The sequence below is a fragment of the Artemia sp. Qi Xiang Cuo genome, chromosome 10, assembly GCF_049724085.1.
Source record: "Artemia sp. Qi Xiang Cuo chromosome 10, ASM4972408v1, whole genome shotgun sequence".
NCBI lineage: Eukaryota > Metazoa > Arthropoda > Branchiopoda > Anostraca > Artemiidae > Artemia > Artemia sp. Qi Xiang Cuo.
The window spans coordinates 45,161,955-45,442,782 of record NC_142803.1 but is presented as its reverse complement, the minus strand read 5'-3'; the positions used below and the strand labels follow the sequence as shown (position 1 = coordinate 45,442,782).

Sequence of the window (280,828 nt, the reverse complement as noted above, 5' to 3'; positions counted from 1 at the left end):
TGTGAATGTAAGTTTTTATGTCCATGTAAGTTTTCGTGTGCATGTGTAAGTTTTTTTTGTGTATGTTTTTGTGTGTGTGTGTGTGTGTGCGTAAGTTTTCGTGTGTGTGTGTAAGTTTTTGTGTGTGTGTGTAAGTTTTTGTGCGTGTGTGTAAGTTTTAGTGTGTGTGTAAGTTTTTGTGTACATGTAAGTTTTTGTGTGCATGTAAGTTTTTGCGTGTGGGTGTAAGTTTTGCGTGCGGGTGTAAGTTTTGTGTGTGTGTGTGTGTAAGTTTTTGTGTGTCTAGCTTTTGTGTGTGTAAGTTTTGACGTGTGTGTGTGTAAGTTTTCGTGTGTGTGTGTGTGTGTAAGTTTTTGTGTGCATGTAAGTTTTCATGTGCATGTGTAAGTTTTGTGTGTGTGTGTGTGTGTGTGTGTGTGTGTGTGGTGGTTTTAGTTTTAGTGTGTGTGTGTATGTTTTTTTGTGTTTTGTTTAGTTTTGTGTGTGTGTGTGTGTAAGTTTTTTTTTTCACATAAGTTTTTTGATAGAAAGCTTTTTTGCGAGTTTTTTTGTAAGTTTTTGTGTGTGTGTGTATTTGTGTTTTTTTCTTTTCTTTTTTTTTTGTGTGTTAGTTTTTGTGTGTGTTTGTTTGTTTGTGTGTGTTTGTGTGTGTGTGTAAGTTTTCGTGTTTGTGTGTAAGTTTTTGTGTGTGTTTGTGTGTTTGTGTGTGTGTGTAAGTTTGTGTGTGTGTGTGTGTTTGTGTGTGTGTTTTTTTTTTTTTGTGTGTGTGTGTTTGTGTGTGTGTGTGTGTGTGTGTGTGTGTGTGTGTGTGTGTGTGTGTGTGTGTGTGTGTGTGTGTGTGTGTGTGTGTGTGTGTGTGTGTAAGTTTTTGTGTGTGTGTGTCTGGGTGTGTGTGTGTGTTTGTTATGGGGAGATTGTGTGTGGGTGTTGGTGTTTTTTTTTGTGTTTGTGATTTTTATTGTGAGGGTTTGTTTGTGTTTCTGTGTTTCAGATTTTTTGTTAGTGGTAGTTTGTTTTTGTGTGTGTTTGTGTGGGTGTGTGTTTGTGTGTATGTGTGTGTTTTTTGTGTGTGTGTGTGTGTGTGTGTGTGTGTGTGTGTGTGTGTGTGTGTGTGTGTGTGTGTGTGTGTGTGTGTGTGTGTGTGTGTGTGTGTGTTTGTTTGTGTGTGTGTGTGTGTGTTTGTTTTTGTGTGTGTGTGTGTGTGTGTGTGTGTGTGTGTGTAAGTTTGTGTGTGTGTGTGTGTGTGTGTGTGTGTGTGTCTAAGTTTTGTGTGTGTGTGTAAGTTTTCGCGTGTGTGTGTAAGTTTTAGTGTGTGTGTGTGTGTGTTTCGTGTGTGTGTGTAAGTTTTGTGTGTGCATGTAAGTTTTTATGTGCATGTAAGTTTTCGTGTGCATGTGTAAGTCTTGTGTGTGTGTGTGTGTGTGTAAGTTTTGTGTGTGTGTAAGTTTTGGCGTGTGTGTGTGTAAGTTTTCGTGTGTGTGCGTAAGTTTTCGTGTGTGTGTGTGTAAGTTTTTGTGTGTGTGTGTGTTAGTTTTTGTGTGTGTGTAAGTTTTTGTGTGTGAGTATGTTTTCGTGTGTGTGTGTGAGTTTTTGTGTGTGTGTGTGTCAGTTTTTGCGTGTGGGTGTGAGTTTTTGTGTGTGTGTGTGTGTGTGTAAGTGTTTGTGTGTGTAAGTGTTTGAGTGTGTGTGTGTAAGTGTGTGTGTGTTGGTGTAAGTTTTTGTGTGTGTGTGTGTGTGTAAGTTTTTGTGTGTCTAAGCTTTTTTGTGTAATAGTTTCGGCGTGTGTGTGTATGTTTTCATGTGTGTGTGTGTATAAGTTTTTGTGTGCATGTAAGTTTTCGTGTGCATGTATAAGTGTTTGTGTGTGTGTGCGTGTGTGTGTAAGTTTTTGTGTGTGTGTAAGTTTTGGCTGTGTGTGTGTAAGTTTTCGTGTGTGTGTGTGTAAGTTTTTGTGTGTGTGTGTAAGTTTTTGTGTGTGTGTGTAAGTTTTTGTGTGTGTGTAATTTTTTGTGTGCATGTAAGTTTTTGTGTGGATGTCAGTTTTTTCGTATGTGTGTAAGTTTTTGTGTGTGTGTGTAAGTTTTTGTGTGTCTAAGCTATTGCGTGTGGATATAATTTTTTTTTGTGTGTGTGTTGGTTTTTTTGTGTGTGTTTGTGTCTGTGTTTATTTGTGTTTTTGTTTAAGTGTTTTTTGTTTGTGCTTTTAAGTTTGTGTGTGTGTGTGTGTTTAATTTTTTTTGTTTTTATTTTTTTTAGTGTGTTTTTAAGTTTTAGTGTGTGTGTGTGTAAGATTTTTGTGTGTGTGTGTGTGTGTAAGTTTTGTGCGTGTGTGTGTGAGTTTTTGTGTTCATGTGTAAGTTTTTGTGTATGTGTGTGTGTGTGTGTAAGTTTTTGTGTGTGTGTAAGTTTTGGCGTGTGTGTGTGAGTTTTCGTGTGTGTGTGTGTGTGTGTGTGTAAGTTTTGTGTGTGTGTGTGTGTGTATGTTTTTGTGTGCATGTAAGTTTTTGTGTGCATGTAAGTTTTCATGTGCATGTGTATGTTTTTGTGTGTGTGTGTGTGTGTTTTTTTGTGATTTTTTGTGTGTGTGTGTAATTTTTGGTGTGTGTGTTTAAGTGTTCGTGTGTGTGTGTGTAAGTGTTCGTGTGCTTGTGTTAGTTTTTGTGTGTGTAAGTTTTGGCGTGTGTGTGTAAGTTTTCGTGTGTGTGTGTGTAAGTTTTGTGTGTGTGTGTGTGTGTAAGTTTTTGTGAGTGTGTGTGTGAGTTTTTTTATGTTCTTGTGTAAGTTTTGTGTGTGTGTGTGTGTGTTTGTTTGTGTGTGTGTGCGTATGTTTTTGCGCGTGTTGGTGTGTTTTTGTGTGTGTGTGTTTTTAAGTTTTGTGTGTGTGTGTGTGTGTGTGTGTGTGTGTGTGTGTGTAAGTTTTTTTGTGAATGTAAGTTTGCGTGTGCCTGTATGTTTTTGTGTGTGTGTGTGTGTGTGTAAGTTTTTGTGTGTGTAAGTTTTGGCGTGTGTGTGTAAGTTTTATTGTGTGTGTGTAATTTTTGTGTGTGTGTGTGTGTGTGCAAGTTTTTTTGCGTGTGTGTGTGAGTTTTTTGTGTTCATGTGTTAGTTTGTGTGTGTGTGTGTGTGTGTGTGTGTGTCTAATTGTGTTTTCGTTTTGATGTGTTTTCGTGTGTGTGTAAGTGTTCTAGTTTGCTTTTAGGTGTGAGTTTTGTGTGTGTGTGTGTGTGTGTGTATTTTTTTGTGTGCATGTAATTTTTCTTGTTCAATTGTCAGTTTGTTTTTGTGTGTGTGTGTGAGTTTTTGTGTGTGTGTGTGTGTAATTTTTGGCGTGTGTGTGTAATTTTTGAAGTGTGTGTGTTAGTTTTAATGTGTGTGTGTGTGTAAGTTTGTGTGTGTGTGTTTAAGTTTTTTTGAGTGTGTGTAAGTTTTTGTGTGTGTGTAATTTTTTTTGTGCATGTAAGTTTTTGTGTGCATGTAAGTTTTTGCGTGTGGGTCTAAGTTTTTGTGTGTGTGTGTGTAAGTTTTTGTGTGTCTAAGCTTTTTGTGTGTGGTTGTAAGTTTTTTGTGTGTGTGTGTAAGTTTGTGTGTGTGTGTGTGTAAGTTTTTGTGTGTGTAAGTTTTTTTTTTGTGTTTGTGTATAAGTTTTTGTGTGTGTGTGTGTGTGTGTGTGTTTGTTATTTTTTTTGTTTGTTAGTTTTGGAGTTTGTGTGTTAGTTTTCGTGTTTGTGTTTGTAAGTTTTTTGTGTGTGTGTGTGTGTGTGTTAGTTTTGTGTGTGTGTGTGTGTGTGAGTTTTTTTGTGTTCTTGTGTAAGTTTTTGTGTGTGTGTGTGTAAGTTTTTGTGTGTGTGTAAGTTTTTGCGTGTGTGTGTGTGTGTGTAAGTTTTGTGTAGTGTGTGTGTGTGTAAGTTTTTGTGTGCATGTAAGTTTTTGTCTGCATGTAAGTTTTCGTGTGCATGTGTAAGTTTTTGTGTGTGTGTGGGTGTGTAAGTTTTTGTGTGTGTGTGTGTAAGTTTTGGCGTGTGTGTGTAAGTTTTCGTGTGTGGGTGTAAGTTTTCGTGTGTGTGTGTAAGTTTTTGTGTGTCTGTGTAAGTTTTGTGTGTGTGTAAGTTTTTGTGTGCATGTATGGGGACCGGGGGAGGACCTTTGGGGCCCAGGGAGGGCGTTTGGGGATCTGGGGGCCCTTGAGGATTGAGTGGTCTTTTGGGAGCCCGGGGGGACCTTTGGGGACCGGGGGTGGGCCTTTGGGAGCCCTGTTGACCTTTGGGGACCGGGGGAGGAGGTTGGGAAGGCCTAGGACCGGGTGGAGACCAAGGGTGGAACGTGGGGGTTCCAGGAGACCCGTGGAAGTTAGGTGATCTGGTTAGAGCTCGGAAGACCGTGGTCGACCCGAGGATAGTGGGTGTGGGTCCGAAGAGAGTGTGGGGTGGCTCGCATGTCGAAATTTTTAGTTTACTTTTTTTTGCGGCGCATCCCTGCGGCGCTTCCTGCGGCGCTTTCCTGCGGCGCATCCCTGCAGCGCATCCCTGCGGCACATCCTGCGGCGCTTTCCTGGCCCCGGGCGCATCCCAGCGGGGCTTCTCTGGTCCGGGGGCCCTTGGGGGGCCGGGGGTGGGCCTTTGGGGGCACAGGGTGGGCCTTTGGGGCACAGGGAGGGCCTTTGGGGATCCGGGGGGCAGTTGGGGGCCTGGGGGACATTTGGGGACCGGTGGAGGGCTTTTGGGACCCCGTTGGTCCTTTGGGAGCTCGATGGGCCTTTGGGGGGCCCGGGGATGGCCTTTGGGGGTCTGGGTGGGCCTTTGGGGGCGCCGGTGGCCCTTTGGAAGCTTGGGGAGCCTTTGAGGATCGGGGGGGAGGGCCTCTGGGGTCCGGGGTGCCGTTTGGGGGTCCGGGGGCCCTTTGAGGACCAGAGGAGGGCCTTTGGGGGTCTGAGGAGGGCGTTTGGGGGGCGGGGGCACTTGGGGCGCGGGGGGCACCTTGGCGTCCCGGGGGCTTCCTTGGGGGTTGGGGGGGCGGCTCGGAACCCTTTGGGGTTGGGGTAGAGGACCTCACAACACTGTTCAAATGGAACTTGTGTATTATAACGACCACAGAGTTTCACCCTCAAATTCTCTTCTAAAACCTTTCCTAAAATCTTCTTTCAAAATGTCTCTAACTGTTTCGCCAAAATAGTTCCATAACCTGTCTAAAACAGTTTCACCCAAATAATCCCTAAACGTAATTTCAGCGTGTTCCTTTTGTTTTTGGCATCTCTGCGCTAATGCATTTCAAATTAATAAGAAACCTGACTCCCGCGCTAAAACAATTCATCGCTAAGATGTTTCTTGGAGAATTGTTTCCATGGCCTTTGGTTATTAATATCCTTTGGAGTTCGACCAAAAGAGTTGTTTCCGAGGCAAAGACATTAATGACTTGGATCTATTCCTGGAGAATCGTTTCTATGCGAAAATTTTTAAAGTCTGACAGATGATGTCATTGGTTGATTGATCTGTCAAGAAAGGGGAATTAATTTGTTGTTTCTAAGGGGAATTATTGATTCACGATAGGTGAATTGAGGTCGACAGCACAGGTGTTCCAAGGTCAATGTTGTTGTTGTTGTAAGTGCACGCTCTCAGCGAATGTCAAGGTCGATGTTGTTGTGGTTGACACACTTTGATTACGCAATCAATTTAGGTCATTGACCGATTACGCAATCATTCTCCCTAGGGATTCCATGCCCATATATGGTGTCCTGTCAGTATTCTATGCCCATATTTGGTGTACTGTCACGAGTACTAGGGTCACCTCTACTTTTGAATTTGAAACAAAAATTATCTGATTTTCATCCTTAAGTTCATATATGGCTATTCCCGCTCCAACTAATTAAAGTAAGCCCGAAGTGAAGCTGTCGTAGTAGTATTAGGACTGTCGACTAAATTGAAAACCCGGATCATAGCGTGAAATTCTCCATTTCGAGTAATACTAAAGTGTTTTTTTTATACTTTCAAATTTTGTGTTCCTAACTGTTCGTATTATGACTCGTGAAACCAATGAGCTGCCATATAAGTCACTATGTTGCTTTCATGCTTTCTATGTTGCATTCAGAAGCCAGATAATTCACTCCGGAAATTATTGTGACTAAAGTATGTTTGGCTCTCACAGAGCTGGTGATAGCTCTTCTGAATAAAAATTGTGTAAGTCAAAAACTTATTTAGGCAGTTTGATTATCTATAAAAAAAAGAAGCAAAATATCTATAAAAACGATTATTTTGATAGATCTGTCTACGATAGACCTACCTTTAAGTACCTCTAGCTCAAAGATTATTCATAGGTAATTTTACAAGTTTTAATTTGACAAAAGAGAATTTGTTTGTACCAAGTACAAAATTTAGGTGATATTTTTCTACCAAACCTGTGATCTCATGCAGCTTTGCTATTTGAATTCTCGAAATAAAATCTGTCGAAATAAAAGCCTATTTCGACCTATTCTCTGTAGGATTATAGAAAAGGGATGTGCTCATTATCGTTTTTGGTATGACTATATATACTGTTCATTATTCATCATTTTTGTTACAATAATTCTAGGTCGGAGGTCTTTTCAGCTCTGAAGTGTTGAATCATATGAATACTTTTGGACGTGTTTCTGTCTGCGGTGCTATCTCAGTTTACAACGATGATCCAAGGAACCCAACTCTAGGTAACAAACATAAACTTATTAAGTTATAATAGGCAATTTGTTATTTGGGGAGCTCCTTGCGTTTTCCTTCCATATATCTGACTGGTCCAGGGGGACAGCCCCCCCCCCCAAGATTTTCTGTCGCCCTCATTTCTTTTTTTCTGTTTTTCACTCTTCTGTTTTTCTGTTTTCTATTTTGTTTAAATAAACTTGTTAATTTAGTCAATTACCGGCGCACTTGTCACATTGCCCCCCCCCTCAAAAGTTTGCTCTAGATCCGCCTTTGGTTCATACTACCAGTAATGGTTTCCTGAGGTGTTTGAAGCGGGCAAGACCGGCTATATAAGTCTTTTTCTCCTTTACCTGATTGATCCATTCTTGTTCAATGTGTGTTTACCTACCCGTGTGTGTATATATATATATATATATATATATATATATATATATATATATATATATATATATATATATATATATATATATATATATATATATATATATATATTTATATTATATATATATATATATATATATATATATATATATATATATATATATATATATATATATATATAAGCAATCCCTGCACGTTTTGCCTGGAAATTCTTAAACCACAGAAAGTGTCATTAGTGTAGTTTCGGAACTTTGTTCTTTATAGTTGTAGGCTCCTGGGATATAAAAGCAGCGAGATAGTTCTGAAATGCTCTGCGGTTCTGGTATTAAAATTAGCAAGATATTTAAAACTGGTAAATGTGGGATTGTGAATCTTTTCATGAAGTTTATGAGAACCTAGAGCTTAATTGTGTTCTATTATGGCACTGAAGGAGTTTAGTGAAATGAGATAATGTTTTTCAAGAAAGTGCAGTTTGGTGGCCGAAGGAATTTACCGCTACTTCTCGAAAATAATGTCAAAGCAACAGTGTACTTTACGATCTTTTGTTATCAGAAGCTTGTCTATTGAACACAAAACCATTGTCAAAAGTCATGTTTTCATTTGGTTTGTTTCTACAAAATCAGCAAACTTTTCGTCAGCTTTCATGTACCCTTTGTATATTTGTTATTAATTTTCAGCTCACCTGACTTGAGATAAACTTACTGAGAAGGGGGGGGGGCAAAAGTGTGCGAAGTGTAAAAGAATAGTTTTGAAGCATCAAAATAGCCTTTTCAAGTTAAAATTTAAAATATTTGCTTTTTTATCCATCTACCAATCCTTTTTCGAAGTAGTTTCTTCCCGCTGAAAAGCTGTCCTGAGGTCCCTATAAGCCAATTTACAAGTTATAAAAATCGCCTTCCACATTTCTAGAGGAAGTGTTTTAATTTCTCTCATTGAAATGCTCCGATCTTACGACGTACTAATTAAAATTTCATCTTCTTTCTTTTGTTTTAGGCTAATTTTGTCGCAGGACAGCAATTTGTAAGTCGGCTCAATACTAGATCAACAATTTGGCTGTTCCGTTAATATATCAATGCCAGGTGGTTTCTTTTTTACATAGAAAAGAAGTTTTACAAAAAAAGGGTTAAAAATGCCCATCACAGGATTATTTAAATTAGTTTGAACTGCTTGAATGCCTAGTTCCATTAGTAGGTCTTTGTTTTAAAACTGCTCTTTAACTAAAAAAAAGAATCAGTTAAATTTTCATTAAGTTTAATTAGTTTTTTAATTTAATCAAACTTAAATGTGTCAAAATTCGAGCTCAAAGCCTTGGCGGATTAAATAGTAATAACTTAAATTTTTGAAATTTGGCCTAAATGTATTGGAACTTATGGCTCCAGATAAGTTTAACTAGAAACTGCTGCGAAACGCATGTACAAAAATCAGCTTTGAAAAAGAATAGAGTTGATGGGAGTCTAAAATCACTAACTTATTGTGTGGTGGCAACTCAGCACTTTGGGGGCTGTATATCTGTCTAGAAAAAGTTGAAAATTTGTTGGGTCTTTGATTTTGAGATGTTAAAAAGTAGTTATTTTGCAGAGTTTAAGGAATTGATCAGTGGCATTTTTAAGCCTCATAATCAGGGGGAGGGGGATATACCTTAATAGGAGTGCAAAAAAGGAAAAAATAATTTAATGTCGGAAAAACTTGGGGGCAGCCCCTCCCCCTGCCCAGGCCTAGAATAGGCTTTATTTTTCGATCAAAAAAATTTAGAAAAGACTCGTGCTTTTGTAAATTCAACTGAAAATAAATTGAATTTTTGATACCAAATTTATACCAAATTTATAGCAAATTTATATCATACCAAATTTATAGGGAGGTGAATTTGGCCTAAATGCGCTCCGATGCGTCCAAGCCTGATTGCAAAAAAAAGAAAAAATTCGAAAAAAAGCGGTAGAAATTGATAGAAATTAAAAAAAAAATCTTAGGAAAATCTGTCTCTTTTTGAACAACTTTCGGTGACTTCAAGAAATATACTTTTTTGAACACTAAAATAAAATGGAACTGGACTTTTAGGATATGAAATGGTTCAACTAAAAAAAAGAAATTGTTGGGGAAATCTGTATATTTTTTGTATTTGTCTTATATTTTTGCATTTTGATGGCGAGGGGAGGGAGTGATTTCCTTCGAAACACTCCCTGACTACGCTATACGAACTGTCGCCGATGTATCTGGCTTGGAGTCTCCTTTACTGCTTTTTTCCGCTCTCAAGTGACTCGAACCTGCATTTGGTTTTACGTCCGTGTGTAAGATTTGGATAAGCAAAAATACATGATTAAAGCTGAAATTTTATATAAAGGTGTAAAACTTTACATATAATTTCGGGTGGGGGGGGTGAAAATCTTGTGTTTTTTTAGACACGCCATGTCTCTTTTCTTCCCTTGAAAATATCGCTGCATGTTCAGTTTATTAAAATCTAAGTAGTAAAGGCCTCATAGTCGTGTGTGTGTGTGTGGGGGGGGGGGAATATTTTGATGGTTTCTTTGTTTTTAATATTGGTTCCTGAAATTTCCAAAGCCTTTGGAATCGTTCTCTAACTATGCTTCGAGTGAAATTGCATACCCTTTGTTTTCTTTTTTTATGTCTGTATTATTAACGCTGTTGACAATGTAATAACAAAATCTACTTAATTAGTACCACACGTGGAACTCTCATCTAAACGCAGCCAGAAAACCTCGTGTGTTATGCTAAATGTTAACTTTTGATTTTACGATGCTTCGTCATTGCAACTTGATACTTGACTAGAAACTATTAGCGAAAAGTTCCAAGAAATTTCCGCTTAAATTAGCTTAAATGGCAGAACAAATCATATCTCGAGAGCTCTGAAAAAGGTATAAAACATGAAACGTTTGACGATTTGTTGAGTCATCCTCAGCAGAAATATTGGGTTTTAAGGGACTAGCAGCTTAGATGCATAACCATACCGGTTATGCGATTTTGCACTAAGGCAGTCCTTATATAGCCTTAAGAGGGAAGTTAGGGGTTACAGGTCAGAAACTCCTCTCATGAAATCCAAAATACTTATATCGTCCTACCCTGTTCGAAAATACATGTCTAACATTTCCGCAATTTTACTAGAGAAAGAAAGTAATGTTTTAGATTTTCATAGAAACCTTTTTATATTCCAGGTTTTAAATGAGAAAAAAAATGCTCTTTTTGGTGGTTTTGGTATAAAAACATGCAGGTTAGGTTGCTATGTGCTAGAAGTGCTAATACGTTTTTCCCAGTCGAAATTGTAAAGCTTCGCTATGAATATACCTCGGCTGTGCAATTTTTTTTTATTTTGACAGTGGTCACTTTTCTCTTCAGATCTTAGAATGTGTGACTTCTTTAAAATCAATCGTGAATTATTGAAAAAGTGAAAAAAAGTTGTATGCTGTGAGAAAATTTTTCCCGAATACTCCTAAATTAACCCTAATTAAGCTTTTCGTTATTTGGATCTTCTAAGAGAAAGAGTTGAAAATTCTCAGAATATGCTCCCCGACATTGAATCAAATTAGTGCCCTGAAAGGGTCAGTGTTGTATCTGCCAAATCTGGGAGTGATAATGTCCGAAAATCACAATGCAATAATGATTTGTGCAGGCTTTTGTTACTATTCATTTAAAACAACATAAAATTTTTCTTACGGAAGCAAAGAGTGAAGTTGGAGCTTAAACAAACAAATTTATTGTAACGCAGATTACGCAAAGATGTATCTACTAAATAAAATTATTCACGACATTTTCTAGTACTTGTAGAATTCAAAAAACTTGCGCTTGACTAAAACGCAAAACTGATTTAAAAAACGGAAACTTCTCATAGGATCATAATATTCCTTAGGGTCACAAAAATGAATCTATAAGTCTCTAAAGAATCTTTCACCAGTCATGATATCGATAGCTTACGTTATAGTTGTTATTCTCTAAAAAAAAAATCAAGCAACCTCAGTTAGTAAAGCGCTAGTTTTTAAAATTCTACGGGTATTGGAAAATATCACGACCCAGTAATCTTTGTTCTTTTTTAGTTTCAGCTTCAATCTTTTCTTCTGTAAGAGAAACTGTTATTTTTTAAATTCATTTTTGCTCGTATATACAATATACGAGCATATACAATTCATTTTTATAAACATATACAATAAAGCTTACAAAAAAGATCTCCGTTTAAATTCATGCAGTGAAACTAAACAATTCAATATAATTTTTTGTTAAAATACAACACTAAATATATATTTTTTACTTCCTACCTCTCTTAAACCTTTCCAGAAGATATGAGGAAACTTCGTCAGATAACCAAAGAGTCCGATGTTATTTTATCACTGGTATCTTTGGAAATTTGCGCATTAAAAATATTCAATTAGTTTCTTGAAAATAAAAATAATTAAATGACATTTGTTTTTATTATGCATTTTTTTCATAATGTATTTTTGGTTTTTGGTTACTAAGGAGGCCGGGAGGGGACTATACAAGAGGGGGTATTTTAAACCTCCAGCTAAGGATTTTCTACCTTGGAGATAATAATGGTACTATTGTTATGTATTCTAGCCCTTCCATTCCAAAAGGTGCCGAATAGCACTTCACGATATTGAGAAAAACTTATGAGGCATATAGAAAAGTGCAGTTGCTTTCAAATGAGCGATTAAATATCTCTCTGGGATCAGGTTGTAACCTGCTATCCCTGGCAAAGAAAAAAAAATAAGAAATAAACAATAAGAAGCATGCTAATCATGCAAAAGAAGCGTTTTTCTTCCTTTTACATGACAAAGGGATCAAAACCTCAGTTTGAGGGTTTTAGACGATGATATATCGATTGGCTATCTTAAAATTACCTATTGGCTCTATAGGCAAATATTGATGTTTTGTGGAATAAGTGACAGAAAACACCACTTTGCTATGGTACAATCTCTGTTGCTACGGTATCTATAAAGGTCATCGTGTACTGATAATTTATCAAAAAGCTTGGCAGAGGTGTTTTTTAGGGGGGGGGATAGGGGGGACTTGGACCAGGTGTGGAAATTTTAGGGAGGCAAATTTTCAAACGAATAATTTAATGGTTATAATCAGTTTGTGATTTCGGAAGTTTATTTTCATTAAAATAAAGTAGAGGGCGCAGTTATAAATGAAAATAATTAATAAATTTATTAATTAATTAATGAAATGAAAATAAGTAAAATAATCAAACAATAATAGTTAAGCTGTTAAATAATATTAATTAAAATAATTAATAATGGTTAAATAATTTAAGTAATAAATCTAAAAAAAATTGTTAATTAAAGGGAATTTCCTTAAAACTTGAGTTGAAAATTTTGTGGGAGACAGGGGGGGGGCTAATCAAGATTTTGCCCCGGGCGCAAGAGAGACCAGAACCGCTACTGAATCACTGCAAAATTCAGGTCATTACCAGCTGACGATTTATGAATAAAACCAGACCTCACTGCAGTATTCACGTCGTACTTTAAAGTTGTTTTTCAAGATGAAGGCACAAAACTTTTTAGTTACGGTTTTAGTTCATGACAAATTAATAAACTGTCATAGATTCTCCATTATCTGGCATTTTGACCCTTTTTGGGAAAATGTGGCTGCTTAATGGCCCAAAATGGCAGAAAATGCCACTTTGAGGTTGTTTGTCAAGATTGTAGGCTCAAAACATGCTGTTTAGGTTTTAGACCATGAAAAATTGAATGGCCATCTTAAAATTTCCATTTTCTGGCTTTTGCTTGATCCCTTTTTTACTTAAAAAGAGCACTACATATGGTAATTTTCTTTCAAATCCGTATCATCTCTTTGATACGATCAACCCTAGGAAAACAAGGAGACATATCAGTGCTTCTCATGCGAAAAAAATGTTTTTCCTTGTTGCTCAATATAGGGAGTTTCTACAAAGGGTTTTTAACCATAGCGATTCCAATGTTAAATTTTTCATTTTGATCCGACACCATTTTTCGCAATTCCCCTTTTTTTTCTTTTTTTTTTTAACGTGTTCTTAAACTGTCGGTTACTATAGGCCGTGGATCCCTATTTGCTAGATTGTAGCTATCGTAGCTATTGTAGTTATTGTAGCTGAGTTAGACGAGTAGTACGTCTTCCTTCAACGTTTAGATCTACTTGTACTGCCGTTTGTCATGCCAATATGGCAAATATGCAGAAACATTGTATAGTCAGATTATAAACAAGAGGATACACGCCATTCTGAGTACTGAAAAACTGCTTTGTAAAACGTTACATTTCTATTTAAATGGTTTCCTTGGGGACATTATCCCTGAATTCCCATCTGTTGATTTCTGTAAAAAGAAATTCAACAAATATAAATCTATGGAGAAAACCTAGGTGAATGGTTGATTAGGGGCAAATCAGGCCATAAATTTTTGGCAGCCTTGTGCCATGAAAATTGTCATAAAAAAATCTTCGCCTCCGGAAATGTTTATCAAAAGAATAAAAACTAAACTAAACATTTGAAACATCCAAAAAATAACGTTTAGAGTAGAAAAAACGCTACCCGACTATGGGAAAAGATTGTAAAACGTTTTTTTAAAGTCTTTATCCAGAGGCTTAATTCCGTCAAAATCCTGGGGGGGGGGCAAAGTTGGAGTCTATTTTACCAAATCACGTGAAAATGACAGTAAAAACTAAAAAAATAAGCCGTTTGGTAACCATAAAGGCACTATTTGGTTCTTTAAAAGTACTATAAAGTATAAAGGTAACTTATAGTACTATAAAGGTAAATAAGTAGGCTACTAAAGAACTGATCTGTTTCTGTTGATGCTTGAATTATGCAGGTTTATCTTAGTTTTGACACGATTTTGGAAGAAACTAAATTTCAGCCGGGGGGCAAACTGGGGTCTGGGGAGCGAGGTCTAGGAGGGGCAGTTGCCCCACCCCCTACCCCATAGCCAATCAAGCCCCTGTCTTGTGTTATTTTCCTATTTGTTTGAGCTGTTTAGTCCAGATTTTCTTCCTTTTCCGTTAATAAAGGCTTCTGGACATGGAAACGAAAAGTCCAGGCTTTTATTAGTTGCCTATATATTAATTTGTTTAACTGTCTTAAATAAAAGTATATTTCCATTTGATTATAATTATGAATGGAAAGTCAGTGTGGTTTAATAAATCATTTTCTACACAACCTAATGAACAACTGGAGTAACTAGGCGGGGAGTTCGAAAAGGGGTTCTTCCTGGCTTGAAATTTATTTCGGTAAATGGGTTTTCCTTTTACAATTATTTCATATGAATGCAGTTAGTACTGAAAAAGCTTTCTCTTAGTCATGGCTGCTTATTCTTCTTCCTCTGTGAAGTAAATATGCCCCTGCAAATGTGACCAGTGGTTAAAGATCTACTGAAGAAGCTTGTCTCATTGCCTAACTCATCTAAAACAAATAGTAATAAAAAAATAAGGAGATATTCCCTTTCGTTTTGGGCTCAACAATTTGTTGAGCCCAAAATAGTTTATTTTTTAAATAAACAATATCTGTGTAAAGAGTCATATCTTAGTCTTGTCTTGACTCTAAGTTGAGTTAGACACCCATTTAAACAGAATCGTATCTAAGCCTCTTCTAAGTAAAGGAGATGATTCCAAATTTATGATCTCTTTCCTGATTAATTAAAAAAAACAAAGTTTTTCTAAGGGAAGTAAAGAGCGATTTAAGTTGAAACTTAAATCGAACAAAAACTATTACTACATAGCCTAACTAACATATATACATAAAAACTAGCGCTTTTTTGGTAAAGCACGTAGATACAATGGTACCGTTTTATATTTTCAAGTTTTTCCACTTAAGAAGCGGCACCAGATGTGCCGTTTTTAGTGCTATATGGCACCTACAGATGGTAGAATTGATAAAAAGCGCTTAGATATGAGCAATAGCTTTCAAATGAGCCATTAAACATCTCTCTAAGAAGTTCTGGTAGCCCACCAGCCCCAGCTCTTTCACTTGAGACATTGAACCGAATGTGTCGGTTTTAGTGCCATTTGGCACTTGCAGATAGTGAAGCTTATAAAAAGAACTTGGACATAAGCAGTAGCTTTTATTTGAGCTATTAAACATCTATCTACGATGTTCTGGTAACCCGCTAGCTCCACCCCTTGAGAAATGGCATAAAAAGTGCCAAATGGCACTTACAGGTGGTGGAATTTATATAAAAAAAAAAAAAAAAAAAAACACCTACATAATAGCTTTTAAATGAGCCGTTAATCATCTCTCGATGATGTTCTGGTAACCCGCTAGCCCTGAAAAAAAAGAAAAAAAAGGAGACATCAGCGCCACCAATGCCAAAAAAAAGTGATTTTCCTTGCTGTTTAAGGTGGGGAACTGTGATTCCCCATTTCAAGGTTTCAGCCATGCTGATTCCAATGGTACACTTTTCATTTCGGCGGGGATCTGACGCCATTTTGGGGGGATTTCTGGCTTTTTTGAAACTGCCATAACAAATTTTTCGCGATAAACTTTTAGTTTTATGATGAACCCGAAAAATGGTCATCATTCGTAAATAAGTATCAGATGGCATTTTTTTTTACTAGACATTTTTTTTCAAAACGCGTTTTTTAACTTTCGGTTATTATGGGCTGTGGTTCGCTCTTTATTAGGTTGCAGCTACTGCTGCAACCATGATTTCAGGCTTTCATGTGTACATTCCTTGAATACAAACAAATAACAAGTAGACAGGAGTCCTCAAAGAGTAAAGTGGTTTTTTTTTTCAACGACTTATGACTTATCTGGGATAAAAAGAATAAACGTTAAGCTGTCATAATAGTGATACTTGTTTGGATAAAGAGGTCGAATTATTTTACCTCTGAGCTGGGGACCTAGTCCTCCTCCCCTAAATATGAAACAAAATAAGCTTTATTGTGTGATGACTCCCCAAAACAAAATTCCAATTGAGTGCCTTTAATGAAATCCTCTTTAAGTGTTTGTAAGAATAATTCCTGGTTTTTATATTGCCTATGAAATGGGTTAAAGCTAATAATAATGCCGAGAAAGAGACAAAGAAATGAGCTTAAATCATAATAAATAGGGTGTGGCTACAAGAACCCTCTCCTTTTCCTGAGCTGTAACTGGAGAAAATATTGTCATTCAAAACCTCTGCAGAGAGACTTATGTTAGGCTTTAAAGTGTCAAAGATTTTAATGTATTTTAAAGCCCGCGTCTTATCTTGGATAGGTCTGGGTATAATACAAGGCCTTATCCGTGGGGGGTAGGGGGTAAACGTAACAAATGTGAAATTAAGTAAATTTTGATGCGGTTTTTTAATTTTTTTGTAAATAAAAACTGGAAAAGTTCTTTAATAGCCCCCCACCCAAAAACAACCTGTATACACCCCTGGTGTGATATGAGAAATAACTTGAACTTAAAATGACTTAAAAATCTTAAACGAATAAAACTATAGACATTAAAACTTAAAAAGAACAGAAACTATTTAGTATAAGAGTGGGCCTCCCCCCTCCTCCGCCCCTCTATTTGTGCTGAAGTTTGACCCCGATACTTTAAGAATTATTACTAAAACACAAGGACAATCGGAGTGGGACAAAAAGTACCTTTCACAATGCATCAAGAATGGTAGAGCTTATTGATATACATTTGCTTTAAACAATGAGTTTTAAGTTCAAATCTTTTAAAGGCAATTGGTAAATAAAATACTTGCAATCCGCCATTAGCTATATTTGCTACACTCACAAATGTTTTCAATAAAGCATTAAAAAAAATAGGAGAGGGAAGCCCTTTCTCATCTACGAAATAATTTCTAATTCGTCCTAAGTTGTAATGTTACTCTTTATTTTCGTTTGAAAAAATATCATTTTATCTAAAATAAGTTTAAATCTTTCTGTATTCCATACTGTTAATGCAGTGGAAGTGCGGCTGATTTGAAAAGCAAGATGGAAAAAAAAATCACGAAGATGCTTGAAAAAGAAAACAGAACAAAGAAGCGGGTATACCCCGCGAACCCGAAGAGGGAAACTAATAGCGAATTATTAGGATTTGGCAGTGGTCGTGCTTTATATGGGAATGAGTATGAAATATCATTAACGAAGTGGAAGTGCTCCTTGGAAAAGACGCGGAAATTTCTTCTCCAATTCTTTGATTCCTCAACATTCTCGATACTTTTAACCGAACTAAATGAGTACAACTTTTAAATAGAGTGTTGAGAGTATCCCTAAAAACAGACAAGCCTATCTTCCCATCAAGGCCGTATCTAGGGGTTTACCAGGTTTGCCCCCCCCCCCGACTTTCTGACCGACTCGTAAAAAATAGCAAAATACAAATAAACAAATTAATTGTGCTTTTTTTTAAGTTTTTGTTACCCCCCCCCCTCCCCAACACAAAATAGGACCCCTCCCAAAAAAATCTGAATGCGTCCTTGCTTGCCCTGTTAGTATATTTCAGATGTTTCCAGGTATCCTCTTATATAGCTAAAATTTGACTTTTGCAAAACAATGCTGTGGGAATGAAACGGCCCATGTAGGTGTATGTATGTATGCATTTCCAAAAAAACCATCGGACCATAGGAAAGAAAAACAGAACATAAACATAACAAAGCCAACGAAAAAACACAAATAAATTAAAAAAAACGTACTTGTATATGAACCTTCACGAAAACCATAGGCAGCGCAATAGCGCTGCCTAAGTAAAGAACGATGTGGGCACAATGTATAATTTTTTTTTTTTCCTGGTCTTAGACCAGGGCACTTCGTATCGAAAAAGTTGTCGTAGAAACTTCGAAAAGCGCTCATTCGATTGTAAATTGGATTGGCTAGTGCCCTTTTTAATAGTCGAAAGTGATTGGAGGGCAACTAGCCCCCCCCCCCTGCCCATAATTCCCCCAAACACATCCAATCAAAATTTTGAGACAGCCATTTTGTTCAGTGTAGTTTATTTCTAGATAGAAAATATCTTGTTGAGGAGGACACTCCCCCAAAACCCTCAGGGCAAGGGTTTTAATTTATGCCCTGAGGGGATATAAGACCAATGTTGAAACATTGTATTATTTATTATTCTTTTTTCCTTTAGAGCCGGAAACGTTATATCGACGAAGTTGTCGTAAAAACTTCGAAAAGGGCTCATTCAATTGGAAATCGGAGTGGCTTGTGCCCTTTTTTATAGTCGAAAGTGATTGGAAGGCAACTAACATCCCTTCCAAGCCTACAAAATTTTGAGATAGCCATTTTGTTCAGCGTAGTTGATTTTCAGATAGAAATTATGTTTTTGGAGAGGACAGCCCTCCTGTTTTTGGCACAGCCTTCAGGGCAAGGTTGTAAGTTATAAACGGGGGCATATAAGGTTTTTATAGAAGGCGTTGTTGTAGAAACTTAAAAAAATCATAATTCGATTGGAAATTCAAAGGGCTAGTGCCCTTTTTAAAAGTCGAAAGTGATTGGAGGGTAACTAACCCCCCTCTCACGCCCACCTTTTCCCCAAACACATCCAATCAAAATTTTGAGATAGCCATTTTATTCAACGTAGTTTTAAGTTCTGTAAATTAGGTCTTTTAGGATGAAACCCCCCCCCTCACAGACCTCAGGGCAAGGGTTGTAAGTTATGCCCTAGGGGCATATAAGGTTTTTATATAAAGTGTTGTCGTAGAAACTTCAAAAAGTGCTCATTCGAGTGGAAATGGAAATGGATAGAGCCTTTTTTAATCGTCAAAAGTGTCTGGAAAGAATATAACACCCCTTTCACGCCCAACATTTCACCAAGGTCAAACAATAAAAATTTTGAGATATCCGTTTTGTTCAATGTAGTTGAAAGTTCTGGAAATTAGGTTTTAGAGGATGACAACCGCCCTAACAGTCCTTAGGGTAAGGGTTGTAATTTATGCCTTGGGGGGATATAAGCTGTTTTTAGAAAGCGTTGTCGTAGAAACTCAAAAAGGGCTCATTCGATTTGAAATCGAAAGGCCTAGTGCCCTTTTAATAGTCGAAAGTGATTGGAAGCCTTGACGTTTTTATAGTTAAGATCGATGTGGGTATAATGTTTTTTTTTTTTTTTTTTTTTTTTTTTTTTTTTTTTTTTTTTTTAGACCAGGGCACTTCGTGTCAAAGGAGTTGTCGTAGGACCTTCGAAAAGGGCTTATGCCCTTTTCGAAGAAAATAGATTGAAAATAGAAAGGGCTGATGCCCTTTTTAATAGTTGAAAGTGATTGGAGGGTGACTAATCCCCATCCCACGTCCACCCTTCCGTTTTCCCTTCATGTTTAAAAGCCAAATGTTGCCTTTAAATCAAAATGCACTGTGTTACTGCTAATTCCCGATAAGGCATCTCAGCAGTATCCCAAGAACGACTGAGGGTATTATGTTCAAACTTTTTGGGCTACTTCTCCTCTTAGAATTTAACCAAATCAAAATAGCGTAAGTGTATCCAAGCTATCAAAGACAGTAAACTGATTTTTTTGCGAATGGTATCAAGTTTTCCATTTCAGATCAACTAGAGGAGGTATAACACTAAACTAAAAATTACTATTATTTGTGTCCAGATTTTTTAAAGGTTTATGTTGTTAAAAATTGCTGAAAACTTTTCTCCAGCATACAAATAGCAGGCCAAACTATAAAGTCTTAAAAAAACGAAAAGATTTAAAGTATTTTCTTTTTCCCTGAAAAGACTATGTCAGTATAAAAAGAACAGAAATTAATTAAAAAAAAACTGTTTCCACAAAATATGTTTTTCAAAGAAAAGTAAAGAACTTCATTAAACAAAAAATGAGCAAAAATAAAATAAATTAATCTACCAAGCGTGAAACTACCACAAATCAGCATCGATAAATAAATGAACCCCAAAACGAACAGAAATTACAATAGATAACCGAGTCAAACTCAAAACGAGCAGAAATTAACATAAGTTGGGCTCAAAACCCCCTACCGTATGCCTTCCCAAGACCAGATTATAATTTACACTTTACTAAAAAAAAATACAAATGAATGTGCATTGTCAGTTTAATATACCGTAGATAATTTCGGAGACCACACTGCCTTTCCATGACGATAAATAAAAGTTCAATTAGGGATAAAATCCTTTTAGTAGACAGTGATGATGATAACAGTGATAGAAATTCACAAAAATACCAGATATTTCGGTCACATATACAGTGACCGTCATCAGTAGTAAAACTAAAAAGTTTTACTTTTACTAAAAAGTAAAACTTTTTAGTTTTACTACTGATGACGGTCACTGTATATGTGACCGAAATATCTGGTATTTTTGTGAATTTCTATCACTGTTATCATCATCACTGTCTATTAAAAGGATTTTATCCCTATTTGAACTTTTATTTACAGTTTAATATGCATATACTGAAATTTAGTAATGAAAATGTTAATATTATTTGATTTAATAAAGTTATAAAAGTAAAAACATTTATATTTTTTCAGTAAAGTGCACATTATGTTCTGGCCTTGGGAAGGCATAGGGGTTTCGAGCCCAACTTATATTAATTTCTGCTCGTTTTGAGTTTGATTCGGTTATTTATTGTAACTTCTGTTCGTTTTGGGTTTCATTTATTTATCGATGCTGATTTGTGGCAGTTTCACGGTTGGTAGGTTATTTGATTTGATTTTTGCTCATTTTTGTTTAATGGAGTTCTTTACTTTTCTTTGAAAAACTTAATATATGGAAAAAGTTTTTTTGATTAATATTTATAAAGAGATACATCTTTCACGATGTATCAGCCCTTCATCAGCATACTTAGCCAGATTCCTTAATGTCATTTTAACTCGTGATGCTACAATCCCTTCCACCCATCTTCTATCTGCCAACACTAACAAAAAACACTAATTTCTCGGATCCGCCAATTTTTACAATTCCCCAAAAATGAAAAATATCTTCATCGTCTTCCCCACACATCGAACAAGGGACTGGGTATACACTATAACCCCTAAATTTCCTCTCTCTTTCCCCCTCATGTAGGTGTATTTTTCCTGCACAATAAATTCCCCTCTAAGATTGTCCCAAAAATGAGGGAGCTTACCGTCCTTCTTTTTCACTTGGACACTCTTTCGTCGAAAGCTCTCTCGAATGCTTTCAAATCATACATGCTCTCTATTCGTTAGACATTACACTGGATCAAGGGTTAGTAAGAATCAAATCAGCAGACTTTTTGAATACTTTCCTCTGTCGGTTTCATGGGTTTCTGAATCGCTCATGTACTCTAGTCTTATTTTATATACGTTTCTAATTTAATTAGAGTCTTCTTGCATATATTCTTCAGTTTAGCTTACTCTTTTTGAATGGTAGAGCATCCGGAAGTGTAAATATTTATTGTGGGATTTTTACCGGTTGACAGCTTTTCCTTTGACAAGGCCGGAGGAAACTTCTGGAAATAAAATAATTAACAATTGTCTAAGGGTCAATTATGACAAAACGGTTTCATTCAGAAGGAAGGCAAACGAAGGTTTGTTGTAGGAATGTTTAATTATCTGGATTACGATTAATGTTTAACGCTGTTACAAATAGTGTTCTTAATTTGCGGGGGCGGGGGGAATCAACTTGGGCATGACGATTACTAAAACATGAGAATCCTAACAGATATAGAACGAGACAAGATTCTATCGTAACTAAAGGGGCGGGTATCAAGGGGATATATACACATACAACAGGGAAAAGGAACCACAAAATTGACGCAGTGAATCATGATTAGGTCCATAAAAGTCCCTAAGGCCCTGTAGAATATATAAGACTAATTGGTAAGGCTCTCAGCTGTCTTTTGCTGTCCTTGAAATCAGTAGATTTAGTATACAATTTCAATTCTCTCAAAACGTTAAGTAAGATCAGTTTTCAGTAAAGGACTAGTTTTTCAAATTTCTATAAATTTAGGGAAACATCATGTGTCAGTTTGTTTGAACTTATGTGTATTTTGCATAAACTGCGAAGCAATCATTTTTGTTCGTTTTAAGTTTCGTCTTCGCTCTTTATTTCCATTAAAAAAAACAGTTTTTTGTTAATGAGTTTTTTATATTCAAAGAATTTTTTCATTTTTCAAAAAAGTCTTGATTTGAAAAAAAAAATTAGAATGTCACTGAAATTCTCAGATTCCCAAAATTTTCAATGAGTCATCATTACTACGCGCATTTCAAACTTGTTTTTAATGGGTTTTGTTCTGACACTTGGCCTCTTACCTCTTCACTTACCTAAGTCAATTGGTACTTATGGATTAGCTGGTACGCACGCGAAAAGTCAAATTTGGTTAATGCTAATGAAATAAAACAAAAAATGATGAAAATATAATAGTTTACAAACAAATTTGGGCTATTTTTTTGCACATTATGTGGGTGGAGGGGGGTAAAGCATATCATATATTAGATACGTAACCTGACGTAACCTAGATACCTTTTTTTCCCTAAACCCCAAAAACCTAAAGTTTAAATATTATAAACGCAATGAAAAACCACGGTTTGCGATCGAATTCTCTATTGACAGATACCCGTTTGAATAGTTTCATTTAGCACAATATATCGCACGGGTACCAAATAAAGCATAAGTACCGTCAATTTATACCACTAGAATGACGCCCTATTGCCAACGGCGCTCTGAATTTCGTAACTCTGTATCAAAGTCATAGCCAGCGGAAGACGTTTCTGTTTTGACTCCATTTGGAAATATAAACCGTTTCCTTTGAGAGAAGTAATACTGGAATTTTTATGACCATGGACAAACCTCGTTATTCTGTGCGTGCGTGAGGAAGTAGCTAAAATCTTAAAACTCTGGTTTATGGTAGGAGAGTGAAAGTACAGAATCACGTTTTTCTTTCTTTTTTTTTACCGATTTAAGCTTATCGATAACAACTATAACAATAGCTAGAGACAATAATTAAATGGTCTGAAAATTGCAATTTTGTATTTTTTTTCACTTTTTTCAAATAATGTTATATTCTTTAATATTCAAGACTGGATTTGCGACTGAGTAGTCATATAGGAGGTTGGTCACAAGGTCCTCTTCCATGAATTTAGAAAGGATGGATTCTTTTAAAATATTCATTTTGATGAAATGTAGAATTTTTTAGAAAGCAAATGCTAAGGCAATCAAGCTCTCTCTACTTTCCATCCGCTGCAGGCCATGTAATTTTGGACTGATATTGATAATCATTTTACAAGATTTTATCCCAATAATCATGATTTATTCCCAATTTATTCTGTCAGTTGAGCAAGCAGCCTTGTCTTTGGTCAACTCATTTGTTCCCACTTCTATAGCTGTACTACTGACAGCTTATCGCAAAAACAAGCCACCTATGATCATCAAATCCCACTTGTGATACATAGATCTGTGTATATGAAACGCAGCATCTGGGTTTGTAAAACTCCACTATTTTCGTCTGCAGAATTGCTACATTTCAGAAATATTACAAATGTACAAAATTGTTTACCAACGCAAGAAAAACACCAGGTATCCGTACGACATTCCCATGCTCATTGGAAGAAAATTCCCAAATGAAACATGAAGGAAAAATGATACAATTTCTGAAAACTACTTTTAATTTTTTTTTTTTTAATTACTAATATCATTACTTGAGGCATACCAATAAACTTAAGCGTAGGCCTATGATCATCAGAGCTGTGCAATTCACTCCGTTCAGAGCTTCACTTTTTACTCCCCATCAAGGGTGTATCCAGGATTTTTGTTCGGAGAGGGGGTATTTTTCTCGGAGGGAGGTTACAATTTTTTAATGCATAAAAAATTTGTTTATATGCATTTTTGTTACGTATTTACGAGTTGCATATTTTTTTGGGAGGGGGGGGTCAAAAACATGACTCCTCCCCCTGGATACGGTCTTGCTCCCCATCATGAAGCAACCTTTAAATAAAGCCTCCCATGAAGCTTCCTTTAAATCATTTCGTATTCGCAAAACCATACCTGGATTGCCAGAAAGCATTATTTTTGTCAACCTATTATCCCTGAAACTTTTCCATTTTTTCATGGTAACCTTTACTTTGGTTTATTTTGTTTGTCATTTTTATTCCTAATTTAAATATTTTATCTTGTTAACGTTAATTTACAAATTTATCATCGCAACCCCAAACTCTCAAACTCCTCCTTTAAAATATCTCAAAAGTAAACTAGTCTTTCTAAGAGAGAATTTTGAATATTAGGCTTTGTGTATTTTTACAGGGTTTGGCTCAAAACGCTTGGTTTGTTCTTAACTCTATGTATTAAAAAAAAATATCCTCTAAAAGTAAGGATGACAATTTTTTAACAGACAAAGCTTAAAGAACGCCAAAAATACCTATTTTTATCAATAAAATTTGATTGTTAAATCAATAAAAGACTTAAAAGAATCAAGACCATCGAACTGCAACTTTTTTTTCGAAGAAACCAATTTGAATAAGACCAGAACGGGCCGAATAATATCCTGTTCGCTCAAGCACATAACACAAGTAAATTTTGGATAATCACTCCACTAGATTATTGATGCAATAAAGCCCGACAGAACCCGATTAGTCTTCTTTTTAGATTTGTCTGCTCTCTCTTTTATGAAACTATCTAATCTTACATAGTTCAAATAGTGCCAGAGCCTTCATTTTTCATGTTAAAATTTTGTAGTTCTTCCGATTTTGTGAATTCTTACTACCATCGCTTAATCTTTAGCTTTATTTCAGTGCTGGAGACAGCTACCTTTATTCAGTTTCAGTTAATTTCCAATGATCTTTGTAAATTATGTTTTTCATTTTACTAAAAAAAAGCACTCCCTGCCGGTGGTACGGATCTCCTTTTCAAGGCCATTTACCCGGAAATTGCAATGGGGGACTGGGGGGAATAGTTATCCTATGCTTGCGCATACCCTTCCTTTATTAACTTAGTCAGAATGACCCTGTGAACAGCTCAAATACCATCAGTACAGAAACTTCGTCTTTTTTCAATAGCATTAAGTTTGTAGTTCTTTCTTCTTGGTTTTTTGTCTTCTTATCCCCATCACTTGACTGTTAACTTTATTTCGATTCCAGCTGCTCAACCTCTAATTGGTCTGTTTGAACTTAGTTTTTTGGTTCTCTTCAATGAACTTGTAAGTGCATCTGGTACTTTGAACGATTCAAATATTGTCAGTGCAAAAACTTCTTTCTTTCAATAGTGTTAATCTCTATAGTTCTTATTTCTTTGCTTGTTTTTTTTTTGTCGCTTAGCCGTTAACGTTATTTAAACGCCAAGTGTTCAGCTCTACCAACGTTATTTAAGAAGTGAAAAAATTATTCAAAATGTTCATGCTAACAGTTCAAATACTCTTAATGCAGAACTTTTTTTAATCTTGTCTTTTGTATCCTGTTCTTTGTAATAGTTTAACTGTTAACTTTGTTTTAGTTCCGGCTGTCCAACCTCCCATGGTCTTTAAGGAATTAAAAATGGAAGGATTTCTCGTTTCAAGGTGGGTAAATAGATGGCAGGAAGGCTTAGAACAGATGGCACAATGGATTCAAGAGGTGAGCTTGATAGAAATTTATTTGATTATAGTTTCTACTGCTGATTTATTTGACTACTCAGGTTAGGTTTAAAATTAATTATTTTAAAACACAGGAATATACTGTAGTTGCTGACTATTGATCAAGATAACTGATTAACAGCAACAGTTGACCAGCAACTTAAGTACTTAAATAGTAGGATCAGTGTTTCCAAAATTCCCGGTTAAATACTACAAATAAAAAGTAAGGCTGTATTTTTTCATACTTTCTTTTACTAAATGCACTGCTTAGCTACTCAATATAAATACATAATAAAATAACAAAATTCTGACTTTATATTATTGACCTAACTCTATTTTGATGTGCAACTGCTTTGAATTTGATGGATGATTTAGTTTCTTTTTAACAGCTGAACAATAATTTAACTTGACTTTTTTAATCTTTCCATTCTTCTGTCCATTTTCGTCGCATGGTGTATCTGTTAGGTTGTTTTCGTTTTTTTTTTTTTTTTTTTTTTTTTTTTTTTTTTTTTACAGTAGTGCCAATTTTTGTAATAATAAAATATGTCAAATATGACTTGGGAAATGTAAAGATTGAAACTGAATAACCAATTATGCCAAATTCAGATTTTAAGTGGTTTCACAGCAGCATTAAACGATATATTGTAGTAATGCAAGACCAGAATCATATATTGTATCAAACATTTCATTCAGCAACTGAAATTTAGAATTAAATATCAGAGCCATATCCAGGATTGTTCGAAAGTATATTTGCAAACATTGGTTTACATTTTTTTTGTCACTTTTGTACGAGTCTGACAGAATTTCTGGGGGAGGTCAAACCGGATGATCCTCCCTTTCTGGTTACGACCATGGTAAATAATAAATTTTAACAAGGTGAGATTTCAAAGTAATGTCACAGAAGTATTAAGCTGTGTTACATTATTATAGTCAAACAGTTCGTGATAACGAACTGTAAGTAAGGAGCCACCCGGCTCAAGAGTAACCGAAACTCTAAAAAACCGGATTTTGATACCAATAGATACATCAAAAGAATCAGATTTTTATGCTGATTTTAAATATACAAGTTTCATCAAGTGCAGTCCTACCCATGAAAAGTTACGTGCCTGATAAAATTTGACTTATTTTCGAAAAAAGGGGGAAAGGCCCCATAAAAGTTATAGAACCTTAATTAAAATCGCACCATCAGATTCAGCGTATCAGAGAACCCTACTGTAGAGGTTTCAAGATCCTATCTGCAAAAATGTGGAATTTTGTATTTTTTGCCAGAAGAAGGATCACGGATGCCTTTTTTCAGGGGTGATCTTATCGACCCAGTGGTCCTAGAATATCGTGGGAGGGCTCATTGGAATGGAAATTAAAAGTTTTAATGCTCTTTTTAAGTGACCAAAAAAATGGAGGGCAACAAGGCTCCGTCCCACGCTCATTTTTTTTCCAGAGTCACCCGATCAAAGTTTTGAGATAGCCATTTTGTTCAGCATGGTCGAAAATATGATAACTATGTCTTTTAGGATGATTTGATCCCCCAAAGTCCCCTGGGGAAGGGCTGAAAGTTATGAACTTCACCCAATGTTTACATATAGCAATGGTTATTGGGAAGTATACATACGTTTTCAGGGGGTATTTTCTGGTAGAGGGGGGAGGGGGGAAGGTCGGGGGTTACGTGGGAGGATCTTTACGTGGGGGAAGTTTTCAGGTGGGAAGGGACATTGCTATGAAGGGGGCGCCGAATTTCCCAGCATTATAAAAAAAAAGATTCTTATTAAAAAAAAACAAGTTTTTCAACTGAAAGTAAAGAGCAGCATTAAAGCTTAAAACGAACAGAAATTATTAAGTATATGGTTTGGTTTACCCCCTTGTGAATACGTTACAATTTTAGCGAAATGTTTCGTATTACTTTAAACAGAGATATTTATTCTAATTAGTGGCCTGTGTGATTAAGGGGTCATTTTTAAAGAATTGAAACAGAGTTTGGACTTTAGGGTAAAGAACGAGGTATTGACTAGGGGATGAACCCCCTAATATACGTATTAAAATATATGAATATTGTATTTCGTTACGTAAGTTATTTCGTAAGTTAATTATGTTTATTACTAGTAAAAACGTTCGTAAATAAAATTAAAACAATGTTCGAGAAAGCCATTTAACCAAATAAAAATAAAATTAAAAAAGGGCAAATTTGGTTTTAATTATTCATGTACGGTGAGCCAAAATCAAAACCTGCATTAATTCAAAAACGTTCAAAAATTAAACAAAGAAAACAAGTTTTTTTTAACTGAAAGTAAGGAGCAACATTAAAACTTAAAACGAACAGACATTATTCCGTATATGAAAGGGGCTGTTCCCTCCTCAACGCCTCACTCTTTCTCACAACTCTATTTTTTTAAACAATAAAAACCTTTAGCGTAAAGAGCGAAACGTTGAGGAGGGGACAGCCCCTTTCACATAGGGAAGACAAGAATCATGTATAAGACAAGAATTATGTGATTGTATTAAATATTTTATTAAGTGGCTAAAATAAATGAAATAATGGTACAAAGACACAGCTATAGTGATAATAGATTTTTAATTATAATTTACTAAGCAAAATTGTTCACAATATTTAAAGTACAACGAATCAATATCCTCCTGCTAGCGCCCTCCCTTTCTAGTATCCTTCCCAGACCCCTTTCATGACAGAAATTGCTTCGGTTACTTTTCTCGACAAGAAAATGCAACTACAGGAAGATGAGAACGACAAAAGAGGCACAACGCTACTTCCGCGTTCAACAGAGCTTATTGCAGTTAATTGCAATTAATTTCAACAACTTTTTGAGTAAGCGTAGCTATTTAGCGCTATTGAACGCGACTTGAACATCGAAATGACTCTCCACGACCTTGTCTAATTTTTTACTTGTTTTATACCTTTTATTTGAATTATAGTCGACGTTACTCTCTACCCATCTTTGATTTTATGTTAATTTCTACGACTTCTCATATTCGTTTTCGGTCCAAATGTTAATTGTTTGTTAACCTAAAAACGTAAGCTTGGCACTTTTTGCTTGTGAAACCTTGCTTTACAATAAAATTTTATTTTATCTTTTCTACTTTAACGCCATCTTTTTCGGTGCCTTTATTATTTTTCAGCTTTTCCACTCATGAACCATCCATATTTTCTTTTTCAGGGTAAGATTAAGTATCAAGAGACTGAAACTTGTGGATTTGAAAATACACCCAAAGCTTTCATTGGGATGCTGAGAGGAGAAAACACGGGGAAGGCTTTGGTCAAAGTTTGATACGCCTCTTTTTGTTTTGTTTTTCTTTGTTCTGCTTTGAAATACATATTTTAATGGAACTTAATCCAGCGAAAGCTTGCATGAGACAAAGCAAAGTTATCTCGTGGATAGCTAAAATACAAACACAGTGTTTTTCATTAAGTTACTGTTTGTTCTAATTTAACAATGAAAAATCATTGAAATCCCTAAAAGCCTCGAAATCCCAGCATGAGAAATCCCTAAAAGCCTCGTTTTTTGCAGGTCCAAAAACCATTTATTTTCGTATTTCAGATATTTGAGACGGATACCCGTGATCCGTCTCCATGCCTAATTAATCCAAATGAAAGATAACAAATATGCGTTAAAGAAAACGTTAAAAAGTGTATGATATGCAACTCACAATATACAATTATGGGCAGTATTTTGAAGCAGCGAAATTCAACGGACTCAAAATACCTAAACAAAAACCTTTGACTTGATTTGACTTTGTTTAACATAATAAACAAAAATACAAACTATTACAGATATAAATCACTACGCTAGGGAAAAACGATAATTTCTGCTAACGCGTAGCGATTACCTGCACAAACATTCCTAGAGGCATCCTAAGCCCAGGAATGATATTTAAAAAAAAAATCACCCCCCAAAGGCCCCGAGGGTAACAACCACCATTCAAAAACAACTATATCCACCCCCAGCCCTTCAACCCTCTTTTTTTCCAGCCCTATAACCCACTCCCCCCCCCCCCCCAAAAAAAATAATTCCCCAAGAAATGCTCTTTTAATCTATTTTCAAACTGTGGGAGGTGTTCAGCCACCCTAACACTCACAGGAAGCGAATTCCATACAGAAAGGCAAAGATACTTCAAAGTAAAGGCAGATCTCACACTATTTTCAATCTCCACAACCAAGTTATCACAACCACAACATCTTCTTGTATCATGCTCATGAACAGAACTTCTGAAACGGTAAAACTCACTAAAAGTTTCTGTTACTAGATTACGCACGCAATTAAACACAAACATCACCGCTTGAATAGTCCCTTATCTATCCAACATTGAGTAGCCTTAGAGAGTTAAAGCATGCACTAGTGTCTTTCACTTTTTTACGTACTTAACTTCCCAATTATTATTGCCGCTTTATTTTGTAGAATTTGCACACACTTGTAATTAACATAAAAGTTGCTGTTCCAAACTACACATCCATATGATGTATAAGGGTAGATTATTGCAAAATATATCGTGCGAAGAGTATGTTCCGGCAGAATAAGCTTTAGTCTTATGAGAATGCCAACTCCATGTGCAATTTTGGCGGAAATAATGTCGCTATCATGTTTCCACGAAAGATTAGAATCAATTTGGAAGCCATGGTACCGTAGTGACTTTAGTTGTACAACAGGCGATTCACACAATAGGACTTTACCGCTTACATTAACAGGATCACCCACTCTGCAGAATGTAAGTAAAAACGTCTTCTTTACATTTACGCACTGCAGACTTAAATTCGTAAACATCTCCAGTCTTTTTAGAGTGTTATTAGCTTTTGCTATTTAGTCATCAACTGATTTTGCAAATACTGTTAGCGCGGTGTCATCCGCAAAGTAAGTAATACATACAATCTACAGATAAAAGCGCATCATCTCCACATAAACTAGATAAAGTAAAGGGCCCAGCACTGAGTCCTGAGGCACACCATACCTCACAGGAAAAGATGATGAGACTACATCATTTAAAACAACTTTAAGGGACCTACCGTAAAGATAGCTCACAAAGTATCTTAGACAAACTCCATTTATTCCAAGACTTTTCATGCGATGAAGCAGTGCTTGGTAGCCAACAGTGTCAAACGCTTCTCTAATGTCAATGAAAATAGACATAGGTATGTTAGATGAGTTTAATGTACAGTTAACACTTTGAACCAGGTGCTGTAAGGTGTGCATCATGGAGTGACCCTTACGAAACCCAAACTGTGTCTGACTCACAAGCCTTTTTATCTAAAAGAAGTTATAGAGCCGTTTATGTTACATATTTTCCAGTATATTTGAAAAGATAGGTAGAATTGATATGGGTCTCCAGTTTTCTATATCTGCCTTGCGACGACCTTTGTGATGGGTAATGACCTTCGCCACCTTAACTTGTACCAGAAAACTTTTCTGTTCTAGGGAAGGAATAATGATAAAGACTAGACAGGAAAGAATATATCTTAAAATTACTCTAAGAGCTCGAAAAAAACATCGACACCGGCAGAATAAGACTTGAGTGACTGAACCGTTTTACGCACTTCTTCACTCGTGCACGGCTGAAATTCCGTATTTAATGTTTCACCACGGACGTCATTAATTTACTGAAAACTATATGCGTCTTGAACAGTCTTGGAAAATATAAACAACATCAAATTGAATATTTGATATATAATGATATTAATTGTTGAAAGATCCATCAGTTCAAGAATTTATTTCACTGTAATTAAATCCTGTAAGAACTGGAAAATAAAATATTTGTTATATAATTCGTTTTCAGTTAAGTGCCAATGACACAGCAGGCTTTTGGTTTTTATTTACAGTTAAGGAAGGGGGCAGTATCCAAGCTTTTGTTTGTAGTGAAACTATATTCGTCTTGAACAACTTTAGAAAGAACTAATAAATTAAACTTAATATTTGATGTATAATGATATTAATTGCTGAAAGCTAATCAGTTCAAAATTTCACTATAGTTTTAATGTTTATCTTCAATATTAAGTACAAAAGAAAATATTTGTAATAAAACTGGTTTTCAGTAAAGTGCCAATGACGCAGTAGGTTTTAGACTTTTACAGTGAGAGAAGGAAGAGATACCCAAACTCTTGTTTGTAATGATTTTTGTTCGTTTCAAGCTTGATTTGCATATTCAATTTAAGTTTCACTCGTTTTAAGATTTATTTATTTATTTACATTAATATCTATTGCATGTTTGTTTGCATTGATTGTTTATTTAATCTCTGTTCGTTTTAAGATTCATTTATACTTCAACTAGCAAAATATTTTTTTCGTTTTAAGCTTGATTTTCATATTGCATTACTCGGTTTAAGATCTATTTATTCATTTATATTATTACTTGTTGTATGTTTTTGCTATGATTGTTTATTTAATTTCTGTTCGTTTTGGGTTTCATTTATTCTTTAATAGTAATTTCTGGTCGTTTTGAGTTTTAATTTTAACAGGTATTTTTATCTGCTTAGCTTAAGTTTAAAATGGACTTTACTTTTCTTTGAAAAACTTTTTCGGAATGTTTTTTTTTAATTAATTTTTGTTCGTTTTTGATTACAAAAAGTTTCAAGTTTTTAAAAATTCCTTATTTCAAAATCAAACTTTTTTTTAAATAAAATCAAATGTTCATCAAAGTGTTGAAACTGGTATCAAAGTAACAATATCAAAGAGAAAAAATGGGTTTGTATCAACCTCGGAGTTTTTATTATCTGATGTTTGAACTATTTTTAACAAAATGGGTATTTCAAAATTTTTATCGGATGGGTTTGGGGAAAAAAGGTTTGGGGGGGGGGAGGTGCTAATTGCCCTCCGGCCTCTTTAAAAGTGAACTAAAACTTTCTATTTTCAATCAAATGAGCCCTCTCTGAAGCTTATACGAGCATCCCTTCTATAAGAAACATATATACCGCACAGAGTATAACGTACAACGCCTGTCCATGGGCCTTGGGGGTCCAGAGTGTATTTTACAACGCCTGTCCCTGGGCCCTAGAACTAGAACTTTCGATTACCAATCAAATGAGCCCTCTATGAAGTTTATACGAGCATCCCTTTCATAAGAACAATACATGCCTTTATGGCATAACTTAGAACGCCTTCGCCCGGGCCCTGGGGGGTTATATTGAGATCGGAGTTTTTCTTATCTGACCTTTGAACTATTTTTAACAAAATGTCTATCTCAAAATTTTTATCAGATGGGTTTGTAAAAGAAGGCGTGGGAGGGGGGCTAGTTGCCCTCGGATCTCTTTTGATTATTAAAAAGTGAGCTCGAACTGTCAATTTCCAATCAAATGAGCCCTCTCTGAAGTCTATACTAGCATCCCTTTCATAAGAACCATATATTCCCCAGGGCATACCTTACAACGCCTGCTTCCGGGCCCTGGGGGGTTGTGTCGACACCTGAGTTTTTGTTATCTGACTTTTGAATAATTTTTAACTTAATTGCTATCTCAAAATTTTATCGGATGTATTTGGGGAAGAAGGGGCGTGGGGGAGTATAGTTGCCCTCCAATCTCTTTTGATTCTAAAAAACTGAACTAGAAATTCCAATTTCCAGTCAAATGAGCCCTCTTTGAAGTTTTTACGAGCATCCCTTCCATAAGAACCATATATCCATAAGAACCATCAGTATCGATTCAGAGTTCAGAGAGTTAAGAGCAATTCAATCGGATAAAATAAAGGATTAAATCTGGACAGCTTGCGTAACCAATTTTTACCTGTGTGTGGCTTTGTGCCAAAATTGTGAATATCTTTTTCGAAAACAAGAAAAATAACTTATTGCTTTGTTACGATACTAAATCAAATTAAGGACTACGTTTTTACATCGATAGGATCCAAAGTGTGAAAATGACAAACCAAACAATAGAGGCTTAGAAAATGCAAAATGCCCAGTTTTTGCGAGAAATAAATTTCAAAAGGTATTTATTACCAGCGCTTTTGGTGAAAGTCAATATAATTCCTGGACTTTCGGATAGCATTGCTGCCTTACAAGTACAGATGAATAACATTAGTACACAGCTATCTAGAAATGTTGAGACAAATGAAGAAATTAAAAAAGAGCTGGAAAATGTGAAATCAGACCTAGTAATCATATCTGAACGAGCCAACCAGCTCAAAGCAGAGCAGAAAAGAACAAATTTGATTATTTATAATTATACTCCGCAACACCATGGCGAGTATACTGTGAAGCAAGAAAAAATGGATTTATTAAACCATGCTATGCCATCTCTCAAAATAAGTCAAGGTGATGTACGTGACATTTTTAGATTGAAATCAGGGCCAGTAGTAGTGAAGCTAAACTCGGTCGAAATCAGAGACTACATCTTAATAAATAGTTCCTTATTGAGAAAGGCAGATCTATCAGTGGCCCCAGATTACACAGCTAAGCAAAGAGAAGTCCATAAACACTTAAAGGAAATTATGAATCTTGCACATAACAACAGTCGTGATGCACAGCTCCGAGGTGACAAGCTGTTTATCCAAGGCCGACTATTCAGGTACAATGGAAAGGCTGTGATTGAGGTTAAAAGTAACTTGGTGCCAGTTAAAAATATTGGTCCACCCCCTAGTGCTAGACTCCCAAATTACCCTGCTGTTATCCCGACGGGGCTAGATAGTGATGCCAGTAATAGCGATGCCGAGACAGTGATACCATCAACAGCCTATTCTCAGGCAGTATCAGCAACTAAAAGACATGCTAGTGCTGTTATTAGCCCTAATGACCTATATCTAACAGACACTCGTAACGTGGCACCCATAGAAAACCATTCTCCAAGAAAAGAATTTAACAAAAGACCTCGCAGTGGTTGTTCCCGTAGTTTTGTTGATAATAGTCAGCGAGTGCTAACAGATATTAATAGTCGCAGTCGTGAGTATTACCATGTTGCCTTTTCTTCGACAGAGGCCAGGAACGAGAAACTCCAAGAAATGACTAGTGATATTAATGCACTGACAGAAAGCATAGACGCATAGGAAATAAAGAGCCATATACTGAGTTTAGTGTCATGGAACATACAAGGACTATGTGATAAGCTACCTTATTTATATGATGAATTACTTTCGTTTGATGTGATTTCGTTTATTGAAACATGGAACGATCATTCTCCTATATCCCCTCTCCTAGGGTATTTGGTTGAACAGGTTGTGCGTAAACCAGCAAAAAATAATAGACATTATGGTGGTATTTTGGTTTTGATTAAATCATCAGCTATTGATGGTTATGAAAGAGTTAATAGTAGATCTGAAAATTTACTTTGGCTGCGTATTTGTTTTAAATGTGGGAAGAGATTAATTTTTGGCGTTGTGTATATCCCTCCACAAAATAGTTCTTATAATCGAGAAAATACTTGGGAAATTTTAGATGATGAATTGTCGCTAATACAGGAAAGTTATAGTGATTTTGAGTGCGTTTTGATGGGGGATTTCAATGCTTATACCGGCGTTGAGGTTGAGGTTCCAGATTTATTAATAACAGATTTAGGGGATTTGGTCCCAATTTGTTGTAGATTACCGCGAAGTAATAAGGATGAAAAAAGAAAAATAAATGTTTGGGGAAGAAAGCTCCTGGTGCTTTGCGGGGAACATGGTCTGATCATTGCGAATGGAAGGTTTGGAAATGATAAGGGTCTGGGCGAGTTCACTTGCCTTTCGGGCCCAACTCCAAGTGTTGTAGATTATGCGCTGATTAATACAAAATTTGTACCTGAATCGATTGATATTGATGTACTAGATTTAGTTGGATCCGATCATAGAGCTATTAAGCTTGAGCTGAACACTGGGAAGCTTCAGGATGTTGTTCCTCGAGTTAGAAATTTATCTAAAGGGGAGCTTAGATTAGAGGGCTTAGGAAAAAGAATTAGATATGATTTAAATGATAATGATATTGAAAAATTTAAAAGGGAGCTTATGAAGTTGCATATAACAAATAAGTTGAAAGCGTTAGAAAAAGATGGAAAAGATATATATGGTATGATTATGAAGTTAAATGAAATAATTTGCAGTTGTGCGGCATTGCGTAATCTGAATAAAAATAAAATTAAAAACGAGCAATATTTTCATTTGGACTGTAAGTTAATCAAAGAAATGGTCAGATATCTATTGAGTCTTTTAAAAGATTGTGATAAACCTGAAGATCAAAGTTTAAGATTAGCCGAATATAAACATAAAAGGAGAGATTATAAAAGTTTAATTAAAAGGAAAAAAAAAGAGTTTGAGATTAAGAAGAAACTGGATATTGCAAATTATTTTAGAAATAAAGATTTTAAGAAGTTTTGGGTTATATAAGGAATGATATTGGAAATGAAAAAGGAAAGACACAGGTGGCTCCAGACGCCAACTCATGGCCTGATTACCTGGAAAGCATGGAAGGTGATTGCGCAGAATTACAAGAGGTAACACATACCACACGAGATGGTTGTTTATCCCATGAAGGCCCATGATTATGATTTAGTAGGGGAAGTGAGTAATGATGAGGTTAAGTTTTTATACAAGAATTTAAAAGGATGTTTGGCTGTGGGTGTTGATGGTTTACAAATAACGTTATCTAAGAATTGTATTTCAATTTTCATCTCGGTAATTGTTTTTATGTTTAAGAATGTGTTAACTTAAGGACAATGGCCAAGTGAGTAGAAGAGATAATTGCTTTTGCCGGTTTTTAAGAGAGATAATTCTAAGTTGCAAATGAATTATCGTTTAATAGCGCTAGTCGCTGCTTTAAGTAAGATAATGGAGAAAATACTAGATACAAGGCTTTCTAAAAGGTTAAATAAAATAATATAATACATGAAGAACAAGGAGGTTTCAGAACAGGGTACGGGACGGTAGATACAATATTTATTTTAAAGGCATTAATTGGTAAATACGGAAAGGGAAAAACTTGTCTTTATGTGGGATTTCTGGAGCTCCACAAGGCGTTCGACAGTGTCGACAGAGAGCTATTAAAGGATGCCCTGTTTAGAATTGGCCTCCCTCATTTGTTTTTGAGGTTGATAGTGAGTATGTATATTTGTGTGAGTGGAATCGTGTTAGTTGGTAACAGGTTTTCTAGGTTTTTTAATATTAAGCTGGGTATAAAACAAGGCAGCACTCTTTCTCTTAAATTGTTTAACATTTTTATACATGATGTTGTTGATTATCTAGAGAATAGATGGGCTCCGAATGTTAGTCTAGGGACCCATAAACTATCAATACTATTATTTGCAGATGATGTTGCTTTGGTTGCTAGCACACCGCAAGATCTACAGACGCTTTTGAGTCTTATAGAAGAATATTTGCAGATGAAAAAACTAAGGCTGAATGTTGAAAAGAGTGAAGTTGTTATTTTTAAAAAAAGGAAAACAAGTAGCGAAGATAATTATCAATTTAAATTTAATAATAAGGAACTTAAAGTAAGTAAAAGAATAAAATATTTAGGATTTGTTTTATTAGAAAATGGAAGTTTAAAGAGTCATGTTGATGAACTAATTAATAGAGGTAAAGTGGCCATGTCTGCAATTTTTAGAAATCCGACGATAATGGGAATTAAAAACTTAAAAATGCATAAAAGAATATTTAATACAAAAAATTTTACCAGTATTAGAATATGGAGTGGAGATTTGGGGCGGAGAAGCGGCACAGAGGTTGGAGTCCCTCCAGCTCCAGTATTATACTAGACTGTTTGGATTACATCAGACAACTCATTCACAGGTTCTGAAAGGTGATATGGGCCTGTTTTCGTTAAAACTGCGTAGGTCTATTTTGATGCTTAGATTTTGGTTGAAGATCATTAGGTGTAATGAAGACTGACTAGAAAGTGCTGCTTATTATCAGATGTTGAGCTATGATTCGAAAAAGTCGTGGCCATCCCAAATTAGGTCAGTACTAGAAAGTGTGGGAATGGCTTACTTATGGAATGACGGTCTTGGTTCCCCTGATCTACCAACAAATTTAGTAAGCCAGGTACGATTTATCTTAGAGGGTCAAGAAATTCAGTATTGACAAGGTCTGGTTTTAAATTCTGCTACATTGAATCATTATAATCAGGTTAAACCTAGTTTTGGAGAGGAAATTTATTTTAAATTCAATTTACCGGCTATGATTTTATGTCGATGGATTCAGCTTAGGGCGAATTGCCTTCCAATCCAGAGCAGACAAATGGTGTTCGACAAGGGGATAGTACATCCTGATGGTCGGTATGTGTGTCCTCTTTGTAGGGATGAGGACGAAGATTTGGACCATTTTCTCCGAAAGTGCCCGGTGCTCTCTGATTTAAGGGAAAATTACTTACATGGGATTGTTTTGCTGCTTCCAAAAATCTTACAAAGTAGTAATCCAACCACAATATTTCGTATTGGTGCGTACATAGAGAAGGGATTAGAAAGAAGGAAATGTTTTTACAATTAATTATTATTAATTATATGGAATTAAAGTTATTTTTTTTGGTATTTTACCAGAAGGTATTTTTCGCTATGTATTCATGTTAATGTGTGTTTCGAAATTTGCTCTGTTGTAATTTTTCTATTTTTCATATTTTTTGTGTGTATATGGCTCTTGGGCTTTTGAAATACACGATCTATCTATCTATCTATCTATATTCCCCCAGGGCATAACTTACAACGCCTGCCCTCGAGCCCTGGGGGGGGGGCTGTGTCGACCCCGGAGTTTTCGTTATATGTTTTTTTTTAACTATTTAAAAAAAATTACTATATCTAAGTTCTTATTAGTTGGGTTTGAGGAAAAAAGAGCATAGAGGGGGAGGGGGTCTATGTGCCCACCAAAATCTTCCCTCTTTATAAAGTGAGATAGGCATATCAATTTCCATTCGAACGTTCTCTCGTTTTAGTTATTGAGAGCATCATTTCTCTAAGAACCATATCTGCTCCTTGGACCTAACGTACAACGCCAGCCCCCGGGTCCGGGGGGGCTGTGCCGGAGTTTTTGTTATATGATCTTAGAACTATTTTTAAAAAAAATAGATATCTCAAAATTTTTATGGGATGCACTTGGGAAAAAAGCCTGTGGGGGGGGGGCTGATTACCCTCCAATATCTTTTAACGCTTAAAAAGTGAACAAGAACTTTCAATTTCCAATCAAATGAGCCCTCTCTGATATTCATATGAACATTCTCTCCATAAGAAACTTATATGCCCCAAGGGCATAACTTAGTTGCCATCCAATTACTTTCGATTAATAAAAAGGGCACTAGCCATTTAAATTTCCTATCGAATAAGCCCTTTTGAAGTTTCCATGACAACGCTTTCTATAAAAACCCTATATGCCCCCTGGGCATAACTTACAACCCTTTCCCTGAGGGCTGTGGGGGAGTGTCCTCCTCAAAAACATAATTTCTATCTGGAAATCAACTACGCTGAATAAAATGGCTATCTAAAAACTTTGATTGGATGTGTTTGGGGGAATGGTGGGCGTGAGAAGGGGGTTAGTTACCCTCCAATCACTTTCGACTATTAAAAAGGGCACTAGCCCTCTCAATTTCCAATCGAATGAGCCGCTTTTGAAGTTTCTACGACAAAGCTTTCTATAAAAACCTTATATGCCCCCAAGACATTGTTTACAACCCTTGCCCTGAGGGCTCTGGGGGAGTGTCCTCCTCAAAAACATAATTTCTATCCTGAAATCAACTGCGCTGAATAAAATGGCTATCTCAAAATTCTGATTGGATGTGTTTGGGGAAATGGTGTGCGTGGAAGGAGTGTTAGTTGCCTTCTAATCACTTTTCACTATTAAAAAGGGCACTAACCATTCCAATTTCCAATTGAATGAGCCCTTTTCCAAGTATCTACGACCACTCCTTCGATACGAAAGTGCCCTGGTCTAAAGAAAAAAAAAAAATAAACAATACATTGTGCAAACATCGTTTTTTACTTAAACAGCGTATAAACTTCAAAGGCGTCTCATTCGATTGGAAATCGAGAGTTCTAGTGCCCTTTTTAAGTAAAAGTGATTGGAAGGCAACTAACACCGCTTTCACGCCCACCATTTCCCCAAACACATCCAATCAAAATTTTTAGATAGCAATTTTGTTCTACGTAGTTGATTTCCAGATAGAAATTATGTTTTTGAGGAGGACACTCCCCCCACAGCCCTCAGGGCAAGGGTTGTAAGTTATGCCCTGGGGGTATATAAAGTTTTTAAAGAAAGCATTTTCGTAGAAACTTCAAAAAGGGCTCATTCGATTGGAAATTCAAAGGGCTAGTGCCCTTTTTAATAGTCGAAAGTGATTGGAGGGCAGCTAGCCCCCCTCTCACGCCCAGCTTTTCGACAAACACGTCCAATCAAAATTTTGAGATAGCTATTTTGGTCAACGTAGTTGAAAATTTTGGAAATTAGGTCTTTGAGGATGACAACCACCCACAGACCCCTTTTTTCCCAAATGCATCCTATAAAAGTTTTGAGATATCTATTGTTTTAAAAATACTTCAAAGATCATATAAAAAAAAACTCCGGTATCGACACAACCCCCCAGGGCCCAGGGAAGGCGTTTTAAGTTATGCCCTGCTTAAAAGTTTTCGAAATTACGTCTTTGAAGATAATAACTCCCTCAGAGCCCTCGGGGCAAGAGTTTTAAGTAATGCCCTGTGAGCATTTAAGGCTTTTATAAATAGTCATGTCTTAGAAACGTCAAAAAAGATTCATTCGCTAGGAAATTAGACGGGCTTGTGCCCTTTCTAATAGTCGAAAGTGATTAAAGGATAACTAACACCCTTCTCACATCCACTATTTCCCCAAACACATCCAATCAAAATTTGGAGATAGCCATTTTTTTCGACGTAGTTAAAAAGTCCGGAAATTATGTTTTTGAGGACACTCCCCCCACAGCCCTCAGGTTAAGGGTTGTAATTTATGCCTTGGGGGCATATAAGTTTTTTTTTATAGAAAGCGTTGTCGTAGAAACTTCAAAAAGTAATCATTCGATTGGAAATTGAAACGGCTACTGCCCTTTTTAATCGTCGAAAGTGATTGGAGGGCAAGTAATCCCCTTCTCACGCCCACCATTTCCCCAAACACATCCAATCAAAATTTCGAGATAGCCATTTTATTCCACGTGGTTGAAAGGTCCGGAAATTATGTATTTGAGGATGACAACCCCCTCACACCTCTCAGCTCAAGGGTTGTAAGTTATGCCCTGGGGAATATAAGTTTTTATAGAAAGTGTTGTCATAAAAACTTCAAAAAGGGGTCATTCGATTGGAAATTGAAAGGGCTAGTGCCCTTTTTAATAGTCGGGAGTGATTGGAAGGCAACTATACATCTACACATTTCCCCAAACACATCTAATCAAAATCTTGAGATAGCCATTTTGTTTAACGTAGTTGAAAGTTGTGGAAATTAGGTTTTTGAGGATGACACCAGTAGAGAGGGGTCAGGAGGTCGTGACATGACCACGTGGTTTTTGGTTTTTGTCAGTGAGAATGAAAAAACAGCAATTTTCTCACTTGAAAAACAGGAATTTTGTCACATTTATGGATGGTTTTATGGTTTTTGTCAGTGAGAATGAAAAAACAGGATCTTTCTCACTTGAAAAACCAGGAATATTCTCACATTGATGGTTGTTTTCTTGGATGGTTATGTGTGTTGGTCGATTTATTTGATGTTTTTCATGGTTGTCAACATCAAATTATGGATGTTTTATGGTTTTTGTCAGTGAGAATGGAAAAACAGGAACTTTCTCGCCTAACCTCGCCTAGAAACGATTCTCCAGGAATAGATCCAAGTCATTAATGTCTTTGCCTCGGAAACAGTTCTACTGGTCGAACTCCAAAAGATATTAATAAACATTGCCATGGAAACAATTCTCCAAGAAACATCTTAGCGATGAATTTTTTTAGCGCGGGAATCAGGTTTCCAAATAATTTGAAATGTGAAAGCACAGAGATGCCAAAAAACAAAAGGAACACACAGAAATTACTTTTAGGGGATTATTTGGATGAAACAGTTTTAGACAGCTTATGGAATTATTTCGGCGAAACAGTTAGAGACATTTTAAAAGATGATTATAGAAGAGAATTTGAGGGTAAAACTCTGTGGTCGTTATGATACACAAGTTCGATTTTAACAGTGTCGTAAGGTCCTCTACCACAAGCCAAAGGGTTCCGATCCCCGTACCCCAACCCCAAAGGGTTCCAATCCCTCTACCCCAACCCCGAAGGAAGCCACCGGTCCTCAAAGGTCCACTGGGCTCCCAAAGGGCCCACCGGCCCTCAAGGTTCCCCCAGACCCCCTACCCGGGGCCCAAAGGGCCCCTCCCCCCTTTGGCCCCCCAAAGGGGCCCTCTCCCTCCATCTCCTCCCTCCTCCTCCCATTCCCCTCCCCTCCTCCCCCTCCCCTCCCCCTCCTCCTCCCCCTCCTCCTCCTCCTCCCACCTCCTCCTCCCCTCCCCTCCTCCCCTTCCCTCCCCCATTTTTTATACTTTTTTTGTGCATTGAGACACAGAACGACCCCCTCCCCCCGGCACCTCCCCCCTCCAAAGGTCTGATTTTTCAAAGTTCATTTTGAATTTCCTTCGTTGAAATGCAAGAGTTGGAATGTTTCAGTAGTGTTAGGTTGTGGTTTACCTTGTCACAGTTACATTTTCTTGATTTTTAAAATTTGATTTTGAATTTACTTAATATAATTGACATATTTGTTATGTTTTAGTATTGTTTGTCTAACTTGTCAAAGTTACATTTTCTTGATTTTTCAAAGTTCATTTTGAATTTCTTTCATTGAAATGCAAGAGTTGGAATATTTCAGTAGTGTTTGGTTGTGGTTTACCTTGTCACTGTTACATTTTCCTGATTTTTCAAAGTTCATTTTGAATTTCCTTTGTTGAAAGGCAAGAGTTGGAATATTTCAGTAGTGTGTTGTTGTAGTTTACCTTGTCACAGCTACATTTTTTTGATTTTTCAAAGTTCATTTTGAATTTCTTTCTTTGAAATGAAAGAGTTGGAATATTTCAGTAGTGTTTGGTTGTGGTTTACCTTGTCACAGTTACATTTTCTTAATTTTTAAAAGTTCATTTTGAATTTCTTTCGTTGAAATGCAAGAGTTGGAATATTTCAGTAGTGTTTCGTTGTTGTTTACCTTGTCACAGTTACATTTTCTTGATTTTTCAAAGTTCATTTTGAATTAGTTTCTTTGAAATGCAAGAGTTGGAATATTTAAGTAGTGTTTGGTTGTGGTTTACCTTCTCACAGTTATATTTTCTTGATTTTTCAAAGTTCATTTGAATTTCTTTCGTTGAAACGCAAGAGTTAGAATATTTCAGTAGTGTTTGGTTGTGGTTTACCTTGTCACAGTTACATTTTTTTGATTTTTCAAAGGTCATTTCTAATTTCTTTCGTTGAAAGGCAAGAGTTGGAATATTTTAGTAGTGTTTGGTTGTGGTTTAACTTCACAAACTTATATTTTCTTAATTTTTCAATGTTCATTTTGAATTTTATTCGTTCAAATGCAAGACTTGGAATATTTCACTATTGTTTGGTAGTGGTTTACCGCGTCACAGTTACATTTTCTTGATTTTTAAAAGTTCATGTTGAATTTATTTAATTGAAATGCAAGAGTTGGAATATTTCAGTAGTGTTTGGTTGTGGTTTACTTTGTCACAGTTACATTTTCTTGATTTTTCAAAGTTCATTTTGAATTTCCTTCGTTTAAATGCAAGAGTTGGAATATTTCAGTAGTGTTTGGTTTTGGTTTACCTTGTCACAGTTGCATTTTCTTGATTTTACACAGTTCATTGTGAATTACCGTCATTGAAATGAACGAGTTTAAATATTTCAGTAGTATTTGGTTTTGGTTTACCCTTTCAAAGTTACATTTTCTTGATTTTTCAAAGTTCATTTCGAATTTCTTTCTTTGAAATGCAAGAGTTGGACTATTTCAGTAGTGTTTGGTTGTGGTTTACCTTGTCACAGTCATATTTTCTTGATTTTTCAAAGTTCATTTAAAATTTCTTTCGTTGAAATGCAATAGTTTTAATATTTCTATAGTGTTTTGTTGTTGTTTAACTTTTCACAGTTACATTTTCATGATTTTTAAAAGTTCATTTTGAATTTATTTCTTTGAAATGCAAGAGCTGGAATATTTCAGTAGTGTTTGGTTGTGGTTTACCTTGTCACAGTTACATCTTCTTGATTTTTCAAAGTTTATTTTGAATTTCTTACATTGAAATGCAAGAGTTGGGATATTTCAGTAGTGTTTGGTTGTGGTTTACCTGGTCACAGTTACATTTTCTTGATTTTTCAAAGTTCATTTTGAATTTTTTTCGTTGAAATGCAAGAGTTGGAATATTTCAGTAGTGTTTAGTAGTAGTTTACCTTGTCACAGTTACATTTCCTTGATTTTTCAAAGTTCATTTTGAATTTCTTTCGTTGAAATGCAAGACTTGGAATATTTCAGTAGTGTTTGTTTGTTGTTTACCGTGTCATAGTTGCATACACTTAATTTTTCAAAGTTCATTTTGAATTTCTTTCTTTTAAATGCAAGAGATGGAATCTTTCAGTAGTGTTTGGTTTTGGTTTACCTTGTCACAGTTACATTTTCTTGATTTTTCAAAGTTCATTTTGAATTTCTTTCATTGAAATGCAAGAGTTGGAATATTTCAGTAGTGTTTGGTTGTGGTTTACCTTATCACAGTTACATTATCTTGATTTTTTTCAAAGTTTATTTTGAATTTCTTTCGTTGAAATGCAAGAGTTGGAATATTTCAGTTGTGTTTCGTTGTGGTTTACCTTGTCACAGTTACATTTCTTGTTTTTTCAAATTTCTTTTTGAATTTCTGTTGTTGAAAGGCAAGATTTGTAATATTTCATTTATGCTTTGTGGTGGTTTAAATCGTCAAATATTCAGTACCTTTTTTTTTCATTTTTAATTTTGTTTTTATTTTGCTGAAATGCAAGAGCTGGAATTTTTCAGTAGTGTTTGGTTGTGGTTTATCTTGTCACAGTTACATTCTCTTGATTTTTCAAAGTTCATTTCGAATTTCTTTCGTTGAAATGCAAGAGTTGGAATATTTCAGTAGTGTTTGGTTGTGGTTTACCGTGTCACAGTTACATTTACCTGATTTTTCAAAGTTCATTTTGAATTTCTTTCATTGAAATGCAAGAGTTGGAATATTTCAGTACTGTTTGGTTGTGGTTTACCTTGTCAGAGTTACATTCTCTTGATTTTTCAAAGTTCATTTTGAATTTCCTTCATTGAAATGCAAGAGTTGGAATATTTCAGTAGTGTTTGGTTGTGGTTCACCTTGTCAGAGTTACATTCTCTTGATTTTTCAAAGTTAATTTTGAATTTCTTTCGTTGAAATGAAAGAGTTGGAATATTTCAGTAGTGTTTGGTTGTGGTTCACCTTGTCACAGTTACATTTTCTTGATTTTTCAAAGTTCATTTTGAATTTCTTTCGTTGAAATGCAAGAGTTGGAATATTTGAGTTGTGTTTTGTTGTGGTTTACCTTGTCAGAGTTACATTCTCTTTATTTTTCAAAGTTCATTTTGAATTTCTTTCGTTGAAATGCAAGAGTTGGAATATTTCAGTAGTGTTTGGTTGTGGTTTACCGTGTCACAGTTACATTTTCTTGATTTTTCAAAGATCATTTAGAATTTCTTTCGTTGAAATGCAAGAGTTGGAATATTTCAGTTGTGTTTGGTTGTGGCTTACCTTGTCACGGTTACATTTTCCTGATTTTTCAAAGTTCATTTTGAATTTCTTTCGTTGAAATGCAAGAGTTGGAATATTTCAGTAGTGTTTGGGTGTGGTTTACCTTGTCACAGTTACATTTTCTCGATTTTTCAAAGTTCATGTCGAATTTCTTTCCTTGAAATGCAAGAGTTGGAATATTTCAGTGGTGTTTGGTTGTGGTTTACCGTGTCAAAGTTACATTATCTTGATTTTTCAAAGTTAATTTCGAATTTCTTTCTTTGAAATGCAAGAGTTGGAATATTTCAGTTGTGTTTCGATGTGGTTTACCTTGTCACATTTACATTTTCCTGATTTTTCAAAGTTCATTTTGAATTTCTTTCGTTGAAATGCAAGAGTTGGAATATTTCAGTAGTGTTTGGTAGTGGTTTACCTTGTCACAGTTACATTTTCTTGATTTTTCAAAGTTCATCTTGAATTTTTTTCGTTGAAATGCAAGAGTTGGAATTTTCTTGATTTTTCAAAGTTCATTTTGAATTTCTTTCGTTGAAATGCAAGAGTTGGAATATTTCAGTAGTGTTTGGTTGTGGTTTACCGTGTCACAGTTACATTTTCTGGATTTTTCAAAGTTCATTTCGAATTTCTTCCATTGAAATGCAAGAGTTGGAATATTTCAATAGTGTTTGGTTGTGGTTTACCTTTTCACAGTTACCTTTTCTTGATTTTTCAAAGTTCATTTTGAATTTATTTCATTGTAATGCAAGAGTTGGAATATTTCAGTAGTGTTTAGGTGTGGTTTACCGTGTCACAGTTACATTTTCTTGATTTTTCAAAGTTCATTTGAATTTATTTCGTTGAAAAGCAAGAGTTGGAATATTTCAGTAGTGTGTTGTTGTAGTTTACCTTGTCACAGTTACATTCCCTTAATTTTTCAAAGTTCATTTTTAATTTCTTTCGTTGAAATGCAAGAGTTGGAATATTTCACCTTGTCACCTTGTCGCAGTTACATTTGTCACAGTTAGATTTTCATAATTTTTCAAAGTTCATTTTGAATTTCTTTCGTTGAAATGCAATAGTTGGAATATTTCAGTAGTGTTTCGTTTTTGTTTACCTTGTCACAGTTAGATTTTCTTTATTTTTCAAAGTTCATTTCGAATTTATTTCTTTGAAATGCAAGAGTTGGAATATTTCAGTAGTGTTTTGTTGTGGTTTACCATGTCACAGTTACATTCTCTTTATTTTTCAAAGTTCATTTTGAATTTCTTTCATTGAAATGCAAGAGTTTGAATATTTCAATAGTGTTTGGTTGTGGTTTACTTTGTCACACTTACATTTTCTTGATTTTTCAAAGATCATTTTGAATTTCTCTCGTTGAAATGCAAGAGTTGGAATATTTCAGTAGTGTTTGGTTGTGGTTTACCTTGTCAAGTTAAATTTTCTTGATTTTTCAAAGATCATTTTGAATTTCTTTCGTTGAAATGCAAGAGTTGGAATATTTCAGTAGTGTTTGGTTGTGGTTTACCTTGTCAGAGTTACATTATCTTGATATTTAAAACAACATTATGAAATTCTGAAGTTGAAATGCAAGAGTTTGAAAATTTAAGTAGTGTTTGGTTGTGGTTTACCTTGTCACAGTTACATTTTCTTGATTTTTCAAAGTTCATTTTGAACTTCTTTCGTTGAAATGCAAGAGTTGGAATATTACAGTAGTGTTTGGTTGTGGTTTACCTTGTCACGGTTACATTTTCTTGATTTTTCAAAGTTCATATTGAATTTATATCGTTGAAATGCAAGAGTTGTAATATTTCAGTTGTGTTTCGTTGTTGTTTACCTTGTCACATTTACATTTTCTTGATTTTTCAAAGTTCATTTTGAATTTCTTTCGTTGAAATGCAAGAGTTGGAATATTTCAGTAGTGTTTGGTGGTGGTTTACCTTGTCACAGTTACATTTTCTTGATTTTTCAAAGTTCATCTTGAATTTTTTTCGTTGAAATGCAAGAGTTGGAATTTTCTTGATTTTTCAAAGTTCATTTTGAATTTCTTTCGTTGAAATGCAAGAGTTGGAATATTTCAGTAGTGTTTGGTTGTGGTTTACCGTGTCACAGTTACATTTTCTTGATTTTTCAAAGTTCATTTCGAATTTCTTTCGTTGAAATGCAAGAGTTGGAATATTTCAGTAGTATTTGGTTGTGGTTTACCTTGTCACAGTTACATTTTCTTGATTTTTCAAAGTTCATTTTTAATTTATTTCATTTAAATGAAAGAGTTGTAATATTTAAGTAGTGTTTTGTTGTTGTTTAACTTGTCACAGTTACAATTTATTTATTTTTAAAAGTTAATTTTGAATTTCTTTCATTGAAATGCAAGAGTTGGAATATTTCAGTAGTGTTTTGTTGTGGTTTAACTTGTCACAGTTACATTTTCTTGATTTTTCAAAGTTGATTTTGAATTTCTTTCGCTGAAATGCAAGAGTTGGAATATTTCAGTAGTGTGTTGTTGTAATTTACCTTGTCACAGTTACATTCCCTTAATTTTTCAAAGTTTATTTTGAATTTCTTTCGTTGCAATGCAAGAGTTGGAATATTTCACATTCTCAACTTGTCACAGTTACATTTGTAACAGTTACATTTTCATTATTTTTCAAAGTTCATTTTGAATTTCTTTCGTTGAACTGCAATAGTTGGAATATTTCAGTAGTGTTTCGTTGTGGTTTACCTTGTCACAGTTACATTTTCTTGATTTTTCAAAGTTCATTTTGAATTTCTTTCACTGAAATGCAAGAGTTGGAATATTTCAGTAGTGTTTGGTTGTGGTTTACCATGTCACAGTTACATTCTCTTTATTTTTCTAAGTTCATTTTGAATTTCTTTCATTTAAATGAAAGAGTTGGAATATTTCAGTAGTGTTTGGTTGTGGTTTAACTTGTTACACTTACATTTTCTTAATTTTTCAAAGATCATTTTGAATTTCTATCGTTGAAATGCAAGAGTTGGAATATTTCAGTAGTGTTTGGTTGTGGTTTACCTTGTCAAGTTACATTTTCTTGATTTTTCAAAGATCATTTTGAATTTCTTTCGTTGAAATGCAAGAGTTGGAATATTTCAGTAGTGTTTGGTTGTGGTTTACCTTGTCACAGTTACATTTTCTTGATTTTTCAAAGTTCATTTTGAATTTCTAAAGTTGAAATGCAAGAGTTGGAATAGTTCAGTAGTGTTTGCTTGTGGTTTACCTTGTCACAGTTACATTTTCTTGATTTTTCAAAGTTCATCTGAATTTCTATCCTTGAAATGCAAGAGTTGGAATACTTCAGTAGTGTGGCTGTGGTTTACCTCGTCACAGTTAAATTTTCTTGATTTTTCAAAGTTCATTTGAATTTCTTTCGTTGAAATGCAAGAGTTGGAATATTTCAGTAGTGTTTCGTTGTTGTTTACTTTGTCAGAGTTACATTCTCTTGATTTTTCAAAGTTTATTATGGATTTCTTTAGTTGAAATATGTTTTTTCGTGCTTTACCTTGACACAGTTAAATTTCCTGATTTTTGTTAGGTTAGGTTAGGCTAGATCAAGTTAGATTAAGGTTAAGTTAGGTTAGGGTAGGTTAGCCTACGTGCGCGCGCGTACGTAGGCTAACCTAACCTTATCACCTTTTTATCACCTTTTTAACCTATTAACCTTTTTATTTATCACGGGTTCAAAGTTCGTATGATTCTTGGACAAAGGAGTGTCACTACAAGATTTATTGGCTAGTTACGCAAAGAGAAGTTATTTTCAAATTCACGCTAGTTTGAAATTGTCGCTATATTTCTGATCTATGAAGCGAAAGGGAATTCCAAGCTTTAATAAAATTGAGTTACGAAATTTACTCAAAATAAGGCCTCCTTACAGGAAGAAGTGGTCACAAAAACTTGAAAGGGAGCTCATTTGACTGGAAACTAATTGTTCTAAGGCCTATTAAGCCAAAGACGAGCAAAAATAAAGGCAAATAGTAGTACAAACTTTAAATAACAGAAATTAAAACAAACAGGAGTAAGATTGACGCGTAACGCACCCTAAGCTTTCTAAAGGCCAGAGCGTCATTTGTGCTTTAACGAAAACTAAATTTATTTTAAACCCATTTTACTTTATAACGTTAATGACCAAGAATCATTTAATAAAAACTAGGGTAGCCTCACCCGCGGCCGTAAATACAGATGGAGGAGGAAGAACAACCCTCAAATGTACACTCACCAGGACCCATCGGTGTATGCACATGTCCCGTGAGTTATAAACCTTCTCCCGGTGATGAGTTAAATTGCATAGTCATACTGAACACCATCGTTGGAGGATCTTCTAGAGGAGGACAACTGCTGCAGGGCATAAGATACAGATCTATGGACTACGGCCTCTGCAAATGGCTGCCTCGACCCTTTCAGGTACCTGCAAGACAGGGGACCTTGCGGTCAACTCTATCACCGCTTGAGGAATGGCACCCCTCGTAGAAATTATAGCCTAGTAAATGAAACAGTATTCACCCATGATTCTGGTTAATGGATAATTACCTATGTTAATGGATATTTACCTATGTTTTTTATATTCGTAAAAATTATGTTTCTTTCTTTGTAGCTGCCTAATGTATGACTGAGCAATAACCAAATACCGTCTATACTCTATAAAGTAATGTCTATTAGTTTTCTTAGCGTAAGAGAAGAATCGATGAATGAAAATGTTAATATGTTACGTGTCCTCTCCTGTTGCACGGATGTTTGTCAACGAAACCGGAAATAGTTCTTTTTTCACGGGGCAACAGATTGATAATGAACAAATTGATTGCTCTAAAAGTATTTATATTTTTTGACAAAACGTATTAAAAAAAACTATTTTTAACAAACAGTACTGCAAAAATACAACTTTCATATAAAGTATTCAAAAAGTACTATTTCGATCAGAAAAGTACTTCACTACTCCTTTGGCAACCCTGTTTTGTAATCCATGCCATCTTTTTCTTATTTCTTTTGTGTTTCCCAGTTACAGAGGGTAGATCTTTATAAGCTTCTTTTTAGTAAGCTACCTTTAAAGATTTTTTAAAGCTTATTCCGAGAGGATTCTGACTAATGGAAAATTTTTCTGGGCTTGGTCTGTTTCGGTGGGCGTTCTTGGGCTGAAAAAGTTCTGTGTAGCAAATTTATCTTCAATGGGTTGCCTCTCCTTAGCAGTATAATACATATAGGCATAAATATATAATTAGTTGGAGGTAATAGGTTTGAGACTGCCTGTGCAGGATTTCGACTCTTATTGATAGAAGAGCATCGCCAAGTGCTGAAAATCATGTTGTGATCAAGAATGTCCCAGGATTACGCAAAGTCTTCATTCATACTGGAGGTCCCATGGACTTCTTGATGTCTCGTTCTAAGCCAGATTAAGCGCTTCGGTTTAGACTTGGGAAGATGTGTCGATCCTCGTCTTGCATTGGTATCCGGGACCATTACTTTTCCTGAGGCCAAAAAATTTCAATGATTTAAGGAATATGAAAATTAGAACTTGGAATATAACGACGTTAAAAAATAACTATCCTATCGACCTTTTGATTGACGAATTCAGACGATTCGAAATGGAGTTTTGGAAGCTCCCAAAATAAATGTTTTTACTTTTATAACTTTAATAAATCAAAATAAAATTAACATTTTGATTACTAAATATCAGTATAAGTATATTAAACTGAAAATGCACATTCATTTGTATTTTTTCAGTAAAGTGCAAATTTTGTTCTGGCCTTGGGAAGGCATAGGGATTTTGCACCCAACTTATGTTAATTTCTGCTCGTTTTGAGTTTCACTCGGTTAATTATTATAATTTCTGTTCGTTTTGGTTTTCATTTATTTATCGATGCTGATTGGTGGTAGTTTCACGCTTGGTAGATTTTTTGATTTTATTTTTGCTCACTTTTTGTTTAATCGAGTTCTTTACTTTTCTTTGAAAAACTTATTTTGTGGAAAAAGTTTTCTAAATTAATTTCTGTTCGTTTTATATTGACATAGTCTTTTCAGGGAAAAAGAAAATAATGCTTTAAATTTTTTCGTTTTTTAACTTTATAGTTTGGCCCATGGGCGTAGGCAGCATATTGTCTAGGGGGGGCAGTCGATAGTGTGATGGATGGCCTTTTATCAACTGCTTTTCCAACCATCTGCTTTTTCAGCATTTTACAACAAAAAATAATACATTATACCCACTTCGGTCTTTACTATAAAAATGTCAAGCCTTCCAATCACTTTCGACTATTAAAAAGGGCACTTTTGGAATGAGCCCTTTTGAAAACGACAACGCTTTCTGTAAACACCTTATATGCCCCCAGGGCATAAATTACAACCCTTACACTAAGGTCTGTTAGGGTGGATGTCATCCTCTAACACCGAATTTCCAGAACTTTCAACTACATTAAACAACATGGCTATCTCAAAATTTTTATTGGATGTGTTTGGGGAAATGGTGGGCATGAGAGGAGTGCTAGTCGCCTTCCAATCACTTTCGACTATTAAAAAGGGCACAAGCTACTCCAATTTCCAATTGAATGAGCGCTTTTCGAAGTTTCTACGACAACTTCTTCGACACAAAGTGCCTGCTCTAAAGGAAAAAATTAATAAATAATACATTGTGCTAACATCGTTCTTATATGCCCCCAGGGCATAACTTAAAGCCCTTGCCCTGAGGGTGTGGGGGAGTGTCCTCACCTTTACTTAGTCCACGTTTCTAGTCTCGTTCTCGAGTGTCCCCGTTGTTTACTTAGGCAGCGCCATCGTGCTGCCTATGATTTAAGCGACAACTTTCTCTATAAACCTTATATGCCCCCAAGGCATAACTTACAACCCTTGCACTGAGGGCTCTGAGGGGGTTATCATCCTAAAAGACCTAATTTCCAGAACGTTCAACTACGTTGAACAGAATGGATGTCTCAAAATTTTGATTGGATGTGTTTTGGAAAATGGTGGGGGGTGAGAGGGGCGTTAGTCGCTATCCAATCACCTTCAATTTCCAATTCAATGAGCCCTTTTGAAGTTTCTACGACAACGCTTTCAATATAAACTTTATAAGCCCCTGGGCATAACTTACAACCCTTGCCCTGAGGGCTGTAGGGGGAGGGGTTGTCTTCCTTAAAGACCTAATTTCCAAAACTGTCAACTACATTGAATAGAATGGCTATCTAAAATCTTTTATTGTATGTGTTTGGGGAAAAAGTAGGTGTGAGAGGGGGGTTAGCTGCCCTCAAATCACTTTCGACTATTAAAAAGGGTACTATCCCTTTGAATTTCAAATCGAATGAGCCCTTTTTCAAGTTTCTACAACAAAGATTTCAATAAAAAACCTTATATGCCCCCAGGGCATAACTTATAATCCTTGCCCTGAGGGTTGTGGGGTAGTGTCCTCCTCAAAAATATATTTTCGATGTGGAAATCAACTACGCTGAACAAAAAGGCTATCTGAAAATTTTGATTCGACGTGTTTGGGGAAATAATGGGCGGGGGGGGGGGGGGGGCTAGTTGCCCTCCAATCACTTTGGAATATTAAAAAAGGCACCAGCCCTTTGAATTTCCAATCGAATGAGCCTTTTTTGAAGTTTCTACGACAACACCTTCTATAAAAACCTTATATGTACCCAGGGCATAACTTAAAACCCTTGCCCTGAGGGTTTGGGGGAGTGTCCTCCTTAAAAATATATTTTCTATCTGGAAATCAACTAAGTTGAACAAATGGCTGTTTCAAAATTTTGATTGGATGTGTTTGGGGGAATGATGGGCGTGGGGGGATGTAACGGGCGTGATGTAACGACATCATTGAGGCTCCTTGCTTCCTAAGAAAATCCGGCAAATCACAAATAAACAACGAAAATAGCCACGGAGACCGAAGACAACCTTGTTTAACCCTCTTTCTAGAAAAAATTATGTCTGAAAATGTTCCTGCCAACCTAATAACAAACTTTGTAGCTTCATGCATACTTATTAAAATTCTTACAAGTGGGTATGGCAAGTCAATATTTATACAATCCTTCATTAACAGTTCCCTCTTTACATTATCAAATGCCCCTTTTAAATCCAAAAAAGGTACATACAGTTTACCTCCCTTCTTATTTATGGGCTTATCGACTAAACACGTTAATGTAAAAATTTGGCCAATCATACTATGTCCCTCTCTGAATTCTGACTGCTCCGCGGCTAGCCTTTCAGTTTTCTGGAGCCAACTTCTAAGTCTTTTATCTAATGCCTTCGCCATTAGCTTTCCCAGTGTGTTACATAAATTTATACATCTGTAATTTTCATGTAGTTTCTTATTCCTTTTCTTAAAAATTGGCACCCTTACTGCCAGGTTCCATTCACTAGGCCAAATTCCAGATCGAAGAACTGCTGTAAATATCGAAGAAATAATATACAATGTTTCGCTTCTAGTATACTTCCATAGAGCTCCTGGAATACCATCAGGACAAAGTGCTGAACATCCCTTCATCTCTTTTAAACTTTCCCATGCTTCTTCTACCCTTACTGGCTCGATTAAAGCATCATCTTCTTCCTTCATAGGGTCATAAACTTGATCTTTGACACTCTTCTTCTAATTATCTTCAAATACACCCCCATTTTCCGTTGTCTCCTGCTTCTTTAATTCACTCGACCAGGTGTCCACGGGGGGAGGGGGAATATCTTGGCTTGTCTCCCTTCTGGTAGAACTTGAAACCTTTTTCCAAAAAACTTTGCTATCCTTATTCTTTAATGCCTGCTCTATCTCCTTAATATCTTTTTCTTCTTTCATCTTTTTACACTTTCTTACTACTTTCTTATACTCTCTCCTAATTCTTGGGTATACCAATAAATTATTATCTAAAGTCCCTGGTCCCTGAAGCCTGACTACATCTAATGCTTCTTGCAGCCTAGCTTTTAACTTTTTACTTTCCATATCCAATATCCTCCCCTCTGAATTCCTAACCTCAATTTTATCACTTCCTCCTGCTCTTACGCATATATCATACACTACCTTGTTCAGTCCCTTTATATTCTCCTCTACCTTACCAATTTTACGAAATTCCTCAAACTCATCTGTTAGCTCCGAAGTACTAACTCTTATTATCCCTTGGTTTACTATCTCGTCTGTCTCCTTATCTATTTTTTATTGGTTTTCTAATACAAAGATCGTTCTTTTTAAATCTACTTATCTCCCCTTCTCTTTGCCAGCTCGGAACCCTTATCTCACATATAGACCCCTGTGACCCAGGAAGACTCAGATTAATAGCGATTGGGACGTGTTCCGACCCTACGCAACCCATCACTCTAAAATTGTAACACATTGGCCACAGATTCTACTCAATCGAACAATAATTTACCACACTTGGTGACCCAGAAAAACAAGTCAAATATCCCACTTTTCATCTTCTCCCAGTCTACCATTCTAAAAGGTTAGAAAATCTAAAAGGTTAGATCCCCATTTATTCCTTCTATGGTTCTGGTCCTTACTCTTTTACTTACCCATTTTCGAATCTGCATAATACCAAGGTGATTTAGCAGGATCCTGTAATACATTGCTCCTCCAGTTATCTCCAACTTCCTAAAATTCGCCATCTAAAATCCCAGTATATGCCTACCCGTTAAAGTCACCTGTAAGAATAAAATAGCTATCACCATACAATTCAACATATTTTCTCATCTCTTTTGATACCAACTCCCAACTATTTTCCTTCATATACAAACTATTCTGTGGTGGTATATAAACAGCTCCTATAACCAGATCTAATTCATTCATTTTTACCTTTAACCACACAATATTCACAGACTCACTTTTAATCTCAAAACCGAGCGGAAACGACTTTCTCTAAATAAAACGGCAGCTCCTCCTTACACTCTGCTATTCCTCGATGGTTTTCTACAAGCGCACTCACATATAAACCCTTGAAAGCAAATATAAGAACTTCTCCATGTCTCAGCTAGACCTATAATATCCCACTTATCTAACCTACATAAATCACTTAGTTTCTGATCACTAAATCCCTGAATATTCCAGAAGCATATTTTCAAATTCATTGCACCACGGCCCTCAAAATCCTATTCCCTAATTGCCGGATCAAGAATAAACCTATTAGATTCGTTTCCTCTTGCCAAGCCTCCCCTTCTCGTCCGTCCTTCCCAGACTCTTCTTCCAGACCCACTCGTACTCCCTTTTCCCACTCTAGTGCTGGGTTAACAATTTGCATCTTCCGGTCTTCTCTCCGCCAGTCTTTTTTGAACCCGTGGCGTTCTAACTTCCAAATCCGCTGGCCCTTGAGACATCCTAACCGGCGTCTCTGTCGCAGTGCCGTCTATGACGGTAGTACCGTCACTAATAACTGATTCTGTGTCTCCATCTCCAACCCTGTCACTTTCCCCACCGACCACATTCATACTTGTCCTGCTGGAATTTCGGACAATTTCGATCACTCGCTGCGTTTCAGGGTCGTAAGAAAACATATGGTCTCCAATTTGTAATTTCGTCCCCCGTAGGAATGAATAGGATCTACCTTCACTTTTTGGTTGCTCTAGAATCGGTCTCAACTTGTTTCTCGCTTATCCTTTCTGCCGTGGTATAATCAGGGGCCGCTTTCAGCCCGTATTCTCTCAGATATCGATTGCTCCGTAGGAGTGAGTCGCGAATATCTTTAGTTGTGAATCTAATTAGGACTGGTGAAACTTCTCCGGAACGAGTTTTCATTATAAAGGCCTCTTTAATGTCACTCCAGCGAATGTCAAAAGTGGGCAGAATCGTACCAAAACCTTATAGTAAGTTATCCTTTAGTGAACGACCCCTTGCTCCTGGGTTGAACTCGTATAGCACCAAGTTATTTTTCTTAGATTCAAATTCAAACTTTTTCAACATGGGCAAGAGTTCCTGAACTTTAGTTTCCAAAGCACTAACCTTTTTATCTTGTTTCTTCTCGAACGTAGCCCATTCCCTCCGTACAGATTCAGCGCTGGCAACGGCATTTTCAATTCGCTGCAACTTCTCCGTGACCTCACATTTCATCTTTTGCATTTCGGCTAGTTGTTCTTCCATTTTCAGCATTAGGTATTTGATATTGGTATTGTTCCTTCCTGGTTCGGTATTTGTGATCTGACTCCGATTCCTCAAAAGGGAAAATCTGAGTTGCAATGTTCCTCCTCCGTCCCGTCAGCGTCTCTACTAAGCTCTGTAAACTTTTTGAGCATCTTTTTTTTATGAGCTAAGACTGAAATGTTATGGTCTCCCAGGCTAATCTAGATTGTACTTATGCTCTAACAGCATTTTTTACTGCCCTTGCTGGCGCTGAACCATCAAAAAAAAGTCTGATTCTCGCCGGACATGACGTTAAACGTGCGTTCGATTCCTTAATTCATTCGAAAAGCTTCTTCATATAGCAAAGTGAGGTTTTAACCCACCAGTTGTCTGTGTTCTCAGGGATTTATGTAGAAATCTTATAGTGTATTTAAAGCTCTCATCCTCTTTACCCTGGCAGTTGGCAATTCATCAATCGCAAAACAATTGTATTGATTCTCGTGTGAGGCCAGACTCTTCACATCCGTCTAATATGCTTGTGATTCATCCGCACCCCATCCCCGTTAAGAAAGGGACTAGACAGGGAGCTATCACTTCCCCAACCCTGTTCAATAATGGTGGTCTGGACGGTCAGGCAAAATGTCTTCCTTCTTGCATTTTTGGTGGAATTGATGTATATCACATCTGTTATGCCGATGGCATCTTGAATCTTATCCGTACGATCCAGTGCATAAAGCAGAATTTCAAAACCTCAAAGATGAATATACAAAAATTGGACTATCTTTCAATGCTGAGAAAACCAAAGTTAGTCTTTTTAATTGATGGATTCACTCTTCTTCTCTCCTAAATCTGAACGGTTCTCTTGTCAAACCCGTAGACCAAATTAAGTACCTAGGCCTTCCAATTGGCTCATCTATCGGTGGCACACTCCGTTTGCTAATATCTCAGGTTGAGCGTAAAATTGGTATTTCTTATGCTAGAATCGTAAAAAGCAAACTACGCTTTAACCATCACCTTCTACAATCCACCTACAGCAGCATATGCTTTCTAGATCTGCTTTACATTGTTCCTTTCTGGAACTTTTTTAGTTACAGATAAAAAGTATCTACGATCATTCTTCTCTGAATTTGCTAAGTATCTTTTACATTTGCCTCCTTGAACAAGAAACCGTAAAATTATCCTTGTTTATAAGCCTACAGACACAAATATTAATACTGATAAATCTTTATCCCGTTTTGAAAGAAATTTTCATCACTCATGGTTGTCAATTTGTTCGCAATAGTTTTTTCGTATTAATGTATTGTATGTAACGAAAAGTTTTTTTTGTCATGTGTTTGAATTTTCTATGTGTGTTTGTGTTCTTTTATTGTTATCTTTGGTGACAAATCCGTCTATTGTATCTTATTTTAATGGGCTTAAAATAAGGTTGTATCTTATTTTAAAAATGAATAATAATAATAATAATATATGTAGTAGGGCATCATGGAAAATTTCTCCTGCATTTTTGATCCATTGGATGCCTATATTGTCTTCTTCAATGCTCAAGAGGAGTTGGACGTCCTTAAGGCCTCTTCAAATTTAGTAAATAGACACACAAATTCCTTCTTGAAATTTGTCTTCTCATTTCACAATAATCTATGATTCTTTTTAAAACAACCGCCGAACAAAGAATTTGCGGGAAGGCCTACTGTTATTTCGCGAATCTGAAAATCCACGGAATTGACCTGAAAATTCGGTAAAGGTGAAAACATGTTTCCCAGTTCTGCATGAATAAGTTGGAGTCAGCAATAATTAAATGAGAGCATACACTGGCGGATCCAGGGCGCCCTGGGCCTCCCAAGATTCTTAGTGGCGCCCTGTTTTCCTCTTTTTCAATCTTTTTTTTAGAATAAATTTGTCAATTTGGTCAATTATTGGCACCTTTGTCACATTGGACCTCGCTCAAGACTTTGCTCATTGGCGCCCTTGTCACATTCGGCCCCCCAAGATTTTGCTCTAGATCCGTCCCTTGTAGCATACTTGCAGATCTGCCAGAGACACGCTTTATAAGTTTGAGACGAACCTTGTGAGTACATAGAGTCATCTCTCTTTAATTTTATTACTTCTTTTATCGGTTTCATCATCTGTGAGAAGAAAGATAGAGACTTTCCCTTGGTGATATTGTGTTTCAGGTAGGCCTACGCTAATATATTGGTAAGAGCATTGTTATTGTGCATGATCTATTCTAAACCTATCACTAGGCTACAATAGTAAAAAAGTTACAGGTCGCAGTGAGATTCCATGCTTAGGCCTTATACTAGGCTATTTGGTGATTCAGCTCTCCATAGGCTAATCGAACACTAAAATCTGAAAATAGGCTATTTTAGAATTCTATAAAGTAGTTTCCAGTATTTTGTTGGGGTTCATTTATGGAGAATCAAACCACTTATCAATCAGCTGTTATCCATGACAATTGTTTCCCAGGTCTTCCTTTTAATGGTAAATTTCTAGTGGGCCTTATAATTTAGCTAAGTTGAAAGTTAAAATGTCATTTGATGCCTATTTTCATTATTCAATAATCACTTCTGGGATTAATTGTATCTTGAGCCCTTCAAGGGGCCCAAATTAGGCTATGCTATTTCATTTTGTAACCACACAAAGAAGGGACATCCACCACATGGCTAATATGGGAGTAAAGTTCATTTGTGATGCTAATGGATGTTATATTTAGATTAAGGATGCAATTCTTGGTATATATTTGCACATTTGGGGGTTGGGGGTATAGGCTAGGCTATATTCTGTGAATATAGGCTATAGGTTCTAAGAATTTCTTAGAAAAACAAGGGGTAAAGTTCTACAAAATCATATTATTGAGATTCACTCTTATTATTGAGATTAATTGATGGATTCACTCTTCTTCTCTCCTAAATCTGAACGGTTCTCTTGTCAAACCCGTAGACCAAATTAAGTACCTAGGCCTTCCAATTGGCTCATCTATCGGTGGCACACTCCGTTTGCTAATATCTCAGGTTGAGCGTAAAATTGGTATTTCTTATGCTAGAATCGTAAAAAGCAAACTACGCTTTAACCATCACCTTCTACAATCCACCTACAGCAGCATATGCTTTCTAGATCTGCTTTACATTGTTCCTTTCTGGAACTTTTTTAGTTACAGATAAAAAGTATCTACGATCATTCTTCTCTGAATTTGCTAAGTATCTTTTACATTTGCCTCCTTGAACAAGAAACCGTAAAATTATCCTTGTTTATAAGCCTACAGACACAAATATTAATACTGATAAATCTTTATCCCGTTTTGAAAGAAATTTTCATCACTCATGGTTGTCAATTTGTTCGCAATAGTTTTTTCGTATTAATGTATTGTATGTAACGAAAAGTTTTTTTTGTCATGTGTTTGAATTTTCTATGTGTGTTTGTGTTCTTTTATTGTTATCTTTGGTGACAAATCCGTCTATTGTATCTTATTTTAATGGGCTTAAAATAAGGTTGTATCTTATTTTAAAAATGAATAATAATAATAATAATATATGTAGTAGGGCATCATGGAAAATTTCTCCTGCATTTTTGATCCATTGGATGCCTATATTGTCTTCTTCAATGCTCAAGAGGAGTTGGACGTCCTTAAGGCCTCTTCAAATTTAGTAAATAGACACACAAATTCCTTCTTGAAATTTGTCTTCTCATTTCACAATAATCTATGATTCTTTTTAAAACAACCGCCGAACAAAGAATTTGCGGGAAGGCCTACTGTTATTTCGCGAATCTGAAAATCCACGGAATTGACCTGAAAATTCGGTAAAGGTGAAAACATGTTTCCCAGTTCTGCATGAATAAGTTGGAGTCAGCAATAATTAAATGAGAGCATACACTGGCGGATCCAGGGCGCCCTGGGCCTCCCAAGATTCTTAGTGGCGCCCTGTTTTCCTCTTTTTCAATCTTTTTTTATAATAAATTTGTCAATTTGGTCAATTATTGGCACCTTTGTCACATTGGACCTCGCTCAAGACTTTGCTCATTGGCGCCCTTGTCACATTCGGCCCCCCAAGATTTTGCTCTAGATCCGTCCCTTGTAGCATACTTGCAGATCTGCCAGAGACACGCTTTATAAGTTTGAGACGAACCTTGTGAGTACATAGAGTCATCTCTCTTTAATTTTATTACTTCTTTTATCGGTTTCATCATCTGTGAGAAGAAAGATAGAGACTTTCCCTTGGTGATATTGTGTTTCAGGTAGGCCTACGCTAATATATTGGTAAGAGCATTGTTATTGTGCATGATCTATTCTAAACCTATCACTAGGCTACAATAGTAAAAAAGTTACAGGTCGCAGTGAGATTCCATGCTTAGGCCTTATACTAGGCTATTTGGTGATTCAGCTCTCCATAGGCTAATCGAACACTAAAATCTGAAAATAGGCTATTTTAGAATTCTATAAAGTAGTTTCCAGTATTTTGTTGGGGTTCATTTATGGAGAATCAAACCACTTATCAATCAGCTGTTATCCATGACAATTGTTTCCCAGGTCTTCCTTTTAATGGTAAATTTCTAGTGGGCCTTATAATTTAGCTAAGTTGAAAGTTAAAATGTCATTTGATGCCTATTTTCATTATTCAATAATCACTTCTGGGATTAATTGTATCTTGAGCCCTTCAAGGGGCCCAAATTAGGCTATGCTATTTCATTTTGTAACCACACAAAGAAGGGACATCCACCACATGGCTAATATGGGAGTAAAGTTCATTTGTGATGCTAATGGATGTTATATTTAGATTAAGGATGCAATTCTTGGTATATATTTGCACATTTGGGGGTTGGGGGTATAGGCTAGGCTATATTCTGTGAATATAGGCTATAGGTTCTAAGAATTTCTTAGAAAAACAAGGGGTAAAGTTCTACAAAATCATATTATTGAGTTAGGACTAAAGTGAATACACCATTTGATGCCTTTTTTTATGCTGATTACAAATATAATAAGCATTTATATTGTAAATGAATTTCCCCCCCCCCCCCGCCTATCTAGGGTATACCGACCCTAACCCTGACTGGACCTAGATAGGGGGGGGGCTGAAATTCATTTCCAATAGAAATGCTTATTATATTTGTAATCAGCATAAAAAAAGGCATTGAATGGTGTATTCAGTTTAGTCCTAACTCAATAATATGATTTTGTAGAACTTTACCAAACAAGGAAAAAAGTGAAGACAAAGGCTCTCAGCCCTGAAAACGTGTTAACTAGGATTATTCTCTATATTATGGAGTAACAATTGTCTTATTAATATGTTTCCTTATGTCCAGCTGGACTCCTAGGCTTAAAATACTGGTTGGCCAGTTGGCTAATTTAAAGATTTGTATATATATATATACTGTCAGATTAGCCATCTGGTGGTATCCCACAAAGAAGTTATCAACACCAGTTAAGTTACTAAAAAAGTGGTTAAAAACATCACTTCAAGAGTAACATGTTCCAAAGATACTTATTTATGACAATTCAAACCTCATTTATTAAGCAACTCAAATATAAACCCTTTACCACCATTTCAAGTTTTTTGAATACTGTTGACAAAAATAGTGCTGAATTTTGTGATTTGAAACATTACTGTCTACAATTCAGGGTATATATTTGCACATAAAGGGGGGTGGTGTGGGTAAATTTGCAGTAGGTCATATAATTTAGCTAGGATGAAAATTAAATGTCATTTGATGCTTTTTTTATGCTCTTTCATTAGCAATACCTTTCGGGCCTCTTTAAGGGTTCAAGATGCAATTAGGCTAGCCCCAGAAGCAATTATGGAATTACAAAAGAGCATAAAAAAAGGTATTAAATGATGTTTTCAGTTTCATCTTTTCTAAATTATAAGGCCCACTAAAAATTTACCCTTTTGATTAGGTCATAGCCTAGACTACATAGACCCCAACTTGAACCCAAATATCACCTTACCTTAATCTATTTGAGAGCTTTAAGGTCCTCCAGACTTGTAGTGCTCTTGAGTTAATGACTCCAAATTGAAGCTCAACTGCTTTTTCTCCCACTCCTTGTCAAGTTGATGTTTGAAAGACTGGATGGAAGGAGTCCTGACAGTAGAGTCCCTCAATTCACTGGTTAGTTACTCTTCTTGAAAAATACACTTGATGGATTCTTGATCTGGAGCTTAATTTTGGCTGCTTCTTTGAATATTCTCTTGTGAGATGATGGCTGGCACCGTGGTTGCCCTTGAAGATGGTGGAGTTTTCCTTTTGGAGTTTATAAGTCAGCATCATATCACTATGCTTACATCTGTAGACAAGGGTTGGTAGGCTAGCTTGAGACATTTCTCATACAAAGCCAATTTTAGGCTTTTCATGCACTTTGTTGCTTGCCTCTGGACATTTTCAATGAGCCTAGCATCTAGCTGGTAAGACCAGCCAGGCACTTGCCAAAATCAAGATGGAGTCTAACAGGAGCCTTAAAAGTTTTATGAATATTGTTGCCTCTTGGCTACTGATGGTCCTTCTTCCAAGGATAGAGTTTGCTTGGGAGACAACATGCTGAATGTGGCTGTGGAACCTAGCCCCTCATCAGCAATCACACCAAGGTCCCTTTCTTCTTCTCTTTTCACTAGTTGGTCCTTTGTATTAGTGATTGGATTTAGAATTGAATATGTAGCCATTGGGTTATTAGGTCCAACATGCAAAATACAGCATTTGCTTGTATGGAATTAGAGAAGCCAGTCTTGAGTCCAATTTTGTAGCCTGTCTAGATCTTGTTGAATTTTATGTGGGTTAGCAATTCCAAAAAGTTGGCATTGTCAACAAACAAATGTATATTGTTATCCACATGATTAGAAATATTGTTGATATACATGAGGAAAAGTGTTGGGCCTAATACAGTTCCCTGTAGTACCCCACTCATTACTATGGCCTTGTCAGAGTGGATTGGCTGGCACCTTTCTCAGATAAACAGACTTTCTGCTTGCAGTTAGTGAGAAAATTTGGTAAAATTCTACTTTGGTGTCTTTTGGATATCTTGGAAAGCGGTTAGGTTAAGAAAATGAAACTATCAGGAGTGTGTCTACAGGCTAAAGTATGTCCTGGGAAGGTAGTTTGAAGTACCTACCTCCACTCCTCCCTCTAGAGCATCCTGAAATTTACCTACATGGACAGTCCATACATATTGAAATTTTGACAAAACAACATTTTACCTTAATTTTCAGTTATCAGTTTCTTTTTCTCTGGCTTTAGTTCTGAAAATGCAATTCCTGTTCTTTGAATAGAATTTTAAGCCATATTAATGCTTTGTTTTCAAAATTAGGAAATATATTTGCATGTCTTTAAAACCTCACAAATTAGGATTGAGAAAAGTTGTGAAGCTGAAAACAGTTTTGTTGTACTTCATTTAAGCAGGAGATCTATTTTGCAAGGCTTCACTTTTATAATACACATGTTTTTAAAGATCATCAAAGGTCAGGACCCTCTAGAGGGAGGAGTGGAGGTAGGTACTTCAAAATGCTTTCCTGGGACATACTTTAGCCTGTAGACCCATCCCTGAAAGTTTAATTTTCCTAACTTAACCCTTTTCCAAGATAGCCAAAAGTAGCTAAAGTAGAATTTTATCAAAAATTCATCAGTCAGGCTATCAGGGATGTATTGATACAAACAGCCAATAATTTCAAGAGCAGTCAGGGGCATTTTATCAAAGGCCTTAGCAAAGTCTAGCAGCAGTAGGTCAACTGGATGCCCTTGGTCATTCAGGTTTGTAATTATCTCATATGATTCCAACAAGTTGCTTTTGATTGATTTTCCTGAATAGAATCCATGCTGCTTGGGTGAAAAGATCTTGTTTGTGGTTAAATGTCTGAGCAATGAATCATTAACTATGTGTTCAAGCATCTTAACCACAAATGAGGTTAAGCTGATAGGTTGATAATTCTCAGGCTTGGTGTGGTCACCTTTTTTGAATACTGGAGTTATGTTGGCTACTTTCCAGTCTGCTGGGAGCTCTCTACTGCTTCAATTACAATGAAACAAAAAACACTTAATGGTTTATTTGGTATGAAGAAAAATGAAGTGCCAGCTATTTTTATAGGTAAAAAATGAAAAGCACATCTGTTTTAAATGTAATAATATGCAGACTGAAGTAGCTGCAGTAAAATGTTGAGATTTTCTTCCTAGTTTGTCACTTTTAATCCAAGCAAAATGTTAGGACACTTAGTATCAGTTATTGAGTTTAAGCTTTGATTTCCAAAAGCTCACAAAAACTACCAAATTTGAGAAAGTCGCAACAATAAGTCACCTGTGGTTAAAATACTCAAAGACTCCTCTTTGATCCCCACCCAGGCTCAAAGCTTCTGCAATGGTCTTTTCTATGGAAATATCCAAAGTGTTTCTTTTTAAAATAGCTTTCAAGCGTAGTTAGGGGTATTTAGCCTTTTTTGCTTTTCTTCAAAGCTTTGAAAAAAGTGTTATAATATTCCAAATGTTACATTTGTTTATTTGTGCATATTTTTGGTAATCATTTGTGGGACGATCAAATTTTTTAAACCATTTTAGATACGTAAGAACGTTGCAACATCTATTAACCTGAGGTCATAAGACTGTCAAAGACTCCTTCTTGAACCCCCAAAATTGAAAGCTTTTATTGTGACCTGGCCTTTTAATGTAACTTGGGCACTGGACCAAGGGCGCCATTTTCACTCAAGCACAACATTAGGTGGGGATATTGATATCGCTTTCATCACACTAATTTGTTTTAGTGTGAATCTGCCTGGCACTTATGAATGAATGTTTTCAAAGTAAACCCGTTTCATCAATAAGAAAAAAAACGGGTTAGACGCATATGTTCCTTTCCCTTTGGATGATAAAACTATACACGTGCTGTACCAAGTATAACTCACGAAAATCTTGTTAATTTTTGTCAGCTTTTCAACTTTTTGGCATCCCTGCTTTCAATAAAACAAAAATAATCAAGGTACTATCACTTAAATATAATAACTCCCTATGCCCCCCCCCCCTCTGGATACACCATCTTGATAAGATATTGTCTCTGCTTTAAATAAAAAAAATAAAAAATAAATAACTTATTGGCATCCCTGCTTTCAAAAAAAAAATCAAGGTATTATCATTTAAATATGATAGCTCACTCCCCCCTCTGGATACCACCTTGACAGGATGCCGTCTGTGCTTTAAATAAAAAAAATAATTACTTTTTGGGATCCCTGCTTTCAATAAAAAAAATTCGAAATATTATCATTTAAGTGTAATACCTCCCTACCCCCCCCCATCTGGATACCACCTTGATAGGATAACGTGTTAGCTTTACATTAGAAAAATAATTTAATTAATAATTAACTAGGTCACTAAATGGTTCAAACAAACAGGCAAAATAACGTTAAACAGCTTAGTGCTCCTTGAAAAAAAATTTAAGGGTATGAGTAAAGGGGTACAAAGACAAAAAACAAAAATGTCGAAAATTATTCAGATATACCTCAAATTATTGGAAAACTGAGTCATAGATTTGCCATGGCATTCAATAAGATCCAAAGAATTTAATTAAAAGGGAGCACACACAAAAGCCAAGTTAGGCCAGTAGCCTATGAGAAATCGCAAAATACCCAAGAGAATGAACAAGTCCCAATGGGGGGCCCTGGATCACTCAAAATATTTCAATGGTTTCCCAGGGAATTTTATATCATTTTCTTCTGTCTCCACTTGAAATGAAAAAAATTATTATCTTTTTGGCATCCCTGCTTTCAATTAAAAAAAATGAGGTATTACCATTTACAAAATGGTAGCCCCCTACCCCCCCCCCTAAAGGCAATAATTTACAAATTATTTATGAATGATATTTTTGGGGTAACTTCCGTTTCAATCTTTAATTCCCCAACCTTGTATATCGCTTAGCCTGTAGCTAAATTTTGTCTAAATACAAGGGTTTTTTTTTGGGGGGGGGGGTAAAGTGTTTAAGAAATAATATTTTTTTTTCTATCAGACGTTCAATAATTGAGTATTAAACATTAAGAAAATCTTATCTAAAAACAGCAAAGGAAAAAAAATTCTGCAAACTTACAATTCAGCTGTAGAAACAATCTGTAGGCTCCCAATTTCAAAATTCAACTGAAGGCTGAAGCTGTATAGTAGTGAATGCATTCTATAATTCTATTCAACTTAAAATAAAATTCTTGACTACGAATGATGTAAGAAATAGCCATTGGGAAACCGCATTCGAAATGATTTAAACAATACTTTTTTGTCAACATATGAAGAACTGTGTATATTGCAATATTTGCAATTGCATATTGGATTTGTCTGGTTTTTATGCAAAGTAACAAAAGAGACGAAATTAACGAACAAGAGAGTAGTGAAGAATTATGGTATGCAAAGTAATATTTGGCAGGGAAAGTCACTGGTGATAATTCACTAGGGGTGTTACCGTGATTAAGTGATTTTCGGGGATTTGGGGAACCAAATTATTTTTAGGGGTGACACATAGATTTTCGGGGAAATACCCGAAAATTTGGGGATAGTGGAAGTCCTGCTTGATTTCTAATCAGGAAAATTGAAATACTAAACCACACGAGAAGGAAAAGCTCCAACTTCGCGGTTGACGCAATAAAGAATTGCCGCAAAATTAATTTAAAGTCGACTGAATGCCACCGGCTCTGCTGGTGGTGGCGCGCCTGCAGCGTTTGGTCGATCCACCAGCGCGGCGTCGGGGTCTAGTCCCAAGGTTGAACTAGCCCCAGCAGCAGACCTCTTAGCATGAGTGCTGAATTTTAGTTCATCATCAATAGTGACATCAAGATCCTGCTCATTATTAACAGAGGAGAGCAGGTGGCCTTAGAAAAAACAAGAGCAGCAAGGATCCAGTTTGCCAAAGAGAATGATATGGCATTTGGCAACATTGAATTCAAGAAGCCAGGTCTCTGCCCATTGACCCAGCACTTGAAGATTATTTTGTAGCAGGGCATGCTCTTCACAGGACAAAGCTGGTCCAAGTAGCTTCAGGTGTCAGCATAAAAAGTTGATTTACTGCTGATAATGGAAGGAAAATTATTGATGATGATATTAAATAGCATAGGACCCAAAACACTTCCCTCAGGAACTCCACTCAAAACATGCAGAGAGGAAGAAAGAATACAATTACCAGAGTCATCAAATAACTGAACACATTGAGATTGCAAATAAAGAAAATCAAGGATCCAGAGCAGGGATTTCTCTTCAAAATTGACTGCAAGTAATTTAATTGCAAGTCACTTGTGCCACACTTTGTCAAAAGCTTTGGAAAAGTCAAGCAGAATCCTGTCAGCAGGCACTTCAATACCAAGCAACTTGGTGATGTGACCATACAATTCAAGGAGATTGGTATCAACAGATCTTCCTGAATGAAAGCCATGTTGTGAACTGTGTAAAACATTATTTGCTTCAAGGTGTTTAACAACTGCATAATTAATTATTCTTTCAAGAACCTTAACAACTGCTGATGTCCATGCTAATGGGTCAGTAATTTTCAGCAAGGTGCTTTCTACTTTTTTTAAATATAGGAATGATATGTGCAGTTTTAAAGACATACTGTTTATGCAATAGTTATATTGAATAGACAGTGCTTTGCTTAAAACGTGTAAAAGATTATTTATTTTTCTGAATTTTGAATGAGCTTTTTGAACTGTTGATGCATCAAAAATCTCCTTTCAAATTTTGCTGAAATACTATTTGAGTAATTTGGCAGCTTTGGGAGTTCCCCATGTTGCTGGAAAAATTTAAAATTGGGCTTTTTGTCTTTGAGATAGCCAGCTGACACTCATGGTTGCAGAATGTTTTTGTCATATTGGATGACCTTAGTATAAAACAATGATGGGTAAGAATTTATTTGCTATTTAATTTTGGTAGACAATTCTTACTAATGAAAAAATAAATACAAGTTTTAAGGGATATCTGCAGTGCTAACTAGACATCTTGTCTTTAAAGGAAGTGTTCTAGAATGTACTACTAACAATAAAGAAGCACAACATAGCTTGAGATACAACTTACCAGCTTGACAATGTCCTTATTTTTTGTCAGGCCCAACTACTTCCAAGAGTGTATTCCGTGGCAACAAATTGACATTAATTCAATTGCTATTTCAGCTTATTATTTTGAATTTTATTATTAATCTGTCAAAATCTTGGATTTATTATCAAAACACAACTTCTTAAGACTAATTTATTGTATATAAAATTCAAAAGATTTTAAGGTTTCCATGATCAAGTTTTGTAGTGACCTTGGAATATTTCCTATTCCCAAAAGTGACTGACAGACAATTTGTGTATTTATGTACTGATAATACCCAAAACAGCTATTAGAATTTTTGTGAATGATGAAGGCCATTCAAAACATCAGGTGTAACTAATGATAGTATGCAATTTTAAATACCAGAAATCTGAAAAATACAATCATAAAGTCAAGTTGAGGATTTTCCTTTAGGTTCTTAAGATGGGTGGCAATGGCAAGAGAGTTTTTGTAGGCAATTTACCCAGAGGTTGCAGAGAAAGAGATGTTGAAAAATTCTTTAAAGGTTATGGACGGGTTGTTGAAGTCCTAATGAAGAAAGGATATTGCTTTGTGGTAAGTATTTTTTTTTTTTTTTTTTTTTTTTTTTTGGAAAATAGTAACAGTTAGTTTTTCTCTATTTTGTTTTTGAAATGTATTAGGCTAATTGTAATGTTGATTTTGCATAGCACTGCTTCTGCTCCCATTTTGCCTGTGGTTCAAACACAATTTTTGTTCAGGCTAGAATTACTTGCACAACCTTGCATTAATTAAGAAATTTACTTTACTGATGATAAAAATCAATATCGAAAGTCTGTAAATATATGTAAATTATCATCCTCATTCTCTAATCTAGCATAATATATCAAGTTATTAAAATCATATGTCTGACTTGCCCTGTGTCCAGCAAGCTTAATGCAAACAATTTTGTAGTTTTTAGCTTTCACTAGCCTATCAAAATTATTTTTTTGCTTATTGTCTTGCAGAGCACAATAAGCTGCAACTCGTCATTTTACAGATAAAATTAATATAATATTTATTAGTGCTTGCTAACTATATTTTCTGTTAGTATCAAAATTTCAATGGGTAAGAATTTATTTTAATGTTTAAATTGCATTCAAAAGAGCATAATAATTACGCTTATTCATTAAGTAGTTGAAACTAATTGTGATAAGCTCCTTTGAACATGGATAACTATTTTTTTATAATACCAATATGTATTATATATCAGGACCCCCACAGAACGGACTACCTGGTAAAGTTCAAAGCCGCAAGGAACAAAGTTCGAGCCCTGTCCAGAGAACTGATAGATAAATACGAGGAGGCCATCGCAGCAACCTCAAAAACCAATCCCAAGAAGTTCTGGAAATATGCCTCAGCACATAGGCCTGGTAGACACACGGTTTCAGAGCTGGTTTGTAATGGAGCACAGTCAAACGACCCCCAAGAAATTGCTGATGCCTTGAACCACCAGTTTACATCAGTCTTCACACCCGCAGACAAAGCCCCCCTGCCAACCCCACCATGCTACGAAATCACCACTCAAATGACACCAATAAGAGTGGATCAGGCTGAGCTCGAATCTCGGCTTAAAAAGCTTAATCCAAATAAGTCTGTTGGGCCTGATGGCATACATCCACGACTCTTAAAGGAAGCTCATTCCCAACTAGCAATACCCCTCTCAAGACTCTTCCAGAAATCTATTGACACTAAAGTCATACCATTGGACTGGAAAGTAGCCAATATCTCGCCAATACATAAAGGAGGAGACAAGAGCAAAGCTTGCAGTTATCGGCCAATCAGTATTACGTCTGCTGTTGGGAAAATCCTAGAAGGTATTGTCAACACTGCCGTTCTTACACATTTGATCACAAATAACCTTCTATCGAAACAACAACATGGTTTCTGACCAGGCAGATCAGTCAAAACCAATCTGATTGACTCGTATAATTACATAACTGAGCTCCTTGACCAAGGTCTCCCAGTGGATATGGTCTTCCTCGACTTTGCTAAAGCCTTCAATAAAGTCTGCCATCGAAGGCTTCATTTGAAACTGAAGACAATTGGAATTCAAGAGGGAGTGGTGGACTGGATCACATCTTTCCTAAAGGGAAGAAAGCAGCAGGTCAGAGTTTTTGGTGAAGGTGGCAGAGCTTACTATTCCGAAATAGCTGAGGTCTTAAGCGGGGTTCCTCAAGGAACAGTTTTGGGACCTACACTCTTCAATGTATATATTAATGACGCTCCAAGAACCGTTACAAGCAAGCTTAGCCTGTACGCCGACAACTCAAAGCTCATTGGTCCTGTTGGAACTCAGCAAGGTGTGACCTCAATACAGTCAGATCTTGACAGCTTTGGCAAATGGGCCAAGACATGGAGGCTCGAGTTTAATGTCGAAAAGTGCAAGGTTCTCCATTTTGGAAGAAATAACCCACGATGGCAATACTCGATGTCAGCAAATGCCGGTGTGAGACAGCCACTCTCTGAGAGCCCCTCTGAAAGAGATATGGGGGTCGTTGTAGACAAAGACCTTAATTTCAACTGCCACACCCGAGCTGCAGTAGCAAAGGCAAACCAAACTCTTGGTCTCATCAAACGTACAATGACAAGTAGATCCCCTGTAATAATCACAAAACTTTACAAGAGCCTGGTGAGACTGAGATTAGAATTTGGAATGTGTGTCGCCACGCCAATTAATAAAACAGACCAGATGGCTCTCGAGTCTGTCCAAAGACAGGCGTCAAAATGCATAAAGGGGCTCAGAGACAAAGAGTATGAATGCCGACTGCAGAGCCTCAAGCTACCAACTCTGACATACTGTCAGCAAAGAGGTGATATGATAATGACCTACAAACTGCTCAAGTCTGACGACAAGGACCTCTTTCAGCCTGCCCAGTTGTCAAGAACCAGGGGTCATTCAGCGAAGCTTTTTCGGAAGCGTGCTAATACAAAGAAGAGGAAACATTTCTTCTCCAAGCACATCCTAAGCCTCTGGAACGATCTGAGCAAAACGACAGTGAGTTCACCATCCGTTGACAGTTTCAAAGCCAATCTCAATAAGGAATGGGAAACCAAACTATGGCTAACAAAATGGGATGAAGCTGATGTCCCGCGGCCCTATCACCACTAACTGGCGTACACTGGACTCGTTCATATCGCTAGCAAGTGCGATTTAAGGTAATTTAAGGTAATGTATTCAAAATTTTATTTATTCTTCAAGTTAGAGGCTAATGGCAACTAAGTATTCTTATCATTTTTTTTTAGTATATTGAGTCAACATTGCCTTAATCTAGCATACAATTTTGAACCTTTGAGGTACTATGATTCTAGAACTACCTTAAGACCAATACATTTTCAAATTTTATCTGTTTCTCAAATAGATATCAAGCATAGTTATTGTGGGTTGTATTGGTTTGTCAAGAGACTGAACCTTTCTATGAGCAAGCTCGTATTTTGCTTGGATCTTCTTGTTTTCAAGGATAAACTTTGTTAATGGAAGCTTGGGTCAGAATTATTTGCTTAAATGTGGATCTTGTTGTTATTTTGACAATTTTTGCTTGTTGTCAATTCCTAACACAGGGTTTTTTAATTCCCTTTGAGACACTGCAAAATAGGCACTTTTACTGCAGTAAATATAGTGATGGATGGGACTGTTTTTGTTACAAGTTTTACATCTCGTTTATTTTGGTTCTTTTTGCTCAATGGCGGTGGCGGCAGAGATAATACTTACATAAGTGTAGCTCGTAGGGAAGGGTATTTTGAATAAAAATTTAAACTCTTGTTCAAACACGAGCTCCAAGATGTTGTTGCAAGCACCTTCTATTAAGCTCTCCATTTTCCATGAACAAATCTCAACTTTAATATGTATCAAATGGGTTTTCTCATCCGTTTGTATTGTGTTTCAGACTGGACATGGGAAATATTTTCACATGTTTTGGGAACTGCTCGTCAGCATAAACCAAAACTAAGCTGGAACTCTTTATGTCAAAAAGGAGCAAATATAACCAAATTTATCATAGTGTACTGGAAAGTATGGAATGTACTGCAAAATTGGCAGATGTATGGAATTGTATCAGGAACTCTAAATTGCTCCAAAAATGGTACAATTGTTCCGCGCTGTTAATCCTGGTGCTGACCATAGAGAAGAGGAGATTAACGTGTAAGGTAAAACAGGCATGTAAGTTCTATGATGATGCGGCACAATGTACAAGTATACAATCAGAAACACTAGGATCCATTATGGGCTCCTTATGACAACTTTGGAATCCCTAGGTTCCATATACCACAATTTGAAAATACTATTCTAAAGAAGCCAGAAGGCACTATTTTCTATTGTAGCCCTATTTGTTTTAGTTAATGCACTTTTTTGGTTTTAATAATCATTTATGCTATTAGGAGTTTGATGATCCACGTGATGCTGATGATGCTGTTTATGATCTCAATGGGAAAGACTTGATGGGAGAAAGGTTCGTTTTTTACGGGTTTGACACCTAAATTACTTAATGACTTGTATAAATGATAAAGTTGCTTATTCTGTGTTTTTGCATTATCATAATGATTTTCTTTTTTCTATTACATAAAGTAGACTATATCAGTAAACATATTGAATGAAATCATGCTCTTAAAATGCTATTCTTAATTTTTTTTTTTCGATTTTATAGTCAGGACTGTTCAAGGAGAGGAAGCCCCTCCCCTGAAAAATCTCCTGACTCCTCACCTGAAAATAACCTTGCTAGAATGTTTTAAAAACTGAAAGCATGAAAACGAATGCCAATCAAAGCAATGTAAGAGTTCCTGCTGTCTTTGTGCAGGGTATTTTTCGTTAACTATTGTGTTCTATCCAGGGATATTCAGGGGGGGGGATAACGCAGAATTTTTTTCTACGCACTTTTCTTTTTTTACTTCGTTTTACCATAATTGTAAAACAGCAGAGCCATAAAACTAGAAACATAAAACCATAAAACTTTATGATTGTGCAATGAGCCTGATTATATCCCTCAAAAAACATCTTTGACAGCTTATTCAGTACCCTCTGAAACTGCATAATATCAGTAGGTCCATATTTTGCCAATATTTGTCCTGTTATAATTACGTTTAAGGAAAATTTATAGCAACGAAAGTACATGAAGGATCATTACCCAATTTTTAGCCAATACCAAAAGTCACACATCAGAATCTAAAAAAAAACAGCATGATTATAAAATCTGTTAAAACATGTCGACTATACTTTTCAGGATTTACCATGTTTTTAACTTAGCCTGTTCTTAATTTATTTTTAATATTAAAAAAATGTGATTTGACAAGCAATTGAAGAAAATTTCTTGAAGAAAATCTTCAAGAAATTGAAGAAAAAATATTAATTGTTGGCGACTCATGAAAACATGGATGATATCTTGGTCATGAATCTTTAAACGCTACGAGCTTGTGCTGTTCAGATCTTTAAGTACCTCTTTTATTTATAGTTCGAAGTGCTTGTTTCCCTGCATTTTTTTTTTTTTTTTTTGCAGTGAACAAACAATCTTGGGCGTTTCTTTGCCAAAATGTCCTGATAGCCATTGTAATTGAAATGCTCAACAAGTCTTAAATTTATGCATTCAGAGAAAACGCGGTGTGTTGCATCAAATCTGTCCCTGTCTTCAACATGCTTCAATGTAGTTTCTTTACTTAAAACTTGTTAGCAAGCTTTCTGGTCAACTATTATTCTTCTTTTAAATTAATAATATTCACGTTTTCCGAATATCCATAATAAATGCTATGTTTCCTTTTGAAGATTCATATTCGTATATATTACTGCTAAATAGCGCATTTCTTACACTCCAGTCGTAGATTAATATAATGGTCTACTTGAATGCAAAAATTTAAAGATGAAGTTATTATTATTTCTCTTAATAGAATTGTGTTACCTATATGAATTGTTTATTTACTTCTTTCCATTATTTTGTTTCTGTTGTTGTATTGATTAAAATTGGGGATCTCATGATTTTTTCAGATTATAGACCTGATCAAGGATGATCAAATAGATTGTGAGCCATAATAATATAGAACAGAAGTTGAGTCTTCAATAAGTTTCCTTGCGCATTCCTGGCCAAATTTTGCAAAAAAGTGAATAAGGGAAAAATGATCTTAGAAAAGACCAGTTTTGAAAATGACCAGTTAGCCAATTTGGAAATCCTTGATTTCAGAAAAATAAAATAAAAATTTTGGTGATTACAAACCGCTGCCTTCTTTTTTTTATTAGTAATTTACTATGGAAATTCTATTCGAATTATTTTTAAAATCCTCCCTCAGACATTTCATCTTGAATCAACAAATTTGACACACAAAAACACAAACATTTGCCGGATCTACGAAAAAAAAATCGTTATATCTTGCTTATACCTTTCTAGTGAAACTTCAGATATTTTATAGTTGAACTGTTTAATGCAGCTTGAGGAATTACAAATGGAGGAACAATTAACATAATTTTACCAAATAAATCTATCGTGCATCGATATACGTCAACCGTGACTTGAAGTTTTAGTCGTTATTAGCTTTAGTATTTGGAAGAAAATTTTCTTGCTTTTTGCTATTTTCAAACTTGAATTTTTTTCTTTTTTATTTTCAGCTTTATTCTATTTTTCTACTTTATTTCGTTCTGGGCCATAAAATATTTCCTGTAAAATCAATTAAAGAAAGTACGTTGAAGTACTGGTATTGATTGGAATAGGCAGCTGAAAGAACAAAAAAAATATTGCAGCGACTTAAACATTGTTCAAGTATTGGTCATATTATAGGCAGTGATTCCATATGACTGGGTTGGTATCTTCCTTCGTATGTATGGGAATAGCTAAAAGTAGTAGTTCAAAATAAGCATAACATGATTCTTTTAAGTAAAATGGGTTTTAAAGTAATCTACTAAGTTGGGTTTACTTTTGTGGTATCAGTTTTTCTATTAAAATTGAATTTTGTTGTGCCAGCGCGTAAGACCTGATTAAATTTTATGAAAGAAATTGATACTTCCAGGCTCGCTATCGAACATGCCAAGGGTACTTCACGTGGCGGTGGCAGTGGGGGGCGTTATAGCTCTAGCCGTTATCCTCCTCCTCGTCGTGAAAGGAAACAGTGGATGGACAAGTAAGAACATAGTTGTATTTTGTATTATATTCTATATCTGATGTAAAATTCGATTTCAGACTATCAGTTGAAAGTGCGAAGGGGACGCCTCGTGACGCCTTTCAAAACGATCGCAGAGATGATCGAAGAGGAGGCTTTAGAGGTGGATTTAGAAGGGGTTCGTTTCAGAGGGGTCGTGGTGACAGAAGATTTGATGACAAGTAAGAGAAAAGTATTTGTAAAAAGGGAATGTTACCAAACTACCCTCTATAAGCCTCTTAACTCGTTTCTACTGGTGGTGCATATACTGACTGGGGTGGCTCAGTATTATGTGGAGCCTTAAAGTATTTGTGCAACACTCCCTTTTTCTGTTGCTAAGTAGTGTCGCCAACTTCATCAAATTCGAAACATCTTGTTTTTATGTGATCTGTAAATTCTTGCATTAACTTCAAACAGATACAAAATAAAACACTTTAAATTCACAAATATATTTTACTGCACAAAGTGTTTTCGTTAAAAAAGAAGAACAAGTGAAGCTTGGCGACTTTATCTGTAGACACCTTACACATAATGTATAGTAATGATCCAGGATATATGAAAATAATCATATTTAAGTGAAATATGAATAAGTTAAGTGTTCTTCAAAAATCGATTCTTACTGTTGTTTTGACTGTATGGGTAGTTTTTCACTTGAGAATGATTACTTTGCAAGTTCCTAATATTTTTATTTCATTGATACCTACAAACCTGCTTAGTGTGTTTAATAATGTACTCTGGAGCTTAGAACTGCATTTGAGACTCTTAAAGTAACAATAAAGTACTTGGTGAATCCTGTTGTGGAAGCAGAAATCCATAAGACCTTTTGTTGAATGACATATTTTCTTAATTTAGGATTTTTTGTTTATACCCGGGACTACTAGACGTCCCTAGTTTTGAGTTATCCTAAAATGCAAAAAAAATTCTATTATTTAAAAAATAAACCGAAAGTTCCGAGTATTTTGATAAGCTCTTGGAGATGCTTAATTGCATTCTATTTTTTAACCTGATCAAGGTTTTTCCGTCATCCATAATTCTGGAAATACATTTTGTTTGTAAAAAAAAAAAAAAATATAGATAATGCTTTTTTCTAGATAATGCTATGTATACACTTCATGAAATATATACTGCTATCATAATTTCTTTACTTGATTTTAGTTTGGATGGGTTTTATTCCCTTCTCCCTACCAATGTGTTCCTCGAAAGAATCCTCGATCAATGGGTAACGCGTGGCTAGTAAATTTCGATTGGAGCTTATAAAATGTCCTGAACATGTTTCCGGGCCTCCTAAAAATAATTCATTTAGTTTGATACGTGTTGGGCACCTATTGGGGAAAGTTGAAGGCTTAAAGTGCCAAGGACGCCAAAAATGAAAACTAATTCTTTAAAATAGGTCCTGTAGAAACATACACAACCATATAAGTCTTAAAAAATTGTGAAAAACCGGGAAATCAATTTTTAAAGAGAAAGATATTCATTTAATAACTGTTAGTGTATCTGACAGTTCGTAGCCAATTTCAAAAATAAAGAACGGGTATTAATGATCAGCAGAAATGAACCAAAAAATAAATCAGTATATAACCAAAGTGTTGATTTTCTTGATTGCTTCAGTAAAAGAGAAACTTCCATTAATTCTTATACCCAAAAAGGGCGAGGTGCAGGCAAGACTAAATACTTGTCTCTCTTCTCTCTTTGGCCCAGCCTTCACTTCCACTTCCCTTGTGAAGATTTCAAGTTAGGACCTAGTTCAGCAAAGTTCTTCTCTTTGAAAAATAATTCTAAGCCATGCTTCTTGAAAAGAGCTTGACTAGGCTAGGCCTAGTCTTGATGTGTTTAGAATTTGTGGCTCTCCAAGACTTTATGCTGTTTATAGGCTCTCCAAGAAGCAGTTTATAGGGTAACGTTAATGGTTTTAAAGGGAAGTATAAAAATTTAGCCTATTGCTAGTTATGCAGAATCAATGACTTCCACTTATACCTTATGTAACGTAAAATATCCATTAGGCTGTGTGATCAGAAAAAATTCCCTATAAACCAGTTCTGTCTAGAACTTATAGATATAAACTTATAGCTAGCTAGGGAAGGAGCTTTGTGGTCAACCAGTATAGGCTATTCTTGAACATTGACATCCCTTTGAATAAAAGAAATACTAGACAGAGCAGATTTTATAATCTTTGGCTGTTGTTGCTCAATCCCATTTATTTTCAGTACTATTACTAGAAAAATCAGTATTATTCTATGATATAGTTCAATTGAGTTGCATAATGTTTCCTGTTTTATAATCTATTTCAATTTTGGAGTGTATGGTTTAAGAATTGTTCATCAAAAACACAAATTTATACCCCCTATTTGTGTTAGGTTTGTTGTTACCATTCTTTGATTACTATTGAAATTTTAGAGGTTTAGATATGCAAATGAAGTAACAAATTGAAACAGGTATTCCCTTGGCTACTTTGAGGGTTTAAGAGAAATACAATCTCAGTAATCAGGTTATCATCCGTCAGCTATTCTTGGTGTAATCTTGGCAGTTCTCCTTGTTTTGTAACCCGAAGTTGAGTACAGCCATAAATTTATGGGGCTGTATTTGAGATATGTATTTAAATAATTTTTATATATTTCAAATACATATTTAAATACATTCCTGGTAGAGTACTTGAAATACATATTTAAATACTTCTTGTTGTATTTGAAATACAAAATACTTTGATAAATATCATCAATTACTATCTTGTCAGTATATAAAAAATTATATTCAGAGCTATTCAAAGGGGAGGGGGCAAACAGGGCTACTGTCCTGAGTGGTATGGCAGAGGGTTGCCCCTTTTAATTAAATTTTCACTTTGATTTCCCAAAAATATTTTGCTCATATTTGAGTCAGGAGGGGTTTAGTGTAGTAATATATATCCCCAGGCACTGCCAACTCTAGGAAAAGAACTCTAGGCTGAGGCTCTGTAAAGATTATTATACATTACACAGTTCTTCGTAGAAAACTTTAAGTAAGGAGTTAGATACTTTTTAAAACATTAAAAAAAAGGATTTTTAATATAAATTGATGCATCAAAAGAATTTTCTTTTAATGCTGATTCAAAATACATCTTGACATAATAAATTCATCTAGTTTAATGGTGCCCATAAAAAGCTACTTGAGAAAATTTGACTGATTTTCAAAGAAGGAGGAACCACCCACACGAAGTTAAGCAATCGTGATGAAAATCACGCCCTCAGATTCAGCATATCAGAGAACCTATTGTAGACATTTCAAGCTTCCAACTTAAATTTATGTCTTTTCCCAGAAGAAAGATTATGTATGCATTTTTTTGTCTGTGTTTTTCTTTTGTTTACCCCGTGAGTGATTGTATCAGACTGGTGGTCCTTGAAAATTGGGTTATGGCTCATTTGAAGGGAAATTGGATTTTCTAGTGCCCTTTTTCAGTGATTAATTTAAAAAAGTTTCCACAAGTTTTTCAGAGAATAGTAAAGAGCTCCATTAAGCCAAGAATGAGCAAAAATACAGTAAAATAGTCTTCCGAGCGTAAAACTACCACAAACCACTATCAATAAATAAATGAAACTCAAAACGAACAGAAATTACAATAAATAGTCGAGTCAAACTCAAAACGAACAAAAATTAACACGATTAGAACTGATAACCCCTGTGCCCTCTCAAAACGAAAACACTATTTAGGCTTTACTGGAAAAAACAAGCAAACTAATGACAGTAGATTGTCATTTAAATTGACATACTGTATATTGACATTTCTTTGTTAAGGTTTTGGTAATTTTTCATTTATGAAAGTAAGAAAGATGAAAACTTTTCAAACATATTTTGTTTTCAGTAAAGCGCAAATTGTGTTTTGGTATTGAGAAGGCATAGGGTTTATCAGCCCTACTCATGTTAATTTTTGTTCGTGCCCTGACAATTCTTGTCCTTAGGGCTGTGGGGGGGGGTGTCATCTTCAAATACATAATTTCCAGACCTTTCAACTACGTTGAACAAAATGGCTATCTCAAAATTTTGATTGAATGTGTTTGGGGAAATTGTGGGCGTGGGGGGGGGGGGTTTAGTTGCCCTCCAATCACTTTCGACTATAAAAAAGAGCACTAGCCGTTTCAATTTCCAATCGAATCAGCCCTTTTTGAAGTTTCTACGACAAATTCTTCGATACGAAGTGCCGTAGCCTAAGACAAAAAAAAATAATAATATATTGTGCCCACATTGCTCTTTACTTAGGCAGCGCTATTGTGCTGTCTATGATGAAAAAGATTGTACAATGACCAAACTGTAATTGTTTCCTAAAGAGGGCCAAATCTGCAATTGATTGTCAATTTTGAGATAGGAGATCACTTTATGAGCCTTGAAAAATACATATTGATCTTCCCAGTTGCTAAGAAAGTAATACTGCACTGAGGGGCATTTCTACCTGAAAAATAAAGTAAGGTCATTTGCAGACCTCCTTTGGTTTGTTGTTTTTAGGATCTGATACAGGCAGTGCAGTTTTAAGGCTGGTTTAAATTGATTTTTCTTCTTATAAGTACAACCTTTTCAGAATTTATCTTAGTGTAAAAGTGGGAAGATTGATTGAATTCGGAAGAATTCCTGTCAAAAGAATAGACTCAATTTAAATGGAGCTGCACTCATGCCCTAAACATTCAAGGGAAACCCTCTTAATTGTTTAATTACACTGACAAAAATTTAGATGTTGCCCGAACGTGATTGTTACAATTGTGTAATAATTTATGGAAAGTCGAATTTCATCTGAAGTCTTACACCTAAAATTTGTACTCTTACGGTACAAGTATTTTTTTTTTACTGTTTCTTTTTTTTGCTAACAAAATTTTTTGCTTTCCAACACCGCATTAAAAAAAGTTAAAAGGAAAGTGTCTAATTTCCCTGAATTTCAACTTCACACTTAAGGTCTTCGATTGTTTTGAGTGATATTTAGCAATTGAAGAAACTAAAGATGTTATTTTATTCATAGAATCTGTATTCGAGTAAGTTAATTAGTCTATCTCTCATCTTTACAAAGAAATTAATTTCTTGTTCCTTTCAGATATGGGCCACCGGTTCGAACTGATTACCGTCTAACAGTTGAAAATCTGTCTTCACGCGTTTCTTGGCAGGTAAGTAAGCTATGTATTTGACATAGTGTAGTCTTTGTCTATGTAATTTAACTTGAATTTTCTGGGTCTAGGCGTTTACCCCCGGAAAATAGCTCCCCCCCCCCCGAAATACTCCAATCACTTTCGACTTATAAAAAAAAGACTAGAACTCTTGATTTTTGATGTAATGAATACCCTCCGAAGTTTCTGCGACCATGAGGTAAGGAGGGGGATGAGGAAGGGGCAATCCCCTTCCTATGCGGAATAAATTCTGATCATTATCATAATAACAGAGTAGGCCAGAGATATTCCGATAAGTCAAGAGGGATTAAAGATAAATTTCACATTTTGATACGTTTTTAAAGTTTTTTTTATACCCCTCCCCTGAAAAATACCCCACTCCCCCTCAAACAAAACTCGTGGCTACGGCCCTGAGGATTACACTTAAGTTTCTACTTCCAATCTCCCTTAGAACTAATTCTTTATTTACCTGAAGACTCAAGTATCTGTTATTTTGATTCCTACGGACATATTTCGCGGGCGATTTTTCTGCGGGGGAGGTGTCTGGGGGAATTTTCAGTGATGAGGAAATTTTTTGGAAGAATTACCCTTAGTTCTTCTACAGAATTCTTTTTATTTGTCTTTCTTCCTCCTTGGAGGCACAATTTTACAGAATTAGTTCTAAGGGAGAGACGAGGGGAGTGTGGAGGTAGGAATTGATGTGTAATCTTCAGGGCCGTAAGCAGGACTTCTGTTTGGGAGAGGGGGAACTAATAACTTTTAAAAACGTGTCAAATATGTGAAATTGATATTTAATTTCTCGTGATTTCTGGGAATATTTATGATCTACGCTCTTATTATGAAAGTAAAGAGTAACATTAAGCCCCAAAATGGGCAAAATTTATTCCGCATAGGAGAGGGACTGCTCCTTGTTTATCTACACCTCCACCTCATGGTCGCACAAACTTCGGAGGGTGCTCATTACATCAGAAATTCTTTTCTTTTACAAGTTATAAGTGATTGGAGACCAACCAGCCGTGGAGGGGAGGGGAGTGGTTAAACTCTGGTTCTCGAATTCTCCACGGATTTGAACTACTGGTCATTTTTTGTCCCGAAAATTTGGAATTATTTAAGCACATTTTCGAATTAAGCTGTTGTTTATCTTTGTCCTCCATGAAATAACTCCATTCTTAATTCATTATAAAACGTCCTGACCTTCCCAGATTAAGGAACACTCCGAAATTCTAAACTAGTTTTAAAGTGAACTATTTTATTCAGCTTTTGATGGTAGCTGAATTAACATGCTTCCTTTTGTCTTTTATAATTTATCCGAATGACCATTTTATCCTAATGATAGATTACATCAGCAAAATCAAGGTTTCGAAAGTGATCTTTAGATGAATTTTTAGTGGAAAGATGAGAATTGGTATCAGGTGACTTATTCACTTTTTTTATTAGTGCAAACGTTTTTTCGGAATTTGGACTGAAATAGGTTAGTAGGGTTTTTTGTTTTTGTTTTTTTTTGTATTTAATACTTGAGCTGTCGTAAAGGAACTTTCAGAATTTGTAAATCAAAATGACTACTAGAAGAACCTAGATCATGAGCACCGCCAGGAAGTTTCCGGGGGGTGGAGCAAGTCCTGTTAGGATCTAGTTTTTTTGGTACCTAGATTTAAATGCTACTAAACTTATTTTCTATCGATTTATCTTTCTATCTATCTATCTTTTTAAAATTTTATACCCTTCTCCTGAACCCATTCTTGTGATTCCTTGACCTTGACGTAGGATTTAAAGAATTTTAATATGTTATATTTAAGCTCTAAACATCGCTTATATTGACGAAAAAAAGAATCACAGGCTGCAGATTCACCAATATTACAAACAATGTATCTTATGGTTTTTTTTTTTAAACAGTAATTATTCGTTGTCAAGTCGTGTACTATTAGCTCTTTGTTTATAGTAAAGTTGTATTGACGAGATTTACTTTGAATCTGCTAGTCTTGAAAAAAGGTGTTATGAGTTTTATTTTGCTAATATCTGAAACTTACAGGACCTGAAGGACTATATGCGTAGTGCTGGAGAAGTTACCTACGCTGATGCACACAAAGGAAACAAAAATGAGGGGTAAGTTGCCAATTGGTCAATTTATGCTGTAGTGCTATTCAATTACTACTAAATTTAGATGTCGCTTTGATTATGCATTAAATCAGTGAAGTTTTTAAGCCTTTTCCGCCATCCTAAAAATACTGTTAGCTACAAGTATCGGTAACGATTGTTCTTTCGTGAGCTAACAGGTTTCTTTATTTACAAATGTTAGTGAAATACTTATTATTATTATTTTATTACTCATTATTAAACATACAAAATGTTGCAAATGGAGTACAAGAAAAAAAAAAGTAACATTAAATAACAACAAAATATCCGAAGAAAACTCAACTACAGAAAAACAAGATTAAGAACATTCCTACGACTAACAAAAAAGACAAATTTAAGTTATTGCGACATATAATGAAGAGAGGCTTGGTTCAAACGCCTTTGCAAATCGAACACGGCGATTCAGTACAGCTATAAGCGGGTCGGCTATACCATTCTTCAGAGATATATTGGAATTCCTCATCCAAACTGGAAGACGAAGCAGATACTTGCCATATCTGTAGAAAATAGACCGAATATTGCGGCGATCAGACGAAGTAAATATTTTCCAAAACAGAGATAGGGCTATCACATGTGGCAAAACAAAAGCATTATACACCCTTGTAAGTAGAGAATGGGTGAAGTAGCACTTCGTATAAACGTAAATTTCATAAGCTCTACGTGTCTGGACAGCAAACAACGAAACAAGGTAATGGTGATTTTTTTTAAGATGGCTACAAATTGGAAGGCCGAGGTACATAATCTTAGACGAAGACTTAATCGTATAAATTCCGAAAATAACATCAACTGGTACACTATCTTTAACGCGGCTATTAAATACGAGAACTTCCCTCTTCTGGTGACTGAAAGAAATATCTATATTACCATACTCCTTACTCAAAACACGGAAAGTCTCTTCGATGCCTATAAGTGTTCTACTCGCGTTCAAAATGTCGTCGGCATAATCGATCAGCGAAACATTGAGACCACTAAAGATACATGTAGACTGATTTGGTTCTTGCGATGAAATAATACTATTATTGAAAAGCGGTGGTGAAGTAAGGGCTCCTTGGCGTATTCCTTTCTCTACGGGTATAAGACTAGAAGATAGGGTTAAAGCATTAACACAAGGTACATTTACACGCGCTTTTAAATTACTATACATATTCCTCATTGCGCGTATAAGAGACTTATCCACGCCACGTTTCCGGGCCGACAACAATATCTGAGGGTGCACACCGGAGTCAAACGCGCGGTTGACATCGTGACCGGCAAAATACAAAGTCTCATTTGAATCATCGGCGTCAATCAACAAATTAGCAATCAAATAATGCGCGTGTTCTCTACTCATTATCTTCTTGAAACCAAATTGGTTATCCGGCGTGTTACATATAGCACTAAGCCTATTTACAATAAGCGATTCAAATAACTTGCACATTATAAGCGCAAAAGTTATTTGGCGGTAAGAAGAACACTGCCCCCCCCCCGTCTATTCCCTTCTTTAATACAGGAATAATCACCCCCGTGCAGAATAGGTCTGGAATAACCCCAGCATTAAAAATCATTTGGTACAGGAGACAAAGGTGCTCGACAAGGTTCTGACTTCCCGCTTGCAGATGCAATCTGCACAAGTTTCCTACCCCCTCAGAAACTTCTTCAGTTTTGAGAGTATTATAGAAGCTGACAACCTAGGCGCAACACACACAAATTCCTGATAATTTTCCGCAATACTTGCATCGACTTCAATCTAAAATTTATTATCTAGGTCAGCATTAGGCGATGAGAACTCATGCGTAAAATATTTAACCCACTCACTCTCACTGGGCAGAACATCAACTGATTCTTTACGTTTCTTCTTTTTAGGAATTTCCACATGCGATCGGGTTCTTGCTTTATATATTTACTATCCCATTCAGTAATTAGAGCACTATGTCTACCGAGGGTTTTTGCAAATCTTTGCTTATTGTACAATCGGAGGGAAATCACTATATCATGTCTTGATCGGTCGTTATCTATTCACATTCTTAACTAGAATTTTTCGTCAGCATACGCATCTACAAGATCCAAATTATCGGACCAGTGGGGTATTTCCGAGCCAATCCGAACACGACAAATTGGTACTACAGCCTTTTCCGCAAACTGCAGGGCATGAACTATTTCGCCACAGTGTATATTGATCAGTACTTGTTTATCACTTCCTACAACTGAAGAAGATTTATGATGTAGATTGTAAGGGACGTAAATTCTTGCTAAAATATTGTCACATACCTTATGATACAAAAGATTGTTAATTGTGTCCCACATAACTTTCTGGTGCCTTTTTCTTCCACTGGGTAGATCAGAGTGGTAATTTGAAGATATGCTAGTTGGGAAAACATATCTAACTGGTATGTGGTCATATGCGCTGATCGACGTATCCACATGTGACTGGCAAAGGGGAACTGGTTGATGAGAACACATTATAAAATCAAAAGATGAAGTTGCCCCAGAGTTATGCACATACGTGAAATCGAGATCATTTCTATTATGTTTAGACCAGCGCATATAGTCGAGAGTACTTGGGATCTAGGGCTTTCCGGATTCAACAAATCACAATTCATATCTCCGGCAACAATGTAAGACAAATCTTGGGTGCGACAATTTGCAATAGTGTTTGCTAATTTCCGACAAGCACTAACGAACTTGGAATATGATCTAGATGATTTATAGTCCGTTGGCATATAAACTGAGAAGATTATTGTCCGTTCAACCTTGATCGCAATAAAATTATCGGAAACTTGGAAAACTGTCGCGCGTAGACTTTGAAGCAAGGATTGCGATACCACCTGACGGCCGGCTACTACCACTTGATTTCGCACCAACAGCAAAAAGATCGATTGAATCACCGATATTTAAAAGTTCAGTCCCTTCATAAATCAGGAAATGTTCTTGGAGACATACAATGTTGTGATTGCGAATTAGGTTTTCGAGGATAGGCAGTTTGTTGATTACATTCCGTTAATGTTCCAAGTAATCAGACTTAATTCGCGAATCATTTCTTAACTGCAAGTAACTTGCGCTTCCGGACAGCTGAAACTGTAACAAGAATGCTTGTCCGAACCACAGAGTGCACATTTGATCGGTTTGCTGCAAGGGTTGTCCTTAGTTCTACTGTGGTTATCCCCACATCTAGAACACGTGGCTTCGTTCTTGCAGAATTTGGCCGCGTGACCAAATGCTTGACAATTGAAACATCTCATTGGAAGAAACAGATATTCAGAGATTGGGTGATTTAATGGCATTTTCGAGGTCCACTTTGGAAGAGAACTGAAGTTTGAACGACCTAGAATTGCCCAGCTGCAAAGCTCTCAAACAGTTTAGAATGATCTCGCAAGTTCTTCATTGCTCATATCTGCAGGAACGTGCTATTCCGTAGAAATATGGTTGTTTCACTTTTGCCTCTACAGATCTATCGTTAGCACATAACGCCTGCGCAACTGCATCGGCAGACTTCTTATCGGCTAGTACCACGCGCCACCCACTTTTCAACGCTCGCAGTTCAACAATGCTAGAGGAATTGTCACCACATACCTTATCCAAGTATTCCTTTCTCATTTCTGAGTTCTTCAAGTCTTGAGGGAGGTTCTTTAGAACAACTGCGTAGGTCGGCTTGGGTGTGGGGGACGGCCCCTGAAACGAGGATCCAGATCTGCTGAGCGGCCACGGAGCAGGGGGGCGACTACGCTCGATAAGACTATCTAGCTTGGAATACATTTCGTTTACTGTCTCATTAATAACAGCGCTTACTTCTCCAGGAGGAATGGGTACTTCATGTGGCTCATAGATGACGTATTTTGGGAGGTCAATTTTCTTTTCGTCGCAATATTTGAGCAATTTCAGAATGTCAGATATATTGTCAGCCATAATAACTTTCATGCTCATACGAGTACTAATAGCAGAATCCCTCCATATTAATTCTTTCACCACTTGGATTTCATCTTTCTTGAAAAATTCTGCCGCTGTTTTTGCAATCTCATCAGACCGATTACCAGATTTCAAAGCATGAGAAACAAAATTCAGTAGCGGGTTAAGGACAAGCTTATCACCTGCCATCATTTGTGGATATGTTCGTGGATGCGCTCAAGCGGGCTGTAACATCGGGTCTTTTACGCCGAGGGAAGCGTAGAGCCTCGCTACCTATTCCCCGCAATTTAAGGATCAAAGGACCCGGCAGGTACTTCTACGGCCGTTGCAACAGGTGCCCTCCCCACGTCGTTTTCCTCCCAAAAATAGAATATGCGTGAATATCGCCGAAAAATGTGCAAAAACGGCTGGGACAAAATGATCAGTGGCAATGGAAATTAGCACCTGGCAACTGTGCACTATTGAAAAATACTAAATTGGAAGAAACAGAGTCACTTTGAATATAGCCTGTTTACAAACATTGTGTTTACAAACAAAAAACAGTTGCTTTTTATTTGTTTAAATTAGAATTGAACACAAACGCTAATACCCATGGGAATAGAAAATAAAATATCACCAGCTTCAAAGTCCAGGTAAACCAAGTCCAACCATAAGGGAATCCACTTAAGATAATACTTAAGGATAAATATAAGTAGAAAATGCTGTATATAAGTAGAAATAAATGTTTTATCTCACAAAATGATCCAAAAATTCTATTTTCAAATTCCAAACCACCAAGTTGCTGGTGTTGTTGGATAACATATATGATCGTTTTTATTGATCGTTTCTTGCTAAATTAACAAATCTCTAATTCATTTCCGATATTCATATGTTTGAACTTTAGTCACAAAGGTATAATCAACTATCATGAAATGGTAAAACGCTGCATAGATTTAATTTTTTTGTAATTAATCTTGAAAACTTTATTTTCAGAACCATTGAATTTGCTACATACAAAGATATGAAGAACGCAATAGACAAGTTGGATGATACAGAGTTAAATGGTCGACGAATCCGTTTGATTGAAGAAAAGAATGGTGGTCGTCGCTCTCGCAGCCGCTCCCGTTCCAGGTCTAGAAGACGCTCAATGTCTCGCTCCCGTTCAAGGTAATTGTAGTTCGTTTTGGTTCTTGATCTAAGTTAGGTTTGCATTCTAATTTCAATCGAAAAAGTACTGTTATTGCTTGAGCCAAAATTTGCACTGAAATCTTGAAAACTTTTAATGAGACGCCCGATTCTCGAAGTTTCTTGAACATTTTTAAATATTCATAGAGATGTATTGGAAGTGACAATTATTTTTTTGTAAGTTTGGGTCCTACTGATATAAATTCTAATTTTTTATATTCTCTTCCTGGTATCAATGTGTTTCTAATATTTTCAATTCAATGTAAGATCAAAAAATTTATACAATAAAATAATTTATCTAATCAATTCCGGAAGTAATTCCTCATAAAAAGTTCAATATAAGATCAAACAACTTTACCAGAAAATAATTCCTCTCCGTGAAAAATTCCTTTTCTTGCTTTTCGTCATTAATGATCTTTCAATCTAAAATTTTGGCATTTCTCTCCTTTTGGCACACTTCGTGCTTTATATTTTGCTCTCCTTGGAGACGAATTTATATTTTGTTCTCCTTGGAGACGAGGCCTAATGGATAAAATAGATACCCGTCCCTAAAGAGGGCCAACGAACTTTTTCCGATCAATATGAAACTTGATGAGTCCTTGGGACAAGGGGGCTCGTATGTACACAACAAAGAAAAATACTTGTTGAGCCATGTCAAATGAAACTTGATGAGTCCTTGGGACAAGGGGGCTCGTATGTACACAACAAAGAAAAATACTTGTTGAGCCATGTCACATGAAACTTGATGAGTCCTTGGGACAAGGGGGCTCGTATGTACACAACAAAGAAAAATACTTGTTGAGCCATGGCAGACGCTCCATGATAATTTGCCCTTGGTTACTTATAATATCTCAGCTTCAATTTTGGTATTTCTTCCACTTTTGAATATGAGTTAATTAGGAAGCTTTATTTTTTACAAGTAATTAGAAAGATTTTGGTCCCTTTTCATATTGCATTCAAGCTTAGTTCTGACAGAGCGCGAGTATTGCTTCACATAGCAAAATTGCTTCGCCGAGCCACAAAAAATGTTCCGAAGCGGGAAAAAATCGCTTCGTCTCGTCTTTTCAACTTGAAGTTGAAAAAAAATCGTGCGGCGAGGTGATATTTTATGAGCACGGATGTTGAAAAATTAATAACAAGCATTAGATCATATCCTGTATTTTATTATATATGCTGCAAAGAATACGAGGATCGGGGAATCCAAGAAAATACATCGATAGAGTTGGCAAAAACGCTTGATGAATCAGTTAAAAATATATTTGGTATTTGTTCAATCTTTGAAATGGGTAGTCTAGCTCTTTATAAATTAAGGAAAAAAAATATCACAATCTATTTGCTGAAAATCCCCTGTTTATTTAGGCTTACTATTAGCCAATAGAATGTTCATAATATAATACAGATTCTTCAATTTAAGCTGAAATAATCAAGCAAAAAAAAAATCGCCTCCAGTGCGAATAGCCAAGCAATTTTTGTTTCGCTTCGCGAACTATTTTTCACTACAATTTTTTTGTCGCGCTCTGTCAGAACTTCACTTAACGCAAGCATTTCTTTATAGGTCAGCGAAACGAAGTGCTTCTCGTGACCGTTCACGATCCAGATCGGCAGATAAATCCCGCTCCAGGTGAGATTTCAAGTATTAGTTATTGTAATGCTATTGCCTATCATCCCATATTTCTCTTTTAATTGAATTTTCCCTTTGACAAAATAAATACAATTTTAATGTCATCATATTTACTAGCATCAGGCAGTTAAAATGAGTTTTGTAAGTTTTAGGGACTACCAAACATTGTATTTTTAAATTTAATTTTTAACATTTCTTTATAGGGTTATTTAGATTTTTTCCTCAAACCGTTCTGTTTAATTTTGTTTTTAACGCCAACTGCTTTGTGGTGATCTATTTACTTCTTTTTTATACTCAGCTTGGTTTTGAAATCTCCTTCATTTTTGGAATTTCAAATGCTTATCCTTTTATTTAGATTTTTTTCGCATTATGTTGGCTGGAGAGTTAAAAGCCTCTCAATTGGACTAAAAGCAGATGGGGTCCCACTTCTGATGCGTGATAGATGTGGGCACAGGAATCTTTCATGTGTAAGGAAACTTGATCATTCTGACTGTTGGCCTAAGGATAACGATAAGAACATTCCTTTTCAAATTGATAGTCCATTATATTAAAAACAACGCATATATTTTGTTTTGTATTTCTTATGCTTATTGTAACAGAATCACAAAGATTTCCGACAAAGATCATTCCCGCCATTGATACGCCCCAAGACTGGTCAAAACTCCCTATAGAAGAAATTTAATGGAGGATACACCATCATCATGCAAAAAATCCTCTGATCCCCTCACTCCCTCCCCTTTAAGACGAAAAATGCGAACTTGAAGCGAAACATTTCACTGATATATATTACCGATATTTACTGATGATGATTTTACTTATATATAATACTGATATTTTTGCACCGTTAGATATTCTTGGCTGAGAGTGTTTAAACCAAAAAAAATCTTCTTGATGTTGCCAAACCATGATTCATTGGTTTTAACTTTAGTTACAACCATGGCTAATAAATTTTTCCCGAGTGGGAAAGATTTATTTAATGTAATTTTTCAGCTTAAGCTGCTTCATTGCTCATTTTCACTTCATAATACGTTGGTGGCCAAACGATTTGGCAAATTTTATTTATTATTAGCTCTTTTTACCTATGATATTTAAAAGCTCTGCATAATGATTGTTTCAGTTTATCTTATAATTATTATGTTATGGAGTTGTATGTTCTAATCCAGGGCATGTCTTCATTATTAGACAGGCAAAGATTATTATTTCTTCCTTTTTGTCTCGTATTATTTATGAATTTGGTCTATTTGGATATTTTGCTTAGTACCTGCATTTTTTTTTTTTGGGGGGGGGTTCATATAAAACATGATAAGCTGCAAAGAAAATCCGTTTGGGACATACCGCTTTAGATGGTATTTAGGCCTTGGATATTAGCTCTCGATTTGAAACGTACCATATTTGATGAATATTGGAAGTGTGAACCCCACTCAATTAAGCCGACATCTAATAGTATTCAGCTACTGATGTGTGCTAGCGGTGGGCACAGTAATTTCCATCCTGTGTAAGGACACTCAGTTACTTAAGAATGTTGTCCTAAGGGAAAGATGGAGACATTCCTTTTAAACCTACTGACTTATTTAAATATTAATTTAACTGTGAGAATTTTCATTATATATTTTTTTTTTTTTATTACATTAACCCTTAATAGTTATTGTATAGAAAGAACTGAGAAAGAATTAGAATATTCTTATCTTTTAATTATTATTGTCCGTACCATTTCCACTTTCATTATCTTGTATTACTTTTGGAAGTGTGAACCCCACTCAATTAAGCCGTCATTAGAGTATTCCTCTATTGATGTGTCCTAGCGGTCGGCACAGTAATTTCTGTCTTGTGTAAAGACACTCAGTCACTTAAGACTATCTTCCTATGAAAAAAATAGAGACATATCTTTTCAAGTGTTGTAGGATAAAAAATGCTTTTCTAACCCACTTCTGATATCTTAAACTGCAACTCTACTGCATGATGAATAAAGCTTGTAAAACCATCAGCTCCGATCAATCAAAGCCAGAAAATTATCGACAGTTTTATTTACCTAGCTCAGCTACATTCTTTTCAGTATTGAAGAAAGGTTTTGTGCAAAGCGATTGTCTATCCTGACTCAACTAACAAGTTAGTTTTTTCGTGACTATTTTCATGAACCTTTGCGTATTTGTCGCACAAATTAACTTGATATTGTAGTCACCACCAGGAATCGGGCTAGGGTGATAGCACCCCCCCCCTTCTCCCCACCCTGGGATGTGAGAAATACTATGATCAAATCCGGTAAATAGGTATATCTTGTGGACCCCTCCGCCCTCTCTCTACTGGGTAACTTTTCTGGTGACGCACTTGCTTGACTTTCTTGATATTATTGACTTGATTATCCTAGCTTTTGACTTGATTTTTGATTAATGCTGAAAACTTCTATCACAATAATCCCCACTGCCTGGGATATGGCAGTAATCAATGAACAAGCCCTGGACAGAAAAAGCGAACTTTTAAACTCGATCTTGTAAACAAAGTGCGAAGAGCACTTCCCAGCGAAGACTGTTTACAAGTCCTCCTCGGATCGTCCATGGATCACAGCTGAAACCAAAGCTGCTATAAAACAGCGGCCTCAAATTCATGATAAAGGTTTGCGCAACAAAGTCGTTACCCTCTGCCGCAAGGCCAAGAAATCGTTTGCTGCAGACCATGTTTGGCCATTTATGTTTACCAACTGTAAAAAATGACACAATTCAGTAAAGAAGCTGACTGGCAAAACCCGAGACCCTCACTTACGGATTCTCAAAGGCGTCGACTATTACTTGACAGTGTCAGAGGTTAATAGTTTTTCACTGGTATATGCACCACTTTCCTGAGCTTTACGGGAGAAGAACTTGCAACTGTTCTCGAATGACCGCCAGTAGAGCCTTATCAAGTTTCTCATCAACTACTCAAATTAAAACCCAAGAGGTGTTCGTATCCTGGAGAAATCCCTGTGAGACTTTGCGCCAATTTATTCCGTTTATAGTGACTCGTCTATCAAGTATCATTAATCTGTGCCCAACTCTCTAAAATTTCCAAATACCTGGAAAATACACACATTAAAGTGATACCTTAGAAATCATCTCCTAAGTCATGTGATGATCTAAGACCGATTTCGCTGGCCCCATGTATGGTGAAAGTTACAGACATTCATTTCAAGGCTACTTTTGAACGACATAGATAAGACCCTTATCAATACAGGTGCCTTCATGGGTCCAAAACCTCCTCTGTGTATCTCGTCAGGTTGTACCATGACATTCTATCCTGGCTAGGGAAGGGCAAATCCTTCATAGATCTTGCAATTACCGACCATAGAAAAACATTCGACTTGATTAGTCACCTTGTTGCTTTCCAAAACTGAAGTGAAATGGATGCCAAAACCGACCTATTGCTTTTAGTTTCAGACTGCCTGTCTGGCCGTGAACAGTGTGTCCTCGCCTTGAACGAAAATGACACGAAATCTTTGTTTCTTTCTATTACCTCTGGTGCCCCTCAACGTAATAAACTTGCTGGTATCGTTTTCCTGGCTGTCATAAATTACATTTTTTCGGTCCTTCAAGAATAAATACAAATTTGTGGACGACTTATCCTTTTCACTGAATTATTTACTCGAAGAAGACTTTGCTGTACCGAAATTTGACCCTAATGTCACTTGTATGTTTCGCATCGATTGTGAACTTGCAAGTCTCGCTTTCAATGAAATGGAAGGAAATGAGGTTTAACCCTCTAAAGCTGATTTCCAAGAGACAGTACCCCTCTTCCATTCTGTAAACAATGAAAAGATACTGGGTGTGACCTTCTCAACTGATTACAGATTCAGCAGCCATGTGGATGAGCTGCTCCATAAAGGATACGCTCCCTTGCAATCCGTTGTTACAATGAAAAGGTTAGGATTCAGTGGGAAGTCAATAAAACTGGCCTACAAGACTTACGTTCTGCCTGTACTAAAATACGCATGTCATGTTTGGGGCCCGAGTGTCCAGTTAAGCTCTGGGCTAAGCCAAGATATTGAGGCTGTTCAAATACGTGATTGTAAAATTATGAGGGGAGACAGTTGTACTTCTTATGAAAAGGTCCTTGAATTGCTGGGACTGGAGTCACTCCACAACCGCCGCCAAAATCTTACAATCAAATTTTGACAATTCATTCTAAGAAGCTCAAAACGTAATGCACCCCCGAACACACTCACCAGAAGACAGAACAAGTTGGAACCAGTTTATTACCACACAACGCGGCATCAGCATTCTTTTGTTCCCTTTTTCACGGGTCTTTTTAACAGCATACAGTAATTGTAGTTTGTGCAATTTCTACGTACCTTACAAACAGCTCAGTTTTACTACTTCTTAGTGCTATGCCGAGTATGTCAATAATTATGTCTAGGTCAATTCTTGTCTTCAAAGTAATATTTTGATCGAACAGAAGTGTTAGGATTCATGGGTAGTTATTCCTCACTGATTCTTACCATACAGAAAAAAAAACTGAATTTTTCCCTATAACATTTGACTCTCTTTCTTTATTATCAAACTTGTTTAAAGTGCGTCTGCTTTTTCAGGTTTTAAGTTCGATTCGAGTAACCTCACATTACTTTCAGTATTTTAACCGTGACTATGCTAGAAGAGTCTCATTGAATACTTCTCTATGATGACATATATGTTATTAGAATTAGGTTTGTGTTTCAATGTGGTACCCTATATTTCATGGGATTTCCTTTGAGAGGGAATCCTACCTGACAGCAGAATATGTTCAGATGTTAACACATCAGCTACAAAAGAACTGAACATTCATCTTGTTTGTTTCTTTTTTTACTGGGGTATAATTGTATATTGTTATTTATTTTGTTTTAAAAGCGGTTTTATTTTAGATCACCTGTGAGGGGTGAAAAGGCACGCTCCCGATCTTTTTCAAGGTAATTATTTTATTGTTATGTTTTATTTTATTTATTTATTTTTTTTTCAATTCTGGATGATGAAAGAAATGAAATTTGTTGTTCTCTAAGCTAAGTTCGTCTTTAAGAGAGGGCATCGATTTGGTAATAACATTTTAAGAATGATGCAGGGAAGTAATCGCTTTCTAGACAGATATAGTAAAGTTTGTCTCCCCTGTTGCTACTATTTGACTGTAAGATATAAAAAGAAGGTCATCTGAAAAGCGATTGTTTACGATAGCTTAACACTAGGTTTTTTTATGATGTTGAGAATGTGGTGGTAATCTCTTGTAATTTTTACTCTCATATTTCGCTTCTGGTTTTGGTTCCTAATCCCTGCTCTCCGTTGGCTAGATTTTTAACTATGTTGAATTGACAAGGAAGTTGGTAAAAGCCAGAAAACAGGAAATCAGCGAAATTGTCCTTTTTAAAATTAGTTTCTGTATAGTTGAAAAACTGGAACAGACTCGATAAATGTCATGCAGGCTTTAAAAGCTTTAGGCCGGCGTCTTTTAATTTTTCTTGTCTCTCTAATGGTCTTGGGTAATATTCAAAGTGATGTTGATGTATCAGCATTCGAGAAAATTTCGATTTTAAAAATGTTATTTTAGAAGCACAAAAATATACAACGTTGTTCAACAACTACTTACGTACTACATTATTATTTTTAAAAAAAATTAATGTTTAAGATTTGTGTTCCCTTGGCTTACCCAATGGATTTATCTAATGTCAGTATTTTACTAGAGAGAGAAAATGTTCTGCTTATCATTTTATTTCCACGTACGAGATTTGCATTCACAGATTAGTTTTTCGCGCAATAGACATAGTGAATGGAATTAGTGTTGACAAGAAAAAGGTCAGATCGAATATTGGTTTTTACTCATCAGTTCAATAAGAAAATATTCAAAGCATTAAATGTTCCTTAGAATCAATCGAATCCGTTGATTTTTGAATTGAAATTAACAACTTGGTGAAAAGGAATGCTAGTTTTGAGCGATGGTCTATAATCCATGGCTATCCATCCAGAGTAAAACTAAGGTAGATAGGCATACAGTAACCACCTACCCTGCCCCGGGTAAAATAGGCTTGCCTGCAGAGAAAACCCACGGGAATTGCAATGGTTATGGTTTTTAGGTTGACTCATGAGAGACAATGTCCAGTGGACTCTTTTTAAAAATGAGGGCCATTTCATGCCTATTTCACTAAATCGTTCAGTATGGTGAATTTTCAACCACAAATTGAATAAACGCAAATATTGGAATTGGTGTTAGCTTTTGTGTTATATGAAGTGAAAGATGTGCGTTTGGAATGACATGAATAGGAGTCTTCTGTCTTGAAAATGAGATAAATACTGTAATTGGTTAGTTGGTGAAAATCTTAGAGATTTTCAGAGCTAAAAAATGGAATTGACTTGGCTAGATTGGCAAAAGCAAAGGAACCACAAGTTTCTCGCTAGGAACAGTATTTTATTAATCCGAGTTTTGTTTATGATTTATAAATTAAGTAAGGTTCTATATACATTGTATTTAGAGAAAAAAATGCGAAGAAGATATTTTTATGACCCTCAGGCCGTAGGTTATTTCAGAAAATAGCCATACTTGTCGTTTCATTTCATAGATGCGATCTAAGGCATAAATTGGACTTTTCTTTACAATTTTTTAACATTAGTTAATAGATTATATTAATTCTTTTTATCTACAAGTTGTTTTACTATTATTAATTTCGATAACCCTTGTTCTTGAAGCCTTTTTTTGTATTAACTAAACCTATCCTGACAGCTTAGGCAAACAAACACAACTTAAAAACAATAGGAAATTTTTTTTTCCAAGACAGTTTTAAATCGGTGAATATTTCGGCCCTATGTCAATATTTACAGCTTGGGCTGTCATAAGGTACCATGAGCTTTTGACCTCCTGTCTGTTTTGACGTTGGATGGACATTTCCCTCTTTTTAAAATCTTTATATTACAATAAAAACATTTACATAACTTTATATTTTAAAAATATTATCATAGCTTTTTTCAAAATAAGCGTCCTCACTAGGAAGTTAAATTGTTGGAGCGATAATGGAATCCCAGTCTTGAAACTTAGAATGTAAGCTACAGCCCATATTGTATAAGGTTTTTTTTTCACTAATAATCTAAACTGAGAGCCCAGATCATCATGTGAAAATCAGTTAATTGTATCTTCATATTCTGTTGCAAGATAGTTGCGGAAAGCCGAATATTACAACATCGAAAATGTCGAGATTGGCAATAACATCGGAGGTGGGGTTCTGTTCTCGAACGCTGCTATCGCTTGTATATTTCCTTCATTGAAATAGGTACATCTCAATCATATGGATAGTCCTTGGCCAAGGTTGAGTAAAAGGCATTCGTATTAATAGCTTTAAACAAAAGCAGTGCAAATGCTTAGTTTTTGCATGGGTGTACTCAGCTTGTGAGATCCAGCCTCAGTGAATATCTCTTATGACGGTCTTATTGGCGCTCGATAATGCAACAGTTGTAATACCGTTGCTTGCATATGTAATGGCGCGCTTGGAAATATAGAAACCTAATTAAATTCTGTATTTGTTCCCAAACTCTACACACTGGTTGAATCCATATCTCTTTTGGTCCTGAATTTCCCTGTTCTTCAGTTTGTCTTGTTGCATATAAGCCTTTTGAATTACTACTGCCAGTTTAGTCGGCTTTGGGAATTCATGCTTGGACTATTTTTTAAGATTTTCTTACCTATATACAGATACCTAAAATTGTGTATCATTTTTTAAGCTTATAACTTAGTGGGTTATTTCATGCTTAAAATCCATAATTGCTTTTAAATAAGCGGTTTAGAAATCATTTTCGGGTAGGGGCTTTAGACCATAGTACTGAAATGGATGTTTTCTCAAAAATTTGGAAAGTAGCTCATTCATGGAAATCTTGTTACCTTCATAGTAGGCCCTAAGAGTGGAACTGGCACTAGCGTCGACAAAAAATTCAACAGTATCTTGCGTTTGGTGACACCTGGCATTTTTCAAGTGTAATAATAAGAATAATTTATTTAATCGGTTAAATTGGTAAAACTAGGGTAGTAATAAGTGTCTGATATCATTTCCTGACAAAAAAGGATTACGAAGCTTAATAAAATCCCAAGGGTCGCCAAACGTTAGATGACATTAATAGTTTTTTGTTCGACAGTAGTGCCAGTTTCCACTCTTATAAGTTATGATACCCATGCTCTGAGTGGACCATTAATCATCGATTTACATCTCTTTTTTTCTCATATTTAACAGATTTTTATTAATATTTTTATTATTAACAAATAGGTTACAAAAAACAGAACATAATACTAACACAAGAAAAATTACCAGATTATATTCACAATAAGTCCCGATGCAAATTAAAACACGAAACTTCATGATCAATTCATGATGTAAAAGAGAAATTTGCTTTTCCTCTAAGGGTCGTTTTGGACCTCTAGTTTACCTTAAATGAGCTGTGGAGTTTAGCGTACCACTTCTAATTGCCGTTCCTTTTTGTATGTACATAGAGATCGTCGCTCACGTACAAGAAGTGAAAGCAGAGAGAGAAGCAGATCACCTACAAGAAATGGAGAAACAGCCAATGACGATTAAGGTAAGCTTGTTAAGCTTATTTGATTAAGAAATGCATCTTGTTTTAAGCTTCTTTGGTAGAATAAAAAAAATTCAAAATTCCACATTTTTATAGATAGGAGCTTGAAACCTCTACAGTAGGGTTCTCTGATACGCTGAATATGATGGTGTGATTTTCATTAAGGTTTTATAACTTGTGGGGGGTCTTTCCTCCTTTTTTCGAAAATCAGCCAAATTTTCTAAGGCGTGTAACTTTTGATAGTTAGGACTAAACTTGATGAAAGTTATATATCTGAATTCAGTATTGAAATCTGATTCTTTTGATGTATCTATTGCTATCAAAAACCCGTTTTATAGAGTTTCGGTTACCATTGAGCCGGGTCACTCCTCACTTTTTACCATGTCAAAATAATTATGTGGGGGTAAAATATAATTTTTATAAAACATATGGAGTCGGCGGGAAAAAGTTTTAATTATTTCCAAAATAATTCACAAGAAGTAATATTCATCTCCTTGCTAAAGGAAATTATCTTCTTCTCTGAAGGCTCCGCTGTTATTTCTACTTTACTTAAAACTGCCATCAAAAGCGTGAGTGCAGGTTTAAGCAGTGTTGCCATTTTTCAATACAATAGAGTAAAAAGGCAACAAATGTTCATATTATGTTGTGCTAGAGTTTAGCACAACATTTAGCAGCAAAACATATTATTTCACAATAAAACTTATTTATAACATATTTTTTGTTTATGGATTTTGCCATCTTATGTAAAGGGCCCAAAGCAGGACACTGGACCCCAAGCCCCCTAGACTCAACACTCCACCAACTTTATGCATCATTCGAATTGAAAATTAGTCAATTGAGATTTCAACTTAAAACTCCACATTTTAACTGTTCGCTTTATTCCTATAGAGATTAAACCTTACTGAAGTGCATAGTTGTTAGATGAAAAAAAAACGAAAAAAAAAAACACAGTTGTTACTCCATTTTTCATTTAAAATACAAAGACAAGACAACTTGGCTTTATGTGCACCGTAAAATTTTTTCTTGTTCATGAGTTTTGTCATTTTTTTCTGCACGTTCAGCCGATATGCACCGGATTACGTTGACTATTATCAAGATTAATCAGAAATTTTGGTCTTTACAATTTTAGGGTCCAGAACAGAACCCTAGACCCCGAGCCCTGAAACAGTTTGTTACCACGAACTGTTTGATAGAGTGGTCGATTTAATGGCGAAAAATGAAGGGGAAGAATGCAAAGAATTTTGGTCTCCTAGCTGAATAATTTACGCAGTAAATATTTGGTTTTCTGTGTATGGTATATCAATGTATTATAACCAGGCAATCTAATAAGAGATATTAATCCTTTGCCATAAGAACAAAACGGTTTTAATGTTTATATTACTAAAAGATGGCATGTAATTTAGAAGCCATGTTTGATAAATTTCCATAACTGATGGTTGGCTAATTCGATGTAACTAGATTTGCACCATATTTATTTCTGGCAAGCAGTTTCCTAGGAATGGCCCTATGAATTAGTAATAATTGGTTATTTGTGTCTTATCTTTTTTTGTGTTTGTGTTGTTTTTTTTTGAAATTGCAATGATGTTACATCTTTCGGGTCTGAATGTATTGAGGATTTTTAAATGTCGCATCATGTTCTGAGCTACATTTCAAAACACTTCTTATAATCAGTTTCTATATGTATGGTTTTGTAATGGACAACTTTTTGTTTTAGGTACTGGAATGGAGCTGTACTTGGGGAAGAATGGTGTTTTTCAAGTGGTTTACTCTGTTTAACTGTTTTGTAATGTATTGTTTCCATCATAGAATAAAAAACCCATAAGATCGTTTGTTTTTGTTTAAAATCTTTCCCTTGCAATAAAACTTATTTATAAATAGTCGATTCTTTACGTTGCCTTTCGTTATGTTGAACCAAGATTCAACGGCCTTTGTGTTGGGGTCTGTGGGTTGTTTGGCCTAGACTTTAGACTTCAATAGAACTTAGTTGTTGTTATTTGATCCTATTTCTATTAGTTTTACCTTGTTTTACGGTGTTGTATCTTACAAGCGATTGGTCAATTCAATTAAAGTTTTAATGTGTAACAATTCCTACTGTCGATTTTCAGAGTTGCCTTAATTTGAAGTATTTTATAAATAGCAAAAAAAAATCTGAATTGATTAATTGAAAGATTAGCATGGACGGAAATAGGCAATGGAAAAATGAGCTATATTAAGGAAGTTTAGTTTAGTCGTGCTTTCAAATATTAGTGGTTCTAAAGGATGAAAGAGTCTCCGCTGAATTTCTCCCGTCGTTATCAGTCTGAACTATCCCTGTTGTCATGATTCCGCTCCTTGGCTCTCCCCTGACAACATGTTGTTTTTTTCTGTATATTTAAGCTGTTCAAGAGCTTGACTATTTTAAAGCTGGAACAAAAGGATATTTCACCGTAAAAGCTATTTTATTAAAACTAAACATTCAGCAAAAAATAGTCTACAAGAAATTTTGAATGGAGGACAATTTTTGACAGTAAAACATTATTAAATTAAGAAAAAGGTAATAACTAAATGAAATGACGTTGACTTGCAAATAAACGTTCAAATATGGATAAGCTCATTAGACAGTGAAAACAGGTACATAAGTCTAGATATTTCGATAACATATGCAACAATCGTCGTCAGTAAAAATACTAAAGCGTGAAAATAAAAACTGACATTTTACAAAAAAAAAAATAATTAAATAATTAACTTTCGGGTCATTCACTAGATTTTTCTGAGATAGTTCAAAAATTGGGTCCATTCAAAAACTTGAGATGCAAAAACTTTCTTCTTTAATCTTACCTAAATATTGGCTTCATTTCCCCATATATACGACGCATTATAGTATGTACCAGAGCCGTTTTATCTCGATAATTAGATTGTGGTTGAAAATAGTGCAGCTTCCGGAGTCAAGGCTAGTGAGAAGGACATACATATAAATGCTATCATGTAAGAAGAAGAGAAATTGGCCGTCTAATGTGAAGAGAATTCTAGATGATTTAGGGCTTTCATTTTTGTGGGTAGATGAGAGGACCTGGTATGGAGGATAGTAAAGCGTTGCGGCTAATTTAAGGGAGAATTAAGGAAGAGGAGCAACATATATGGAAGGCTAAAGTGGATTAGTCAGATAGCCTAAGAGGTTATAGTCAAGTAAAGGAATGTCTAGAGGAGGAATTTTATCTAAAGTTAGGTCTGGGTAAGAGAACTGAAACACTGGATCCAACTACGATCAAGTAATTTATCTTGGGATACCACCAGATGGCTAATTTGACAGTGTATATATATATATATATACAAATCCTTAAACTAGCCAACCGGCCAACCAATATTTTAAGCTTAGGAGTACAGCTAAACAAAAGGAAACATGTTGAGAAGGCAATTTTTTCTCCATAATATGCAGAATAATTATAGTTAACAAATTTTGCAGTGGGATAGCCTTTATCTCCACTTCTTTCCTTGTATTTCCAGTTTTTCTAAGAAATTCATGAATTTCTTAGGACCTATATATTCACAGAATATATAACCCCACCCCCCTACTATGCAAATATATACCTAAAATTACATCCTTAATCTAAATATAACATCCATTTGCATCACAAATGAACTTTATCCCCATATTAGCCATATAGTGGATGTCCATTTGCCTTTGGGTTATAATTTGAAGAAATTGAAATGGCGTGGGCCTGGTCCGGATTACAGGTACAGTTGTCCCTTATGTAAAAATTAAAGTGAAAATTTGGTCCATTTTCTCCAAAAGTTTCCAATAACTGACAATATAAGACCGCGTTTTCTGCGTGAGGTACGTTTCCCAGATATACTGCAGAGCAAACGGAAAGAAAATAATGTGGATACGATACGGTTTCTTGGAAAAGCTCTCCAGATACGGAAAGAATGTAAATAGTGTTCATATTATATGTGTATTTATTGTGTCTCTTTCCTTGTTAATCTGTGTATGGCCTATGGCTAATAAATTTATTACTTATTGCTTACATTCTCGGCGTAATACCTTAAATTAGGTATACTTTTTTCAGACCACACTGCCTTTCTATGACGAACAAATAAACGTTCAAATGGGGATAAATCCATTTATTTAGACAGTGAAAACAGGGTACAAAAGTCTAGAAATTTTGATCGCGTATGCAGTGAGCGTCATCAGTAGAAATCCTAATGCTTTAAAATAAAAACTGACATAAAAAAAAAAATAATTAACTTTCGGGTCATTCACTAGATTTTTCTGAGAGAGTTCAAAAACTGGGTTCATTAAAAGTCTTGATATGAAAATTTTTCCTTTAATCTTGCCTAAATGTAAAATGAAATCCCAGTGAAGATGGCAAAGTCTCCTGTGTCTTCTAGTCGCAAAAGAAATGTTGAATTTATGGTCGTATGCTTGATTGGTCCGTTTCCCCATATATACGACGCATTCTCGATGTAATACCTTAAATTAGGTATGCTTTTTTCAGACCACACTACCTTACTATGACGAACGTAAACTTCTTGCTTTCTATGACAGCTGGGGAAACGACTGCATGAATACAAGATTTCAATAGATAAATTCCTGAGATATGAAAATATAAATGACAATTTTGATTCTGCTTTGGCCCTCCACATTTTCGAAAATCCAGATCATTTAGTTCTTTTTGAGGAGGTAATTTTAATATCTAATGTAAATGGCTTACCGAAATTTTTAGAGAGGCAATTGAGATTAAAAAATATATAAATAGGAACATTGCTGTAAATTAAGATACTGGAGATACTTCCACAAGCACAATTTATAATAGCTTAATATTAAATGATTCAAATAATTTTTTCCTAAGATTTTTAATGAAATAAATTCTGTAGACAAGCTAAATCTATTGCTAAGCAAAGACTTTTTGCACAATCCAACTGGTGAATGTTGATTGAAAATCGAAAGTTATAGTTCACTTTTGAAGAGTCAGAGGGCAGGCCGCCTCTCCCTCATAACCCCCATTTTTTCCCAAATGCATCCAATGGAAATTTTGAAATATCCATTTTGTTGAAAATAGTCCAAAGGTAAAATAATCATGCCTCCGGGGTTAAAAACCTCTCAGCAGCTCCCGGGGCAAAGGCTGTAAATTAAAACAGTTGCTGATTGCTAACAAATAAGTTTTTGATATTTAAGATTCTGGAAGTAACTTTAGAGGGAATTCATTCGATTGGTAGTCAAAAGTTCCAGTGTAATTTTGAAGACTCGAAAGTGACCGGAAGGCTCCCACCCTCACGCTCTTTCTTCCGAAAATACGTCCGATCAAAATTTTGAGACAATCATTTTATTTAAAACAGGCAAAACTTTAAATAAATATACCTCTAGAGTTCACAACCCTCAGCCTCTGGTGCAAGGGCTGTAAGTTATGTAAGTTGCCTATTGTTAACATATAAAAATAGCGACGAAGACCACACTGCCTTTCCATCATAAACAATAAGTAGAAACAACAGGAATTTTTTTTTATACAAGACAGTGGAACGCAACTTTAAATGAATATTCCGACCCTATATCCAAGGGCCGTCCTCAGCAAAACAAACAAAGAGAATAAAAAACAATATAAAAGAAACTTACATTAAAATTCGATCATTAAAACTGAAAGTTTTTTTTGAAAATGTTTTAAAACAACCCTAATATCATTACTTCAAGGAAGTTCAACCAGGACTGGTACTCCAAACGAAGTGGACAGAGAACAATTCATTCAAATGGAATTAAAATACTTACAGACAAGCTTTTAAAGCTAATCTCGCCTTCTTGGCAGCCAGCCTAGATGGTCTATTCGTAACAGGTTGAGTGGAGTCTTCCCTTTTGTTCTACTTACTGTTTATGTTAACATATAATGTTGTTTTTTTTTATCAAGAAACGAGGGTATTTTTTTTTATCCCGAATATCCAAATAAACATGGAGTATTAAGGTCAAACTTTATGGAGATGTCATGAAGAATGCACAACAATTAAAAAAAAACTTTTTCCTTTATTGTTTACGAAAATGAAATACCAGCAATATCTAAAGAAGGTTGATGGCATCGGCCGCTATATCTTTCTGGAAATTTTTTGGAGCTTTTAACTAAATCAAAAGATACTATGTGCATCCTGTTTTACAAGAAGGTGTATCTGCAATATGGCGAGAACAGCTGAATGTATTGAGTTGAAGCTTTCAGGGTATGTTGTGGGTATGTTGAAAAAGGTCAGAGTAAAACTAATTCTCTTCCCATATTCTATTTGGCTACAATCGCCTCAAAGACATCTGATCAAAATTCGTTGTCTAGATTCAAAAGTTCAAAGATTTTCAACGGATGTTTATTGCTCAACGTTCAGAAAAGGTCTGATTCATCTGAAAAAAGAAGAAATAAATCTGCTTTAATGGTTTGTTACAACCGATTTTCTTTTTTCTGCGACATTAAAACAGTGGTTTTTTCTGAATGATCTTTACAGGCATTTATAGTATGACTAAAAAAAAAAAACAATTTCTAACAAGGTTGAACATGTACTGATTCTAACTTATGTTTCACCCCATGATACTGCCTCATATTTGTGGAAAACTGAAAAACTAAGTCCGGGGGTTTAGTTATATGAGATTTCCACTACGTGGGGGGTTCAGTTGCACGAAGGTTCAGTTACATGAGGGGTTCAGTTGCACGGGGTCTCAGCTACACTGGGGTTCAGTTGTATGGGGGCTCAATTTCTTGAGTTTCAGTTGCACTGGGGTTCAGTTATACGCACAGCCAAATAAAGATATCGATGAGCTGTTTGCACCCAATTATAATGTAGGAGATGAAAGATGCCTGTATAAAATTATTATTGATTTCCTCAAGAATAATCAAATTGTTTGAATCATCAGTTTACTCATAGAGTTTTCGAGTGCATAAGAGGGCGAAAGCGAGTAGGAAGAGCGGTATCAGTACCAGACACACAATAGGCCTTAAATTGATGAAAACAGGCAGCTAGAGTACTCACATTTCCCTCAAGTCATTCATTTCCCTCGTTTCTTGATGTCCTTTTGTTTTCTGTTTTTGTGTTTGTTATATCGCGGCTGCTGCGTGCACACCTCACATAGTCAATTTTTACCGAAAATCACTTTTTGCATTTTCCCGATGCAGTTTTTCAAGTCCCATCGTCTGGTGATAGCGAAAAAATTCCATATTTAATACTTTTTTGGCAAAAAAAAAGAAAAACACACCTCGTAATAGACTTGATAATTTTAATCCGTAAATACAAGTTGCAGGCTGATAGACTCCATAAGCCATTATTAATACAAGGTGTGCACTTAGTCGTAGTTTCTATGGCCCACAGGCTTTTTGCAATAAACCTTATCTTATCTATTTTAGTCCTACCTGGCCGCTTCACTTTATACGTGGGGTGCTTTCAGGCCAAGTCTTCTGTGTGCCAAGGACACGAGTTTTGCCGGCAATCTTTTTATGTAATTTCATCAACATCATCATGATTTGCAAGGAAAAATTCTGATTTTACAGTGAAGAAGAGACGATCTTCGTGTGATGGTGAAAAATGTTTAAAGCTTTGCTTTATATTGATAATAGAGTTGCAAGTTAAATAAAGCTCATAATGAATTGCTAATTTTAGTACGATTTAAAAAAAACTGGGGATATTTACTAATCCCTCTGTTTAAGCAGTCTAGCACACTAGCTGTTTTCTTTCATGGTGAGTCACCGTATGTATTATGTGCTAGTTGTTTGTGTGCCAAGCCCTCTCTCCTAACCATGGTGCAGGAAACATCCAAGCAAGACTCTCCAGGGTACTCAGATACTGAACAAGTATTCTACCTTGTTGCTAAATGTTCACGAACCACACTTAGGAGGGATTATTCTTCAGATACCCTCGGAAATATCGGACGAGTTTAACTTTGTGTGGGTGGTAAAAAATGTGCAGTTGGTGGATGCTGTTTGGATCACACGCTATTTCGGATCTCAGGACAAAAGAAGAGCTAGTAATTAATCTACACAAACAAAAATTAATCTACACAGTCTCTTAGTGATTCTGTCGAGCAACGGGTTCCCTAACGTGTAGCCCTTCTACTAATCCCTCAGATGTTGTAATGACCTTTAGATTGCGCAAAATTTACTACTACGCTTTTGATGGGCTCCACATCTTATGTGAAGGTTTTTACTTAGCAGATAACGCCTTACTATTGTCACATCAGGGTGAAGTAGTAGCTGATAGTTTAATCTGTGTACTTTATTAGCCATGCACACTATGTTCATTTTATGGCCCACTGGTTGAAAACCAGCGAAGGTTACATTACCCAGTTATTGTGGCATTAGGACAGCTTCTTTTGGGAAAGAGCTCAGACCCTTGAATTTGATATGCTAAACTTGCCAATAGAGTGTCTCAGTATGTATAGATTATTTGTTGTTTAAAGTGGTGTTCTATTACACTGTTTTGTTCTGACCAGCGAAGAAAGAAAAGAAATCAAGCGAGAACCTAAAAACGTCAGAACACTAACCAAATGTAAGGTTGGGTTGCTGCAAAATACTCCAGCAGAGTGGCGGAATGGGTTCCAAACTCTAACACTGAAAACATTTCCAGTTCAGAAACAATATGAAGATTCTGTACCCCTACTGCTTTCAGTTGGATTATCACGTGACAAAGCCAGCCAGTAATGAGTAGTCGTCAGGGAAGAAGGAAGCAAGAGTGAGGTTACAGCAGATGAATCTTTGGTCTTTGTCTTGCTTGTACTCGTTCTTCCAGATATCAGATTATACACTACTTCACTAAATGCTGAATGAATTTACAGTGTGGCGAAAACTCATGACCTTGACTCTACGTTACTTTGTCCGAAAATAAATGTCATCTCTCTACTCCAAACAGAAACGTGTTATATATATTTGGATTTCATACGATCTTGTGGGTTGTGAAAGATAGTATGGAATGAGACTGAAGGGCAGTTCAGTCCATCCAATTTTTTTTTGCGTGTTATATACAGGTTAGAACACCTGCTACGGTCATACTCAAACTCTGAGACAGTAATTATTAGGAGCGAAGGATTTTAATACGGGAACAGGAACGGAACTCTTTCTAATGTACTGGTCAATTTTTCTATTATACATATAGTCATAGTAATACAGAAGTATCAGGAAAAAGGACACACACGAGTTTCAGCTTGACAGTGTATACCAGAAGATTAAAACCCGATGCATAGATAGAAACATTTACATTCCAAACATTTATGCATCTGAAATTAAGGATACTAGGCGTATTCCTTACCTTTACCGAGTAAAACAAGTAAACCATATGTTTTTCAAGAACTACACAAGATTAAAGTATTACCCTGTTTACAGACCTGGATGTAAAAAGAGATACTGATTATCCCATGACTGTTGTTTATAAATACAATCACGATAAATCTGTTTAGTAGAAGCTCAGACATACGGCCGAATGGACTATTTTGCCAATACGGACTTTGAAAGAACCAACCTTGAATACTTCCACTTCTTGAAGGAACTCTTAGACTTGATGCATGTAAGGTAAATGACCTCATGAGATTACTGGATGTGTTGCCAAAAGATATTCATGCTATCTACAATGGTATGTAAGTTAAGTGATGCATCTTGACTATATTCGATCGTAAGCGATTTTGTTTTCCTAGCACGCCCAGAATGATTTTGTTTTAAATAAAATGACCTAAGTTAAACCAATAGCCTATAACCTGGAACGTTATTATACCCGACCCACCATGTAAACAGATTTTCAAACCTATAGATCCTGTGTACACCCCGAAACAATTTATCTTTTTTGCGTTGAACTTGTGCATACCTCGTATATTTTGCATTTTGGAAGAAAGTTGGTTATCAAACCTCGTATAAAGGAAACTGGAGCCACACAGTTTTTACAATTTCAGCTGTTTTTACAATTTCAAATTGCTTATGGTAGTTAAAATTTATATCTACGCATAATTTTTTTTATTCGCGTGGAGTTGTTTGGTATTTCATCTAAAAAATCGAACCCACAAATCAGTTTTCATCGTCTCCTGAACAATTTAATTTTCCCATCATACGAGTAATGCACGTATCACCCGCGATATCTTAACCAATAGTATCATGATCCTTAACAATTGTATAGCAAAAAAGGAGTTATAAAATGAATTTGTTTATTTAGATTATTGATGGTGATTTTGTTGGACTATTGTGTTATTTAGAAAAAATAATTAAGTTGAACTTTCAAATGTAGAAAAAATAAATGAAAGTGCATTTCTAGCTCCAACTTGAAACTGTAATTGCGTGAAATGAAAAATAAATTGTAACTGTGATTAAAATGAAGAACAAGAAGAACTAAAATTTTTCTTTGAAGTCAACAGGAGATTCCAAGTGTTTTTTCAAAAGAAGGAGTATTTTCTAACTCAATTTGACAATAACCCTTGATTCTTCATGAAAACGTTTACTGAATAAAGAATTTGCGGGAAGGTCTACCGAATGTTATTTTAAAAGCTTATTTAGACTCAGCAAATATGAAAATCCACATCAACAATACGGAATTTCAATTCAGTTGTAGACCGGTTCTGAATGGATAAGTTGGAATCCGCAAACATTGTACGAGCGACATATTAACAGATCTACCAAATGGAGACACACTTTAAAAGTTCTAGACGTACCCTGCATGATTGCAATAGAGACATCTAAATTTGACTTTAAGTTTTAATTTTAATAATATTTCTTTCATCGGTTTCATCTATTTTTGAAGAAAAACAGAATTTTTGGTTGTCACTAGGCCACAGAAGTTGGAAAAAAGAAGGCTATTGATGTCAATGAGCCTCTTACTGCACACCCTTTCCTATTAGCCTATTGGTGCTGTTAGACGTACATTTGATGATTTAGTGTCTAGGTAATAACTTTATAACAGTGTTGTGCATGACCTCTTCTAAACCTGACACTTGGCTACAATAGCTTAGTTAAAAAAGTTTGCAGGATGTCATGTGACTCCTCTGTCAATACGATTTTCAAATACATCTTAGGTATTAATTTGGTAATTATTATTATTATTGACTTTGGACCCACACTATATGAAGGTATGATAGCCAACATGGAGTAGCCTAATACAAAGAAAAACTTAAAATACAATGCAAATCCAAACAAAATCAAATGGAAACTTGACACAGAGTAACACATAAAAAATTCAAGACACTAAAACAAAAGGAGGTAAAGATTTAGAATTGGTACTTGTGATAAGGAGATATGCTAAGAAAACAATTCTTACTTCAAAATATGTATAATGATCCTAGTTAACATATTATCCAAGGGGAGAGTAAATCTTTTGAAATTGCCAAATAAATTGTTCTATAGATAGCATTCATCCCAGTCATTGTTAATTCCATTTTTTTAATGAGCAGTGGCAAAAATACAAAATATTAATACAACTTAACCTCAGTTCACAATCAACGGACTCAACCAGGATGAAAACACTAGCCTATCTATAATAACAATTTATAGCAGCAATTTTGAAAGATTTATGCTTTGCATTTCTAGCATGGAGAAAATTGAATTTTTTTCCTTTTAAGTTGGAAAAAGAAAGAAAAAAGAGGAAAGACTTGATGATAAAGGTTTTCCCCTTGGATAATATGTTAACTAGGATCATGATACATATTTTAAAGTAAGAATTGTTTTCTTAATGTCTCCTTATCAGGAGTACCAATTCTAAATTTTTACCCAAAAGGAAAACGGAGGAAAAAAACACAACTTGTATAATCTAATAGCTCAATAAAGAAATGCAGAGAAATATGGATGCATGCTGTCTTTATTGTTTTATTTTTAAATTGTTCTTTATAGGCTACTTAAAAAATAGAGAGTAACAAAAGAGAGATGAACAAACAAAAGGGAAAAAAACTTATCACTAAAAAAACTGATAAGGCAAGGGTACAGAGAAAAACAGATACAAGTGGTATTTGAAAGCTTTCTGTGTGGTACTTCCAATTTTATTGTAATATTAAGAACAAAGAATTTGGGTAAATTTTTTGTAGTTCACTCTATTATTGACGTACAAATAAAGTGAACATAGGCCTACCCCTTGATGTCTTTTTTCATGCTCTTTCCAAATATAATAATCACTTGTTGCAAATGAATTTTACCCCTACCCCTATATATACCAATTCAGGGTATATATTTGCACATTAGGGGGGTGGGGAAGGGTAAAGTTTATTTCTGATGCAAATGAGAGGCAAGTTTAAACTTTACCTCCACCCCCTAATGTACAAATATATACTCTGAATTGATATATATAGGGATTGGAGTAAAATTCATTTGTGACTAAAATGATTATTATATTCATAAAGAGCATAAAAAAAGGCATTGAGTGGTATGTTCACTTTATTTGTAAGTTAATAATATGAACTGTAAAAAATTTAGCAAAATTTGTTAATAAGAACCTGGTTTTTTATTCAAGGAGGAAGAAACAACAAAAATTTATAAAATCTGAAATAATTAATCCAAATTCTTTTAACCTAGGTCTCCAAAAGGGAATGTTGTAAAATCTGAAATAAGTAAGTAGCCTAGGCTTTTTAGAATGCTATCAGCCTAGGCTAAGTGGTTTCCTTATTTTATAGCATTTTTGTTTATAGACATTTAAATCGCTAAATACTCATCAACCAAGTCTTATGGGCAATACCATGAAAATTTTGTCCCAGTTTTCTCTTCAAATTAGGTCATTGACCTACACAGACCTGCAACTTAGCCTGAACATGTTGAAGAGTTTGACCAATTTTTGGAAGCATTCCCTAACTCTGATTATACACTATCTGTAATGTCTGTGACTGCTGCTATTATGTGCCTTAAGCCAAAGCTCTCATGAGGCATTGATAGAATTTACACTACATATAAAAAAATGTTGGTCCTGCACTTTAAGAATATTTCATGTAACTATTGCAGATGATTTTTACACAGGATTTGGTTCTGTCAACATTTTGTCTGGGAGATCTTTCTCCTATTCCAAAAAAATTGGATCACATCTTTCAGACCCATAACTATATCAATCAGTTTATGTAAGCTTTATAAACTATGATTTATAAAAGAGCTTGAAGAAAAATGTTGCACACTTCTAACTTCAATTTGGCTTTCAATATGGCATTGGATATTTAGATGCTTCTGTGGTTGTTACTAATGTATTGCTTGATGCTGCTTGTAAAGGTAATTCACTGGTCTTGGGAAGTAATATTGTTTGCCATGCCTTGTACTCCCTGATTCATGCCTTTATGCTTTTAAGGGATGCTAAAAGAGGAGTAAATCCAGCTATTATTAGACCTTAAAGGCATTTGTATGCTAAGCTACAGTTCAAACTCAAAGTCCCTTTTAAGAAGGATAAAATGGCAAGGCTACTGGATAGAACAGCTTGTGCTGATCACAAAGAAGCTGCTGTGTCTGGCCAGATCAGCTAGTTAGCTATGAACCATAACCTATTGGAGAAAATAGGATAAATCAGATAAAGAAAAGCTTGAAGCTGAAAAGAAAGAGGCTGGACTTGCAGTCCAGGACATAGCCCAAGGGAAGCAGAAAATAGCAGAGCTGGAGTCAGACATTTTACAAAGAAAAGGATGTGTAAATAGAAGAAAAAAGTCAGTGATACTCTTCTGAGAGAGGCAACAGAATATCTGAAGAAAGCAGTAGAAAAGAAGGACTTTTTGAACTTTGGTCTGGCTCAAAACATGCTAGAATCAGCATTAAAAGCTCATTCCAAGGATACTGTAGAAAAGCTCAGTAATTATGTATTTGGGGATGTCAACCCCTCCTCCCCCCCCCAAGGCCTCTGAGCAAGGGCTGCACTTATGCAATTTTTTCATTGTTTACATATAGTGTGTGTTATTGAGAAGAGGTATGCATATTTGGCTGCTACTTTCCCAAAATATGAAGGACATTAAGATGAGTCTTTCAGGGAATGTTGAGGGGAGTTTTGAACGAAATCAAAACATGTTATGTATATATGGTTTGTCAAGCAGGTGTTCCTCAGTAATGACTGAGCATATTAATTTGGAATTCCCAGGATATAGTATGGGAGATGATCAGTTGACCAAAACATCAATATTTGTATGCTACTACTGCTACAACTACTTCTGCTTCTACTACTACCACAATGACTATTACTACTACACCTACTATCACTAAAACTAATACTTCTGTAGCAAGTACTACTAATGCTGAGGATATTGAAAAAAATATCTGAAGAAATGCTGAGGGGAAATTTGAGCTAAATCAAAACATACTATATATATACAGATTGCTGATACAGGCATATCAGCAATATTTTTGGAACAGCTTATGATACCAAGAGGAAACTTCAGGGGCATCATGAGTGGGATGTTCAGTTGACCAAAAGGCAAAATATACCTGTTACTACTGCTGCTAGTACTGTTACTACTAATAATTATGCACTATTACTGCTACTTCTGTTCCTACTGCTACCACTACTACAATGATACTGTACAATTAGGCTACATGTATGAAGGTGAAAATTTGATAGAACATTGAGGGGGAATTTGAACTAAATCATTACACACTATGCTTATGTAGATTGTCAAAACGTATCTCAAGAATTAATTTGGGTATTAAATTCAAACTTTTGGAGAATACTTAAAGGGGAAGATCAATTAAAAAAAAGGTAATACATGCATGTCACTACTAACACTAATACCACTGCTACTTTTCCTTATGCTACTACTGCTACTAAACTACTTCAATTGCAACAAATTGTAAGGCTTCTTAGAGAATTAAGGTGAAAAGGGTGTCAAAAGCACAAATCAACAGTATTTTTTAAACAGCTTAACATGTCAAGGTGAAACTTCCAGGGCATCATGAAAGCTATGTTTGACTGACCAGAAGGCAATATGCACATGCTACTACTGCTAATAATGCTGCTGCTACTAAATGGGGATCAGCAATCCCCCTTTTAGATCCTAGTCTACCCACAGTTTTTCAGAATGAATGAGAGCAAGCTAGCCTTACCCTCAATGAGCATAAGTGCAAGGTGTTGCATTTCAACCCTCTTAAATTGGACTTCCAGGAGCCCCCTACCTTGTTTAAAACAGTTGGCAGTGAAAAAATTCTGGGGGTAATTTTCTATGTTGACTGCAAGTTCAACAACCACGTAAGTGACCTTGTGCGAAAAGGGTATGCAGCACTGCAGTCACTGATTACCATGAAGCAGTTTGGGTTCAGTGTGAATTCCATGAAACTTGTCTTCAAGACTTATATCCTACCCATCATTGAATATGCGTGCCCAGTGTGGGGGCCCTAGTGTACAGTTGAGTGCTGGGATGTGTCAAGATTTCAAAGCTATCCAAATTTGAGCTTGTAAGATTATGCTGGGGATGTTGAGCTAACCAAAAGACAATATGTGTGTCATAATACTACTGCTTCTACTCCTACAACTACTACTACTGGTACTATACAAGTCACGTTTTTTAATTAAGGTCCATTTGATCATAAGTACACAACAAATGATTGTTTAAAAAAGTAATTGTTTTTTCAAAAAGTAGATACTTTACTCTATTTAACAGCATAGTTGCCAAGTTTTTTATAACATTTATCATATCCCTCGACTAATTTTAAAGTAACTTCTGTATAAAAACTTGCTGCCTGTTCTTCAGTTTTTACATTGTCATCCTCATTGTAATGTTAACTGCTGAGGTTTCCTTGAAGTTGAGAAACAAATGGTAATCACTAAGCACAAGATCAGGACTGTATTGTGAGTGATCTAAAACTTCCCAGCCAAAACTGTTTCAACAAATTATGGGTCTGACCAGCAGTTTGAGGTCTTGCATTGTCATGAAGGAGGACGCCAAGTTTTTTTTTTTTTTTTTTTATTTCTCTGCAGAGCTTTATGAGCATTAGACAGTATGCTTCTGCATTTATAGTGGTTCCTCTGTTGCATGAAGGCAACCAAAAAAAAAAACAAAAAAAAACACTGCCTATTCCCAAACACTAGGGCCCATGATTTTGCACTGGGAGAGAGGATGTTCAGCCTTCAAATTTTCAGGAGAGTGTGTGTGTGTTTCCATTCCTTGTTCTGTTGCTTTAATTTGGGCCTGATATGCAAAACCCATGTTTTTTCTCCAGTTCAACTGGTTGTCACCTGAGTGGCAACTATTAAAAAGATGATGACAATGTAAATACAGCAGTGAACTCTTGATTATTGGAGCTGGTGGCAAGTTCTTGTAAAGACTTTACAATTAAAATTAGTTGAGAGGTATGATAAGTGTTTAAAATAACTTGGTAACTATGTCAAAAAATAGAATAAAGTATGCACTTTTTGAAAATAAATTTACTCTTTTGAAATAATCTTTTGTTGTATACTTAAATTCAAACAGACTTCAATTAAAAACACGCTTTGTATTATTATTGCTACTACTGTAACTACTGGTGCTACTAGTACTACTAGTAAATCTTAGGGTATTAAGGTGAAAATTTTGGGCAATATTGTAACTTTATTGAAATAAATAAAAATACACTATGTGCCTATAGTTTATCAGCACTGCTTCAGGACCAGTTCATGGTGTTAAGATAAAAATTTAATTGTGTATTTAAGGGGATGTTGAAAAAAGGTGCTATGTGCATAATGCTACTAATGCTACTGCAACTATTGCTACTACACTAGCTAAGGGTATTAAGGTATAGCTTTCAAGGAATGTTTAGGTGGATGCTGAACTAAATAAAAAAAAGCTATGACCATGTAGATTGTTAATAGTATGACAAAGCAATATCACAATAAAGGATAAGATGATAATCTTATTTGACAAAAAAAATACAGAACATTTTGCTGAACCTGCTAAGAAAACCCATAAGGACTTGTTGGCAGGAGGTGGGAATCTTCTATTTTTAGGTATTCTAAAAATACTATTTTACTTTATTCTACTTGCTAATATCACTAAATCTACACATATAGGCTACAAAAACCATTCTACTTACACAAAACACATACATAAATACTATTCTTTTGCAAGGAAAAATCTTTTGGCTGTGGCCTTGAAGGTTACCAGATGACTTGCATTTCTAATTGCAACCAACATTATATCCCTTATGCAGGGAGCAAAATTTCTTATTACAAAAGAAGCTCTTATCATTTTTCTAAATTGATGTACTAAATTTGATCCTCCTTGTGTATCATGACTATGGAGATCACTATTAAGGGAAAAATATTTTTTGAAAGAACAGGGAAGCAAATTATTAAGATATTTATTTGTGAAAATACTAACTTGATAATCTCTAGTTTTTGAAATATCAAGAAGTTGATTCTTAGTGTAACACTTGTTAATATTTTGGGCAATGAATATTTTAAATGACAAAAGTTTAACAGCTTTATTTTGAATTTTCTGAATATTTTTATAACACGACACAACATTACTTGCCCACATAGAGCAACCATAGGAAATATATGAGTAAAAAATAGTAAAATAAAGTAATCTAATAATTTTCTTTGAAACTAAGCTTTTAACTCAGCTAAGCACTCCCAGAGATCTTGACAATATTGAAGCTATGATATCAGAGTGTGTTTTCCATGATAGATTTTCATCAATCATAAAACCCAAATACTTTGTTAGCCTTACTCGTTTTACTTGATTATCATTTACAATTAGTTCTGAATTTGTTTCAATATTAGACGTCTGAGAAAATAAAATATATTTAGTTTTGGTATAATTTACTGTCAAAAGATTAAAATCTGCCCACTCAATAAACTCAACCATACAAGTAAAAGAGTATTATCTGCAAAAATGATTAGACCAGCCTCTGACAAATAATACTTAATTTGATTAGTAAAAATAAAAAGGAACTAGCATAGACCCTTTGGGTACTCTGCATGTTATCCCATTAGCTACAGAAGTTGAAGACCCATTCACCACAACTTGCTTCTGTCCTCTGATGTAAGATTTGCATGCATCATTTACCCAATCCACTAGTTTGATTGTAGCCATTACAGTTGATAATATTTTCCTGAAACCAAATTGAGTGTTTACAAGAATTTTACTATTTTCAAAGTAATCATTTAGCCTAGATTCAATTATCTTTTCATAAATTTTAGAAAAAGGGAGAATAGAAAAAGGGAGGATTATTTTGATGAACTTTGTTTTAAGGAGCACAGGAAAGAAAATGGGAGACCACAGAATCAAATGGGGAGGAAAAAGTTTCCTGGACTTGGATTATGCTGATGATTTAAGCATCCTAGATGAAAGTGTGAGCAAAATGAATGAAGTTTTAGAGGTTTTGCGAGTTCAGGGTGCTAGAATTGGTTTGAAAATTAATGTTAGGAAGACTAAGTCACTAAGGCTAGGAATAAGTGAAGATGAAAAGGTGACGTTGGGTAATGAAAAGATTGATCAGGTGGGCAGCTTCACTTGAGCAGTGAAGATGTTAAAAATAGAATAGCCAAGGCTCAGGGTGTTTTTTCACAGTTAAAAAAAGTCTGGAAGAATAGGAAGATAAGTCTGCAAACCATGATTAGAATATTAGAAGCTACAGTGATGACACGGGTCAAATATGGCTCTGAAGCATGGGCGTTTCAAAAATCAGATGAAGATTTGCTAGATGTTTTCCAGAGAAAATGCTTAAGGATTGTTTTAGATACCTGGCTGACTGACTTTATTTTAAACAATAGGCTATACGAAAAATGTGGTTCAATACCGCTCTCTAGGGCTATAATGAAAGAAAGGTTGAGGTGGTTTGGGCACGTTGTGCGGATGAAGGATGACAGATTGCCAAAGATTGTTCTTTTTGGCCACCCATCTACGACTAAACGGAAAGCAGGTCGTCCCCGTCTGGGGTGGGAGGACGTCATAAAGAAAAATTTAAAGGAAATGGGAACTTCGTGGGCGGGTGTAAAAAGGGAGGCTTTGAATAGATTGGGGTGGAGGAGGAGCGTGCGTAGCTGTGTTGGCCTCAGGTAGCTTGGTGCTGTGGTGAGTTGTTAGTAGTAGTAGTAGTAGAAGACACTATGTGTATATTTTTGATACTTCTTCTATGGTTACTGTGACTACTAACACTTAAGGGCATTAAATTGAAACATTTAGGGGGAGTTTCAATGAAATGACAAAACTATACACATGTAAGTATAAAATGGCACATGAGCAAAATCATAGGGCTGGAAATTCATTTAAGAGTCATTCTTTTAAGAGCCAAAGTGATTGGAGGGCAATCAGCCCTCCTCTTTAGCTCAGAATTTTCCAAACACTTCCAATCAAAATCTAACAGCTATTTTGTTCATCATAGCTGAACGGTCTTGTAACTGTATCTCTAGGGCTATTGCGTAGGTGAACCCCCCTCCCCCCATAGTTATGCAATTTGCCCATTATGTTTAAAAACTAAATGTTGCCGTAAGATTAAATCAAAATGCACTGTGTTAATGCTAATTGCCAGTAAGGCATCTCAGCAGTATCCCAAGAACAACTGAAGATATTATGTTCAAACTTTCAGGGCTACTTTTATTACTCCTTCTGCTCTTAAAATTTAACCAAATCAAAAGAGTGTATGTGTATCCAAGCTGTCAAAGAGCATAGATAGATTTTTGGGAATGGTATCATGTTTTCTATTTCAGGCCAATTAGAGGAGGTATAAAACTAAAGTTAAGTACGACTATTTGTGTCCAGTTTTTTAAAAGGGTGTATGTTGTTAAAAATTGTTGAAAAATTTTCTCCAACATACAAATAGCAGGCCAAACTATAAATTCTTACTGAAAAACCAAAAAGATTTAAACTATCATTTTCTTTTTCACTGAAAAGACTATGTCAATATAAAACAAACAGAAATTAATTAAAAAAAAAAATTCCACAAAATAAGTTTTCCAGAGAAAAGTAGAGAACTCCATTAAACCAAAAATGAGCAAAAATAAAATCAAATAATCTACCAAGCTTAAAACTACCACAAATGAGCATTGATAAATAAAAGAAACCCAAAACACACAGAAATTACAATAAATAACCAAGTCAAACTCAAAACGAGCAGAAATTAGCATGGCTAGGGCTCAAAAGCCCTATGCCTTCCAAAAGTTAGAACATAATTTGCACTTTACTGAAAATTGTTTTTTTTTAAATGTATTCACTTTTATAACTTTAATAAACCAAATATTATTAACATTTTAAATAATAAATATCAGTATATGTATATTAAACTGAATGTACATTCATTTGTATTTTTTCAGTAAAGTGTAAATTCTGGTTTTGCCTAATAATATATTTCTTTGGATTTTCATTATGTGATGCATTTCAGCCTATACTGGGCTAGTCTAGTCTTTGCTCAATAAAATCTTGGTCTACCTAAGCGATTTCAATAGAATTGACAGAGAATATAAGGCCTATATTATTTAAAATACGGAAGAAAACATGATAATCTGACTAATAGATATATACTGTTTATTACAATTTCGAAATGTTGTTGTTTCAGTTTTTTCTGTTATTGTGTGTCTATCCTTGGGATATATCTGGGACAATCAATGGGGGGGGGGCAGTCTCTGAAAAACAACTATGATATTTAGAAAAAGCATAAAATAAGTAATATGATGATAATACTCTTTTTTTCTGATTAATTGAAAAAAAATCCGAAAAATAATTTTTTTAAAGAAAAGTAATGGCCATATTAAACTTAAGATCATAACAAATGGAAACATACTACAACTCAAAGTCAAGATGACCAGAATTCACTACTAAAGAATTGATGAAATCCAAAATGAAGAGAAATTATATGAGCAATACTAGCAAAAAAACACAAAACAGGTACTAATATAAATGAATAAATAAATTTTAAAACGAGTAGTTTAAATTGAATATGCAAATCAAGCTTAAAATAAGCAAAAATGTTTTGCTATTGAAGAATACATGAAAACCGAAAAAAAACAACATTAAATAAGCAATCATTGCAAACAAACATACAATAGGTACTAATATAAATGAATTAGTCTTAAAACGAGTGATACTTATGTTGAATATGCAAATCAAGCTCAAAACGAACAAAAATCGCTAAAAACAAGAGTTTGGGTTTTGCCTTCTCCTACTGTAAAAGTCTAAAACCTACTGCATATCATAGGCGCTTTACTGAAAACTATATGTGTCTGGAAAAGTCTTGGAAAGTACAAATAAAAACAAACTTAATAGGTGATATAATGCTATTAATTGTTGAAAGATCATCAGTTCAAGATTCGATTTTACTGTAATTTTTATTTTCATTTTCAATGGTCTAATAACTGGAAAAGAAAATATTTTGTAGGCTACTATAATTCGTTTTCAGTGAAGCACCAATGATGCAGTAGGCTTTAGACTTTTACATTAAGGATAGGGGTCAGTATCCAACTCTTGTTTGTAGTGTAGCTATATTTGTCTTGAACAGTCTCGGAAAGAACTAATAAAGCTAAACTAATTATTAGATATATAATGATATTAATTGCTAAAAGTTCATCAGTTCAAAATTTAATTTGACTGTAATTTTTATGTTTATTTTCAATGTTATAATAAGTACAAAAGAAAATATTTGTAATGTAATTCTTTTGCAGTAAAGTGCCAATGATGCAGTAGGGTTTATACTTTTACAGTGAGAGAAGGAGGCAAAACTCAAATTCTTGTTTGTAGTGATTTTTGTTAGTTTCATGCTTGATTTGCATATTCAATATAAGTTTCACTCATTTTAAGACGTATTCATTTAAATTAGTACCTGTTATATGTTTGTTTGCTATGATTGTTTATTTAATTTCTGAATGTTTTGAGTTTTAGTTATTGTAGGTTTCTATTTCTTCTGATCTTAAGTTTAATATTAACTTTACTTTTCTTTAAAAAACTTATTTTTTTAGAAATTTTTCTTTTTATTTAATTTCTCTTTGTTTTGTATTATATAAAGTTTCAAGTTTTTAGAAATTCTCTATTTCAAAATACTTTTTTATTCCAAAATAAATTAATGGTCTTGGCAAGAAGTAATAAAACTAAAGTGAATATTCAATATATAACGATGTTAATTGCTGAAAGCTCACTAGGTCAAGTTATGTTTCACTCAGGGCCAGATTTAAAGCTTTGACACTTCTAGGCCAAAGCGTTTTTGTCAACCTGTTTTTGCAAGATTTTCGGGGAAATTCTAAAACTTTGGGAATAGTGAAAGCTGCAGGGCCTAGTGGGCCATTGGTAAATCCTGGGCTGGTTTCACGGCAATTTTAATTTTATTTTCAATGTTGTAATAAGTAAAAAAGAAAATGTTTGTAATATGTTTCATTTTAGTAAAGCACCAAATACGCAGTAGGCCTTATGCTTTTACCATTAAGGAAACAGACAGTAGCCAACCTCTTGTTTGTAGTGAAGAATATAGCCGTCTTGAACAGTTTTGGAAAAAGCTAATAAACTGAATTCCCATAATTTTGGGAATAGAATATCGTTAATTAGTTTTTTTGGGTAGGGATAGGGGGGCATGGAGGGAGGTCCAGGGGTCAGCTCCCATTATTTTTGGAATAAAATATCATTAATAAGTTTGTTTGTTTGTTGTTCTTTTTTTGGGGGGAGGGTGTCTGGCCATGGAGGGAGGGCCAGGGACCAGCTCCCATGATCTATCAATCAACCATCATTTTTTTTCGGGAGAGGGAGGGGTATTGGGAAATGGAGGACCAGGAGTCAGATCCCTTAAGTTTTGGAATAAAATATTGTTAATAAAAATGTTTTTTTTGGGGGGGGGGGTCATAGAAGGCTGGGGGTCAAGTCCTTTAAGTTTTGGAATAAAATCACGTTCATATGTTTTTTGACTGGCGTTGGACATATCTGATCTTTGAACTATTTTCAAAACCCTCACATAAGAACTTTATATGCCACCAGGATATAATATAAAACTCTTGCCCCCATGCTCTGGGGTGTTGTGTTGACCTTAGAGTTTTTTTTTATCCGAGGTCACTTATAACTCTTAAAAGTGTGACTGGAAATTTCAATTTCCAGTCTTGTGAGCTACCTCTGAAGTTTATATGACCACATCTTAAATAAAAACCTTATATGCCCACAGGGCATAACTTAAAACACTTACCACTGGGATCTGGCCCTGGTGTCAACCCCAGATTTTTTGTTATCTGGTCTTTGAACTATTTTTTACAATTGTTTATTGGATCCATTTGGGCAAAAAGGGCGTGGGGGCTATTTGCCCTCCAATCACTTGATTCCTAGAAAGAGACCCGTCCAAGGCTTATATGACCATCTCTTCCATACGAACTGCCTCTAGGGGGAAAAAAAAATTGCAGTCTTATGGCCTTAGGGTTGGTGGGGAGAGGCTAGTTGCCATTGGATCACTTTTGGCTCTTAGAAAGGGAACCAAAACTTTCAATTTCTAATCATTTGAGTCTCCTTTGAAGTTTATATGACTGCCTCTTCCATAAAAACCTCATATTCCCTCGGGCACCCTTCCCCTGGGTTTCAGGGTTATGTTGACCCTGAAGTTTTGTCATCTGATTGTTGGACTATTTCAAACAAAATGGAACTTTCAATTCCCAATCAAATGAGCCACCTCTGATGTATATACTTATACAACCACCCTTTACATAAAACCTAATCTGCCTTCTGGGCATAGCTAACAGCACTTTCCCTGGGGTACAGGGGGTTGTATTGACCCTTAGTTTTTGCTGTTTCATCTTTAAACTATTTTGAACAAAATGGCTATCTCAAAATTTAGTTGAATGCATTAGGAGAAAAAAGGACCCAGGGGAGGGGTGGACTAGTTGCCCTCCAATCACTTTTAACTCTTGGAAAGGGCTCTACAAATTCCAATTTACAATTGAATGGGCCTCCTCCCAAGTTTATATAACCATCCCTTCCATAAAAATTTCAAACACTTGCCCCCATTTTCTGGGGGGGGGGGGGGCTGTGTCAACCCTGGAGTTTTTGTTATATGATCTTTTGTCTATTTTGAAAAAATGGTTATATAAAAAATTTGATCAGACGCAATTGGGGAACAGAGGGTTGGGGGAGGGGCTAGTTGCCATTGGATTACTTTTGACTTTTAAAAAGGGAACTAAAAATTTCAATTTCTAATTATTTGAGTTCCTTCCAAGCTTTATATGACCACTTCTTCCATAAAAATTGTACATGCCCCCAGGGCATAAGTTACAATCCTTCCCCTGGGCTTTAGGGGGGGTGACTACGTTGACCCCAAAATTTTTGTTACCTGATTGTTGAACTCTTTCAAACAAATTGGCACTCTCAAAATTATGATCAGATGCATTCTGAGATACAAGGGTGTGTGTGTGTGTGGGGGGGGGGGGTTAGATGCACTCTAATCCCGTTTGACTCATAAAGGGGCAACTAGGCTTTCAATTTCCAATTAAATAAGCCACATCTGAAGTTTATACAACCAACCGTTAAATAAAAACCTTATATGCCCCTGGGGCAGAACTTGAAACACTTGCCCCTAGGCTCTTGGGGTTTGTGTTGACCCTGGAGTTTTTGTTATCTAATGTTTGAACTCTTTATAACAAAATGGCTACCTCAAAGTTTCATCAAATGAGTGAGGAAAAAGGGCATGAAGGGGGGGGTAGTTGCCCTCCGATCTCTTTTGGCTCTGAAAAAGTGAACTAGAACTTTCAATTTCCAATCAAATGAGCCCTCTCTGAAGTTTATACGAGCATCCCTTCCATAAGAACCACATATATCCCAGGACATAACTTACAACGCCTGCCCCTGGGCTCTGTAGGGTTGTGTTGCCACTGGAGTTTTTGTTATCTGATTTTTGAACTATTCTTAATAAATGGGTATCCCAAAATTTTATCGGATGCGTTTGAGGACAAAAGGGTGTTGGGGGGGACGCTAGTTGCCCTTGGATCACTTTTGACTCTTAAAAGGGCACAGGAACTTCTGATTTCCAATCGAATCAGCCCCCTCCAAAGTTTATACAAACACTCCTTCCATATGAAGTGCCTTTGGAAAAAAAAAATTGAATCCATATGGCCTTATCTATGGGCCATATTCTGTAGCGTTGCCTCTGATGTTTTAACTAAACTTTAAGAAGAGCCACTAAACTGCAATTTTGCCAAGATAGTTTTTTTTTCAGAAGTAGGGATAGACTGCAGTGATACCTATTATGCCACCTAGAAATTTAATTTTTTTGCCATTGGATTAGTTCAAATTTGCTGAACATGTATATAGATAGTTTGAATATTTTAGCCATACACCACGTTAACTATTTTAAATGGACTCATAATTAATAACAGATTATGATCGAAATTGTGAATTTTTAGATTGAACATAATCTTAAAAAACAAGATACTGCCCAATTTCAGTCATATGGTGTTGATGTTAAAATAATGTATCTCAATCATAGACAGATTCAACCACAGACGATTGTTACGAATAATAACAATTGTATTTAAATATTCTAGATTATAAGGGTAACTTTTGCTTTCACTTAAATAAAAAAAAAAATGAGTTTTTCAAGAAAGTAGTCAACCATTCTTAATTAGTGTAGTCTTACCTAAAACTAACTGCATCATGTCCAATATTACTTATGATTGGTTTCCTTGGCAATTTTTATTCAGGAAAGATACATTTTGATCAAGATTTTTTTTGTCTGAATACTATGGCTTTTATCCTACATATTTAGAAATTTTGTTGAATAGAGAATTCAATGGTGCTACTTTTTTGTTGTCATATTATAGTGTTTAGTTCAGTGGAGATGATGCACAAGACTGTTACCATAATTTTTCTTAATGCTTTACTGTCAACTCATTTGTTCTAGTGCTCCAAAATATGTTTGTGAGTTAGCTTGTAGGCTAGAAAACTTCAGATTTTGTTAATATTTTCTTAATTTTTTTATTGTAACACTACCATGTGGTAAATTTTATGTTAAAAGGCAGAAATCAGATAGCAAAAAGAAAACGATCATTTGGTATCTCTTTTAATAGTTTTCCCAAATATACTAATTAAAGTGAATACATTTACCTCCTGCCCCCCCCCCCTAATGAGACCAGATGTAGCCCTTGGCTATTTACAAAATTTTGCTGATTTTTTGGCTAGGATTAATTATTTGGGCTTATTTCTCATCAACAGTTGGTCCACAATAACTGCTGAAAGGGATATACTGTTTCTTCTTAGTAATTAATTAAAAAAAAACTTTCCACAAAATAAGTTTTGCATACAACTACCACAACTACCGCAGTGTGGCACACAACTACCACAAATCAGTATCAATAAATAAATGAAGCCCAAAGCAAACAGAGATTAAAATAAATAATAGTCAAACTCAAAACGAACAGAAATTAATATGAGTAGGGTTCTAAAACCCTACGCTTTTTAAAAGCCAGAATATAATTAGTACTTTACTGAAAAAAATTCAAATGAATTTACTGGAAAAAATGTGCATTGTCAGTTTAATATACATATGCTGATATCAATTCCTTAAACTCTTAATTAATTTTTAATTCCTTAAAGTTATAAAAGTGAAAACATTTAAAAGAATTTTTTCAGTAAAGTACAAATTATATTCTTGCTTTTAAAGAGCATAGGGGTTTAGAACCCTACTCGTATTAATTTCTGCTCGTTTTGAGTTTGACTCTGTTATTTATTTTAATTTCTGTTTGTTTTGGGTCTCATTTATTTATTGATACTGATTTGTGGTAGTTGTATGCTGGGTAGATTATTTGCTTCTATTTTTATTGATTTTTGGTTTAATAACGTTCTTTACTTTTTTTTGAAAAACTTATTTTGTGGAAAAAGTTTATTTTTAATTAATTACTGAGAAGAAGTTGTATATGCCTTTCAACAGTTATGATGAACCAACTGTTGATGAGAAATAAGCACAAATAATTATAATCCAACCCAAGAATTCAGCGAAATTTTGTGAATAGCCAAGGGTTATTCACAAAAGGGCTAGCTAAAAGCCTTGTTATATGATATTTTGAAGACTATTTTGATATTTTGAAGATATTTGAAGACTATTTTGAATAGAATGGCTATCTAAAAATTTCTATTAGATGACTTTTGGGACAATACGACATGTGCTTGTGTGTGTGTTTGTGGGGGGGGGGGTAGCTGCCCTCCGATCACTTCGACTCTTAAAAAGAACACTAGAGCGTCTGATTACCAATCCAATTAGCCCCCTCCGAAGTTTATATGACCATGCTTTCTTTGAAAACCCTATATGCCCCCAGGGCATAACTTACAAACTTTGCCCTGAGGGCTGGGGGGATTTGCTATCCTCAGACAGAATTACTGCACCTTTCAAATACGTTGAACAAAATGGCTACCTCAAAATTTTGATTGGAAGTGTTTGAGAAAATGATGGCCGGGGGGGGAGGGGGAGGGCCATGGCCCTCTGATCAATTTTGACTAATAAAAAAGGTAGTAGTCCTTTCAGTTTCCAATCGAAAGAGCCCTTTTTGAAGCTTCAACGACAAAAAGTTCCACAAAAAGCCTTATATGCCCCAAGGGCATAATTTACGACCCTTGTCCTGAGGATTGGGGGGGGTCGTCATCTTCAAAGACATAATTTCCAGACCTTTCAAATGCGTTGAACAAAATGGCCATATCAATATATTGATTATATATGATCAAAATGTTGATAAATATGATTAAAATGTTGATTACTTTCGATTTAAATAGGGCAATAGCCCTCTGAATTTCCAATCAAATGGGTCCTTTTTGAAGTCTTTACAACAACACATTCTATAAAAACTTTAGATGCCCCCAAGGCATAATTTACAACCTGAGGGCTGTGGGGGTTGTCATACTTAAAGACACAATTTCTAGACCCTTCAACTACGTTCAACAAAGTGACTTTATCAAAATGTTGATTGGAAGTGTTTTGTGAAATGATGGGCGTTGGGGGGGGGGGTGTTCGCTCTCTGATCACTTTTGACTATTAATAAGGGCACTAGCCCTCTCAATTCCCAATTGAATGAGCCCTTTTTGAAGTTTATATGACCAAGCTTTCTTTGAAAACCCTATATGCCCCCAGGGCATAACTTACAAACTTTGCCCTGAGGGCTGGGGGGATTTGTTATCCTCAGACTTAATTTCTGCACCTTTCAAATACGTTGAACAAAATGGCTACCTCAAAATTTTGATTGGAAGTGTTTGGGAAAATGATGGACGTGGGGGGAGGGGGAGGGCCATGGCCCTCTGATCAATTTTGACTAATAAAAAAGGTAGTAGTCCTCTCAGTTTCCAATCAAAAGAGCCCTTTTTGAAGCTTCAACGACAAAAAGTTCCATAAAAAGCCTTATATGCCCCAAGGGCATAACTTACGACCCTTGTCCTGAGGATTGGGGGGGGGGGGTTCGTCATCTTCAAAGACAAAATTTCCAGACCTTTCAAATGCGTTGAACAAAATGGCCATATCAATATATTGATTATATATGATCAAAATGTTGATAACTATGATTAAAATGTTGATTACTTTCGACTTAAACAGGACAATAGCTCTCTCAATTTCCAATCAAATGAGCCCTTTTTGAAGTCTTTACGGCAACGCTTTCTATAAAAACTTTAGATGCCCCCAAGGCATAATTTACAACCTGAGGGCTGTGGGGGTTGTCATACTCAAAGACACAATTTCTAGACCCTTCAACTACGTTCAACAAAGTGACTTTATCAAAATGTTGATTGGAAGTTTTTTTTGGGAAATAATGGGCGTTGGGGGGGGGGGGTGTTCGCTCTCTGATCACTTTTGACTATTAATAAGGGCACTAGCCCTCTCAATTCCCAATTGAATAAGCCCTTTTTGAAGTTTCTACGACAGCGCTTTCTATAAAAAAAAACCTTATATGCCCCCAGGGCATAACTTACAACCTTTGACCTGGGGGCTGTGGGGGGTTTGTCACCCTCAAAGACATAATTTTCAGAACTTTCAACTATGTTGAACAACATGACTATCTCAAAATTTTGATTGGACGTGTTTGGGGAAGTAGTGGGCGTGAGAGGGGGGTTAGTTGCTCTCCAGTCACTTTTGACTACTAAAAAGGGAACTAGACTTTTCAATTTCCTATCAAATGAGTCCTTTTTGAAGTTTTTACGACAACGCTTTCTATAAAAAACCTTATATGCCCCCAAGGCATAACTTACAACCTTGGCCTAAGGGTGTTATCATCCTCAAAAACCTAATTTCCAGAACTTTCAGCTATGTTGAACAAAATTGATATCTCAAAATTGCAAGTGTTTGGGGAAATGGTGGGCGTGAGAGGGGGCTTAGTTGCCCTCTAATCACTTTCAATTATTAAAAAGGGTACCAGCCATTTCAATTTCCAATCGAATGAGCCCTTTTTGAAGTTTTTACGACAACGCTTTCTATAAAAACCTTATATGTCCCCAGGGCATAGCTTACAACCCTTGCCTTGAGGGCTATGGGGGGGGATGTCATCCTCAAAGACATAATTGCCAAAACTTTCAACTACGTTGAACAAAATTTCTATCTCAAAGTTTTTATTGAACGTGTTGGGGAAATGGTGGTTGTGAGAGAGGGTTAGTTGCCCTCCAATCACTTTTGACTATCAAAAATGGCACTAGCCCTTTGAATTTCCAATCGAATGAGCCCTTTTTGAAGTTTCTACGACAATGCTTCCTATAACAACCTTATATGATCCTAGAGCATAACTTACAACCCTTTCCCTTAGAGCTGTGGGGGAATCTCCTCCTCAAAGACATAATTTCCAGATTTTTCAACCACGTTGAACAAAATGGCTATCTTAAAATTTTGATTGGATGTGTTGGGGGAATGGTGGGCTTGGAAGGGGTGTTAGTTGCCTTCCAATCACTTTTGGCTTCCAATTTCTAATCAAATGATCCCTTTTCGAAGTTTCTACAACTCCTTCAATACAAAGTGCCCTTGTCTAAAAAAAATTACTTTGTGCCAACATCACTCTTTACTTCGGCAGCGCTATTGTGCTGCCACTGAAAAACTTTGCTGATTGTTTGTATAGGTATGCTTCAGACAGTAAAGTGATGTTGGCTGCCTAATATAACTTTTATTATACTAGAAGGATTTTATTACCTTAAGTTATCTTGAATTGCATAGAGTTGCTGGTCACTGATGATAGGGGGGATTGACTCATTTGCATCCCACTCTGTCTTCCTAGGTTTAGTGGGCCAACTCTTGTCAACAGCAATCTTAAAGGCGTCAGCGGAGGAAGCAATGATAGCAGTATCAGGAAAATTGTTCCAATTAGTAATCACTATTGGAAAAGTAGTGGTGGGGAACGCTGGTGTCTGCCCTCTTACAGGGGACAACTTCTTACTATGCCTCCTTGTCCTGAAATATTCATCAAACTGAAATGGCTTTTGACAAAAGAATTCAGCATTCAAAAGCTTATAAGTCATTGTGACATTACCTCTTCAATGCCTGTACACTAGCGTTGGGAGCTTTAGCTTATTCAATCTAAATGGATAGTCAAGATTCTGGCATCCATCAACAGCTTTTGCTGCCCATCTTTGGACATATTCTTTTTTCTGTTGAGTATCCTTGTTAAGGAGTGTTACAACACACATCCGAAATTCTAGCAGTGGTTGCACAGGACCTTTGCACAGTTTGGTCATAACTTTGGATGATCTATGTACAGTATGCTTGATTATGCTGAGGGGCTGGGATGCTTTGGCAACTGCTGTTTGAGCATGCTTGTTAAATTTTAGTTCCTCATCAACAACAATTCCCAAATCTCTCCCCTCTGCCAAAGAGTCAATCAATTGCCTTTAACCAGCCCTCCTATTATATGGTGCTGCCACCTTACATTCATCCTCCCAAAGTGCATTGACATGTGCTTCTGAATTTTAAATTCAAAGCAAATTCAGGTCTTCTTGTGTGGAAGCTCTTGTAACTGATGACTGGAGAGCCAATAAGTTTAGAAACATCAGCATAAAGGCTCATCTTATTTCTAACAGCTTCTAGAGCATCATTAATAAAAACATTGAACAATGTTGGACCTAATATTGTTTTCTGAGGCATGCCACTGTCAACTTCTGAGAAGAATTCTTGCCCATTGTCTCCAAATACCTTAACTCTGCTTTCTCCCTGAAAAAAAAAAAACTGTATCAACCACTCTATAACTTCCAGATGGATATCAATAGCTATTAGTTTTATCTTCAGCCAGCAACCACAGACTTTATCAAATGCTTTGTCAAAGTCTAAAAGGATCATGTCAATTGGAGTATAGTGATATAGCAACTTGGTGATATAGTCTAAGGATCATGTCAACTGGAGTATTAGTGATCTAGCAACCTGGTGATATAGTCATAAGTATCTGTAAGATTTGTCTCAACTTAGTGCCCAGAACTGAAGCCATGTTGGCTGTCTCTGAGCAATTTCTTGTCAATTAAATGTTTTGTAATTGTGGCATTCCTTCAAGAATTTTATAAGTTGTTGAGGTGATGCTAATGGGTTGGTAATTGGTGACATTATTCCTACTTTCATCCTTGTGGACAGGGGTAATATTTGCCTTTCGCCAATCTTGAGGGACTGTTTTGGTATTTGGAGACTTTTGGAACAGTTTTTTTAAGGGAGGGGCAGGCTCCAAATGGGCCTCTTTTAAGGTCCAGGGATGAGCTCCATCAGGGCCAACAGACTTATTTGGATTTAAGTTGCTCAGCTGTAATTCTACATCCTGATTTTTGATAGTGGCAAGTTCTTAATATATTATTCCATCATTTCTGGCAAGGGAGCATCATCTGGAGGCGTGAAAACTGACTTGGACTGCTTATTCAGGACTTCATCTATATCTCCAGGATTTGTTATAGTATTCTTATTAACTGAGAGTTCTGTTGCTGAATGTCTACCAGGCTTTTGAATTGAGATGCATTTCCAAAGCTTCTTTGGATTGGTTTTTGATCCTGATGTTAATAATTCCTCACGTTTTTTTGTAAGTTCTCTAGTAAGGTGCTGGAGTTTATTTCGCATCCGTTTAAAATTATCATAATTTGCCTGTGTTGAACCATTCTTGTACCTTCTCCAGAGTTTCTTTTTCTTTTGGATTGCTAGCTCGATTTCTTGTGTCATGTAAGGGAGCATTCTTGTTCTTCGTTTCTAAGTAGTTGTTGTACATTTTGCAGTTGCCTGCATGAGCACCCTTTTCATATCAAGCCAAGCTTCCTCTGTATTTTTTTTTATTTTCAACAAAGGACCAACTTTGGTTAGCTAAATCTTGCCTGTCCTTGTTGTAATTTGTAGATACATGCTTTCTAAAATTATCCGTCTGTTGATACAAGTTTAGTCGACAAGTAATGGCTGTATGGTCACTTGCCCCAAGAGGTGGTCTGGGGTCTACACTTTGGATTGCTTCCTCATCTTCAACAAATAGTAGATCCAGGAGAGTTGGGTTCGGGCCCTCTTGGTACCTAGTTGGGAAATTTATAGTCTGATATAAAGAACGCTCCTGTAGGCACTCAAAGAGTGGGTCAGCCTGGTCATCATTATTACCTGTAGCAGCATAGCTATCAACCCATGATATTTGGGGCAGGTTAAAGTTTCCAACAATTAATACTTTATGGGAAGGATAAATCATCACTGGATTTATAGCATTTGCAATTGCAAAGTGGGAGCTATTCTCACAGGGAGAGCTTGGGCTTCTATAAATACATCCTATAATTAAAGGATGTCCCTTTTCCTCAATCTTTATCCATACCTGCTCTACCCATGACCCATACTGTTAATCATGTTTAAGATTTCCTACTTTCAGGTTTGATTTGACATACAAGACAACTCTTCTTCTTTCAGGATTCACAAGGTTTGAAACTATTGTAAACCCAGGGATCTGGATTTGTACATCAGTAAATGATTCCAAAGTGTTCTTTGGTCTTACTTTAGTGAAAGTAAACACGTTCACTTCAGGCCTGGTTGACATTACAGCCTTAATTTCATCGATTGTAGTGGCGATGCAATCTGCATTACTGTCTAGCTATAGCAGTTCATATTTATGCTCAATATAGCCATCATTAATACCACTTAGCTCTGACTTACAAGATTGGAAAGAAGAACTATTTGAAGATTTTCTGCTACATACACTTGACATGGTACTAGCAAATGACTCATCATCATCTGTTGTAAGTGTAGGTCTTACATTTGACATGTTTACAGTATAATCTCTCTAAACAGTACTATTTACATGGTTTTGGCAAGCAGCAATTTTCTCTACATCTCCAGTACCCGCAACCCTGGGGAGACCGCAGGTTGTTGAGAGTTTTTTTGGGACAGGCTTGTTGCCTATAATCTTTAAATTAATTTCACCACCTGCTTGTCTTCTGTACAGTTCTTCATACAATTTCTGTCTTTCTTCATGGTCACTTTTTAATGCACCATTGCTGAATTGTACTTTCCCTTTTGTCTTAAATGATTTCTGGAGAATCAATTTCTTAGTCTTGAAGGTAGGAACAGAGAACATAACTGGTGGTGGCTGTAAAGGGTTTGAGTTTCTAGAAGCAATTGGATTCACTAGATGGCGGAGATTTGAGATACACTTGGTAGCTTGTAATTACCAGCTAAGTATTCACGGACAAACTGGCCATCATCAGTTTGGGTAGTAACTCCAAAGACCACTAAATTTAATCTTCTATTCTTCTCTTGCAGACCTTCCCCCGGGGGTAAGACCTTCCCCCGGACTGTGGGGGGTAATTTTACACCTAAAGATATTGTTATTAGGTTTTTCGACAATACTGAACAAAATGGCTATCTCAAAGTTTTGATAAGGTGACGTTCGGAAAAAATAAGCGTGGGAGGGGACCTAGTTGCCCTATAATTTTTTTTATCACTTAAAATGGGCGCTAGAACTTTTAATTTCCGTTCGAATGAATCCTCTAGCGATATTCCAGGACCACTGGGTCAGTACAATCACCCCTGGGAAGAAAAAAAAAAACAACAAAAAAACAAATAAACACACATTCTTGATTTTTCTTCTAGTAAACAATACAAAATTTCAGTTTGCAGACAGAAGCTTGAAACCACTACAGTAGGGTTCTTTGATAAGCTAAATCTGATGGGATTTTCATTAAGATTCTATGACTTTTAGGGGGGTTCCCCTTTTTTTTCGAAAATTAGACTATTATCCTCAGGCTTGTAACTTTTGATGGGTATGACCAAACTTGATAAAACTTACATATTTGAAATCAGCATAAAAATCCGATTCTTGTAATGTATCTATTGGTATCAAAATTTCGTTTTGTAGTTTCGGTTACTATTGAGCCAGGTCACTCCTTAATTGGAGTTCGTTACCACGAACTGTTTGATGATATATTCAGGTTCTGAATGATCAAGACAATCTGAGCACAACCATTGCTCGCATGCATCACGATGCATAGCATTAGAGCTTACATTCAGATTATCTTCGCATGCTGCACACTTGTCCATACCCTTTACTGGGCTAATATATTTCCGTTTGCTTGCCATATCACAATGTTAGCAGTCCTCAAATCCAGAATAATATTAATTCACTCAAATTTAAAATGCTCATGACAATTTTAATTCAAATATTTATAACTAAATTCCAGCCTAAGACTTAAGGCAGGTGTTTGGTTCACTACCTTTGCTAAATGCAACTAAAAAGTTTGCGAATCCAAAAGATTAAAAAATTTGAAAAACGAATTCTGTGTCACTGGATACAACAAAAACAATGATTGGGGTGCATGGATGGGCCATTTCTGAGGCAGTTTGAAGCAATTTGATTAATTACACTCACTTAAACAGTCAAAACAAAATACATTCAATCAAAGTAGTATTTTGCTATTTTCTCACTAGTTTATTCAACCATGAAATTTATTGAATTATTATTGCTTGGTAACCTTGAATAAATTTTAGTTAAAATTGACAAAGGTTAAAGGTATTACCAGTATACTATAACACATGTCTGCACGTAGTGGGAGGGAGGAAACCCCCTTTCCTGGCTGAGATTAAACTCTAGAGACCTCCTTTTGGAAATATTAAATGTAGCAATCTAGAATCGTACTTTTTTTTTTTTTACAATTTTAGCTCTCCTCAGAGAAATTGCTTGACCCCCTCCCCTTCCCCCAACCCCTTAAGAGTCAGACCAAGCTGAAACAATGTTACAACCAAATAGGCTCAAGAAAAGAAAAGTACTGCTGGAAACAGTCACACTGGTGAATATGCAAGGCTATTTGAATGAAGTTGTATAGATGAAGCTGTTGAATGAATTTGGGTTATCTGGTACTAGTTTTAACACAAGATGCATCAAACGAGAAATGAGACTAAGTTTAGAAAGTGAAATCTATTTTTCAGATTTTAAAAAGTACCTCAAAACTCTTCTAAGTAATTCCCTTCGGTTCACTGCTGTCAGCAATATTTTTAGGATTTGGATGATCCCTGGAAGTCACCTTGTTCATGCTGTGTGTGTTTTTGTGCCAGGGTGTTTCCTCAAAAGGAAGGAAAAAAAATCATTGTATCTGTGTTTCAAAACATATTTTGGTTGTTTGCACACATGAACAAACAAATTATCCTTAAAAATTATTGACTGATTTCTCTTCTTTTAGATAGTGGCAGTTTATATTTGACCAAGATTTTGATTGTTGAAAAATTCTAGATGAGAATTGGAGACTGGACTGAACATATATCTAGCTCAGGAAAGAAATACTTTTATAATGCCAAAACAGAAGTATCCCAGTGGGAGAAACCAAGAGAATGGCTAGAATGGGAGAAGAAAGAGGTGGATAGGCAGGAAAGACAAAGGAATCCTGATAAAAGCAAAGATAGAGCTAGAGGTATGATTAAAACCTCCTGTTTTTTTAATGGATAAGTGTAGGCCTGTATCATGGCTCATCTCTTGGCTCTTTAGTGCTCAATATGTTATTCTGATTTATTAAGCTTAAAATTTTATATCAAGAAACTTCTTTCCTGTTAAGGAACATTTAAGTAAAGCCATGGCCAAACCCACATGCATCCACAGATCGAAGATGATTCTTATGAAAAGCAGAAATTCTTTGTCCACCCAAGTTCTAAGTTACACCTTCTCCTCCTTGAGAGCATTGATTTGACTATACACGTGTCATACATGTACTAGCAATTGACATTTTGGCTAATAAAACATCTTATATAACCCTTTAGAACAGTCTTTGACTTTTTTACTCCCTTTACCTTGACCACTACTTGTCGGTTTTCAATCATGTCGGGATTCTATTTCTGTGGAGATTTATTTATTTTCCCTTCTACTATGGATTTTTCCATAGATTCAAAAGTTGCATTGTCTAATGCCCCTTCTATGTTCAAAAGCATACTTAAAGCATACTGCTTAGTTTTAAGAGCCTGCTATATGCGCCACATTTGTATAGGACTACACATATCTCCATAGAGTATACGGTTTTAAAACTCATTTGGTTTTAGGAATAAAATTTTTGTCCCTCCATCACTAATCAATGTATCTACCACTTTCAGTTGAAAGCATGTTAGCATGATCAGCCTTTACGATTTGGGATTCGAATAAATATTTTTCCCTGGCTCAGGTGTAAAAACACCTCCTCCTTTTAGCCATATCTTGGGAACATAGCCTGAAATGAGGCTCCTTAGTAGACCCAATGGGGTTTGTATGTTTTCCCAATATCTTTGGAGCATGATTGGATATACTCTATCAGTCCCAGGTCTTTTAAAAGGTTGAAGTCATCCACAGCTTTATTGAACTTGTCCTCCTTTATAATCTGGGGCGTTTTCACTTACTCGCTTGTAAGGCTCTGATTGTTTACAGTTTGGCGTTGACAATTTGCAGTTGATGGTACTGACCTTGGTTGATTAAAAAAACTGGTAAAAACGACCAGCCAGTCGGTACAACTAATTACTCCACCAGTTCAAAAATTTCACCAGTTCACTTACTTCTATTTGCATTGTTCCTTTATTGTGAGGCATATACACCAAACTAAATACCACATGTTCAAAACCAATTATACTTTAAACCGCAATGGTTAACAGATACCTAGAATAGTAATTGGATAACTTCCAAGTGTCATGGTTTTTGGAATGCTAAACATAGGTTCTTGGAGCAATGCTTACCTTGTTTTGTACATGTAGTTTGGCTATTTTGATCTTCCCTGTAACTTGTTTAGCAACGGTCTAAGGCTCTGCTTGAGGCTGTTTTTCTTTTTTTAATCTCCACATTGGACCTTGATTGAGTCCCCTCGCTTGAGGAGAAGATGTCAAGACAAAAGTCAATTTTGCCTAAGGTTTTGCTGTCCAGAACATGTATCATGTTATGGATGTTTTTTTTCTTGGAAGTTTTTGTCAACACTGCTTGTCACCCTAATTGGGATGAGTTCAATCAGACTCGGCGAAGCTCCTTTTTTGGTCCGTTAACTTAGGCTTTTTCTCTTTTTTTGCCATGACTCTGTTTTTAAGGACATTCCCCCTATAGTCAAGCCTAGTCTGCTGGACTATTGGTGCCCCGTGTGCATGCTATATTGAGGTAGGACATATCTATCTCACTTTATTCCCCTTGTAAACTTGTCTTCCTCAGTTGTTTCAACCATTGTTTTCCCCCTTCTTCTGGAGAGCCCTAGCTGTAATATTCAGACCAGCTTAAGGAGGCAGCTATCGTCCATTAAAAAAATAAGGAGGCACACCCATCACTTGCCAGTCATCAGCAACAAGTGGCACTTGATTCCCAGAACAATTCTAGGAAGAGGACTTTCTTTCTCTCACCTCAGATTGCTCTTCGAGGGTTGGACTATGTTTAGCGCTTCATATGTCCAGTGGGATTGCCTCCCTTCAGGCATGATTTTGACACCCATTACTGACAGTTCTTGGGTCTGTGCAGCCCCAGCTCCTAGGTTCTGTGGCTGTGAGGTTATGTCTTTGCAAGCATCAACCCAGATGCATCACTGTTAAGTTTTACATCAGACTTTTCACTCATGCCTTCCAGGGATAATAGGTCTGTGATTTCAACATCATTCATCGATTCGCAATTTCCCATTAATTTTTCCTTCTAGGCCTCCAATCTATATCACCTTATATGTAGCAGAGGGTCAATACAATATTTTCTGGGTGTCATTTTTGGGCGGATCCTCGCTCACGAAACTCCAGCCTCCGATCCTCTGCTTTGCCAGACTGTGTGCCAAATAATAAGACATCCCCCTGTTTGGATAAAACAGTGAATATATTACTGTATGTATATTAGTTATAATAATAGTATTATGTGGAGTTTTTCTTAGAGAATGTTGTATACTTGCTTTTCAACTATTTCCAACCAATCTTCATCATATTATTCAGTTTGGAAAAAAAAATTGATGAGGATTTGAAAATTTTATTTGCTTGGTAGATAAAGCCAAATCTCAGCTTATAAATGATAGCAAAAATTTCGTCTTACGTAGAAGCATTCAAACTGTCAGACTGCAGAAAACTTTCTTAGGAAACACCTACACAAAGAACATAGTCCTTAATGCCTCTTAATTGTTAGTAATTTTGTCATTTATAAGTGATTTGTTTTTTATTTCAAGGAACAAACCAGATTGGGTCACCAATTTTTTCCAGGAGAGCCCCTTTCCCCCTCCAAAAAAAAGAGATGAATAACCGTCGCCTTGTAGTCTTCAATGGAAAATGTAGCCAAATTAAATGATCTTAAATTAATGACTATACTTCTATGAGAACATATTAATCCAATCAATTAAGGAACATATTGTCAAAAAGGACTATTTCAGTTGTACATTTTCTGTTGGTCAGTTTTTATTATTATTTCTATTTTTTTTTTTTTGCTGAGTTGACTAGGGTAGTCTATTTTCTATATTTGGTCAGTTAATTAAGTTCAAAAGAGAACAAATCTTGCATTATTAAGTATTATGTATAACGTTATTTGTTTTGACATGTATATTCTTTGAAATATATCTAATTATATATTCTTTTATTTCAGTTCAGACAGATAGACATTCCAATCATTCGGGAACGCCTGGCTCCAAAAGTAATGGCATTAAAAGATCCTCTTCAGGTAGGTTTATTTTTATTTCATTTTACAAGTTGATGGGGCATATAAAATTATTATTAATCGAAACGGAGTAAGCCATAGGCTTGTCTCATATAGCACAAATTATATACCATGAGCGACACTTATAAACAACGAAAAAAAAAACTCTAAACTTCCTAATAAAACAAGAAAACAAAAACAAAGATACCCTACAACAAATACACTTCATGGTCCTAGGTATTGCCTTTCATAAAATGAGGTCTCAATTAATGCTGTTTTGAAAGCCGCAACATCATTCACCAGAACTACTCAGTCAGGCAACGTGTTCCATGATTTTACTGAACAATTTACAAAGGAACTCGGTCCGACTTTACTTGATTCCCATGGCTGGTACAGCTTTAAAGAGTTTTGCCGTGCAGATGGATGATGACCAAACTCAAAGAAATCTTCACAAGGCTCATGGCCAATGCCCTTTATGATACGGAAAAGGTTAACAAAGTCCAATCTATCTCTTCTGAATTGCAGAGATGGTAAGCTCAGGCTACTCAATCTCCGCTCATAAGGTAGGTATTTCAAATAGGGGACAAATTTGGACGCTCGTCTTTGCACCTTTTCAATCAACAGTGAATCAGATTTTCTAGTCGGATACCACACAGATGAGCAATATTCAACAACAGGGCGCACCATCGTCTTATACAATGTGGTAAAAATTTGACAATACATGATTGTGCCACGGGGTTTTATGGGGTAGGAGCAATACAGATACCTGATGCTGAAGGAGGATGGAATTATTTCTCCTGGGAGGATCAGTTTTTTTGGGGTGAGGGGTAGGAAATAAGAAATATTGCATTTTGAGTCACAATTTGCATTTTACTAGGAGGGTGAAATAGTCAGGATATCCTCCCCCCCATTCTGTGCAAGTGTTTATATTTGTGTATTTTGAAATATGCAGAATCAGGTCACCTTATTTCTGAAGTAAAATTTTTTTTTCTTGGATATCCTACTTAGTTTTTGTTGCTATGCCTAAATTGGTTCGATTGAAAATAAAACTTGAGGTGAAATGGGCAGAAGCTAGCAAGTTTAAGAGAAGATCAATCCTACTTCAAACAACCAACTGCGTCAATTGCTGCAATACCGTGTGGCCTAGGGTGACCGGATCTCATAGAGGGGGAAAAAAATTTCGGATTTTGGTTTGTCTTAACCCCACAAAACGATTCCCCTTTCCAGATATTGAGATAGTCAAAATTTGAGTTCGATTAAATGATGTTAACTCGTGCCGACGGCGCTCAAAGTTTGAAAAAATTCAAATTTTTGGCCAAAAGGCTGACATATCGAGCCATAACTCCAGAACAGTAAATAATAACAACCCGCTTAATATCTCAAAAGAAAGCCAATATTGTTCTTCAAAATTCATATTCTATACATAATTGTTTTTTGTTTTTTTTTTAAGCCAAACCGAGTCACAACAGTATTTATCCCCAAAAACGTAACCTGGTACCACTAGGAGCGCACTTTGTGTATTTTGTTATTAAGTGATAAATTTTGCTTTTTTGGTATATTTTTTAGTTTAAAGCAGAAATATAATAAAAAAAATACTGATAAGTCTAATGACATTTTTTATTTTAAAACACAAAAGTCAGGTATATAATATACACAAAACAGGCAAAAAAATGATTGATAATTTTACGTCATTTTACAATGTTATTTAATCTATTCTAGAGCTTTTGTTAAAGTAGTTTTTGAAACATTAGGATTTAACACTCAGCACTTGTTTAAAACTTGGCGGAAATGATACTTTTGGTCTTCATCTTTTGTCAGAAGGTTGTTAATGTTGTTTATTAATTTAACACCATGCTCAGCCATATCGTTAGCTATTTTTAATGTTTTGACAATTTTCAATCCTTCTTGGAAGCCATTACTCTGAGGCCTGGTGTTTGGATGCTGTCTTAGGAAATCTATTTTTATATTAAATCGGTCAAAGAATGTAAATTTTTCTTTGGAAAGTAAACTGACCAATCCTCCATCAACTACCTGTTTTAATTTTTCTTTCCTGACTTTTGGGTTTACAACCCTAGTGTGCTCTGATGGTTCATCGGTGCTACAGAGCAATTTATTAGCCATTAACAACTTTTCGTCGTTTGTAATGGTGGGATCAAAAATAGATAATCCCACCAACTCTGCATTCAAATAGCACAAATGGTTCAAAAATTTAGTCAGGCCTATTTATGCAATTCCGTTGTCATATTCTTTATAGTCTAATAGAGTATGCAAAATACCTAAATCTTGCTTTGGTGCAAGATGAGCTTTTGGAGAATTAAACCAAGTTTCATAATAAATTTTTTACTAGAAAAACAGATATGGCACGTACAAAACTTTCTTCTTCTTCAGACATCTTAAACTGACGGCGAAAATGAACATTTTAAAGCAGTAAATAGCCTTTGCCATCCACCTAGTGTGGTGAATGGCTCCTGGAATTTTAAAACCCATAACATTACCGCCTAGGGATCCCATAAATACCAGAGCCAAATGCAATAACCCCTTATAGTCATCTCTGAGATGGTTCTCAGTTAATTTGGTTTCGAATTGAGCAGCAACATTTGAAATTAGTTCTTGAGTTAGCTTCTTCTATACTAGATTGTCACTGATACCTGTGTTGTATTTTTTTTTGTCTGCCTTGGGTCAAACAGTGAGGAATCTCTTAAAAATGTCTGAATGAGGCCCAGCAGTTGATCCTATTTTTGTATCAAATACGCCTCTTAACAGAATTTCCAAGATATGATGACGGGAAGCTATTTCTCTGCCTCTGTTTCACGAGAAACGCCTTATCTTCTTTTGGCTTCATCAGAGCCAAGGCATCTTGTTGAGCAATATCAAAGAGATCATCCAGCTTTTCAACGAACTGTTTAAATTTGTTCTTGATCGTTTCCGATGTTTTCTTTTGGTCTTATTGAAGTGTTCTAAGATTTTATTGAATTTTGAATTGATATTGAATTTTATTGAATTGAATGATATTGAAGGTCTTTTTGAAGATTTTCGGGAAAAAGGGGTACTATTTAAAAATATCTAGTATCTATTTTTTAGACTAATAGTAATAAAACAAACTTACCAATATCAAAAGTTTCTTCTTGGATTTGTCGGTTCACTTTTGCAAGTTCCTTTTGCGCCTTGATTTCTTTAGCTCGAAACAACTTGAGATCCACTCCTGTCATGGAACTTGAGCAGCCCTTCTGCCTCTATTTCGCGAGAAACGCCTTATCTTCTTCCGATTTCATCAGAGCTAAGGTATCTTGTTGAGCAATATCAAAGACATCATCTAATTTGTCAACGAACTGTTTCAGTTCTCGTATGACAAGTTTTGCTGATTCTCTTAAAGTTAATTTCACAGCACGTAAATTATAAAATAAAACACAAAACTTGACGATTTGAGGGTAGTTTACAACCGTTGATGTGGTGAATGGGATAGCCCACAAGAAATATTTTATCCTTGGTCCGGCTTTGTACACCTAATGTGGATGCCATTTCAGAGTCGAAGAGATTAAGATCAGTTCACAGCATAAATCATATACTCTTCGTTAGAAGTTTTTGAGACATATCAGTTGCACACTTTCCTTCATTACTCTGCCTTCACTATGATCTGATTGAATGCCATTAACAACTGAAGCTATTTCCTTGACGTGTTAGTAACTTACCAAAGCACCCGCTGTGATGTCATTCATTTCTGAACAAAATTTTCGCTACTGTTTAATATTTATGCCTGCCAAACGGAACTTTATTTGGTAAACTAGTCAGATAATCTCCGTAGAATAAAAGATCGAATTTGAGCAAGAGACATATTATGTTTGAAAATTGAGGTTCAAAATACTTTTTAATAAAAAAAGATGTAATTCCGAGACTGATTACGAAAAAACCTGTAAAATTCTTAGAATACCCTAAACTGGCTCCTAAAGGCACTAGGTCACGTTATTCAGACTAAAGGCTGTTAAAACTCTGTTTTCTTTAAAATTACAACAATTATGTATAGAATATACAGTTTCAAGAACAATGTTGGCTTTTTTTTTAGATATTAAGTGTGTTTTTACTATTTACCATTTTGGAGTTATGGCTCCATACGTCAGCTTTCTGGCCAAAAGTTTGGATTGTTTCAAACTTTGAGTGACGAGCGGCACGGGTTAACGTCGCTTAATCGAGCTCAAATTTCAGCCATCTCAATATCTGGAAAGTGAAATCATTTTGTGGGGTTAAGAAAAACAAAATTCCAGACAAAAGCAAAGTACCTAATTCAATATGTTTTGCATGTAACTCCAAAAGAGTATCTGAAATTAAGATTTTGAAATACTCACAGGACAAAACTCCATGGAATTCGGTTTCGATTAGTCAGTTCAAATGTAATTTCAAATGTTTTTAGAGTATCTTGCTGCCTATTTATCAAAATTTATTTCTATTATTAGCAGCTATGTGACAAAAAGTCGGACATTTTTTGTCAAATTTGTTTTAGTTCTCCTTAATAAAGGTGGTCATTCTTCGGGGTTTCTAATCTGAGACTGTTTTGTTTTTTATGTATAATTAATTTACGTAACACGTTGTTACTCTTTTTATCATGGAAATCAGTTTTTTTTTTATTGTGATCATCAGAGTCTGGTCCGGGTTGCAGTGGCAGCTAGCAACCTAGTAAGAGACGATCACGTCCAATGTTGAGAAATATAATAACGCCTAACTCCTAAAAATAGACCCAAATCAAAACAAAAAGTACACCATTAGAACCGCCTTTTCCGAAACCCCTATATAAGAAACTTACTTTCCCTTGGCTTGATCAACACGGGAAATAAATTGGCTTGAAAATCAAGAAAAGTGGTAGCTACTACAGGATTCTGCCTAAACGGCATTTTTTTTTCTCCATAAATAGCATGGCACTGGAACATCGTAGAGAGTTGTTCAATGGCTCATTTTAAAGGAAATTATTAGATGTGCAATTTGTAATATATTTTTTAGTTTATTTTAAATAAAATCAATTTTTCCACTAAAAACTGCATTTTTATGGCCAATCTTGATGAATGACGTTATAATCATAGGTAATAACCATATATGAACTAAAAGTGAATGCTATATTTATACACGCTTATCTATCGACAAGATAATATAAGACATATATAATGGATCGATATAGTTCATTATAATCCGGGTGACAGCGGTAGCTAGCAACCTAGTAAGAGACGATCGCGTCCAATGTTAAGAAATATAATAACCCAGAACTCCTGAAAATAGAGTCAGATCAAAACCAAAAATACACCATTAGAACCACCTTGTCAGAAACCCCTATGAAGGAAACTTTCTGTCCCTTGGCTTGAACAGCAAGGGAAATATATTGGCTTGAAGGCTTGAAAATCAAGAAAAGTTGCAGGAACTACAGCATTCTGCCTAAACAGCATTTTTTTTTTTTTTTTTTTTTTTTTTTTTTTTTTACAGATAGCATGGCAATGGAACATCCTAGAGAAATGTTCAATGGCTCATTTTAAAGGGAATTACTGGGGTTAAAAGCTTTATGTAATTAAAACAAATTATTTTTAAAATAGAATCAATTTTTTACGAAAAACTGCATATTTCATGTTAAAGATTGATGAATGACGACATAATCGTAGGTTGTAGCCAGGTCGTCTCTTGCTCCAATTGAGAAAAGCCATAGGCTTTTTCCTGTTTGTAATTTCACATCAAACATAGAACAGATCAAATCAGACCGAGAACAGATCAGATCAGACCAAGAATTACTTACATAAAAGAACAATATAGTTCATTATATTGGATGAATTTTTTTTAATTACATTACAGAAGGAACTGTAGTCTAAGGTAACTGAAGTATTACAAGGAATCATTATATAGATAATGAATTTTCCTTAAGAAATTATCATAGGTAAAAATTTCCAGCTATTCTAACCACTAGACCATATAGAATATATTAATTATTTTATTAATGCATTTTATGTTAATCCGGGTTGCAGCGGTAGCTAGCAACCTAGTTAGAGACGATCACGTCCAATGTTAAGAAATATAAAAACCTATAGTTCCTAACAAAGGAGTCAGATCAAAACAAAAAGTACACCATTAGAACCGCCTTGTCTGAAACCCCTCTATAGTAAACTTTCTGTCCCTTGGCTTGAACAGCAAGGGAAATATATTGGCTGGAAAATCAAGAAAATCAAGACTTTAACCACGTTATTCTCCCCAAACGGGATATTTTTTTCTCTTTTCTTTTGTATCCAGAGATAGCTTGGCACTGGAACATCGTAGAGGGTTGTTCAATAGCTCATCCTAAAGGAAATTAATTGGGTTAAAAATCTATAGTAACTAAAATAAATTATTTCTAAAAGAGAATAAATTTTTCCACCAAAAACTTCATATTTCATATTAAAGATTGATCAATGACGTCATAATCATATACCAGCAGTGGGATTTGAACCCGCGCCTCCGAAGAGACTGGTGGTCTCTTCGGTTATTATAATAAAGAACGAACTCTTGCCCTTAGTTACCCTGTATAGTAAACTTTCTGTTATTTGGCTTAAACAGCAAGGGAAATATATTGGCTTGAAAATCAAGAAAAGTTGCAGCTACTACAATATTCTGACTAAACGGCATATTTTTTTTTCTTTTTTTCTTTTTTCTTCTTTTCCACAGATAGCTTGGCACTGGAACATCGTAGAGAGTTGTTCAATGGCTCATTTTAAAGGAAATTAATTGGGTTAAAAATCTTTTGTAACTAAAATGAATTATTTATAAGTTATTTGTTTCACTAAAAAATGCATTTTTGATGTCTTTTCATGCTGCAGTCTTTTCAAAGATATTTAATTATTGTTACAATAAAGAACGAGCTCAAGCCAATGCTAACTGAAATTTTTAATATATTATACATTAAAATACGATCATTGGAATAAAAATTATTGCATACATTGGACTTAGTTAGCTACTTGATCGTTTGAGGTTTGTCTCTTAATATTTCAAAGAAGAAAAAGCAGTAGGCTTTTTCCTGTTTGTATACAGTAAAGATACAGTAAAGATGAAAATCAAGAAAATTGACTTTAACCACGTTATTCTCCACAAACGGGATATTTTTTTCTTTCCGCTTTTTTTTTCTCCTCACCTAGCTGGGCACTGGAAAATCATAGAGAGCTGTATAACAGCTCATTTTAAAGGAAATTGCAACATCTAGTCACTTTTGTAATTAAAAATAAAATACTTTTTAAAGTATTTTATTTTTAATTACAAAAGTAATTAATTTTGCAGAAAATTGTACCTTCTTTACTGAGTTACCTGTAGTTTTTATAAAATCATATTACTTTCATAACAACATTTTTTACTATCCGAGTTGAAGCGGTAGCTAGCAACCTAGTAAGAGACGATCACATCCAATGTTAAGAAATAAAAAAACCCATAGTTCCTAAAAAAGGAGTCAGATCAAAACAAAAAGTACACCTTTAGAACCACCTTGTCCGAAACCCCTGTATAGGAAACTGTCTGTCCCTTGGCTTGAACAGCAAGGGAAATATATTGGCTTTAAAATGAAGAAAATTGACTTTAACCACGTTATTCTCCCCAAACGGGATATTTTTTCTTTCTTTCTTTTGTTTCCAGAGATAGCTTGGCACTGGAACATCGTAGAGGGTTGTTCAATGGCTCATCCTAAAGGAAATTATTACTACTTAAGAACGACAAAGATGTAAATGGTCTCATTCGTTAATTAGATAATGGTTAGATCAAAGCAAGCTGCACGCAAGTTAAAAAAAACAGTACTACACAGACAACAGAGATAGTATCTTGAAAAGAGAAAAGCAAAGGTATTCAACCGACCAGGCGTATCGAGAAGTTATAATAAAGAACGACCTCTTGCCTATACTAAATTTTATTGGCCACTTAATTATAGTATATGTTAGTAAATTTACATTAAAAGATGATCACTGAAATAACAAACCATTCCATACATTGGACTTAGTTAGCTACTTGATTGTTTGAGTTTCGTCTCTTACTATTTAAAAGAAGAAAATGCCGTAGGCTATTTCCTGTTTGTATTTATAGTTAAAAAACGAACTCAGGTATAATAAAGATCGAACTCTTCCCTATACTAACTTGCATACGCAACTTCACTATAGTTAAGATTGCAGTATTTATATTATACATCATTATAAATTATATAAGGTTCAAATGTTCGAAGATTATAGAGTTAAAAATTTTCCCACACCGGGAATCGAACCCGAGCCTGTTAAGTGAAAGTTAACTATCCTAGCCACTAGACCATATGGAACCATAAATAAGTATGATTTAAGAGCCATATGCATATTATTATTTCACCATACCAATTATAATAAGGCCAAAACAAAATCGTTTACTTGCAACCTTACTTTTGACACATTAGTTAAATCTTCATCAGGCTTAAAAAATGTTTTGCTAGTTTTACATCCGGGTTGCAGCGGTAGCTAGCAACCTAGTAAGAGACGATCACGTCCAATGTTAAGAAATATAAAAACCCATAGTTCCTAAAAAAGGAGTCAGATCAAAACAAAAAGTACACCATTAGAACCGCCTTGTCCGAAACCCCTGTATAGGAAACTTTCAGTCCCTTGGCTTGAACAGCAAGGGAAATATATTGGCTTGAAAATCAAGAAAAGTGGCAGCTACTACAACATTCTGCCTAAACGGGATATTTTTTCTTTTTTCTTGTTTTCCACAGATAGCTTGGCACTGGAAAATCGTAGAGGGTTGTTCAATAGCTCATTTTAAAGGAAATTAATTGGGTTAAAAATCTATAGTGACTAAATAAATTATTTTAAAACAGGATAAATTTTTCTACCAGAAACTGCATTTTTGATGTCTTTTCACACTGAAGTCTTTCAAATATAATCCTATACCAGCAGTAAAATTTGAACCCACGCCTTGTCTTGTCTGAAACCTTACTAGATAAATAATGAATGTCGTCATAGTTTTATATTAGAGCTATGACGTGAATAGAAAAACACGATATTATGTTGTGGTTTCTGATTTACATTAAAGACCGAACTGTAGTCCATAGTAACTGAATATCCGGGTTGCAGCGGTAGCTAGCAACCTAGTAAGAGACAATCACGCCCCATAGTAAAAACTAAAGTAACCCATAACTCCTGAAAAAACATTCAGATCAAAACAAGAAGTACACTATTAGAACTACCTTGTCCAAAACTTCTATATAGCAAACTTACCGTCCTTTGGCTTGAATAACAGAGAAAATATATTGGCTTGAAAATAAAAAAAATTTACTTTAACCACGATATTCTCCACAAACGGCATCTTTCTTTCTTTCCGCTTTTTTTTCCTCCTGAGCTAGCTGGGCATTGGAAAATCATAGAGAGCTGTATAATATATAATAAAGATCAAACTCTTCCCTATACTAACTTGCATACGCATCCGGGTTGCAGCGGTATCTAGCAACCTAGTAAGAGACGATCACGTCCAATGTTAAGAAATATAAAAACCCATAGTTCCTAACAAAGGAGTCAGATCAAAACAAAAAGTACACCATTAGAACCACCTTGTCCGAAACCCCTGTATAGGAAACTTTCAGTCCCTTGGATTGAACAGCCAGGGAAATATATTGGCTTGAAAATCAAGAAAAGTAGCAGCTACTACAACATTATGCCTAAACAGGATATTTTTCTTTCTTTTTTCTTCTTTTCCACAGATAGCTTGGCACTGGAACATCGTAGAGGATTGTTCAATAGCTCATTTTAAAGGAAATTAATTGGGTTAAAAATCTATAGTAACTAAAATAAATTATTTTAAAACAGGATAAATTTTTCCACCAAAAACTGCTTTTTTTATGTCTTTTCACACTGCAGTCTTTCAAACATAATTTTATACCAGCGGTAAGATTTGAACCCACGCCTTGTCTTGTCTGAAACCTTACTAGATAAATAATGAATGTCGTCATAGTTTTATATTAGAGCTATGACGTGAATAGAAAAACACGATATTATGTTGTGGTTTCTGATTTACATTAAAGACCGAACTGTAGTCCATAGTAACTGAATATCCGGGTTGCAGCGGTAGCTAGCAACCTAGTAAGAGATTTATAATAAAGATCGAACTCTTCCCTATACTAACTTGCATATTACATTAAAAGACGATCATTGGAATAACATACCACTGTATACATTGGACTTACTTACTCTTCTTTTGGACTTAGTTCGTCTCTTACTATTTCAAAGAAGAAAAAGCCGTAGGCTTTTTCCTGTTTGTAATGATATAGCATAAAACGAAACCCAAGTTGTAACTAACGTCATCCTTGTTGTTATACCACTTAATCTATATAGGTTTTTCCGGGTTGCAGCGGTAGCTAGCAACCTAGTAAGAGACCCGGGTTGCAGCGGTAGCTAGCAACCTAGTTAGAGACGATCACGTCCAATGTTAAGAAATATAAAAACCTATAGTTCCTAACAAAGGAGTCAGATCAAAACAAAAAGTACACCATTAGAACCGCCTTGTCTGAAACCCCTCTATAGTAAACTTTCTGTCCCTTGGCTTGAACAGCAAGGGAAATATATTGGCTGGAAAATCAAGAAAATTGACTTTAACCACGTTATTCTCCCCAAACGGGATATTTTTTTCTCTTTTCTTTTGTATCCAGAGATAGCTTGGCACTGGAACATCGTAGAGGGTTGTTTAATAGCTCATCCTAAAGGAAATTAATTGGGTTAAAAACCTATAGTAACTAAAATAAATTATTTCTAAAAGAGAATAAATTTTTCCATCAAAAACTTCATATTTCATATTAAAGATTGATCTATGACGTCATAATCGTATACCAGCGGTGGGATTTGAACCCGCGCCTCCGAAGAGACTGGTGGTCTCTTCGGTTATCCGGGTTGCAGCGGTAGCTAGCAACCTAGTAAGAGACGATCACCTCCAATGTTAAGAAATATAAAACCCCCCAACTCCTAAAAAAAGAGTCAGATCAAAACAAAAAGTACACCATTAGAACCGCCTTGTCCGAATCCTCTATAAAGGAAACGTACCGCCCTTTGGCTTGAATAACAAAGAAAATACATTGGCTTGAAAATCAAGAAAATTGACTTTTACCACGTTATTCTCCACAAACGGGATATTTTTTTCTTTCCGCTTGATTTTCCTGCTCAGCTACCTGGGCACTGGAAAATCATAGAGAGCTGTATAATAGCTCATTTTAAAGGCAATTGCAACATCTAGTGCCTTTTGTAATTAAAAATAAAATACTTTTTAAAGTAGAATCAATTTTGTCAAAAAAATTGCATTTTTGATGTATTTTCATAGTGCAGTCTTTTCAAAGATATTTGAATTTTGAAGCAATCAAACAGTTCATGGTAATGAACTCTATAGTAATAATAGCTACTTGTCTCAATAGTAACCGAAACTCTTGGAACCAAAATTTTCTTTTTTGGCTTAATTGCTAAAATTATTATGTAAACTGCAAAAATATTTATGATGCCTAATCAGTAATAGTAAGTTCTTAATTTAAACAACAAAAATACATGAAAATTTTATAATTAGTTTTACTTTTTTTCTCATGGAAGAAAATTTTTTTTTCATCTCAGTTCAAAGTTATTATTGTATCCTGGAACCAAACTTTTTTTGGTTTGTAACCCGTAAAGTACGTATCTCCATATTATTGTCTTATAATTGCAATTATTTTAGTTTTCTGTCCAGAATCGCTAAACTTATTATGTAAACTGCAAAAATTACTAATTTTGTAATTCAAACAAGATAAATACCTGAAAATTTAAAAATTAGTTTTTTTTTATGCTAGGTTTTAGATACTCGACACGGGGTATTGTGTACTTAATAATTTTAAACCTTGAAAAAATATTGTCTCACTTGAAAGGAAAAAAAGAAAGAATAACCAAAAACAATATCAAAATAGAGCAATCGAAATTTATACTGATAAAAAACTTTACTACACAAAAAATAAAGCTAACGTCCTGAAATATAAGAAAAGTTTATTTAAAAGAGATAAAAATGCCACCGAACGCAATAAAGCTCGGGAACGCGTAAGGATTGCTACTAAAATGTCTTGTGATCCAGAATTTAAGAAAATGAAATATGACAGAGGAAAACAGAGGTATGTTACGGATCAGGGGTATCGAGAAGAGAAAATTGAGACAGCCAAACAAAAGAGCAAGGAACGGTATGATAACGATATAGATTACCGAAACAAACATAAGAAAAAAGTTGGTACCAGAATAATGGGTAGATACTGGGGTGACAAAAGCTATAATGAAAAAATTAAATTCTCTGCGAGGTTGTACCGAAGATCGCATAAGGACAAAGGGAAAAATTACATTCAGAAATACAAGAAGATGGCAAAAATGCAGGCTGATCTTTGTAAATTGAGAAACATTTTACGCATGTTTTATCGGGATCACGAAAAGTATTCAAAATTACAGATTAAAATTCTTTTTGAAAGAGCGGATGCTGTTGAAAAGTCGGCTAGAAATGCTTTGGCAAAGCTTCATAGCAATATCCAAAAGAAATGTTGTCAGTTTAACGAAAAGCTTCCAAGGTATGGATTGGCAACTGCGGAACAGTTTATAGATGCAATGGAAAATGTTCGACAACACAGTGAATATACGGAGGCGTACTTCTTAGAAAATTCGTATATTAATTTTGGAAGGAGCAATTGCAGTTTATGTAGCAGCAATAAAAATATATATACAAGCATACCTATCAACAGCGAAGGAAAAGCAATGTTTTTCAATTATGGCGAAAACGAGCCTGTTAGGGTTATTAGTAAATGTGTTTGTAAGACTAATGATTTAGAACAAATTCATGGAACACCGACTCAAGAAAAAAGAATTTCTAAATGTGTTTTAAACAGTTCTTTTAGCTATTCTGAATATTTGGCAAACAATTCTCTGTGTAGTAGAACAAACTGTCCTGAAAAGTACGAGACAACTATTGAAAAATGCTCTAAAACTAGATCTGACAAGGAAATTATGATGGCTGAAGTCACCTATAACAATCTGAGTAAACATTCAAAACCAAAAATTGGGCAGCAGGTTACTTGGCAATGTCACCCGGGTTGCAGCGGTAGCTAGCAACCTAGTAAGAGACGATCACGTCCAATGTTAAGAAATATAAAAACCCTTAACTCCTAAAAAAAGAGTCAGATCAAAACAGAAAGTACAAAATTAGAACCGCCTTGTCCGAAACCCCTATAATGGAAACTTACCGCCCTTTTGCTTGAATAACAAAGAAAATATATTGGCTTGAAAATCAAGAAAATTGACGTTAACCACGTTATTCTCCACAAACGGGATATTTTTTTTCTTTCTTTCTTTTCCACAGATAGCTTGGCACTGGAACATCGTAGAGAGTTGTTCAATGGCTCATTTTAAAGGAAATCTCTAGATCTAGCGCTATTTGTACTTATTTTTTTAATTAATTATTTTTTACGAAAAACTGAATTTTCTATTTACAATATTGATCAATGACGTCATAGTCTTTGGATGTAAGTTAGTGCATAAAGTCTCGATCATCGAATTTAAGCTGAAACTAAGTAAAGGACAATCCGGGTTGCAGCGGTAGCTAGCAATCCGGGTTGCAGCGGTAGCTAGCAACCTAGTAAGAGACGATCACGTCCAATGTTAAGAAATATAAAAGCCCATAGTTCCTAACAAAGGAGTCAGATCAAAACAAAAAGTACACCATTAGAACCGCCTTGTCTGAAACCCCTGTATAGGAAACTTTCTGTCCCTTGGCTTGAACAGCAAGGGAAATATATTGTCTTGAAAATCAAGAAAATTGACTTGAACCACGTTATTCTCCACAAACGGGATATTTTTTTCTTTTTTTCTTTTTTTCTTTTTTTGTATCCAGAGATAGCTTGGCACTGGAACATCGTAGAGGGTTGTTCAATAGCTCATTTTAAAGGAAATTAATTGGGTTAAAAATCTATAGTAACTAAAATTAATTATTTCTAAAAGAGAATAAATTTTTCCACCAAAAACTGCATTTTTGATGTCTTTTCACACTGCAGTCTTTCAAACATAATCGTATACCAGCGGTAAGATTTGAACCCACGCCTCCGAAGAGACTGGTGGGTAACACGAGTGCCTTGGACCACTCCAAAAACTGCATTTTGATGTCTTTTCACACTGCAGTCTTTCAAACATAATCGTATACCAGCGGTAAGAATTGAACCCACGCCTCTGAAGAGACTGGTGGCTAACACCAGTGCCTTGGACCACTCGGCCAGGCTGCCTCTCATAAATAAATATATATGTGAATTTGGGTTGCAGCAGTAGCTAGCAACCTAGTAATAGACGATCAGTCCAATGCTAAGAAATATAAAAACCCAAAACTCCTAAAAATAGAGTCAGATCAAAACAAAAGTACATCATTAGAAATACCTTGTCTGAAACCCTACTAGATAAATAATGAACGTCATCATAGTTTTATATTAGAGCTATGACGTGAATAGAGTGACGTCATAATTAGTATATAAGGAAAGTCAAAACTGAAAATTCTCTCATTCTTGATTAGAATAATGGTTAGATCAAAGCAGGCTATATGCAAGTTGAAGAAAGAGTACTACACAAACAACAGAGATAGTAACTTGAAAATAAAAAAGCAAAGGTATTCAACCGACCAGGTGTATCGAAAAGTAATAATTGAGAGAGCAAAACAAAGGTATTCAACCGACCAGGCGTATCGCGAAGTAATAATTGAGAGAGCAAAAGAAAACAGCAAGATGTGTTATCACAATGATGAAGATTATAGACATGCAAAAATTGAGACAGCCAAACAAAAAGTTTTCCAGTTTTTATAATAAAGAACGAACTCTTGCCTATAATAACTTATATAGGCATCCGGGTTGCAGCGGTAGCTAGCAACCTAGTAAGAGACGATCACGTCCAATGTTAAGAAATATAAAAACCCATAGTTCCTACCAAAGGAGTCAGATCAAAACAAAAAGTACACCATTAGAACCGCCTTGTCCGAAACCCCTGTATAGTAAACGTTCTGTCCCTTGGATCAAAACAAAAGTACATCATTAGAACTACCTTGTCTGAAACCCTACTAGATAAATAATGAATGTCATCATAGTTTTATATTAGAGCTATGACGTGAATAGAAAAACACGAAATTATATTGTTGTTTCTGAAGACGTCATGAAATAATACCATTACGCCTTGACGTCAAGAAATAAAATCATTTCGCCGTGACGTCATAATTAATATATAAGAAACGTCAAAACTGTAAATGGTCTCATTCATGAATACATAATGGTTAGATCAAAGCAAGCTACACGCAAGTTAAAAAAACAGTACTACAAAAAAAAAAAGAGATAGTATCTTGAAAAGAAAAATTACAATAAAGAACGACCTCTAATTACATTTTGTAATCATGAAATATAAAATATAGTAATATAAAATATTATTAAATAACCATATATGACGTAATGAGTGACTTGACGTAGAAATTTAAAAAATAGTTATTTTATTTTCGTTTTCAGTTCAGAATCGGTAAAGTTATAAACTGCAAAAATACTTATGGTATCTGAGCAATAGTTTTAATCTTTTAATTTAGACAAGATAAATACCTAAAAATTTTAAAATTAGTTGAATTTTTTGTTAGGTTCTTGGTACTTGATACGTGACTTAAACATTCAGCTAGCATTCAAACATTCAACCAATGCGTTTTGAAAACTTGGAACAAAGAATAAACACTTTTCGTTGTTGGCCCTCGTCTACGCCACTGTCTGCAGGAAGAATAGCACGTGCCGGTTTTTATTACACAGGCACAGGTACTGACGTGGAGTGTTTTGCCTGCAAAAAAAGAATTAGTGACTGGAATTGTAACGATCTAGCTATTGCTAGACACTTAAACTTAAGCCCGGATTGTCCATTTTTGTCTAATGGTTCCTCCCGCCCTTTATTGTCACCAGAAGAACGTCGAGCTCTTAAACGAGAGGATGTTAGACTAATGACATTTAATGGAAGGTGGACGAAGGATTTTATTGACACCAGAGAATTAGCTAAAGCTGGATTCTTTTTTGTCGGCCATGGTGACCAGGTTCAGTGTGCTTTTTGTGCAGGGGTGGTTGGACATTGGGAGGAGGGAGATGTGCCTATGGAAGAACATAGAAGACACTTTGAAATATGCCCCTTTGTGCGGGGATGTGATGTTGGAAACATTCCAGCTGAAGCTACAAATGGCTCCGAAGCCCCACTTATACGTTTACCTCCTGCTGTACCCGGAGGCTATGATATTTTTGAGCGATATAATAGATCGAGACACCGGCAACTAGCAGTTGATAATCTTTCTGTCCGAAGTGGTGGTACAGCCCTTCCTAGCATCAATTCAAAGCCACTGGTCACATCAGTTCACAGTCATCTCAATTCACTGGCCAACCTCAGAATTAATGCCCATCGAGGCCCTGAGCACCCTGATAAAACAACTTTTGAAGCTAGGTTACAAACTTTTGCTAATTGGCATTACCATGAGCGGATGGATCCTCGCAAACTTGCCGAAGCAGGATTTTTCTATCTGGGAGAGTCAGATAAGGTGAAATGTTTTCATTGTGATATAGGTTTGTGCAACTGGGAGGAAACAGATGATCCCTGGGTTGAACATGCAAGGTGGTTTAGTGACTGTGTATTTTTAATTCTGTCAAAGGGAGATGAATTTATTAATGAAGTCAAAGAGTTACTTAAAAGGAAAGCAGAGGCCAAAAACACTGAAAGTGAAAGAAGGCTGGAAGAAAAACTGAAGAAATAAATTGAAGGATCCGTGGCCAAGATGACAATGGAAGTTGTAGAAGCTACCAAAGTAAGACAAGCTATTTTGAATAAGTTGAAGAGAACAGGCCAAGGATTTATGGCGGTTGATGCGTTGATTATTGCTTCCCTTGAAATACCCGATCAGCCAATCGAGATTTCATCCTCTGTTCCCTCATCAAGTGGAACAGAAACGAATTTGCCAGGAATAAGAATCCGCGATGAATTTAGAATTCCTAGTGTTCCTCCTAGTGGAACAGAAACGAATTTGCCAAGAATAAGAATTCACGATGTCTCGGAAATTGACCAGGAATTTGGATCATCGGCACTCCAAGAGCCAGAAGCTTCAGAACCCACCAGTTGGTATCAGCTCCCAGAAGAATCAGCCGTTTCAGCCGATTTTCGTTCCAATGCCGAAGTTGGTGAGGACATCTCTCCAGCGTGGTATGGGGCTCCTGCTCCAGAGCCAAATGAGATTCCACCTGGTGAGCCTCCTGTCATAGTAAATGTCGTCTCTCCAAGAAGAAGTCTTGAAGAAGCAATGGATGTAGACGAGTTTGAAGAAACAATTGAAGAGCTATATAAGTGTAAAGTATGTCTGGACAAGTGAATCGAAGTCATATTTTTGCCATGCGGCCATCTTGCATCTTGTTCCAGCTGTACTTCTGCCTTAGCAACCTGCCCGCTCTGTCGTCAGGTTATTGGTGGCACGGCGAAAGCATTTCTTCATTGAATCAGCTTTATTTGGGTATAACTGGTCATAATATTAAATATAAATCTGGTACCATTTCAAATGCAAGATTTGATGTTTCGTTTTTCAGTGTTTTGGCTTGGCTCTCTCAGGTATAGAGAATGTAGCTTGTATGATATTTCTAAATTTGCGTTCCCCAATTTTATTCTAAAGAATTGTTATTTACAAAAAAAAAAAAAAACATTCAGCTAATGATTAAATAATGGTTAAATCAAAGCAAGCTACATGCAAGTTTAAAAAACAGTACTACACAAATTTACATTAAAATAAAACAACCGAGATTTGAAATGACGATAAGGAGCTACACTCTTCTGATTTCTCTTCTGAATTTTCTTAAAGAAGAGAAAAATTTTGCACAATTCTGAAATTTACCAAAGAAAATGAAATAAGCTTCCTCTTCAGTTCTTAATTTCTCAAAGACATAAAAATTTTAATGTTCTGTTCTAAATTTTTCCATAGAAGATAGGAAAAGTTATACTATGATTGTTAATATTTTCCATGAAGATAAAAAGTTTCATTTTAATTCTAAATTTTCTTAATTTTAATTCCGAATTTTCATAAAGAAGAGAAATAGTTAACTCAATTCTGAATTTTACCAAAGAAAATGAAAAAAGCTTCCTAGTCAGTTCTTAATTTCTCAAAAGGCATAAAAAATTTAAAGTTATGTTCTAAAAAGTTCCATAGAAGATAGGAAAAGTTATACTATGATTGTGTATATTTTCAATGAAAATAAAAAATTTTGCTTTAATTTTAAATTTCTCAATGAAGTGAAGAAAAGTTCAAGTTCTCTTCAGAATTTTCTCAATGAAAAAGAAATAAGTTACAGATCAGTTCTGGTTTTTCTCAAAGAGATGAAAAATTTAAAGCTCTGTTTTAAATTTTACCGTAGATACTTTGATTCCGAATTTTTCCTCCAAGAAGAGAAAAGGTTCTGCTTTAATTCTATATTTTCTCAAAGAAGTGAAGAAAAGTTTAAGTTCTCTTCTGAATGTTTTAAAAGAAAAGAGAAAAGGTTCCAATTTATATAATAAAGATCAAACTCTTCCTTATACTAACTTGTATACGCATTACAGTAAAGAACGATCTCTCGCCCATATCAGGGTTGCAGCGGTAGCTAGCAACCTAGTAAGAGACGATCACCTCCAATGTTAAGAAATATAAAACCCCCCAACTCCTAAAAAAAGAGTCAGATCAAAACAAAAAGTACACCTATAGAACCACCTTGTCCGAAACCTCTATAAAGGAAACTTACCGCCCTTTGGCTTGAATAACATTACACTAAAGAACGATCTCTCGCCCATATCAGGGTTGCAGCGGTAGCTAGCAACCTAGTAAGAGACGATCACGTCTAATGTTAAGAAATAAATTATAATAAAGAACGACCTCTTTCCTATACTAAATTTTATAGGCCACTTAACTATAGTATAGGCTAGTACAGTTATTATTTTTAAGGTCAATATATTAAAATTTTCCACTAAAAGACGGTCATTGGAATAAAAACCCAATACATACATTTGATTTAGTTAGCTACTTGATTGTTTGAGGCTAGTCTCTTACTATTTCAAAGAAGAAAAAGCCGTAGGCTTTTTCCTGTTTGTAATCAATTAGATTATGTTAAAAGACGATCATTAGGAGATCATACATAAGAAGTTACATTAAATTATAGTAAAGAACGATTACATTAAAAGACGATCATTAGAAGAACAAACCAGTGCATACATTGGACTTAGTTAGCTGCCTGATTCTTTGAGGTTCGTCTCTTACTATTCCAAAGAAGAAAAAGCTTTAGGCTTTTTCTGTTTGTAATTAGGCATATATTCGGGTTGCAGTGGTAGCTGGCTACCTAGTAAGAGAGGATCACACCCCATAGTAAAAATGAAATAGCCCATAACCCCTAAAACTAGAATCAGATAAAAAACGAAATGCACTATTAGAACCGCCTTGTCCGAAACCCCTATAAAGGAAACTTACCTCCCTTGACTTGAACAACAAGGATAATATATTAGCTTGAAAATCCAGAAAATTGGCTGCAACCACGATATTCTTCATTTGCGGCATCTTTCTTCTTTTTTTCTTATTTTCCATTACATGAAGGATTGCTGTCAGTCAAGAATATCTAATGTAATAGTTATTAATAGAAGTTTTGTTTAGACTTTCCGGGTTGCAGCGGTAGCTAGCAACCTTGTAAGAGACGATCGCGTCCAATGTTAAGGAACATAACAACCCATAACTCCTAAAAATAGAGTCTGATCAAAACAAAAAGTACACCTTTAGAACCGCCTTGTCAGAAACCCCTATATAGGGAACTTTCTGTCTCTTGGCTTGAACAGGAAGGGAAATATGTTGGCTTGAAAATAAAGAAAAGTGGCAGCTACTACAGCATTCTGCCTAAACAGTATCTTTTTTTTCTTTTTTTTCTTTTTTTTTCTTTTCCACAGATAGCTTGGCACTTGAACATCGTAGAGAGTTGTTCAATGGCTCATTTTAAAGTAAATTAATGGGGTTAAAAACCTTTTTTAATTAAAAAAAATTATTTTTAAAATAGAATCAATTTTTTACGGAAACTGCATATTTCATGTTAAAGATTTATCAATGACGTCATAATTACAGTAAAGAACGAACTTATCATGGTTATAGCTGTATTTAATAGTGACCGGGTTGCAGCGGTAGCTAGCACTCTAGTAAGGGACGATCACGCCCAATGTTAAGAAATATAATTACCCATAACTCCTAAAAATAGAGTCAGATCAAAACAGAATGTACACCATTAAAATCGCCTTGTCCGAAACTCTGTACATGAAACTTTCGATCCCTTGGCTTGAACAGCAAGAGACATATAGAAAACCAAGAAAAGTGGCAGCTACTGCAGCATTTCGCCTAAACGGCATCTTTTTTTCTTTATTTCCCCAGATAGCTTGGCACTGGAACATCGTAGAGTGTTGTTCAATGGCTCATTTTAAAGAAAATTGATGGAGTTTTAAAACCTTTTGTAATTAAAAAAAATTTTTTTTTTGAAAATATAATCAATTTTTCCGCTAAAAACTGCATTTTATGGCCAATCTTGATGAATGCCAGCTATCCCAACCACTAGTAACAAGCACGTATCTTTACCATTGTACCATCGGAGACATATCAAAAATAAGTTACATATAAAGGAATGATAATAAATGCGTTAATCCGATAAAACTAGAGTCAGATCAAAACAAGAAGTAAATAGAGTTGTTCAATGGCTCATTATGAAGGAAATTGCAAAATCTAGTGCCATTTGCGATTAAAAATATTTTTAAAACAGAAACTATTTTTCTACTAAAAACTGCATTCTGTTTTGTTTTTTTTCTACTGAGATAGCTGGACGCTGGAAAATACGTGCTTTTGTGATTAAAAAATTGTATTAAAAGACGATCATTAGAAGAACAATCCATTGCATATATTTGACTTAATTAGCTGCCTGATTCTTTGAGGCTCGTCTCTTACTATTTAAAAAAATAAAAAGCCGTAGGCTTTTTCCTGTTTGTAATTACATTAAAATACGATCATTGGAATAACAAACCTTTGCATACATTGAACTTAGTTAGCTGCTTGACTGTCTGAGGTTCGTCTCTTAATATTTCTAAGAATAAAAAGCCTTAGGCTTTTTCCTGTTTGAAATGGTCTCAAGTGATTTCATATAAGATTTTATTGTAAATGGGGATTTTGTAAGTATCATCGGTATCATGGTTTTTTGGGTTGCAGCGGTAGCTGGCAACCTAGTAAGAGACGATCACGTCCAATGTTAAGAAATATAATAACCCATAACTCCTAACACTAGACTCAGATCAAAACAAAAAATACACCATTAGAACCGCATTCTTCGAAACCTTTCTATAGAAAACTTATTTTTCCTGGGCTTGAACAATAAGGAAAATATATTGGCTTTGAAATCAAGCAAAGTGGCAGCTACTAAAGTATTCTGCCTAAACAGCATCTTTTTTCCTTTTTTTTTCTTTTCCTTAGATAGTTTGGCACTGGAATATCGTAGAGAGTTGTTCAATGGCTCATTTTAAAGGAAATTACGAGATATAGTGTCATTTGTGCTTAAATAATTTTAAACAAAATTAATTTTTCCACTAAAAACTGCATTTTTATGGCCAATCTTGATGACGTCATAATCGTATGTAGTAACCATATATGAAGTATTAAGTGAATGCAATATTTATATGCGCTTATCTTTCGACAAGATAATATAAGACATACATAATGGATCGATATAGTTCATTATAAATGTAAGTTTCGTAAGTTTCATATGGATATAGCTATGTAAGTTTCAATGGATAATAAATAAATAAAAATAAGATAATACAAGCAACTTTTGAAGTGTTGCTTATCTGGGGCATGGTGCCATACATATATAAATTTATATAAATATAAATATAAATTTATATGTATATAAATTTTATAATAATTTATAATTTTATAATTATATATATAATATATATATATATATAAATTTTATATAAATTATTATATATATATATAAATTTTTATATATATAAATTTTCTAGTGAAGGTGGTGAAGGACGAACTCTAGCCCATATTAATGAATTTACTTTTGAAAAGAAGGAACTCCGGCAATTTATATTAAAGAACGAACTATAGCCTATTGTAATTGAACTATTCATAATAAAGACCGAACTCCAGCCCATAGTAGCATAAATATTTTATATAATTCGTACAAAAAGCTGTATTTTCGCATACAAAGTCGTGGTTGCAATGTTATCTGCAACCTTGTAAAAGACGATTGCAGCCAATTCTTGTTTTAATTATCGCTGAAAACATGTGAGAGATGTTTAATAGCTCATTTGATAGAAAATTGTTATATAATGCCTTCTATAATCAAAAAATATAGTTTTTTGAATTATAAAAATTTTAAATAAATGATTACATGCTTGATGATGCAAAAAACACTTATCTTTTAACAAGACTAAATAAAAAAACAAGTTTTTTCAACTGAAAGTAAGGAGCTACATTAAAACTTTAAATCATCGGCAGCGCAATAGCGCTGCCTAAGTAAAACACGATGTTTGCACAATGTATTGTTTATTTACTTATTTTTCTAGAACAGGGCACTTCGTATCGAAGGAGCTGTCATAGAAACTTCGAAAAGGACTCATTCGATTGGAAATTGGAATGGCTAGGGCCCTTTTTAATAGTCTAAATTGATTGGGGAGCAACTAACCGCCCTCTCACGCCCACCATTTCCCCATACACATCCAATCAAAATTTTGAGATAGGCATTTTGTCCAACGTAGTTGAAAATTCTGGAAATTATGTCTTAGAGGATGACAAACCTACCAATCCCCTTACGCCCACCATTTTCCCAAACACATCCAATCAAAATTTTGAAATATACATTTTGTTCAACGTAGGTGAGTGATCGGGAAGTTATGTCTTTGAGGATGAAACTCCCCCTACAGTCCTTAGAGCAAGGGTTGTAAGTTATGCCCTCTGGCATATAAGTTTTTTTTATAGAAAGTGCTGTCGCAAAAACTTCAAAAAAGGCTCACTCGATTAGAAATTGAAAGGGCTAGTGCCCTTTTCAATAGTTGAAAGTAATTGGAGGGCAACTAACCCCCCTCTCACGCCCACCATTTCCCCAAACACATGCAATCAAAATTTTGAGATATACATTTTGTTCAACGTAGATAAAAGTTCTGGAAAATTAGGTCTTTGAAGATGATAACACCCTCATAGCCCTCAGGACAAGGGTTGTAAGTTATGACCGGGGGACATATAAGGTTTTTACAGAAAGTGTTGTCGTAGAAACTTCAAAAAAGCTCATTTGGTTGGAGACTCAAAGGGCTAGTGTCCTTTTCAATAGTCAAAAGTGATTGGAGAGCAAATATCCCCCTTCTCGCGTCCACCTTTTCCCCCAACACATCCAATTAAAAATTTTAGATACGCATTTTCTTCAACATAATTGAAAGTTTTGGAAATTATGTCTTTGAGGATGACCCCCCCCCCTTAAACCCCTAAGTTTTTTATAGAAAGTGTTTTCCTAGAGACTTCAAAAAGGGCTCATTCGATTGGAAATTGAAAGGGCTAGTGCCTTTTTTAATAGTTGAAAGTGATTGGAGGGCAACTAGGCCCCCCCCCTCTCACGACCATTATTTCCCCAAACACATCCAATCAAATTTTGAGATAGCCATTTTGTTCAACGTAGATTAAAGTTCTGGAAATTAGGTATTTGAGGATGACAACCCCCCCCCCCCCCACAGTCTTCAAGGCAATGGTTTTAAGTTATGCCCTGGGGGCATATAAGGTTTTTTTTTATAGAAAATTTTGTCGTAGAAACTTCAAAAAAGGCTCATTCAAATGGAAATTGAAAGGGCTAGTGCCCTTTTTAATAGGATAGTTGAAACTGATTGAAGGGCAACTAACCCCCCTCTCACGCCCACCATTTCCCCAAACACATCCAATCAAAATTTTGAGATGGCCATTTTTGTTCAACGTAGTTTAAAGTTCTGGAAATTAGGTCTTAGAAACCAGCGTTGTCGTAGAAACTTCAAAAAGGACTCATTCAATTGGGAATTGAGAGGGCTAGTACCCTTATTAATAGTCAAAAGCAATTGGAGGGCAAATGCCCTCCCCCCCCCACGCCCATCATTTCCCCAAACATTTCCGATCAACATTGTTTTTTTGTAAGTGGTTGTAGGTTGAACGTAGTTGAAGGGTTGGAAATTATGTTTTTGAGTATTAGAACCCCCCACAGCCCTTAGAGCTAAGGTTGTGTTATGCCCTGGGGGCATATAATGTCTTATAGAAAGTATTGTCGTAAAAACTTCAAAAAGGGCTCTTTTGATTGGAAACTGAGAGGACTACTACCTTTTTTATTGAGAGGGCTATTGCCCTTTTTAATAGTCGACAGTAATCGGAGGGAGAATCCCCCCCCCCCAACGTCCATCATTTCACCAATCAGAAAAGTCCAGAAATTATGTCATTAAGGATAACAAATCCCCCCAGCCTTCAGGGCAAGGGTTATAAGTTATGCCCTTGGGACATACAGGGTTTTATAGAAAGTGTGGTCATATAAACTTCGAAGGGGGCTCATTGGATTGATCAGACGCTCTAGTGCTCTTTTTATGAGTGAAAGTGATCACAGGGCAGCTATCCCCTTCCCCTACACACACGTCGTATTGTCCCGAAATGCGTCTAATAGAAATTTTGGGATAGACATTCTATTCAAAATAGTCTAAATATCATATAACAAGGCTTTCGGGGTTGAAACAAATCCCACAGATTAGGGGCAAAGGTTGTAAGTTATGCCCATGGGGTATTTAAGGTTTTTATGGAAGGGATGGTTGTTTAACTTCAGAAGAGGCTCAGATTTTCTCCCTGTAAAATAGTTTGTCAATATCAAACGAAAAGAAATTAATCACAAAATTTTTTTTCGCAGAATAAGTTTTTCAAAAAAAGTAAAGAACTCCATTACACCAAACATGAACAAAAATAGAATCAAATAATCTACCGAGCATACAACTACCACAAATCAGTATCAATAACTAAATGAAACCCAAAATTAACAGAAATTAAAATAAGTCAAACTCAAAACGAGCAGAAATTAATCTGAGTAGGGCTCTAAACCCTATGCTTTCTGAAAGCTAGAATATAAATTTGTACTTTAATGAAAAAACTCTTTTAAATGTTTTCACTTTTATTTATGTAAGAAATCAAAAATTAATTAAGATTTTAAGGAATAAATATCAGCATATGTATATCAAACTGACAATGCATATTTTTTTCAGTAAATTCAGTTGAATTTTTTTTTACCATAAAGTACAAATTATATTCTATATTCTATATACCGAAAAAGGAAAAACTTCTGAAAATTTAGGTTGGACCGAAATAGATTTAGACCTTAAATTGAAATTCAAAATTTAATATATTAACTTGTAGCTTGGTATGAATTTTGCTAGTTCTACTCGGGAAAACTTTTATGTCATTAGTACAGTAATTTTTAATTCTCATATCAATGTTTAAGGTTCTCAATTCGTTCCTGTGCTTGTCTAGAGTGATTATTCATATATTATGTCTAACCTATCTTGGTTATGCAGGAGGGTGCCAGATCATCCAAATTATTTGCTTCGTCTCTAATTTAGGCTCACTCGGGCCAGGTTCAAAAACGTAAGTTAAAACATTATAAAAGAAAATAATTTATTTAAGTAAGAATAGCCAAAATTTAAAAATAAGATTGAAACTTATAATTTTGATCATTTGAAACATTGGCTCATATTCCACTTAAGGGGAAGTTTTCTCTAAGTCTAATGAGGTCTTTAAAATCTTCCAAAGAAATCTCTCCAAGAGCAATCTTTTTCAATAATTCTAACTTTGCTTCAAATTCTTGGTCCTGGATTCTTTTTCTTTTCCTGTAAGCTCGGGCGGCTTCTGTATGTATTTCTTTGAGTCTTTTCACATGTTCTTGGGGAAAACTTGAACGATTCTTTCCAGCATATCGGAGGGGATTTTTAGATCTCTCGACAGCGTTTTTCTTGCCTTTATATTCGCTGTCCTTTGCTCTTGCTTGTGGATTTGCATCCTGGTAACCCTCTATGGAAAAGCTGATATCGTACATAGGTACCGAGACCACACAGGAAGCTCCTTTGGTATTTTGAAGTGGATCAGTGTTGTAATTGTCATTCCTGAAGTTTTCTATTTCAGCTCTCCATGTGTTTGCCTGATTTTGTAGTTCAACTTTGTTATTCTCTTTTTTATTGAAACTGACAGGGTTGTTGATATTAGCCTGACTTTGGGATGGGTAGGCCAAATTGCCGATCGTGTTGGAATCTTGGCAAGCTTTCAAAGGAAATTGGAAACCTTGTTCTGGTAGAAAAGCTATTGATGAAATCTGTTGAGACTTTGAATATGAATTATTGCTGTATTTTTCATTCATAAAACTACCCATTTCTATTTTTCCTGTGTTCGTCTGGCTTTGTAGTCTAGTTTCTATCTGAATTTTTAGACACTGAAATTGACTGAATTCGTTGTCTAATTCTAAATTATCACATAGAATGTCTAGTATGTTTGGTTCGCTTGCAGCTAATGTTGTTTCGCTCCCTGCATGCCAATCTCTGTTAGAGACAAAGTTTTCACAATCTGTGTCGACAGAACTAAATATTTGATGTTCATAACTTATATCCATATTTGTCTTATCACTTATTTTGCTTAATCAAACGTTTCTAAAAATAAACTAAAATATGCCGGCCTGTTCTCTGTGTTATATGCTCCTCGCTAGGTCCCGCCCTCTTGCGAAACCTCCGCAGCGCTTGATGACGTCATCTTTGTTGGCCACAATCAAAAATGACGGATAAAACCTTTAATCGGATAAAAGATAATTTAGTTATAGATTTTAATGACGTCACCTGGTCCGTTTTCTGTCATGGGGGATTTTTTTTTTCAAAAAAAATTGATAATGAGGTTTAAGTAACCTTTTGTAACCATGGTCCTATGACCAAATAAAATGTCGTATTTTTGTTTGAGTCCATCTTTTTGGAAAATTGTGTGCTTTTTAATGAGGCTAGATGGCTGTAAACAATATTTTTCTCCCGGCTCTTACTCGACTATGGAAGCTTGAGCTTTTCCCTGACTGCGTTAATATGGCGAGATAGACCTATCACAATGCGGCTAAGGAATGAGAGAGGCTCCTATTGTATAGAGAGATTGAAGAAATAGAGAGACTAGGACTTGGCGTATTCATTTCTAGCCGAAAAGGTCTGCTCTCGGGCCTCTTGGCTGGCATACAGCCAGCTTTTGTGCTCAGAAATTCAAAAAGAGGTTGTCGATTTGCCGGTGTTTAAACAGTAACTTGGGGATTCTTGGCAACGCAAAAACAAAAATAAGAATAAGAGGCGGGTTCTCGCTAGTTTCTCTTTTCTATTCCCTTCCTATAATTTAAAATTGATAGTTAAAAGATCAAATAATTATTTCTTTAGAGGTTAGATCGCCGACTACAGTCCGCGGGGACACGCCTGTAAATCGTGAAATTTGCCCATCGTTCATGGATAGTGCTTGTTATTGGGAAGTATAAAGACATTTTCTTAGGGGGGGGTGGTGCTTGAGGTGGATTTCTGTAGGGAGAATCTTCCTTTGGGAGAGAAATTTCTAGGAGGTGAATATTCCAGTGGAAATGCTACACTAGGGAGATTTGACAGAACTACTATGCGAAACTCTTTTTTAATTGTTTTACATTCTCTTTGCCAAATTTTTCATGTGGAGATGATCCGGGGAAATTATCCAGTCTTTTTTCCGCGTGTTTTGATTTCTGGGAAATAATTTCCACCGAAGGGGGCATTTCTAACGTGATGAAGAAACTGATTAGAGATTAAAGTCTTATCATAGGCAGCGCGCTTGTGCTGCCTAAGTAAAGAACGATGTGGGCACAATGTGTTTTTCTCCACCCTGGCACTTCGTATCGAAGGAGTTGTCGTAGAAACTTCGAAAAGGGCTCATTCGATTGGAAATTGAGTGGCTAGTGCCCTTTTTAATAGTTGAAAGTGATTGGAGGGCAACTAGCTCCCTCCCACGCCCATCATTCCCCCAAACACGTCCAGTCAAAATTTTGAGATAGCCATTTTGTTCAGCGTACTTGATTTCCAGATAGAAACTATATTTTTGAGGAAGTAACTCCCCCTACTCCGACGGGGAAAGGGTTTTAAGCTGTGCCCTGGGGGCATATAAGATTTTTATAAAACGTTCTGTCGTAGTAACTACAAACAAGGGTCATTCAATTGGATATTAAAAGAGCTAGTGCCATTTTTAATAGTTGAAAGTTTTTAGAGGGCACCTAGCCCCCCCCCTCCACGCCCATCATTCCCCCAAACATATCCAATAAAAAATTTGAGATAGCCATTTTGTTCAGCGTACTTGATTTCCGGATAGAAAATATGTTTTCGAGAAGGACACTCCCCCGCAACCCTCAGGGCAAGGGTTTTAAGTTATACCCTAGGGGCATATAAGGTTTTTATAGAAGGTGTTGTCGTAGAAACTTCAAAACAGGCTCATGGAAATTCAAAGGGTTAGTACCCTTTTTAATAGTCAAAAGTGATTGGAGGGCAACTAGCCCCCCCTCCAAATGCCTATCATTCCCTGAAACACATCCAATCAAAATTTTTAGATAGACATTTCGTTCAGCATAGTTGATTTCCAGATAAAAAATATGTTTTTGAGGAGGAAACTCCCCCACAACCCTCAGGGCAAGGGTTTTAAGTTATGCCCTGGGGGCATCTGAGGTTTTTATAGAAGGCGTTGCCGTAGAAACTTCAAAACAGGCTCATTCGATTGGAAATTCAAAGCGCTACTACCCTTTTTAATAGTCGAAAGTGATTGGAGGGCAACTAGCCCCCTCCCCCACGTCCATCATTCCCCCAAACACATCCAATCAAAATTTTGAGACGGCCATTTTGTTCAGCGTAGTTGATTTCCACATATAAATTTTGTTTTTGAGGAGGACACTCCCCCACAACCCTCAGGGCAAGGGTTTTAAGTTATGCCCTGGCGGCATATAAGGTTTTTATAGGTGTTGTCGTAGAAACTTCAAAACAGGCTTTAATAGTCGAAAGTGATTGGAGGGAAACTAGCCCCTCCCCACACCCATCATTCCCCCTAACACATCCAAGAAAAATTTTTAGATAGCCATTTTGTTCAGGATAGTTGATTTCCAGATAGAAAACATATTTTTAAGGAGGACACTCACCCACAACCCTCAGGGCAAGGATTATAAGTTAAGCCCTGGGGGCATATAAGGTTTTTATTGGAATCTTTGTCGTAGAAACTTGAAAAAGGCTCATTCGATTTGAAATTCAAAGGACTAGTACCATTTTTAATATTCAAAAGTGATTTGAGGGCAACTAACCCCCGTCTCTCCACCTTTTCCCAAAACACATCCAATCAAAATTTTTAGATAGCCATTTTATTCAACGTAGTTAAAAGTTTTGGAAATTAGGTTTCTAAGGATGACAACCCCTCCCTCCACAGCCCTCAGGGTAGGAGTTGTAAGTTATGCCCTGGGGGCATATAAAGTGTTTATTGAAAGCGTTGTCGTAGAAACTTCAAAAGGGCTCATTCAATGGGAAATTGAAAGGGCTAGTGCCTTTTTTAATAGTTGAAAGTTATTGGATAGCGACTAACGCCCCTGTCACGCCCACCATTTTCCCAAACACATCCAATCAAAATTTTGAGATATCCATTTTGTTCAACGTAGTTGAAAGTTCTGGAAATTAGGTCTTTTACCGAAAAAATATAAATGTTTTTACTTTTATAGATTTAATAAATCAAATAATATTAATATTTTGATTACTAAAAATCAGTATATATATATTAAACTGACAATGCACATTCATTTGTATTTTTTCAGTAAAGTGCAAATTTTGTTCTGGCCTTGGGAAGGCATAGGGGTTTTGTGCCCAACTCATGTTAATTTCTGCTTGTTTTGAGTTCGATTCGGTTATTTATTGTAATTTCTGTTCGTTTCGGGTTTCTTTTATTTATCAATGCTGATTTGCGGTAGTTTCACTCTTGGTAGATTATTTGGTTTTAGTTTTGCTCATTTTTTGTTTAATGGAGTTCTTTAATTTTCTTTGAAAAACTCATTTTGTGGAAAAGTTTTTTTAATTAATTCAAATGAAATAACGGTAAGGAAAATTTTTCAGACTGAATCGTCCGCAAGCAATTTTACAGGGAGGGAGATTTTCTGCGAGGATGGAACTTTTCCGTTTTTTTCCGCGTGTTTTGGTTTCTGGCAAATAATTTCCAACGAAGGGGGCATTTCTAGAGTGATGAAGAAACCGATTAGAGATTAAAGTCTTATTCATATGAAATAATGGTAAGGAAAATTTTCAGACCGAATCTTCCGCCAGCAATTTTACAGGGAGGGAGATTCTCAGCGAGGATGGATGTGTCTGGAGGGAATTTGACGGGGGGGGGGTGGGCCCGTTACGGTGGGTGAAAGGTACCCCGAGGCGTTGGTACCGCGAGGGAGGTGGCTATGTACAATAGGGGGAGCAATATTTACTGGCATTATTTGAAAAACGGACAGAAATTATTACATATATGAAGGGTTCCCCCCCCCCCAATATCTTTCTCTTTGAGCTAAAATTTGACTGTTTGTCCCAAATTTTTAAGAGTGTCTATTGAAACACGGGAGCCGTTTAACTAAAAGTGCTAACCCCTAAAAGTGCTTTTTCCTAAAAGTCCTAACAGCTTTAACGTAAAGAGCAAGGTATTGAGAAGGGGCAACCCTTCATATACGGAAAAAATCTTCCAAAATTAATAGTCAAGTTTAGTTTTAATTTTTCATGTACGGTGAGCCAAATTCGAATATTTATTAGCTGAAAAATATTCAGAAATTAAATATTAAAAAAAAATATATTTTTTCTAACTGAAAGTTAGGAGCGACATTAAAACTTAAAAAAAAAATAAATTATTAAGTATATGAAAGGGGCTGTCCCCGCGTCAACGCCTCCCTCTTTACGCGCAATTTTTTATTTTTTCAAAAAGTATAGTTGTGTAAAAAAGTAAAACTTTATCGTAAAGAGTGTGGCGGTGTGGAGGGAACAGCCGCGATTATATATGTAATAATTTCTGTTAGCTTTAAGTTCTAATGTCGCTCCTTCCTGTCAGTTAAAAAAAACTTGTTTTTTTTTTAATTTATTTTAAGATTCATTTAATTAATTTTATTTATGTTAGGCTTGATAAAATTTCCTACTGTGGTATATAATTTATCATTATGAAGAATGCCCCCTACTAGTGTCCAGGTAGGATATCCCTAAAAAAGGTTGGTTCGAGGAATCCACCTTGAAATCCCAGGAAACGATGCCCTTTTAATTAGATTTTGTTATTTCAAAATCTAATGCACTCCTCCTGATAAATAATTGAAGGGGTATATAAATAATCGATGCCCCCCTCCTTATGAATAATTTAAGGGTTTCTTTTTCTCAGGTATGATTATCTTTGTCTGTCTAAATATTTTTTATCCGAATATTAAACGACGGATTCGCTTCTGTCTCTTAACCCCCCCCCCCAAAAAAAAAAAAAAAAAAAAAACAAACACAATAACAAAATTCACCTACCGAATAAAACATCGCTGTGTTGTGAAGCAAATCACTTTAGCTAAATAAAGCATTAAAATAATAACAAATGCTATCTGTAAACAATGGATAAATTGCAATATTTACAGCCTTTGCCCTCTGGACTGAGGGGGGGTTATTTCATACCTAGAGATGTATTTGTTGAGCATTTCTGTTATTATTAATCAAATTGGAATCTCCAAAGTGACTGGGGATTTCGGTGGGGGGGAAAGGGCCAGGGTAAGGAGCGCGGGGCCCTCCATTAGGTGTGGTCACTTATAAGGGCTGTTAAACTTTTAGTTTTGTTTCAATGAACCCTCTCCCGATCTTCAAGGACCATTGATTCGAAACTATCATCCCTGGGGGAAATATAAAAAAAGCACATATTTATGATCTTTCTTTGGCAAAAAATACACAATTCCAAATATTTATAGCTGAAGGCTTGAAACCTCTATGGTAGGGTTCTCTGATTGTTTCGTGGTTAGGGAGGGGAGCAGATGCCTCAAAGTATGCATTTTAATAAGAAAACATTCTAACTCTCATTGAACCTTCGGATGAATACAGAATTAGTTCTAAGAAAGGGGGAGGGGTGGATGTAGAAATTGATATATAATCTCTTTTGTTTTCCGGGAATATTTCTTGTCTACGCTGTTATTATGAAAGTAAAGAGTAGCATTAAACCTCAAAATGAGCAGAATTTATTTCGTATAGAAGAGGGGCTGCCCCTTCCTCATCCCCAGCCTCCCCCTTACGGTCCTAGAAACTTCGAAGAATGCTCTTTCGATTGGACATTGAGAGTTCTAGTGCTTTTTTTTTATAGTCGATAGTGATTGGAGACCCACCAGCCCCTGTCCTGGAACTGTTTTTGATATACGGTCCTTTTGTTACCCCTTAGGACATCTGATTGGCATTTTGAGGTACCTATTTTGTACTTTCTCCGTGGATGCTCAATTTTTCGTATATGGGAACTATCCACGGAGAGGGGGATATTTTTCGGTTGAAATTTTCCACAGGGGAAACGCCGGCCCCAAGCGAAGACGTCAGTGATTAGAGAAGTCGCAGACTAAAGGCAAGGAAAATGGGGATATAAAGGGAAAAAACCCTTTTTATTTGAAACACATTACTTTCCTAGTTTTTATTGGGTTTAATCCTAGCTTGTATTGCGCTCTGGCCTTTAGTCCAACAGCCAAATGGAATTTCTTGGAAACTGTCGTAAAAACTAGCTCTCGGGTCATTTTCAAATATAACCTAACCTCCCAATGTTTTTGTAAACTATCCAGTGTTTGTTAAATTAAATGATACGTAGCTCCTAGGGCAACTTTAAGACCTCAAAAAAAACAAAAAAAATGAGAAAAGTTTAAAATAAACAAACTATTTTATTTCTATTCCAGCGATAGGAATAAAAATAGATCTAAAATTAAAATCACTTAATGGGACATTTCTCTTTCCCGGCTTGTTTAGATTCTTATGCAAACTTTTTTGCATAATCTCGTCACTGGAACCAGGATTCAAGCTCTGCACTGGGTTGCTGCAGCTGGGTTTGAGTTTCGTGTCCCTTATTAACTATGAAAGATCCATCCTGCTGCGTCACTACATGACTAGAAAAGGGAAGCTTATAATAAATTATCTCTTTTTCTAATGCTGCAATTTCCTGTTTAATGGTACTAATATTTTCCTTTAAAAGTCTCCTGTCAATCGATTTATTGATTCTGGACATCTTAGAACGTTGTGCGCTCATGGATTTTTTGTCTAGTAAGGGTTTCTCTTCTTTATTATTCTGGTAGCTATTTGACTTTCTTTTTCGGCTCTTTTCCTGTGGAGCTGTAGCCTTCTTCTTTTTTTTATTTAGTTGCTGAAGTCCGCTTTCATTATTTGAGAAAAAATCGTAAACTTGGTCTTCGATGTGTTTTGATGGCAATTTCCTTTTTCGATATGTTCCCTGAGCCATCGTATCTTTGTTTTTGTGCAAACTATCAAATTCACCACCACATTGATCTCCATTTTCTGCTTTTGGTGGCTTCAATTTGTCTCCATTGCTTTCGCAGTTACCAAGGTCGTAGATGCTGATTAGATCTTTTAGCAAATATCTATCATCTTTTGGGGGTTTCAACTCTTCTGCACTATCTTCCAAGCCATTAAGATCATCCTCGTTTGCTAGATATTCTAGTGATTCTTCATCACATTTCGTTGACTTCATTTCAACTCCACTGCCTTTCACTTGATCAAACATGCTGTTTAGATGTCTGAATATATCTTCTTCATCATCTTCCATTTGATCACTTTCCACTTGCCCCTTGAGCTGACAACTTTCCACTTGAAACGTATCACCTTCCACTTGATCAAACATGCTGTTTACATCTAAATCCTCATCTTCACTTTCCACTTCATCAACTTCACCTTCCACTCGGTCACTTTCCACTTGCCACTTGAACTGACCTCTGAATAAATCTTCATCATCACATTCAGCGGGTTTAAATTCCTCTGCATTGTCTCCCAAGATACATAGATCAATGGCAGTTTGCAATATATCAGAAGACTTGGGATTGGAAGCTCCTATTATTTGTAGAAACTGATTCGACTGTCCTGACATTTCTGCTTGCATAATTTACTAAGCTAATTTGATTGTGTTTGATGTATCCTACAACAAAATGATTTTGATACTGGGAACTCGGGTGGTGTTGTAGCGATATTTATAGCCGTGTATGTGACGTCACGAAAATGACGTCATGTATGTATAACTTATAGCCCTTGGATCCGATTTCTTGAGTTTGCTAATGTCAGAAAATGACGTCATCTAAAAACTGTTGCTATTAACTAGGTAACTTACACTAAGAAATAACTTTAGTTTTCTTTTTTGGTCATGCTTTTATTTTGAGTTGTATCGGTCTTTAGTAATTATAACTTTATATACGAAAGAAAGGGAAAGAAATCAAACATTCTAAAGTTTATTTAATTAGAATTATCAAACTCATCAGTATAGAACAAGTAGGCAACTATTTCCTAAAAATTTAGTTTATTTTTTGAAGAACTGTTTGACTTGTAATTTAAAACATATAAAATGATACTACAGCACTACCTGTTAAAAATAAGAACACTTTTCTTTTATACACGTAGAATAATATAATTGGAGAAAAGATCTGTATTTACTTGTAGGCTATTACTATTATTTTTTTTTTTTATTATTCCAGGGGAAATACTATCTATTGGCTAAGTTAGAAATACGTGAAGTTTTAGTTGAAAGGTTACTTACTGTCACAGAAAGTAAATTTGGCTCGTTTAGAGATTCTGGAGGAAGGACACTTGCCGGCAGGGGCACATCTCAGCAGATTTATTGGGGGGGAGGGACGAGGGGTCCATAACTGGATATTCAAGGGACATGACATATATGATAATTTTTTAGCCACATTATTGGGGGGCAATTGCCCCCTCCTCCAAATTTCATTAAGGACCAATGTGTTTTGGGGTAGGGGTAAGAGACCTGGCTCTGTAAGCTCATCCAGAGTCGGTCCAGCTGTAAATGAGTGTCTGGAGGAATCTTTGAGAAGGTGAACAGGAGCTATGAAACGGAGATCCCCGGTTGAAACGGAGATCCCAAACCACCGGTTTGGGCTGTGCTCTTGACTTTTTTTTTAGTGCCAATGTAATGTGGTTCAACTAATGATTTAATACAAGCTCATGTTGTGCTAATTTCAATTTAATGGTTATAAACATAATGAAAAAGTTTTTTCTTTTTTGAAGCCTAAATCAACTGAAGAAAAAAAAGGAAGAAAAATGGTTATTAATTTCTGTTTTATTAGCAAGCAAAAAGGTTAACATTATGTTACTGAAAACTAGGATTTTTGCAAAATCCCAGACGAATTGGAATCCTGATTATGTTTGATACTTGTAGGAATTTGAATTAATAAGCTCAATAGCATCGATAATCGGTTTGTCCTTTAGCCTTATTCTCTTTTTTTTGTCAAGGCGTTCGCCCATAGCTCTATAAATCCCTTATGAATGTTCAACAAAGAATATAAAACTCAAACAACTTGGCGAAAGGGTATGGAGTGGACACCAATTTCGTCACTAAGGCAAAACAACCAGCACTATTTAGAGTTAGTCAGCAAAAATCATATAACAATTATAGACACATCAGCTAAAATATTCCATATTAGCTTCACTTCATTTTTTTATTCTTTTGTTATTTTTATTTTTATTTAATATAAATTAATTTTTTAAATACATTTTCTCTACATTCTGCCGCCCTAACCGAGTGGTTGGAACCCTGGACTTGTGATCATTTGTTTTTCGGGGGAGGTTATCGAGTCCTGATGTTGCTGATTACTAGGTTTGAGATGGGGGTCAGTGGTTTGACTCTGCAAGTTCAGTCAGAGCCAACCCAGCTCCGAATGGGTACCTGGAGAAATCTGGAGGGAGGGAATACGAGAAGGGCCGGGTGATAATCACGAGTTGGGTACCTGCGCTATATGGATAGTTGGTCTGCATGCAAAAGGTTGAAAATGTGCGTTGAGTCTAAACTTCACTAAATATTTCTACCCAAAGAACGAAGATATTTTTAGACTTTAACCTAGCCCTAGATTTAATATTAAACAAAGAAAAAAAATAATTTAAAATAAGAACGGGTCTATGGCTAGATAAAAGAAAAACGAGAATAATTGCACGAACGTTTTGGATTTACCAAACAAGGTGTCTTAAGCGTGGAGAAGAAAAAGTTTAAAACGAAACTACATAAAAAAGGAGGACAATTTAAAGTCAAAGAAGATTATGAAGAAATCGATCAAACCAAGTATATACAATGCTATTCCATGACATAATTGGTGTGGTTGTTTTCCTTTTATTCTTCTTTGATTGCAGAGTTTCCTCTTTTTTCATTTAGTTTCGTTCCGAAATCTTTCTTCTGCACGCTGTAAGTGCCTTTTTGATATTTTTTTTTCGTGTTTCAGATGTCTCTGATGCTGGTGTAGTGGCGTACTGTCATCTGGGGACATTATATTTCAACAAAACGAACTACGATATTCGTATTTTGCTAAAATTTCGTTTAATTATTCTCCTTTTTCTTCCTACTGGCCATAGACCCGTTCTTGTTTTAAAAATTTTCTTCTTTGTTTTGTAATGTTAGGTCGTTTTGGCCTTAGATCTTTTATTAGCTGTAATATTAATAATAGTTATATTTTATATAGTATGTAAATGATTATAATATATATAATTTAAATGATTATTATAAGTTATATGTAGTATAGGAGTTAGTAAACAAATGAGCTTGTCTGTTCTCGGTAAATTTCAGGTTGCATCTAAATATACTTAGAATTTTAATTTGCATCGAGATTTTAATAGTTAAAATTAACTATGCTTTGAATTTTCCCTTTTCTGTTTGGCAACACTGCATTATGAGTTTCAGATAACAGTGCTAATCAGTGCATTATCACATGTTATCAGTGCAAACTAGTTATCAGTGCTAATGAGACCCATTGACAAAGATTTTTTTCTTATCAGTTTCTTTTGCTCTTTGATATTGACAGCAAATTAAAGTATTTTAGCTACTAGTATTAAGTGCTGCCTGGTTTTAGTAAGGGTGCCAAGGTACAGGCTCTAATTGTGATTTCTCATGATAAGTATATTGTCTGATATTTCTCTATCTCACGTATAAGGCATCTTTTCTGATGATAAGTATAAGGTCATTAGCCATCCTTTGTGGAGCAACGTTGTCTCTGAATCATTCAGGTATCTTTTCCGGGCTTGCTACCCATACAGCTAGCAACTATCTAAATGCTTAGGCTTGCAGTATACCATCGATTAATTGAAGACACTTTGAATCTTACTGTTAAAAAAAACGTAAGGATACTGAATATTTAGCGGCCCGAGTAGGCGAGGATTTGCCAGTTTCGTCTTTTCTGACACTAAAAGATTTTTACAACTATTAGTATTATCTTACAATTTAATATTTATTTTTAGCTATTTTAAACATTAGTTGTTTTGATCTTTAAAATTGTTTTAGTAGTAGAAAAGACGGATAAAATTGAATTCTCTGGCCCGCTATTCAAAAAAAAGAAAGAAAAGGTGTTTGTCTTGTATGTCTATTTGATTATGTCTATTTGATAGCTGTAGCACTATAGTTCAATAGTTAATTTAATTGCGGTTTTGGGTGTAGAGATAGAAAAATACTGCAAATAATTAGCAATATTTGGAGATATTGTGCGTTTACCACCCCCCCCCCAGACAATACTCCCGCCCCCGGAATATCTCCCCGTGGAAAATAAGGCTTTCCAAATTTGAGAATTTTATTTGGGTTTTATTTATTTTTTTAATTTCCGTACGGGGGTGGAATTTTGGTACTCGTGTATTATGCGCCACTCACTCAAGTTTACGCTGTGTAAAATTCGTGAACACACCGGTTTTTTTGTTCGTTCCTTCGTTACTTTATAAATAAGTTTGGGCTATAGATTTGCAAATTAGGGGGGGGGGGGTAAAATATAGCGGGTCTACATGCAAATTGTGTTTGGTACAGTTATTCTGCATATTAGATAGATAGATAGAGAAGTGTATTCTAAAGCCAAGTATATGGCCATGAACATAGTAAAATAACATAAATGAAAGGCACAAATAACATAAACTTTGATCAGAGTGATCATCATAAAACACTTAAATGAAACGCTACATTAATCTAATAATAGTACTTAATACTTGGAAAAGCGGGCATTGAAAAAAAAAACACTTAACACTTGGAAAAAACACTTAATAAAACATCACATTTACTAAATACTTTTTTTTTTTTTTTTTTTTTTTTTTTTTTTTTTTTTTTTTTTTAGTTAGTTAGTTAGTTAAAAAAATTTCCACATGCCTCGTTCGAAGAAACCGGTTTGTTATCGAGTTTTACACAGTGTAAACTTGAGTGAGTGGCGCATAATACAGAAGTACCAAAATTCCTTCCCCCTACGGAAATAAAACTCAAATAAAATTCTCAAATTTGGAAAGCCTTATTTTACACGGGGGGGGGGGGGTACTTTCCGCGGGGTTTATTTTCTGGGGGAGTAAACGCCAGCTACCTTCCAAACTATGCAATAAAATTACCTGGAACATTTTAAATTGTGCTACAAAAAATTTTAGAAATCAAAGTATGAAATTGAATACTGTGTCTTGATTTTTTTTTTTTTTCAAAATATCTCTTCCCAAAGTCTCCATGTTGGATGTTTCCTCTATAAATACAGATAGAAAAATAAGATATAAAAACAAGGTTATTCTTGTAATTCCTTCTGTTGCAGATTACATGCTTTTTATAGGACTAAATACTTGGTTTTCTAGCGACTAATTTGTTCGCCTCTTCTTTTTTGTATTATTATTATATACTTCTGATTGTCAATTATTAAGACGCTTCAATTTGTATATTGTTCTTTTTATTTCAGATCATAGTACTGTTGAAATGGAAATGTCCCCAGGTGACAGTACACCAACATCAGAGACATCTGAAAAACGACCAAGGCTGGAAATCCATGATAATCTGGCGTCAAGTGGATTGTCTAAGTTGTCATCTCAGACGGCTGGGATTACTTTGGGGTCTCAAAGAATACCTTCTTACCCTCTTCAGGTTTATTTCCATCCAATTTTTCAACTTCAAATTTTTAGTATTCTTTTATATCAAGTTCTTCATGTAATCTTCTTGAAGATCATTTTGATATATTTAAATATTTATTAAAAATATAAACATATAATTGCTCCAAAATTATCCTCTTCTATTGTAGCGAAAATTATGTTCTGGTCTTCAGAAGACATGGGGGGGCGTCAGCCCCACTCATCTTAGCTTCTGTTCGTTTTGGGTTTCTTTTATCTATTTTTTGTTAGTTTTATGCTTGGAAAATTATTTGACTTAATGTATGCTCATTTTGGTTTAATGTAGCCCTGTACTTTTCTTTGAAAAAGTTATTTCGTGGTTTCGTGGAAAAAGATTAGAGATTTATCTCTGTTTTTTTTTTTTACATAGTCTTTTTCATTGGGAAAAAAATTTCAACAATATAACACACCCTTTTGAAAATCTGGACACCAATGGTATTGTTTAATTAGTTTTTATACATCCTCAAGTTTTCCTGAAAGATAAAAGTTAATACCGGTCCCAGAAAGTTGTATCTATGCTATTTTGACAACCTGGGTGCACTTACATTATATTTTGATTTAGCCGAACATCCCCCTTAATGCTCCCTGAAAGTTCCATAAGCCTTAGTAGTATTATTACTAATAGCAGTAGTAGTGCTACTAGCAGAAGTAGTTGTAGCAATATGCACATAGTGTTTTTCTATTAGCTGAACATACCCCTCAGCATGCTCTAAAAGTTTCAAACTAACACTCTTTGCTGTTCTTTATATACTGCTGATACGACCATTTGACAGCCTGAATACATATAGCATGTTTCAATTCAATTTAACATACCTCCTAACATTATCTGAAAATGTCTTCTTAATACACTTAGCCTTAATAACAGTGTTAGTAGTAGTGGTAGAAGTAGTAGAGTTTGCACACATATATTACCTTTTCGTTGGTTCAACATACCCCTTATCTTGCACTGAAAGTTTTAATTTAATGCTCTAAGCTTTTCCTGAGACAGAGCTTTTAAGGCCTTGCAATAACCTACATCCACATAGTGTGTTTCAATTTTGTTCACTATCCTCTCGACATTCCCTGAAAGTTTCGCTGTAATGCCTTTAACTTCGGTTGTACAAGTAGTAGTCGTCATAGTAGTAGTAGTAGTAGTAGTGTATTGGTTATTAGTAGTAACTTTAGGACAGTGGTGGCTAACATTTTTCTTGTAGAGAATACAAATTAAACAGATGGCATTGCCATCTTGGCCGTAAAATTCTCAAAATATTTTTTCATAATTGCTTTTTACTAAGTACAATTGTTTTTGTTTTTTTCACAATTGCTTTTTTTTCCTGATCGGCATCGAATCTGAATTATTTTGTACTAGACAATTTCTATTGAAACAGCGTTTTTGTATTTCCAGTTACTATGGGTCCTGGGTCGCTCTTTACTTGATTGTAGCTATTGTTGCAACCTTGAAGAATGATGATTTTAAAGGGAGAAAAAATGCGAAAGAATGGTATCCTTTAGAGCATCCTGAATTAGTCATAAGGTCGCCAGGTCCAAATTTGGACTAAGAAAGATCACGAATACTGTGACAGTCATTACCCTTGAACTATGAAGCATGTATAACTAATTTTTATTTCTGTGCCGTGTTTTGATTTTTAAAACGTTGATTTAATCATGCAAAACATGTTTAGTCGTGTTTAGTCGTTCCTCAAAAAACTTTGTATATTCGGTTTGCAGAATTTCAAAAGACAGTGACATCGCCAAACAAGACATTTTTGAAATTGTTATTTTAGTAAATCCACTAAAAAGAATCTAAAGGTTTCTCTATACTTAAATATTTATCATCTGAACTTCTTTTATTTTAGGTTGATATGTAGAACATAGGCTAGTAAAAAAGAATGAACACAAATATACCTGTTAGCCTTTTTTTTTTTTACCAAATTGGTTCTTTTATCTTTGGTCCAGTGTAAAGCAAAATAAATAAGGAAAACCAAAATTGATATGGCTGATATAACTATGTTTAGTTTTTTTATGTGATTATCTTTGAGATCTTGCGGGGCAGAATAGTCTGCGCTACTATTTTTTCTCTCAGATATGGATTTGAGTAACCTCTTTTGTCAGTTTCATATACCCTATCTGCTCAACTGCAAGTAATCTCTAAATATTTTCGAACTCAAAATCCTCTGCATTGGATATAACGCAAGCTGGGGTACTGCGTATGGAATTAAGTTAAAAAATCTGTGACTTGATGCTGTGTGTTTCATTTCACTTTATTTTGTTTGTACTTATAGTTCATTTCTGAGTAAGAGATGATTTTTCTACTGATTAATGTGGAAGTCTAAATAATTGATAGTCCTTGGTTGTAAAACCTAGAAAGGGAATTATATCCGTTTTTTCGGCTAACCACGGTATTTTTGTCCAGCGATATTAAAGTAAAGTTTTGTTGAAAATCACCCCCTTCTCCCTCTTAACTCCGTCTAGAGGATGACCTTCAAACGAATATTTGAAAAATCCTTCCAGTCCCATGAGATTTCTCTTAGTTCGCCCGTAAAGGTTAGTCAGGTTTGCACATACGTAAGCAAAACACTATAAAGGTAAACATGGATTTATTATTTTTTTTAAATTTTATTTTTTAGTCAACCAAGGATCTGAGCGTGACAGCCTTAAAATCTCTGGAACAGACAGAATTCACTCAACAAGAAGCATTGAAAACGTTACACGCGGCTTTATTAGCAGCACAGGGTGCGGTATCTTCTGATGTTGACGCCTTGAGTAATGGTCCTCCCACCCCAACTCATTCTGAGTCCCACGATAGTGACCATCGTAAAGGTAAGCTCTTTATTTGCATCAAATACTTCAAAAGGTGACGAAGAACTATTTCCTCTGTTCCACTATATTGTTGCAACTACTATAGTATTATGTTTCGCCATAAAATCCTTTCTTCCTTAATAGTTCTATATATATATACCGTCCACAAAGCTGCTACGGAGGAGCCAGTGGCGGTTCTGGCTCCTCTTGCGCCCGGGGCAAAATCTTGACTAGCCCCCCTTCTCCCTCCTGTCTCCCAAAAATTTTTAAGTCAAATTTTAAGAAAACTCATTTACTAACAAAATTTTCATTTATTAAAAAAAAATATATTTTTTACATTTGACTTTTCGTGCTTTAGCCTCTGCAAAATTATTAATTATCTCGTCCCAGTTGACTTTCTTGACTTAACGCTCTTGCTCAGCAGGGTCGCCAGCGTAGAGGGAACTGGTTGACAGTGCCGTCAGTCTTGCCCAGATGGTCCTGTCCCGGGCTAGTGATGGGGCCTCGTTAGGGTTGATTTTGCGGCTGAGGAGTCGTTTGTTTAGTACATCAGTCCACCTTGTGCGCGGTTTCCCTCTAGGACGTCGCCAGTCATTTTCCGAGTCTGTGATACTGCAGGGGTGCTTGGTGGGGGGAGGAGTAGGTGGTCGTACCATCTCATGGAACGGGTTTCTGCTTCAGTAGAGAGATTTGCCATCTTGAAGGTCGTCAGGATCTCAGTGTTGCGCAACTTTTTATACCATTGGAAGCCTTCTATTCGACGCAGGTGTCTAGTTTGAACGGCAAACTAGATTGCTTCTACTTCTTCGCATACTATGCTCATTAACACTAAATCATTTAGTCGCTCCTGGCCCATAGTTGATGCGAGGTATGTTAAAACTAATTTAAATGTGCTAAACGACCGCTCATTACTGGCCACCGACACTGCAATTACTAATAATATTTGATAGGCAAATCTTACCTTGGCAATGCCCCTTTATATCTGTATTGTATTATTAATTCTAACACATCTATAGGTTTCTTCAAGGAAAAGTGTCGGTGTTGAATTATTTTTTTCGTTTCTTTGAGTTCGTGGAACAACTGAATGGGATCTAAGTCATCGCAATATTTTACTTTTATTGTTACTTACTTTTATTTTGAAGGAATTGCGATGGAGATACTGAAAAATGAAAATTTCGGATTCAATTTCCCTATACTTACCGCCAACAGCGCTCTAATTTATTTTAGTAAAAAAATCAATTACATAATGATTATAACCATTAGATTATTTATTTGAAATTTTGCGCCCCTATAATTCTGCGCCCGGTTTAAGTGCCTCCTCTGTCCGCCCCTTAAAATCGCCTCTGGGAGGATCCCTTAGTTTGTTGTGTTGTTATTTCGGACCGTTTATTATTAGAAAGTCATTTTTACTTAAAAGCAAAAACTGACAAATCGGAGACTTAAATCGTCAAATGCACGGAAAGATTGGAAAGATTTTTCTGAAGGAGATAGACATTGCAATCGTATAGCCATTTATCGAATTCTAATATTCAATGATGGAAAATGTAACTTTTCAATTCGGATATATTTTTCTGTTTTAAAAATGTATCCAGTGTGTTTGTGAAAATTTATACGGTCCCTTTTATTGTAAGCTGACACCATGGGATTTTTCCTTTCACCAGAGAGTTTGTAGATATTACCTCACTGTGGAGTATTCACCTTTATGAGGTTAGAACTTACAACTGTAAAATCTGAAATACTAATTCCCCTTGCGTAATGATGCTGAGCAGTTACAGGACAATTTCCATATCCAAGGAGATGATATAAGAGCAGCACATGAAACTAAACAGCGTTACGTTTTTCTAAAAAAGGGTCCCAAAGGAAACTTATTACTCATATGACTGCCAATGGGAAACGAGTTCTAGATGGATTGTACAGAAACGAAGTGTCAAGGATCTTGGTATGTTCACACATATACAGAAATGTTCCTACTAAAATTTTCGACCAACATGCTACGAACCCAAAAGTTTTAAAACTTCAGGGCTGCAAACGAACCTTTTGGCTTCATAGTACTTTTCAATCTAGCCCTAAAATTTCATCTAGGTCTAAGGTATCTAGAAAATAGGGGGTGCCTCAAAAGGTGTTTTTTTTTCGGCTGATTCGTCAGAAAGAAAAGTAAGAGTCGTATTTCAGTTCTGCTGGAACTCGAGAAAAAACTTCGGCGAGACTAGGCTAACTTGGGTCCGGAATGAGGATTGTGGCTTAAAGATAACTGGCAAAGGCTTTTCGGGGGTTTTCAAATAAAACATAACTTTTAATAATAATAATAACAACTTTTATTGCTCTTAAAGCCATAGAGCCATGGCAATATAAAATGAAACATTCGATTCTAATTAATTCACATTGCGTAAACAAAAACATTCCACAAATTACAAAAATATATTTCAGTGCTCTATGGCTACACCATTTCAGGGCTTGTATATGCCTGTAAAAATAGCAGTTGTCCTTCTACTGCTTTGTTTGGATTTCGATCCAACTGCGTTTTTAATTTTCTCTGTGTCGGTTTTGCTTCTATTTTAAATATATTTATATAGTTTTAGGTGGAACATTATTGGTAAAAACGACCCGTAATAGTTTGAAGGATGCTATGTCTACCCAACCCTTTAGAATTATAGTTTTTTTGTGTCCTTGAATCTTTCGTTGAATTTTATTTGCTATTCTTACCCAGGGGTCATGCTGGTTCGTCAAAGGGGTGTCAGGGTGTCATGAACGCAAGAGTGTTCTAATCAATCTACAGACTGCTCACGGCAAACTGTACAACAATATTAAACAATGAAAATATGAGGCTAAGCGAAAGGCAGAAGTGATTGGACCCTTTTTCTATTAGCATAAGGTGGCTATGAAGTTAGATATAAACTGATGATGATTATGAATATGATTTTTGAAAAAGGGGAAGCACCTAGTGATCTTTAGAAAGCTTTAATTAAACCCCTCTGTAAGAATCTGATGGTACTTTTTAGACTTAGAGATGGTGCAGATTAAGTTTTAAGAGAAGAACGGACTGGTTTTAGGAAGCGGAGAGGATATATTGACTGGTTCTTTGCTTTCAGATTAATAATTGTGAATTGCGTGAGTCATCAAACCTCTTTAGTCCTTAGTTATATAGATATGTGCAAGTGATTGATTCAGCTGATAGAGGAGGTGTAGCGAAGGTCTTATCCTTGTATGGTATACCAGACAAATACATTAAAGTGATTAGTGCTATGTACGAGAATAAGACAGCTGCAGTTAAGGTAGGAAATGAGGTAAGCTGCTGGTTTCGTATTAAATCAGGAGTTAAGCAGGGTGGTGTTCAATCCCCCTTTATATGGATCATTTTGATAGACTTTTGCCTAAGGAGCACAGGAAAGGGCAATGAGAGAATAGGGAATCAAATGGGGAAAAAAGATTTTCCTGGACTTGTATTATGCTGAGGATTTAAGCATCCTAGATGAAAGTAAAAGTAAAACGAATGAACTTTTAGAGGTTTTACGAGTTCAGGTTCAGGTTTACTAATGTTTGTGTTGTTAGTCACCAGGTTGTCGGTATCTTCCTTGAACAGGATAGGGGGAGAGCTCGACGTGAGCTCCGAAATTTTTTTCGGGTAGAGTCGTGATGTGAGTCATACGTGTGTTCTAGTCTTTCAGGAGATCTACTCGGTATTTCGGGGTTTTCTCAAATACCTTTGATGCTGGCTTAAATCTGCTTTTGAACCTAAACATGACAAGCGAAAGAAATGTTTACGCTCTACTTTATTTCACTTACCTTAGTAGTATCATTTGTAAAAACGGTGGGAGCAGTGAATATGTTAAAAGTAGAATAGCCAAGGCCTAGGGTGTTATTTCACAATTGAAAAATGTTTGGAAGAATAGGAAGATAAGTCTGCGAACTAAGATTTGAATGTTGGAAGCTACAGTGAAGACATTGGTTAAGTATGGTTTAAAGTGTGGGTGCTCCGAAAGACGGAGGAGGATTTGCTAGATGTTTTCCATAGAAATTGCCAACGGATTGTATTGGGTATCCGACGGACTGACCGTATCTCAAACAATAAGTTTTACAAAAATGGTTGAATTCTGCTTTCTAGGGCTATAATAAGAGAAAGGCTGAGATGATTGGGACGCGTTTTGCGGATGAAGAAGGACAGATTGCCCAAGATCGTTCTGGTCGGCCAACCATCTTGGGCCAAAATAAAAGCATGTTGTCCCCGAATGGGGTGGGAGGATGTCGTAAGGAAGAATTTAATGGTAATTAAACCTTTCTAGAAAGGTTTAATGACGGATGCTTTGAATAGATTGGAATGGAGGAGGAGCGTATGTAGCTGTGTTGGCCCCAGGCGGCTTTGTGCTGCAGTAAGTTGTTAGTATTAGTAGTTGTATAAATTAATTATGCACTAACTGTTGCCAATATTTGTTTTTTAATTCATTTGTTTTCACTGCTCTTATTGCTCCGTTTTGTGTATCAATATTTGTCATGCACCTAGCAAGATACAATTACGCAGCAGAAAGTATAACATTTCGTATGAATTATGTTGCTTATCTCAAAAACATGTCCTTTTGTGTGGAAACGGCGTTAGTGTCTCAAGTTATTAGTCTTTAAGCCTTCACTCAGTTTATTTATTTTTGCATTGCAGCATCCAGTGTAGTTTCAGATTCGATAAGCCAGTCAGCCCCTAGCTTGTCTTCTATTGGGCCAAGTATGCGGCAAATTCAGCCTCAAATATCCCAGACTGCAACGTTAACCCCATCTTTAGCTAATCATTTTAAGCCAGGATTACTAGGCCATGTGTCTGGATGGCCAGCAGAAGGCTTAGAACGACAGGTAAATTTTGGGTCCATTCTTAATCACATGATATCCACTGAAGCTAAATAAGCCTCCCCAAAGTCTGCTCTGTGTACCGATAACTCAATACCCCAATACCGATACCCAATATCCGTATACTCTTATGCTCAAAGTCTGCTCCGTATACCATATTGGAGCTTATTTAACTATGAACTCTAAACTGTAAACTATGAACTTCAGTAAGCTGTTTCATCACTATCTCAAAGCCTGTTAACTAGATATTAGAGCGAGTTACTTAAGGAGATGCCATTTCAATATTGTTATGTATGTTAAGTGTATGATTAAGGGTCATTTGCCAGGATTTAGTATGTGTTTGATGCTCAAATAAAAAATCGTAGTGTTTCTAGCCAAGCTGAACTTAACATAAGCTGAGCAAGTTCCTTTATAACTCGAGCTTTTGTAATTTCTATTTTTATAGGGCTTGAGTAATTCGAACTTTTTGTTCCTAATTATGCGTTTTAACCCGTTTTTGGGTCCAAGAAAGTTTATTTTACTTGTAATGCGCTGAATTCGAAAATGTAATCGCAGTTTGTGAATTATCCCAGTTTTCGCGGAATAGTGTCTGAAGTTTTATTGGGGAAGGTGAGGGGAGAGAGGAGAGGACACGTGCTTTTTTAATATTCAAGCAAAAATAACATTAAGGAACCTAGGTTAAAAACTTCAAGTGAAAGAACTTAGCGCTTAGTAATAAATGTTTTTTTTTGGTGAAAGGAGGGGCTTAAAAAAATATATATTTTTTTTTTATTTTTTTTTGCAAAAAAGAGCGTTTTGATTCTTAGCAATATTTGTTAACATAATGTTCTTACAAAATCACGGGGAATCTAGCTGGCGAGGCACAAGAGTAACTTAATTTGCTTCTTTTTTTTTAATGTGGTGAATTATTACTATTTGTTATTGATTATTATTAAATATTTTAAATACGATACCGTTGTAATATTGCAATTTTATATTTTAATCGCATGATATAATTTAGGCTCAGAGGACAAACGACGAAATGCAGAGTTTAGGTAATCTTCATTGTACAAAAGTATCATGTGAATTGAAAATGTCCCGTTCCCTAGTTCGTATAACCGACATTCAGTCCACGCTCCAAGAGCAAAGGTAAGATTTCTTTTTCTAATCTGTCCTGGAATCTGTCCGACTCGTAAACATGTAAAAAAAAAATTCATGTAAATAAATCTTTGTTGCGTTTTGTAGTCTTTGTATCCCCCCCCCCACGACATTTTGGTGCGTTTTGTACGACTGGCTGACTCGACCAAGTGTAATTGATGTAGAGGTGTTTCTCCCCTATTTACCCATATCTGGCACCTAGGCATATATATCTGTTTCACATAGTGACCACCTTCTTTTAAACAACCCTGCATAATAAAATTAGTTGGTACAAAGATCAATAGAAGTATCTTTAAACAGAATAGAATAAAATTAGATATGCTGTAAGTTTCAAGGTTGCTCTTACTTAGGAGCAAGATATTTGTGCCTGAAATCGTCATCACTCTTATTTTACTCCTTAGCAAAGAAAAGATAACATGTTTAATTTGCAAGAAGTATTTAAAATACGGCTTCATTTTTCAGGTGGCTAACATATGGCTGTAATACTCAAAATTGAATCATAGTTGCCTTATGCACATTTTACACTGTGTCAGCATAATGAATCGGTACTCTGCTTGACAATACGAGGCCTGGGGTTCGATTCCCAGTGCCGCAATATTAAAAAAAAAGCCATTGAAACGTTGTTTTGGTGCCCTATATTCTATTATTGTACTCGGACGCTTTGTCAGGGGAGAGACTGCTGAATTGGTGTGTGAACTTGCCGTTAGGGTTGCAAATTTCATATATCAAATGTCTTAATATTAAATCTTAATGTTAATCCTTGGATCACTCTGGCGAGTCAAGAATTTGACGGCATCTGTATCAGCTGACAAACTATATTTGACAAAAATATTTGATAGCCTTAGGACATAAAATATGAGGTTACATAGAAAGCGGAAATGTTCAGGGATTTCCTCTCATAATAAATCGAATTTTTGTGAGCATGGGGGCAGAAAAGTGTGTTTTCGTAAAAGCGCACTAATGTGATTCTAGATGGAAAGGCTGTGCTGCAAAAACACTTTCTCAATAGTTAAATAAATCGAATAGAAAATTTAAATTGCCGAAACTGTTTTAGTTTTTGGTTATTGACATTATTTGCAACGCCTAATTTTTTTTTTTTTTTTTAAGGTTCGTGTGAACTTCGTCAGGGCGTTAATTTCGATGGGGATTTGATCGAATCAATGCCACAAAGGAATACTTGTGCCATACACTCTCCATATGAGATCGAAAGTTTGTTTAAAGTCTATGAAAAGGTGGTAGATGTTGCGGCCAAGTTCGCTGTTCTTTTTCGTGATCTGCCGGGCAGAGAATATATGATCAATTGTTGATCTATTAGGTCAGAAGCCGGCTTGGTATTCAGAAATGGCCATTGAAGAAATGGCTCGTATACGCCCGAGCATGACTCTTGTGAGGATTTTTGCGGCTTGGCTAGTAAGACTTATTGGGCGGTAGTTGTAGCAGACAGCTTTAGAGCCTTTCTTATATAGGGGGACTATCATCGCTTCGCATCAGGGTGAGGAGAAGTGACCTTTTCCCCAAGCAGCTGTGGAAATTTTGTGGTAAAGGTCAAGGAGTGGTTCACAGTCTATTTTCAGGAGTTCAGGCTGCTTTGTTTGGTTTCAGGTCTCTGATAGCTGCTTCTGTTTCAGAGCGAAAATGGGGAAGACTTTGGTCTGTAGAGGTTACGGGAAAGCTGTCGAGAATTGTCGCAGTCAGCTTTAGAGCCTTTTGTATGTAGGGGGACTATCGTCTCTTCGCACCAGGGTGAAAGGAAGTGACCTTTTTCCCAAGCAGCTGTGGCAATGTTGTGGTAAAGGTCAAGGAGTGGTTCACAGTCTATTTTCAGGAGTTCAGGCTGCTTTGTTTGGTTTCAGGTCTCTTGATAGCTGCTTCTGTTTCAGAGCGAAAATGAGGAAGACTTTGGTCTGTAGAGGTTACGGGGAACCTGTCGAGAATTGTCGCAGTCAGCTTTAGAGCCTTTTGTATGTAGGGGGACTATCGTCGCTTCGCACCAGGGGGAGTTCGGGCTGCTTTGTTTGTTTTCAGGTCTCTGATAGCTGCTTCTATTTCAGAGCGAATATGGGTCTGTAGATGTTACGGGGAAGCTGTCGAGAATTGTTGGGTCTGGATTTATGACTAAGTTCAGTTTATTTTTAAAACAGTTTTTCCATCGAAAGCGGATTCCATCTGTGGATTGTATTTCGTTTCCTTGTTCGTCAAGAAGGGAACACATCTTGATGTCCTTCTTATTAGCTAATTCCCGCGCTCTTTTATACATGAAGTGGGGGTCTCCTTTCTTGAGGGCTGATTCACATTGATCGCATTTTTCTTCAATGAAAGTGCGGTGAGCACGTCGGATGACCTTCTCCACATCCCGTTTGAGTTGCTTGTATTAGTCTCTACTCTTCCTGTATTGCTTGTTCGTGAGTTGGCCCTTTTCGTCCCAGAGAGAGATGATCTCGTCTGTTTTCCAAGGTTTTCGATTATTTTTTTGGGTATCCATTGTAGAATGAGCGACATTACTTATGATGTTTGTGCTGTTAGTCACCAGGTTGTCCGTATCTTCCTTGAACAGGATAGGGGGAGAGCTCGACGTGAGCTCCGAAATTTTTTCGGGTAGAGTCGTGATGTGAGTCATACGTGTGTTCTAGTCTTTCAGGAGATCCACTCGGTATTTGGGGGTTTTCTCAGATACCTTTGATGCTGGCTTAAATCTGCTTTTGAACCTAGACATGACAAGCGAGTGGACGATGTCAAAGTTGCCACCAGCTAGCGTACCGGTGTTTAGGACGGACGTTTTCCAACGCCTAGACACGAGGATGTAGTCTATTAAGTTTTTCCATCCGGTGAGGTCCAGGATGTAGTACAGACAATGTCTCTGCTTGAACAGTGTGTTTGTAATGACTAAATCACTGTCTCTGCAGAATTCCATAAGGCGTTCTCCTCTTCTCTTCATTTGTCCATGGCCAAATTTGTTCATTACATCTTCGTGTCCTGTTTAGTTGTTTCCAGCGATGGCTTTGAAGTCGCCAATGAAAAGGATTATGTCTTTTTTAGGGACAGAATCAACTAGACTTTGAAGCTGAAAATAGAAGTTTTCAGACTCTTCGTCGTCTCTTCTGGAATCCGGAGCGTATACTTGGATAATTGTGAGGTTGGTAGGCGAACCTTTCAAGCGGATCATGGTGAGCCTTTCCGAGAGGGGGGTGATAGTGATTAGGGATTTTCTGGCCTTATTAAACAGTAGGAAACATACACCTTGTTAATTTTTGCCATCTTTACAACCCAAGAGTAGAAGGGTGACATCTCCGTGTTTCTCTTCACCAGTGACTGGAAGATGGGTTTCAGCTAGAGCAATAACATCCCAGCTGTACCATTTTATCTCTCTTAGGAGTAGGTCCATTTTTCCTTGTTTAGCGAGGGTTCTAGTGTTTAGGGTACCTATTGACATAGATATTTTTGGAGAAACAATGGCCTCCAGGGGTGGAGTTGTCAACATAGATATATTCGCGTGATTCACGGTCATCGAGTCGTCGGTTGCCCCGAACACGGTAGCACTGGTTCTCATATTTGATCTCTTATTCATATTCATCAATAAAAGTAAAGAATGGGTTTCTTGACTGGCTTCGGAACAGCGGTAAGCCGCTCTTCTCTTCCCTAGCAGGGGCCGACTGTATTTACTACCGATAGTGCACCTTTTCGGCGTCCTGCAACACCAGCAATTTAACCCAGTGCTGGGGTAAGGATTCTGACTGACGGGACGTATCCATGCGCCGATGGGCCCTGCCCAGTTCACATCAGAGGGGTCTTCCTCCTACTCCTTCCGAATTATGGACCCATCTCCTCCCAGATGAGGGTGCTCCAGCTATGTTTTAACGCTCTCAGAGACTGGGTCCCCCCTTGGTCCGCGCCTCACTTCACAGGACGTACCCTGCATATCTGTAGGGCGTTCCCCTATCCATCACCTCAGGACGCGCTGAGTAGCCTGGGGGAGACCCCTACTGAGAAGTGACTCAGTAGGTACTTATAATATATTTATATTTATTAGTTATAAAATGAAAGTTAAGTAATTATTAATAGGATTAATTAAATGCTGTTTAATGATAATAGAAATGATATTACGAGTGTGAAAACCAATGAAATCTAATGAAAATTATTTAATAATTACGATGGTTAAAATGATAATGATTAACTAATGATAACGGATAATGATAATTAAATAATAACAAATCAAATCATTAAATGACTAATGATATACGTATAGGTTTCATAAGGAATTTAAATTTCAATTTAGGGTCTAGTAATTCCGTTATCCCAACGAAAAAGTAAGATATTGTCGATTAAAATAAATTCTTTGTCTCATTGTTCTTTTCTTTTTTTCCAAAAACAATATTATCTTATTAAGGTTGTTATTATTATTTTTATATTTTATTATTATGTTTTAATTTTTTTAGTATTATATTATTCTTTTTAAATAATTAATTTAAAAGACTTTTTCCACAAAATAAGTTTAAAAAAAACGTAAAGAACTCCATTAAACTAAAAATGAACAAAAATAGAATCAAATAATCTACCAGGCATACAACTACCATCCTCAAATATTTTCTCCTGTCTCCGAATGCTACAAAATTTCCCCTGACCGATATTACCCACTTTAATTCCTCCCTACTAAGCCCCGCATTAAAATACACTTCCTCTCCCCATAGGTCCTTAATACTAGCATACAGAGATAGAGAAGGTGACGAGGATATATTACAATGCCATTTCTGGATCTCCTGATTCCCTAAAACAAACGTAAATTTTTTTGCTACCGCCCCCCTTTCTACCACTAAACCTTTCCCCCCTTCCCCCAGCCTACCTTCTCCACAACTTCTCAAAATATGTTTTACTTGGCTAGCCCAAGAACCTTTCCTCCTATCTCTCAAAGATTCTTGGTAAGCTGCTTTTAGTATCCTCTTCTCTGGGAGGGATAATAATTTTTCCCAATACCTAATGATACCAACTAGCCTTATAACTCTTTCATTCCTCAACTCCAAATCACCCCTTAAAACAACCCATTAAACTTATCACTTAGCCCTATCAATCTCCTAAAAAAACTTAACTGGAACCTCTCTAACTTAGCCCCCTTTCAAACCCCAAATTTCACACCCATAACTAAATACTTGTCTTATCGTACTATCGAAAATCCTCTTCATTAATTTAATATCAATTAGGCCTATCTTTATTAAACTACTTCTTAACACACTCCGTATCGCCCTAAGTCCTCTTCTCTCCATTAAGTCAAGATGACTACTCCACCTTCCATTAGATGTAACTACTACAAATAACAACTCACCGCAGCACCAAACCGCCTGTGACCAACACAGCTACGCACGCTCCTCCTCCATCCCAATCTATTCAAAGCCTCCCTTTTTACACCCTCCCACGAAGTTCCCATTTCCTTTAAATCCTTCTTTATGACGTCCTCCCACCCCAGACGAGGACGACCTGCTGTCCGTTTAGCCCTAGACGGTTGGCCGAAAAGGAAAATCTTCGGCAATCTGTCATCCTTCGTCCACACAACGTGTCCTAGCCATCTCAACCTTTATCAAGGAGGCACACTTGTGCCTCTATAAAGAGGCGACCCACCACAATGTTAAGCGATTTCAGGTCCTAGAGGTCGCAGAGAGACGGCGGTGATCGCATTTTGTAGCCCAAGCTCAAACTAAGAAACTTGCAAAATTTCATTCTCCTCCGACTTTATCTTCATGGGGTAAACTGGGCCGGAAATTTCGACCCTCCCACCACAGCCCCCCGTTAACGTTGTCCGATTGGGTTTAAATTTAGAGGCTAAGCTTTCCTAGGGCTCGGGAGCTTATTCTCGAAATTTCAGCTCAAGCCGAATACTCTTTCCCTGTTTTCAAAAAACAAAATATAGCCACTTAAAATTCATCATCATTTCTTTTTTTTTCTTATTCACGCCTATAGACCAGAGTTGGCAACTGATCCGGATGAATGAGGACTTCTTCGAAGCAGAATTCGACCTGTTAGGGTCTTTTGATATTTTCAGACCGAAAAAATTATCCCCCGAATTTACATTTACGAAAAACCTCGTTTTCCTATAATAGCCCATGTTAATTTTTCCCACCACAACCCCCCTTTAACGTTGTCTGATCGGGCTGAAGTTTAGAGGATAAGCTTTCCTGGGGCCTGGGAGCTTATCCTTGAAATTTCAGCTCAATCTGATCACTCCTTCCCTGTTTTCCAAAAACCAAATATCAAGTTTTGTGGGAATTTGCTTGCGTCGAAAATAGATTCCATTTACTAAAAAACAATTACAATTGTGTCTCTTTAGTCCACCGGTTGATACTCCAGACTGTCAGGCGGAAAACTCGGGTTCGATTCACCGTCAGAGCAAATTTTTTATATACTGAATTTAAACTTTAAAAAAGAAACTCAGTTTCTTTTTTAAATTATTTGAAAAAAATTACGTTTTCTAAAGAGTTAAATAGGCTGAGTTACAAGGTTGACCCTGAAAACGTACAGGGATTAGGAGGCACAGTTGGGGGGCTGTTAAAGAGGCTGAGTCACAAGTTCGAACCTTAAAACGTACAGGGATTAGGAGGCACCCTGTACGACGTGATTTGAGTATTCAGGAAGTAAAAGCCTTAAGACAAGAATGTTCAAGAGCGGGGGGTTTGGGGGGGTGGCAGCCCCCCAACATTTAATCCTGACACCATCACCCAACAGTTAGTCAAGCAATAATAAGTAATAAACTGTACAAAAACGTGCAGAAATAATTTGAAAAAAACTACGTTTTCCAAAGAGTTAAAGAGGCTGAGTTACAAGGTCGAACCTTAAAACGTACAGGGATTAGGAGGCAAGGTTGGGGGGCTGCCGCCCCCAAAACCCCCCGCTTTTGCAACCTTTAAATAAAAAAAAAGTATTTTAAACTGAAAGCAAGGAGCGACATTAAATCTTAAAACGAACAGAAATTACTCAGTATATTAAAGGGGCTGTCCCCTCCTCAACACTTTACTCTTTACACTAAAGTTTTTATTGTTAAAAAAAAAGAGTTGTTAGAAACTTTTTTTTTTATTTAAAGGCTGCGAAAGCGGGGGTTTGGGGGCGGCAGCCCCCCAACTTTGCCTCCTAATCCCTGTACGTTTTTAGGTTCGACCTTGTAACTCAGCCTCTTTAACTCTTTAGAAAACGTAGTTTTTTTCAAATAATTTCATAATAGCCCTAGAGAGCGGTAACCACATTTTTCGTACAGCCTATTGTTTGAAATACGGTCAGTCGGTCGGGTACCCAGAACAATCCTTAAGCAATTTCTCTGGAAAACATCTAGCACATCTTCATCCGCTTCTCGAAGCGCCTATGCTTCAGAGCCATATTTGACTACTGTCATCGCTTTAGCTTCTAATACTCTAATCTTGGTTTGCAGACTTATCTTCCTATTCTTCCAAACTTTTTTAATTGTAAAAAAACACCCTGAGCCTTGGCTATTCTACTTCTGACATCTTCACTGCTCCCACCATCTTTACTAATAATAATACCAAGGTAAGTGAAGCTGCCCACTTGATCAATCTTTTTATTACCCAACGTTATCTTTTCATCTTCACTTATTCCTAACCTTAGTGACATAGTCTTCTTAACATGGTGGTTTGTATTAACCTCAAAAACCGTGTTATATGATATTTTTAGTTATTTTGAATAAAAGGACTGTCTCAAAATATCCATTGGATATATCTCAGGAAAACACGACGTTTTTGTGTGTGTGTGTGTGGGGGGGGGGGGGGTAGCTACGCTCTGATCGCTTTGACTTTTAAAAAGGGGCACTAGAGCTTATGATTCTAGTGCAATTCAGTTCAAATAAAACAACTAAATATAATCAGAAACTGCTTTTTTCATCCAATGAGTCCCCTCCAATGCATATGCGACCACCCTTTTTATAAGAACCTTATATGCCCCAAGGGCATAACTTACAACCCTTTTCCCGAGAGCTGTAGGGGGGGGGGTGTCTTCCTCACATACATAATTTCCAAAACCTTCAACTACGATGAATAAAATTTTTATCTCCAAATTTTGATTGAAGGTGTTGAGGCAAATGATGAGCGTGGAGGGGGGGGGGGACTATTCGCTCTCATTTCACTTTGACTCTTAAAGAAGGGCACTATAACTTCCACTTTCAAAATAAATAAGCCCCAGCTGAGGTTTTTACGACCACCCATTCCATAAAAACCTTATATGCTCTTATTAAAACAACCTGCAACTCTATCCCCAGGGTGCTGGGGGCTTGTGTCATCCCTAAAGGCATTATTATATGTTCTTTTGACTATTTTGAAAAAAATCGCTATCTCATAATTTCAATCTGATGCGTTTGGTGAAAGGAGGTGTTGTAGGAGGGGGAGGGAGGGGCTAAATGTTCACTATCACTTTCGACGCTTAAAAAGGAACTAGAACTTCCAATTTTCCACCAAATGATCCTCTTCTAAACTTAAACAACCATCCCTTCCATAACAACCTTAAATACCCTTTGGGCATAACTTACGACCCTTGCCCCTAATCTTTGGGTTTGTTTCAACCCCAGAAGCCTTGTTATATGATATTTAGACTATTCTGAATAGAATGGCTATCTTTAAATTTCTATTGGATGCATTTCGGGACAATACGACGTGTGTATGTGGAGGGGGGTTATTTGCGCTCCGATCGCTTTTGACCATTAATAAGGCACTAGCCCTCTCAATTCCCAATTGAATGAACCCTTTCTGAAGTTTCTACGACAATGCTTTCTGTAAAAAACCTTATATGTCCCCAGGGTATAACTTATAACCTTTGTCCTGAGGGCTGTGGGGCGTTTGTCATCATCAAAGACATAATATTCGGACCTTTCAACTACGTAGAACAAAATGGCTTTCTCAAAATTTCGATTAGATGTGTTTGGGGAAAGGGTGGGCGTGAGAGGGAGGTTAGTTGCCCTCCAATCACTTTCGGCTATTAAAAAGGGCATTAGCTCTTTCAACTTCCAATCGAATGGGCCCTTTTTGAAGTCTCTACGATCACCTTTTCTATATAAACCTTAAATGCCCCCAGGGCATAAATTACAACCCTTGCCCTGAGGGCTCTGGGAGGGGGGAGTTGTCATCCTCAAAGACCTAATTTCCGGACTTGTCAACTACGTTGAACAAAAGGTCTATCTAAAGAATTTGATTTGAATATGTTAGGGGAAATGGTGGGTGTATGAAGGAGGTTAGTTGCCCTCCAATCACTTTTGACTATTAAAAAGTGCATTGGCCCTTTCTATTTCCAATCGAATGAGCCCTTTTCGAAGTTTTTACGATAACTCCTTCGATACGAAGTGCCCGGGTCTAAATCAAAAAAAAATTAGTACATTGTGCCAATATCGTTCTTTACTTAGGCAGCGCTAAATTTATCCATTTTTATGTATTTTATTATTATTATGTTTTATTAAATTATTTGTTTTTCAGGTTATTATTTTTACGGCAGCAGATTAAGGAATTAGATGGAATGAAATCATTGTCATTTTCGTTTACATAGATAAATTATCGACTTTCTACTTTTTTCGGTTTTTGTTTGCCTCCTTCCATAAGAAAGGCGTTTGATAAGCTATTCCAAAAGACGGTAGTGATTTATAAATATAGTGAATTTTCCTACATTTTTTTTCTCTGCACGGTTTTTGTTGTGCACAGAGTGACGTGATTTGATTGGTCAGTATGTGTTTTGTCATCCTGCTTTGTCCTTGAAATTGACCAATAGGATTTTGAGAAGAGTTTAATCACTGCCCGGATTGGTCACTGAGAATATAATGGGATGAGTGAATGGATCTTTCAAACTTAAGGCTAAGTGACGACAGAAAGTGAATAAATAGTACTGGTAATAAATTAGCTTCGTTTGTTTTTTTTTTTTTTCTTTTTCTTTTTTTTTTTTTTTTTTTGTATTATCTGGGTACTGGAATGATTGGAACAGTGACAAAATGATTCATTATTTATCGTTTTTTATTGTTTTTGTTTGTATTAATTTCTCATTCTAAACCTCAAGAATATAATGTTCCCTTGTAATTGATACGGGGTGAGTTAATTGTATTTTTAATTTAAGGGCTAAAGGTGACAGAAAATAAGCAGACAGAGTAATGAATTAGCTTTGATTCATCTCTTTCTTTTCTTCTTATTATTGTTATTATCTGGATACTGGAATGAATTTAATTGTGACAAAAACCGATGCATTATTAATAATTAAAAAAAAAAAAAAATCTCGTTCAAACCCTCATGGAAATAGTTTTTTTTGTAACATATATAGGTTGAATTTTCTATGAAATTTGAGGCTGAATGATGACAGAAAGTGAATAGACCATGGTAAAAAAAAAAAAAAGGTTTGATTCAAGGGGCTATGTAATGAATTTAATTGTGACCAAACGATAGATTTTTAATCCTATTGTGATGATAATGCTTAGATTCTATCGTATGTTTAACTTTAGGTATAAAAAGAATGGCTCCATTTATTTCTTGTTTTTGTAATGTTTAGATGCGGCTACAAATTTGATTGGGCTAATTTGAATTAGAAGTTCATTTGTCTTTTTTTAAGACAGTCTTCGATTTAAAACTATCCTGAATCAATTTTTAATAATGAATGATAAAACTAGTGTCTTTAAAAAACTAGTTTCTCCTTATGTCACCCCATAAAGACAAGCGGATGTCAATAGCATAAAGCGATGAAGCAGACGTCAATGATCTATCCTAATTTCTTCAATATTTTTTTGTGAGTTTTTCAGAAGCCCAATCCATGTTTTAACTACCCTGTTTAAAATTAGTGAGATTTTAAAATTAAAACATTAGATTAAATAATAGATATGTATGGTCCTATGGAATTTTCCTAAAAATAAGTATTAATCTCCGAAAACACTGTAATATTGATTTAAAAGATCCCCCTCTAGCTTGTAAAAATTGGGGGCTAACAATTCACTTCGTTTAGTTTCAACTCAAATCCCCTGCCTCACACCTCCTTCCTTCCAGCGCCTGACAGAAATATTGGCCCCCGTTGATGCTCCACTAAAGCTCGTAATGTAAACTAGCGATTTATCTTCTTTGACTCTGTTTATAGTTGTTTGATTTGGCTTTTGAACGGGTCGTGTACACCTAAAAATACTCGTTTGTTAATACGATTGAAGGGGAATACCCATGCCCAAGGTCGCGGTATTTGGTCTGCTAGTTTGTGCGTTTTGTCACAGTTGGTTTGTTTACTTTATCCAGAAATTTCCCTTTTTTCTTGTATTTTATGACGCTCATCCAATTGAAAAATATTTGTCCGCCCAAAATTTTGAGATGACAATCTAAAACTCTTAGCCTAGCTAGTAGTCAGAACTCCTTTTTTCTATATCAGGATGTGCTGACTGCGGTAATTAAATTGGCGTTATTTTTCATTACATAATTAATTGACAGTAATTAAATAGGCGTTACTTTACTGCTTCAATTGTCCCTGAATTGTTTGGATTTTACCCGAACATCCCCGACAGAAAATTGGGATCTAAAAAATCTTCGTCAAAATTAATGTTAGTAGATGCAAGAATGTTAGCACGGAATATTAATCACTAGTTTTAGTCTTGTGTTAATTTCTAGGGAGGTTTCAGAGAATTTTATTCTATTTTGGATAAATTTGAGCCCCTCCCTCCAAAAACATCCAGGGATAATGGAAGCAGTGCATACAATTTAAAGGGAAGCATGTCTTAAAAAAACCGTTATTTCTCCGATTTAACCGTCGATATTGGTGACGGAAATGAGTTTTGTGTTAGGATAGAGGATCGAATGGCAAACCAAACGGGATATTTTTTTTCCTGGCTGTCTCTTTATGGGCCTTTGCCATCTAGCATTACATTTTTTCCCAACATAATGGTATCTGTATCTAATTATTGTAAACAACAAAAACAGTAGATCTTTATATCCTTAAATATAAGAATAATTTTAATATCTTTTGTCCTTTGAATCTTTGAAGTTTTTTTTTTCGTCAAGCTTACAAGATATGGCAAGATTAAATTGAATATCAATAGGTTCAGTTCCCCGTTATTACTGTGAGAAAATGAAGTGAGACATGATACTAGCCACATTCATAAACTAATGGGGTTTGAGCCGGGGTCTCCCTTTCTTGAAATGTGCCGCAAAGAAAAGCAGACGTTTTCAAAAAATATAAAATGTCTAGATCAGTGGCGTCGTTTAGGGGTGGCAAGGGTGGGGGGCGCAGTCGCCCCCCCACCAATAAGTTAGAGAGAGAAAATATTATATAGCCCATGTCCCTTGACTCTCTGGTTATGGACCTTTTTGCCCCCTCAATAAAAATGCTGGAGCTACGCCCCTCGACTAGATATTTTAAGAAGCAAAACAGATGCTGTTAAGTGAGTCGAACCAGTGTGCTTTGTCTAACAGTTGTAATAAATCTTTGTTTTACAAAGTATGTCACGTGACGCCTTTTTAATTACTACAGCCGATCTATAGTCAGGTCGGTTTGTTAGTCGTAGAAGAATATAATACGATTTATTTTTAAGATGCTTTCAAGGAGCATAAATGCCTATTTAGCACTTGAGAGCCAAGATGGAATAGATCTAAATAGAGAATTAAGAACATTGGTCAAAAGTTGAACTTAAAATATAGAGATATCAAACAAATTTATGTATAAACCATAATCAAAAAGAAAAAAATAGAAAAAAAAACAACTAAGAAAATCAAATTAAAAATTGTTAGTATAATTTAAATAAAGACTTATTTAAAAGCTGTTAATTAAACATTAGCCTCTAAAACGTTAGACGCATAAGTTTATGTCTATTTCAACTACCAATTCGGGCTGAAGATTTAAGCTTTTAATTTGTTTGGTTTCGATAAACACTATGCCCGTCATTTTTTAATAAATGTGTAATTTTACATATTTATATTCTTTTTTTTTAGAAATCATCGAAGGACTTTTCTTTTTTGTAAAGTTTACATGCAAAAGTCCAGTCTATATGCCCCATTGAGCATACCCTAAAGCTGTTTATTTATTTCTTGAGAAAGAAATTGTCCATTATTTTTGGTCAAACATATAATTTCAGAAATTCTGTCACAAGTGTTGACTTCTCGTTTCTTAGACAGTGTTATTTGCAAATCTTGTAAACACTATTAGTTTTTTCCGATAGACTTTTCCACAAATTCTAATTTGTAATTGGAATTAACGACGACCTTCAAGAAAAAGCAGAAGAGGATGAAATAATTTAGAAGTCAATTTATAAAGATAGAAAATTATGCTAAAATGATTTTTTGTATTGAACGCGATTTTTACGACAAGAGCAACCTTACAAAAATAATGCGCTTAGATTTTGGTAAGTTCCTCCGGTATATGTCATTTTGTGTATTCCTTTTTTGTGGAAAACGCCATCTAAAATAAGAATTTGTGAAACAGGCTATGATAAACTCTAGACGAGATCATGGCCATTCAGTGGTGGATACAGAATTGGGGAGGAAGGGGTCAGTTAACTCGAATTGTATGATTGATTTGTATAAACATAGGTAAAAGTGGCACTAAATTAAGCTGCATCCAGCGAAGGGGGATGAGTCTACCCAGTTTAATAATGCTTCATCACTGCAAATAACAGTTCCTTATCTTTTCTCAGGACAACAATTTTTTTTTTTTTTTATTATTTTTTTCAATTTTTTTTATACAAATTGTAGGTAAGGCTTCTTACGTGATTATAACTTTTTTTTTGTCTAAAACTTTCCTTGTTGATCATCGTCTTGTGCTGCCATGCGGGTCATTTCCTATTAATTCCCTTTTTCCTCGTTACTTTCTACGTAACTTTAATTGTTAAACCATTTTTAACCATTGAATCATGTCATTTATTTGTAAGACTCAAAATTGCGGTCTTTTTTCAATGAATTTTTAACTTTCTTGTCATCATCTTCTATAAAGTGTAAAATTTTACTCTAAATATTTTGTAATCATTGATGATGATGAAGAAATGGGATGGGATAGGCTCATATAATTCAACCTCCAAATGGCGCTGTTCTCGTTTAGGGTAAACTATGGGTGCTTCGTATAACTGGGATATTCTCGATCTGGCAAAACTTGGTTTAAATCTCTTGCCCAAATTATGAGAAGTTTTTAATTGTGCTTTCTATTTTTGTTTCTTACTCTGTGATTTTTCTTTGTTATGGTTTGTATTTTAGTTCAAGCGCATTTGACTTCGGTTACGGTAATTCAAAATGCATTGTGTTACAAGTCTTGTGCTTGTACCTGTATCTGTATCTAATTAATTGTTATCTATTGTTATCTTGGCGTTATTTTTCATTACATAATTAATTGACAGTAATTAAATAGGCGTTACTTTACTGCTTCAATTGTCCCTGAATTGTTTGGATTTTACCCGAACATCCCCGACAGAAAATTGGGATCTAAAAAATCTTCGTCAAAATTTATGTTAGTAGATGCAAGAATGTTAGCACGTTGATTTTTCGGAAAACCGAGATGTTTTTCGGAAGGGCAAAGAACTTTTTTTTTTTTTTTTTCTGCTTTTGCTATCACTAAGGACTAGTGGTTTGTTTAAACAAGAGTATCTTTTTAAGCATCCAAAATACGGTAAAAATAAACTAATGAAAGAGACAAAAAGGGCATGATTTAAATAAAACAGTGGAACAAAAGAAAAAAAACTTTAAATACTAAAAATTTGAATATTTCGACTCCGCGTCCGGGAGGCTTTATCAACGGGAAAAAAAGTTAAATCATCTAAAGGAAAAGACAATAGAAGAAAATAAATCAATAAAACTCATATCTTAATAACTTCCAAAATACTTCAAAACTGTAGTGTCTGAATAATCACAGAAAAGACAAACGAATGTCTGTAGTACATTAGATATGTCTCCTCTATAAATTCAGATTGGCAATGAGATCTAGTTAAAATAAAGCACTATAAAAATAATTCTGATACCAAAATGCTTATTTGCTAAGTGATTAAATCAATGACGAAGAAAACTAAAACTTTTAAATATCTAAATGAGGTAGGAAAAAATCAACCTAATTAATCAATAGAACTTGCCTATTTTGAGGGGGCCCGCAAATCCAAGTTCTGTAAAAAGAAGCATAACGCTAATGAATTACCGCAGCCAACGTTTACTTTTTCTAAAAAAAGAAAATATCGTTTTTTTTCTGTCCTGTATTGGCTGAAAGTTTAGTATTGGTAGAAAGAGTTCTTTTATTATGAAATAATCGAGTCCATTTTTTTGTCGTCTGTCTTGTTTTTGAAGTTAAGATTAAATAGCCATGTCGAAATTCTAGTTTTTACTTTATTCTCATTTATACACAGGCAATTGTTACTTGAACAATTACAATTTTCTGTACCCGACTATTCTTAACCAAACCGTCCTTGGACTATATGTCGGATAGGAACTGACAAACTGGAAGGTGGTGGTAAAAGATTTACCGAAGTTGCGTTGAAAGGGTTTACGACTTTCATTAGACTTTTAAATTTTGAAGCTAATACAAATAAAAGTGCTGGTAAAGTAGTAAAGAAGTCTGCAAGGAGGAATAAGAGAGCATACATCGAGAACCTGGCCACAGAAGCCGAAAGAGCTACAGGTTGTTGAGACAGTAGAACTGTGTACATGTTAATAAAAAAAGATAGTAGACGCCCGAACAGACATCTGTCAATTTGTTGAAGACGTAAATGATCAGCTTCTGACCATTCAAGAAGAAGTGATAGAACGGTGGAGACAACATTTCGCTGGTGTTCTCAACCAACCTAACCTCCAAGAATCCCTTGACATCACAGATATGCCACTGTTTAATCTTAACTCAGGTCAAATTCTTTACGATAAAGTGGATATTACTCGTAAGTCCTCAAAGAATGGGAGAGCAACTGGCCATGGTGAATTTCCACCTGAACTAATTAAATTTGGCAGAAAGGCTATCGAATTGGAAGTGAAGTTCTCTGCCAAATAACGTTAAATAAAATTCAAAGACAAGTAGATTATGCACTAAGATACGAACAACATGGTGTTTGGCCAAATTGATCGTGTTGCGACTTTCAGCCTTCGGGTACTGCTTGAAGAATAAAATGAATGACAAGTACAGATCATCTTGGTTTTCATAGACTTTCTGAAAGCTTTTGATTGAGTCCATCGTGCACCAATGTGTAAATTTTTTTAGTTTTATGAATCCCTGAAAAAGTTACAGAGATAATCAAAGCCCTGTACGAAGGTCAATTATGTGCACTACAGATTGAAAAATTTGCTGACAGGCGGAATTGTTTGCTGTTGAATCTGGTATGAGGCAAGGATGCCTTCTATCCCCAATCTTATTTACTATAACCATAGACTTCGTTTTGAGATATTGCAACTTCTGTGATGGAGTACAGTTAAACCCTCGGAGACAACTCTATGACTGCGACTTTGCCGATGACATAGCCCTTGCTACTCATTTCACAGAAGATATCCAACGGAATATTACGGAGCTAGCTTCAAAAGCCTCTAAACAGACCTGCAGATCAATGTGAGAAAGATCAAGGCAGTGTCAAACGGCGTTGTCACTTCGCTAGCTGCAGACCTTAAACTCGGGAAAATATAAATAGAAGAAGTCAACGAATTCAAGAATCTAGGTAGTGCACCTAGGGTCTTTCAGTGAAATAGCGTTTGGAGATAAGTCCTCCTAAATGGTGTTTTTGGAGATGGTGATTCCGATGCCGCAGTTTTCATTCAGACTGACGAGATTTTGACGGAGTTCGAGGCTATTTTTCGAAATACCTCTTTTTTTACGAACTTAGATTATTCAGTTAATCATTAGGTTTAACCGAAATAATAGGTTTAACCTGTTACTATGGGCTAGAGTTTGTTCTTTATTAGGTTGCAACCCTGATTTTCAAACAGTTCGTGGTAACGAATTTTCCGAAAGATAAGGACAACAAACTGCAAGTGAAGAGCGAGCCTTATCAATGGAAATTGGAAGTCTAAAAAAAGAAATTTGATATAAAAAAGGAGTTATCGAAGGTAAATTCAAATAATTGTTATTTCCTCTTTCTCTCCAACAAGTTTCCGTAAAATTGAACCCTTTCTTGAAAATATACAAAGAGATTTTTTTAGCTTGAATTGAAGATTGAGAAAGTATTTGTGAAAGAATCCGTAGGTAAGTTTGTATCTGATTCAAGGACAGACAAGAACGTAATCATATTTTTTGTCAACAAGGGTGGCTAAGCCATCATTGTTTTGTTTAACTTACCCCCCCCCCTCGATTCCAGGCCAGTCTACTAAAAGTTAACACATATTAAACGATTTTATTATCAAACGCCTTAGACGGTCATGTCGATCAGCGGCAGTTCTTGTCATAATAAAATATAAGGCACTAAACATATAAAAATCACAACCATAGCCATCGTCAGGCAAATTTATACGTTGACTCGAAATATCACAAGCAGTTTCAAACTAAAACCTAAGACATTGAAATATCCAGCTATCTGTAGAAAACAGCAAAAAAAGGAACTGCAAGTTCAAAATAAAGAAAAAAAAATAAAAAAACAAAACGAATAAAAAGAATAATGAACTAAAGCAAATAAATATGTAGAATTATTGACGAGTGAGCCAGTATTAAAAAACGAGGGAACAAAACTACTGGCATAGCGCGTACGCCGTGCTGATACCGGCTGAATTTTTTGTACCGATTGAGCTACTTGACGCGGGAGCAGTTGGTACGAAGGAAGATACTCGGGGGGGGGGGGGGGGATTTCACGAAGCCGCTGATTTGCCAAAATACCGACGCCAAATTTAAAACACAATTCATCACGACATGTCGAAAGAGTTGTAAGGGAAAATGCTTAAAAGGGAGCAATAAGGGACTTCGGGAGATTTAGACACTACCGGAAGAGCTCTGTATTGGATGCTTTCCAGGTGGTCTGAAGTCAGGCCGTAATGCCAAACGGGACATGCATATTCTACCAGCGGTCCGACAAATGCAAGAAAAATACACAATAGGTGGGGGGGGGACACCATGACGAAAAAGGAGTTTTAAAGAATGGATACTTAGGTTTGCCCATTTGATAATTTCCTGTGTGTTTTCCTACTTCAGCTCATGTATGAGATATATTCCTAAGAGTTTATATCCATGATGCTGCAACCTGAAACATTCTGTAAAGCAAGGCATGAGTTGACCCTCAGAAAAAAGTTAATACGAGTGTTTTTTCACGATTGACGATCTCTTTGCCCTCCTCAGATTGGCGTGATAAACTCGCCATTATTCTGTCTGCCTCGCTTGAAATACTTTTCATCCAGCTCCAGTATGTATAAATCATCAACGAACTTAAAGCAATCTGACTTTTCATTTGCCAACTCATTTACCGTAACCAAAAAAAGTAGAGGGCCTAAAATTGTTCCCTGGGGAACTCCACAGTAGACTGGCTGGGGATGAGAATAGGCTGATTAATGCTTAGTTTTTTTACTCCTACCTGAAAGAAAAATTTGCAATTATTCTTACCAAATATGCGTCAACACTAAAAATTTGTCAATAGCTTGCGGAAAAGGGTTTAATGGCAGATCAAATCGAATGCTTTCTTTAGGTCAATCGTGATAAGGTTGACCCAGCGTTCCAGTTTATCTAGATGCTGTGAAATCTTATTAAGCAAACTAACTAAGAAATGGTTTGTCGAACTTTCTGGAATATTACCAAATTGCTGAGGGTCTATTTTATGCAGAATAATAGTTTCCAGCCACCCAGCGATGAAACTTTCATATATCTTGCTGAAAATAGGTGTCATCGTAATAGGCCGCACACCAGTAAAATCACAGGGGGCTTCCTTTTTGGGGATAGGGGTTACAAATCCCCTTTTCCAATTGTGTGTATACTGGCCTGACATTGTATACTGGCCTGTATTGAATATTAAAGTTAACGGAGCACTCACAAATTCAGGAAAAGCCTTAATGAGGTCAACAGGAATATCGAGTGGTGTAATACTGGTCCTCTTCAGTTTCATCAATTTGAGGTGAACTTGGGATTCTGTGATAATTGGGAAATCCATAAAATCTGGAGATGGATGCGGAAAATCCTCCGAGTTTAGTGGTGGAAGTGGCTGAACAATCGCTGCCAGGTGAGTGTTTAGGCGATCTGCGGTTTCTTTGTCCGGCTCGTCATAGCCAAAATCCAGTCCAGTCTGCGTCATTTGCTATATCCTTTTGCACCACTGTCCAGGCTTAGAATCCAATAAATGATATACTTCTTTATGGTAATACATTGCCGCTGCCTGGCGGGTCATTCCTCTTATTTTATTCTTCAAGGTAGTTGCTTCTTTGTGTTTTTTTTTCCGAAAAACTGTCTCATTTTACTGCTTAGTGCTTTGATTTCTTTTGTAACATATGGATGATCTGCTGAAAAACGTTTGTTAACTTTTTCAGGAAAATAGAAATGGTACTTGCCGAGAAGTTTTTTTGAAAAGTAGTGGCCATTTCATCAGTATTAGCCGTAGAAATTATGCCGTCCCAGTTTTCAGTCCTGAGCCAATTGCCGAAACCAAACAATCCGCCATTTGTGATTGGCCGACTTGTACTTGTTTCTGTAGTGTACGTGACCCGGACTTTGCTTGTAATGGGGAAAATATGTTACTAAGTGGGACGGTGTGGCTTGTTGTCGAAATGCGGGAGGCTGATATTTTAGGAAGCATAGATCTAAGGTTTGGGGGACGGAGTGAAGGGGAGAGCTCGAACGGGAACCGAAGAGATATGCCAATCCCGTCTGACCCGTGGTGACCGCAAACAAGGGATTCAGTGACGCGATGTCGCTATTGAAAGAGGTTATCGTGGGCACGATTGGGGTGAAAGGAGCTGAAAAGACGGGTTTCTTTGGCTCAGCTGTTGGCCCCCTTGTCTCGACAAGTTTTTTGTCGACAAGTTTTTTGCCAAAACTTGTCTCGACAAGTTTTTTGGCAGCGGCTCGGGTCTAGGATTATTGCTTGAAGCATTGCTCCAATAAACAATCTGGTTATGACTTGGAATACTATAATCGAATACTAGATCACGATTAAAACTATTGAAAAGAAACAAACGGTCAAAATACTGAAAAGGCACTGAACGATTAAGGCGACGTTTTAAATTACTAACACTATGAGCGAAACTGCAAAACTTGTTGACGCAAGCCATTATAGGGCAAAGATCAACATGATCGACATTGAAAGTTGTTGCTTTGCACTTGTTCAGTTTGTATTTTCGGCATGTGTGTAGGAATTTACAGTTCTCTGTTTTGTTGCAGAAACCTCCTTCGAAATACTTGCACACTTCATTCACGCGAGAATTTTATTGTTGATTTGGTTGTTTATTCTCACCAGTAACATTTTTGCTTTCGGGAATAAACGGACATTGTTCACCGTGTTTGCATACGCCAGTTGTCATAAAAAAGAAACACTTTCTTAGTTTATCATCTTTCCGTAATTCCTAGTCCTTGGGCAATTTTCACGACAACGTCACGACTTTTTTGGAATGGTTCTAAGTTCAGAGCGTCGATTTCAGCCTCTTTCATCGACAGGGATCGGTCTTGAGATTCAAGTTTTACTTCCATGCTTTGAATCTTTTTTTTCAAGTTGCAGGATCAAATTTGTCTTTTGAGAGGCAACTCTCACAACTATTGGGACAATTATGAGGGGATGGGTTCTCCAAAGGTGGGGAAAACATTGTTGAGATTAACGACAGAGTGTGCTGGAGTATCAGCCTCAGGGTATTCAGTTACAACAGCCATAACACATGAGCTGCATTTCCAGTTGGGGTTTTCTTGCCGTAATACTGGTGTGGTTCCAGCACAGGGGGGATGGAACCATAAAAGACTTTTCGAGCACTGATTGGTCACACCTTTCCCACACGGCCTCTCACATCCAGGGCAGATATATATAGCTCTGGCCCGTATACAACAACTAATAAATAAGTCCCAAGTCAACCTCCTTCCCAATGAGGGTGTTAATCGATGTCCCGATTCTGAAACTATTTGCAATAAAAGTCCATAGAGAAATCAAATAACTAAACAATTCAAGTTCAAGTCCGATTATGAAAAGTCCATAGGAAATCACAATTGAGTCTTACTAAAAAAAGAGAACATATGGATCCTGCAGGACCCTTTAAGTAGTTTATGTGCGAGGGGCTTAGCCTTCATTTCCAAACTAAAGTGTTTTGGGAATGTACCTAGCCACTTGAGGCTCCAGAAAGTTCGCATTGATGTTCAGCACGACACTTACCGCCCAAACTTGAAATAGTGTTCTAGGTTATAGTATCATCCCTATGTTTGGGTGCTTCCACTATGCTTGGGTGCTATGTTTGGGTGCTTCCACAGTGCTTCCACTATGTCGGATTTTCGGCTTCTGTTGAAAAAAATAATCGTGTCAGACTTCGGAATTTTGTCAGATTTTCAGAAGAAAACAGATATTTGTCCGATTTTTCATTGTTCTAGATTTTTTTTTTTTTTTTTTTTTTTTTTTTTTGACTAGAGAGGGAAAAAGAAAATTACTAGTTTAAGAAAGGCGAAAATTTTAAAAAATGTGTAGGTGTGTCTTTCCGCTGCTGCCAATTTGGGATCTAATCTTACGAAGTCTAAGGTGAGACTTTTTGCCTTTATAAGTTTAGAAAAGAAAGATCAAATAACTTGGCTTTGGATCGTCAACAAAGCACAAGAGAGCTAGCTGCTGTGGCCACTCACAGGTTAAAAAGGTTGAAAAATGTGAAAAAAATAGTCCACCAAAAAAGTCAGCAATTTGGGTCTGGGCTCACTAAAATTGCAAGATTTACTATTTCATTCCAGCAATAATCTTTCATAATTTCATGCAAGATGTGTTACAGTAAAGTAGCAAAAATGTATATAGAATAGTTTTATTTAAACAAGCAATCATAGTATAGAATAAAAGTTCCAACTAAACGGCGGTATTAGCTTACAACGTATTAATTGCAGGAAGTACCGTCATGTCGGACGCCTCGTCATCTTCTGAAACTGACATTCAAAATCTTAGTGGTGAAGAAAAGCGAAAGAGAATGGAAGAGAAAAGAAGGCCCTTCCCGTGACAGAAGGCGTAGAGGAAAAAGGGCAAATTTAGGCACAGCTGGCTGCAAGTCCCTGAATTTAAAGAGTGGCTTGCTAAGGACAAATCTTCTGATGAAAAGGCGTTCTGTTCTTTTTGCAGTCAGTCCTGGTTCTATGGCTGGTCCAAACTCCGAAAACATGGAAAGAGTGCAAAGCACAGTGAAAATATAAATAAACTAGCGACTTCGAGGAAGCTTACCACAAGAATTGATAATCTCCTTACCACAGACAAAAACCGAGAAGAAAGTCTAAAAGCCAAGTTTGCTGCTTGCATTGTCGATAATCTTTCTTAGTCATTTATAGAAGCTCTTGTACCTTTTATGAAAAGTCTGTCACACAAGGATGCTGTAGTAAAATCAGTCTGGGCAAGGTAAATGTGACAAATGTGATCAGAGAGGCTTTAGGACCACACTATAATGAAATTTTGTGTGATCAATTGAGAATGACGCCTTTTTCTCTCATTATTGATGAAATAACTGACGTGACTGTCAAAAAAACAGCTTGATGTTGCAGTTTTGTTTTGCAATAAGGAGTTCGGAACACAAGTGGACCTCCTTGATATGGTTAAGTGTTGTGATGGAAAAGCGGAAACCATTTTCAACCTTATTTGCGATGTTTTTCAAGATAAAGATATACCTACAGAGAACTGGGTTGGATTCTGTGCGGACACGTGTAATACTATGTTTGGGTGTGATAACACGGTTGTGAGCAGAATCAAAGAAAAATTTCCATCTGTGATATGTGTCAAGTGCAGCAGTCATTCAATTTATTTAGTCGCTTCTTATACTTGCAAACAGTTCCCAAAGCAATTGGAAGATCTGTGTCGCACGGTATATAATCACTGCAGCATGAGTGCCAAAAGACGCTCTGAGTTTGAATTGCATCAGAAGTTTACGGACACCCCAGTCCTGAATGTGCTTGCCCCAAGTCAGTCACGGTGGCTGTCTCTGAATCTATCTTTGGATGTGCGTGGAAGGACTATTGCATAATTGGGATGCGCTTAGTAGCTACTTTCAGGGAGTAGCAGCAGAGGATCCAACTCGGGTAAATGTCTGGGCATCGCAAGCCCTAAAGAGTCTACTGCTTGGAATTCAACTTGATTTCCAGTTCTGTGTACTGGAGCTGTTTACAGATTTTAATCTTCTTTTCCAAAGTGAAAATTTTTTGTTTCACAAAATAAAAGTAGAGGTGGAGATACTTCTGATAAAACTGAAAATGAATTTCATGAAGACTAGCTACATTAGATCAACCTCGCCATTGTAAGACTGGCTACATTAGATAAACCTCGACATTATATCTCGACCCTGACAAAGCAAGTGAATACCTTCCAGCTGAAGGTGTGTACTTGGGGATGGCAGCTCACAAGTCTCTTCAAACCTTGCAGTCAAACCCGAGTACAAAAGCAGATGAAATTCATCTATGAATGTGCTCGTAAGTAATATATGGAGGCGGTGAAGCAAATCAAGCAGCGATTCTCATCTGGGGACGAAATGTTTACGTTGTACAAAATCCTAGACCCTACGAAGGCTTATGACACAGGTGCAATTGATCTTCTGGAAAAGATTCTACAGAGATATACTTCACCGTCGTGAGATGGGAGAAAGATAGTAGAAGAATGACAGAATTTACTGCTTTTTGATCTTCCAAATGTGGCAGATGTCTGTGATTTTTGGCGTCACGTGGCTTCTATAAAAGCAACAAATTCTACTCAGAAATTCTCTAGCATAGTTGGCACTGTCCAGTACCTTCTGGCCTTTCCATTTTCGAACGTTGTTGTGGAGCGGTTCTTTTCAACCTTGAAAGATGTTAAAACAGATTATAGAAACTCGCTCAAAAGAATGTACCTTCAATAAAGAATGCACCTTATATTCTAAAAATTGTATTTATCCTTTTTAACCAGTACTACCAACCCTCAGTCCTTCTCCCCCCCCCCGAAATTTATCGCAGAGTTCGCCCCTACCCGGCAGCGTAGGAATTTGCTTGATAATTCCACTAGCAAATGTTAGTATAAATTCGTCACTAGATCATGGAGCAAAATAGCTAATATGATTGTTATTGGCACATTTTTCTTGTTTAGACGGTGAAAATAGGCTTTATATTTCTAATTATTTCTCTTTGTAAATCGACTGTTGTGTAACAATGAAACATATTTCCATTGTTACGAAATTAATTTTCGCCAAAAAAACGAAGTTAATTATCAAATAAATTTATAAAGTGCAAGCCAGTTTACAGAGTGGTGGCGTCAATTTGGGGGCTTCCCATAGGGGTTGTTTTTGTCAACCCTCCCCTTCTAGATTTTAAAAATACCTCTTTTAGTATTCTCATTAAAAATTAAAAGAAAAATGTCACGCTAGATTTTCAAAAGCACATTTTGTCCCCTACCCCCTTCCCCCACATTTCCGTATGTTGACACCACTGTTACTAACTAGGAATTTCTGCAAAATCTAACGCCAAGGTTAATCTGCGAAAAAAAATCGAACACGGGATATTTCAACCCATTTAAGCGACACAAGTGGCAAAAATGTGTTACTAAATTTTGTGTAGTGCTATATGTGCATGTAAACATTTTGCAGTAAATTGCCCATAATTTTCAAGGATATTTTCACGTTTATAGTTCAAAAAAAGAAAATATGAACCTCGTCACTTCTGCTTGCTCTATACTGAGCACGAACTTGCATAAAAACACAAAATTACTGTCATTTTGAGAAAGTGTCGCAGAAGTTTTAATATTTAATTAAAAGTATTTCGTCATACCTGGCTCGTGAAATTGGAAGAGAAAATGTAGCATGATTCGCATGCAAATTTCCGTCTTATTCGGTGCGAGTCAAGCGTAAAAGACAGATTTAGCGAGAAAATCGGAAGTCAAAATTCCGTTTGAATCACATACCAAAGTTCTTTGAATTCAGTTAGACCGGGGCTTTATATGAATTATGGGACATTAGCTTTTACGCAACTAAACGGTAATTTGTAGCTGCGTAACCCAAGAAGTATTAAGATTTGATCTGGAAAATCAAAACCAATTTGGCTATTTATATTGCTTTTGCCAATTGACCTTAAACGTTAAGCTAATTCGTGAACGTTAGGTATATGTGACATTAGCGAAACTTGACTAATAATTGAAGAAAAAAAACGTGGCCACCTACGCAACATGTAGGAATTCAAAATGTGCGAAAAAGCTCGTAATAAATATCTATGTCGGTAACTTTAGAGAAAACTCGTTTTTGAAAAATCCCTTCATTGGTATATATTAGTACACCAATGATTTAAAATCAGATATCGAGCGCACCAGCTTAGATTATAGACAATTAGGCTTGTGAAGTTGTGATCTTTATGTCGGATCCCGTCGGACTGAAAAACATTTTTTTCGCTCTCTTAATTAAAAGTTTTACCTGCCATCATATTTTCATTAGATTTAACCTTAATTTTTGTTAGGCATGTAGATAAAGATGAATATCAGCTCTAAATTTTTTTAATTCTTGTATTTTGAGAAACTTTGGAAACGGTTTTTTTCACCAAAATGACTTATTGAATTTTGGAGAAATTATGCATATTGTTTTCAGAAATGTCACAGTTTAACAGAAAATTACATATTTTGAGGGTCGTAATGACGAATTTGAGACCAGATATTTGGCGACCTAGATCATAAATTATGTGGATGGGGAGTACATTTCGGGATTTGAAGTTGTGTGGGTGGGTATATATAGGGTTCTAGGCGTGTACTCCCCCTTCGGAAAACATCCCTCCCCCCGAGGAAAATAGGGTTTTCTAAATTTGAGAATTTTATTTGAATTGTGTTTTTTTTTAGTTTTGTTGAGAAGTGCTAAGGAAAGTGAAAAAGAGGAATTTACACACCAAGTATCTTGTATCAAGTATCCAAGTATCTTGAAAATTTAGGGGAAAAAAACGCAATTCAATTTTTGTTTAAAAGACTTCCATATGAAGTTCTGCAATTTTTGGCATTAGAGGGTGTCAAATTAAAAAGAAAGAAGAATAAAAAAGGGGAAAAAAATGTAGGTGAAAAATCATCGAAATTAAGCTAAAAACATATGGCACCAAAAGTTTAAGAAGGTTTAGCTTTCCTTTGAAAGCATAGTTGGCTTTGGGAACCAAGAAATTCTTACTGATTAAGATTTTTACGGACGAAAGCGTTGTCAAATTCTGCGAGTTAGTTTTACTTATCTTCCAACTGTAAAACTACCACAAATCACCATTAATAAATAAATGAAACCCAAAACAAACAGAAATTACAATAGATAACCTAACCAAACTCAAAACGAGCAACAATTAACAGTAGTAGGGCTGACATCTCCCATGCCTTCTCAAGACCAGAACATAATTTGCACTTTACTAAAACAAACAAATAACCATGTATTGTCACTTTAATATTCATATACTGTTTTGAGAAGGCATGGGGAACAGTCTGACTCCGTTATTTATTGTAATTTCTGTTTGTTTTGGGTTTAATTTATTTATGTGTGGTGATTTGTGGTAGTTTTACGCTTGGAAAATTTTTGAAACGGAATGTTTGTAGGGATGACCCTAGTACTCTGATCAGTACATAATTCGGTTATCAAAAGAATGTATCTCCGAAAAGGAGTCCATATATGGGCATAGACTCCCTAGGGGAAATGGATTTCCGAGAAATTGATTTGTTGGTGTTCGTCCAGGAGAATTGTCTCCGGGCGAAGTTTGCACATGCGCTTTCAAGGTCAATTGATTTGTTGGTGTTCGTCCGGGAGAATTGTCTCCGGGCGAAGTTTGCACATGCGCATTGACGATGGGGAAGAGATATATTGATCTTAGAGATGAAGAGATTAACGCGGGAAAGGGTTTCCTAGGAATTTCAAATGTGACAGCGCAGGGATGCCAAAACAAAAGGAACACGCAGAAATTACGTTTAGGGATTATTTGGGCGAAACCGTTTTGAGACATTTTAGAAGATGATTTGGGCGAAACAGTTAGAGACATTTTAAAAGATGATTTTAGAAGATGATTTAGAAAAGGATTTGAGGGTGAAACTCTGTGGTCGTTATAATACACGAGTTCTATTTGAACAGTGTTGTGAGGTCCTCTACCCCAACCCCAAAGGGCCCCGACCCCCTACCCCAACCCCGAAGGAACCCCCGGCCCCCAAAGGCCCCCGAGCCCCAAAAGGGCCCCGGGCCTCCAAAGAGCCCCCGGGCCCCCCAAAGGCCTCCGGACCCCCAAAGGGCTCCCGGGGTCCCCAAAGAGCCCCCAGGGCCTCCCACCCAACTTTTTTGCCCCCCCCCCATTTTTTAACACTTTTTAATTTGCGCATTTTGAGACACAAAAGGGCCCCATCCCCCCAACTTTTGACTCCCCCTCCCACCATTAGTGTTTTGTCATGGTTTACCTTGTCACAGTTACATTCTCTTAATTTTTCAAAGTTCATTTTGAATTTCTTTCGTTGAAATGCAAGAGTTGGAATATTTCAGTAGTGTTTTGTCATGGTGGTTTACCTTGTCACAGTTACATTTTCTTGATTTTTCAAAGTTCCTTTTGAATTTCTTTCATTGAAATGCAAGTTGGAATATTTCAGTTGTGTTTTGTTGTGGTTTACCTTGTCACAGTTACATTTTCTTGATTTTTCAAAGTTCATTTTGAATTTCTTTCATTGAAATGTAAGAGTTGGAATATTTCAGTAGCGTTTTGTCGTGGTTTACCTTGTCACAGTTACATTCTCTTGATTTTTCCAAGTTCATTTTGAATTTATTTCGTTGAAATGCAAGAGTTGGAATATTTCAGTAGTGTTTTGTCGTGGTTTACCTTCTCACAGTTACATTCTCGTGATTTTTCAAAGTTCAGTTTGAATTTCTTTCATTGAAATGCAAGAGTTGGTATATTTCAGTAGTGTTTTTTCGTGGTTTACCTTGTCACAGTTACATTCTCTCGATTTTTGAAAGTTCATTTTGAATTTCTTTCATTGAAATGTAAGAGTTGGATTATTTCAGTAGTGTTTCGTCGTGGTTTACCTTGTCACAGTTACATTCTATTGATTTTTCAAAGTTCATTTTGGATTTCTTTTATTGAAATGCAAGAGTTGGAATTTCAGTAGTGTTTTGTCATGGTTTACCTTGTCGCAGTTACATTCTCTTAATTTTTCAAAGCTCATTTTGAATTTATTTCGTTGAAATGCAAGAGTAGGAATATTTCAGTAGTGTTTTGTTGTGGTTTACCTTGTCACAGTTACATTCTCTCGATTTTTCAAAGTTCATTTTGAATTTCTTTCATTGAAATGCAAGAGTTGGATTATTTCAGTAGTGTTTTGCTATGGTTTACCTTGTCACAGTTACATTCTCATAATTTTTCAAAGTTCATTTTGAACTTCTTTCGTTGAAATGTAAGAGTTGGAATATTTCAGTAGTGTTTTGTTGTGGTTTAGCTTGTCACAGTTACACTCTCTTGATTTTTCAAAGTTCATTCTGGATTTCTTTCATTTAAATGCAGGAGTTGGAATACTTCAGTAGTGTCTTGTCATGGTTTACCTTGTCTCAGTTACATTCTCTTGATTTTTCAAAGTTAAATTTGTATTTATTTCATTGAAATGCAAGAGTTGGAATATTTCAGTAGTGTTTTGTCATGGCTTACCGTGTCACAGTTATATTCTTTTGATTTTTCAAAGTTAATTCTGGATTTCTTTCATTGAAATGCAAAAGTTGGAATATTTCAGTAGTGTTTTGTCGTCGTTCACCTTGTCACAGTCACATTCTCTTGATTTTTCAAAGTTCATTTTGAATTTCTTTCATTGAAAAGCAAGAGTTGGAATATTTCAGTAGTGTTTTGTCGTGGTTTACCATTTCACAGTTACATTTTCTTGATTTTTCAAAGTTCATTTTCGAATTTTTTCATTGAAATGCAAGAGTTGGGATATTTCAGTAGTGTTTTGTCATGGTTTACCTTGTCACAGTTACATTCTTTTGATTTTTCAAAGCTTATTTTGAATTTCTATCGTTGAAATGAAAGAGTTAGAATATTTCAGTAGTGTTTGGTTGTGCTTTACCTTATCACACATGCATTTTCTTGATTTTTCAAAGTTACTTGTCGATTAAAGTTACTTAAATGCAAGAGTTATAATATTTTAGTATTGTTTTGCCCTAGTTTACTTTGTCGAATATACATTGTTTTGATTTGTCAAAGTTCATCTTGAATTTCTTTAGTTGAAATGCAAGAGTTGGAATATTTAAGTAGTGTTTTGTAGTGGTTTACCATTTCACACTTAGATTCTCTTGATTTTTTCAAAGTTCATTTTCGATTTCTTTCGTTGAAATGCAAGAGTTGGAATATTTCAGTAGTGTTTTGTTATGCTTTACCTTGTCACAGTTACATTCTCTCGATTTTTCAAAGTTCATTTTGGATTTCTTTCATTGAAATGCAAGAGTTGGAATATTTCAGTAGTGTTTTGTTGTGGTTTACCTTGTCAAAGTTACATTCTCTTGATTTTTCAAATTTCATTTTGGATTTCTTTCATTGAAATGCAAGAGTTGGAATATTTCAGTAGTGTTTTGTCGTGGTTTACCATGTCACAGATACATTCTTTTGATTTTTCAAAGTTCATTTTGGATTTCTTTCATTGAAAAGCAAGAGTTGGAATATTTCAGTAGTGTTTTGTTGTGCTTTACCTTGTCACAGTTACATTCTCTCGATTTTTCAAAGCTCATTTTGGATTTCTTTCACTGAAATGCAAGAGTTGGAATATATAGTAGTGTTTTGTTGTGGTTTACCTTGTCACAGTTACATTCTCTTGATTTTTCAAAGTTCATTTTGGATTTCTTTCATTGAAATGTAAGAGTTGGAATATTTCAGTAGTGTTTTTTTGTGCTTTACCTTGTCACAGTTACATGCTCTTGATTTTTCAAAGTTCATTTTGGATTTCTTTCGTTGAAATGCAAGAGTTGGAATATTTCAGTAGTGTTTTGTCGTGGTTTACCTTGTCACAGTGACATTCTCTTGATTTTTAGAATTCGATTTTGGATTTCTTTCATTGAAATGCAAGAGTCGGAATATTTCAGTAGTGTTTTGTTTTGGTTTACCTTGTCACACTTACATTCTCCTTATTTTTCCAATTTCATTTTGAATTTATCTCATTGGAATGCAAGAGTTTGAATATTTGAGTGCTGTTTTGTCGTGGTTTACCTTGTCACAGTTACATTCTCTTGATTTTTCAAAATTCATTTTGGATTTCTTTCGTTGAAATGTAAGAGTTGGAATATTTCAGTAGTGTTTTGATGTGGTTTACCTAGTCACAGTTACATTTTCTTGATTTTTCAAAGTTTATTTTGAATTTCGTTCGTTGAAATGCTAGAGTTGGAATATTTCAGTAGTGTTTTGTTGTGGTTTACCTTGTCACAGTTACATTTTCTTGATTTTTCAAAGTTGATTTTGAATTTCTTTCGTTGAACTGCAAGAGTTGGAATATTTCAGCAGTTTTTTGTTGTGGTTTACCTTGTCAAACTTACATTCTTTAAATTTTTCAAAGTTCATTTTGGATTTCTTTCGTTGAAATGTAAGAGTCGGAATATTTCAAAAGTGTTTTGTCATGCTTTACCAAGTCATAGTTAGTCTCTCTTAATTTTTCAAAGATCATTTTGAATTTCTTTCATTGAAAAGAAAGAGTCGGAATATTTCATTAGTGTTTTGTCGTGGTTTACCTTGTCACAGCTACATTCTCTTGATTTTTCAAAGTTCATTTTGGATTTCTTTCGTTGAAATGCAAGATTTGGAATATTTTAGTAGTGTTTTATCATGGTTTACCTTGTCACAGTTACATTCTCTTGGTTTTTCAAAGTTCATTTTGAATTTCTTTCTTTGAGATGCAAGAGTTGGTATATTTAAGAAGTGTTTTTTCGTGGTTTACCTTGTCACAGATACATTTTCTTGATTTTTCAAAGTTCATTTTGAATTTCTTTCATTGAAATGCAAGAGTTAGATTATTTCAGTAGTGTTTTGTCGTGGTTTACCATGTCACAGTTACATTCTCTTGATTTTTCAAAGTTCATTTTCGATTTCTTTCGTTAAAATAAAAGAGTTGGAATATTTCATTAGTGTTTTGTCATGGTTCGCCTTGTCACAGTTACATTCTCTTAATTTTTCAAAGTTCATTTTGAATTTCTATCGTTGAAATGCAAGAGTTGGAATATTTCAGTGGTGTTTTGTTGTGGTTTACCTTATCACAGTTACATTCTCTTGATTTTTCAAAATTCATTTTGAATTTCTTTCATTGAAATGCAAGAGTTGGAATATTTCAGTAGTGTTTTGTCGTGGTTTACCTTGTCACACTTACATTTTCTTGATTTTTCAAAGTCTATTTTGAATTTCTTTCCTTGAAATGCAAGAGTTGGAATATTTCAGTAGTGTTTTGTCGTGGTTTGCTTTGTCACAGTTACATTCTCTTGATTTTTCAAAGTTCATTTTGAATTTCTTTCCTTGAAATGCAAGAGTTGGAATTCTTCAGTAGTGTTTTTTAGTGGTTTACCTTGTCACAGTTACATTCTCTTTATTTTTCAAAGTTAATTTTGAATTTATTTCGTTGAAATGAAAGAGTTGGAATATTTCAGTAGTGTTTTGTAGTGATTTACTTTATCACAGTTACATTCTCTTGATTTTTCAAAGTTCATTTTGAATTTCTTTCGTTGAAATGAAAGAGTTGGAATATTTCAGTAGTGTTTTGTCGTGGTTTACTTTCTCACAGTTACATTATCTTGATTTTTCAAAGTTCATTTTGAATTTCTTTCATTGAAATGCAAGAGTTGGATTATTTCAGTAGTGTTTTGTTGTGGTTTACCATTTCACAGTTACATTCTCTTGATTTTTCTAAGTTCATTTCCGACTTCTTTCGTTGAAATGCAAGAGTTGGATTATTTCAGTAGTGTTTTGTCATGGTTTACCTCGTCACAGTTACATTCTCTTAATTTTTCAAAGTTCATTTTGAATTTCTATCGTTGAAATGAAAGAGTTGGAATGTTTCAGTAGTGTTTTGTTGTGGTTTACCTTGTCACACTTACATTTTCTTGATTTTTCAAAATTCATTTTGAATTTCTCTCCTTGAAATGCAAGAGTTGGAATATTCCAGTACTGTTTTGTCGTGGTTTACTTTGTCACAGTTACATTATCTTGATTTTTCAAAGTTCATTATGGATTTCTTTCATTGTAATGCAAAAGTTGGAATATTTCAGTAGTGTTTTGTTGTGGTTTACCTTGTCACACTTACATTTTCTTGATTTTTCAAAGTTCATTATGGATTTCTTTCATTGAAATGCAAGAGTTGGAATATTTCAGTAGTGTTTTGTTGTGGTTTACCTTGTCACACTTACATTTTCTATATTTTTCAAAGTTCATTTTGGATTTCTTTCGTTGAAATGCAAGAGTTGGAATATTTCAGTAGTGTTTTGTAGTGGTTTACCTTGTCACAGTTACAATTTCTTGATTTTTCAAAGTTCCTTTTGAATTTTTTTCGTTGAAATGCCAGAGTTGGTTTATTTCAGTTGTGTTTTGTTATGGTTTACCTTGTCACAGTTACATTCTCTTGATTTTTCAAAGTTCAGTGTCGATTTCTTTCATTTAAATGCAAGAGTTGGAATATTTATGTAGTGTTTTGTCGTGGTTTACCCTGTCACACTTACATTCTCTTTATTTTTCAAAGATCATTTTGAATTTCTTTCGTTGAAATGCAAGAGTTGAAATATTTCAGTAGTGTTTTGATGTGGTTTACCTAGTCATAGTTACATTCTCTTGATTTTTCAAAGTTTATTTTGGATTTCTATCGTTGAAATGCACGAGTTGGAATATTTCAGTAGTGTTTTGTTGTGGTTTACCTTGTCACTGTTACATTCTCTTGATTTTTCAAAGTTCATTTTGAAAATCTTTCGTTGAAATGTAAGAGTTGGAAATATTTCAATAGTGTTTCATCGTGGTTTACCTTGTCACTGTTACATTCTCTTGATTTTTCAAAGTTCATTTTGAATTTCATTCATTGAAATGCAAGAGTTGGAATATTTCGGTGGTGTTTTGTCGTGGTTTACCTTGTCACTGTTACATTCTCTTGATTTTTCAAAGATCATTTTGGATTTCTTTCATTGAAATGCAAGAGTTGGAATATTTCAGTATTTTACAAGTACAAGAATTTGTCTTTGTTGGTTTGAATGTCTAAAGTGCATGTCTTTATCTGTTTCTATGTCTGAATCTATCTGTTTACATGTCTGGGTTGATGTTTGGTTAGGTTAGGTTAGGTTAGCTAATTTAGGTTAGGTTAGCTAAGTTAGGTTAGTTTAGATATTAAACATTTCTCCATGTTTAAGTTAGTTTAGGTTAGGTCAGCTTATCATGAGCACTCATGATAAGCTAAATTAACCTAACTAAAGCATGGTACAAAGTCGACATGGGGGGATTTTCTGGCGAGTATGGTTAGGTTAGGCTAGGCTGGATCAAGCTAGGTTAGGTTAGGTTAGCCTACGTACACGCGCGTACTTAGGCTAACCTAACCTAACCTAACTTGATTTAGCCCAACCTAACCATACTCGCCGGAAAATCCCCCCATGTCGACTTTGTACCATGCTTTAGTTAGGTTAGATTAGCTTATCATGAGCGCTCATGATAAGTTAACCTAACCAAACCTAACTTAATAATGGAGAAATGTTTACTAGCTAACCTAACCTAACTTAGCTAACCTAACCTAACTTAGCTAACCTAACCTAACCAAACATCAACCCAGACATGTAAACAAATAGATTCAGACATAGAAACAGATAAACACATGGACTTTAGACATTCAAACCAACAAAGACAAAATCTTGGACTTGTAAAAAACCAACCCAGATACAAAACATTAGTGAAATATTCCAACTCTTGCATTTCACCGAAAGAAATCCAATATGAACTTTGAAAAATCACGTGAATGTAACTCTTGTAAGGTAAACAATGACAAAACATTATTAAACCATTCCAACTCTTATATTTCAATGAAAGAAATCCACAATAAACTTTTAAAAATCAAGAGAATGTAACAGTAACTAGGTAGACCATAACAAAACTCTACTGAAATATTCCAACTCTTGCATTTCAATGAATGAAATTCGAAATGAACTTTGAAAAATCAAGGGAATGTAACAGTGACAAGGTAAACAACGACAAAACACTATTGAAATATTTCCAACTCTTACATTTCAACGAAATATTTTCAAAATGAACTTTAAAAATCAAGAGAATGTAACAGTGACAAGGTAAAGCAAAACAAAACACTACTGAAATATTCCAACTCTTACATTTCAATGAAAGAAATCCAAAATGAACTTTGAAAAATCAAGAGAATGTAACTGTGACTAGGTAAACCACATCAAAACACTACTGAAATATTCCAACTTGCATTTCAACGAAAGAAATTCAAAATGATCTTTGAAAAATCAAGAGAATGTAAGTGTGACAAGGTAAACCACGACAGAACAATACTGAAATATTCCAACTCTTGCATTTCAACAAAAGAAATTCAAAATGAACTTTGAAAAATCAAGAGAATGTAACAGTGACAAGGTAAACAACGACAAAACACTATTGAAATATTTCCAACTCTTACATTTCAACGAAAGATTTTCAAAATGAACTTTAAAAATCATGAGAATGTAACAGTGACAAGGTAAACCACAACAAAACACTACTGAAATATTCCAACTCTTACATTTCAACGAAAGAAATCCAAAATGAACTTTGAAAAATCAAGAGAATGTAACTGTGACTAGGTAAACCACATCAAAACACTACTGAAATATTCCAACTTGCATTTCAACGAAAGAAATTCAAAATGATCTTTGAAAAATCAAGAGAATGTAAGTGTGACAAGGTAAACCACGAGGAAACACTACTGAAATATTCCAACTCTTGCATTTCAATGAAAGAAATCCAAAATGAACTTTGAAAAATCAAGAGAATGTAACTGTAACAAGGTAAACCACGACAAAACACTACTGAAATATTCCAACTCTTGCATTTCAACGAAAGAAATACACAATGATCTTTGAAAAATCAAGAAAATGTAACTGTGACAAAGTAAACCACGACAAAACACTACTGAAATATTCCAACTCTTGCATTTCAAGGAAAGAAATTCAAAATGAACTTTGAAAAATCAAGAAAATGTAAGTGTGACAAGGTAAACCATGACAAAACACTACTGAAATAATCCAACTCGTGCATTTCAATTAAAGAAATTCAAAAATTAGCTTTGAAAAATTAAGATAATTTAACACTGACAAGGTAAACCACCAAAGAACATTACTGAAATAATCAAACTCTTGAAATTCAATTAAAGAAATCCAAAAAATGAACTTTGAAAAATCAAGAGAATGTAACTGTGACAATGTAAAGCACGACAAAACACTACTGAAATATTCCAATTCGTGCAATTCAACGATATAAATACAAAATGAACTTTGAAAAATTAAGAGAATGTAACTGTGACAAGGTAAACCATGACAAAACACTACTGATATATTCCAACTCTTGCATTTGAACGAAAGGAATCGAAAATGATCTTTGAAAAATCAAAAGTATGTAACTGTGATATGGTAAACCACGACAAAACACTACTGAAATAATCCAACTCTTGCATTCCAATGAAAGAAATTCAAAATGAACTTTGAAAAATCAAGAGAATGTAACTGTGACACGGTAAACCACAACAAACCACTACTGAAATATTCCAACTCATGCATTTCAACGAAAGAAATTCAAAATGAACTTTGAAAAATCAAGAGAATGTAACTGTGACAATGTAAACCACGACAAAACACTACTGAAATATTCCAACTCTTGCATTTCAAGGAAAGAAATTCAAAATGAACTTTGAAAAATCAAGAAAATGTAAGTGTGACAAGATAAACCACGAGAAAAGACTACTGAAATATTCCAACTCTTGAATTTCAATGAAAGGAATTCTAAACTAACTTCGAAAAATCAAGATAATGTAACTCTGACAAGGTAAACCACGACAAAACACTACTGAAATATTCCAACTCTTGCATTTCAACGATAGAAATTCAAAATGAACTTTGAAAAATTAAGAAAATTTAACTTTGACAAGGAAAACCATGACAAAACACTAGTGAAATATTCCAACTCTTGCATTTCAACGAAAGAAATCGAAAATGAACTTTGAAAAATCAAGAGAATGTAACTGTGACATGGTAAACCACGACGAAACACTACTGAAATAATCCAACTCTTGCATTTCAATGAACGAAATTCAAAATGAACTTTGAAAAATCAAGAGAATGTAACTGTGACAAGGAAAACCATGACATAACACTACTGAAATATTCCAACTCTTGCATTTCAATGGAAGAAATTCAAAATGAACTTTGAAAAATTAAGAGAATGTAACTGTGACAAGGTAAACCATGATAAAACACTACTGAAATATTCCAACTCTTGCATTTCAACGAAAGAAATCCAAAATGAACTTTGAAAAATCAAGAGAATGTAACTGTGGCAATGTAAACCACGACAAAACACTACTGAAATACTCACACTCATTCTTTTCAAAGAAAAAAATTCAAAATTAACTTTGAAAAATCAAGAGAATGTAACTGTGACAAGATAAAACACGACAAAACATTACTGAAATATTCCAACTCTTGCATTTCAATGAAAGAAATTCAAAATTAACTTTGAAAAATCAAGAGAATGTAACTGTGAGAAGGTAAACCACAACAAAACACTACTGAAATATTCCAAATCTTGCATTTCAACGAAAAAAATTCAAATGAACTTTGAAAAATCAAGAGTATGTAACTGTGACAGGGTAAACCACAACAAAACTCTACTGAATTATTCCAACTCTTGCATTTCAACGAAAGAAATTCAAAATAAACTTTGAAAAATCAAGAGAAAGTAAATGTGACAAGGTAAACCACATCAAAACACAACTGAAATATTCCAACTCTTGCATTTCAACGAAAGAAATTCAAAATGATCTTTTAAAAACTAATAGAATGTAACTGTGGCATGGTAAACCACGACAAAACACTACTGAAATATTCCCAGTCTTGCATTTCAACGAAAAAAAAATTCCAAAATTAACTTTGAAAAATTAAGAGAATGTAAGTGTCACAAGTTAAACCACAACAACACTACTGAAATAATCCAACTCTTGAATTTCAACAAAATAAATACAAAATGAACTTTGAAAAATCAAGAGAATGTAACTGTGACAAGGTAAACCACGATAAAACACTACTGAAATATTCCAACTTATGCATTTCAACCAAAGAAATCGAAAATGAACTTTGAAAAATAAAGAGAATGTAACTGTGACATGGTAAACCACAACAAAACACTACTGAAATATTCCAACTCATGAATTTCAATGAAAGAAATCCAAAATGAACTTTGAAAAATCAAGAGATTGTAACTGTGACAAGGTAAAGCAAAACAAAACACTACAGAAATATTCCAACTCTTGCATTTCAATGAAAGAAATTCAAAATGAACTTTGAAAAATCAAGAGAATGTAACTGTGACTAGGTAAACCACATCAAAACACTACTGAAATATTCCAACTTGCATTTCAACGAAAGAAATTCAAAATGATCTTTGAAAAATCAAGAGAATGTAAGTGTGACAAGGTAAACCACGAGGAAACACTACTGAAATATTCCAACTCTTGCATTTCAATGAAAGAAATCCAAAATGAACTTTGAAAAATCAAGAGAATGTAACTGTAACAAGGTAAACCACGACAAAACACTACTGAAATATTCCAACTCTTGCATTTCAACGAAAGAAATCCATAATGAACTTTGAAAAATCAAGAAAATGTAACTGTGACAAAGTAAACCACGACAAAACACTACTGAAATATTCCAACTCTTGCATTTCAAGGAAAGAAATTCAAAATGAACTTTGAAAAATCAAGAAAATGTAAGTGTGACAAGGTAAACCACGACAAAACACTACTGAAATATTCCAACTCTTGCATTTCAATGAAAGAAATTCAAAATGAACTTTGAAAAATCAAGAGAATGTAACTCTGATAAGGTTAACCACGACAAGACACTACTGAAATATTCCAACTCTTGCATTTCAACGAAAGAAATTCAAAATGAACTATGAAAAATCAAGAGAATGTAAGTTTGACAAGGTAAACCACGACAAAACACTACTGAAATATTCCAATTCTTGCAATTCAACGATATAAATTCAAAATGAACTTTGAAAAATTAAGAGAATGTAACTGTGACAAGGTAAACCAAGACAAAACACTACTGATATATTCCAACTCTTGCATTTGAACGAAAGGAATCGAAAATGATCTTTGAAAAATCAAAAGTATGTAACTGTGATATGGTAAACCACGACAAAACACTACTGAAATAATCCAACTCTTGCATTCCAATGAAAGAAATTCAAAATGAACGTTGAAAAATCAAGAAAATGTAACTGTGACACGGTAAACCACAACAAAACAGTACTGAAATATTCCAACTCATGCATTTCAATGAAAAAAATTCCAAACTGAACTTTGAAAAATCAAGAGAATGTAACTGTGACAAAGTAAACCACGACAAAACACTACTGAAATATTCCAACTCTTGCATTTCAATGAAAGAAATTAAAAATGATCTTTGAAAAATCAAGAAAATGTAAGTGTGACAAGATAAACCACGAGAAAAGACTACTGAAATATTCCAACTCTTGAATTTCAATGAAAGGAATTCAAAATGAACTTTGAAAAATCAACAGAATGTAACTGTGACAAGGTAAACTACAACAAAACACTACTGAAATATTCCAACTCTTGCATTTCAACGATAGAAATTCAAAATGAACTTTGAAAAATTAAGAGAATGTAACTGTGACAAGGAAAACCATGACAAAACACTAGTGAAATATTCCAACTCTTGCATTTCAACGAAAGAAATCGAAAATGAACTTTGAAAAATCAAGAGAATGTAACTGTGACAAGGTAAACCACGACGAAACACTACTGAAATAATCCAACTCTTGCATTTCAATGAAAGAAATTCAAAATGAACTTTGCAAAATAAAGAGAATGTAACTGTGACGAGTTAAACCACAACAAACCACTACTGAAATATCCCATCTCATTCACTTCAATGATTAAAATTAAAATTGGACTTTGAAAAATCAAGAAAACGTAACAGTCACAAGGTAAACCATGATAAAACATTACTAAAATATTCAGATTTTTGCTTTTCAACGAAAGAAAATTAAAAATGAACTTTGAAAAATCAAGAGAATGAAAGTGTGGCAAGGTAAACCACGACAAAACACTACTGAAATAATCCAACTCTTGCATTTCAATGAAAGAAATTCAAAATGAACTTTGAAAAATCATGAGTATGTAGCTGTGACAAGATAAACTACGACAAAACTCTACTGAAATAATCCAAATCTTGCATTTCAATGAAAGAAATTCAAAATGAACTTTGAAAAATCAAGAGAATGTAACTGTGAGAAGGTAAACCACAACAAAACACTACTGAAATATTCCAAATCTTGCAGTTCAACGAAAGAAATTCAAAATGAACTTTGAAAAATCAAGACAATGTAACTCTGACAAGGTAAACCACAACAAAACACTACTGAATTATTCCAACTCTTGCATTTCAACGAAAGAAATTCAAAATAAACTTTGAAAAATCAAGAGAATGTAACTGTGACTAGGTAAACCACATCAAAACACAACTGAAATATTCCGACTCTTGCATTTCAACGAAAGAAATTCAAAATGAACTTTGAAAAATCAAGAGAATGTAACTGTGACAAGGTAAACCATGACAAAACACTACTGAAATATTCCAACTCTTGCATTTCAACGAAAGAAATCCAAAATGAACTTTGAAAAATAAAGAGAATGTAACTGTGACAAGGTAAATCACAACAACACTACTGAAATAATCCAACTCTTGCATTTCAACAAAAGAAATACAAAATGAACTTTGAAAAATCAAGAGAATGTAACCGTGACATGGTAAACCACGACAAAATACTACTGAAATATTCCAACTCTTGCATTTCAACCAAATAAATCCAAAATGAACTTTGAAAAATCAAGAGAATGTAACTGTGACAAGGTAAACCACGACAAAACACTACTGAAATATTCCAACTCTTGTATTTCAATGAAAGAAATCCAAAATGAACTTTGAAAAATCAAGAGAATGTAACTGTGACAAGGTAAAGCAAAACAAAACACTACTGAAATATTCCAACTCTTGCATTTCAATGAAAGAAATCCAAAATGAACTTTGAAAAATCAAGGAAATGTAGCTGTGACATGGTAAACCACGACAAAACACTACTGAAATATTCCAACTCTTGCCTTTCAACGAAAGAAACCCATAATGCACTTTGAAAAAGTACGACAATGTAACTGTGACAAGGTAAACCCCAACCTAACACTACTGAAATATTCCAGCTTTTGCATTTCAATGAAAGAAATCCAAAATGAACTTTGAAAAATCGAGAGAATGTAACTGTGACAAGGTAAAGCATAACAAAACACTACTGAAATATTCCAACTCTTGCATTTCAACGAAAGAAATCGAAAATGAACTTTGAAAAATCAAAAGAATGTAAGTGTGAAATGGTAAACCACGAAAAACACTGTTGAAATATTCCAACTCTTGCATTTCACGAAAGAAATTCAAAATGAACTTTGAAAAATCAAGAAAATGTAACTGTGACAAGGTAAACCACGACAAAACACTTCTGAAATATTCCAATTCTTGCATTTCAATGAAAGAAATCCAAAATGAACATACAAAAATCAATAGAATGTAACTGTAAGAAGGTAAACAAAAGCAAAAAACTACTGAAATATTAAAGTACTTGAATTTCAACAAAAGAAATTCAAAATGAACATTTAGAAGTTAGGATAATGTAAATGCAACAAATTATATCCCGACAAAATACTACTGAAATATTCAAACTCTTGCATGTCAACGATAGAAATTCAAAATGAACCTTGAAAAATTAAGAGAATTTTTCTGTGACATGGTAAACAACGACAAAATACTACTGAAATATTCCAACTCTTGCATTTCAATGAAAGAAATTCAAAATGAACTTTGAAAAATTAAGAGAATATAACTGTGACAAGGTAAACCACGACAAAACACTACTGAAATAATCCAACTCTTGCATTTCAATGAAAGAAATCCAAAATGAACTTTGAAAAATCAAGAGAAGGTAACTGCGACAAGGTAAACCATGACAAAACACTACTGAAATAATCCAACTCTTGCATTTCAACGAAAGAAATTCAAAATGAACTTTGAAAAATCAAGAGAATGTAACTGTGACAAGGTGAACCACGACAAACACTAATGAAATATTCCAACCCTTGCATTTCAACGAAAGAAATTCAAAATGAACGTTGAAAAATTAAGAGAATGTAACTGCGACAAGGTAAACCATGACAAAACACTACTGAAATATTCCAACTCTTGCTTTTCAATGAAAGAAATACAAAATAAACTTCGAAAAATCAAGAGAATGTAACTGTGACAAGGTAAACCAAGACAAAACACAACTGAAATAATCCAACTCTTATATTTCAATGAAAGAAATTCAAAATGAACTTTGAAAAATCAAGAGAATGTAACTGTGAGAAGGTAAACTATGACAAAACACTACTGAAATATTCCAACTCTTTCATTTCAACGAAAGAAATTCAAAATGAACTTTGAAAAATCAAGAGAATTTGACTGTGACAAGTTAAACCACAACAAAACACTACTGAAATATTCCAACTCTTGCATTTCAATGACAGAAATTCAAAATGAACTTTGAAAAATCAGGAAAATGTAACTGTGACAAGGTAAATCATGACAAAACAACACTGAAATATTCCAACTCTTGCATTTCAACGAAAGAAATTCAAAATGAACTTTGAAAAGTTAAGAGAATGTAACTGTGACAAGGTAAACCATGACAAAACACTAATGGTGGAAGGGGGAGTCAAAAGTTGGGGGATTGGACCCTTTTGTGTCTCAAAATGTGCAAATTAAAAAGTATTAAAAAATGGGGGAGGGGTGCAAAAAATTTGGGGGGGAGGGGCCCTGGGGGCTCTTTGGGGGCTCATTGGGGTTCCGGGGAGCCTTTGGGGGGCCCTGGGGCTCTTTGGCGGCCTTTTTGGGGCTCGGAGGCCTTTGGGGGCCGGGGGGTTCCTTCGGGGTTGGGGTAGGGGGGTCGGGGCCCTTTGGGGATTGGGGTAGAGGACCTCACAACACTGTTCAAATAGAACTTGTGTATTATAACGACCACAGAGTTTCACCCTCAAATCCTCTTCTAAATCATCTTCTAAAATCATCTTTTAAAATGCCTCTAACTGTTTCGCCCAAATCATCTTCTAAAATGTCTCAAAACGGTTTCGCCCAAATAATCCCTAAACGTAATTTCTGCGAGTTCCATTTGTTCTGGCATCCCTGCGCTTTCACATTTGAAATTGCTAGGAAACCCTTTCCCGCGTTAATCTATTCATCTCTAAGATCAATATATCTCTTCCCCACCGTTAATGCGCATGTGCAAACTTAGCCCGGAGACAATTCTCGCGGAAGAACACCAACAAAACGATTGACCTTGAAAGCGCATTTGCAAACTTCGCCCGGGGACAATTCTCCTGGAAGAACACCAATAAATCAATTTCTCGGAAATCCATTTCCCCTAGGGAGTCTATGCCCATATATGGACTCCCGTTCGGAGATACATTCTTTTGATAACCGAATTATGTACTGATCGGAGTACTGGGGTCATCCCTACTAATGTTTCCATATATGAGATAGCTTCCCCCTCCTAAACCCCTCTCTTTGCGCTAAAGTTTGATTTATTTATTTTTTTTATTCTTTAAGGAAGACTTCATAAACATTAGGGCCGTTTAATTGGAATAAAAAGCTTTTTCAAAGCAATAGAGACTTTAGTGTAACAAGCAAGAGATTGAGGAGACGGTAGGTTCCTTGATATATTTAATAATTTTTGTCTTTGTCAATATTTTTCTGTACTTTCAGTTCAAAAAAACTTAATTTTCTTAATTTTAATTTCTGATTGTAAATCTGATCATGCCGGGAATTCCGGCTCCCTCGAGGTAGTTCAGGCACACATCCCCTCTCCCCACTCTGCACTCACCGACACTCCTTCATAACAGATGGTTCAAAGTTATACTTTGAACACACTGTACACAATTTCATCAAACATAACCTGAATCAACTTGGTCACTACTAGGACACTACTACTGCCTCCCGCCAAAGCACCAATGATAAAGATGTAGACGGAAATTATACGTGGGAACTAAGAAGAATTAGACAAAAAGTCCCTAAAAATCATTTAGTTTTCATCTGAAGGCTCAGTGAGGCTTAGAAAATTAGGACATTGAAACGTACTCCTTTGGGTATCTTACCCTCTCCCCCCCTACCAAAATATCTGCCAGCTATCGTGAATAATAGACCACTGCACTATGAAACAAATCACGTTAGTTAAATAAATGATTAAAATAAAAGCTAGAGATATTTTTGTGCAATAAGAAGGGAAATGTCCCCTTGCAGCATCCTTGGGGATAGTACCCGCATTCTTCTACGGAAAATTCTTGCCAGACAATTTGATCTCCACTGAAAGGGAATTTTTCCCAAAAAATTTCTCCCCACTGAAAATTCCCCCCTCCCCCTGCAGAAAATTCCCCCGTGAAAAATGTCCATATGTTTCAGTAGAATGGCCATAATAACTCGTGACGGGGCTCCTTATATGGGCATAGAATACTGACGGGGCTCCATATATGGGCATAGAGTCCCTAGGGAGAAAGATTGCGTAATCGGTCAATGACCTCTTTTTCCAAGGTCGATTTGTTTGATGTTTCTATGTGTAATAACTCCGGAACGAAGGTTGCACATGCGCATTGAATTCTAACAGGAACAATGTTATTGATCTAGGACTCGAGGGGGAAGTGAATTTCCGAGAACTTGATTGCGTAATCGATCGTGAATGTTATGATCCAGAAATAGTATTTGTTGTTGTTGCTCGAGCCAAATGTTATGAGTTTCCCGGAAACAGTTAGATCACGTGTTTCCTTCTCAGCCATCTTTCTTTTCTGGTTAGGGCTAACGAATCAGGGTCAGTCTAGAGTCATTAGGGAGAACACGTGGTTAATGGGGTCAATGACCTCTTAGAAGGGCCTTATTGACTCCGAACGGGGCACCAAATATGGGGATAGTCATTAGGGAGAACACGTTGTTAATGGGGTCAATGACCTCTTTTTCCAAGGTCGATGTTGTTGTTGTTGTAAGTGCACGCTCTCAGCGAATGTCATGGTGTTCCAGAAATAGAAAACAACATTTGTTTTGGCCAAGTGCACGCTCTCAGCAAATGTCAAGGTGTCCAGAAATAGAAAACAGCATTTGTTGTTGTTGCTCGAGCCAAATGTTATGAGTTTCCCGGAAACAGTTAGATCACGTGTTTCCTTCTCAGCCAATCAGAGGGCTTGTTTACATATTAGCGGCGGAGTGAATATAAGGAAAGGATTTTTGCTATAGTTTTATTAGTCTGTTAATAGAATTCACTAAGTTTTTAGTTAGCAGAGTAATAACATGAGTGAACAAATTGAGTTAGAAATATCCTTTTATTGCAACAGTTCTATTTGTAAAGGATATTTTAATGATATTGAGTATTCACATGAACCTACTGAATGTTTGGATAGCTTAGAGGGAGTGACAGATGAGAAGAATCTGGAGGAAACGAGAAGAAAAATTATATGTGACATGGAGAGAAATTTATATCGATTGCAAGTAAGCTCAGATAAAAGAAGGATTGATATGATAGAAAAGGAGGATCAAAAGAAGAGACTGGTATAAGAAGGCTTTCTCTATAGTGTAAAAGACAGCAGTGAAAACCCAAGGAAAAATGTGTATAGTGCAAGATATAACTCGGATTATTATGATGATTATGCTCCAAGAGAAGAGAAAAAGTGGCCCTTTAAGAGACAACATAAGAGGTCATTCTACGAAAAGGATTTTAGACAACGGAAACCACGGTGGAAGTGTTCTCATATATCATTTTACGATAAATCCCATTTTTGATATGCTTGAAAAGTTTTATACCATAATCATACAATAAATTTGTTTCTGCTATTTTTATTTTCTCATTCTAGATATGTATAGAATAAATATACCAGCAGAGACTTCTGTACATGAATAGTTCAGTTTCATTAAATCACTCCAAAGAGTAGGCCTACTATCAGTCCACAGCCAAGTTTTTTATCAATGTTATAAAAAAAATCCTTCTTCTATATATTTTTATTCAACTGTCAAATCAATATATAATACTTTTTAAATATATGACCTCATCATCCTCCACTAACTCGTCCTAAATGGTAATTTCTTCAATTTGAGGTGACGGTATTGTATGTAGTTGAATGCTATCATCATCATCATTGTATGTTTCGATATTACTCAGAGTGGGCATATTAACATATAGACGATCATCATCTTCGACACACAGTCTCCCTGAGGGCCCCCTCCTCACCAAATCATCTGATGTATACGATAGTCCACATGATGTATAATGAACTTCTACCACGTCGTCATCATTATCTGAACTAACAATCTCAGATTTACACAAAAGAAGCTCCTCATTTTCTGTGAGCTGCCACTCGGTCCATGCATCCTAAAAAAGGTCGAGAACACTATGGTCAAAAGCTATGTGGAAAGGTATAGTCTTTATGAATATACTGAGGGGTTTTCTATAAATGTAATAAACAGGGTTACTTATTATTTTTCATTTTATCTATAATTTTGTATGTCTAAAATTCATCAATTAGCCAGATGTGGGTTTTTTTTTATTATTTTTTACATACGGAGCGAGATTTAATGTCATTGATAGAAGCCTGTATGAGATTCAATATCTGTGATAAAACCAGGAAAAAAACCTTTCCAAGAACTATGTTTTTCAATGAAAAGTAAAGAGCTACGACATTAAATCAAAGGGAGCAGAAATAAAGTTGAATAATTGCTTAAACGTAAATTTTCTGTAAACATACTTCTAATTAATCACTTCTAAAAAGGTAAGTATACACCGTTCATCCTCTATGGTGGGGGAGCATGCACAGCTGTGTGCTTCTCGGTCGACTAGGTGCTGTAGTGAGTTGTTTTTATTAGGAGTACATTATTTTCGAAGATTTAAATGAATCAGATTATTTAAACAAAGATTATAAATAAAAATTCTATTAACAGTTAATTTTGTACCGACTACATAAATATTTAAGACCAAGTGTACCATGATGCACCATTTTGGTCTGAGAAATTCAAAAACTCAGAAACTCAATACATAGTTTTCGATAATTTCAAGTCGATTACTATCTAAGAATTGTATTTCTACAACACTTAGACCTTCCTAAGGTTGAAGTGCTGTTTTAAACCACAAAATGGTAGAAAATCCCGCTTTACTTGAGTACATTATAAGTTTTGCCTCTTACAATTTGCCCCATTAGCTTGATATGTTATCTCGTGAGAAAAAAACTATCAAATAAACACGCAGACTAAACTTGATGAAACTTATATATTTGAAATCAGCATTTAAAGCTGATTCTTTGATGTATCTATTGGTATCAAAATTCCGTTTTCTAGAGTTTCGGATACCATTGAGCTGGATCGCTCCTTACTTACACTTCGTTACCACGAACTGTTTTATTAATTAAAAAACTTTCCTCAAAATAAGTTTTTCAAAGAAAAGTAAAGAGCTACTAAATTTAATCAAAGATGAACAGAAATAAAGTTACATAATTGTTCAAACGTAAACTTATGTCCAATGCCATACTAGTTAAAGTGACAAAAACTCTTTCCCACAAGAGGACATTTTTCAACTAAAAGTAAAGAGCTACTAAATCAAAGATATGATGAAATAATAACGAATAATTGTTCAAACGTAAACTTATGTTTAGCAATAAACTTATTAGAGTGATAAAAAACTTTTTCCCACAAGAGAAAACTTCGAGTAAAAGTAAAGAGCAATTTTCGTACCAAGTCCTGACCCCCCTAATTAAAGGATATGAATTAGAACCATGGGAACGTAATTTCATCGTATTTTGTATTTCCCACAAGAGGAACACTTTTCGAGTAAAAGTAAAGAGCTACCAGACTAAACCAAAGATATGATGAAATAATAACGAATAATTGTTCAAACTTAAATTTTTTTAATATCTCTGAGACAAACTTTTACAGTATTGAAAAATAGTGAAAAAGAAAAGACTAAAAAACATTGGAAGAAATAGATTGGTAGGAAAAAATGCTTACATTTGCATAATCCGTCTGGGCTTGGGTGCCTGAAGGACCAGGTAGTGCTGGTTGGAGGGTGGAGGGACCGGTGGCGTTACATTCTTGTACAAATTGGACTGCGGCTTGTACAGACAGTGTCGGTCTTGAATAGTCGATATGAAGGTTGGATTGGCCAGTGGATTTGGGGGGCTTTGGCCAGTGACCGTACTGCACAACTGTGGCCTTCGCAGGGGGTGCATTATTGACCATCGCTTTCTTAGTGGGTGGCGGCGACAGACATTCTTCATAATTGGCCTTAAAAAGAAGAGAAAAAAGTTAGTATTGAAATAATTTGCCCCTTTTCACAGAAGGAAAAATGAAGAATTCATACACATTTTCAACTAGCTAAGGGTAAGTGTTTTAAATATGAGCCATTCTAGTGCGAAAACACACAAAAGTTAGAAAAAATACAAAATATTCCTTTATTACCTCTGCAAAACGGCTAAAAATGAAGAATTCATACACATTTTCAACTAGCTAAGGGTAAGTGATTTTAATATGATCCATTCTTTTGCGAAAACACACAAAAATTAGAAAAAATAAAAAATATTCCTTTATTACCTCTGCAAAACGGCTAAAAATAAAGAATTCATACGCAATTTCAACTATCTAAGGATAAGTGTTTTATATATGAGCCATTCTGTTGCGATAACACACAAAAGTTAGAAAAAATACAAAATATTCCTTTACTACCTCTGCAATACGGCTAAAAATGAAGAAGTCAAACACATTTTCAACTAGCTAAGGGTAAGTATTTTAAATATGAGCCATTCTGTTGCGAAAACACACAAAAGTTAGAAAAAATACAAATTATTCCTTTATTACCTCTGAAAAACGGCTAAAAATGAAGAATTCATACACATATTCAACTAGCTAAGGGTAAGTGTTTTAAATATGAGCCATTCTGTTGCGGAAACACACAAAAGTTAGAAAAAATACAAAATATTCCTTTATTACCTCTGCAAAACGGCTAAAAATGAAGAATTCATACATATTTTCAACTAGCTACTGGTAAGTTTTTTATATATTAGACTTTCAATTTAGAAAACACGCAAAAGTTGGACATAATAACCCATATTCCTTTATTTCATCAGATAATCGGCTCTATAGTTAGTCTTAATAAAAAATTTATTAAGTCTTTTTAACCGTGGTTTATTTAAGATCAATTATAATGAGGATAAAAACAAAAGTTAGACTAAATGCAACCTGACCCCCCTAATTGAAGGATATGAATTAGAACCATGGGAAAGTAATTTCATCATATTTTGTATTTCCCACAAGAGGACACTTTTCGACTAAAAGTAAAGAGCTACCAGACTAAACCAAAGATATGATGAAATAATAACGAATAATTGATCAAACTTAAATTTTCTGTATTACGGGAATAGTTTATTTTCGAACCATTATATCTACCAAAGGTTCAATACCTGAGTTAAACTAAGAGGTTTCAATTTCAGGAAAAAATTCATCATATTTTGCTTATTTTCGTTGGAAAACACACTGAAAAGACATATTATTGAACTCACATCAAACATTGCCGGGCTTGCATTTGAAGAACCTTCCATTATTTTCTATCTTGTCCTCTATTTCAGAATACACTGAATTTTAAAGCTTTTCAACACTCTTAAATATACTAACCTAACGGTTATTTACTTACGAAATTGTGCAAACTGTTGAATTAGAACAATAATTACCTTTCTATATATCAATTAACACTCACTAGAATTGCCACTTTTCACTCGCGGAGAATGGTTTCAAAACAATACTTCTTACATTGCATAGACTAATTGTGTCAAACGAGACATCTTCAATGCAGATTAATTAATTGTTACGTTCGATTTTGTTTTGGACATAGGAGAGCATCAATGGGTAGTGAGAATTTCTGTAAAACTATCAAAGATTGATTAGGTGTATGGTTAGGATTGGTTAGATTATGTTAAGTTAGGTTAATTTAGGATAGACTAGCTTAGCCTACGTACGAGAAAAAAAAGTTCTTAGGTGTGGAGCTCCCCCACCGCCTCAACCATCGCTCTTGAAATCCCTTGAATTAGGTTAGAGACAGACAATAAGTTAGGTGTATGGTTAGGTTAGGTTAGATTATGTTAGGTTAATTTATGTTAGACTAGCTTAGCCTACGTAGCCCTCCTTCCCCACCGCCTCAACCATCGCTCTTGAAATCCCTTGAATTAGGTTAGAGACAGACAAAAAGTTAGGTGTATGGTTAGGTTAGGTTAGATTATGTTAGGTTAGGTTAATTAACGGCAGCCTCTTTTGTTAAGGTTTTTTATTTTGGGGGGGGGCCCCGCCCCCTCAACAAAAAGTTAGGTGTATGGTTGGGTTAGGTTAGATTATGTTAGGTTAGGTTAATTTAGGTTAGACTAGCTTAGCCTACGTACGGCCCCCCCCCCACCCCCGGGGGCCACGGGGACTGAAAGCCTACCACGGGTGGGCCCCCCACCACCAAGGTTAGGTTACCTAACATTTCAAGGTGACCCCCCCCCAACCCCGGGGCCACGGGACCGAAAGCCTGACACGGGTAGGACCCTCACCACCAAGGTCAGGTTAGGTTAGATTAGGTTAAGTTACCTAACATTTCTAGGTTAACTTACATCAGGTTAAGTGGCGCGCCACTTAACCTGATGTAAGTTAACCTAGAAATGTTAGGTAACTTAACATAATCTAACCTAACCTGAACTTGGTGGTGAGGGTCCTCCCCAAGTCCGGCTTTTTACCCCGTGACCCCGGGGTTGGGGGGGGGGGTCTCCGGGAAATGTTATGTAACCAAAAAGTGGTGATGGGGGTACCGACCGTGGGTGGCTGTCAGGCCCCGTGGCCCCCGGGGGTAGGGGGGCCGTACGTAGGCTAAGCTAGTCTAACCTAAATTAACCTAACCTAACCTAACATAATCTAACCTAACCTAACCATACCCATACATTTTTTTGGAGGGGGGCCGTAGCCCCCCCCCCAAAAAATAAAAAACCTTCACCCAAGAGGCGGCCGTTCCTTAACCTAACCTAACATAAACTAACCTAACCTAACCAAAACCCGCACTGTTTTTGTGGCTATAACCTAATTCAAGGGATTTCAAGAGTGATGGTTGAGGCGGTGGGGGAGGGGGGGCTACGTAGGCTAAGCTAGTCTAACCTAAATTAACCTAACATAATCTAACCTAACCTAACCATACACCTAACTTTTTGTCTGTCTCTAACCTAATTCAAGGGATTTCAAGAGCAATGGTTGAGGCTGTGGGGGAGCTCCACACCTAAGAACTTTTCTTTCTCGTACGTAGGATAAGCTAGTCTACCCTAAATTAACCTAACCTAACATAATCTAACCTAGCCTAACCATACACCTAATCAATCTTTGATAGTTTTACAGAAATTCTCACTTCCCATTGATGCTCTCCTATCCTATGTCCACAACAAAATCGAACGTAACGATTAATTAATCTGCATTGAAGATTTCTCGTTTGACACAATTAGTCTATGCGATGTAAGAAGTATTGTTTTGAAACCATTCTCCGCGAGTGAAAAGTGGCAATTCTAGTGAGTGTTAATTGATATATAGAAAGGTAATTATTGTTCTAAATCAACAGTTTGCACAATTTCGTAAACAAATAACCGTTAGGTTAGTATATTTAAGAGCGTTGAAAAGCTTTAAAAGTCAGTATATGCTGAAATAGAGGACAAGATAGAAAATAATGGAAGGTTCTTCAAATGCAAGCCCGGCAATGTTTGATGTGAGTTCAATAATATGTCTTTTCAGTGTGTTTTCCAACGAAAATAAGCAAAATATGATGAATTTTTTCCTGAAATTGAAACCTCTCAGTTTAACTCAGGTATTGAACCTTTGGTAGATATAATGGTTCGAAAATAAACTATTCCCGTAATACAGAAAATTTAAGTTTGAACAATTATTCGTTATTATTTCATCATATCTTTGGTTTAGTCTGGTAGCTCTTTACTTTTAATCGAAAACTATCCTCTTGGGGGAAATGCAAATACGATGAAATTACTTTCCCAGGGTTCTAATTCATATCCTTCAATTCGGGGGGTCAGGTCGTATTTTTTCAAACGTTTGTGTGTTTTCGCAACAGAATGGCTCATATTTAAAACACTGACCCTTAGCTAGTTGAAACGGTGTATGAACTCTTCATTTTTAGCTATATTGAAGAGGTAATAAAGGAATATATTGTATTTTTTCTAACTTTTGTGTGTTTTACCAACAGAATGGCTCATATTTGAAACACTTACCCTTAGCTAGTTGAAAATGTGTATGAATTCTTCATTTTTAGCCGTATTACAGAGGTAATAAAGGAATATTTTGTATTTTTTTTTACTTTTGTGTGTTTTTGCAACAGAATGGCTCATATTTAAAACACTTACCCTTAGCTAGTTGAAAATGTGTATGAATTCTTCATTTTTAGCAGTTTTGCAGACGTAATAAAGGAATATTTTGCATTTTTTAAAACTTTTGTGTGTTTACGCAATAGAATGCCTACAATTTTACAAATTTCCCCTTACATTTATGAAATTGTTTTCTTATTCTAAATTTTTATCAGTATTTCTTTGTTTTATAAGGAAATAGAAGCATGAATTCAAACTGGTGATATGTTACGCCCTTTTAAGTCTCTTATATCTAAAATTTACCCTTTAGCTATTATTCCTTTGTAATTTATAATTACATTTTAGCAGTATTGCAGAGGTAAATAAGTAATATGATTTATTTATTATAACTTTTGTGTGTTTTCGCAACAGAATGGCTCATATTTAAAACACTTACCCTTAGCTAGTTGAAAATGTGTATGAATTCTTCATTTTTAGCCGTTTTGCAGAGGTAATAAGGGAATATTTTGTATTTTTTCTAACTTTTGTGTGTTTTCGCAACAGAATGGCTCATATTTAAAACACTTACCCTTAGCTAGTTGAAAATGTGTATGAATTCTTAATTTTTACCATTATTTAAGAGGTAATAAAGGTAGAATTTTTATTTTTTATAAGTTTTGTGTGTTTTCGATACAGAATGGCACATATTTAAAACACTCACCCTTAGCTAGTTGAAAATGTGTATGAATTCTTCATTTTTAGCCGTTTTGTAGAGGTAATAAAGGAATATTTTGTATTTTTTCTAACTTTTGTGTGTTTTCGCAACCGAATGGCTCATATTTAAAACACTTACCCTTAGTTAGTTGAAATTGTGTATGAATTCTTCATTTTTACCCGTTTTGCAGAGGTAATAAAGGAAGATTTTGTATTTTTTCTAACTTTTGTGTGTTTTCGCAACAGAAAGGCTCATATTTAAAACACTTACCCTTAGCTAGTTGAAAATGTGTATGAATTCTTCATTTTTAGCCATTTTGTAGAGGTAATAAAGCAATATTTTGTATTTTTTCTAACTTTTGTGTGTTTTCGCAACAGAATGGCTCATATTTAAAACACTTACCCTTAGCTAGTTGAAAATGTGTATTAATTCTTAAATAATAGCAGAAGTTAATAGGAAAACAAGGAGTATATTGTATAGTATCTCACTGATGAGTGTTTTATCATCATATTTAAAACACTTCCCCTTAGCTAGTTGAAAATGTGTATGAATTCTTCATTTTTCCTTCTTTGAAAAGGGGCAAATTATATCAATACTAACTTTTTTCTCTTCTTTTTCAGGCCAATTATGAAGAATGTCTGTCACCGCCACCCACTTAGAAAGCGATGGTCAATAATGCACCCCCTGCGAAGGCAACAGTTGTGCAGTATGGTCACTGGCCGAAGCCTCCCAAATACACCGGCCAATCCAACCTTCATATCGACTATTCAAGACCGACACTGCCTGTCCAAGCCGCAGTCCAATTTGTACAAGAATGTAACGCCACCGGTCCCTCCACCCTCCAACATGCACTACCTGGTCCTTCAGGCACCCAAGCCCAGACGGATTATGCAAATGTAATCATTTTTTCCTTCCTATCTATTTCTTCCAATGTTTTTAGTCTTTTCTTTTTCACTATTTTTCAACACTGTAAAAGTTTGTCTCAGAGATATTAAAAAAATTTAAGTTTGGACAATTATACGTTATTATTTCATTATATCTATGGTTTAGTCTGGTAGCTCTTTACATTTACTCGAAAAGTGTTCATCTTGTGGAAAATGTAAAATACGATGAAATTACGTTTCCCATGATTCTAATTCATATTTTTTAATTAGGGGGGTCAGGGCTTGGTACGAAAGTTGCTCTTTACTTTTACTCGAAGTTTTCTCTTGTGGGAAAAAGTTTTTTATCACTCTAATAAGTTTAGCGCTAAAAATAAGTTTACGTTTGAACAATTATTCGTTATTATTTCATCATATCTTCGATTTAGTAGCTCTTTACTTTTAGTTGAAAAGTGTCCTCTTGTGGGAAAGTTTTTTTGTCACTTTAACTAGTATGGCATTGGACATAAGTTTACGTTTGAACAATTATTTAACTTTATTTCTGCTCATCTTTGATTTAATGTAGTAGCTCTTTACTTTTCTTTGAAAAACTTAGTTTGTGGAAAGTTTTTTAATTAATAAAACATTTCGTGGTAACGAAGTGTAAGTAAGGAGTGAGCCAGCTCAATGGTATCCGAAACTCTAGAAAACGGAATTTTGATACAAATAGATACATCAAAGAATCAGCTTTAAATGCTGATTTCAAATATATAAGTTTCATCAAGTTTAGTCTGCGTGTTTATTGGATAGTTTTTTTCTCACGAGATAACATATCAAGCTAATGGGGCAAATTGTAAGAGGCAAAACGTATAACGTACTCAAGTAAAGCGGGATTTTCTACCATTTTGTGGTGTAAAACAGCACTTCAACCTAAGGAAGGTCTAAGTGTTGTAGAAATACAATTGTTAGATAGTAATCGACTTGAAATTATCGAAAACTATGTATTGAGTTTCTGAGTCTTTGAATTTCTCAGACCAAAATGGTACATCATGGTACACTTGGTCTTAAATATTTATGTAGTCGGTACAAAATTAACTGTTAATACAATTTTTATTTATAAGCTTTGTTTAACTGATCTGATTCATTTAAATCTTCAAAAATAGTGTACTCCTATTAAAAACAACTCACTACAGCACCTAGTCGACCGAGAAGGACACAGCTGTGCATGCTCCCCCACCATAGAGGATGAGCGGTCTATACTTACCTTTTTAGAAGTGATTAATTAGAAGTATGTTTACAGAAAATTTACGTTTAAGCAATTATTCAACTTTATTTCTGCTCCCTTTGATTTAATGTCGTAGCTCTTTACTTTTCATTGAAAAAAATAGTTCTTGGAAAGGTTTTTTTCCTGGTTTTATCACATACATTAAATCTCATACAGGATTCTATCAATGACATTAAATCTCGCTCCGTATGTAAAAAATAATAAACAAAAACCCATATCTGGCTAATTGATGAATTTTAGACATACAAAATTATAGATAAAATGAAAAATAATAAGTAAACCTGTTTATTACATTTATAGAACACCCCTCAGTATATTCATTAAGACTATACCTTTCCACATAGCTTTTGACCAGAGTGTTCTCGACCTTTTTTAGGATGCATGGACCGAGTGGCAGTTCACAGAAAATGAGGAGCTTCTTTTGTGTAAATCTGAGATTGTTAGTTCAGATAATGACGACGACGTGGTAGAAGTTCATTATACATCATGTGGACTATCGTAAACATCAGATGATTTGGTGAGGAGGGGGCCCTCAGGGAGACTGTGTGTCGAAGATGATGATCGTCTATATGTTAATATGCCCACTCTGAGTAATATCGAAACATACAATGATGTTGATGATAGCATTCAACTACATACAATACCGTCACCTCAAATTGAAGAAATTACCATTGTGGACGAGTTAGTGGAGGACAATGAGGTCATATATTTAAAAAGTATTATATATTGATTTAACAGTTGAATAGAAATATATAGAAGAATGATTTTTTTTATAACATTGATAAAAAACTTGGCTGTGGACTGATAGTAAGCCTACTCTTTGGAGTGATTTAATGAAACTGAACTATTCATGTACAGAAGTCTCTGCTGGTATCCTTATTCTATGCATATCTAGTATGAGAAAATAAAAATAGCAGAAACAAATTTATTGTATGATTATGGTATAAAACTTTTCAAGCATATCAAAAATGGGATTTATCGTAAAATGGTATATTAGAACACTTCCACCATGGTTTCCGTTGTTTAAAATCCTTTTCGTAGAATGACCTCTTATGTTGTCTCTTAAAGGGCCACTTTTTCTCTACTCTTGGAGCATAATCATCATAATAATCCGAGTTATATCTTGCACTATACACATTTTTCCTTGGGTTTTCACTGCTGTCTTTTACACTATAGAGAAAGCCCTCTTTTACCAGTCTCTTCTATTGATCCTCCTTTTCTATCATATCAATCCTTCTTTTATCTGAGCTTACTTGCAATCGATATAAATTTCTCTCCATGTCACATATAATTTTTCTTCTCGTTTCCTCCAGATTCTTCTCATCTGTCTCTGCCTCTAAGCTATCTAAACATTCAGTATGTTCATGTGAATACTCAATATCATGAAAATATCCTTTACAAATAGAACAGTTGCAATAAAAGTATATTTCTAACTCAACTTGTTCACTCATGTTATTACACTGCTAACTAAAAACTTAGTGAATTCTATTCACAGACTAATAAAACTATAGCAAAAATCCTTTCCTTATATTCACTCCGCCGCTACTATGTAAGCAAGCCCTCTGATTGGCTGAGAAGGAAAAACGTGATGTAACTGTTTCCGGGAAACTCATAACATTTGCCTCGAGCAACAACAACAACAAATGCTGTTTTCTATTTCTGGACACCATGACATTCGCTGAGAGCGTGCACTTGGCCAAAACAAATGCTGTTTCCTATTTCTGGAACACCTTGACATTCGCTGAGAGCGTGCACTTACAACAACAACAACATCGACCTTGGAAAAAGAGGTCATTGACCCCATTAACCACATGTTCTCCCTAATGACTCTATGCCCATATTTGGTGCCCCGTTCGGAGTCAATAAGGCCCTTCTAAGAGGTCATTGACCCCATTAACCACGTGTTCTCTCTAATGACTCTAGACTGACCCTGATTCGTTAGCCCTAACCAGAAAAGAAAGATGGCTGAGAAGGAAACACGTGATCTAACTGTTTCCGGGAAACTCATAACATTTGGCTCGAGCAACAACAACAAATACTATTTCTGGATCATAACATTCACGATCGATTACGCAATCAAGTTCTCCGAAATTCACTTCCCCCCCAAGTCCAAGATCAATAACATTGATCCCGTTAGAATTAAATGCGCAGGTGCAACATTCGTTCCGGAGTTATTAAACATAGAAACATCAAATAAATCGACCTTGGAAAAAGAGGTCATTGACCGATTACGCAATCTTTCTCCCTAGGGACTCTATGCCCATATATGGAGCCCCGTCAGTATTCTATGCCCATATAAGGAGCCCCGTCACGAGTTATTATGGCCATTCTACTTGTTTCCCAATAACAAAGACTATCTGTTAGTAATGGACAAATTACAAAACTTATATAGGCACTTAAACTTCTACAATGAGGCTCTCTTATTGTTTCGTAGTTAGAGAGGGAGCGACATACCTCAAACGGTGTATTTTAACGCCAAAATATCCCCGCTCTCATCGAGTCATCAGATAAATACAGAAATAGTTCCAAAGGAGACACGAGGGGAGGGTGAAGTATAAATTGATGTATAATCCCCAGGGATTATACATAAAACATCCGTAACCAGCATTTTTTTTTTTGGGGGGGGGGAGAGGTGGGTGGGTATTTATTCGGGGGCAGAGGTACAAAAGAAACTTTAAAAAACGCATCAAAAATGTGAAATTTATATCTACTCCCTTATTATTTCTGCTAACATTTCTGGTCTACGCTGTTATTATGAAAGAAAGAGTAATATTAAATCACAAAATGAGCAGAGTTTATTCTGTATAGGAGGGGGACTGCCTTCCTCATCCACACCTCCAGCATCATGGTCGAAGAAACTTCGGAGTGTGCTCATTAGATCAGAAACTGAGAGTTCTAGTCTTTTGTTTAAGTCCAAAGTAATTGGAGACTAACCAGCCGCACGGGGGTGGTATTTTCTGTGGGGTATTTTCTGGGGGGAGGGGGTTAAATTCCAGCCACCAAATGCATTGAGGAGTTGTATGGCTTCTTATTTGTGTACCTGGGTCTTTTCTTGTGGGGAATTTTGTATGTCAACGGATATGTGATTGTGAGTTATGCGTAGAGGGAGCTCAATATACATTTCCATCACATGATTATAAAAAAAAGGCTACTGCAAGTGTTGTTTGAGCATATTCCTTTTTCATTGAATGTACTGTGCATAGTGAACAGAAGAAATTCCATGATTTCGGTTGGACATTACCTATGGCGTCGTTTAGGAGAAGGGGGCAAGGGGGCTTTTGCTCCCAATAATTTGAAGAAAAAAATATTATATAACCCATGCCCCTTGACTCTCTGGATGTGAACCCCTCTCACCCTCCCCCCAATAAAAATGCTGGAGCTACGCCCCCGGACATTACTGTGAAAAGAGCCTTACATTTAAAATTTTCTTTTTTTACAGGAAGAAGAAAGATAAATTCCACCAATTCAGTTATATTTGTCATGTTACCAGTTCCAGAGAAATTCCAGGGTACAAATGTGTTTGGGGTGAATAATTCCTGTATCAGAAGTTGTGGATTTATATATCCTGTTCTCGTATTCTATGACCAGCGACGAAAGTATTAAGCTCTGTGAAAAATGCTTACAGCAATCTTGAATCATAATTTGAAAAAAAATTTTAACTGGTGATCGAATTGGAGAGTTTTTCTGAAACCAATAGCGAATTTCACAAGTAATATATCCAAAGATGAATTTGATTCTGTGCAATAGGACTATGTCAACTTAACTTTCAGTAACCGCCTTTAAAACCCCACGTCTTCTTAACTATTTATTTGAAAAACTCGTCATACAGTATGGCCAGCATTTGAAAATACACAAACAAAAAAAAAAGTAAAAACAAACATACTAAAATGACAACAAAGCTTGGAAACATATACAGGATGAGTAGAGTAGTAGGTACCATTTTGATTAGACATATAGGAATTACCATGCTATTTGCACAGACCTATACACCTTTTCAAAAAGAGTGAGCACCCCCCACATGGCCTTAAACTTTGCTGGGACGTATAGGAATTACCATGCTATTTGCTTGAAGCTCTACACCTTTTCATACAGAGTGAGTATCCTCTCACACCTATGTTCCTTGGTACCTCTCCAAGCAAATTGATAAAACACGTATTTAGAAAATTCGTTCATCCGTCATCATAACGTTTTTTTTTTTTTTTTTTTTTTAACAAAAAACTAGAAATTTTCAAATTGCGTAATCAAAGAATGGTCTCATTCTAGAAATACCGGTTTACAGCTAGTTGTAATCATGTTTTTTTTGCTATATATATCGAACAAATTGATCGTTCTGGGTCAGTTGAGTAATTGAAGCTGTAATAAGCCTATAAGAATCAATTTATTTACTCGTTCTAATGAACAATAAAAGAATTGTAATGCTAATTAAATATATATTATTTATGGACCAATATAAGATCATAACCTTTTTTATTCCTATCGATCATTTGAGTTTCGCACAGAAGGGGAACTTCTGTAATTATGCAAGCTTTCGAAGTAAACATCTACGATAAAATTCGAATATTCATAACTACTATTTAGATATTTTGATTAGAAGGCTGTTTTGTTGCTTTCTCGTGAGATTATTTGTCACTGCACTCTTAATTAAGCAAACTTAAACGATCATCGTTTGTTCGGCTAACAATTTATGATCAGCTACTTGTATGGGCGCGAGTCAATTTACTCACGGGGGAGGGGGTAATTATTCTAGAGAAAAAAAGAGGAGGAGGTGGGGGAAGGGGCGCCCACCATTAACATTCTGAATAAATTTCAAATGTAGCTAATAGTTGAAATTGTATTTTTTTTTCATGTATCGTATTTAAAAATGTGTTTTATGGCATTCCAATACACTTATAGGCTATTTGAGTCTAAATGTTTATTATATACCTTTACAGAAATATCTGTTTTTTTTTTTTTTTGTTTTTTTTTTAAGAATCAGCTAATTGTATGGGTGCGTGTCAATTTACTCAAGGGTTTTTTTTATATGTGTTTTAGGATGATTTAAGCCTATAAGGCTACAAGTTACCTAGTGAATAACTAAAAATTGATTTTTATTTCCAGGACTCTGATATTCAAGGTTCACGTAAAAAACGACCAAAGCTCAATGGCACAGAAGAGTTCGATTTTGAAGGTACTTTAGGGAAAGGTGGCATACCGTCTCCTGATAATTTGGATATATCGATATTAGACGATTTATTGGTTATGCTAGACAATATTAAAAATCCTCAAGAATTCCATTCTTCCCTCAAGGACCCGTTGTATAAGACACTAAAGCCCGTTGTGGGGACTAGCATGAACTTGAGGAGAGATAGTGTAATCCACTAAGCACCACGAACGGTTTCTACCGAGATAGGTGTAACTTCCACGGTAAGCACCATTTATCAGATAGCTTTCAACTTTATAGCGCACTCACAATTTCGACTTACAAATTGCTTTTTTTAACAACTTTCTGATTATTTAACTGTTACATTCGGTTCAGAGATGATATACATGTACTAAACTTAAAAAAATAATAGTAAAAACCCGCTCAGCACGCGCCTCTTAGCCTAATCAAATGCGGTTAATACTTTATTGCTATTAGCTGAACACTCTTGATACTAATGAATTATCTATGAAGTCTGGGGGTGGGGGGGGCAAGTATTTAGTTAAAATAATACTAGGAGGGGAAATTAAGTTTTGAGGGAGGGGTAAAAATGGTACTTATTTAATACCCCGGTAAACATATGACTAGAAATGCTTCAGGAGAAATAGGCTATTGCTTTTTTCTGAACTAATCGCAGTTCCTTGACAAATATTTTTTTATTTTACTTTATTGTTATTAGTCAAAACATTGCATTGTCTATGCAACACCAAACTAGTAAATATTTATCGGGGCTTTTTAGGTGTTCAATTTTAAACAAACAACAAAAGTACGAAGAACAATAGGGAAATCTTTTTGCAAGACAGTGGAGATAATTTGAATGAATATTTCGGCCCTATGTCCAAGGATCGTGCTCAGCAAGACAAAAATATATGACAGAAAAAAGACTCACAATAACATGCAACAAATAAAACCAAAAATAAATTTTTTTTCAAAGCAGTCCTAGCATCCTCACTTCAGCGAAGTTCAACCAGGACTGATAAAAAGTAAGGTAAAACAAGGCGATGCAATGAGAAGAGAGAAAAATAAATTATAAACACGTTCTTATTGCTAATCCAGACTTTTTGGCAGCTAGCCTCAAAGATCTTTTTGTGACCGGTTCTGTGTTAATGTCTGTTGATTTTTTAAAATATTTCGTAAAGTAATTTTTAACTAAATTTTCATTCATAGCATTTACCGTACATCCCCTCAATTCCCTTCTCTAGAAGATATCATAAATAATTAAAGTACTAATTTCAATTACTCCTCGATCTACTTGTTTTATGCCTAGGTCATTGCTAATAAGGGAGGATTCATCAAAAAGTATATTGTGGCCAGAATTTTCAAAAATATGGCTGCCTAATGCAGAATCTGATGAAACAACAGAAATACTAGAATTTAGAGCTTTGACTATATCATCTTTATGCTGTTGTACGCGCTTTTCTAAATTCTGGTGTGTTCTACCTACATAATATTGGCCACAATCGCAAGGTTTATGATAGACCCCTCTTTGGGGAGTAACTGGGATTTTGTCTTTACCAGAATTTAGAAAATTTATGATTTTGAAATTGTTTTTGAATACAACATACAGATTATTTTTTGTGCAAACTTTTTAGGATTTTCTGTGAGTTTTGGGATGTAGGGGATGTAAATTATGTTTAAGGGCTTGTCAGACATATCACTTGGTAAACTATCATTAATTTTACGGGAATGTCTCTTCAGCCTACAATTAATTACATTATTAATAAATAAAATAGGATACCCATTTCCAAAAAGTATGTTAAATTTTATCAAGGACATACTTTTTGGAAATGAGTATCCTACTTTATTTATTAATAGTTTAATGAATTTTAGGCTAAAGAGACATTCACCTAAAATTAATGACAGTTTATCATGTGATATTTTTGACAAGCCGTTAAACATAATTTAGCTCCCCTATATCCCGAAAACCACAAAAAATCTTAAAAATGTTTGCACAAAAATTAATCTGTAAGTAGCATTCACAAATAATTTTAGAATCACAAATTTTTTAAATTCTGGTAAAGATAAAACCCCTGTTCCTCGCCAAAGAGGGGTCTATCAAATACCATGCAATTGTGGCAAATATTATGTGGGTAGAACAAACCAAAATTTAGAAAAGTGAATATAACAGCATACAGATGATATAGTCAGAGCTCTAAATTGTAGAACTTCTACTGTTTCATCTGATTCTGCATTAGGCAGCAAAATTTTTAAAAATCCTGGCCACAATATGCTTTTTGAGGACTCCGCCCTTATTAGCAATGACCTAAGCATAAAGCAGGTAGTCCGGGAATCAATTGATAGCAGACTTAAGATTAATAATAATATTTCCTTAAATAGGGACTTGGGGGAATATACATTAAATGATCTATACACAAATTTAATTAAACATGAACTTAAAAAATATTTTAAAAAAACCAATCGACATTAACACAGAACTGGTCACAAAACGAGCTTTGAGGTAGCTGCCAAAAAAGCAGTATTAGCAATAAGAACGTGTTTTTAAATTATTTTTCTTTCTTCTCATTGCATCGCCTTGTTTTACCTTACTTTTTATCAGTCCTGGTTGAACTTCGCTGAAGTAAGGATGCTAGGACTGCTTTGAAAAAAAATTTTATTTTTGGTTTTATTGGTTGCATGTTGTTGTGAGTCTTTTTTCTTTCATATATTTTTGTCTTGCTGAGGACGGCCCTTGGACATAGGGCCGAAATATTCATTCAAATTATCTCCACTGTCTTGGAAAAAGATTTCCCTATTTTTCTTCGTACTTTTGTTGTTTGTTATGGAAAGGCAGTGTGGTCTTCGTCACTATTTTTGTGTTCAATTTTTTTTCAGTGTAATTAATTACATAAAAAAATGGTGAAATTTAGAATTGACTAAGCTCTATTTTGGCTACTTTATATGAAGTGAGGGAGGGGGGGCATGTATTTAGTAAAATAATTCTAGGAGGGGGAAATTAAGTTTTGAGGGGGAGGTAAAAACGCTACGTATTTAATACCCCAGTAAATATATGACTAGAAATGCTTCAGGAGAAATTGGCTATTACATCTTTCTGAACCAATCGCACTTCCTTGAAAAATTTTTTTTTATTTAACTTTATTGCTATTGGTTAGAACATTGCGTTGTGTATGCCAAACCAAATTAGCGAATATTTATTGGGGCTTTTTCGATGTTCAATTTTTTTTCATTGCAATGAATAACATAAAAAATGGTGAAATTTATAACTGGTTAATCTATATTTTGGCTACTCTATAGGACGTGAGGGAGAGGGGGCATGTATTTAGTTAAAATGATTCTAGGAGGGGAAATTAAGTTTTAAGGGAGGTGTAAAAATGGTACTTATTTAATACCCCGGTACCTAAGAAAAACTCAATCCATTCATTTTAGTTTCAGAGCGAAGCTACAAAAACAACTGCCTTCCTTAGCCCAGGACTTCAGAATATCATGGGTAATTTTCCTTTGTCGCCGGAACAATCGAATGATGTTAGTGATGGTATGTCGTTTAGTATACCCTTGGAATTTCAATTTAGAACAGAAAAAATGACTAGCCTTATTGAAAATGTTGGATCTAAAGTTTCCGGGGACATTTTTGACGATGACTTTATTATTAGTGAATTAGGTCCTGTGCAAATAGGTGCAGGACATGAAAATAGCATCGCGTCCCCGGAACTACGTGAGTTTTATTTGTTAGAATCTGCTCTAGGTCACTTGCAAACACATAGGGTAGATTTTAATCCTCCCGAGGAAAACCTGGTTGACGGGAGTGTCATTTTAACAGACCCTGTAAATATTCTTCATACCTACATCGACCGAATTCGAGCACTTATTGAGATTCATATTCAGAATTGGGGGGATCAGGGGGGATCAATACTTCTATTAATCACACAGTTTATTTACAAAAGAATACATCAGGAGACACTTTTTATTGTCATTTTTCAAACGGTAACCACACTTTTTAGTACGTCAAAAAGGAAGTTAAGCATAGCTGTATCAATTGATTCAATAAGTTAAAATAAACTTTCGACATATCCAACGAGAACGGGAACGGGTCCAACATTTTATACATTGAAAACATGGATCTGAATCTCAATAGATTTAAAAAAAACTTTAGTTAAAGGGGGGCGGGTAGTAGTCGACGAATAAAATGCCACCCAGATTTTTCAGCTACAGGGGGGGCTCAGGGTTTTAAATTTGAAACAGGGCTGCAATGCTTTAAATATGCATTTTTAGCAGCAGCCCATAAAACATTAAAAAGTGAGTCAAGAATGAAAAATCTCCACAGACTTGCACGTAACGGTGGAGACAATTTCCCTAAAGTAAATTTTGATTGTTTAGAAGGAAAATATCCGGTGTCCTTAAAATAAATAACTATATTTGAAAAATTAAATGAAAATCTTGGGATGGAGGTGTTTGTTCTCCAATATGACACATAATTAGTAAATGGGGGAAAGAAACCAAATAAAAAAAGGGATTTATATTCAGTTCAGACACCTTTGATAGATAATGTTAAAAATTGGGTTTGGATTATCTATGAGCCTCCCAAAGATGTAAATTTCTACGGTCATTTTTTCCCCGTTACGACAATAAGTTGACTCTTGTCTCAAGGTGTTCGGAAAGGGAAACGTCATTACTGCCCCATGTCCTTTTCCCAATTTGGAACTGAACGAACATTCACGGATCATATGAGATACTGCAAAATTCATGGCAATCAAAGAATAGAAATGCCGGCAGAAGGCAAAGATACTTTATAGTTTAAAAAAGTCTGAAATTAGCGGCTACGGGTTGATAAAGTATCATTAGGCTATGAATCTACAATTGTTGAGGTATGGGACCCATCAATGCCGATTATAACCAAGGAATATAAACCTGCTGTGTATTCTTCTATGCATTCACGTAATGATTCCAACAATAAAATGCAATTGGAAGAGTTTTTTTTTACTATGGATGAGGAGGGTAGCATGGAGAAATTAGTGGTGTGTTTAATACAAACAGCAAATAAATCTATTTCACGATTGTGTCACACCAACTACCCAATGGCATTATCAGATTAGGAGCAACGGGCACTAGAAAAGGGGACAATTTGTTGCGTTTGTAGGGGTACCATCCGCCCAGACACATAGGCAAGGAGAGTGAGAGAGACAAAAACACATGCAAATATATTGATTCAGGCATAAAAACCGACAGAGACAGGCATTGAGATAGGCAAACACCCGCCCAGACACATAAGCAGAGGAAGTGAGGGAGATAAAAAACACATATAAATATATGGATTCTGACATACAAACCGACAAAGACAGGCACTGAGATAGGCAAACATCCGCCCAGACACATAAGCAGAGGAAGTGAGAGGGACAAAAACACATGCAAATAAATTGATTCAGGCATACAAACCGACAGAGACAGGCATTGAGATAGGCAAACATCCGCCCAGACACATAGGCCCAGAGAGTGAGAGAGACAAAAACACATATAAATATATGGATTCTGATATACAAACTGACAATGACAGGCATTGAGATAGGAAAACACCCGCCCAGACACATAAGCGGAGGAAGTGAGAGAGACAAAAACACATATAAATAAATGGATTCTGACATACAAACCAACAATGACAGGCATTGAGATAGGCAAACTCTCGCTCGGACGCACAGTCATAGTGAGAGAGATATCCAAAAAGTTGGGTTGATCTAGGTTCACTTAGAGTGGCGCGCCACTCTAAGTGTCTTACTTTCAGTTGAAAGTAAGTTACTTTCAGTTGCTCCTTACTTTCAGTTGAAAAAACTTGTTTTTATTTCACTTAATTTTACATTCCAGATCCAAGGTAGGTTTTGCCAAGCTGAAATCGGTGCATAGGTGAATAGTCAAAGGACGTGATGGGCAGGTTTTACTATGACCCATCAAAAGTAAGAATACATTTTATTGTCAATAAATGCTGCTTGTTTTGTGAAATTTTTTACAAAAATTAGTAACAGTACCATCTAGCCTTCATGTCTCAAGGAAGAATTCCTAGTTTTGGTCGATTGATCCTTTCAATTGTTAAACTTCAAAAACTGTTTTAGGTAGGTGAATTTTTTTCTGGCACCTTGAACATTAGGGTTTGGAAACTTCATTTACAAACATTTTCCAATATGTTCCCTTACCTCGCAGCAGCTGGTCACAACCACTACACGAAGTCGGCGAGGTGAACAGACTTGTGAACAGACTTGAACAACTCACGTTGTGCCTACAGCAGATAATAAGTCTTAAAAATGCATGCCAAACTCATTTCCAGTCTTTAGCATAAGGCTTGCACATTGTAAGAAAATTAGACAGATTTTGGACCGGTTTATCTACAGATTTGGTCATAGAACAAGAACTGATGAGAAGTCTGAAAACGACAACTGGATTGACTAGAGGTAGAGGAATGACGAAAGTACTGAGACGTCAGTTAAAATGGAACCTCTAGCCTGTGCTCACGTTAATCTTCTGATTCAAGAGCTGACGGATGTTTCGTGTCACACAAGTAATTAACACAAAGTGTCTGCTATTCCAAGGCCGGAGAGGGACTGCAAAGACACGCAACTAGTTATTGACTGTATCGAGCAGTCGTCTCCTTTTGAGGGTGGTCCGCTATCGTCTCGAAGCCTTGCTACTGGCATGACTACTGCAGAAAATGTGAATGCCGACAAAGCGGTGGAAGTCGAGAAGGAGGTTCTGACGGTCAGAAAAAGCATTCGTTTAAACGGAAGGATCAGGCAGTCCTTATGACGACGAAGCAAAAAAAAAAAAAATGGGGGAGAAATTCACCGTTTAGACTCTTCATTGTTGTTTCAGCGTCTTCTAACTATATCGAACGGACTGAATATGGACGAAGAATCTTCACTTAAATATGAATTTTGCTCCTATCCTACGTCCCTTTTTGATGATTCTGACACGTTCGAAAGCCAAATAAACCAGAGTTCGTAAAAGCAATCAAGAAAATTTCAGAAATTGATACTATTGGGGAAAAACATAGACTGAATTGCACCTTCGTCTTAGACATAGGCACTTTACTTTACAGGATTCCCTGGGCGAAGAAAGAAGCATATTTGGAGATCTTAGACCGATACTTGAACTACGTTTTGGCCAAATATCCAGACGCCATTAATGTTTTTGTGGCTATGACATCGCTACTTCGACAAAAGATATGACTCATCTTAAGCGAAACTGTGCCCCTAGGCGGGAAGTACTGTTTGGCCCAGAAATGAGACTGACCACCAAAAAAAGAATTTCTTTCGGGCAAAAAGAATAAAGCCCGTTTGTTCAATGTACTTTCTGATTATTTACGAGGCAAATGTCTAAGAACCATCCAAGCTAGAGGTGATACTGACTTGATTATTGTGCTTAAAGCGGTTGAGTGTTCGAAGACTTGGAACACTGCAGACATCGGTGACCATACCGACTTGTTGGTGTTGTTTCTTTATCATTGTATTCCTTAGCCCCACACGTTGCTCTATCTGCATAGCGAGCCTGAACCAACAACTTCAGGTTCAACTTGGGACATCGAAATCACTGTTAAGAAGATTGGTACTGAAACCTGCAAACTGCTTCCTTTTGCTCATACAATTCCTGGCTGCGACACAAATTCCCGTCTACATGGACTTGGAAAAGGGGTTGCGCTTAAATGGCTGAGAGACAGTGAACAGTTTAGGGGAAAATTTTCAACGTTTTCTAAATCGATGCTTCGAAAGAAAAGATAAAGCGGCGGGAGAGGTTGCACTTTCTATATTGTACGGTGGAAAATCTATTGACAACCTTGATAGTTACTGACATTGAATCTTTCAACATAAAGTAGCACCGTCTACAACTTTCGTCCATCCCCAAGATTCAATTCCTACTTCAGTAGCAGCGTAATTTCACTGTTTCCGAACCCATCATAAAGTACAAGATTGGATTGAGCTTCAGAGCCCTGCCCTTGATCCTGAGAATGAGGATGGAAACTTAAGAACGGCATGCTATACCCTATCCTTACGGATTGTCTAGCGGCCCCAAAGAAAATTCTCACCGTCGTGGGTCGTTGTAAGGGATCTCGTAATAGTGGCCAGTGCAACATTCATCGAAATGGCGTCGAATGCGACATTGCCTGCAAATTTTGCAAAGGGACTAGTTGCTCTAGTGCTCAGGTCCAAATCGAAGATAAAAAAGACATGTGTTTGATTAAATAAATGTGATGAATCTCCAATCCTTTCGCAATTTCAAATCATCTGTGTTTTTTGTTCAAATTAAAATCAATGATTTCGCTAGTTGTGAGAAGTTGCTAACTGGATTCTAAGAATTTGGGGTGGTCACGACCTCTTTTCTGTATTAGCAGTCAATTTTTTGTGTATGAATTCAACTTCGCATAATGTTGCTCTCAGATCTTTATCGACGCTTGATTTATGGGCGTCTTGATGTACTGACTTGATCAAACCTATTTATGACTATTGCAATTTGTTTGGGTTAAACCTTAGATTGACTGTACTATAAGCTGGGTAGAGGAGTCGTGACTTGCAGGGCACCTGATGTGTTCGATGCTAAAAAGCATGCTATAAAAAGATAACACAAATCGAAAAGAAAAGAGACGACGAAAAGAGCCACTAATCTATGCATTACTGAGCCAACGCAAAACTGGGGATAACAAGGGGTTGTTCATCATGTTACTATAGTAAATTACAGTCACTTAGATACGAAATTTCTTAGGGTCCAATGGACCTGGTCCATAATACGTAACTTTATTACATATATGGAGTGCCATTTCCAAGGAGGAAAAGGCAGTAGGTATTTGCGGACAAAGGGGAACGCGACTGAATTTTTCCCATCATTTGCGAAAGTCATTCATCCGTACTGCGAAATTCATTCTTAATACACCAGATGATCTTAGTTTGCCAGGTTTTGCTTTATCTAAGAAATGATGCGCAATGTCAAGGTGGGTATTTTAGGCCTTATAATCACTAAGCAATATTCCTAGAATGACTCGTCACTTCTTCAATGTCATTACGAAACCAAAAACAAATAAGACACAAATATAATTAACTTTCTTATCATATTTCGAGAATGGTAGTTAAGTAAACTAAACATAAATTATGGATAATGAATTCAGCCGCATGCGATATCTGATTTCAGAAGTGGCTTTTGAGTTGCAGAAGTTATAGGTGGAGGTTTTACAGTAGACATGGCACACATAAAAGAATGTGGTCCGGTGGAGCAGACAATGCTTAGAGGGAGACCCAAATATAGGTGAATTGCAATGGAAACACAAGAAATTATAAGAAAAATCAAGATTTGGGGGTAAGAGCAGGACTGAGTGTCTTTCTTAGGTACATTCCTGCAATACTATTCCAACTATTAACAATTTACTGCAGCACCAAGCCGCTTGATGTCCACACTGCTGTGTATGCTCCTCCACCGCCCCAGTTTATTCAAACATTCGTTCTTTACCCCTCCCATGGAGCTCCGATTTTCTTTTAGATCCTGTCCCATGACCTCCCATTCAGAGACGCCTGATTTTCGGCTTGCCCCAGAGAGACGGCCAAAAATCAAACTCTTTGGCAGTCTATCTCCTTTTAAAAAAATGGCCTAGCCATCTTATCCTTTCCTTCATTATAGCCCGAGAAGTGGGATCGAAACACATTTTTGTATGGCCTATTGTCAAACAGTTCGTGGTAACGAACTGTAAGTAAGGAGCGACCCGGCTCAATGGTAACCAGAACTCTAGAAAAGGGGTATTTGATACCAATATATACATCAAAAGAATCAGATTTCAATGCTGATTTCAAATATATAACTTTCATCAAGTTTAGTGCTACCCATCAAAAGTTACGCGCCTGAGAAAATTTGGCTGATTTTCATAAAAAAGGGGAAAGACCCCCTAAAAGTTATAGGACCTTAATAAAAATCACACCATCATATTCAGGGCATCAGAGAACCCTAGTACAGAGGTTTGAATCTTCAATCTACAAAAATGTGGAATTTTGCATTTTTTGCCAGAAGAAAGATCACGGACGCGTGTTTATTTGTTTTTTTGTTTTTTTGTTTGTTTTTTTTCCCCCCAGGGGTGATCGTATCGACCCAGTGGTGATCGTATCGACCCAGTGGTCCTACAATATCGTGGGAGGGTTCATTGGAACGGAAATTAAAAGTTCTAGTGCCCTTTTTAAGTGACCAAAAAAATGGAGGGCAACTAGGCCCCAAAGTCACCCGATCAAAATTTCGAGATAGCCATTTTGTACAACATGGTCGAAAATACAATAACTATGTCTCTTATAATGAAATCATTCCCTTACGGCTCCAGGGAGAAGGCTACGATCTTTGAACTTTACCCAAAGTTAACATCAATTATTGGTTGTTAGGGCGCTTACAGAAATTTTCAGGAGGTTTTTTTCTGGTAGTGGGAGGGACGGGTGGGTTGGGGTTATGTTGGAGGATCTGTTCATGAAGGAAGTTTTCAGGGGGGAAGGGAAATTGCCATGAAGGGGGCGCCGGACTTGCCATCATTATTTTTTGGTTATTGGGAAGTATACAGACATTTTCCGGAAGGATTTTTTTGTGGCGGGGGGGGGGTCTAGAGGAAGGGGTTACTCTGGAGAATATTTCAGTGGAGGATGTATCTTTGGGGTAAGGGACATTTCTATGAAGGGGGCGCCGGATTTCCAAGCATTATTTAAAAAACGATCAGAAATTAAATAAAAAAAACAAGTTTTTTCAACTGAAAGTAAGAAGGAACATTAGAACTTAAATCGAACAGAAATTATAATGTATATGAGGGGGTTCTCCCCCAAGTCAATACCTCGCTCTTTACGCTACAGTTTTTTTCAGTGCTTTCAAAAGAGCTATCTATTCTAATTAAACGGCCTTTGTGATTCAGGGGTTTATGAATCAAATTTTTTTTTAACTTTTAACGTAAAGAGCGTGGTATTGACTAAGGGGAGAACCCCCTCATATACGTAATAACACAGACGTAATAAAAAAAAACAATAAAAAAACAAGCGATACGGCTCAATAGTAATCGAAACTTTTAAAAACGGAATTTTGATGTCAATAAATGAATAAAAAGAATGTGTTTATCATTTTGAGTCTAAATGTATAAATTTTATTAAGTTTAGTATAAATCATCAAACGATACCAGCCTCGGAAAATTTACTCTATTTTTTAAGGAGGGGGGAAACATAACCTACAATTAGAATAATTTGAATGAAAATCACACCGTCAGATTTAGCGTATCAGAAAACCCTATTACATAGGTTTCAAGCTCATATCTGCAAAAATCTGCAACTTTGTATTTTTGGCCAGAAGAAAAATTTACGAATATAGAAGTTAGTTACGTAAGTTAATTTGTAAAGACATCCATTTAGCAAAAGAAAAGTAAAATTTCTATGCAAATAAAAGCTGCATTAACTAAAAAACGATCAGAAATTAAATAAAAAAACAAGTTTTTTAAACTGAAAGTAAGGAGCGACATTAAAACTTAAACCGCCAAGAAGTGAGGCCGTATATGACAGGGGCTGTCCCCTCCTCCACGCCTCGCTCTGTACGATAAAGTTTGACTCTGTCTCACAACTCTATTTTTTAAAACAAAAAAAAACTTTAGCGTAAAGAGCGAGGCGTTGAGGAGGGGACAGCCCTTTCATATACGGAATAATTTCTGTTCGGTTTAAGTTTTAATGTCGCTCCTTACTTTCAGTTTAAAAAACTTGTTTTTTTTTTTAATTTTATATAGGCATCGATACGTACAACTGATTAAATTAAAAAAAAATTTCAACTGAAAGTAAAGAGCAGCATTAAAAATTAAAACGGATATAAATTATTACGTATATATGGGGGCTGCCTCTTTTTCAATACCTCACTCTTTACAAATGAAGTTTGACTTTTTGTTCCATTTATTTAAGAATGTCTCCTGCAACATAAGGGCCGTTTAATTGGATAATAAGTTTTTTTTAAAAGTTATAAAGAAAATTTTTACGTAAAGAGTGAGGTATTGAGAAGGGAGGAACCAGTAGTAAAGCATTAATAGATACAGATCGTGATTGTGTAATTTGTCTTACCTCCCGCCTGAGGCATGGATATGTGTGTGTATTTTCAAGTAATTGGATTACCAGGGTCATTTGCCTATTACAATGAACTCTACATGGCTTGGCAGACATGTTTTTTATTATTACATCGATTTTTTGTGTGTCAGTCGATTAGAGAAAGTTGGTGGTTAGTCCAATATAATAACTTGATTGGTCGGTTTTCTAAAAAAAACTTGACATGGTATAATGTACTCAATTAAAAAAAAACAAAAAACGATATAATGTCCCTACACAGCATTCCAATTGTCATTATTTTTTAATACATTGTTTATAGTACACCATATATTTTTAACATTTTAAAACAATGTATTTGTCCATTTTCAAAGTGAGTCCACTTTTCCTTCTTTTATTTCCCCCCCCCCAAAAAAAATAAAGAAAAACGTTTTACTAGTAAATTCAAATTTCAGAGGGACTTAGCCCCCATCCCCACCAACAATACATAATCTTAATAATATTACCACTATATTCGATAGAAACGTCAAATCACACTTTATTCTATTATGTAAATAAAATTTCTCAACAATAGGTATGTTTATAAGTTTTAATGGTTTTGAAAAGCACTTCTATTTCATTCGGAAACAAGATTTTTCCTAACATGATGTATTTTTCTGCTTTGAATGAAAAGATTGCGTGTTACAACGCGGGTGATAGTTTTGGGGGGGGGGGTTAACATTCCCTGGCTCGGGCGATAAACGGGGTGTATCTAATTCTGATGTCTCGGGGGAGGACGTTGGGAAAAAAAATTAGCGTGGGAGGGGGGCCTAGATTCCCTCCATTTTTTTTTTGGCTTACTTAAAAAGGACATTAGAACTTTTAATTTCCGTTCGAATGAGGCTCCAGATAGGAGCTTTTAACTTCTATAGTAGGGTTCTCTGATGGTGTGATTTTCATTAAAGTTCTATGAGTTTTAGAGGGTGTTTTCCCCCTTTTTCGAAAACAAGGCAATTTTTCTCAGGCGCGTAACTTTTGACCACTATAGCTAAACTTGATGAAACTGATATATTTGAAATCATAAGGTTTCGCTCTTTACGCTAAAGTTTTTTATTGTTAAAAAAAAAATAAAGTTGTGAGACAAGGTCAAACTTTAGCGTAAAGAGCGATGTGTTGAGGAGGGGGCACCCCCTTTCATATAGGGAATAATTTCTGTTCGTTTTAATGTCGCTCATTACTTTCAGTTTTAAAAAACTTGTTTTTTTTTTTTTTATTTAATTTATGATCGTTTTTTAGTTAATGCAGCTTCTATTTTCATAAAAATTTTACTCTTCTTTTGCAAGATTGATCTCTTTATAAATTAAATGGCGTAACTAACTTTTATATCCCTGTGTTTTTCTTCGGGCAAAAAATACAAAGTTGCAAATTTTTCCAGCTGAGCTTTAAAGTACTGTAATAGAGTTTTTTGATAAGCTGAATCGAACCTTGTTATTTTGATTAAAATTAATTCGCTTGTAGGGGGTGTTTCCCCCTCTTTAAAAAAAAAAAAAAAATCGGTTAAATTTTTCTCAGGCTCGTACCCTTTGATGAGTAATAATAAACTTAACAAAATTTATATATATTTAGAATCAGCATTATAAAAACATTCTCTTGATACATTTATTAACATCAAAATTCCGTTTTTAAAAGTTTGGATTACTATTGAGCCATGTCGCTTGTTTTTTGTTTTTTTTTCTATTACGTATATGTTATTACGTATATGAGGGGGAGGGTTATCCCCTTATTCAATACCACACTCTTTACGTTAAAAGTCTAAAAAAAAAAATTTGATTCAAAACTCCCCTGAATCAAAAAGGCCATTTTTAATTAAAATATAGGGCTCTTTTGAAAGCACTAAAAAAAATTGTTTTGTAGATCGTGAGGCATCGCCTTGGGAGAGAACCCCCCTCACAAACATTATAATTTCTTTCTATTTTTAATTTAGCAGTATAAAATTAATAATAGGAACACCCTAATGAGCAAAAAACAAGAGGAGAAGGAGGACAAAATTTGAACTCTTAACCATTTATCCAACAAAATAGAAAAAGGGGTTGTTTTTTTCATGCTAAATTTTGCCTTTTTTTTCAAGGAAGCGGACACGTGCAATAACCCCCCTTCTGAAAAGAAAGCAAGATGAGAGAAGCTGTACTAATGCAAGCCGAAAGAACATCAATCATCAAATATGCCGCTAGAATTACACACAATCTGGACCACCCAGCGACCACCCAACTTGTAATGCCAGGGCCCTCTAGCCCCAGTGTTAGCTCCACGCAATCTGGAAGGAAGTTGAAAAGAGAATGGACTGCTTCTCATAATGCCTCAGCTCAGCCTACTGAAGATCGTGAGCTTGACCCCATTCATGTTTTGCCAAGGAGTTCAGATGTAGAAGCCCAGTCAGAATTTTTTTTTATATACATAATTTTTTCTTTCCCTATTTTCTAAAATAAGGTAAATTTTCTCAGGCACAGAGCTTTTGATGATTATAACTTAAATTTGTTTCTAAACTATTCTATAATAATTCTATTTCATTTTCATTCATTAACCAAATTAGCAGTATATAATGGAATGCTTATAACACTGAAATAGCTTATCATACATTTCTAAAAAAAACCTTACCTTGTAACTTCTCGCTTCTAGCCTAGACGTTTTCTAATGCAATAATACAATATTCCTTTTAAACAAACTAACTATATGAAAACATACAATTTTCTATTTCACAGATGACAATCATTCATAAACTGGAGTTTGTTTTGCAGTAAGCTTTTGCGCGCATCCGCCCCTTATCAGATCTCCCATCGTTACATTTGAATTTTAATCCGCTCGATAGCTATAATTTGAATTCTAAGTGGGATTCTTGTGACAGGATGTGTATTTCCAATAAGATATAATAACACATAGGAAGAAAGTTTTTAGTAATCTTCAATTATGTCTTCAGTGTTGTCAAGTAATATTATTTGGGGTGAACTCATTTCATTGAAACACATAGGGGTTTTAGAGACAGAATTTGAGGGTGTTCTATTGGAACAGTGTTGTGAAGTCCGATATCCCAACTCAAAAGGGTATTGATCCTCCTACATCGAAGGAAGCTCCCGGTTCCCAAGGGTGCTCCCAGGGGGGGGGAGCTCTAAAAAGGACAATCCAACATTTGAATTTTGATCTAATTGTTGATTTGAATGGAGAAAAAAAAGTTCTTCTCTTTCTTTCGATAATTTATTTAACCTTGGTCAACTATGTCTACAGATTCAAACAAATCCGTTGCAAAACGACATGGGAAAACTTGGATTGTTGAGAGCGTTACACCGCCAACCATCGACATTTGGGATGCATGTCCACTAAGCGAAACTGAAGAGCGAATGTTTATACAGCATACTACATCAGGCTAACGACGTTCTAGTTTTATTGAGAGTTATATTGAGGAGAGTAAGATAGTAGACATAGACCCGTATTTTGCATTTTTTTTCTAAAAAATTTTGGACTAAAACCACTAGTTTTTGTATTATTCTCTTGTTCTAGCTTACCCTTTAAGATTAAAACTACATTTTCCTGACTAAAACAATATATATATATTTTTAACATGTTCTGTTGTCATAATGAAAGACATGTGGCAATGTAACCTTTTTTTTTCTTCTTTTAATTGTTCAGGTGGTGGTGGGACAATGACTATGAGAAATTGACATAGTTTTTTAACTTTATAAAAATAATGGTTATTTTACATAAAAAATAAAACTTTTTTTCTACAGATTAAAGATATAGCACCACCACCGAAACTATTGAGTGATGAACTAAGTGTATTTACAGGACCAATTTTGTCACCACCACCGGAGTTCAGCGATGAAGCTACACTAGTTATACAGGATATGGAGTGGCATAGGGGGTTCCTTAATGATGTTTCTGGGGAAATGGCTAGTCTAGATGACTTAAGCTGTGATATTGACATGCTTGAGGATCCGGAGTGGACAGATAGTTTTATGTGTGAACATTTAGGTAATGCTACTAGTGCATCTGAACCGGGTCCTCATAACGAAATTCCTTCACAGGACAATACAGGCTGGCTCGACCAATTGTCCCCAGACACCTTGGAATATGTACTAGGGGACCTCATGCCACATCCCCCAAATGTGATTGAACAGACTGGGAGTGGAGATGGTGTTATTGACAATTCCCTGTCACCCGCCACCATTCCACTTAATGATATAGATAGTAGTAGTAATACAACAGCAACAGTATCCCCTCTTCCGGATTTTTTTCTGTCCAACTCTGCCTTGCATCACACATTGGTCTACAATGCCAAATTCGGTGACCCCTTCAACTCTCTAGTGTTGGGGGATATAATAACCGATCCCCTGGCCATTACACATTCATATACTGATAAGATTCGAGCCATTCTTGAACAACAAATGAGGGTGTGGGGAATGGGGGTCAGTTTAAAAGCATCAATAGCACTAAAAATTTTTTTTTTAAATGAAAGTGCGGGTGATATGTATTCGAAATACTTGCACACAGAGATGTTGGCAATACACCCGAATTTATCAAATTATGGGGAGGTTTTTCTAAATTGGGCTAATAGTATTCAAAGTAAGTGGGAAAATTATAACTAGGGGGTAGTGGATCTGTGGTTTTATTTATTGAAATTTTAAATGTTACTATTTGTAGGTTTAAAAAGGATTTTATTGTAAGAGGGGGAGCGGGGAATATTGAATTAAAATATCATTCAGATTTAGAGGGGAGTAGGGGGATACAACGAATCTGTTTCGATACGAGGCTGCAGTGTTTCAGGTATGCATTTTTAATTGCGGCATACAGACCACTTAAAATAGATGCATCTAAGAAAAAGTTGGATAAAATGGCAGTTAATGGTAGGGAGGGTTCAAAGTTCCCCAAAGTAAATTTTAATTGTTTAAATGGTCAATTTCCCGTGACACTAAAAGGAATAGATATTTTTGAGCGGGCTAATGCACATTTAAAGATTGGTGTCACGGTGTTACAGTATGAAACAGAATTTTAAGAGGGTCAGCGTTCCGATAAGAAGGGTGTATTATTTCCAGTGCGGAATCAGTAGAACATTGGGTGTGGCTTCTATACACTCCACCCACAGACTTCAATTCAATTGGTCATTTCAATCCAATTACGGATATTAGTAGGGTTTTGGGTGTGGGTAAAACGCGGAATGGTGTGTGTTATTACTGTCCGACATGCCTCTTAAGATTTCGCTCCGAGTTAAATTTAAAGCATCATATGACACACTGTAAATCACTTCGATACCAGGATGTGGAAACGGACAGCGAAGATATAGCAATCTTACGTTTTAAAAATATCCAAAACACGCTTCTACAGAGCAATAACATCGCTTCGCACTGCGAAGCGAAAGTGACAAACGATTATGATCCGTCAAATTCAAATCGTGCTAAAATACATGAAGCCATAGGGGTCTCTTACGCTCATGCGTAACAAGATTCCAATAATACCATGCAAGTGCTGGATGTAGTTGAAATGTTGGGTGAAGGTTAAGACTGAATGCGCTCGGCATTGGTCAGTCTAATCAAACCACCGAACGGTGCAATTTCGCGTCTTCTTTATACAACCTATCCTATGCTCCTATCATCAGATGACGTAGTGGCCATTAAAAATCGTAAAATGTGGTGGGTTTGAAAGGGGGAATTTTATGATGGTTTTTGGAATGGGGGTAGGAGTAAGGTGATCGACCATGATCGGTTGTTGTAGGACATTACATCGGTAGGGAGTAACTTTAGAGGTGTAGCAAACCAGTCATGCAATTTAAACGTTATACAACAATATTTCGTACCTGTTTTTATACACAATTCCAATTACGACTTAAAGTTTGTTCTTCCGGCGTTGGCCCGCATTGCCAAGGGGGGAGTTGTAGATGACGCATGGATAGATGGTTCTTTTTCATATAATATCATACCCAAATCATCGGAGAAGCTACTGCTGCTAGAATTCATATGGAAAACAGTTGACAAGGGTAACACGTGCCTGAATAAAATCCGTTTTTTAGACTCTTTCATCTTCTTCCCCAAATCTTTAAGTCAATTGATTCAGGTGCAGAAAAGTGACAATTTTGATAGCTTCCCCCTCCTCAAACAGCGCGGCCCCGATGATGAAATGTACGATTTATTAACGTGTAAGGGTATATATCCATATGATTATTACAACTCTGGCTCGAGGCTAGATGAGGTGTCACTACCGCCCATTGGAGCTTTTTACAATTCTCTTACTGAGAGTGAGTGCACCACTAGCGACTACGAATTTGCTAAGAGGGTTTGGGCGAAAGGCGGAATTTAAAAATGGGTGGGATTATTGTAAACTTTACTTGGCCAGTGACGTACTCACTCTTCTGGATATTGTGTGCAAAAATACGGATAAAATCTATGGGGAATTTGGGTTGGATTTAGGTTATTATTTTTCCACTCCCCATTTGGTGATGGTGATGGATACTTAAAATCAGCAAAGAAGAAATAGGTCTGATCGCCGATGTGGATCAGCATCGGTTTGTAGAGAGATCATGGAGGGGGGGTTAGGGGGGTCACGGGGATCTTATCAAGAAAACTGATCCGAGTGGACTGCACACCGATGACCAGTCGGAGGCAGTTTTTTTGGATCTGAAGTCTCTTTACCCATTGGCAATGTCTCACTACTGTTTACCGTTTGGCAATTATAAATGGCTTGACAATCCCTGTGCTTCAAATTTCCCCGACATTGCCAGTGCTGAGGAGAATGGGGCACAGGGGTGGTATTTTTAAATTGACGATGAAATACCCATGGAAATCCATGACTCGGTAAAAGACTTTGTTTTTCCATGCATAAATAGACCGGTGGGTGGGTAGGGACTCTCTGAGCCCCTACAATTTATCTTTAGTAGAGGACGGGAGTATGCACTGGGTACCTTCAAAACAAAACTAATTGCCGACCTCAACCCTAAACAGAATATCGTTGTTCATCACGTGCTATTGAAATGGATGGTGTCCAATGGTTTCAAGGTCAAAAAGATTCACAGAGCCCTCCAATTTGATCAAAAGCCATACATGAAAACGTTTATTGACACCTTTGTCAGTAAGCGTTCACAAGCGAAAACCAAGGTTGAAAAAGAAGTCTATAAACTCATTTTGAACTCAGCTTTCGGTAAAATGTGCGAGAGCGTACGACACAGAAATCGATGTGACATTGTAACCATCCCCAAAGATTGTGCTCGAATCGTTGCGGATCCAAACTTCTCATCGTTCACAATCATAGACTCTAATATGGTGCTCCTACATCGCAAGAAAAGAAACATTGTATTAAATAAAAATATTGCAGGCGGAAGTGCAATAGCCGAAATATCCAAGAAACTCATGTTGTCATTTTACTATAATGTATGCAAAGTACAGTGGCCGATTGAGGGACAAGTTCAAGTGTACTACGTGGACACTGATTCACTCCTGTTAAAAGTCAAAACTGAAAATCTATTGAATGATTTGGAAAATGGCGAGTACATTAGCTCACGGATCTACTACACTAATTGGGACGAATCCCTCTACCCAGAGCTAGTGAAACGCCAGGCCCCAAATCAATTGTTAATGTTAAAATCTGAAACGGGTAGCGATCTGATATCCAGTGGTATGTTTCCTGGACCGAAGGTATACTGTGTGGAAACGCACGGCAAGGATATCAAACAAGTTTGCAAGGGGGTCTACACACTTTGCAAAAAATAATTTCGACATGAGTGTGTATAGAAACTGTGTGGAACGTAGTTTAGTGCCAAGGGCGAAAGTCATGGCGATTCGCTCTTTACAATTTAAAAACTAGACAGTTAGAGTTGAGAAAAACGCCATGTCTGCCATATCGGACAAAGTCTATGTACTTGAGGATGGTGTGAAGGTACTACCACACGGTCTTTATTTAATTTCATACCGAGTTGATTGTACAGAGTACAGAAAACAGCTCGGTCTCGAAAAATAAACCTAAATTCACTAAAAAAAAGTATAAATTGGGTGGGAGGGATTTTTTTGGGTAATTAGGTGTTTGTTTTTTAAATTCTTTTTTTTCTTTATCACAAACAATTTTCAATGTGTGTGTGTGTTTGCAAGGGAGATCAATTTCCAGTATTTAATGCCAGCCCCGGCCCGGGCCCACCACAGCGGGCCCCGTGCCCGGGCCCGCCGGAGCGGCTGCCCCCGGGGGGGAGGGGGGACCCAAAAATTTGAAATGTTGTAAGTAAAAGTGTATGATATTATTTCACAAGTGTGCACATTAGTCCAATAAATGTTGTATTTTTTTTATAAAAAAAAAAAAAAAAAAGGTGTATTTATTTAAGTGTTTGTTTTTGTTTTTTTTTCTAGTGGCTATTTAAATGGTGTATTTTTTTATTATAAATAAATTAAAAAAAAAAGTGTATTTTTTTATTCATGTTTAATGTGCCTTTTTCAATGAAGTATTTTTTAAAAAGTATTGTCACTTTTTTTTATTTATATAATAAAATAAAATATGATTCCTCTTCTTCTTCTTCTAAATATTATTATTGAACGGATTAGTAGTAGTAGTAGGGAAATTATTTAGTCATTAGACAGCCATAGTCTACAGTTAGTTGTCCAGGTGAACTGTTGAAGGGAACATGTATCAATTTAAAACACCATTCAGATCGTTTCTGTTTTGACCGTCAATGTCGGGCAAAACAACACTCTTAAATAAAATAATTAAAAACTGCGATAAAATGTTTGTGGAAAAGCCGAAAAAAATCTACTATTGCTGTAGTACTTGGCAGGAGTCATATGATAAAATAAAAGCAATTGCTGCCATGACGGGGTTGGTGCAGATCAATTCATACAGGGAATTGATGTTTTCAGCATTATTGAACAAAACTCTTGGTTGATCATTGACGATCTGGCTGAATCTATTGAATAATGGTCACATGAAATGCTACAGCTGTTTACTTTTCACTCTCATCATGAACAGATTTCCGTTACTCTGGTTCTACACAATCTCTTTCATCAGAGCAAATGTATGCGAAAACTTGCATTGAACTGCACCTACTATATCATCTAAAGAGTTGTTCGTGATTCTAGCTCGCTGATAACTCTCAAAAAAAAAATCAATCCAGGCGCCCCCAAATTTCTGCTCTCAGCATAAAATCAGGCAACTAATAAACCCAACGGCTACATCCAATTGGATCTTAATCAAAATACACCCGAGGATCTGCGTGTAGTCACACATATTTTTGACAATGAAATTACAGTATATCTCCCCGTGAATACTAAAAAGACCTATTAGTTTCTATCATGACATTGAAGAAACTACATGAAAATTGGCATTTGTTTTCAGTTCTAAGCCGTTCAAAACCTCTGCTCAGGAAAGCAACACTCAAACACGGTATTGAAAACAATTTCATTAATCTAATATCCGAACTTTGTTTAAATTTGATCGAGGGTAATGTTCAAGTGCCAGAATTAGTTAAGCAACGGGCAAAGCAAAATCATTACATTTTACGTACATGGGCCTCTAAAAAGAAATGAAAGAATTTTAAAAGGAAATGAATTCTTCAGGCGGGCGGTAGCTTTTTCACACTTCTACAGCCAATAAGTGCAGGACTTGTAATCAGTTTTCTCTAAAGAGAGAGAGAGAGAGAATGGGAAAACCCTATAAATTGACTCCAATAGAACTCGCTCTCTCACCCGTCGAACACTTTGAGAACCATCTGAGTAAATTCCTTGACAATGAGAATATTGAGGATGATAAAAAACTGCTTTTACTTCAAGATGCACTTCGCCGAGTAGACAAACACAAGTCCTATCGATCGAAGCCCACTGCTGCTGCTGCTGCTGCTGCTGCTGCTGCTGCTGATCCCAAAAAAGAATCATCTCCTCAGGATTCTGCTGCTGGAACACAATTGAAGAAGGAGGAATTGGATTCAATTGTAATGAAAATTGGAAATCTAATGCCCCACTAGTATCTCTAAAAAAGTAAATGACTCCTAGTCTATCTCTTGGAAAGTCGTCAAGATCACATTCAAGTTGAGAGCAATGGAAAAGGGATTATAATTCAGGGCAAGATCTATAATCTACTTGATTTAATCTATGATATGGTTACAAATCGTAAAGGAACACTATAATGTGACAGTCATCTATAAAACTTTCTAAATACATTAAACTTCCCCAAAAGTATTATTGTCAATAAATAAATTCTAAAAAAAATTAAATGAACATGCATTGTTATCGTCATCATCACCAACAACAAGAACATTGACATCATTATAAAATGAACTTGAAGAAGAATATTTGAAATCAATTTTGGAAAATACTAGTATACCACTTATAACTGGAAAAAAGAGAATACGTATCAAGTCAACGTTATCACCACCATCACTAGCCAGTATACAAAAGGGTAACGGACGTTGCACAACGTGTTTACGTTCAAAATGGTTGAAGTTCTGAAACGTGTTTATGGAAATATTGGTGAAGCGGGGAGTTTAAGTTCCCCCACCACTCTTTCCAAAGCCACTGGTGTTCACGCTAAAAGTGTACAAGACTATCTATAAAATGAATCAAGTTACACTCTGCATAGAAATCATAGACTTCGGGCCAATCAATATCGAAAAACTAAAGTCTTTTACACGTTGCATATAATGCAAGCAGATCTCCTGACTCTAGATGAGCTTCAAAGACGTCACAATACACCGTACAAGTACATTCTACTTGCAATCAGTGTTTATAGTCGCTATGCATATGCAATTCCATTGCGTTCAAAGAGAGGTGTTGAAGTTGCTCAGGCCATTGAAAGTATTCTCGAACAGGATTCGTATAAAAAAAATTCACACGGATCGCGGTAGTGAATTTGTTAATCCCCAGGTTGCAATAGTACTAGAGAAATATAGTACACTGCTCTATCATAGTCACAGTCCTATAAAGGCCGCATTGGCAGAACGATTGATAAGAACTATTCGACTTTTAATTTCAAGATATTGTACATTGAAAAATACATCGGCTTTTATTCATGATCTTTATAAAATCATGTTGATTTATAATCAACGACCTCATCAATCATTGTCAAACTCTGCGCCAACGGAAGTTCATCATTCTGATCATGATACAATTGACACCTTTCTTAAACAGTATTCCAATGAATCGTCGGCTGTCAAGAAGAAGATGACAAATAAATTCAATGTTGGTGATACTGTTCGAATTAATAGAACAACTAATGTTTTTGAAAAGGGGAATTACTTGTGGCCCACCAAAATTTTTAAGGTGGCAAGAATCCTAGACACCAAGCAATTAACTTATTATCTGCGTGATACCAAAGATGAAGAGATTCTCGGCGGTTTTTATTACTATGAACTACAAAAAGTTAAAAATTGTAGTTAAAACTATCAAGTTGAAAAGATATTAAAGAGACTTACTCGCAGGGGTAAGAAACAGTTACTTGTTCGGTGGCTAGGATACAACTCTGATTTTGATTCTTGGATCGGTGTTGAAGATATTGACAATGCCCAATGATTTCTATGTAACATTCATGTCCAACGTTTCCGATCCTCTCTACAATGACTTGAATACGACAAGTGATTTTTAGACAAAACTCTCCCCTGCCATCAAATTTGACGGTGCATATGAAGTGGGTCTTGTCGATTGTATTCTCAAAAATTCCTATGACATACCGAGTAAGAATCGAGCCTAAGATATAAAAGTTAAACAACTTAATCGGAATATGAAAGCGTTGCGCTACTTCGAGTAAGAATAGGTTTAAGCACTTAAATCTAATGACTATCCACATGCCAATTTGAAATACATTGAATAGGATAATATGGGGGATTTGTGTTCTTCAATCAATAAAAAAATCTCATATGGCAGGACTAATATATTATATTTCAATTATTCTTTAGAACAAGACAGGATTTACATTACCTCACCTATTGACGCTAAAACAACTACTCTCGATGATAATCTAAGAGATGTTCTTGGTTTTAGACAGAATATGATAAATGGGAACAATGCTCATACTCCTTATGGGATAGATCAAGTAATTTTTTCTTATTATCAATCTGGTTTTGCCTCGGACTCTTGCACATTTATCCATGCATCCTTTCTGGAAACACCGAGAGTCGGTAATTCAAATGTACCCCTCCTACGTATTCTTGAGCGAAAAAAAACTCATGAACTTGTTCATCACTATAATATAAAGCATCTTCAGTATGTTCCTGTAAACACTTCGTATTTGTAACTCTGTCAGTTAACATTAAGAAGTGAATTGGGTGATCCTCTAGCAATAACAAAAGGCCTAGCAGTGAGAACATGTCATTTTCGACCCGTTGTCAACAACGGCACAATCACCACAAATGAACAATAGGAGAATTCGATTTGTCTGTCCCGATATCGATTGTTATGTTGGTGCTTTGAGTCCACGTCAAATAGGCAATGGATTGGACTACTACAAGGGGCGTACTACAATGTCTGGCTATGGTCTTGGTAGCTGGTTTGCTAGGCTATTTCGTTCTACACTACCCCTTGCCAGAAAATATCTTGTACCTGCTGCATGAAATTTTGCTGCCTCAACACTACAGGACTGGGGGTCGGGCAAAAATTTCAAGGAGAGTGTTAAGGAAAATATTAGATCTTCAGTAATAGCCGTTAGTGAGGAACTAAAATCTCGACAAAATGGGGAGGGATTGAAAAGGATGCGTTCGCGTCATTGACTCATCAGTCTCAATCCAGGCAGGAAGCAAAGGACATCAACAAGGACTTTGAGGAATAAAACAAGGAAAACCAATAAGCGGAAGATGAAGAAGAAAAAGAAAAAGATTGTTAGATCAAAGAAGGATTTCTTCTCTTAAGATGACTTATCTCCCCCACAAGGAGTCATATCCATCAATTAGTTCCTCATTGAATCTATTTAATGCTGAAAATGTTGATGTCAGTGTCAAGAACGGCTACTATGAACAGTTTCACCCCCAACAACCCCTCTCGGAAAATATACACTTTCAAATATTTTCCAATGAAGACTATTTCATTGATTTGGCGTCAACATTTATTGATTTAAATGTTGCGGTGAAGAAAAAATCAGAAAATACAACACCCAATGCTGGCGATGGCCTGTCCTGTGAGAACTATATTCTAAAAAACCTGTTCAAACCAATTAATGGATTTGTAAATGGGACCTTTGGAAGCAATATAAATAATTTATACAACGGTTAAGGCTACATAAAATTTATAATGATGACACCAAAGGCATACAAGGAATTTAGAGGAAAATCATTAGGCCCTGAATATCGATCAGGTGTTGATACTGACGGTGAGTTGACTACTGCAGTGACCCAGGAGTATCATCTGCTTTGAAAATTAAATAATGAGATATTCAACATATCACAATGGCTAACCCCCAATGTAAAGATTGACATAAAGCTACAGCTGGCACCATCAAATTTCATTTTGAGAAAAACACTTCCTGTAGCACCCGATGCAAATGTCATTATCACATCGGCAATTCTCCACGTCCGAAAACAACAGGTTATGAGCTCTGTTTCATTGGCAGTGGAAAAGCTAAGAGCCAATGGCAACAACATTAAACTTCTTGTTCCTCATACGATCACCAATCAACGTCACATTGCCACCGGCTCTCGTAGCTATAGCGATTCATCATTTATCAATGGAGAAATCCCATCAAAATTGGCTTTGGCCTTTGTGAAGAGTAAAGAAGTGCCGTTGGATCCTGGACTGAATCCCCCCATGATTTTAATTTTTTCGGTGTATCTAGCCTTGTGTGCAAAGTGAATGGTATTCCACTGTACACTCTATCATTTGACAAAAAATCCTATAGAACTCTGTACGAGTTGACTATGCAATCCCTAGATCATGACTCTCAACTATTTGAAAATGGATTAACCGAGTTAATGTGTTCAAAAAAACATGGGGTTATTATTTTGGATTTGTCTGGCACACAGGATAGGACCATAGTACGAACAGGGAATGTACGTTTAGAGTGTGTATTTGCCAATGCTCTAACCGAGAGTATCACGCTAATATCACTGAGTCAATTTGAAACCTATTGGGAAATCCCGCCCGGCGGTAGTGTTCTACTAGACCTAGCACCATGAACAGAAACCAAATGATCAACGTATTTAGTATGGATCCATACATGTCCCGGTAAAAGTCCTACTCTATAACTTTGGACTTCATTGAAAAAATTCCAAGGGTTAACAACACCCTAATCATTATTAATAGCAGTCCATCGACTTTGAAGACCGGCCATTGGCTATGCATCCTTCAAAGAGCGAAGAATATTGAATTTTTTGACCCTGTTGGCCTATCGTATAAATTCTACGCTCCATACATCAGCAACTTTATTGAAAGCAGGGGAAAACCATTATTCAAAATCAACGAAGAGCACAGGATTTAACGACTAAGACATGTGGCTTTCATGCACTACTCTTTTTCATGTTCAGATGTCTTGGCTACACCTACAAGCAGTTTCTCGACATCTACGTTGACTTACCTTGATTGAGCGACTTTCTTGTGGAGAATATACTTACAAGCGTATTTAATATTGATTTTAGTGCCCTAAAAATAAAATGTTCTAAAGATGTATGTTAAATTTTTTATTAATAAAAAAAAGATATATACATGATAAAACGACTTTTCTACTCTTTAGATCTCATCCACTGCTAGGTATTTGTCAACAACAACTAGTGCAGGTAGATTATCTGAATTCAAAGTGTGCTGATCATGATATAGTACAGTATCAGCATCACATCTTTTCCAGAAGATTGTGACTTAACTCTTTTAATATCTCTTTGAATAGTCGCTGGCGCTAGTTATAGTCATTTTGTAGCATTCAACCTCTACATATTTTTTATTTTACCCAATACCTCGCATAATGTCCTCGAATGTTAAATGACGTTCTATTAGTACAAAATAAAAATATGTGATTAGAGAGTCGCAGCACAATCATTCTACACACAGCGAACCAAGACATACTCCACGGTGGTTTCTACAGTAGTTGAGTTAATGTACTGGCTTTGTACCAAAGACCAATTTAAAACGAAGGCGATACCAATCTCGTAGCAATAAACTAAAATCACGGTCAGGATTCTTTCAAATCATACCGGGATATGTACTCTCCCACTGATTACATTTATCATAATGACAATTGGTACATAGGTGACTTCTAGGATGAGAGTCACACACCTCTTGAAGAAAGGAATTACAACCTTTAATTTGTACAGCATATCCTCTATGCAATTTACACGGGTTGCATAATATACACTTTTCATCATACTCCTTAATCATTGTATAATTCTCACTTGATGATGACCAGCTGCCCTGTGAGTACATACATAACGGACATGTGTGGAACATTTTGTCATATGTTGCCGCTCTTACTACCACAATTAATCTTACCTAGCAACAACAAAAATTGTCTGAGATAGAGAGAGAGATAGGAGTAAATCATCCTTGAGCACCATCTTTCTCATGAAAAAGTCCTAAATTTCAAAACTAATGTTTAAAAGCATATCCACAATATCATTTTGCCGTGTTGTGATCAATATATCAATAAATTGTGTAAATGCATTTGGACCACGACGTAGAAGCTTCATACAATAGTCTAATGATGGAGAATCAGTTTTCATTATATCAACAAGCATTCCCCGAGAAAATATCTTCCTTTGAATAGACAACTCTAGAAAATCAACATCTAGAATCAAACGTTTTTCCATAAGAACTAGATTCCTCATGATTCGCTCTTTCTCGAATCTATCCATTTTTTCTAGAGTCCTAACTCTCTCACAACCAACTTCAGACTAATCAGAATTTCTTTTTGTACTCTAGAAAATATACGCTAGTCTACTATAGAAAGAAAGAAAAATATCATTGATTTAGAAACATTTTTATTGAGCATAATTACAAAAATAATAATAATATTCACTGATGCATTTTGTTCTCATCAATATATTTCGACAGGACATCTAATGTTGACCGAAGTTTATTTATATGGAGAATATTCACTTTTCCAGCAAAACATAGTTGCTCCTCCTGCTTAAACTTGCTTAATGATATCACGTATCTCGCATACATAATGTCCCATTCAAAGCATAGTCTACATCCAATGGGTTTTTTAATAGACATATTGGGTGCTTGTATATCGCTGCTGCTGCTACTGTTAGTTCCATAATTAATCTCCTATAGTTTAAATGCACCGCTCATTTTTTTTTCTCCCCCAATATCCTCTCAAATAAACTATTCTCTCTCTGAATTCAATTCTCTTACTAATATTAACTACAATGAAAATTACTACTTATATCCGAATCCAACTACTAATCAAGTTAATGTGACCGCCACTCTCTCTCTCTCTGTTTGACCTCCAAAAATGAGTGTCATAATAGAAAACCTGTCTAGCAACCCATGTAGAGTTCATTGTAATAGGCAAATGACCCTGGTAACCCAATGTACCGGTTAGACTACACTGTATATTCATGCCTCAGGCGGGAGGTAAGACAAATTACACAATCACGATCTGTATCTATTAATGCTTTACTACTGGAACCCCCGTCATAAACGTGATAATTTCTGTTCGTTTTAAGTCTTAATGATGCTCCCTACTTTCAGTTGAAAAAACTTGTTTTTTTTTATTTAATTCTCATCGTTTTTCAAATAATGCCGGGAAATCCTGCTCCCCCTGCATGGAAAATTCCCTTTACCAACAAAGTATTCCAGCATGGAAACATCCTCCCATGTACCGTCCCCCCACTAGACCCCCCCTAAAAAAATATCTATATATTTCCTATAACCAATACTATATGTAAACAGTCTACCAAAAAGTTTTGATCTGGTGATTTTGGGGGAAAAGGGGATTGAAAGAGGGCTAGCTGTCCTTCAATATTTTAGTCATTTAAAAAGGGTGCTACAACTTTTGATTTCTGATCAAATGAGCCCTCTGCCGATCTTTTAGGATCACTGGTTCAGTACGATCACCCCCGGGGAAAAAAACAAACGAATAAACACGCATCCATAATCTTTCTTCTGGTCAAAAATGCTAAGTTCCACATTTGTGTATATAGGAGCTTGAAACCTCTACAGTAGGGCTCTCTGATATGCAAGTCAGGATTTACGCATAAGCCCACTAGGTCCGGACCTAGGGGTGCACAATGCCGAGGGGCACAAGAAATGAGTGATTTTTTTCGCAGCATTTTGCTGCTGCGCTGCCTATTCACAGAGAAATGATTTTAAAACAACACAGGAATGCCATAGCCGCTTATAAACTGTCACATGTCTCCCAAGAATGACAGCTGAGTGCTCGGCATCACTTCTCTCTTGAATTACTTCTGGCTCATCACTCATCAGTTGCTACCTATTCAGGGCCTCCACTATACCCAAATTTTCGGGGATTTTCACGTAAATCTCTGTGTCTTCCCGAAGAAAATATCGCTTGGGCCTAGGGGTGCCAAAGATTTAAATCCAGTCCTGCTGATATGCTGAATATGACCGGTGTGATTTTCGTTAAGATCACTTGATGTTTTGGGGGTGTTTTCCCCCTTTTTCAAAAATTGAGAAAAATTTCTTAGGCTCTTAGCATTTGATGGGTGACATTAAACTTGATGAATCTTATGTATTTTGAATAAGCATCAAAATTCAATTCTTTTGATGTATATATTGTTATCAAGACTCTGTTTCTTAGAGTTTCGGCTAATATTACAGTTCTTACAGTTTTTTGCCACGAACTGTTTTATTTGTCAGGCACAGGCTCGTGCGCAGGATTTTTTTTTTAGATGGGCCCACAATAAAAAAAATAATTATTTGATACTCTAAATAATAAATGTCCAGCATTTGGGAAGTTTTAAGATTGGGGGGCAAGGTCCCCTCCTTTGCGCACGTCCCTAGTTAAACGAGTACCAGTGACTATCCTTAGCAATTCTGCTGAAAAACATTTAACAAATCTTTCTCAGTCTTTCGATGCGCCACCGTTTCAGAGCCACACTTGACCACTGCCAGTATTATGGCTTCCAATACTCTAATCCTACTTCGCAGACTTATATACCAATTGTTTCATTTTTTTTTTCAAATGGGAAAAGCTCCCTTGGCCTTGGTTATTCTACATTTTACATCGTCACTAACACCCACCATCCTATTTATAATACTACCCAGGTTAGTAAATGTCCAAATATTTTTAAGGGTATTCTTAGAAAATATAGATATGTCGCTAAACAGTGAGCTATAGTAGACTCACGTCTAAACTTGAATTTAAGTAGGGTGAAGGTTTGAGGCCATCAATATCAAAAGGATATGTGGGTACAGGTAGTATCTTGCACCCGTGCAGGGTAAGAGAATCGGCAAAACTTGTTGGAAGGAGTGCAGCTTAAAAAAAAGGGGATTTTGCCATTAATGTTTATGTTTTCCTATATTGTTTTCCCATATGTTTTATTACGTTTTTACTCTTCCAAAGGGGGGGGGGCTTAATATCCGTCATGAAGTATATAATGCTCTAAGTATTTAAATAGTGGTCCTGTTTTTTTTTTGTTTTTTTTAACGTACATTTCTTGGAAAACAAATGTGGAATACGTCATTTGTTTTAAGCACGTCGATATAAGGACATGTTTGATGTATATTACTCATTCTCAGTGTTGATACATAGATAGTGGTCGACGAAACGATGAAGACTACGCTGTAGTTCCATCATACGAAAACAAGAAGTTACGGTGATGCGAATTTTCCGAAGACAGTGATTAAAACAAAACTTATACAAGTATTTTCGCTATAAGACTAATAGCCATCATCAGCGAAATATATGGCAAAAACTAAAACCAAAGCAACTAATCAAAAAAAAGTTCAAATTCACTCAAAAAATCTTCGATAAAATAAAACCAAAAATAAAAATGACCCCGTTTTAGCGTTGTTACCGTAAGACAGCTCAGCTAACACTAACAAAAAGATCTTCATTCACGTCAAATTGTTTTATGAAAAATTGAACCAATTCCTTGTTGAGATTAAATTTTTATAAGCATTTTTTTCAACTGAAAGTAAGGAGCAGCATTAAGACGAACATAAATTATTCCGCATATGAGGGGGATACCGCTTCCCCGACCATCGTTCTTTACGCTAAAATCTTAAAGTATGAATTTAAACTCAACGGCCCTTGTGTTTGAGCAGTTTTTCTTATACAATTATACAAAAAATCAAACTTTAGCGTAAAGAGCGAAAGTTGACAAAGCTTTCAAATAATGCTAGGAAATCCCACCCCCCAAAAATCCGTATTTCCTAATAACAAATACTATATGTGAACAATGAGCAAATTGTATAACTTACAGCCCTTTCCCCAAGGGCTTTGGGAGGTCTTGTCATCTCCAAAGTCATAGCTATTGGACCTTTCAGCTATGCTGAATTAATTGGCTATCTCAAAATTTTGATCGAATATGTATGGAGGAAAGGGGGCTGTGGAGGGGGGCTAGTTGCCCTTCAATCTTTTTGGTCACCTAAAAAGGCTACTAGAACTTATGATTTCCGTTCAAATGAGCCCTCTTTGGATTTCCTAGGACCATTGGCTCTATACCATCACCCGTGGGACAAACAAAAGAGCAAATTAACCAGCATGCGTGGGTTTCTAGCAAAAAATACAAAATTCCACATTTATGTGCATATGAGGTAGAAACCTCAGCAGTAGCGTTCTCTGATATGCTGAATCTGATGGTGTGATTTTCGTTAAGGTTGGTTGATTTTTTGGGAGAGTTTCCCCTTTTTTAGAAAATTAGGCAAATCTTCTTAGGCTCGTAACTTTTGATTGGTAAAATTTAATTTGATGAATCTTATATATTTGGAATCAGAATAAGAAGTCAATTATTTTGATGTTTTGATTGTTATTAAAATTTCTTTTTTAGGGCTTCGGTTACTACTGGGGTGAGTCGCTCCTTACTTACAGTTTGTTGACACGAATTCTTTGATAGTCGACCGGCTCGTGTGTTGATACAAAAAAAAAATAAAAAAAATAGGAAGTTATGGGGAATGGATACTTCTTCCGAAGACAGCTATTAAAATAAAATCTCGTCGAATATTTTTGCTATTCGGCCAATTTCCGTCCTCAGCGAAAGAGAAGACTTCATTAGATGTATGCGATAAAAGTTGATTCTTTTAAACGAAGTAATTTTACCATTACTGATATACTCTGGAACATTCAAGTTTTCTGAAATTTCATTTTATCTCCTTGTTTCTGTACACCTAAATTGAATTTAAAAAGAAAGTTTCGTGGTGTTTAATATGTGTAAGGTACACCCCAAACCTATTTAGAAGCCTTAGATATATTACCCCTTAAAATATACATCGCTGTATTTTTTAGCTAAATATAATATCCTCATGTGTACTTACAATGGGTTTTGTTTGTTTGGACAGTTTTACTACGATCTTTTGCTGGAAAAAAAATATGTGAGACATCGGTTCATAACTCTGTAACGGAATAGGTAAAGAATATTAAACCTTGGTTTTTCGTCGTGAAGAAGCTTTTGTGTAAAAGTGTACAAAAACGGGCTTGAATAGCGTGCAAACACAATGGAAGGTTAAAAATTATTGGGCAATAACTCGTTCGAATGTCCTCAGTATAAGTTCTTTCTTTGAGGTTATTTAAATGCAAAAGTTAATTTGTTTTGTTTAACGGTATCATATTGTTGTAGCATTAAAATTAAGCAGTAGTCTAAAGAAAAGCTGTAGCTTGTTGTTTTTTCCCTTTCCCACTGTTTTTACAAAAGTAATTTTGAAAAAAATTCTATTATATTTAAATACTATCAAGGAGAAGAAGATTTCATTATTGAGTACGCTCTATCCACTGATGATTCTTGCGGATAGAGGTCGATATTTCATTCCAAACCTATGTAAAAAGAATAAAATCAGGGGAATTTGGTAAAAATCACTGTGTTTTGTTCGGAAAAATCGCGGACTTAAGATTTAATTAACTGAAATTTCGTAATGGCTCCCTCTCGCTCAGAGGCACCCTTGTCGATGATTCATCACCGATTTAGGTGAAATTTCCTTAAAGTACCAACAATGATGAACATGGAATCGGATTGTTTGAATTGTTTAAATGGATACTTACACAACCATTAATGGTTTAAAAATTAGAAAAATGGCTTTAAAAACTAGAAAAAATTGTAATTCAATTTTTATTGCAAAAGACCTATGCACCAGTAAAGATTGCGATAGTAGCGAATACTAAATTAAGAAAAAAAGTGGGTGAAAAATCAGCAGAAAATTAGCAAAGAATATGTGTCGCCAAACAGCTTAAAAAAGGTATGTCTTTATTTTTGAAAGTCTATCTATCTTTGAAAATCAGCATATTGTTATTGTTTGAATTTTTACGGATGTGTCAAATTTAACTAATTAGTTTTGCCTATTTATTCTCACGATTCAACATAGCAGCACTTACGAAAATATGGTAATGCCCTTGAAAGTCCACAATTTTGGAACAAACAAAGCAAAAACCTTAGAAAAATGTGGTTTTGGGTCTGGATATACCTAAGATGTGTCCAGGGGAGAGGAATGCTTTTATTTTGATGTCCTTGGTACTTTGAGGGATTTTTAAACAATTTTGATGGTTTGATGATTTTAGTGACTTATTTTCAAAAATGCCACTTTTTAGTCGCAAGCGATACGTTTATGAATTATGGTCACTCAAACTTAGAGTAACTAATTGTGATCTGGGTTAGCTGCCAATCAGAAGCGCTTCGCTTCATGTATTATTTTCTGGTATGGATTGGCAGCTGTTGAAATCTACAAGGTCAATGGTGCCCGCCGAAAATTTTACAGGGGAGCAGACACCAGAATAGTAGGGGTGGAGGTGGAGGAAGGGGGCATGGACATATATTTTAAGACACATTCTCTCAGGAAGAAGCTTATTTTTAAATACATTTAGAAAAAAAAGTCTCAAACAAAAAGACTAGGCAACTAACTTTGCATGCAAAATGAAATAAAACTCAGAAAATTTTAAACGGCGAGGATTCCTGGAAATGGGTAAATTCATTAATTCAATAATATATTTAATTACTATATATTATTTTGTATTTAATCCTAATTCATAACGTCCAAAATCTAGAGTCAAAGAAAGTCAGACTTAAACCGAAATTACAGAAAGATTTATGGCTTCCCAAGATAATAAAAAATCTAGACTGGTCCTTATGCAATTTCCTAAGGCTTATAATAGGATACAGAAGGAGTAGAGATTCTTAAAAATTACCCTGTCTACATAGACACCACGTTTTTATTTTATAATGGCCATGTATTTTAAAACTATAATCCAGCTGTCATATTGACCCTCTTTCTTTTGATAGTCCAATTCGACTGAATAAAATTAACAATTTCAAATTTTTATCACATGAAAATCTTATCAAATAGTTCGTGATCAGGAATTCCTAAATAAAGAGCGATGTGGGCACAATACCTTTTTTGGTCTTAGACCAGGACACTTCGTATCGAAGAAGTTGTCCTAGAAACTTCGAAAAGGGCTCATTTGGTTGGAAATTGAAAGGGGTAGTGTTGTTTTTCATAGTCGAAAGTGATTGAAGGGTAACTAATCCCCTCCCACGCCCACCATTTCCCCAAATATATCCAATCAAAGTTTTGAGATAGCCATTTTGTTCAACGTAGTTGACAGATCCGGAAATTATGTCTTTGAGGATGAGAACCCCCCTAACAGCCCTCAGGGCAAGCATTGTAAGTTGCCCTTACATGCCCTGCGGCATGTAAGGCATGTTTGAACTTTATTGTCCAAGAAGACGAAGGGCACTCAGGTGAGCCTTTCTGAGAATGTTGAAAAGAGTGTTGAACTAAATCAAAACACGTGTTGTGTATACGGATTGTCAAAAGAGTGTAACACAGGAATAACTGAGCATATTAATTTGGAAAATTCAGGAAATGATAAGGAACGTGATCAAAAAGGCAATATTTGCATCATAACAATACTAATACAGCTACCACCACTACTACTACCACACTACTTCATTTAAAATATAGAGGGGAAATTTGAACTACATCAAAAGACGCTATGTGCATGCAAACTGTCAAAATAGTGTATCTCAAGAATTAATTTGGGTACTAAGTTGGAATGCTTAAAGAGGAAGATCGTCTCACAAAAAGCCAATGCGTGCACACTACTGCTAATACTACTGTTACTGCTACATTTACTACTGCTACTACTCCTATAACTACTACTTCTATTACAACAATTTGTAAGGCTAAAAACACCGAGATGAAAATTTCAAGAAGTATATGAACATGCGGTTTAACAAAAGGACATATCAGCAATGTCATAGCAATGGCTAATTGTATTAAGTTGAAACTTCCTTGACTTGATGAGAGGGATGTTCAACTGATCAAAAGGCAATATGCTAATACTATTAATGCTAGAAGTATTACCGCTATTGAATGCTATTACTAGTAATATCAATACTACTACTGTGACTACTGTTACAACTATGCATGATGCATGATGTTGTTAGCAGATGACATTGTTTTGGTTGCCGATTCACAAAGGAACCTTCAGAAATTACTTGATATTTTAGAGGATTATTTGGATGAGGAAAAAGCTAGAACTTAATGTGGATAAAACTGTAGGGTTAGTATTCCGTAAATGTGGTACACTTGAGAAGGATGTTAGGTCTAGTTTTAAGGGTAGAAGGTTTAGATTAGTGGAGGAGTGGTCATATTTAGGTGTTAAGTTTAAAGCGAAAGGAAATTTATTTAGTAGCCATATAGAAAGTATGATCGAAAAAGGTAAGGCACGTTGCAATATGGTATTGAGAAGTCAACTTAGGGATATTAAAAAGATCCAAGTAGTTAAAGAGGTTTTCAGGGCTAAAATCTTACTTGTAATGCACTATGATTCTGAGGTTTGGGGGCATGTGAAGGGAGATAGGCTAGAAACAGCGCAATTAGGATATTATAAGAGGTGGCTAGGGATAAGTAAGAATAATAATAGTTTAGTAGTTAAAGGTTATTTAGGTTTTTTTTCTTTAAGAAGTTGTAGGTTAATTAACATGGTTAGGCTTTGGGAAAAATTTTTAGTGATGCCTAGGCTGCGGGTGATGAAGGCGGATTATTTAGAAATGCTGAAGGGCAGCTCAGGTAGGGGGTGCCATACCAAATCAAGAGTGTATTAGATCAGTGTGAACTAAGCCATATGTGGGGCAATGGTTTAGGGCTCGAGGATATGGGGGACCAAGTAAGCAGACTAGTTGAAGGATTTTACAGGACCAAGAAATACAGGCACGGCAGTCCCAGCGTTTGCTTTCGAATTTACTGGGTCTTTATTGTCGGTCGATGGAGATTTGGGGTGAAGCTTTATTTTTTAAGGTGGGTTTAAATAAAAATGAAATAAAGTTAGTAATTGAAATGAGGGCTGATAGTTTGACACTGGGCCAAAGAAGAAAGTTTATCGAGAGGGAAAGGTCTAAGGCTGGTCCTTATTTTGTCCTATGTGTGGAGGTTTAGATGAGAGTGTTTATCATTTGATGTGTGAATTTGAGGAGCCGAGTGATTGGAGACTTGAAGTGTTTGGTAGACGGATTATGATTTTGATTGGTTGGTGAGAGTGTGTGCGGATGAGTGTTTTATGGGTATCAGAAGCTTAGCACGGTTCCTTCGTCTCACGATGAATCATAGAAGTAGATTTCTGTAGGATTAGGTTAGGATTTATG

The 280,828-nt window shown here is 35.7% G+C and overlaps 6 protein-coding genes across 9 annotated transcripts in view; 4 read left to right on the top strand and 2 right to left on the bottom strand.

Moving 5' to 3' along the window:
• Positions 1–28,781, top strand: part of LOC148947814 (prostaglandin reductase 1-like) — a 135,807-nt gene extending 107,026 nt beyond the window's left edge. The window contains exons 6-8 of the mRNA XM_089095460.1: positions 6,562–6,673; positions 25,330–25,448; positions 28,612–28,781. Of these exons, the coding sequence (XP_088951586.1) occupies positions 6,562–6,673; positions 25,330–25,448; positions 28,612–28,722 (342 nt within the window). The 3' untranslated portion in view covers positions 28,723–28,781. The remainder of the gene's footprint in view (positions 1–6,561; positions 6,674–25,329; positions 25,449–28,611) is intronic.
• Positions 28,782–60,223: 31,442 nt separating this feature from the next.
• Positions 60,224–99,485, top strand: LOC148947813 (serine/arginine-rich splicing factor 4-like). Of its 3 annotated transcripts, none has more exons than XM_089095457.1 (11): positions 60,224–60,300; positions 68,506–68,646; positions 72,466–72,536; positions 75,243–75,383; positions 80,249–80,318; positions 82,348–82,421; positions 87,306–87,479; positions 89,053–89,118; positions 93,983–94,027; positions 97,576–97,661; positions 99,373–99,485. In XM_089095457.1, exons 2-10 carry the CDS (start codon positions 68,515–68,517, stop codon positions 97,658–97,660), a joined length of 858 nt encoding a protein of 285 aa, XP_088951583.1. In that variant the 5' UTR covers positions 60,224–60,300; positions 68,506–68,514; the 3' UTR covers position 97,661; positions 99,373–99,485. The 3 variants fall into 3 exon arrangements, with proteins under 3 accessions (XP_088951583.1, XP_088951585.1, XP_088951584.1); XM_089095459.1 differs by lacking the exon at positions 75,243–75,383 and adding an exon at positions 75,073–75,183; XM_089095458.1 differs by having other exon boundaries at positions 60,268–60,322.
• Positions 99,486–108,379: 8,894 nt separating this feature from the next.
• Positions 108,380–199,696, top strand: wcy (WW domain-containing adapter protein with coiled-coil wacky). Of its 2 annotated transcripts, none has more exons than XM_089095454.1 (8): positions 108,380–108,509; positions 133,060–133,287; positions 136,416–136,490; positions 175,483–175,664; positions 178,294–178,486; positions 183,114–183,301; positions 184,296–184,423; positions 193,882–199,696. In XM_089095454.1, exons 2-8 carry the CDS (start codon positions 133,110–133,112, stop codon positions 193,949–193,951), a joined length of 1,014 nt encoding a protein of 337 aa, XP_088951580.1. In that variant the 5' UTR covers positions 108,380–108,509; positions 133,060–133,109; the 3' UTR covers positions 193,952–199,696. The 2 variants fall into 2 exon arrangements, with proteins under 2 accessions (XP_088951580.1, XP_088951582.1); XM_089095456.1 differs by having other exon boundaries at positions 108,398–108,509; positions 133,110–133,287.
• LOC148947812 (putative inhibitor of apoptosis) lies at positions 152,151–153,968 on the top strand. Its single transcript, XM_089095749.1, is given in 2 exon segments — positions 152,151–153,201; positions 153,244–153,968. Coding segments are annotated over 2 exon segments (1,776 nt in total).
• Positions 199,697–202,934: 3,238 nt separating the features above from the next.
• On the bottom strand, positions 202,935–203,567 carry LOC148947810 (uncharacterized). Its single transcript, XM_089096019.1, has one exon. It carries the CDS (start codon positions 203,565–203,567, stop codon positions 202,935–202,937), a length of 633 nt encoding a protein of 210 aa, XP_088952145.1.
• Positions 203,568–229,840: 26,273 nt separating this feature from the next.
• Positions 229,841–239,354, bottom strand: LOC148947809 (uncharacterized). The gene is made up of 3 exons (XM_089096018.1): positions 239,304–239,354; positions 231,766–232,041; positions 229,841–230,140 (listed from the first exon to the last, which is right to left on the bottom strand). Exons 1-3 carry the CDS (start codon positions 239,352–239,354, stop codon positions 229,841–229,843), a joined length of 627 nt encoding a protein of 208 aa, XP_088952144.1.
• Between the last annotated feature and the right edge of the window lie 41,474 nt (positions 239,355–280,828).

Coding starts and splice junctions, on each gene's coding strand:
- LOC148947813 (XM_089095457.1), top strand. CDS start 68,515: ATGGGTGGCAATGGCAAGAGAGTTTTTGTAGGCAATTTACCCAGAGGT. Junction 72,537..75,242: donor AAAGACTTGATGGGAGAAAG/GTTCGTTTTTTA, acceptor ATTCGATTTCAG/ACTATCAGTTGAAAGTGCGA. Junction 94,028..97,575: donor CGCTCCCGATCTTTTTCAAG/GTAATTATTTTA, acceptor GTATGTACATAG/AGATCGTCGCTCACGTACAA.
- wcy (XM_089095454.1), top strand. CDS start 133,110: ATGAGAATTGGAGACTGGACTGAACATATATCTAGCTCAGGAAAGAAA. Junction 178,487..183,113: donor CGATAGTGACCATCGTAAAG/GTAAGCTCTTTA, acceptor TTTGCATTGCAG/CATCCAGTGTAGTTTCAGAT. Junction 184,424..193,881: donor TCCACGCTCCAAGAGCAAAG/GTAAGATTTCTT, acceptor TTTGTTTTTCAG/GTTATTATTTTTACGGCAGC.
- LOC148947810 (XM_089096019.1), bottom strand. CDS start 203,567: ATGACGCAGACTGGACTGGATTTTGGCTATGACGAGCCGGACAAAGAA.
- LOC148947809 (XM_089096018.1), bottom strand. CDS start 239,354: ATGCATCCTAAAAAAGGTCGAGAACACTCTGGTCAAAAGCTATGTGGA. Junction 232,042..239,303: donor GTCAAAAGCTATGTGGAAAG/GTATAGTCTTAA, acceptor CTTCTTTTTAAG/GCCAATTATGAAGAATGTCT. Junction 230,141..231,765: donor CCCAGACGGATTATGCAAAT/GTAAGCATTTTT, acceptor GACCTTTTTTAG/GATGCATGGACCGAGTGGCA.